Here is a 288358-nt window from a genome sequence, read left to right on the forward strand (position 1 = left end):
CTAGAAAGAATCAAAAAGGATCTCTGACAGAGTCCTTGCTTTCAAGAGTCTCTCTGGGATAATATCCCTACCAGTTATGTTGGGGGTGCCTGGTGTTTTCTCAGGACTTTCTCAAAGTGTCCTTCTCCTGGAACTTCACAGCTTTGGGGAGTAGGAATAGTTCTTTGCACACAGCCTATCACATGCTGTGTCACCTGATTTTGGACTGCATCATCTAAAATGCATGAGACTTAGAATATTTAATATCTTGACTTGTTCCAGCAAACACGAAATACTCAAGCGAACAGCCTATTGTGAAAAAGAACAAATTTTTTTATCAGTGGTTTACCTTTTAATATCTTTGAAGTCCCAGCAGCATGACTCTTTCTGTTTGGATGTTGAATTATGAAGTATGTGTGAGTGTCGAAATAATTTAGACAGCTTTATGGGGAGCTTGGCTTGTAATGTTATAAAATGAAGTAAACAGGTTGATTTGAACACTTTTAATGTGATTTACAATGTTTACACACATCTGTTGGTTCTGCTTTTCAGTAAACCTGCCAATTAATTTTTGTAATACAAGAAATATGCCTTCTTCAAAAGAAACACACACATTTTACAGAAAGAAAAATAATTTTCTCTCTCTCTCTTTTTTTTAGTGCCTTAAAACTAGGACAAGGAAAACAATGGCACAGTAAGAATGGGTAGAGGTCTCATTGTCATTATGAAATTACATTCTAACCACAAACATGACACGTTGCCCGTTGCTTCAGAGTTGGAATGTGAAAGGGAAGGGCAGGAGAACTAGGGATGTCCAGACGTAGCATCATTCCATTTTAGCACAAGGAGCTCATGAGCACAGAGAAGGAGCTGTGTTTGTAACACAGCTAGATCTCCTGCCCGAGTTATAGGAAGTATTTTTCAGAAAGTTGTTAGGATTGCCTGACGGTAGGCCTTTTTACTTAACATGAAATACACACTGGTGTGACTGATCATAATCACTAAAAGCAAGGACTTGGTACTCACACACCCCAGCTTCTGAACTGAAAATTTAAGAGTGCTCTTGGGCACTTTCAAGAAACACCCTGAACCTTCATTGTTACAGGCTTGGTACAGGGCTCCCAACCGCAGGGCTCGTGATGCTATAATTTTCATCGGATTGTTTTGAGGATAAATTAGATTATGCACATGTATCTCTTACTACAGTGTCCACAAATACAAACTATTGTTATTTTTATTAAAGAAAACAAGCTATTCGATATTCTTAGTCCATCAGAATGCTCTTGGTTTGCAAAGTCTTGTTTTTGAAAACAATTTTAGCCCATAATTCTCTTATTATTCTATTTTTCCTACTTTCCCCTTTTTCTTGTCAAATTGGTTCATTAAACCCATTTTTATTAATATCTTTATGGATTATATGTGGACTACAGAGAAGTATGAATTTTTAGATTTTTATAATCTATACGGTATGTATGAATGCATTCAGATAATGAATATGTGACTAGCAGTTGACCTTTTATAGCATTACCTCATTTGACTTTGCATATAAACCTGAATTGTTTTGATTTGCATCTTACTGTACAGATGTGGAAACAAAGGTATTGCCTTAGAATTATGCGGCTAATAAGTATACAGTAATAAGAGCAGGTCTTCAAATTTCAAATCTAAGGCCTTCTCACATTATGAACCAAGTCAGTATTGGAAAAATGTTATTTAAGTAATGATGTCAATAAACACTTGCATGCACCTTGAACAGAGTAATGATTCACACACACCCTGGCTAGTGTTACCTCTCCTCATGCAGATTGATTAACTGAGACGCGTACTGCAGTAATGGTGGGGAAAATTGAAAAGGAAATTTCCAAAAAGCTTGCTATCTCTAGTCATCAGCTAGGACTATTAATGTGTCACTTTATGTGTATTCTATTATTTTTATTATTACATTAAACTCTGTGGTGATACAATGTGCAACAGAGTTGAAAACTGGAAATATGGAATAAAGGACTAAATTGTTCTAATTTACCTAAATCTTTTTCACTTTATTACATGCCACTAAATTCAAAAAATCATTTGCTTTATGGAATGAAATTTGAGCAATAGTTTCACAATGAATATTATATTTTTATTATTTTATCTTGTATTATAAGGATCGTTTCAAAATGCAAAATTATCTTAAATTGATATGTAACAAAATCATTAAATAACATTTATTAGGTGCTTACTGTGTGCCCAACGTTTATTAGGTGCTAATATGTGAATAGATAGGCATTTTACATGCATTATCTTCTTAATCATAATTAGAACCCTCTTAGATATAGGTTAGTGTCAGTACTATTGGAATTAAAATAATGAAATTTGAGACTCAAGCAGGTTACACAGAAGCCCCCAGGCTGATCAGAGACATACCTTCACTTCAACCTTCTGTGTAACTGTGAATATTTATATTTTAACTGATTCATCTCTTGTACCTGTCCCTCCTTCCTTCCTCCAATGTATGTCATTTAGTACAGTTGGTGCTAAGTAGACAGTGATAGTCGGTTCATTTTCAAATAATAGTGTACTATGATTCATTCTTTTGTCAGATGGTAATTTAGCACCTATTATATTTTATGCATAGAGTTAGTTCAGTGGCAGATACAAAAATCAAATGTGTAAATACCATTTTTTGAGGAGCTTTTGGTATTAAGGTGGAGATAGGATACATGGATTGAAAGTGGCAATACATAATGTCTCTTCACAGTTACAGAGTAGGGAGGAAGATTTCCAAATCGTCTCCTTTTATGAGTTTGCCACATTGCCTCCAGCTGCACCTTTCAGACTCTGTCCCTCTGTAGTGGCAGCCACAGAGTGGTATAATTGGCTCCAGCCCTGACACCTATCTCGCAGGGCAAGATTGACCTACGCTCCTGTGGATTTATGTGATTTAAGTACAGATTTGTATTTAATACATATCCCCCCCAACTCAAATGTTCTCACAGACAGCTCTTCTAGGAGTCAGGCATTCATCACAAAATTAATGTTGCAGAGAATCAGAGGAAAATTCATAAAGTTGCACAAGACCAAGGATTTTGTGAAGTTAAATTCATCCAAGAAGGGGGTCTAAGGAATATTATTTCATGATGTCCAAAATGAATGTAAGCTTCCCCACAGGTGACCTTTCTAGAGCATATAGATGGAACAGTACACTGATGAGCAGGGATGGGAAGCCATCCCTCCATTTTAAAACCTCCCCAGCGTGATACACTTAGTAACAATTTGTTTAGAATATATGTAGGCACACAACAAGAGGACATACACATGCATACTATGTGTGCAAGGATTCTAATTTAAGTTTTGTTTGTATATTTATGTGAATATACACATGTGAATATATTAGATGGGATACATTAGAACAAAGAAGGGGAGATGATAAATGGATGATTGAAGTTTAAAATAGATTAAGTAGAACAAAATAGGATGAAAGAAAATTATTGTTAAACAAAATTACACCCACATAGATTTGAACATATATATTATTATATTATGTATAATATAATTATGTATGTATGTATATAATATACATAACATATATAGATCTACTATCTATATACAGGTAGAGATATCTACCTATAGATATCTGGTATCATTCCAAAGACTTTTTATAAATTTTAACACATTTGGATGAATAAAATATTAAAACGTATAAAGCACAAAAGAGTAAAAAAAAAAGATATAATTAAGATTAAAGAGATATAAGATCCAAGTTAACAACAACAAAAACATTTAGAACTTGATAATGTAATGAAAGAATAAAGGACAAGAATTTATTTAGCATGACATACAAAAATGCATAAATGTTGAAAAAATTAAAGATCATTTAAAACTGGAATAAAATTAATAAAATAGGACTAAAAACAAGATAAGGGAAAATAAATACAGCCCAGTGAATATAATTTAGTTCTTTTGGGCTGAGTCTCTCCAGGAGGAGAATTGGAAAAGGGGTAATTCCATTAGCTTCAGGAGGTTAGGGAAGGCTCTCAGTCTGTGCTTGGAGGAGAGAGCTGGGGAACAAGAAGAGGAATCTGCATTTGGGAAGGGGAAGTGGTTGGCGTGAGAAAGTGCTGAGCCTGTCTGCCACCATCTCCATTAGGTCATTGGGGGGTCCTACAGCTACTTACAAGGCGCACTGTGGATGGATGGGGCGCCTGGAGGAACATCAGGGCTCCAATCAGCTCTCAGTGAGAATAAATTCCTGACACACATAAGAAAAACTGGTCAGCCTTATTAGTAACTTGAAAAATGGGAGTACAAATAATGACAAAATGTAGATTTATCCCCAAGTAGTAGTAGCAGTATAAGGACAAAAATACCAATGTTTGGTGGTGGTTTTTGTTGTCTTTCTTTCTTTTCTTTCCTTTTTCTTTCTTCCTTCCTCTTTCCTTTCCTTTCAACAGTTGCATGGAATACCAGAATACAGAAATAACAGAAAGGAAATTATAATCACTAAAGAAAAGGAAAAGATCAAAGATTTAGAGAACAGATGAAGAACTAGAAGAGGGAGGAAGGAGAATGATCTGGGACTGTGGCTGGAGTCAGAGTGCTCTAGAACATAGGCCTGCATCTCCACAGAGTGGAGAATGATATAACAATTATAACTACAGCAACTTCCGCTCATTCCTCCAGAGCTATTGATTTATTCTTTCGTTCAACACGATACTCGATGAGCTTCACTGAGCAACTGTGATCAAGTACAGGGGAATAATGTGGTTAACAACACAAGAGAACATGATAAACAAGTTCCTGTATAAACACGATCATTTCACATATTGAGGGAAAAAAAAAAACCCCAAAAAACAAACAAACTAAAAGAACAAGAAATAAGGCAGAATCTAGTAGAGGTGGACAAGGAGGGAAAGTTGGATGGTGGAGTCAGGAAACGTTTCTCTGAGGAGCAGCTACTTCAACTGTTAAGTGATGGTTAGAGTCAACAATGGAATTGGGGGGATGGAAGTTAACTGTAATGATTGTCATGGATTATAATAAAGTAGTAGGAGAGTGGATTGAGATGAGATTTGGCAAGTTGGAAGGGATGGACACACAGGGCTTTGAAAGCAAGTGAGTTAGAAAACGGTTTTCTCTACAGTGGCATGATTAAAACAAAACATATATTTACCAGCCTCTATTTTAATTCTGAGCCACCTTTTCATGTAAGAAAAAGACTACACAGGATGTCCTGTCAAGTATGTAAGCAGGTGACTATGCAGAAAGCTAGTGTACTTCTATCCCCAAACAACAGAGGTCGCTCTTGTGTCAGTCCACTCTGAGATCCGGCAAATAAGGCTCTCCAGCCTTGGCCTCCAAGAGTGCCCTGATAGGGCAACTGGCTTCCTACCTCATACCCACCTCTCCAGTCAACTGAACTAGCGCTCATCCACCACTAGAAGCTTTGTTTTTTCCCTTCACTGCTCCTACTCTGTAGTCTTATCCCTTTGCCTCCAAAAACCAGGAACACTAAATCAATCAATCAATCAATCAGTCTAGGTAAATCAACAAAGAACTTCTGAATAGAAAGAGTGGTTCTTCCTCTTGTCAAAATGGTTGAACACCTTCATCTCAACAGCTAACCTGTGTGTTTGCCAAGCACTTTACATGTGTTTTCTTGTTAAGACTTTGTTAACTCAGAGCTGTTTGTACCATTATTATGTGCTCTGTGCACATCCAGAGACTGAGGCCATGAATGATTAGAAACTTGTCAGTTGATCAAACAGCTAATAAAACAATCAAAACTCAAATGCATAAACTCCGAAGTCAGTGGAATGGAGCCTACTGCCTCTTCCTGTGAGGACTGAGCACTTTGAGTGTTTATAAAATCGTTTTTGTTAATACACACAGGATTGCAGCCTTCTCTTTCTTGACAAAGACCGTTTTGTCCCTTGCCTTATGCTAATGTCTAAGTCAAATGCCTTCCACAAACCCTTTGAACCCAGCGGTGATTTCTCCTGTTGGAGGGTTTATTTGAATCCTCCTCGTGTACTGTCTTGATGTAGCCCTACTTCTGCAAGTGCTGGGTTAGCGTGCTTTTATACCAGATGAATTGAAAATGAAATGCTATGAAATTGAGCCTTGCACACCTTCTAGACCTTCCGCGCACTGCTTTGTACTAGGACAGCTATCAGATGAACTTCTAGAGTGGTACCTAATTAAGCTGGCAGTCAAGTGTGAACTCTTGAATAAAAAATCATGTTGCAAGTATTTCTTTTTCTTTTTTATCCTGTAGTTTACATGGCTCAGAAAGGTTTGGAATTGTCAGCCACTTATAATAGGATTATAATGCCCTTTGGTGAGTGCTGTTTGAATGTTAGAATCTCATCGTGTACCATTAGAGATGAGGCCCTTTCTATCTTGCATCAGCTTGGTAGTTTACGTTTAAACAATGTCAAAATTCATATTCAATCCCTCCCTAAAATATTCAACTTAAATCTTTACTATGGCGTATTAGATTGTATCATTTATCACTTGCAACTAGTATACTTAATGTTCTTTCTGTTAAAGCAAATGATCCCATACTCACTGGTGATTTTGGCATTAAAAGAATTGTACTATTTTCTGGGATTTGTGAAATTACTATCATTAAACAGACTAAATGTTATTTATGATGAGACACTAAGAACTTTATCTTGGATACTTTGATGTTTTTTTAAGCCCAATTTGTCATTTGTTTAAAGCCACTCTTCATTTCTACAAAGACTTAACTTTTTTTTTTTTTAAGTTATTTTTTCCCTCTTACATTACAGGGTATCCTCACATTTTTTTTCCCATTTTGATCCTTCCTATCAATATAAATCCCTAAAGCAGGCTGAGCAAAGCAATAAGCTATTTCCCCAAGGCCAGAAAGATAATAAGAAATCAAATGAGCACTAGAATCCAAGTATGCTGGGTGTATGTTCCTGTGCTTAAATCCCTCTTACTCTTAACAAAATGATCCCAAGTGTAAGAAATAACTGAATAGATCTACAGGAATTGCCTGAGCAGATCATGTAACAAATTTCTAGGACACATATTTCTCCTCTGTCCGAATGGTGGGGTTGAAGTCAGTGTTGTTAGTTTCTGTATGCTCTAAAGTTCTATGAGTTTTTTGTCATCTGAAGTCAGATAATAACCCCAAACCTTTGAAATGAAAGAAGTAAAAATTAGTAATAGTGACTATGTCTGGAGAGGGATTCCTGCATAAGCTGGAGAGATGAACATTTAATTAAGTACTTGTTTAGTATTATTCTTACCTTGTCCAAATAAATGGATTAAATAATTTAAACAATTAGGATTTGAATACAAACTGATAGGAGGAAAACAGTATTACTACACTTTCCCGTTCAAAAACTATCAATGCAGTCATGACAAGAGTTCTCATGAATTGGATTCTCTGACATGTCTAAATGCGTCTACATTAAATAGTGTATCTATTCTGTTGCTTCTTTAAAAAATAACTTTTCCACTTAAAATTACTTGCATCAGTAATGCAATTGAACTTTAGGGAAGATACTTATTCTTAAATTGTTCTCTTTATATTATTTAATATGTTATTGTAAATACTGCATTATTTAATATATGTAAGATGAGCATATATTCATTGTCCAATAACAATTTTGTTTTGGCAGGTAAGTAGATTATATCAGTCCTTTTTTTTTTTTTTTTAAAGATTATATGTATTTATTTGAGACAGAGAGAGAGACAGCAAGAGAGGGAACACAAGCAGGGGGAGTGGGAGAGGGAGAAGCAGGCTTCCCGCCAAGCGGGAAGCCCCATGTGGGACTTGATTCCAGGACCCTGGGATCATGACCTGAACCAAAGGCAGACACTTAACGACTGAGCCACCCAGGCACCCCATACCAGTCCTTTTTAAGATTTTATTTATTTATTTGACAGAGAAAGAGAGAGAGAGCACAAGCAGGGGGAGCAGCAGGCTTAGGGACAAGCAGACTCCCCACTGAGCAGGGGGCTTGATACAGGACTTGATCCCAGGACTCTGGGATCATGACCTGAGCCAAAAGGAGACTGAGACAGACTGAGCTACCAGGTACCCCGGATTGTATCAGTTTTATTATTAGGTGACACACATATGATTTCAAGCATACTGGGATATATGATCATTATAAATTAGGGAATATTGTAAATGATAAGTAATGAGTTCCTTGACAAGAAGTTCTAGTATCACTGTCTTTCTTGGAATGAAAATTACTGAAAAAAAACTACTGAACAAAACACCTCTTACCATCATTGAAAACATTGCTTATAATTAAGCATAACATATCGGCAATAATAAAATATTAACAGCTACCAGAGTACACTGAATAATCCCTTCCCCACCATGAATTTGTAATGCCGAAAATTCATTTTGGCAATATTTTAATTTTAATAAGGGATTTGAAAGAAAAATAAGGCAGAAATCAGGCTAAATATAGAGGATTTGACAGTGCAGTTTTGGGAGAAGTAGAGGAAAATGAAACAGGATAATGTTTTGCTTTGTTTAGATGAACTTGTACATGAACTTATCATAAGGAATTTTAATAATAATTAAAATGTATTGCACAATTAATACGAGAGGTATTTTTCTATGTTCTTTACCTGGATTATCATATTAGAACATCTAATTAGATACAATTATGACTCTCATGTTATAGTTAAGTAAAACCCAGAACATTTAGGAAGGTTGGCCAAAGTGGTCATATGACTTGTAAGTGACTAAGCTGAGAATCAAATCTAGAATGTCTGACCCTGGGATCTCACTAATCACCTCAATGCCATATTGTCTCTGATTGTGTTAAACTATATACACCCATGCATTGGAGGATGGCTTTGATATATATTCTTTTTAAAAATTTATTTATAAGAGAGAGAGAGAGAGTCAGAGAGGGTCAGAGGGAGAGGGAGAAGCAGACTCTCCACTGAGCAGGGACCCCAATGGGGGCTCAATCTCAGGACCCTGAGATCATGACTTGAGCCAAAGGCAGACAGTCAACTGACTGAGCCACCCAGGTGCCCCTTTGATAGATATTCTTAATGGCCATCAAGTATTCCCCTTCAATTAATGGCCGTCAAGTATTACCCTTTAATTAGGCCTCACTGACCAGACTAAAAAACGTCTATCTAAAGATTTTGTTTCTTAAACCTCTAGGTAAATAGTCCTGTCTGAAGCCATGTTGGGAAGTAGGTCAGGAATTATCTGGCATGCATCCAAAAGGTAACTGAACGTTCCAATTAAAAATGGTGGGAGAAAAAAAATAATGATGGGAGAAAGAGACTTTTTTGAGTGTTTCAATGAAAAATAGTCTTACTTGCATTGTGCAGAACTGAGAAAGATGTCAGAGTGTAAACAGATTTCCTGCTAGATGGAAAAGAGTTTTACAATTCATATTGTTAATTATTTAAGATCCCCCAAAAGTTATTAACATTCTTTCTTCAATATTCCTTGAAGTATCTTTTAAAAATTTTATTGCGAGTAATATTATAAGTTATGACAACACTTTTCATAGGTTTCTTGAACTCTAAGCTTTTGAAATACAGGTACCATGTCTGTCTGTCTGTCTCAAGTTACCATCTCATTATCTAGCCCAGCACCTGCCACATAGTGGGCTGTCAATAGTTGTGTTGAGTGAATGGATCCATGAGCGAATGAAATAACCCTTTGTTTATAGTTGCCCCAACCCGTTATTTTCCTTTATGAGAATATAAATTATAGGAGGAAAAACCATAATCTTACATTAATTTTATCATGACCACAACTTGCATAATTGTGAGATAATTATGATTTTTTTTACCCTGAAAAAAACATGTTGTTCAGCAGGGGGTTTTTTGTTTGTTTGTTTGTTTGTTTGTTTGTTTTTCCCACTACATCTTTGGGAAGGAAGTGTTTAAGCTTGCATGTTTTCCAAAGGCACAGTCTAGGTAACCAACAAGCACTGTCTTATTCCATATTCAAGAAATGAAATACACAAATCCAAGACCTCAGTGGTCCTGTTGCCTACAAAAGCCATGATTCTCAGTGCTCTGTTAGAATTAATTTTGCAACTCAAAGGCAGAACAACTGCTTGGGTTCTTTGAAGATATAAACAGAATAAAGATGTAGACTTTGTGACCACAAGACTAAGAGTTTCATTTGAAAACTCATTCTGATCCCTGAGAAGTAACTCTTAAGATTGGGATTGGGGTGGGGTGGGGTGCGGTAAGTGAAGTGAAGGGCTTGGCCTTAGGCTGCTTTTCAGTACCCAGGGCATCACGCCTTCGCGTGTAGTGGGTGTTCAAAGTTATCTGTTACATAAAGTATTGAAAAAGGCAACAGAATCACGATGAATGAAGATAACAGAATGAAAATTTCTGTGGATAATCTCTAACATCTTGTGTGGGTTTGTGTGAGTGTTGTTTTTTGTTTTTTAATTTTATGTATGAAAGGAAAGTCTCTGCTGAGCTGAATAAAAACTAAGCTGTGTCAGAACTGAAGTCATGAAAGTGCTGGGAGGGGAGATAAATACCAGCAGTAGGTTTAAAGACCTCTCAATGGAGATGATACAATAACATAAAATAATACAGTGTTAGCAGTTAGACTAATGAATGGTGATTTGTTGCAGCATAGAAAGGGTGATTTCTTCAGTGGGCTTGTATGTATCTTAGTTTTGAGATCTATATGCTTTTGATCAACATTTCTCAAACTGTAGCATCAGAATTACTCAGATGATAGATTCCTGGTTCCACACCCAGATCCCACGGCAGTGGGTTTGAGGCTGGGATGAGAGTTTGCATCTCTCAAGAGTTCTCCGTGGGTGATAATCATGCCAGTTTGCAGACAAGATCTTGATCAATGCTAATTTAGATAATTTTGACTCTCCAGATGTTCATGTTATTTCAAATCCACATGTTATAAATGTGGTGGTTTAATAATTAATATCTGAAGCCGTGCTTCAGGGAAGTAGGTCAACCATGAGCTGGCCGTGTGTTCAAAAGGTCACTGAATGTTCCAATTGAAAATGAAAGGAGAGAGTTTTCTTGATTTTAAATGTTTCAGTGGAAAACAGTCTTACCTGTGTTGTGCTGAAATGATAAGGATTTTAGCGTGTCAACAGATTTCCTACTAGATGGAGAAGAGTTTTACAATTCATATTACTGATTATTTAAGATACAAAAAAAGTTATTAGAATTCTCTTTATTCAATATTCCTCAAGTATCTTCTAAAAATGTATTACAAGTAATATTGTAAATTATGACAACACTGTTCATAGGTTTCCTGAACTGTACAATTTAGGAATACAGACATCGTGTCTGTTTACATCTTTCACCAGCTCTCCATGGGTGATAATCATGCTGATTCAGATAATTTTGATTCTTCACATGTTCATGTTATTTCAAATATACATGTTGTAAATGTGGTGGGTTTGTGTGTGCATATGTGTAATTTTTCCCACTAAGAAAAAATTTCCCCTTTTCTTTTGCAGTTTTCTGTGTGAGAGGGTGGCTCTTTCCCTCTTAGAACTGGGTAATAACAGATATTTTAAAGTAAACACAACATGATTCCTTCTTGAAAACGGGAGCCAAAGTTTTTTGGTATGGCCTGAAGGAAGAGCCCCTGTTTGGAACCACATATGTCTTAGGTCAAAAGGGAGAGACATCATTGAAACCATGGACTAGCTCTTAAATTTACTCAGAAGTGACACATGTTATGGGTCAAAGCAAGTCTTGTGGCCTCTCTTGATGAAACATCATAGGCCTCACAAGGCAAGCTCCACCTTGACTGCCTGGGGTTGCATGCTCCTCCTGTGGGGAAGGACAGCAGATATTTTTGATGCTTCTTCTATCAGAACAAACGTTGAAGAATTAGTGACTTACTATCTCTGTTTTCTAGCCTCTCAATCAATACAGACTTTGACTCACATATATTTGCTTTACCAAAGAGGAGTCCTACTTCAGTATGTTTGCTAGCTTTGCAAACGATCCTCCCCAAAGATCATGTATTTATATTTAAAAAGACATATTATGTTTCCTTACAAAGTGTACTCTTTTCTTGGGAAAAGAGTACATTTTGTAAGTGTACTGGGTTTCTTGGGAAGAAAAGGTCTTGATGTCAAAGATCCGGCTTGCAATTTTTTTGTATTTTAAAGCTTCATGTCTGAGACCCTAACACAGCTAATGAATCCCTTTTATCATCAATGTCTGTTTCTATTTAATGTGGTGAGCTGTCCCTTCTTCAGATTTTGGGGAAGAAACATAGAAACAGAGCAGACGATAAAGATAAATGAATAGAAACTAGTAAGAATGCAAATGCTGGATTTGATTAGGATTGTGGCTTTGCAGCACATAACGACTTTCAAACATCGCTAGCTACTGAAATTTCAATTTAGATTTCTTAAGAGTTATAATGAACCTTGACCATATATACTTGAAAAGTATATATGACACTGATTTAAAATAAACATACTTAGAAAGATTTAGTTCATCAAAATGCCTGGGGGTGTGAATTTTAAATAGGAGACATTAGGGAGAGGATGACTGTTAATTAAGAATGGCATTGCAGGGATGCCTGTGGTTCAGTCCATTAAGCATCTGCCTTTGGCTCAGGTCATGATCTCAGGGTCCTAGGATCAAATCCCACACTGAGCTCCCTACTCAGCGGGGAGTCTGCTTCTCCCTCTCCTCCCCTCCCCTTGCTCATGCTCTCTGTATCTCAAATAGGTAAATCTTAAAAAAAGAAAAAAGAATGGTATTGTCACACCACATGATCAAGAGCTCATGATGGGCAATTTGGACACTTTTTTCCTCTAGGTTAAAATGTTGCATAATAAGCTTTTATAAAATTAATATTATGAGAGGCATAGGTTTGCTCTAAAATGTTATTTGCTCCATTAATTGTTTTCTCTTCAATTTACCTATCATCTGTCTACCATTTCTCTGATCGATAGATAGCTATATAGATAGATAGACATTTTTGTTGTTGCTGTTCACTTCTTAGACTATTTCTTTGCCCTGGATAATTAATTCTATTGAGCAGAGCTTAGGTTGAATGTTTAATGCATTGGACCCTGAGTTTACTTCTTTACCTTAAAGGGTTTATGGTTTTCAAATGCTCTCTTTTGTAACAGTGGTTTATGTTTTTCATTATTCTCATCTTTTTTTTTTTCTTAAATATGCTTTATGGTACCTTTCATCAATAATATGTCAAGTGTTCTTATTCCTACCATAATGCCATATAATGCTGACAAATCATTCCTTGTAGACAAAGACTCTGCCATTGGTTATCAGTTCTCTATTTGGTAACACAATAAAGATATTATTTACTAATTAAAATCTTGCCCAAACTCATGTTTTGGATATTAGAGAAAACACATTTCCTATAAGATTTCTCTGATAATTGAAATAATGATGGGCTTGGAAGGTAAAAATGCAAAATCTAAAACTGAAGTAAAATACAGACTTGGAATAAACTCTGTTACAAAATGAGAAGAAAAATTTTTCTTTCTTGCAAACTAAGGGGATTATATGCAAAATGTATGACTCGCGATTCATTTTCTCCCCAGTCGAGTTCTCCACGAAATGTTCTTTGACCCACCTCCCAAAGCATCCCTCCACCTCTCAAACCTGATGCGGTCACTTTTCCCCCTTTGATCTCAGAGGGCATTGTATTTTCAACCAATGTTACATTTTCTAACTGCATTTTCATCCACTGTTTACTTGTCCTTCTCCACTCACCAGTGAGTTCTCCAAAAGTAGGAACACACATATAAGGAAATATCTGGAATACCAGAAATAACATGTAAACTTAAGATATAATCTGATGTAGTTAATTCAAATGGATCAAAGTTTTTACATTTAAGTAACAGTTGTAAAACATTCACAAATTTTTTTTATTAAAAATCAATATAATATATATGTTTTGCTATACTTGTGACACTTCAATCCATAGACAGTTTTAATAATGCTAAGTAATCAAATTTATTTGGACTCGGAATCTATTACCTTTCACTGGATATGAATGACTCTTTGATATGTACTTGTAAGAAAATAGCAGTGTACCAAAACACTCGCTTTTAAACTTCACAGACAATGGAGCTGGACACCTTGATGAATATTTATCATGTAACATTGTGTTCCTTTGTGTAATTTGCTAAACTGTTCCAATTAATCTTGAATATTCAGCTGAAGCAGGAGACTGTCTAGAAGGTAAAGGAGGGGAACCGTCCTGCTAGGTGTCATGTTTTTACTAACAAGAGCACCTCACGTACAGATGAAATGATAATCTGGGAAGAGCCATCTTCCTTTGCTTTCAAGCCCATTGCTTTAAATTAATACTGTGTTGCGATGGGATCTCTGTTACCCTTGCCACATAGCACATCAGGCCATCCCAGCGAGGGGGCCTGAGCGAGGGGACCAGCCGTGGGATCCGGCTCTCAGCAAGGCTCCCTCACATTACCTTCACTCCCGTAACTTTTTCAATCACATTTCAACAAAAACGTCAAACCCAAAGTGGTTTCAGATCCCTCATCTGCCTTTTGTGAGACGATTCAGTACGCGTGCTTATTATGGAGTGTGGCTGAGTCCGTGACACCGGGGCGCCCAGCGGACGGGAAAGGGTCTCAGATCTAGACCGTTTCATGGAAATTATCTCCTGCCTTTTCATAATCTTATTTTTTATTAAACGCTTGCCACAATTTGGGTTGACTTCTTCCTTGAGGTTAGGCCCAATGTGAGTACTTACAAAATACATAATTAAGTTGAAACTTCTATTACCAGAGTTTTGAGGCCAATTAAAAGGTATTTTTAGGACTTCTTTATTCTCTCTTCAAAACTAGTGCATATAACTCAAATATCTTCGCGTGGACTTCATGCAATTTTTGAGGGTTTTTTTGTTTTGGTTTGGTTTTTTCATGCATCTGAGCAGCTTTGAAGCTCTTGCTTTTGGGGGATTAGACCCAGACTTTCCCTCACAAATGGGTGCCTTATTTGAAGGGAGGCAGACTGCTTCTAGTAAAGCCTCTCAAGGCAGGACTGCAAAGATTTTACCTTGATGAGCACAATACAAACTCTATGGCTTAATCTGAGGCAGCTGCAACGTGCAAATCCCTCTCTGCGCTTAGTACCATTAAACAGAATGTGATAGAATTTGTGCGCAAAGATTAGACACAAGCTCTTTGCAAATAGGAAGATACCGTTGGATGCAACACTCTAAAAGTCACCTATCTGGGAAAGTTGCACACATTTTTTTGATGAGTCTTACCAGAGTGCAGTATTTTAGAGCAATCTTGTGTATTTCTATTTTTTTCCAAGAAAAAAAAAAGCACATTAATTTTATGGTGAGTGACAGCGTGTTCGAGGCTGATAGAAAGGAATGATAGCCAGTGGTTCCCTAAAGTTAATGTGTCTTTTTCCTGCAGTCTGAAAATGCTTTACTATCCACTGCTTTTATATTAACACACAATAATTTTGCCACTCATTCATTTGGATGAGCCACATTAGTACAGTTTTATTCTCCCGAGGAGTTTCTTTGAATGAAATTAAAGGATAAGTTATGAATGCCTACCCCAAAGCAGAAGAGGAAACTGATGGACTTCTAAGCAAATTAAAGGCTTTTCTTCCTTCTTATATTTCTGTGGTTTTATTATAATACTTAGGACATGAAATTATTGGAATTCATATTAGATGACAGCAAAGAAGCATAGATTTTTCAACAACACCTGACACTCCCATGTACGAAAATACTTGTTGAATGGAATGGATATATGAAGGACAAGGTCAGTGGTCAAATATATACTGAGTTAAGTAAGTTCTACAGGACATGAGGCTGGCTGCAGAGGAAATAGAAGGATTAGTCGGGCACTGCCCCTGCCTGTGAAATACAGCTGAGATGGAGAGAGGAATAACTATAGATACAAATAACCATTTCATCAGAGTTTAATAGGACAGAGCAGCATGCCGCTGCCCTGGCATTGAGTGCCACTGTGTCTAACAGAGAGGTTGCCAAACATTTTATAACATGTCACTAGAGATATGTTTAAAGAATGAGTATCTGTAAGTAATATGGGACAGGTGAATCTACTGAGATGAAAATTCATCTTTTTTTTTTTTTTTTCATTTTCTAGCCGTATTCAGCAGTTTGATTCTGATGAGAAGGAAGGAGCAGTAGCTACCCAAGGTTACCACTGGAGGATGAGCCCAGGGAGGGAAGACACAATGGCCATCCCATTCCTTGTATTTCTAGACCACTGCATAACACTTCGCGTGTGGCTGGCCCTCAAGGAGTATTTCTGCAGTGATGAGATGGATAAAATGTAGGGGGATGTATAGTAACAATTCAAAAATTGTGGTTGGAAGGATCTCAGTGTGGATGTATGTATGTGAAGAACAGTGAGTGCCAGACAGTCCTGAATTATGTTCCCCAGCAAACAGTGCAACATAGGGAAGGGGGTCTTCGAGTGCAGGGGTCACAGAAATGGGGCCTTTAGAGTGGCACAGAGTCTAGAAAAAGTGGAGGCAGACACTCCTATGAATTGACATAATAGGAAAAAATAAGTTGGAGGTAAGTACGTTTTTTAGCTAATTACTAAATTTAAATAAATTAGCTCATTTTGTGAAATACTAGAAAATACGTGGGGTTGCAATTTGGAAGACCTCAAACATCAATATGTATGTTAAGTTTTCTATCTAATAGTAGGAAGTTATTGCAAAGTGTTCAGAGGAACATAACGAATTGAAATAGGCACTATTTCAGACAAGAAAAGTTGAAGACTTGTTAGGTTAAAAACTGCAGACATGAGAAAGAATGCAACGCTGGTGATATCCCCAGTTGCTCTTGGGAGACTGTCAAATGCTTCTGGACTTTACCACGAGCTTATGGGGTAGAATTCCCTTTCATGTTTTCATCCCTACGTGGGGCACACTGTTCAGTACCCACACTGTGCCGGGGACTTTGAGTATCACGGCTGGTGGGTGGTGTGTGGTCCACGGGGCTTAGTTATGGGACATCTGCTCTCTTGGGTTTCTCTCTCTTGTCTCTGCCCTTCACATCAGAGGCTCCTCCTTAACCTTCATTCTGTGATGTGTATCTTTCTCACTCGTTCCAATCCCAGTTTTTACCACCTCTTTCTTCTGCCTAACCTCCCCTCGCCCCGCTGCTGTACTATTTGATTGTTTGGTAGCAAAGCAACTGGCTCTGTACGCAACTGTCCAAATATTCTTAGACCAGGTGCTCAGGTAAGAGGTTTCTTTAAGTGTTTGTTTCGTTTTGGTTTGGTTTTTGTTTTCTTGTTAACAGAGGATACCCTTGTGGGGATTGGTGATAAAACAAAGTGATAGTTGGAAAACAGATGAATGCTTCCAGATCGAATCCTGCAGCTCATCCATTAGGAAAAAACAAAGGAAAAATTAAAGATGACTCCAAGATATAAACCCTGCGGAAATTTAAAAAAAAAAAAAAGATTTTAATGAAGGAAGAGCAAGAAATTGGGTGTAAAACTGAGGAAAATCTATTGACTTCTACACAAAAGTCTACTTCTGTTCCTCCACCTCCCCCATTTTTTTTAATCTGCTTCCCTGAAAAACTCTGTTAGAGCAACACAAAGAATATTTCAGATCACCAGCAAAGAGGTGATGAGCAGTCATGAATATAAATGAGCTCTCAAAGGGGAAAATAGGCAAGACAAACAGAGGGTGAAGAATGGCATGCAACGCAAAACCAAACAAAACAAAAACCAAATTATTTTTAGCTTATACCTACAGACAATCACAGATTTCATTTTCCAGTAAATGAAATATGGCTTCTTAGTAGTCTTCAGGGATCAAAATAAATTCAGATGGAAACACTGGGAGGGAGGTCACACCTAGGGTTTATACAATTATGTCAAAACATCGTTGGCCTCTGCTCCCTCAGTCTTGACCTGGCTCTCCGTTTCCTTGTCTGGCTAGTGCTTATGCGTGAATTCCCTGAGAGACTGGGCTTTGAAGGACTTAATTTAATAAAATTAACTCTTTGACTTGCTTGGGTCAAAACAGCTACCATTAGCACTAATGCATTTTGAATTATTATGTGGGCGTGTGTTCTAGTGTTGTATGACTAAAAACATCCTTCAGTACAAAAATAAATAAAATCCCATGCTTTTGCTCTGTGTCTACAAAATAAATCTCTTGAAATAAAATGTGTATCACTGACTTCCTCTCTGTTACATAACCTCTCAGCAGTGACCTTACTATGTCCTATATTCTAGTCTGCTCTCCAACAACCCTTTTGTTAGTAATTTTTCTTAACCACTTTTTTTTTTTAAGATTTCTTTATTTATGAGAGAGAGAGTGAACAAAGGGAGGGGCAGAGGCAGAGGGAGAGAATCTCAAGCAGACTCCCCGCTAAGCATGGAGCTCCAGGAAGGGCCCACCTATGACCCTGAGATCATGATCCCACGTTCACGACCCCAGGCAAAACCAGGATTGTAGTCTTAACCACCTGAGCCACCCGGGCACACCATCTTAAGCACTATTTCTAATTGCCATGTTCTATTAATATTTTGTATTGATTACTTCTATTTCATACTGCCCTAACCTGTTATCTAGGTCATCCCCCCAACAGATCATGCCATATGTTTGCAGTATTTTCTCCTGCTTTGTGGAGCTGATGTTGTCATCACCCCACAAACTCAGCCAGCTCATTTCTGCTTGGAGAGATTTATAAGCGTATCTATGTTTGCTCTGAATTGCCCAGTCACCCCTTAATGTTTATGGACCTTAACATCGTTGAAGATCTAGGCCAGTTCTTATCTCCAATGCTCAAAGAGACCCGGGGTTTACCACACAGGCTCTGCTATCTTTGTTTTCTGTCTCTGAAGAAGCAAAGTATTGAGCAAAGGCCAAACTCAGTAACAATAGTCATATAATGCATTACTTTGAGTACGATAGTGAACTTGTTCATTAGACGTGACGGTATTGGGGCATTTTATTTACAGCCTAAGGAATGAGTGCTGACTGCTTGGTTCCTGTGCACGAAATATGTATACTTTAAAAGGGAAAACTGATAAAATATCATTTTAAAATTCATATAAATAAGATGATACAGATATTCATATTTAGTTTTTCTTTAGTGTTACAGAACCTGAAATTATACCGAAACTATAGGTTGAACTTCCAAAATAGTTTTCTCTTGCAATATCATTGTCTAAAGGAGTTCTGAGGAACAGTGTTCTTAGATGTGGGTACACACGTGCATATCTGAACTGTAATTATCAAATATATATAGTATGGTTTGACTTCTTTTCTATGGGGGAAAAAATAAAAATAACATTCTAATTTCCTTGTCATTTTTTCTTCCATCCCAATCTAAAAGAAGATTTTAGGTAATAATAATGTTATTTCTGTTACCCAGCTGCTTTACAGATCACTGCACTGCAAAGCGTCATACCTTCTCACGCACTTAAAAAGAAGAGGAGGGACAGCAGGTGGGGGCCTGCATTTCCAGCCCCACCTCATCAGAGCGCCCAGGAGGGCGCCCAGTACTTTCACTATTGGGGTGCCCTGTTTCTTCCCTTTTTGCATGGACATAGCTGGGCCGTGTGTGATTCTCTTCCGTTAAGTATTAGGTTTATATCATGGCCACAGCAGATTACTGCCGAGTTAGTGGCTTTAAGGAGCACCAATCTATTATTTATTTACACTCCTGTACATCAGACACTCTGTGGGACTCTCTGCCCGAAACACCAAGGTATTGGCAGGGAGGGCTATGTTTTTCTCATTTCCTTGTTCCTGCTGGCTTGGACAAGATTGTTTGTGGGGCTGTAGGACTAAGGTCTCCAGTGTGTTTGATGGCTGTCAGTTCCGGGGTCCCACTCAGCTCTGAGGGGCCTTTCTCCCCTCCTGCCCCTTGTCCCCTGCGTCTCAGAACCAGCCTCGGAGCCTCAGTCCTCCTGATGCCATCTGACTCCTTCTTCTTGCCTTCTTTCACTTTTAAGGACTCGTGATTAGCTCTGGCCCACCTGGATAATCCAAAATCATCTTCCCAGCTCAAAACACTTCCTGTAATCCTGTCTCTGAAGTCTCTTTTGCTACACAGGGTAGCGTATGAAGTGTCATCATGGTGGGTGGTGGCTTGGCTTACCACCAGTTGCATTGTCCATTCCCTGAAGCCTTGAGGACATCATCCCATTGTTGCGTATTAATCAGTATCGCTGTGGAGATATTTGAGAACAACCTGACTTTCTTTAACCTTTGAAAGATTTGTTCTTTCAATGAGGATTCTTGTGGTGTCTTTCATTATACTTGAATTTCCCCTAAATTTGAAATTATGACCATATCTTAGCTATTTGTATAAAGTTTGATCAATCTAAGGACCCATCTATTACTATCTTTTGAACATTGTGATTTTTCCAACATCTCCGAAAAAAAGTCATTACATATTTAAATATGTTTTGAATTTCGTTTATTGACTTTTCTAGTTTCAGAACAGCCTTTATTTTCATCTTGCATTATTATGGTCCTCAGATTTTACCTTCTAACTCTTTTTATCTTTGTATGTTGCTTTTATATTTGTTGTAATTAGGAATATCCTTTACTTGCATGATTTATATTTCTGTCATGACCTTTCTCTTATTTATCATTTATTTTATGGTGTTGCTTTGATCAATTTGTGTCCTTTTCTCTATAATCACAATTTGTATTCAGTTCCGTTCCCTTATCTTCTGTAAGCTTTAATTTTAGTGAGCTCATTATTTTGTTAAGTTCTATAATACAAAGTATTTGAAGAAAATTTTCTTTTGATTTTTGGATTGTGTCTTCTTCAGGGTTAAAACAGAGCTATCTAACTGCTTAATATATTTTCATGAGTGCTATTTACTTGCATTTATTTACTTATTTTTAAGATTGATTGATTGATTATTAGACAGAGATAGGGAGAGAGAACACAAGCTGGGAGGAGAAGGAGAAGCAACCCCCCCAACTAAGCAGGGAGCCCAATGCGGGACTTGATCCCAGTACCCTAGGATCATGAACTGAGTCAAAGGCTGACATTCAGCTGACTGAACCACCCAGGCGCCTCCACATTTATTTACCTATATTTCCATGATCCCCCTCTTTTTTTCTCACCAATGTTAAATTTAGGTAATTCTGTCTGCAACTATTTCTTCTAGACTAGCATGGGTGAATTCTCCATTAGTCCTTTCCTGCCATGAGACATTTACAATCTGAAGGTTGGGTGGTATGTACTGTGTACTTTGATATAAACTTGACCCTTGCTGGGATGAGTATGACAGATACAGGGAACCCTCTGCTCTCTTGCTCGCTCATCCATCCATGCATGCATGCATCCACCCACCCATCCACCCACCCACCTATCCATCCATCCATCCATCCATGCATCCCAGTAATTCAGTTCACAGTCACTTCGCTGTAATTAAGGAGTCAGTGTGGTTAAGTAAATCAGCAGAAAGTGCTATTACACACTGCTTGCCCCTTGAGGCTTGCTCTGGAATGCACCAGTGGGTTCCAGGGCAGCTCCACAGTCGCCATGGTTACTGTTTCCCCACCTCCCTGGGCCTTGCTGCATCTGAGAGGCAGGCCTGGGCCTCCATTGCTTAAGCTGCTCCTCGTGGAGGTCTCCATGACCTTTCCAGAATCTGCAGAGTCACAGTGGGGCAGGGTCTGAGAATACATTACAAACGTCAGCATCTTCTGATCCTTTTCATTGGTGTAAGTTTTGGAGAGGGAGGGTCTTAGAATTGGGTTCAGTCTGCCATTTTTTCCCTGGAGATCGGGGTCCTCAGAGACTCACCTCCAGGGCTCCCCCCCTCCTGAGGGCTCTGCTCTTGTGCACCTTTTCCTTGTCTGGATCCTTCTTCAGGAGCATAAATTGTCACCAAATAAGCTTCTTATTTTTTAACTGTAAATATCTCATCTTCTCCCATATCATTTATCACGTCTCTATCTTCTTTTTTCCTTCGTCCCTCTTCCTTCACCCTCCTTCCTTCATTCTTTCCTTCCTTGTCTCCTTTCCTGTATTCTGGGAGGGCTTTACAACTCTTGTCTCAATTTTATCACTCTAATTCCATTTCCTAATCTGTGATGATTTTTTGACCTGAAAATGACATGTATTATGATTTTGCCTTTTTTCTTAAGTTCCCTTATTTTATTTCATTAGCGTATGCAGTCCTCTTTTCAGACAGTTCAGCTTTTATCTGTTTTCTTATTTTAAATGTTTCTTTGTTTATAAACATGATGCTACTTTTTTTTTCCAAATGTTAAACATTATAAAGCAAATTAGGTTTAAAATGTGTGTCTTTATATATAAAGACACATATATTATATATATAATATATATTTACATATAAATAACATAAAATATATAATGTTTATGTATTTATAATATTTTTAAATTATTACCTTTTCAAAATTGTTTATGTGTTTATTTCATGTTTATACATATTGTCTTTAAAAAGCAGCTGCCTATCCATTTAGATGTTTTCCTAAGATCAGTGCTGGAGGTTTCTTTTTAAACAGCCTCCCTATCACCTCTGCTGTCCCTCTCCAGAACTTACTGCAGTTGTCATTGTTCCTGACTTCGATCCTGTGACATGATCTGTTTCGTAATGGAGAAACTCTGGTGTGCTCAGGGGAATCACACTCTTTCTGGGTTTCAAATAACCCCCTGATTTCAGGCTTCTGCTAGTAGTTGTTTTCAGTGCTGGTGATTCAAAATACAGAAGAGCATTTTAAATGATGTATTCCTTTCCCCCCTCCTCTTTTTTATTTTATTTTTATTTTTTAAAGATTTTATTTATTTGACAGAGAGAGATTACAAGTAGGCAGAGAGGCAGGCGGAGAGAGAGGAGGAAGCAGGCTTCCTGCTGAGCAGAGAGCCCGACGTGGGGCTCGATCCCAGGACCCTGGGATCATGACCTGAGCCGAAGGCAGAGGCTTTAACCCACTGAGCCACCCAGGCGCCCCTCCCCCTCCTCTTTTTTAATTGTATTATGTTAGTCCCCATACAGTACCTCATTACTTTTTTAAAAATTATTATTGTGTTATTAATTACCATACAGTACACCATACAGTAGTTTTTGATGCAGTGTTCCATGATTTATTGTTTGCATATAACACCCAGTGTTCCATGCAATCCATGCCCTACTTAATACCCATCACCAGGCTCACCCATCTCCCCACCACCCTTCCTTCTAAAACCCAGAGTTTGTTTCCCAGAGTCCATAGTCTCTCATGGTTTGTCTCCCCCTCTGATTTCTCTCTCTTCATTTTTCCCTCCAACTAATGTTCTGCATGCTATTCTACTATGAACATTGGGATACATATGGCCCTTCTTTTCACTACATCTATATCTTTGGGGTAAATACCCAGTAGTGCAATTGACAGGTCATAGGTAGCTCTATTTTTAACTTTTTGAGGAACCTCTGTTTTCACACTGTTTTCCAGAGTGGCTGCACCAGCTTGCATTCCCATTCCCCCTTTCTCCACATCCCCTCCAACACATGTTGTTTACTGTCTTTGTTAACTTTGGTCATTCTAACTGGTGTAAGGTGGTATCTCAATGTGGTTTTGATTTCAATCTCCCTGATGGCTACTGATGATAAATATTTTTTCATGTGTCTGTTAGCCATTTGTATGTCTTCTTTGGAGAAGTGTCTGTTCATGTCTTCCACCTGTTTTTTGACTTGATCATTTGGTTTTTGGGTGTTGAGTTTGAGAAATTCTTTATAGATCTTAGATATCAGCCCTTTGTCTATTGTGTCATTTGTAAATATCTTCTCCCATTCCGTGGGTTGTCTCTTTGTTTTGGTGACTGTTTCCTTTGCTCTGCAGAAGGTTTTTATCTTGATGAAGTCCCAGAAGCTTTATTTCCCTTGCCTTTGGAGACATGTCTTGAAAGAAGTTGATGTGGCCAATGTTGAAGAGGTTACTGCCTATGTTTTTGATGGATTCCTGTCTCATATTGAGGTCTTTCATCCATTTTGAGTTTATCTTTGTGAGAGAATGGTCAAGTTTCATTCTTCTGTATATAGCTGTCCAATTTTCCCAGCACAATTTATTGAAGAGACTGTCTCTTTTCCATTTGATATCTTTTCCTGCTTTGTCAAAAATTAATTGACCATAGAGTTGAGGGTGCATTTCTGGAGATTCTGTTCTGTTTTGACCTATGCATCTGTTTTTGTGCCATTACCATACTGTCTTGGTGAACACAACTTTGTAGTATAGCTTGAAATCAGGCAACATGATGCCCCCAGGTTTGTTTTTCTTTTTCTACATTTCCTTGGTGATTTGGGGTCTTTTCTGGTTCCATACAAATTTTAGGATTGTTTGTTCCAGCACTTTGAAAAATGCCATTGACATTGAAAGTAAAGATTGCTCTGGGCAGCATAGACATTTTAACAATGTTTATTCTTCCAATCCACGAGCATGGAATGTTTTTCCATCTTTAATAAAAGGTATTCAAATTGGCAAAGAAGAAATCAAACTCTCTTTCTTCACAGATGACATGATACTTTATGTGGAAAACCCAAAAGACTCTATCCCCAAATTACTAGAACTCATAGAGCAGTTCAGTAGTGTGGCAGGATACACAATCAATGCATAGAAATCGGTTGTTTTTTTATACACTAACAATGTACCTAGAAAGAGAAATTAGAGATTTGACTCCATTTACAATAACATCAAAAACCATAAGATACCTTGGAATAAACCTAACCAAGGAGATAAAGGATCTATACTCTAGGAGCTACAAAACACTCATGAAAGAAATTCAAGAAGACATAAATGATGTATTCTAAGTATGTCTCCTGTCTGTTCTTTCTAAAATCCCTGGCACAGCATTAATCATAGGATGTTAGCAGAGTGCCTTATCAGGAAAGTTTATATTTATTCTGAGATACTGCAATGCTTCCTCAGTTGGGGAGATGAATCTTTCCACAGAGAATTAGCCTTCACATGAGCCCATTTCCTCTGTATGATATTTCACATCTTTACATTTTGTAGGATGTACACAGTATTCTTTTCTCAGTTTCAATGATGATGTAGATATTCTCCTATTTTTATATTTCTGTGGTGATTTCAACTGGCCTCTGAAAAGGCACCTCTTCTCAGTCTGTTATTTTAGCTGAAAGTCACAACCTTATTTTTTGTTGAATCTAATTTTAAGGAAATTAATTATGGGATCAATACTTATTTAACCAAAGAAAATGACCAAACCCAGAACAATTTTTTTTTTAATCATATACTTTAATCCTTGAAAAAGAGGCTTCTCTCTGGAAAATCAACCATTATCAACCACAAGTGTAAAAAAGAAAAGAAAATATGCTTATTATGAATTAGTACGCTCTAATGTCAAATTTTATTTTTTATACCCATTGTAAAATGTTTATTTTTATTTTTGCTTACTTTTAGCCAGTAAAGACTGGAAAGTATGTGTCCATGACTTTTAAAAACTTGTTCAACACATATTTTTAAGCTTCTTCTGTGGGTTAGGTTAATTTCTACAAGACTGTAAGATCCCTGATATCAGTTTATATTCTAATGGAGGAGGCTAGCCAATAATCAGAGAGAGGTGATCAGTTAGGATAGGTAGTACTAAACATTTGACCAACAAAGTCTCTCTAGGAGAATTACATATGAGCAGATCTTGTCATTGTAAGAGAGGGAGAGAGACAGCCATGCAGAGACTGGTGTGGGTGGGACAGGAGATGGGATAACTCTGAATTCATAGAATCAGAGAAAGATGGTCCCATGTACTATTCAAATTGAACACTGAACCTTTGAAAAGGGAAGAAAGAAGACAAAAATAACAATAATAAACTCTGCACAGACGTGAAGATGGACAAAGAAAATCTAGCACAAATGACTTTTTCTCCCCCTTTCTTTCCATTCTTAAGATCAGAGGATTTTCACATGTGTGGAATTCCCCTCTTTAGGTAGATGTGGTTTCCTGCAGATGATATTTTGGTAATCCCTACTCCCAGCCTCGAAATAGGAATGTCTGACCCATGGTGAATACATCCACATATATTCAAACATTGCCTTTGAAATCAAAACAGTAACAGATCTCCTGTGAAAATTATGTACTTAAAACAAGTCTACAATGAGTCATTTACAAAACAGTCACAGAAAAATTTAGCTTTGGAAAAACAATCTTTTTATTATGTTTTTATTGATGAAACTCAAAACAAGACTACATACACACATGGTCATATAGGTATGTATCTGTAGTTATTTTTTGCCAGTTTAAAATGTAAATACATGTCTGTGTTTATATAAATGTGTGTGAATGGGTATAAATAATATGTTCAGGGGCCCCTAGATAATCAGATAATTCAGAATAAATATTAGGTTATTTGTTATTAGGTTATTAGGTTATCCAGGTAAATGTTCCATATATTTTATCTAGATTATTTTTGTGTTGTTAGATAGTCATATGGTAATTAATTTAATATTTATTTATAGGTTTTACTTTTCTAAACTTTAGACATCTTAAATAATAGGGGAACAGAGTCCTGAAAATCACATGCATTACCTATCTCTGAAAATCAAAATGATCATGTACAAGTACTAGTACAAATATATATTTGTACAAATATTATATATATATATACATATATATATATGGGTAGTAAGTGCTATATACTTACTAGTATTGCTTACTATAATAAGAGTAAGGATTTTAAGATAAGATTTTAAATTTAAGATAACAAATGATTTAATGAAATCTGAGAAACTGTCAGAAACTGAGCTACGCCAGTGTGAATGTAGAACAGATGGTTAAGATGAGCCCTAGAAGTCACGAGATGGGACAAGGTGAAAGTGTGTGTTTGAGTTCAAATGTGTGGTCTCAAATACCCACTTGCAAGGGCATTTATCCATGGCTTCTAAAGACACTTTTGATTAATTTTTTAAATTAATTGAGATAATTAAAAACTGACCCATGTATGTAGATGTGAAAAGATTAGCTCTCTTATACTAGTTTTTCTTCCTTCTACTTGGAAGGGACAGTTCCTATCAGCCAGCTTGCATTTCACTTTCTGGTCATGTAGGGAATAACAGTATGTCTTCCACTCCCATGAAGGGGAGAAGGGTCTAAGCAGTGTTCCTCTCTAGTGGTGGCAGATGAGTCTGTCTCCACTAGACAATCAGATGTCTGATCCAGGAGATAGAGCATTAGGTTGGGTGCATATGCAACTAAAAACTTGTTCAAATTTTAGTTGCTATGTAGATAAATAACTCAGGTAAAACCCAATAATTAAGCACCCTTTAATTCTTCATATATAAAGTGACATTTATACAATCCATTTAAAATAATAGACATTAGTGTTTCATCTGAACTCATGAACAACCTTTTTGTTGTCTGAGTTCATCATAGTTTACAGCTCTAAAATATATTAACTCTTTTGTATTTAACATACGAAAAGTTAGAATTCTACATTGACTGACAAGTCTTCTGAGAACAAAGATCAATGCCTGGGTGCAGAACAGGTGAAGGGAATGTTCTTTTCAGAGCACAGGGCTTGGGGAGACTGCCCAGGGGAAAGAGATTGCCACAGATGTACAGAGACTTGTCCACGATGAATGAAGGCTCTACCTCAAGTTTAGAGCTCGTGTGTCCCAGTGCCTAGAAGTCAATTATGTTCTGTATCACAGAATTCGGGGACTGTATCTTGTCCATAAAGACTCATAGCATCTCTGGAGGAAATTCTACATTTTAAAATGATCCACTATGCCTTTTAGACAGTGTTTTCATTGTAAGTATAAGGATGTAGAAACAATAAATAATTATTAAGAGGATAAATAGGGTCATTATATTCATCCTGTATCTTCATTAATACATTCAGTCATAGGTTATGACCAAATCATCATAAAAATATATGTTGGACAGAAAAATAATAGCTGCCACCTATGTCTATTAGGTAGAGGATTTTTTCTCTTGTTTTTGTTATATGGCCCTATATGGTCATAAAATATATTAAAAACTTTGTGATGTCTTTCTTTCCAAAATTTAACACCTTATGCTGTTTGTGTAACTCGTCTTCCTTCATTGATTGAATAAACAATATTAAACATCTACTCTTTTCTAAGTAGCCTGTAACATAAAAAGAATGCAAAAGGCAATGCAATCTTGCTCATGAACTTGGCCCAAGCAACTCACAAAGTAGAAGGAAAAAAACAGAGCACGAACAACTAATTCTCATGACACGATGCCCAGTAGAGCCGTGTTATGAACATGTCAGACAGAGCGGTGATTTTTATTTGGGTCATAAGGGAAGTCTAAAAGGGAAGGGTGTAATATTAGCTGGGTCTTTAATCAAAAGGAATTCAAAAGATAGAAAAGAGCCAGAGGGACATTCTAAAAAGTGGATCAGTATAAGGAGAGACCAGAAAGTCTAAGTCCAGCTTGTTTTTTTATGGGAGGGGGAAGCGCTGGCTGGGTGAGTAGCATGTAATATAATATAATTTGAGAACAGCATACTAATTATGTGCAGAAAGAATATTATTTGCACCTAATTCAACTATTCTTCTTTCATATGAACTAGGCATGCTTATTTATTACACTGCATTTTGAAATTAGGTTTAAATCAAGACCTTCTGAGTTAAAAAAAATATTCTTCTAGATCAAAAATCTGGATCACTAAATTTCCCTTTGTTATACTTAACTTACAACTTTTAATAGATAGTGTCTATGTAATTCCATGTGGGGATATGCAAAGACATTTATTTTTTTCAAGAGATTTGGCACTGAGTCTTTGTGCCTAAAGGAAAGCAACTCTATCCTCCTAGATCTCCCCTGTAATGCAATATTATTATCAACATCTTCATTAAATATTCCTGACTCCAATATCCTTTTAACTACTGTGAGATTAATTTAGAATCAAAATGTTAGCTTATATATAGTATTAAATTTAATCCGTGCACATTCACAGTGCATTCATAAATATAGACTAATAATTATACTATGAGGTTTCACTGAAAAGTATGTTATCAAAGTAAAATAAACATTTTACATGCTTATAAAATAAACATTTTGCAGGTTTATAAAATATAATTTTGAGTTTTCTGTAGATTTTTTCTACAGTGTTTCATTCTAGAAATAAAATGTAAATGTGCCACTTTATTTACTCCTATTCATTTTATACTCTCTCAACCTCTAAACATTGCAAAGATGAGTTGTTCTGCTCATAGTCTATATCTCCAGTGTCTACTTGAGTTTATGCCTCAAGATAAATTTCTTCCTAGTGGTTGGTATATAATGGGTAGTCAATAAGTATTTGTTTCATAAATAGTGGATTTTGGAAGAAGGAAAAAATATGCTAAAGTAATCTAAGAAGATTGCTATACATTCTTCAAGTGATTAAATATGCTACAGTATCTTCATTTGGCGACATTAACCCTGTCAGTGGCCCAGGATGCACTTTCTACTTCACAAAACAACATTCAACTCTCTGTTAGAAATGTTTTCTCATTCTGTAAAATGAATCTCTTTCTCACACACACATATACAACCCACATTTTTATGCATCACACCCTGCAGTGTTGGTCATTGGGTAAGTCTCTTGCTTCCCAAAGAGTAGTTTAAGAAAAAAATTCTCTGGACAACAGCTTTCCTGAATTTGACACCAAGTCCTATGGTAGTCATTTTAATGCCAATTTTAGACTTAGACCTACAGAGTTGAAAGACTTTGACTTTTGATGACATTTTTGAAAAAAATCATTTTTTAAAGTTTTTGTTTAAATTTCAGTTTGTTAACATGCAATGTAATATTAGTGTCAGGTGTACAATAAAGTGATTCCGTACATCACCCAGTGCTCATCACAAGTGCCCTCCTTTATCCCCATCACCTATTTCCCCCCATCCACCTCCCCTTTGGTGACCATCAGTGTTCTCTGTAGTTAAGAGCCTGTTTCTTGGTTTGTCTCTTTTATTACCCCTTTGTTCATGTGTTTTGTTTCTTAAATTCTACATATGAGTGAAATCATATGGTATTTGTCTTTCTTTGACTAACTTATTTCACTTAATATAATACCCTCTAGATCCACCCATGTTACTACAAATGGCAAGATTTCATTCTTTTTGATGGCTGAGTAATATTCCAGTGTGTGTGTGTGTGTGTGTGTGTGTGTGTGTGTGTGTATGACACATTATCCATTTATCATTTGAAATTTGGGCTCTTTCCATAATTTGGCTATATTGTTGATAAGGCTGCTGGAAAAAAATAAATTTTTTTACTGATCAATTCTGAATCCCAGCCTGTTTCCAGTTCTTATAGTCTCTGTATTTTCACTAATTGGGGAAGTGGTTCTCTTACATTTGGCTTGCAGTATTCTTAGAATAGCATCCCTTAAACCCAATTTATTTAGATCTTGAGTTTATACACAGAGTTATCAAATGTATACCATCATACTTCTGGACAAATTTTAAAGTCTTTTGTCCTAATAGGGAAGATGATAATGCATGTGCCTATTCAGAATTTGGTGTTTAAATAAAATTCTAGCTTTAAAAAAAATGAAAAGGTAGAATTAGGCCTTAAACCCAGGTCTTCTGTCTTTAACTTTTGAACTGTAGGTGACAGACATAAACAATTCTTAAAGTTTCAGTTTGTTTATGATGTGAGATCTCTACCAAGTAAGGTCTCATGTATCTATTCTGAGTCATTTTATGTGGTCAAAACAATACTGCCTTTAAGAAGTATAGTGTGAGTTAGAGTTTCCTCTAATTCTTACTGGCCTTATCCCAAACTGTATACCGTTCCCCTATTTTTGCATTACTTTGGATGTTTAAATTTATATTTACCTCTTATTGCAACATTCATTTTCCATACAGGCTCATAAAATTTTGTCCTCAATTTCTGGGAACTTTACAACTCTAATCTACCTGTTGGATTTGCTCCTACCCCTACTCTGGTGGTTTATTTTTTCCCCTTGCAAAAGAGCAGAACTTTTCTTTATTGCTGCCAATGGCAATGTGTGATTTATTTCAAGTACTATTTTATTAAAAAAACCTCCTTAAGTTTTTAATATAATGGTTTCTTTTAAAATAGAAATCTGTGAACTCTGGTGTGTTCTAGTTGATTGATCTGATTTTTTTTTTCCCTCAAAGATTTTGTTCTATGCAAATTTTTTTCTTTTTTTAAGTATATTTCCTAGTTTCTTTCTGAGCTCAAAGTCCCAACTTCCCTTAAGTCAGAACTCAATTTTCTAAGCCCTGTATTATCCAGGTGTCCTTTGTGGCTCATTTTCATCTATGGCATGTTCTGAATTCTGTGGTTGTTGGTAAGATAGCCCTCAACACAGTGGTGTATCTGTAGAAGCCTCTCAGAGAGAAAGTGAGGCGGGTAGGGTATTCGAGAATCCCAGAAGTCCTGTTCTGTCAGTTTTCAGCCCTCTGGTGCTGTTTGCAGCCTTGCACGTGGTGAGAACAGCCTCTCAGTGGTCCCTTTCGCATTAACAACAGCATGACACCGTAAAAAGAGGCAAATGTTAGTGTCTGCCAATTTGTACCAGCTGCCTACGTATTCGGTTTATATTTTTGGAAGGAGACAGTTCCTGTGTGGCCAAAATGTTATAAACCTTAACCGGCTTGGTCGCCTAACTTGCATGAGAGAAAATAGCTAAACTCACAATTCCTTAGCTTTTTTAAAAGAATAATTGAACAAAAGAGAATAAAATTAAACTTTGGATGTGAACTTGTATTCACATTGTTGTTCGCTGTATCTGTTGTTCTTCCAGCACTTGCACTTAACCCACTGCACTGTGGCTCAATCGCAGGCTCCTCCGTGTCTCTCTCTCATTTCCAAACACAGGTGCTCCTCAGCAGCAGTCTCTGGGCCACCCCTGTTGTGTTATCTGCTCCCCTCTCATGGACACAGTGGCATCAGTGTCACCCTGACAGCTAGACAGCAAATCCCTTCAGGTGACTCCTGTCCTCCACTGACTGAAGGTGAAGTTCCATGTCCTGAAATTCTCCTACCTGGACATTCCTTTGGCACCAAACCTGAAAACTGGTTATGCCACGTGTCGTCTCATGAAAATAGTCTCCACTTCCATCCTCTCTCCCTCAAACTTGCAGGCTTCAAATCCTCCCGTCATCCTCCCTGTAAAGCCACCAAGGATCAAGTCTAATCAGTTGCCCATCTCTTTTCTCGGTCTATAAGGCTGTTTTTCCCGGCCCAGATTTGCATTGCTTGGGCTCTGGTTTTTCCCACCCTTCCCATTATATTTCTATACTCAGGGTTTCCAGTTGAGCCTCAAACACGTTGCAAAGTTGCTGTGTGAACTTGTAGCTAACCTAGTTAAGTCAGTGTCCCTATCTAAAAAACAGTAAGAGAACACTAATTCTTAGAGGGTTTTAAATAGTATGTATTACTACATATGTTATGTGTGTGTGTGTGTGTGTGTGTGTGTGTGTGTGTATTAAAATATAATGCTAAACTGATAAGTGTGTTTCTGGCAGTATATGTAATCTTGGGCACTCTGCATAGAGTATATTCAAGCCCTTCATCAATATTATGAACTGATGTTATTGTCGTAGGATAATTATCAGTCACCTCCATAATCCTGTGATCTATTTAATGTAATTTCATGAGCTTCATCTTCCTGCAATACAATGCTAATTTTCTCCTTCACTTGTTGAAAATATGGAAACGGCTTACACTGTGCCATAGAATAATGTGAAAGCTTGTTAGCCTAAAATTCTAAGTTCTCTATAATTTGATCTTCACCGATTATAAGCTTATCTCCTACTTTTAATTTTTTCCCTCAAACTTTATTCAAACTGAATTAGTGAATATTCTCTTCTTTATGGTGTGGCTTATCACTTCCAAAGGAAATTATTTGCCCCAGATATTTCCTTCCATTTGGAAATTCCACTATTCTAACAAAGACCTGTTGAAAGGCAAAAGGAGGAGAGGGGGGAATGGGGGAGAGGAAGGAACTAGATTTAATCTTTATTGACTCTGAATTTCTATTACATTTGATTTGGACCTACATTGTGTAAACATTCTAATACCATGTTGTAGAACACTTATTTAAGATACAGGAAACATCAAAAAATGAATTTTCAAACCCTAATCACACTGTATTGGATAAACTGTTATATTCATGAAACCCTTAATAAAAACTTAAAGCCATAATGCACTGCTATTGAATTTTAATCATATGGTATTTGATAAAGTATATATCTCGCAGCTCTTCTAAAGATACATAGATAATGATACTAAACTATAGTTAATCAACATAATTTGTCCCAAAGTTAGTATCTATTTACTGACCAAGTAAGTCTGATTATAAAATAAGAACCTGGATGTTCTTTAAATAGCTGATTGCTGTATACATAAATGTGTGTTGTACGTACAAACAAGTATATGTTTTCATATTGTAGAACTAACGTGGTCCTTGTGGAGATTCTGGACAATAGGAGAGAGTGAAAGTCAGTGGGAGTCTCAGGAGGCAGATGGAGCCCCAGTGACATCTTGGTTTCTGAGTATCCATGTCACTTCTCTTCCTATCTTCTCTACATCTTCCCATCTCTCTGCTGCTGTCACTGTCTCTCAACACACAGATGCAAGTACATACATACCCTGAACTGTGAAGCTTCTAGAATTGACTATTGCATAACATATGAAAAGTGTCATGTCAAGAGAATTTGGAGATACAAGGGAGAAGGTGTGCATATGGCCTCCTAAAGTGGTTAGATTTTAATTCCATGGACACTGGGGAGTTAAAGCTCAGGCTGATATAATCTGATTCTGCTGTCAAAAATCCCACTTGGATTTCTGAAAAACAAACAAAAAACAAGAAAAGGTTTCACCACAGCCTGGAGAATGAATTGAGGAGGAGCAGCAGTGACTGTTGGCAGGAAGCCAAGTGAAGAGGTTGCCACTGAAATCTAGAATAGAAATAATGCAAGCCTGGAATGGAGCAGAGCTACAGCAATGGGGATAGTAGGAGAGAACGACTTTTGTATATTTATAAACATAGACCTCATGGGATTTGGTGCCAATTAGATGTGATCTTTAAAGACTATAATGGAATCAGGGTAATTCCCAGATTTCTGGATCCATTGACCAAATGTATGGTAATGCCATTTTTTTCAAGACGGTGTTCGTGGAGAAAGAAAGAGGAACATGAGTTTAGTTTCAAACTAGCTGCATTTGATATGCCTATGATATATATAAGTTATAGTATTTAATACAAAGTTGCAGGTGTGGGTCTGTGGTTTATGTTTGAATCATAGAAAAAGACTACCACACACACACAGAGCACATGATATACACAGTATATTTGTGACTATGTGGATGAACGCAACTAACCAGAGAATAGTGTATTCAGTATAATAGTATCTAAATACTTGGCTTTCTAGAGGGTAGGAAACAAATAGTTCTTCCATTTCAAATAATGAGATCTAAACAGTGGAAGCTTTGCCTTTTATCTCAGAACTTGGTTGTGCGTGTGTCTGAGAGGAGTGGGTCATGGTTTTACCTAGATTTTTTTTACTAATCCTGGCTGTTATATTATAGCATCTTTCAAGAATATATGTTTATTTTTCATTTGTTGTAATTTTGAAATTTATTTACCCACTACATGTAAAATAGTGTTTCAAGTGTTTTGTGTTAAAATGCAAATAATGGCTTTTCTATTGATAATTATCTTAAATTACAATTAGAATTTTATGCCTAATGCTTTTGTTTGATTTGAGTATTAATTTACTTCACCAAATTAGTGGTATATACTCAGATATCACTTATAGGTTGATTAAAACTATAATCATTATTCAAAATCAATTACCACTTTAAACCATAACATCTACTATTAAAAGTGTGAGTGATTCTTTCTAAGCTGTGGAAAATACTGAAATTCACGTTTCAGTAGTTCATCAAGTAAAAACAAACATCTTAAGGGGCCCCTGGGTGGCTCAGAGGGTTAAAGCCTCTGCCTTCCTCTCAGGTCATGATCCCAGGGTCCTGGGATCGAGCCCCACATCGGGCTCTCTCCTTGGCGGGGAGCCTGCTTCCTCCTCTCTCTCTATGCCTGCCTCTCTGCCTACTTGTGATCCCTCTCCGTCAAAAAAATAAATCAAACATTAAAAAAAAAAAAAAAAAGGTAGAGACTGTCAAATCAAAAATTAAAAAAAAAAAAATCTTAAGAAGGTCCTTCTCCTTAAATTGATGTTTTTTAAAAATATGCCCCAAATTGTCTTGATTTAAACTATATGAACAGCTGGAAGATCTTTTAATACATTCATTACTTTGAAATTGTAGTTGGCTTCGCAAGTGACAGTAGGTTTTTAAAAGCATTACGAATGCTCAGTGTAGTTCTAGAAAAGCCTGCAGATTTATAGAGATGGTTGCATCTTCACCAAGCACACCCACAGACCCAGAACCTCCATCCATAAACAGAACATTCTGAAAAGAATCTGATAGTTATTTTATCGTACTCTGCCAGTATTTTTTTTTTAATAGAAATCTTTTTTTTTAAAGATTTTATTTATTTATTTGACAGACAGATCACAAGTAGGCAAGAGAGGCAGGCAGGGAGAGAGGGGAGGAAGCAGGCTCTCCACGGAGCAGAGAGCCCGATGTGGGGCTCGATCCCAGGACCCTGGGATCATGACCTGAGCCGAAGGCAGAGGCTTTAACCCACTGAGCCACCCAGGCGCCCCACTGCCAGTATTTTTAAGGGCAAGAATACTTCTGTGAGGATTAAACAAGGAAAGCTCCACTGAGAAGGCTTGACTGAGGCCAGATAAGGAAAGATGGTGCTGGAGAAGGATCCAGGCTAACAAATCCTGCACTTAAGTGGTTAAGATGGAATTCTTAGAGGACGGAAAAAGACTCAATGAGTTTAAGTAGCCAGAATTTGTTAGACCTAACAAATAGGTCTAACACTCTTGTAAGGTTGAGATGTGCTGCCCCTTGCTTCAGTCTCCCATTCCTTCAGCTTCACTGATTCAGAAATCCTTGAGCTCCTATGTTAAGCCAAGCACCGTGTTGGCTATGGATAAATAGATTAAGCAAACACCACAGACCTGGCCTCAGACACTTGGTACAAAACTCTTTCATTGCATGTTAATAATTCCTTGAAATATAGAATATGAGTATATAATAAAGCATGCTACAAGGAGAGTTGAAATTTCATGTGGGGTCACTGAGCTGAGGTCAGCTGGGGTAATCCTGTTGACTAAGCAAAAGCAGTGTGGGGGGACAGAGTTGCTGGAATATTCCAAGTCAAGGAAAAGATTTATGCAAATACCCTGAGGTGGCAGCCATCGTAGTCACGCTGGTGGGAACACAGACTGTGACAGAAAGAGGGCGGAAATGCCAGGAGTCATCACTAGGTGCTGATTCTCACAGAAGGTTAAGATGCTGATAAGAGGGGCACCTGGGTGGCTCAGTGGGTTAAGGCTCTCCCTTCGGCTCAGGTCATGATCCCAGAGTCCTGGGATCCAGCCCCGCATCAGGCTCTCTGCTCAGCAGGGAGCCTGCTTCCCCCGCCCCCCGCCTGCCTCTCTGCCTACTTGTGATCTCTCTGTCAAATAAATAAATAAAATCTTTTTTAAAAAAGATGCTAAAAAAAAAAAAAGATGCTGATAAGAATTGTGTTCTTTCTCTTAGGAAAAATTGCCACAACATATCCAAATTTGCATTTTCAAAAGATTTTTAAGGTACTGTGTGCAGAATTGTTTGGAGAGGCCAGTAGAAGATGCAGATTTGTCCATCAGGGTCCAGTTATATGGCCGACAGGAAGGGCCGCATCCAGAAGGAAACTGAGACAAAGAATGCATGGATGGATGTTCAAGAGACAGTTCAGAAGTGAAATGAAAGGAACCTGGTGATAAGTTGTATAAAGATGGAGTCATCAAGTGTGATTCCTATGTTTTTGTCTTATAGAAAATAAGCTCACAGGACCTCTATATATTGAGAGAACATCTTGGAGATGAATAATTCCTGGAAGAGGATAAATCATATGTTTAACTTACTGAGTCTGAAGAAATGTTGACAAGTACAAAGAGATGTTTTGTAAGCAGCAGATTATACTGGTCTTTACTTTCAAAGTCTGGACTAGGTCCATATAGTGAAAAGATACTCATGTACATATTTACCATTGTGGGTACACTTTTCTTTCTTTATTTCTGTAAAGATTTTATTTATTTGAAGGGTAGAGCAGGAATGTGGGGACAGGGAGTTGTGCAGAGGGAGTGGGAGAAGCAGACACTCTGCTGAGCGGGGAGCCTAACGTGGGGCTCAATCCCAAGACCCTGAGATCATGACCTGAGCCAAAGGCAGACGCTTAACTGACTGAGCCAGTCAGGCATCCCTGGGTACATTTTCTATAGAGAAGGTCTGTGAGGAAGGTCAGGGGTCCAGCGTGATTGGGAGATGTCAACAGCTAGTGGTGGATAGAGGTAGCTGAGTCTTCCATGAAGCCAGACATTTGAGAGGAATTAGAAAAAAAGAGAGAGAGAGAGAGAGTGAGAGATGATTTCATGGAGGTAAAGAGAAGTGTTTCTGAGAGGATTAGCATTTGACTCCCTCTGACAGTATTTAAAAACTTCACTGAATTTGGATATACCGAAGCCACTGATGACTTTGGTGTAGACTGTTTCTGTTGGGTATAATTGACTATCAATTAATTCAGAGCTGAGGAAGTGGAATCACTAATTAGAAACAAATTTTAAATATTTGTCTCTATGGAGGAGAAATATGTATTCACAGATACTTGAATATCTAAGCTACATTTTGACAATACCTCACAAAACAAGTCATTAAAAAAGGACTTCCTTAACTTTAAAATTTCAGTTATAACCAACTTCCCTAATATTGAATATTTACATAAAAAATTATGTACATTGCAATACTGTATCTCCAGAATATATGATCAAGTTGTTAAATGACCCTATATAATTTTTTTTTTTACTTCCCCATTTTTTTCAGCCACAAGTATAACTTACAGTTAAAAATAATTCATGCAAGAGATAGAGCAGTTAACAAATGCCAAGCTCTTATTTTATAGATAAAAGAAGAACTGGTACAAGGGAAAGTAGGTCTCAGAAAAACCAAGACCTCCAAGGAAGATGGAGGTGTTGCACAACCAGTTTCAGAAATATACTTTACGCCAAGGGAGAAACGGCTTTTCAAGAGGTAATTTGTAATTAGCTTTTCCTGTTGTCAGTAATGGACCGAAAGGTTTAGTACCGTGCGAGCGTCCTGGGAGGACCCAACATCCATTGCTCACCTTGGCTGAGGGCCCCATCTGCTCTAGTACGCTTTTCGTACACCCCAGCTAAGACTCCAATCAAGCCACTCCTTCCAGTTAATCTGTAGTGAGCCTCCATTCCCCACGGAGTATCGTTTCCTTGATCTCTGTCCCTTTTCATTTTATTTCACATTATACTCTCTCCTCCACTCCCAGCCTGTCTCCTGCAGGTCTTGGTCTGCCTCACTAATGCAGCCCAGCTCTTCCCATTACTTTCCAAGCATTGTGTTTGTTTTAACTGAAACATTGAGAGAAAGGGAAGAATACTCTGTAATTAACTCTTAGGGTCTAAGAAGTTTTTTTTGTTTGTTTGTTTTGTTTTGTTTTGCTTCAGTTTCAAACCATGTATTATTTAAACTATTCAGAATCTTAACATAAACAAACTTGAAGTCTCTTTATATACATCTTTGCGTCAGGGATTGACATTAGCAAAATAATCACAATTAGAAGAGATACTAGTTTTCCATATGTCAAGAAATATTATTTCTAGATCTCAGTTAATCTGCATTCCTAGGTATACTTACCTGTAGAAAATTCTTCTGTATTTGAATTTCATAATTTCTTAAGAAGCTTTGTGTTAAGCTCATATAAGATGTCAAGTTCAGAAATGGATGCATCGATCATTAAGGCAATGGCTCCTCATGTCTGAAATCGTAACTCCACTTTCTAGCATTATCATCTCCACTTTTCATACTGTCAATAAATTGAACAGTTTTTCAGTACAGTATGTTTGGTCTTGCATCTTTTTCTCTTAAATTAATCATAACTTATTTCCTTAAAATGTATGTGCGTGCCTGTTTGGGGAGGGAGTAAGAAACATATTTGTGTTTGCTTTCCTGTTCTATTTCTCCCTTCTTTCGCCTTCTTCTCCATCCTTCAAAAATTGTCTAGGCTTCTTACACTTTGTTTCGGGAGTGGACTATGCTTTAAGGTTGGAGGCATTCACATTCCATCCCTTGATTATGTTTCCTCCCAAGGCGGAGCATTTTGCATGGTTTTACTATGGAAGGGGAGGAGAGCAGGGCTAGTCCTGTGGGGGCCAGGCTGAAAAAGAGGGAGAACCACAAAGACTAGAGAGCGGATGGAGGTCTGGTATTGGGGGACAGTTGGTCATTCAGGTCTCCCTCGTTTGCTGAGTTCCACAAAGGTAAAGACCTTGCAGCTCAAGTCCACAAGCAGCTGCATGGTATCTGAGGAACTAGGTGCTGGGTCTCCAGGACTGATCAGGGTGCCAGGTCCTGTCTGTGACACAGAACCAGGTCCCTGGACCTCAAGGGGCCACGTACAGCCTGGACAGTTGACAAGTCAGCGGAAACCATGAGAACCCAGGTGTAGGAACCTCATCACATGTAGGGGACACTTCAAAAATGACTGACCGAATTTGTCATTGGCCATGTGAAATGGATGACAGGGAGTCATCCATTTGATTTAATTTAGTTAAAAAACAAGACAAAACAGTGAAGCTTTAGCTGCTGCACTTAGGATGTGAAGGGAAGTAATAGGTGGCCTGATAATTTCATATTGATAAGATAATTAGGTGTCCTTTTCCCTTCATCTATCATGCATTGGCAAGACTGCCCTCTTTCTCTTCTCAGCTGCACTAGGTTTGCTTCTGTGTCAGGCCTTGTAGTTGCTGTTCCTTCAACCAGAATGACCCTCCTTGTTCTCTGGAGGCTGACTCATTCTAACACATCACCTCCTCAGAAACACTGTCCCTGAGCCAGATGTATCTGATGTTTCCCGCCCAGAGTCCCTCAGTGTTATCCCGATAACACTGGCTCTCGGCACAGTTACGCTGTTCATGTACTGTACTAGATGGTTTACATCACCCACCAGAAAGTTATCCCTAGGAGCACGGGGCTTTGCCTGTCTCCCCTGCTTCTGTGAGCCCATTGCACAGGCTTTATTATTTTATCTTTTATGGTGTTTTCACTTTGCATAATAGAATTTTTTAGACTCCACAGTTCATGATGGGTTTCCATAACTATCGAGTGGTTCATTCGTGGACTTGTCACCCTTGTGAGGTTTTGAACAAGCAGAAAATCGTCTTCATTTTTTTCTCATATTATATACAATATGTCAGTTTCACTGTTGTTAATACAGACTTAGTAAGACACAAGAGACTGGACCATTTATCAAAGCTTTAAAAGAAACATTAACAAGTTTTGTGCAGTTTTCCAAGGCAAGATGTTATTTAAGAGAGTTAATGAACTAGAGGTACCCAATTCTGAGCAGCAGATACAATTAAGCAAGGTATCGATCCAGCCATTAGAAAACAATTAATCATTTTCACTGTAAACAAATGAACTTTGGTTGTTAATCAAGAATTTTGTTTCACTCTTCCATTTTAGATCGCAAGGTTAAAATAGATTATTTTCCATGTTCAGTAGTAGTATAGATATTTCTCTTGGTCTTGGAACAAGCAGCCCATAGACAGAAAGGATCCTTATAAATATGAAAAGATATGACATAACTATTAATATAAAAATAGAAGTTCTATATCATAAGGAATCAACTTTGATAGTAATTATTATAAATATTGTTTATGGTCTCAGTAAATGAATGGAAATGTGGGTTCTGTGCATTTTCTCTAACTTCACAACCGTTGAGAGAAAAAATTTCATAAACCTCAGCTTTATTGGTAGATTGGTTTTCCTAAAGCACCCCCCTTCTTAGGGTAGAAAACACAGGAAGATGATGGAATCTTCTTAACTCTCAGCCGTCCCTTTAACTGTTAGAACCGTCAAGCATTTTTTACCATACCCTAATAATAAAATTCTCAGTGACAACCATACCACACGTACACACACAGGTTTGTGAGTGCAACTAAAAGAAAATTCAAAAAATTATTTGCATTTATAACAGGAGACATGTTTTGTTAAAGTCTATCCCCTATAAAAAAGTGCTGGGGGGGGGCACCTGGGTGGCTCAGTATGTTAAGCAGCTGCCTTCGGCTTGGGTCATGATCTCAAGGTCCTAGGATTGAGCCCCACATCGGGCTCTCTGCTCAGCAGAGAGTCTGCTTCCCTCTCTCTCTCTCTGCCTGCCTCTCTGTCTACTTGTGATCTCTCTCTGTCAAATAAATAAATAAAATCTTAAAAAAATAAAAGTGCTAGGGGGATGACTTGAAATTTGAAAAACTGTGTCTCAGATTGAAGGTGGGCTTTGGGGTGTGTGTGGTCCTGTGTGGATTTATACAGCACTGGCTTGAACAGAGTTCTATTGGTGTTAGAAGGCCTTTGCTTCCTTTCTTCTGGAGGAAGAAACTTTGGCAAGGGAATGAAGGCTGGCTTTCTTCACAGATGTTCTTTCTGCTGTTAGTCTGAATCATGAGAGGATTTTGATCAGGGTCAAGGGGGGGGCATCAGTAAACATTATGACTGATGATATTTAATGATTTCAGTATTCATTAATCCCAACTAATTAGGCACACTTTTTCAGGAATTGTTTGATCACAAGCTCAGTGGAAAGAGGAAAAGTGGTTCCTAGTTTCAGTAGCTGGGGAGGGTTAATTAGAGGACTGTGTGCCTTCGTCTTCACTGGCTTCTTATTAACGGTATGACACTGTAAACCAAATATCAGACGGCAATTTATGGTGACCTGGGTTTGGACTAGTTCCTCTGTCACTCTGCAGTTTCTGAAACTGGCAAGGCTGACTCCCGGTAATTACATCACGTCATCCTGTAAAGACCAAGATAGATCTGTTTTAGGCTGTCTTGGGAGAACAGAGGCATGCAAAGGATTGTGTGAACATTCAAATCACCCCACACGGCAGCATCAAGTCATTAACACAGTTGAAGAGAAGAGAGAACCAGTATATCCCTGAGGCTCTCCCTAAGGGACGATCTAGTTCACCTCCAGACCTTGTCCAGAAATACCACCTCTGCCCAGTTCTGACACTCAGCGTGCTCCTGACTTGGACGCCCACAGTTAAACATCAGGACAAGGCTGTGGCTATCGTGTGCACAGATTTACCTACAAGGGGATTCCGAATCTATCAGCAGGATATCCATGCCGAGGTAGAATGTCGACCTGAGCAACCCAGATTTACAACCTTAGTCTTCTAGAAGTCTGCACGTACTTAAAACAACCAGACGTGTAAACTTTCAAATCTACAGTGAATATTCTTTTGGATAATACAATGTTTTGCTAATATTATGGAATGCTGGAAAGTAGTCATAACTTTAAAATATTTTTGGAAAGGAAGGATGCTTACTTTAGAATCAGTATAAGTGTTCTAAAATGAAAATGTGGGTTTTATTTTGTTTTTGTTTTTTCCCTGAAGCACTATCTACTATCCTGTATTCAAACCAGGCTTGTGTATGTCATGTGGACTCATGTCTTCAGCCCCGTCTATCTTGGATCAGTCCTCCCACCTTATATATATTTGCACACCACAGACTTTTTGAAGAGAGAAGGCTGCTTGTCTTTGAGAACATCCCATGTTTTGGATTTGTATGATTGTTTTCTTGTAGACTTTTTCGAATTGTTCCTTTAGACCGGGGTCACTAAACACTCCCCCGTTTGCTGAATCTAGCCTGTGACTTTTTATACAGCGTTCTACCTAAGAATGAACTTTATATTTTAAAAGTTATTTTTTAAAAAAATAAACAAACAAACAAGAGAAAGAATGTGCAACAGGGATTGCATGTGGCCCAAAAGCTTGGAATATTTTCTATCTACCCTTTATATAAACTTTGCTGACCCTGTTTATACTCTTGACTTCATGGAAAATGTCTGACACAAAGTACTAGCTCAGTGGGCAAGGCTTATTATATGACCTCGGGAATTAAAGTCCTACCATGAAATGTACTGTTTTTTGGGGATGTGGTGAAGATGATAAGAGCCAGGTAACTTCTTTCTAAAAGTATGTTTCCCCTTTACAAGAGCACATGGTGCAGGGGTTACCTTGCTCAAGCACTTCCAAGACGTCTTACTTCCCTTCTGTCTTCACAAACTGGTTTTAGTATCCACTGATTATTTGCATCAAGTAGTCCATTAGGGGTTTCGAAATTGACTTTTTAAAAATAGTTTATTTATTTATTTGAGAGATAGAGAGAGAGCACACAAGCAGGGGGAGCAGAGGGAGAAGGAGAAGCAGGCTCCCCACTGAGCAGGGAGCCTGACAAGGCTTGATCCCAGGACCCGGGGATCATGACCTGAGCTGAAGGCAGATGCTTAATCCACTGAGCCACCCAGGCGTCCCTGAAATGTGATTTCTGATTCTACTATTCTTTCTACTTTTACTGGATATCAGTCTTCCATAGTAATAAATGCCTCCCAATTTCTTTTAAACACAGATGGTGGTAAATGGCTTAATTTTACCCTTAATCATTAATTTTCAGAATAAGGAATGATGTAGTTTCCACCAGTGATGGTTAATGGATTTTCACCCAGTACTGAACGCTACCTGATTCTTAACCCAGTGCTTGCTGGGTTTGCCATTTTTTTCTGTTTTTCTAAAGTGCTTTTCCTAAATATGCCCTAATTAAGGCGTGCCTAACAGCTACTATAATATGCATTAAACAATTAAAGTTTTATCTTCTTTGAATTAAGAAGGCTTTTGGTGGTTGATTTGGATGGCTTAAAATTACATCTAGGGAAATTTAAATTAATGTATATTCCCCAATAAATTTCCTACAGTAAAAATGCAGATTTCCAATGCTTCTCTGATTTTTTGTTTCAAAATATCCTTGTAGAATATATACCAGAAAGAGCATTGGAATTCGATCTCAGTGAGGTGCTACCATGGACAGTTATATGACATTGAACAGGCAACTTGATGTCTATAAGTTCCACAGGGAAATCAGTAGGCTAAAATAGATGTTAATAATTCTGGATTAGGATACTGACATAGAAAGAACAAAGTAGTCCTACTTTAGTTACCAATGTTTCTTTTTTACTTCAGAGCTAGTCAAGTTAGATTTTAAAGGAATGATTTTAAAGGTTATAAAAATTGTACCCTCTATTTTTGATTGAATTGTTTTCTGTTTTCTTGTTGGATTATCACATATAATAACATATAGCACATCTTTAGAAATGCTGTTATGATTACTCAGTAGGAAAGAAGAGTGTCAAATCAGCATTAGTGGCCCTAAGCTATTAATACCGAGTGAACTAAGATGGAAATTTAGAATAAAGAGAAAAAAGAAAAGAGAAAAAAAAACTGGGACTTAGAGTTAAGAATTAAAATGCAGTCTCAGTAGCTGGGCAACTAGGGATGAGTAAATCCATGAACTAATTAGAGATAAGCCCCTCAGAAATGGTTTGACTCGAGGGATCAATCAACAAGGGATGTGTATCCAAGTAGATACTAAGTGGGTGTCAGGAGGAATAACTTAATAAACACAAATTTCAGGGTTCACAAGTTACTGGAGTTTTTATCTTTATCAAATTTATCTTATTCTGGGTTAAAATAATTGACCAACTTTGGAACTTGTCATAATTTACTCTACAAGATAATTTCTGTAAAAGTCTGATTCCACTTGGATCAGAGAATGTTGGTCATGTGGAAGGCATGGTTTGTAGGGGGGATAAGGAATAGTTTTACCAAGAAGCTCTATCCAGTGTCATCGATTAAGATAAAAGTGATTCCTACACTGTCTTCCTCATTGCTCTGAGATGGGATACAAACTTCACCCCCCATCCTGACAGAAAAATAGTGCCTCATTTTGTTATGAAAACCAGATATCTCCCCATACTCGAACTTCACAGTTGTCCCTCCCATCCAGGAACAATGGGAATTATGACCAACACTGTTTAGCTAGCAGAATATTAAAAGGTTTCCATGGGCCAAATGCAAGCCCCCCAACCATGAAATGTGTGCAATATATAGATTTAAACAGCAACAGCAACTCCAAAATTCTTCACAAAGGTTTTATTTTGTATGAAGTTAAGATAGTCCCCAAGCCCCTCTCTTATACTAAACCTATAAAACCTACTATAACTACCTCTGCCCTAATGCTTTAGATGTGGGCAATTAAAAAACCACCCAACATTGTTTTCTTTAGTTCTTCAAAAAATGATATTAGCTTCAAGGAACTCTTTTATTTCCAAATATTTAATTTGCACTATAACACATTGAAATACCAGTCATCACATATAATCCATGGAAACTGAATGCAAAACGAGAGGGTGAAAAAAGCATTAAAAGTGGCACAAATAGCAAACATTTATATAATGGTCTTAGCTTAGACTTCTTTTTCTCCTTAAAAAATATATACCAAGAGAACCTGGCTGGCTCAGTGGGTTAAGCCTCTGCATTCAGCTCAGGTCATGATCTCAGGGTCCTGGGATTGAGACCTGCATCGGGCTCTCTGCTCAGCAGGGAGCCTACTTTCTTCTCTCTCTCTGCCTGCCTCTTTGCCTACTTGTGATCTCTCTGGCAAATAAATAAATAAAATCTTTGAAAGAAATACATACCAAATAAATGGCAATTAGACATGATCTTACAGTAATAATGGCTACTTCCCAAAGAAGATTACACATGTGCTTCAAAGTGTTACCCACATAGAATGCCACACATGCATATGCATTTTATAAATATTTCTAGTTTATTTAAGGGTTGTCTGATATAGACAGTAACCTTTTAAATGCCAATTGTAGTAATACTTGGGTTCATATAAATTCTATTTCTTACAATCTGAAGTAGGAAAATTAATACATGTCTAAGAACCCACAGAAATTGGAACTGTATGTAAATGTATTTTAATTCTATTATTTTAATATTACTCTATTTACAAACAATGAAGATTATTTATACTTCTTTTTTTATATAGTTTTCTAATAGTTTTCTATTATTGAAAAAAGATCAGTCTTTTAAAGCATACTTTGTATCTGGCAACCACTTTGTATATGCTAGAATGCTCTTTTTGACATCTGAAGTTAATGGCCCAAAATCACAATTTAAAGTCCTGTACTTGCTTTTATGGATTTGCTTTGGAAAGATGAAATTTGCTGTGCATATTTCCACTTTAATTGGGAATGACAAAGGGTTGAGTGAAGCCAGATCCAGGTAACAAAATGTTCTTTGAATAAAAAGAAAACAGATTTTTTTTAAGTTGCATATTTTTAAGTTTTGAAAAGACTCAACATCAGGATTCACTTTGAGGTTTGGAATCATATTTTTGACATTTAGGTTTATATAATCCTGCTCCTTTATATGAGCATGAATTTAAATAACAGCAAAATTACATACAAGAGGCCAGTTATATTTCAGATGGAAAAGTGTTTGAAAAAAAAAAGTTATTTTTAGAACAGTTATACATAAGAAATGTTTTTCATTTATTGCTCTAGATTCTGATTTTTCTATCTAGTTGAATGAAGGATGGTTGATATTTTCACAACATTATAATAAAATTCATCTTCAATTACAAAATTCAACACGTTTAATTGTAGGTTCTTTGATTTCTTCAGCAGATCATTCCCAGCTGCATTCCAGAAACTTCTTGTATCTGGTATTTGAAGAGGCTCCAGCCTCTCTTCACTTTTTCCTTTTGGAGCAAAACTCTTCAGATATGATATATGTGCTGCCTGTCATCACAATCCCCCCCTCCAGTCTGTGCTTCTGCCCCCCCAGGCTGGGGTCAGGGACCTTATTCCTGTGGTGTCCATACCCTCGAATACAAGAGACACTTCTCGGACTTCTTACCAGGACTCTTAAGCCGACTTTGACCGATTTGCTCACACTTGCCCTCTCCAAACACTGCCCTCTCATGGCTGCCTAACTCTACGTACAATGGTTTTCTTTATCTGTTGCTGATAAAAGTGAATCTTCTCTACTACCTTGAATATTGGAATTCACCAAGGTTTTCTCCCAAACTCCCTTTCCTTTTCTTTTGCATTATCTTATTATTCTAGTATGTCCTGGCCCCCTTTGACACATAGGCATGCACACAAATACATCTAGCTGTGTCTCTGTCAACTGACTCATCAACCGTTTCATTCCCAGTTCTTGGAGGATACATTCTTCTCCACTGTTAACTTCTCCATGAGGCTGTGATATCTTTTGTACCTTTGGGGCAGTGGAGCCATTTTCCAGAATAGTCTTCTGGTTCTTAGATTGTGGGCAGATCCCTTTTTCAAAGTAGTTTTGCCTTTGCATGGATTTTTTTTTTAAGATTTTATTTATTTATTTCACAGAGATCACAAGTAGGCAGAGAGGCAGGCAGAGAGAGAGGGGGAAGCAGGGTCCCTGCCGAGCACAGAGCCCGATGCGGGGCTCGATCCCAGGACCCTAGGATCATGACCTGAGCCCAAGGCAGAGGCTTTAACCCACTGAGCCACCCAGGCGCCCCAGCATGGACTTTCTCTACAGAGTAATCCCCTGTTTTTATGGGAGTCCATCATGTTTTCCTGACCTTGTGGGCAGAGTGTTGCAAGATGACTTCACAGAGGACATGCACAAGGAGCCATTCATGACTCCTGGCATATTCTAGATCATTCCGTAACCAGTCTCACAGAAGGCTGTTGAAACACATCAGTTTTCTTTTGGGTCTCCTGCCTAACAGGTCATGTAATTTTAGGCATGCTTCCTTAACTACCTGATCTAACACCTGTTGTGTGTCCCTAAGAGATATGCTGAGAAGGTCAACATGTATGAACATAGTTATTCTTTTTTTTTTTTTTTTAAGATTTTATTTATTTATTTATTTGACAGAGAGAGGGATCACAAGTAGGCAGAGAGGCAGGGAGAGAGAGGAGGGGAAGCAGGCTCCCCATTGAGCAGAAAGCCTGATGCAGGTCTAGATCCCAGGACCCTGAGACCATGACCTGAGCTGAAGGCAGAGGCTTAACCCACTGAGCCACCCAGGTGCCCCTGGTTATTCTTTTTTAAATGAAAAATGCCTGAGGCGTGTAAGACATTACTGTCATTGTGATGAGAAAGCACTGGAAGCCAGAAAATCCATCTTCCGATTTACCGTCTTTCAGTGAGGTCTATGACCCTGTGTGAGTGGAATGAGTAATCGGTAGCAAAGCCAAGATAATCTTCAGTTTCCATTTTTATATCAGTTTACATTTTATTGGCCCATTAAATTAAAAATGTTTGGCTATATATAGTAGTCTATATGCCTGGATTTTTTCTTTTTGCAATGACCTCCAATTCTATGGTGGTGAAAAGAACTTTTCTTCATATAATTACATCTATCTACTCAATGAGTGGAGTAATAAATTTATATGAATCCAGTTATTATTGTTACATTAAATTAATGTTGTCGAAGACAAATTACACCCATTTGTGATAACAGTGTTTTTTTTGTGCAATGAATTAGCACTTTTAGAAAGAGAACAGCCAATACTATTGATTAAACAACACATTCCCAAATAATCATCCATGCTGAGCATGTATTCAGTACAAAAGTACAAAGTGTCTTTTCAAATCATGTTCAATAGCATTTAAAATGCAAGATAAATGAAAATAAATTGGGACTTCAAAGCAAGAAATAGAAACTTACAAAGAATACTGTGAGGCTTTGTTATTTCACAAATGATTATTGCTAGGAACTGCATTTTTTTTCTTTTTAAATTTTATTCAGGAAGCTTTGAATTGCCGTAAGAGTTTAAAGCAGGCATCTGGTACTAACTAATGTTCTTTCTTAAATTACTACAAAGAACTAAAACAATACCACTATTCCTAGATCATTCAGATCTAATTATTTGTCACTCACCTGACTTGAGACCAATCCAGTGTAACACTAAAGGGATGAAGGGAGTTTTGAATTTTGCCACAAACCTTGAACAACTGACTAAATGGTAACAGATGGGAGCATAAATATCTTATTGATCATCTCGAAATTCCTAATTAGCAATGATGGTTTATGTGAATATGTACTATATATTGCCTACTTAAAAAAAAAATCTTTGCACAAACAACACTGGTTGGAAATTCAAAAGAAGTTGAAAATCAGTAACTTATTTTGATTGGATTTTTTATTTATTTGTATTTATTACTATTGTCTTTTTATTAAGTAGGCTCTACTCCCAGTGTGGAGCCCAATATGGGGCTTGAACTCACAACCCTGGATTAAGATTAAGATTAAGATTAAGATTAAGACCCTAACTGAGATCAAGAGTGAGGCACTTAACTGACTGAGTCCCCCTGGGCCCATATTTTCCATTTGTACTTTCAAAGTTGAGAATACTTAATATGTAAATAAACTTGTTATCTCCTACTTTGTGGTCCATATGTCAAAATATCGCACAGTCATTAAGTGAAATGGAAAATAATTTAGAGGTCACTTTCTCAATCTAGATGTATATATTTAACACCCCCTAAATGCTACTCTTTGAGAAGCAATATGTCATTAAAAAAAAAAAATGTTCTCCACTTAAATAGATTTAGGAAATGCTGAGATAAATGAAATTTAGATGTATTTGTTCAGACATATTTTTTGCATAACTTATTAGTTATTAGAGTCTTTAATAAGCTATTTTTCATAATATATCTTTAATAAAAGGGTACAGGTTACATATCTGCCTTTCTTTTATTTCAAATTAAACAAATACTTAGTTATAAAAGCTTTCTATTAGGTCTTTGTTGTTTTTAATTTCTGCATGCCTGTGTATGTAAAAAGATGAAACATTTTATAAACCTTTTATTCAAAGTGTATTAAGACTGTCAGAGGCCCTATGTGGTCACATATAGATCTTTAAAGAAACGCACATTAATCACTGTTTTTTAATTATATTTTGTGAAAAGCATAATTAACTTCTTTAACTGAACTTCTTTGTAAAGAAAACAGACAAAAAATATCTGTCTCAGAGATTTAGTGAGTATTCAGATAATCTATGTAACAGAGGTAGAACAAAACTGGCTCCTGTGAAGTTACTATTATCATGAATCTTGAATTTTGATTCCATTGATGATTTCTCTACCACATGAACTATGTGCACAATGTGCTTTTATGCTGCCTAGACTTGGATTTCTATTCTGCCCTCTTAGAATGTCTATAGTTCCCAAAGGATTTCTCGACACTTGCCAATTTATGTTTCTGGGCTTCATCTTGAAAACAGGTTCTTCCTGGGGCACCTAGGTGGCTCAGTCAGTTCAACGTCCAAATCTTGGTATCAGCTCAGGTCATGATCTCAGGGTCATGATCTCAGGGTCATGATCTCAGGGTCATGAGATCGAGCCCTGCATCTAACTCTGTGCTCAGTGGGGAGTATGCCCTAGATTCTCCCTTTCTCTCTCCCTCTGCCCCTCCCCCTGCTTGCTCTCTCTGTCTAAAAATAAAATAAGTATTTTTAAAAAATCCACCACTTTTCTTCAAATCTTCCCTATGACTGGCTCTATCCTGATTTCAGCCTCCACTGCAACTTGATATACAGGGGTTATTTTGAATAACTACATTCTCTGTACTTGAATAGGATCTGTGCACAGTGTGTATGCCTGTGTGTGCCTGTATGCATATGTGTGTCTATTTTCAAATAAGTAAATTTCCACATGCAGTACCAATAACGTCTTTTTTTTTCATTTTTAAAATTTTTTAAATTTTTTTTTCTCACCAATAGCATCTTAAACTACTTTCTGATTTGAAAAAAAAAAATCAGTGAAACGAGCCCATTTTTTAAAGATGTGAGGTAAGACAGTCATAAGTGATCAAGTAGGGTGGGGGGAACTCCCAACCTAAAGTGCAACGGGACACGGAGACTGGAGACACGTAGACACACTGACATGGAGAGGCTGAGAGTCTGAAGGTGCAAGCTCCTGCTAAATGGAGGGACAAAGTGAAGGATAGAAAATAAGGAAGTGATTCAAAAGTCCATATTTGGAATCAACAGTCTGAACTCTAACCCCTGTCCTCAGCACCTACACATGCTGACACTGAGTAAAAACAAACACCTTAATGTTTAAGGTTCACTCAGGTGACAGATTTCCTGCGTAAATTTGTCCAATCCAACTCCTAGTCAGAACTGTTGTCACATGGTTTGATGTTTCAAATAAGAGGATATATCCAATTCTGGACACTCAAGGATGAGAAATGGGTTGAAAATGTTTCCAGGGTTCGTCGGGTTCTAGAAGTGGAGAACAGACAACTGGGGAGGGACTCCATGTGAAGAGAAATGCATGAGGACATCTAGATCTGATGAGAGAAATACTAAGATTCAAGAGACAAAATCCCTGGGCAGAATAAGTGCGAATATTTCCCTAGATGCATCATAGTGAACTTGAAAAACAGAACAGATGTATTTTTTTTCCCATTACTGGGTGGTAGGTGAACAGAGGATGCCTCAGTGGTCTTCATAGAAGTTAAAAGAGAGACGGCAGTTAAAAAAATGCAAAACAACAATTAAAATGAATATTAACATAGAAATGCATATACAAATAAACAATCCAACAAGGATGAGGCAAATTCAGTGCTATTTCAGATTTAAAAAAAATCAAAGGAAGAAGAAGCTTAAAAACAGACTAAATGATGTCACAAAATAAATTAAATTCACAAGTTTAAGACTAGTCATATTAAATGCTATCTCCATGATATTTTCAAAAAACTTCCATAAACCTGAGGGCACAAATTGTAAACAGTAGAATGGGCAATGACATTTTATGCAAATACTAAAAGCCATCTACTTTAGCTATGTAATATTAGAAAATACACTTTAAAAAGAAATATAAGAACACATATTTCCATCTTTAAACATTGCATTTAGGTCTATGCCATCATAATGTGATAATAAATGAGAGGAAAATGAAAATATATATATAGGATAAGCTAATTAATGGAATAGTTAAGTGCTTAGGAACTTGAATCATCTGTAAGTCTTCTTTGGAAAGTGTCTATTTAGGTCCTCTGCCCACTTTTTACAGTAGGATTATTTCTGTTTTTGGTGTTGAGTTCTTTATATATTTTGGATTTTAGCTCCTTATGAAATATATCATTTGCAAATACCTTCTTCCATTCAGTAGGCTCCATTTTGTTGATTATTTCCTCTGTTGTGAGAAAGCTTTTTTATTTTGGTATAGTCCCAGTAGTTTACTTTTGCTTTTGTTTCCCTTGCCTGAAGAGATGTACCCATAAATATGTTGCTAAGGCTGATGTCTGAGATATCACTGCCTATGCTTTCTCTTAGGAGTTTTACATGTTCAGTTCTTACATTCAGATCTTTAATCCATTCTGAGATTATTTTTGTATATGGCATAAGAAAGTGGTCCAGTTTCACTTTTTCGCACGTGGCTGTCAGGTTTTCCCAGCACCATTTGTTGAAGAGATGGTCTTTTCTCCACTGTATGTTCTTGCCTCCTTTGATGTAGATAATTGACCATACAGGTATGGGTTTATTTCTGGGCTCTCTCTCCTACACCACTGGTTATATGCCTACTTTTGTGTCAGGGCCATACTGTTTTGATGACAATAGCTCTGTAGCATATCTTGAAACTGGTATTGTGATACTTTTCTCACGTTTATTTTTTCTCAAGATTGCTTTGGCTCAGCCAGGTTTTGATGTTCAGATATTTAAACTGAGTTTTGTAGTTACCCAGAATTCATAAAATCAGAGAATGGAATTTGGATCCTATTTTCTAAAAATAATTTTTGTCATTCAAGGGATGAGAGCAAAGATAATTGAGATCCAAGCACAAAATTGTCAAAGATACACAAAAAGTAATTTCACTAATATTTATGTGCCAAGTCCAAGACTGTTGAGTAATTGGCATTAAAGATTTGAGGAATATTGTGGCTACCTGAAAATGGTAATAAAACACTAAACAGTATGCCAAAATACATTCCAAAACATTTTAAATGGGAACAGGTTAGAAGTAAAAACAACCTACTTCTCTGTGTTCTTTTCACAGCCATGCAACTAGCCAGCTCCATGTCTTGTTGCACGTGCCAGTTACCTACAGTCTCATATCCTTAATCTCTGACCTAAACTGAGACTATCAAAGGTCCCTCATGCGTTTTTGTGGGAATCAAAATAATAACATGTAAAACATGAAAATTGCTAACTGAACTACATCAGTAGTTTTCCATTGCTCATATCATTACAATCTGCTGGGGTGCCTCTCAACAGAGTGGGGGAGATAGAATTCAGATTTCTCCTCTCACACACATCCTTTCAGTTTTCTAGCAGGGAAATTGATTCTTTTTTTTTTTTTTCCCCTGTGTCAGGGTTTTTGGCAAGTATTTTTAAAAAAGAAACTTTCAAAACCTTTCATCTATTCCTCTGTTAAATATTAACAAAATATTTCATAAAGTATTTTACATATATGTGTTATTTATTTACTTACTCACTGTTGGAATTGCACAGATATAGCTTTTCTTCTCCAAGGGAACATAATAAATTTAAAATAAATGCAAACGATTGTTAGACAAATTTACAAAGATACACCATATGCTCTGAAAAAAAAAGTCTAGTTGTGCACTGCTGGAAATCATTTAGAATTGGGTTTCAGGGGAGTTTTACCATATTGTATGGAACTTTTTTCCCAATTCACAAAATAATATAAGCAATTGTGAACTATACTATGGATTTTTTTTTCCTAAAAACAAAACAAAACACTCTTTAAAGAAATGAAGTTGTGAAACAAGATGTCTAGGTATTCATCTGGTCAGTCTTACAAACATAAAGCCCCTGTAAACAGTAAATTTACATTATCAATCATCAAGTAACTCATTACTGAATTTCTAGTATATGGTTTTCATAATATTTACTTAGCGCTTACACTACTTACAAAGCATTACAAATGCTTATCCAACCTCTCTCCCATGCTCCATCTACCATCAGTCCAGTGGGTCACTGTGATGTTCCTGGTTGCATCTGCTATTCTACCTTGCAGACAACTGCATATCCATAGAAAGATTGTTTGATATTCGTTATCCTAGCAAGGTTGGCATGTGTAGTAGAGTCTATGAATTTTTAAAGCCTGTTTCTTTATGAAAATCTAATCGGAAATGAGTTATCTATTCTGGTATTGAAGAAGTTAAAATGTGAATGGAAGTTTTATTTTTTAGAACAAGTTGGATTGCTCTATTAAAAAATTATTATGTAAATTGGAAACTTCATGCCCATATTCAAATTGAGTTTTATTTTAAAGTTTTTAAAGATTTATTTATTTATTTGAGAGAGAGAATCCACATGGTAGGGAAGGGAAGAAGGGAAGGCAGAGGGAGAGGGAGAGTCTTAGGCAAACTCCATGCAGAGCATGGAGCCCTATGGGGGCTTGATCTCATGAACCTGAAATCATGACCTGAGCTAAAACCAAGAGTCGGGCATTTAACTGACTGAGCCACCCAGCACCCCCGTTTTATTTTTTTAAAAGATTTACTTATTTATTTGAGAGAGAGAGAATGTGAGTGGGGGGAGGGACAGAGGGCAGAAGGAAAGAGAATCTCAAGCAGACTCCCCACTGAACCCAGAGCCTAATGTGGGGCTCCATCCCAGGACCCTGAGATCATGACCTGAGCTGAAATGAAGAGCCAGATGCTCAACTGACTGAGCCATGCTGGTGCCCCTGAGACTGAATTTTATAATTTCGCTGTATTGAAATACATTTTTCTTTCATCTATTTTTGTTTTCCAACTTCAGTAAGCTCTAGTTTACTTATTTTGGAGAATTTAGCTTTTAGATGTTTGGGGTGTATAGTTTAATCTTTTCCTTCAACTGTATTAATAGCTTCCTACCTGCAATATTGTGTTAATTGATATAATAACAAAATCTCATAATAAATTTGGTATGTATGATTTAATCTTAATGATTCGAAGGCTGCCTTTTCCCCTAAGTTTTCGTAATTTAAATGCTGCTTGAATCATCATTAATTTAAAAAGGTAAATTTGTTTATATGGGGGAAACTATATGTTAATTTCTCATAATCAAAAAGAAAACAAAACTAAAACCTTACAAATACTACCTCTTTCTGTGTTTATTTGTCTATTTTTTTTTTCCAGACCAGACACTTGATCTGATTTTCGATTATTGTCTTTCCTTCAAACAATTAATGAGCTTATTCATTTCAGCTTTCTCAGTAAATAGTATATCCTTCACAAGCAGTAATTGCTCAGTGGATATTTTTGAATACTGGAGAGAAAGGAAGATGGGAAGGAAGGAAGCCAACCTTGAGATTTTATATGTCTATGTGAGATACCAGTGAAGGGTCAAAATGCTTATTTATAAATAATGAGATTTTATGACTGAATTAGAGTTTTTGTGTTTTGTTTATCCTTGTGTCCATTTTGCCATTCTAGCACAGTGCTATGTGTATAGTGGACAGTCTATTAGGTTTTTTTGGCTTTGCTTTTGTGGATTTTTTGTTTGTTTTAATTGACTAACGTTTGCTCTATTTTAAATATTATTTCATATCTGAAATTTTTGGATATTAAGAACATTAAATAGGCCCTTTAAAACTGATCATCAGGGGTGCCTGGGTGGCTCAGTGGGTTAAAGCCTCTGCCTTCGACTCAGGTCATGATCCCAGGGTCCTGGGATTGAGCCCCGCATCGGGCTCTCTGCTCCGCAGGGAGCCTACTTCCTCCTCTCTCTCCACCTGCCTCTCTGCCTATTTGTGATCTCTGTCTGTCAAATAAATAAATAAATAAATCTTTAAAAAAAGAACTCATCATCAATAACCTTATAATGATAATAATTTTTTATTTGTAGATATATATCAAATGATCAGGCTTGCAAAGTATTACATGTCAATTATATCTCAAGCTGGAAAAGTTTTTTGAAAAATGCATTGCTAAAGTTATTTCTTTGTATTGAATATGAATGAGATTACTGATATTTAAATGAAGCCAACTTTATTTCTGAATCCTTTCAAATATCGAATCTTCAATATTCTTAATGTTTCTTTTAACATTTATGAGGGTTTTGGTTGCAAATAACATAAGACCCACCAAATCGGTTTAAACAATTGGAGAAGTAATGCATTGATCCACGTTGATTATGAAGACACAGAATTTGGGTAGATTTCGGAGACTGCTTGATTTGGGCTCTGGCTCCAGTTCTCTGCCGCGTTCACTCACTTTGACTCCAGGCTGCATTCTTACATGTAGAAAAATGGCAGTGTTAGCTTCAAAAGTGGTATTTGCACACCGAATTTTCAAGCACAGAATCAAGGGAGACCAAATGTGACCAGTGTTCCCACTGAAGCCTCTGACTGGATGCCGATCACATGTGGACAGTCCCTGGGGCTGCAGAGCTGCCCACACTGATGAGCTGAGCTCACAGATCATCTTTCCTGCAGCTCATTGGATCACCTGCCTCTCCCAGCACACACAGAGACCACACAGGAATCAGGGATATGGGGAGAAGTCTAGTGGGAAGTGACACTGAAGACACAAGGTGGACAGTATGCTCACAGCTTGTTTCTTCTCATGTTGTGAGTATTTTTTCCTACGTTACATTCTTTCACATTTTCAAGGTACCATACATTGAGTCTTCTTACAGAAGTTTATCAAAAACTTCCAAATCACACAGATGTGGGCAAAGCACAATAGTGAAAAATAATATGGGAAACTGGAGCACCTGGGTGGGGGCTCAGTAGGTTAAGTGTCTGCTTTCAGCTCAGGTCATTATCCTGGGGTCCTGGGATCAAGTTGTGCATCAGGCTTCCTGCTCCCTGCTCCGTGGGGGTCTCCTTCTCCCTCTCCCTCTGCCTGCTTGATGCTCCCCCTGCTCATGCTCTCTGTCTTTCTCTCTGACAAGTAAATACATAAAATCTTTAAAAAGTATTGAAAAGTGTGAATTACTATATAGGTGATATGGAGTTAGATATAATCAAGCTCAGGTCATTCTTATGCAGATTCTGAAAGATGAAAAGTAACAAGATCTCTTTGCAAACAAACAAAGACTATCATGACTAATTTTCAAACAGATTCTACATTTCTGGGAGGGTTGGAAAAATTTTTGAGAATATTTAACTTTGTTACTTACTCTCTTTACCCGTATACATGTATGTATGTGTGGTGAACTGAACATACATATAAAAAGGGTTTGTGAGTATAGTTTCCCTTTATGTATAACTACACACACATCTATATATACATTTATATATCTATACACACACATGCACTGTAAACGTATATACATGTGTATGTACATGTGTGTATACATATATACATATGTATACACACATATGTATAAAACATTCCCCTTGAGATGTAAGTATTTCTTAGGAGATATAGTTTGTTGCTTTGTAGTTCTAGGGATCATAAGTTTTACTATTTCAACTTAACATTTATATGTGTCAGAGAAACCCAACACATTATACATGAGAAAGGCATATGGAAATACTACAGTGAGCTATAAAGTCATGATTACAAGCAGAACTCTAGAGCCTAGCTGCCTGGGACAAAAACTGAGACCCACCTCTTGTCATCCACATGACTATGTCTAAGTCATTCCGAGCTTCTGTCCTTACCTGTATAATGGACATAATCACAGTACCTTTCTCATTTGATTGTTGGAAGATCAATGAAGATAACTCATATATACACCTAAAAATTATCTACTGTGAATGAATAACATTAGCCAGTTTCATATCTAGCAATATGATTAATTTATTACCCAAACAGTGATATGGGAACACTGAATCTCCCCTACTAATCAACTGAAATCCAGATTTATTTTGAATCTTCTGAGCTCTATCTAGTGAGAAATTCAAAAGAGAAAGAGCAGTACAAAACCAGATATAAATAATATGCTACCTCTCATATTTTCCCTCCAAAACTATTCTTTTTCAAAGCATATCTCAAACTTATTTTCTCAATAATAGATGTCTGATGAATTTTTTCCCATATTTTGCCCTCACATGGTACCTACATATATCAGGTGTTGCATTTTTCTTCATCAGACTTGGCAGAAGGCAGCAGTGGGATCCCCCCTGAGTATTGGAGAACAGACTCCCCGGCCTGCACCTGCCCTCGCTGCCCACCTCCAGCCAGGGCTCAGCGGGACCATGTCTCCAAGGCTGCACTCCTTAGAAAGAACAGAGAGAGCACTGGGTGTGGGCAGAAGACAAAATCCCATTCTGCTAAATCTATTTGCCCCTCTGTCAAACTGTGGACGAAAAGAAATTCCATAAGGGATTTTAAAAACAGGCCTCTGCCAAAAACCACAGCTTGAAATTAGCCTCATGTTATTTTAAATCAGATTCTTCTAAGGTCTAGCATGATCTAGAGTCAACCTTTAATTAATATCCAGATAAGGCATTTTGTGGTTTTTAAGCTGAGATGGTAAATGTGTGTCCACTTTATTATTTTAAAAAATAAACACACTATTTTGATGGGAGTCAGTACACATTAAATATATAGATACACACATACATGTGGACACACACACAATATGTGTATGCATGTATTGAGCATCTATCCCCATTTATCGGAAACCCCTACGTCTTTTCAATTTCTTAAAAGATCATTAAGCTTTGCAAACTGTAAAGAGATGCCATAATTTACTAAAGGTACGTGATTGATTATAGCAAATCTAATATTAAACATCAATTTATTGGGTTAAGTCAATGAAATTGCTAGTTTCGTAGGTTAAAACATAATCTAATATCTGCAACATTATGTGGTTCAATGTAATGTCTAGATTGTAGGTCAAAGCCTTTCTATAGCGAGTTCCCGGGGCTGCACTTTTAGTCCCCTCCCTCATCTCTCTTCCTCCCCACTGTCAGGGCACCTTCTTCCTACTTCCTCACTCCCTGCACTTCCAAGAACTCTGGAGAATACGGCATTTTTCCTACTTTTTTATGTGGAGCCCTTTGGAGCACTTGTTATAAATTTTATTCTTTCCCTTTCTATAGGGCATGGGGAGAAGGCAGGGAGTTGTGGAGATGTGTAGAGGCGAGACATATCTCTTCAAAATTTATAGTCAAACTGGCCCCACAAAGGGATTTGATCTAACCAAAATAAATATCATTTTCCTGTCTGGAATCAGCCCAGATACTCGACACCAGCCAACATTAACAGTATTAAGAGTGTTTCCTTCCAATTACATTATAACTAAGAATTATATTAACATGAACTGCAGATGTTATAATAGAATTTAGTGAGATTCACATAAATTCAGGCTCTTTAACTGAGATGGGTTCAGGGATAGAAACTAAATTTATCAAGAGTGACCCTGGGTTACTGTTCCTACTCACACCTGGTTATTCTAAGAACACTGGATTTGTTTTCAGGACAAATGCTTTTCTGAGTTTTATTCCCTCCTGGCCTTGTTTATTATAAAATCAGGAGACACTCACCATGCCCAGTGCCCATTCTTTATTAATTATTTAATACCAGCATCTTTTTTCTTCTTTGTAACAAGTTTTCCACATTAGTATTCAATCTTCATATTATTTCAACCTTGATATAGAACTGAACCATCATATACAGGGGTTCAGGGATAGAAACTGACTTTATCGTGTCAGAAATAACAAAATCAATGTAGGAACTGTCTGATTATACTTTCGTTACTGATTATTCCAAGGCGAGAACTACCTAAAATAACAGTCGTGATAATAGCAGCCCAAAATTTTAACAAGATTTGATATATCAAGTATTACTATTTAAAATACTTAAATTGGTGTTAGCATATATTTAAATGGGCTCTCCAATGGTCACATTTTGTTTAATATATGTCTGGTCAGTAGAGCTTAATTCATAGTTTGATTATTCAGAATATGAGTTGTAAAATCAGATCGGCTGTTGTAACTTGACTCTACTGACATACTAACCCTGTGACTTGGGGTCAAATTACTCAAGCTTTTGGGACTCTGTGTTTCTATTGTCTGGGATTTTGGAAAGACTGAGCTAAATAACAAATGCCAGTATTTAGTGCAGAATTATTAATACCTGTTATACCTGTTCGATATTATCATTCATATATGTATATATATATACATATATATACACACATATACAAAGACAAAATAAACTGCTCAATTTAACAGCAAAACAAAGATACATATATATGTGTGTGTGTGTATGTATATATATATGTGTGTGTGTGTACATATATATATATATATATATATATATATATATCTTTGTTTTGTTGCTGTTAAATTGAGCAGTTTATTTTGTCTTTGTAACCTCTAGCAGGCATACATGGACTAAAGAACTCTTAACTGAAAACCTTTCCACAAAAGTTATTCCAGACACCACTCTGATTACAGTTATTAGTTAAAACTGTGCAGGTACTTTTTAATAATATATGAAAAATTTCTCTTCATTCTGGGATTTCAAATTAGACCCACCAAATACATAATTAAAACTGAAAACAAAAAAAAATCTATGAAATAAACTGCATGTGCTTAGACTTATATATATATTTTTTAAGATGTTATTTATTTATTTGACAGACAGAGATTGCAAGTAGCCAGAGAGAGAGGGAGAAGCAGGCTCCCCGCTGAGCAGAGAGCCCGATGCGGGGCTCGATTCCAGGACCCAGGGATGATGACCCAAGCCGAAGGCAGAGGCTTTAACCCACTGAGCCACCCAGGCACCCCATGCTTATATTTTAAGGGGACAAATAAACAGCAGAATTGACTTAATCAGTTAAATCTGCTGGACAACCAAAGAAACAAATTATTCCTGATTATTAAGTAATTACTATATGTGAAATTTATGCAGATAACCATAGATTATTGCTGAATAATTTTAAGAAAATAGATTATTTATGAATTTTCTTAGAGCTCAAATTCTTTTTCATACTCACCCTTGTATTTTCGGATTCTCCTCCTCACATGTGGTCATCGTTACCATTTTAAGATCTTTATCAAACCTCCTAGGAAAGTGCATATCTCTTTTCAAATAACACCCTGAATTCCAATCATTATCATAACATAACTGGGGAATTGTATTTCTCTTTTCTGAAACATATTTCCTCTTATTCCTACTTATGTAGGTAATATTCATCCTTCAAGGTTTATCTCACATGAAAACTGTGTCAATGTTTTGCTTGATCCACAGACATGATATAGACAGTCTTTGTGTTTTTTTGTTGTGTTGCTTTGGAGTTATGCTGCTTATTAGTATTTGGCTTAATTAGAATTTTTAAAAATATATTGTTTAGTCTCTCCCCAGTGTTTTTTAAGTGCCTTAACCCTAAGACTGTGTCTGTAATGCCTCTCATGTTTGATCAACAATCTTGAGCATATGAAAATCACAGTAACATTCAAGATTATTATGATTTTGAAACATGCCTTCTTTGTGCCTATGCTGTGTGTTTATTTTTATTTATTTATTTATTTATTTTTAACAGCTTAGGAGAAAGGAGATCATTCATGAATCCAAAGTGTTGAACAAAATGAATAACTGTAAAAACAAATAAACCAACAAACTCTAAAATTTGGTAGCTTATTATGATATTATTTCTCATGATTCCCTGGGAAGAATGGAGAGTTTATTAACAAAAGAAAATGTCTTTCAGTTAGACAAGGTTTACAAAAGAACCTTTTTTTTAAAAATCATTTTATATTTTTTAGTTATCAATTCTCTTGATATTTTGGCTTGTTCTAGAATTGGCCCTCACTCTTAAAAGAAACGTTAGCCAGTATGGTTTGGCAGCTAGTGATTGGTGTGTTATGGACAGCAGAAATGTCATAGGTGTTTTCAGGATATAGAAAGAGCTGAGTTCCTAGTGGTAACTTGTGAATACCTGTATATAAAGGTTTACAGGATAAAGAACTTTGCTCTGCAGAATGTGCCAGGGTAGTGAACAAGGTGAATGAAGGTACAGATATATATCCATCGCAGTGTGGGTGAGAGGTATGGATGCGCAAACAGAAAAGAACTTTCACTGGTGAACAACATGCCCATAAAGCGACTACATCCGTGGCAGGGAGGGGAACTAGCAACCGTTCTTCCTGTTACCCGTAGGAAACTTTGGGAGGAAGAAACTCATCTGAGGAGGATTTTCTGAAGTTTTTGCTTAATACATTTTTAAATCTCCTTTATGGTCCCCATTGATGATGCAGGTACATTTTTCTTCAAGTTCTGGAGTCCAATTTGAATGTGTCAATTTTTTTTTTAATTGTTTATTTTTTTGAAAGACTTGATGGACAGAAACATGTTTCAAGATGGTCCCACTGGATTTAGGTTACAATAAAAGATACATATTTCATTTCATATTTGAAGATGATGGCTTACTTTGTTTCTTTTATAAGTATTTTACTTATTTACTTATTTATTTGTTAGAGAGAGAGAGAGAGGGAGAGAGCACGTGTGCGCGCACATGAGAAGTGGGAGGAACAGAGGGACAGGGAAAAGCAGACTCCATGCTGAGCCAACGGTCTAACATGGGGCTCCATTCCAAGATCGCGACATCATGACCTGAGCTGACATCAAGAGTCGGTTACTTAATGTACTGAGCCACCCAGGCACTCTGAGAACTCACTCTGTTTCCACGAGCAATCAGTAGATTTTCATTTCTTTGAATATACCGTCTCCTCATTCTGAAAATGCAAACTTAAGGCTTTTATGACATGCCATATTAGAATATTGATACGCACAAATTTTATAAATTACCTATTTGAATAATGCTGTTAGAATATAAATTAATTTAGGGTGTATTTAAATAAATAAAAATGCTAACAAAGAAAAGGAGAGATAATTATACGTAAGAAAGTACTCAGAATGTACCAGACCTAATGGGACTAATGTGTGAGTTTCTTAATGTCTACAATAGGTCAAACTCATAGTTAAAAATGGAAAGTGGATAGTTAATTATCCAGATATTTAGAACAAATAGGCAACCTAAATGTGTTGCTAACCACAGCAGATGGAAGGAGAGAGGAACATAGAGAGAATAAGTAAGACTTTTCTTTGTTGGGGCACCTGGGTAGCTCAGTTGTTAAGCGTCTGCCTTCGGCTCAGATTGTGATTCCAGGGTCCTGGGATCCAGTGCTGCCTCAGGCTCCCTGCTGAGTGGAAAGCCTGCTTCTCCCTCTCCCACTCCCCTGCTTGTGTTCTCTCTTGCTATGTCTTTCTCTGCCAAATAAATAAATAAAATCTTAAAATTTTTTTTTCCTTTGTTTAGGGGAACTGATGCAAACTGGAGAGCATAGCTTATGACATAATAAAGAATGCTCTGCCTGGTAATTTTTTTTAAAGAAAAAAAAAAAACACATAGATTCCTTATCTTCATTAGCTGAACCAAAAGTACATCAAGTAAAATTAGATGTAGATACATGCAAATGTTACACTCGGAGCACAGCGACTGGCTTTTCTGAGCACATAAATGCCTCTTTTGAAATGGAATGTCTGCTGGTGTTTTAGATCTACCATGGATGGACAGTGATCTCTGCCCATTTGGAGGGCACGGAGGGCAATTCCCCTTGTTTGAAAAAATTAAATATCATACAAAATCTTGTCACCATTACTGAAGATTTAGCTACACTTCCTCCCTCGAACCCTATAATTCTGCAGTTGTAGATATCATTGACTAAGACCCATTTTAGGCAGCCATTACATGATGAGGTCTTTTTTTAACTTGTGTTGAAAATATGCTTTTTAAAATTTCCTATTCTTCTTTTGGAGCCATAGAAACCAGTCCAGCCTCTTTCCCAAAAGAGCGATTCAGAGTTTGAAGTCAGCTATGTATTTTGGTAATTTCTTCCACAAGTTGTGTCTCCCTTTCAAATATGGATTCCTCATATACTGTCATTATTACCATAACCAGTCATTTCTGCATGTTCCTTTTCTCTTTAAAAATGTACTGTTCTGCTGAAGAGCAGTGACTTCGGAGTCCAGTTGCTCTTTTGTCGATTAGCTATGTGGCTTGAGATTAATTTAATCTCTCTGGGCCTGGATACTCACCTGTAAAATGGGGATAATGACTATACTTACCTCATTAACTTATTGTTGTGAATTTTAGTATAGCACTTATGTGTTAGGCATTATTATTATTTATTATTATAAAATATTTCTACCCTTATTCTAATTATTCCTTTAGCATGCATGATTTGCATTGGTATATAGTCAACTCACTTAATATTACTAAAATTTCAACTTGAATCCCCATTCTCACGTCATGGGCATAATTGCTAATCTCAGAGTCCCCTTCTCTGACCTGATTCATTTGAGCTGAGTGTGGAACGCTGTATTAGTCTATATACTACATTTATTTTTATCACTATCAGCCTGTGGTTTCACCCTAACACATCTGGTTGGATCTTGATATTATCATTTAATGCATCTAGGTTTCTTTTTTTTTTCTTAAGATTTTATTTACTTGAGAGAGAGTATGCACATGCATGGGTGGGGGGAGGGGCTTAGGGAGAGGGAGAAGCAGAATCCCCACTGAGCAGGGAGCCCCATGTAGGGCTTGATCCCAGGACCTGAGATCATGACCTGAGCCGAAGGCAGATGCTTAACCCACTGAGCCCTCCAGGCGCCCCTGTTTTTCGTTTTTTAAATAAAGATTTTTATTTATTTATTTGACAGAGAGCATGAACAGGTGGAGAGGCAGAGGGAGAGGAACAAGCAGACTCCCTGCTGAGTGTGGAATTGGGCTGGATCCACGATACCGAAACCACAACCCAAGTGGAAACCAAGAGTCAGACACTCAACCCATAAGCCACCCAGGTGCCCCTGCATTTAGGTTTTCTAAAAAATAATTTATCGAAATACATTCATATATATGATTAATATGGTTTCTAAACTTCAATTCAGGTCAGAGGTAATAAGAATTAAAAAGAACTAGGCTAAAGAGATATATGTAGTGAATGGCCAGGGAGGATTGCATATTGAAATTGTACATATTTTAGGTACTTTGAAAATTATCCTTCTTAAAATTATCAGTCCAGATGTCTTTATATTCACCAACATGTGCTTAAATAGTTATCATGTTTCTGCAGGAATTTATCAAACACCTTTATGATAAATAACCATTATGAATATCATCTCCATAAGGGCCATTGTGCACTCATTTCCTAATCTTTTGACCCTATTTAAGCAGTAAATAAATTCAGTCTGTAGTCACTTATTTTCAATGTATCTGTGCAAGTTTTAAGTGTGCATCTTTCCAGATAGTGTTTTAATGTCCTTGAAACAAAAAGTTCTAGAAGAAATATTGGGATTGATTTTAAGACTAGATTGGATATTTGGGTTTCCTTCTTTGAAAGTAATTAGTATTTTCCATTTTCTAGACTTTTAGCAGTTTTATTCTGATTTCTCAAATATCAATATTAGTGGTTCAGTGAAATCTTGACACAGTATTCTCTGAATTTTGAAGAGATGTTGACTGGCCTAGGAGATTACTCAATTCAGAGTAACCTAGTGTTCTGTACACTTTAGCAGCTCCCTGGGGCAGTCAGAGATGAAAGGAATGATTTGGGGATACAGAATCATCAGGAACATTTCACTTCAACTTAAGGACAATGCCATTCTAGAAAACTTGGATACTAAAACCTGGAACTGACAACGTAACCAACTTTAGTAATTTAGGTTATGCTAATTTCCAAGTTACTTAAATCCCAAAATACTTCATGACATACCTTATGTTTCCTAAATGTTTTCCTTTTATGTGTGCTTCCTGGTGGTTTTCCAGTCATACTCAATGTTCAGTTCAGTTCTCCTGTGTGTTCTGTCAAGATACTTGGCCACATTGTCCTTACCCCTTTTTTTCTAAAACAGGTCTTCTCCCCTTCCCTGTCTCTCTCTCTGCCCCACTCCATTTTCCTCACTAACTTCTAGTTACCCATACTGTTCATGTCTTCAGTCACTTCCTTTAGGAAGCCCTCTGTCACTGTCACTTCCCATCCCTCTACCTACCTCATCTCCATTAGGTGCCACTACTGTGTCCTCCCATGGTTCTCCACGTGGCTGCTGTGAACCATTACCACACATTATTTTCATAGCTAATACACATCTATGACTCCACTGGATCCTGACAATAATAGGAAAAAAAATAGTAACTATGCTTTCTTAAGTGCTTATTATATACAAGTATGTATAGAAATGTATGTATTTATCAATATGTAAGTGCATATTTATATATAGATATATGGACATAGATATATATTTATTCTTCTCAACACCTCTGTGAAAGACTCATATAAGAAATAATTGAGAGCACCTGGGTGGCTCAATTGGTTAAGCGACTGCCTTCAACTCAGGTCATGATCCTGAAGTCCCAGGATCAAGTCCCCAATCAGGCTCCCTGCTTGGCAGAGAGTCTGCTTCTCCCTCTGACCTTCCCCTTCTCATGCTCTCTCTCTCATTCTCTCTCTCTCAAATAAATAAATAAAATCTTTAAACAAAATAATTGAATTAGAAGGTTTAAGTATAACCTGTACAAGATCACACGGCTATCAAGGAATGAACTAGGATTCCCTGCACCTAGTAACTACATTAATATCTTTAAAAAATCTAAAATGAAAAATGGTTCCCAAATGATCAACATATGAAATAATGGTGCCTCTTTGGCATTTATTTTCTCAACAAGAAGCAAATAGACCCAAGGATATTATACTGGAGACATTCCTGATTTTAACACACAAAAACTCATTTTATGCCCAAAAGAAAATGCTCAGCATGAACAGGTGCTCAACATATTTGTTGATAGAACTGGTCATTTTTAGGGGGTGTCCAAAAGAAATGCTTTCAGCTAAGGAGATGGGTGTTCTGCAAAATGTGAAGTGTGAGCTGAGATCTCACTTCACCACTCAGTGATGCTGTATACCTCTGTGTTCCAAAATTTTGTCTATCCTTAACCCACTATAAAAACAAGAGTTGGGGGCACTGGGTGCCTCAGTTGGTTAAGCAACTGCCTTTGGCTCAGGTCGTGATATCAGGGTCCTGGGATTGAGTCCTGCATCAGGCTCCTTGGTCAGCAGGGAGTCTGCTTCCCCTTCTGCCCCTCACTCCACTCATGCTCTCTCTCTCTCATTTTCTCTCAAATAAATAAAACCTTTAATAAAAAACAAGAATTTGCATTTATCTGAAAACCAAATAAATATGCACAAAAATATTTCTCAAACTCATATTTATTTTGCATATGCATTAAGAGCATAACACTGGGGCGCTTGGGTGGCTCAGTGGGTTAAAGCCTCTGCCTTCAGCTCAGGTCATGATCTCAGAGTCCTGGGATGGAGCCCCGCACCGGGCTCTCTGCTCAACAGGAAGCCTACTTCCCCCCTCTCTCTCTGCCTGCCTCTCTGCCTACTTGCGATCTCTCTGTCAAATAAATAAAAAAATAAAATATTTAAAAAAAATAAAAAAGAGTATAGCATTAATTTTAGTATTTCTAGGATACTACACTATGTGGTAAAGGAAAAACTGCATTATATGGTGTGTCCTTGGCGACCACTCAGAATCCTGAACTTATTTGACCTTTATAACTCTGAAGGATTTTGATGGAAATATGTATTTATATTGCTGATTTCAAAAGCAGCATTTCATTAGGAATAGAAGGCCCAGGGATTTCAATGTTATGAAAGAAACAGGGTAGTGCTGTGAAATGTGTAAACCAGACGATTCACAGACCTGTACCCCTGGGGATAAAAATACATTATATGTTTATTAAAATAAAAAAATTAAAAAAAAAAAAAAAAAAAAGAAAGAAACAGGGTACATGGGGATATCATTTATCCACTCTCTGAGTACAAGGTTGTTTTTCAGGATGCATGTGTAAACATGTATAAATACATGTACACATATACGTACACACATGTATGTATATCTAACATGTGTCACATTAAAGTATTTACAAATTGTACAGACATAAAGTATCAATATAAATGGAGTTTTCCTTGTTGAGTATCCTAGGCTGAATTGTATAAAACTTTTATAACTGGATTGTGTTCACTGAATTTTACCAAAGACTGTTTAATTAACATGTACGATTTTTATGGGAAAGACATTTGCTTTAACCTCTAGGCTATGCCATTGTCCCTTTGTTTGTTTGTGTATGTGTGTAATTTAGGAGTGTCCCAGCATATTGTCATTTGGTCTCTTCGCTTTATGTTTTGGTTTAGAAGAGAAATGCAGAAGTGGTATATTTATCTTATACCTTGATCATCTGAGAACTGATTTTCATTTTAGAGTCTTAGAGGTTCTTAGAGATGTTAATTTAGTCATTAGGGGTATTTATTTTGCTCTTACAAATATATGTTGTGTGTATGTGTATCCCACAAACCAGGATCTTTCCTATTGTGTGTATGTGTGTGTGAGAGAGTGTGTGTGTGTGTACATCTGTTTTGGCTCCTAGAGTGTGTTTCTATTTTTAAGATGTAGCTTGGCAATCGAAAGCTACTTATTCCCTTAGGTAATTGTAACTGTCACAATGTCAGCAAGGCTTACCGTCCCTTCACATGAGACAAGGCATACATTTCATTTAAATTAGTCCTAATTCTGTCACTTCAGCAGTCCACTTGTGTGAACAATGTTGAAGCTTGGCTAGTCACCCTTGTTTTCTACACTTCCGTTGAGCAAACTGAAACTACTCTCAGTATCCATGATTAGAGGATGCTGGGGTAGTAGCATAAAGTAAGGGTCTCAAAGACCCCAAGAACTAACTGTAGAAAACAGTAACTCATCATGAGTGTTCTCATGCTGCAAGCACAGATGCAGATCACAACATACCTTGGGTTTCAAACGTGAATAGTTTCACCTAGCCTAGAAAAAAATTTAATAGTTAATTTTATACATAAAGCATATGAGAAAGATTTTAAGGAGTGAAAACTGATTTTCCATATCTGCAAATGGAACCCAAATTAAACCCATCTTTAAAACAGATATTTAAGCTGCCAATAGCCTCTTTGATAGCAGCTCTTTCTCTAAATTTGTATTTTGTATAAAGAATGATTCACCATCTATCCACCTTAACAAATCAGACGTTTTCATTATTCTGCACTCCTAATTGTTATTGATGTGCGCATGCATTTTACCATAGCATCATAAATTTGTTTTCATGTTCTATACATTTCACTTAATTTATTAGTCATAGTCTTCTTCCATGTGCCTACAGAGCAGTCACAATATAATTTAAATAATGGGATAGTATTCTGTCAGAAATTCTACCATTTAATTTATTGCATTATTATTGATTCTATGATTGCCCTCTTAAAATAATTCCAAGGACTGTATTTACTAGGTAGAAATGTGTAAGTATTTTTGTAACTCACATCGAACACATTTTCAAAGTGATGACATTGTGATTTAGAATGTCACGAGGTCAGGAAATTCTGTAACTGACATATCTTGAAGTCCTCTCTCTATACATAAAATAAAATAAAAGCAGAGTTTTCTGCACCTGAAGCCCGGTGAGCAGTATTTGTCAGAATTGTTCTAACAGACTGAACCTAAAGAGGCTTCTCAGATCTACGAAGTTCTCCTTGATTATCACTGTCAGTGACATCAAGAAATTAGTAGTGTCTGGGGGACAGAGGCAGGGTATGTTTATTAACTTGACAATTATACCAAATGTAGGCATGAAGTGCTTTAACATTTCTTAATTACTCTAAATCAGAGAACTTGATGACAGGTTATAGTTAGAAATCGGAGAAGAAAAGCTTATATATCTTCATGGGCATATTTAGTTCTTAGCCAGTATCTTAACATTATTCAGCAATCATTTATTAGGTACTTACTATTTACTATGTGCAAACATAGTTGTAGATTCTGGGGGTGTGCTGATAAATAAGGCAAAGTTCTTACCCATTTAAAGTTGTATCCACTTCCTACTTGCTGAAGAAGGACTAAGAGTCTCTGGACATTGTCAAAATACATTTACTATCAACAGTTTTTAATTTACTGATTATTTTACTGAAGATTTCAAGGAAAAGTATGAAAGGTTTTACATGGCACTACTGCAGGGAAACAATAAAAATCCCTTAGAAAAATTAAAACATCCTGGGTGATTTCTGCTTCAAACCAGTATAGTGTAACAGATACTAAATTTTCCCTCCTACATGACAAAACTAAAAAAATAGGGCTGCCTGGGTGGTTCAGTTGGTTTAGCCACTGCCTTTGGCTCAGGTCATAATCCCAGGGTCCTGGGATCAAGTCCCACATTGGGCTCCTTGCTCAGCAGGGAACCTGCTTCTCTCTTTGCCTCTGCCAGCTTGTGCGTGCTCTCTCTCTCTCTGACAAATACATAAATAAATAAAATCTTAAAAAAAAACAACCTAAAAAAAATAAAATAGGTAAAAAATACTTCTTGTATATTGGAGATCAGGACAGGGATTCCTGTGAGAAAGAAACATGAGTGAGCACAATGACTGCCCTGAGTCGAGGTCTGGAGAGACTTTCCAAGCTGTAGTGTTGAGGTATAACCCAGGTGCAGCCTGGCAATTTCCAAGATTAGGAGATAGAAGTAGGTGGCTAAGGGGACTAAGGCAACTGGAGTTCACAGGACAGAGGACTGGAGAGAAAAGAGCTTCCCAAAGAGATGGCTTCTGAGATTTGTAGTCCTCTCCAAGTCTTCTCCCCACCCCCAATTGTGTTGTATTATCTTTAATTAATTATAAAGACTTCCAATCAAGTCACCTAGAGACCACTGCTCTGTTTGGCTGCCAGTCTCTTGTTTCTCTCTTCAGCAATGGTGAGGTAGATACACTTCCCACAGGGAAGAGAAATCTATGGCTTGTTGCCTTTGCCAATAACAAAAAAGTTGGAGACCCTGTTGGCAAATCTGTTGTTATTGGTGTCTTTCATGGGAACTACATTAAAAGAACCAGGATATCTCTTTCTGTTCGTGATCACACCAGTTCTTCCCAGATTAGCACCTCTGGTCAACATACACATATTACCAGTGTCAAACTTGGTGAAATCAGTAATCTTTTCCAGTTTCCAAATCAATCTGAATGGTGTCATTCACCTTGATGAGTGGACCAGGATAGTGGATGGTGCCAACATCATGGGCTACCAGATGAGGGACTTCTTTTGTCCCCACAAAGATTTTTCTCACTTTTTTTTTTTTTTAAGATTTTATTTATTTATTTATTTGACACAGAGAGAGAGATCACAAGTAGGCAAAGAGGCAGGCAGAGAGAGAGGGGGAAGCAGGCTCCTTGCTGAGCAGAGAGCCTGATGTGGGGCTCAATCCCAGGACCGATCCCAGGACCCTGAGATCATGACCCAAGCCGAAGGCAGAGGCTTAACCCTCTGAGCCACCCAGGCGCCTCAATTTTTCTTACTTTTAACAACTTATACTTGACCTCCTCAGGTGTAATCTGATGAACAGAAAAGTGACCCTTGGTGTTGCAGATCAGACAGAAATTCTTTTCAGGCTTGACAATGCTGAGGAGACCCATAAAACCAGTAGGGTGGGTTATATTAGTTCAGATCTTGCCATCAACATTAATAAAATGCTACATATAGATCTTCTTTACTTCATCTCATGTTGGGGGCTACTTAAGTCTCTTCCTTAGGAAAATGGTGAGAGGGAGGCATTCTCTTAGCTTATGAGGACCAGTAGATGGAGGAGGGACAAACACACTGGTCAGTTTATTCAGTATCCAATGCTTTGGAACTGCTACACACTTCAGATATTTCTTGGGACCATGAGCCATGCCTGTGCTAGGCACAGAAAGAGGACTACGTCTTCTGGTATCTGAGAAAAGAGAGTGGAGTCCTCTCTAGGTCTTAAGTTGAATACTGATTGGCACAAGCTTGTGAGGAGACTCCCTGAGGCTGTACAAAGAGCCTGAAAAGAACAAAGGAATGCGTCTCAGGGCTCACATAGAACCAAGGACAGTTCATGTTTAAACTAGCCAAAGTGGAAAACTCTAATTTCCAGAGCGCGGGGGCGGGGGGGGGGGGAATCTTCACAGGTTAGAGTACTCAGAAGGATATCCTAGGGGTGCTTGGTTGGAGGGGTGGGGGAGGGGGTTAGCTCAGTCAGCTAAGTGTCCAAGTCTTGAATTTGACTCAGGTCATGATCTATCTCAGGTCATGAGATGTAGCCCCATGTCAGGGTCCACACTGAGTGTAGAGTCTCCTTGAGATTCTCTCACCTCCTGCTTGTGCCCTCTCTAAAATAAAAAGCAAAACAAAACAATAACAACAAAACAACAACAAAAGAAGGATATCCTAGTAGTGGTAATAATTAACAGAAAGATATTGTCTCAATAGTGGGGAAAATTAGTCCTAAACTGAGCACTACTCTGGACACAGCTAATAAAACAAAATGCCATTTTAGAAAGAATCATCCTAGTTCCAAGTAATGTGCCTGCTTTCTAGAATAATGCTAAAGAGCATTTAGAAGAATATAAAACCATCCATGATTCAGCAAGGTGAAACATGATGTCTAGCATTCAGTGAAATATATTGATACTCAAAGAAGTAAGAAAATGTAACTCATAATATAGTAAAAAAAAAATTAACAGAAATTTACATGTAGATTATAAATATGATAGAAGTAGTGGACAAGGACACTAAACAGTTGGTATAATTATATTCCAAATGTGTAAGATGGTAGAAAAAACTTGAGCATGACAAATATGAAATGGAAAATACTTTGGGTGAGATTGAAAGAAAATTAAACACTGTAAAATAGAAGTCCAGAGGAAATGAAGATAGAATAATAGAAACTATGTGAAATGAAACAGTGAGGTAAAAGACTAAAGACACAATAAAGAAAACATCAGTGAACTCATAGGATAATATCTAGTGGCCATTTATAATTGCTATACCTGAAAAAGGAGAGACAGAAAAAAATATTTTATGAAATAATGTCTATAAATTTTCCAAATTTGAATTTTACACCAACAGATTTAAGTAGTTCAAGAAATGCCTAGCATGAGGAACACAAAATTGCAACAAGACATATCATACTGAAATTCCTCAAAACCAAGGGTATAAATAAGTCTAAAAACAATCTTAGTAAAGCAGGTAAAGATAAAATGACAACAAATATCTCATCTGATACAATATAAGCTCGAAAGCAATGGGAAAAAAACAATGGAAAACAACAACAACAACAACAATGTTTAAAATCCTAAAATATGTTTAAAATCCTGCTTTGGTGGCTCAGTTGGTTAAGCCTCAGACTCTTGGTTTCGGCTCAGGTCATGATCTCAGGGTCATTAGATTGGGCTTCACACTGGGAGTAGAGCCTGTTTGAGATTCTCTTTCTCTCATTCTCTCTCTGTCCTTCATCTCCTCTCCCCCCTCCTCTCTCACTCTCTCTCCCCCTCTCTAAAAGAAAGAAAAAAAGTCCTGAAAGAAAAACAACTGCTCTCTATAGTCTGTACTCTTAGGAATATCTTTTAAAAATGAAGTGATTAGGGGCGCCTGGGTGGCTCAGTGGGTTAAAGCCTCTGCCTTCGGCTCAGGTCATGATCTCAGGGTCCTGGGATTGAGCCCCACATCGGGCTCTCTGCTCAGCGGGGAGCCTGCTTCCCTTCCTCTCTCTCTCTGCATGCCTCTCTGCCTACTTGTGATTTCTGTCAAATAAATAAAATCTTAAAAAAAAAAAAAATGAAGTGATTAGGGGTGACTGGGTGGCTCAGTTAAGCATCTGACCTTTTTTTTTTTTTAAATTAACTAATTATTATTATTTTTTAGAGAGAAAGAGAGAGCAAGTGGTGGGGAGGGGCAAAGGGAGAGGGAGAGAGAGAATCCAAGCAGGTACCATGCCCAGTGAAGGGCCCAACAGAGGGCTCAATCTCAGGACCCTGAGATCCTGACCTGAGCCAAAATCAGGAGTTCACCGCTTGACTGACTGAGCTACCCAGGCGCCCCTAAGTGTGTGACTCTTGATCTCAGGTCATGTCTTGATTTTAGAATCATGAGTTCAAGCCCTGCTTTGGGGGTCCAGGCTGAGTGTGGAGCCTACTTCAAAAGGAAAAAAAAAAGGAAAAAAATATATATATACATATATATACACACATATACATATACATATATATACATATATACACACACATATATACATATACATACATATATATACACACACACACGTGACTAAAGACTTTCTCATCATTAGCAGATCTATGTAAAAAACAAATAATAAATGTTTAAATACACCTTTCAAGTGGAAGGATAAGAACACAATATAGAAGATATAGAAATCTGGATCTGTACAAAGGAATGAAAAATATGTGAGAAATATATTAGATTTTCTTGCTCTCACTCTCTCTTTCTTTTTTAATCTCTTTGACAACTGACTCTGAAGTAAAAATAATGAAAGTGTACTGTGGCTCTTGTACAGATAAAATATGTTGACGTAAATTATGTGAAAAAATGTGACAAAGGCTGAAATGGGGAATTGTCAGTATACTATAATTACTGTATTACTGTATGTGAGGTGGTAAAATGTCACTCAAAAGTAGACTGTAGTAAAGTAAAGATGTATTGTATAAGCCCTATTAGCAGGTAGATGAATAAACAAGTAGTGGTATAGCCATACAATGGACCAATACGCAGAAATTTAAAGAAAAGAACTACTGCTATTCAGAATAACATTAAATGCATCTTAAAATAATTCCATTAAGTGAATGAAGCTAAACAAAGAAAACATATAAATTTCATTCATATTCAGTTCTAAGAGAGTGCAAACCATACCATAGCAAACCAGGTCAGTGGCTGTCTGGGGAAGTACATAGGGGTTGTCTCTGTGAGCAACTGGAAAAAAAAAGGAAGGAGGCGTTCTGAAAGACCCCAAGGGAACTATGGAGGTAATGAATGTAATCATTGTCTTGATTGTGGTGGTGGTTTCAAGGGTTATACATCTCTCATCATCTATCAAGTGGTAGCTTTAAAGTAGGTACAATCTAAGGTGTATCAATAATGTCTCAAAAAATATGTGAAAAGCCAAAAAACAAAACAAAACAAAATACCAACCAACCAAAGCTCAATTCTTCCTTCCATACTTTTTTTCTAGCTTGCCATATTATCTTTCTACCAAGCATAGCCTAGAACAAATTGTCCTGAACGTACTTAGTATACATATATATATACACACACACATAATACATAATACATATATTAAATTGTATTTCATATATAATGTATAAGCATATAAAATATTTATATAATATATACATATACATATAAAATAAATTTTATATAATATATACATATATACATATAATTATATATTATGGAATATAGAATACAGATTATATGCACCATAGTTGCATCTACGATGTTTACACATATAGTGAATACTATAGTATATGTGTGTACGTATGTGGGGATATTTTATATAAATATAAGTATATATACACAAAGACACAGCCATACCATGTTGTGATCTTAACAATTTTGACATAGTTCTTCATGAATAAGCTACTTAAAGAGTTATGTGAAACCACATTAATAAGTTTATTTTACTATAGATTCACTCAACAGGAAAAACTGTTTTTACTTAAAGCTACCCCACTGGAGAAAATTTTTGAATTGAATGTGGTTGTGTTATGGAGAAACATTCCTATAGCTCTCAAAAGACACAGCAAACCAATCTACAAGCACATATAAATGAAGCAAAGTTTCATAAATCCATACTTTGTGGAGTACTGGGAATTTCTATATTTTTTGTTCTAACATAACACAATAAAAATAAGATATTATATGAATATAAAAATAAAATATACATTGACTCCTTGTCTGCTAATGGGTCATGACCAAAAGTTCTCTACTTAGATCACACACACATACATGAAATATGTGTGTACAGTAGCCAATATTCTCTTGTACTAGGCTTCTAGCACAACTTGACTTTATCAAACATAGATGAAATGTTACTTTAAATATTCCTAATCTACAAATTAACACTACCTTTCTTATGTGTTTGCAAAAGTTACAGAAGTTGTAACACATTGTCTCAGATTTGGTTGCTCTTTCTGACTGTTGAGAATAAATTATCATTCATTAGTGCCTTCCTAGTGGTCCCTGAGGTTGTTAAAACTTTTCTCACCTCCTGGGTAAGGGGAATTGGAATTAAAGGCTTTATTGCTATTCAGAACTTGACCTCAATAGAAAAATAACATAATTTTAATACCCAGAGGAAATGACCTCTTACTTCCAAGGTTTCCCTTAATGAACCCCATCAATGATATTATTAGCATTATTTTGTCTTTTAAATGTTTCAAAGCATCTCACCATCTTTTGCATCTTTGCATTGCGATGGACTGGAAAGGGACCAGGCCCTTTTTATTTCTGGATCTTCATATGGATATAACGAGGTTACATGCTTTCCAAAATTTTTGTACCCCTGTAGTTCATTAATGAATATGGGGAATCAGAGGGGCCACTGAAAAACCTGTCATATTTTTTCCAGACCAGTATTATTCCCTTCTGTTCTTACAATAGCAAAGTGCAAAAATTGTACAAAAAGTGAGTAAAGTCACTAATACTTTCTACGTGTTTTGGGGGCTTGGAGTCAAAGATACACTGACATTGTAAAATCTGTGCCAGTTCTTCTGTGCTGCTAAACATTTAGAGCTAGCATTACTGGCACTTTATTTTACAAACACATTTATGAAGGATCAGACCCCAAAAGAGTACAGTGTAAAAGACAAAATGATCTGCATAGAAAAATTGAAGGGTATTAAATTGGAGGGAATAATTCTAGCAACCCAACTAGAGTAGGGTCCTGTAAGGAGTGGCTGGTGATAGCCTATAGCCGGTAGCTGCTAAAGGATTTTTAAATACAGTGTTGCTTACTTTTCACTTTTACATCACTTATGTGCTGTATGATAAACAAATCTCTCAATATGAAAGTCTTCAGTCAAATGCCTTGCATGAATTGTTTTGGGAAACAACAATGAACACTGGTTACTTTCCACCAAGAGTTGCCACAGAATAAAAGGAAGAAAATATTACAGGAGTTAAAATGTTAGTGAGATCTAGAAACTGAGACCCAAAGTGGCCATTAAAATGTAATCCTTCAGCGCCTGGGTGGCTCAGTGGGTTAAGCCTCTGCCTTCAGCTCAGGTCATGATCTCAGTGTCCTGGGATTGAGCCCCGCATTGGGCTCTCTGCTTAGCCGGGAGCCTGCTTCCCTCCTACCCCCCCCACCCCCCCGCCCCATGCCCGCCTCTGTGCCTACTTGTTATCTCTCTCTGTCAAATGAATAAATAAAATCTTAAAAAAAAAATTAATCCTGGAATTATATGCAGGGATTTTAGTTAGAGTGTGGATAAGGAGCTCAACCCAGCTGATTTCATTAAAATGGTCAGGAATACCTGCTTTATATGCAGATTACTATATACAAATTTCACTAATTACTTGTACTTCAGTGCCCATGTATGGCTTGCCAAAATAGCGAATCTCAAATGAGAAAATGAATATCATCAAAATCCCTTGATCACTCCCCATAAGGAGGAAATTGCATCCAACTTCTGCCCAACCTAGCACAAAGATCTTGGGTCAAAAGCAGCCCTTACTCCTTTCTTGCTCACTGTTGGGATGGTTATGCCAATATTTTATCCCTTTTTTTTTTTGGCCCCTAGAACTTTTCAGGAAAATTTCCCTTTAAAACCTTATAGCCCCTGTAAAGGGAGACTAGAATTATGAGCCACAATTTAGCATGAAATTCAGAGAACCTATTTCATACATCTTATGGTAATTAGTATGGGAGGTGAAAGATGATATTAAACAACTTCCCACCTTACATTTGTGAAATAAATTAGAGTTGTCATCCTGGGGTAAAAATGCATATTCAGAAATGTTTGATCTGGAATCTAATATCAAAACCTAGATCCCCTCAGATGTTCAAGTGTATATTTTTCATGGAGAGAGATAATGCTTTTTTTCCTGTAACTTAAAAAATATATTACATTTTTTGTTATTGTTACTCTTTCTTTGTTGGTTTGTTTTTAGCACAGCATAGCATCAGGAATCAGGTCTATTTTAAATTCCAAGTGACTAGCCTGAAACATGTATGGTTCTTTTTTGTAAGATGTTCTGTATTCTATTTCTGGAATGCTCCAGCCCACAGATATATAGCATCATAGGTATTTTGCCTTCTTTGCTGTATAGACCCTGGAAAACGGTCTCCATTTGCCTTTTTAATTTTTATGATAACTGAATTTGCTGTAAAGGAGCAAAGGTTTTAAAAAGGCAGTCAGTCATGTATTTCTACTGCAGGTATAAGGTTTAATTATATAGCTGTTTTTCTAAAGCTCGTTTGTCATCGCCAATAACATCTTCCTAATAGTGGTTTGCCAAAAAACATTTCGTTTTTATTATTTAATTTACTTATGGGGAAAAAAATTGGGCTGGGTATTACTTACCTTCCTTGATTACATACATATTGACTCAAACCAGAACCACAAATTACAATGGAACTCCAGAAAATAGCATAGGTCTTAAGTTCAACAGCATTAATTTTGTTTATTGGCCCTCAACGGAGGTAGTTCACTTATTGGCACCTTTGTGAAATAGTGTCCATCTCATTGAGGGAAATTTATATATTCATATGCCTTAAGGACCATTGAGTAAATCATCTAAGTATATTATTTCACAGATGTCAGAATCATTCATACATTCCCTTATTAATTTATTAAAATAGACTCAATGAGATAAATTAGTCTGGTATTTTTAGTCTTACATTATAGGTAATAGGGCTAAGGTACAAATTAAATTTACTGGGCACAGTGTGCCTAGCTAGTAAGTGACAAAGATGATATTAGAACATAATGATATTCAGGTGAGTAGTCCAATGTACAAATACAGAAAGGAGAATCATTCATAGTCAAGTAATTAAATATAAGAATAGAACATTTTCTAGGAAGTGGAAGACAAGAAGAGCAAAGGTCATAGGACCAAGCCCTGCCATAAGACTAAAACAACCAGTTGTCAGAGACAAAAAGACCATTACCACTACTGTGGTCATGGCAGCCTTTCTGCATTCATTATCCCCAGATAGCATCACCTTACCTCTGGGCCTAATGCACGTCAGGATGGGGACCGATGATCGACATATTGGTATATGGCATTTTCTCCTTAATCTCTTTCTTGTAAAGCAACCTATTGACTTCATTTTCCCTTGACAACCTGGTAATTCTTCTTGTAGGATATTTTTTGATTTGTCTGATTATTTCCTCTTGGTATCTTTTACCTCATTCCTTTATTCCCTCAATTTCCTATAAATTAGAAGGTAAATCTAGAGGTTAGATTAGACTCAGATTATGTATTTTTGGCAAGACTATTTATAGATCATAGTATGCAGTAAATAATTCATCTCATTAAAGGGTACACCCATATCATGTCATTCCACTAGTGGTAAGGTTTTATTACTTTCCTAAGAAGGTATTATGAAATGTGTTCACTTTAAAATAAGTTTTTTCATAGATACTAGCAAGAAGACTGTGCTGTTTTACTTTGTTACAAAATGGTGATTTTTCTAATTCTGTCATTCCATCTAAATATGTTAGTTGGCATTCTTCTAAGAAGTACCTTCTCTCATTAACTATGGATAAAAAGCAGTTCTTCCTAAGAAATAGTAAAAGCTTATTTTTTCCCATGAATTATCTATTCTTCTGTTTCATGATTTTGTTTTCTTCCTCCTCTTCCTCTTCTCCCAACACCTGCCATGTTTTTATATCATCACTATGAACTCGTGGATTTGTATTTTTCCAGTGATTTACTCCCATTTATAGTTACTGCATTTCCAATCAATTTTTCATTAAAAAAATGTATCCTTTAGTTCACTTTTTAATAGTACTTGGGTGGGGGCACCTGGGTGGCTCAGTGGGTTAAAGCCTCTGCCTTTGGCTCAGGTCGTGATCCCAGGGTCCTGGGATCCAGCCCCACATCAGGCTCTCCGCTCTGTGGGGAGCCTGCTTTCTTCTCTCTCTCTCTGCCTGCTTCTTTGCCTAGTTGTGATCTCTGTCAAATAAATAAATAAAATCTTAAAAAAAAAAAAAAAGAGTACTTGGGTGTGTGTTATTTTTTCTACAGTACTGCTGTGGTGTATTTCAACGAGGATAGGTCAGTTTTAACAAAATTGCCGTGCACCATTTCCATATGCACATTCCGAACATCTGTTACGTTGTGAAAATTTCCTGGACTTTTAAGTTCTGTTCCTTTTTGGGTGGGGAATTTTGTCCTTTTCTCTGATCCCCCTTACCTCCTTCTTTGCTTCATTTTTGGTCTTAGCTCCTTCTTATCTGTCCTTTTCTATACATCCAGTTGTGCTATTCTTGGCAACTTTTGTAGTTTAGTCATGAATTCTGAGACGAAATGATCATTTCCCTCAATTTTCTCAAGGTCTGTTTGGCTTCTATTTTAATCTCCCTATTATTTCTATTTTAATATTTAAATGTTGGATTCATAACCGCAGATTCCCTTTTTAAGTTATATTAATTCAAGTGGGAGAAAGTGTATTTTCTTCTGTTTTGTTTTTTGGGGCAGTTTTGTTCAAAAGTTTAATTTTTCCCACTTGTTTTGTTTCACCATTTTTTAGTTCCTTTCAGTAAAAAGGTAATACAAAAGAATCTACTAACCTTTCCCCGCCGCGCCGCGGCCAGTGGGGTCAGACAGGGTCTGTGCTTGGTGTTATCATCCTGGAGCTGGCCCGCGTGCCCCTGACGTGCTTGGGCGCTGCCATGTCTGATTGCACGCATGCGGGCTGGCGTTCACTGGGGTTTCCATCCGGGGCCCGTTCAGCTGTACTGGGCATGGGCGGGATTGGTGCGCCTCCCCGCCCACCGCGGGCATCCAGGCACCTGCCAATGTCTTCCTGGTATCCGCCCAGCAGGTTCCCTCTACCTCATTAGCCACTGCCTGCAAGCACCTCCCACGCACCCGTCTTCCCAGCCCATGCAGCCCCCGCAAGTGTGTACGCCAGACGTGTACCTTCCCCAACCAAGCAGGCTACCAGAAGTGCCCCCCCCCCCCCCCCAATGCCTCCACCTCAGAAGTGCCTCCTTCTCTGGAAGTTCTACCACCCCGGAAGAAGGTTCCCTGGAAGCAGCTCCCCGGAAGTGTCCACCCCAGAGTGTTCCCTGCCCTTAAGCGGGAACCCGGAAGTGCCCTTTCTGGAAGCGCTCCCACCCTGCAAGAAGGCACCTGGAGGTGGGCACCCAGTAGAGGGCTCCTTGGAGAGAGACCCTGCTCTGCCCTTCCCTGTATCCCCCAGCCGTCCACTCTGCCCCCTACCCCCACCCCGGCCCCCGGAGGCCCAGGTGCTCCGAGATGGCCAGACGCTCATTTAGGACCGACCCATTCCTGCTGCTTTTCAAGAGAACTGTGAATGCAGGTGTTTTACCAGCTTCAGTTGGGGTTTGACTTCCCTTCACTCTGCAGGACCTCCGGCTCTCCTTCCCCCGGGACAAGCTGAGAGCGGCTTCTGGTAGTCTCTGGTAGTCACATCTGTAGGAGATGTGAATAATTGAGCTGCATCCCCTGCTCATGGTCTTAGTGCTCCCTGGCTTTCCGGTTTCTGCTGGGGAGAGAGCTCACCTGCTCCCGGGGCACCTGACCAGACCTCTGTGGGGCAGCTGCAGGTATCCTTCCAGCTTCCAGGTCTCAGTGACGTAGTGATGTGGCCCCTAGGACTTGAGTAGTGCCCCTGTGGACCCTTCTCCCTGGAGTTCTTCCCGTGTCTCCTGCAAGGCTGCTCAGCCACCCCTGCCCCACTCTGAAGCTGCTGTGTGTAACAGCAGGTAAAATCCTTTATCCTATATTTAAAAAAAAAAAAAATCCTTTATCCTACTACCTGCCTTTCTTTGAAATGCTCCCTTTCATACCAAGCTCAAGGAAGACTTCGGGCTTCCAGGTCTCCAGATACCCAGTGAAAATTGTGTGAATGCCATTCTCTCAATTCTGCTTGTCTTTTCTTCAGAGGGATTCTACTAACCTCCAAATCTGTCTTTTCTTTAGTACCAATTCTCCTTCGGCCAAAATTCTTCCTTCTCCCTTTGGGTTCACCGACTCTGGGAACACAAGGCACACGCTTGTTTTCAGCTTTCCAGTGCATGTTCATGTGTCTGTGAAGTAGAGAACGCAGTTGTAATTATCCCCGTGTGATAGTTGAGGTGACAGTGGTACAGAGCTTTAATGCTCAGTTCATGATCACTTTTCTAGGATTCAGAACTGTAGCAAAAATTCAGATACTATGGGGCTTTTTCTGCATACCAACCAACCTGCTTCATCTGATTAGCAGGAGGACAGAATCAAGGTGAAGGCTTGGACAGACGGGGGTTTTCTTGCTGGTTCTGCTATTCACTAGATGACCTGGGCACATTACTCACCCAATGATAGTTCACTTACTCATTTGTAATGTTATAATACTTTTTTATAACTTAAATTTTAATTAAAATGATAGTTTGAAACATAAAACAATTTCTGGAATTCAGCTGTTTTTATACTAATGGCAAGTATGTTGTGCATACTAAATATTTGATATGTGTTAGGTATTATTGTTGTCAAACAGCCTTGAGTCATTGCTGAACAGGAGTATGCTAATACTGACAACTTCTAAGATGATTTCCATCTTTTAGATAAACAGAAGAAAGTGTTATCAAATAGCATTAGTTTTTACGTGTCATTATTAAATATACCTCATTTGTTCTTCATCTTAAGACAGTATCTTCTTTGGAAATGTAGAATTCTTTAGCTTTTATCCTTTATGATGCAAAGTGACTTTGTGATAATTATGCATATTCTTAGTGCTCCCCCCCCACCACAAAGATTTTATGTATTTATTAGAGAGGGGGAGAGAGAGAGAGCAAGAGTAGGAGCAGAGCGACGGACAGAAGGAGAGGGAAAAGCAGACTCCTTGCTGAGCAGAGGGCCCAACACAGGGCTTAATCCAGGACCTGAGATCATGACCTGAACAGAATACAGAGGCTTAACTAAGGGATCCACCCAGGTGCCCCTCTAGTGCTTTTAATAATATATAAAAGTGTTTTTAAATGCATTTTGACTTGTTAAGGGTTTGTAAATTTGAAAGTCAGTGCTTTTCTGTGCATTATTAATGTAAACAGATCTCTGACTCAGAAAAACCAGTACTTATGTAACTCATTGCTTACCATATAATATTGTCTCATGATTATGTTGTCACTTCAGCAAACAAATTTGAAATAGGCAAGGCTTGTTCCAAGACACAATTTCTCATGTGTTTTACAATTTTAAATGTAGTCTATGTGGAATATGGGCATGGCTACCTACATCAGAGCTCAGGTCAGTAAAACTTTTCTTTTAAAAAATAAATAGTAAGTGTTTTCAGTTTTGGAGGCAATGTCATGACATTTTTAAAGCAAAAGCAGCCATTGGATATGTTTAAAAGAGTAATTGTGGCTATTTCTTTACAAAAACAAGCAACCACCTAGATATGGGACCTAGGCCATAGGTTGTAGACTCTGAGAGAAAGGAAAAGTTGACTTCTCTTTGGATGAGAGCTGATGAAGATGTCAGGGATGTGAGTATGTGTGGAGTGTGAGACTAGGGAGGGGCCGATAGGTATTTAGTGACACTTTAAGTTCAGGGAACACTAGAGAACAGATATTTGTAAGGGGACACTGATGTCGGGTGAAACACATATATATTTTTGGAGTGAAAGCAAAGATGCATATGTGATGAGGGAGCAGGAGGCTGGCTGAGGACAAAGCAAAAGCTGGCACCTTGCACCCCCTCTCCACCCGCTCCCCTCCCCTCGGTAATATATGTGACATTCCTCAGGCACCCCTGACTGCCATAAAGGAGAAACAAATAGTTAACTTGCTGAGGTCACAATCTGCAGGACAGGAGTCTCCCTTGGTTTACAAATGTCCTAGAGATCTACAAACAAAGAAGTTACCTTATCAATAGCCCAATTTCCAGAGGCACAAAACTCAGTTCCTCCAGCCCTAACGTCACCCTCCCCTCCATAAAACAAAACTGAAGGAGGCTGGGGTAGAAGGAAATGGAAGTAAAGTTAAGTTTCTTCTATACCTAAATCTCACTAACAAAGACGCTTGATAGCAGGATTGTGACATCCCACCAGGAATCTCCCAACCATCTTGATGTTAATGGCTTGCCAAAAGACAACATTGATCAAGCCGCAAGACCTCCGGTATCCCTGCACCTCGTAGGCCCTCTTTAGCATATGAAAGCTCCATTGAAACCCCCCTTTTCCCTCACCTTCCCCCAACCACAGGGTACATAACCTGCCATCCCTCACAACCCGGGGCAGCAGCTCTTCCTGCCCACGGGTCCTGTCCCCGTGCTTTAATAAACCATTTTGCACCAAAGATGTCTCAAGAATTCTTTCTTGGTCATCGGCTCCGGACCTCAGCCCACCGAACCTCACCTAGGTTCTAGAACTTCATCATATGTATGGTTAGAGGTTTTCAGAAATCAGAGTAAAATTACCTACTTAAGAAATTTGCTTGAGGGACGCCTGGGTGGCTCAGTTGGTTAAGCGGCTGCCTCCGGCTCAGGTCATGATCCCGGCGTGCAGGGATCGAGTCCCACATCGGGCTCCTTGCTCGGCGGTGAGCCTGCTTCTCCCTCTGCCTCTGCCTACCACTCTGTCTGCCTGTGCTCGCTCGCTCTCTCTCTCTCTAACAAATAAATAAATTAAAAAAAAAAAGAAATTTGCTTGAGTTTTCACTTAGACTGTGTTGATAACGTACACAGGGAGATAAATTAGTTGTGTTGCTAGAAGCAGCATCTATACATAATTTGCAAAACTGAAGGTTTAGTTTCAACACACGTGCATAAGAATGATTTTATTTAGTAATCTATTAAATTATAGGTATAAAAAATCATTTTTATCTTGTGGCTAATCTATAAAATTACATTTTTACTATTTACTTACAAGGTTATATACTATATAACAAGGAGAATATCAGATTGATTTTGTGGCTATAACCACATGTTCTATTATAGTTTGAGGGTTTTTGTTTGTTTTTTTTTTTTCTTTTCTATTTAACACAGCTATATTGTAGAGGAGGTCTACGTAAGTGAATATGGGATTAACAGACTTTGTCTACTTGAAAGTTTTTAAATTGTATATAAACAAAGCAGTCACTTCGGAGAAAGATTACAAAAACCAAAATAGTTTCCTTTTTTTCTTCTTTTTGATGTCTGAGATAATAATTGTTTGAAAATATTGGTACAATTTTGCAATGAGGGAGAAGGAAAACACAAGAAAAATGCTCTTCTCTTTTTATTTATAAAAATTGTGGAGTAATAGGATTCTTTGATATGTTAATTATACCTCTGTGTTTCAGCCTTCAAGCTTCACAGTAATTTGTTAAGTATTATTTTATTCCATTGAAACAGATACAGTGCTGGAATTTGATTTGGTTGCTGTTGCCAAGAAAAGTTTCTGAAACTAATGCGAGAATTCATTATTGCACAATTAAGAAATGGATGAATGATGTTAATAGTTCATTAAAAAATTGAAAAAATGATCCCCATCCAGAATCCACATGATTTTTCTGGAACATCTTTAATGTGTATATTTAAAATAAGATGGTCTATGATGAGGGAGTGGGAGGCTGGCTGAGGACAAAGCAAAAGCTGGCACCTTGCACCCCCTCTCCATCCGCTCCCCTTGGTGATGTATGTGACATTCCTCAGGTACCCCTGACTGCCAAAAAGAGAAACAAATAGTTAACTTGCTGAGATCACAATCCCGCAAGACAGGAGTCTCCCTTGGTTTACAAATGTCCTAGAGATCTATGAACAGAGAAGTTACATTATCAATAGCACAATTTCCAGAGGCAAATAACTCAGTTCCTCAAGCCTTAATGTCACCCTCCCCTCCATAAAACAAAACTGAAGGAGGCTGGGGTAGAAGGAAATGGAAGTGAAGTTAAGTTTCTTCTATACCTAAATCTCACTAACAAAGACGCTTGATAGCAGGATTGTGACATCCCACCAGGAATCTCCCAACCATCTTGATGTTAATGGCTTGCCAAAAGACAACATTGATCAAGCCTCCAGTATCCCTGCACCTTGGAGGCCTCCTTTAACTCTGAAAACTCCATTCAAACCTCTGTTTCCCTGCCTTCCCCAACCTTGTAGACCTCTTTAGCATATGAAAGCTCCATTGAAACCTCCTCTTCCCTCACCTTCCCCCAACCACAGGGTACATAACCTGCCATCCCTCACAACCCGGGGCAGCAGCTCTTCCTGCCCACGGGTCCTGTCCCCGTGCGTTAATAAACCACCATTTTGCACCAAAGATGTCTCAAGAATTCTTTCTTGGTCATCGGCTCTGGACCTCAGCCCACCGAACCTCACCTAGGTTCTAGAACTTCATCAGTCTATGTGATGGGGTTTTAGAACGTAAGTGAGGTTTGGTGGGGTGAGGTCCAGAGCCCATAACCAAGAATTCTTAAGATGTCTCTGGTGCAAAAAGGTGATTTTATTAAAGCACAGGGACAGGACCCATGGGCAGAAAGAGCTGCCATCCCGGGGTTCTGAGGAGTGGCTGATTATATGCTATGGGGTTGGAGGAGGTAAGGGAAAAGAAGCCTTTCAAAAGAACTTTCTTACACTAAGGAGGACCTATTAAGATGCCAGAGGCCTTGCCATTACCAGGTTAAGGTGGTTTTTCCTTCTAGCAAAGCATTAAATCAAAATAGTTGGGCGCTTCCTGCAGGAACATTACACTCTGCCTACTTCAAGTATCTGTCAATGGGCTGCAGGTTGTAAGTGATGAGGGAGCAGGAGGCTGACTGAGGACAAAGCAAAAGCTGGCACCTTGCACCCCCTCTCCATCTGGTCCCCTTGGTAATATGTGTAGCATTCCTCAGGCACCCCTGACTGCCATAAATGAGAAACAAATAGTTAACTTGCAGAGATCACAATCCTGCAAGACAGGAATCTCCCAACTATCTTGATGTTAATGGCTTGCGAAAAGACAACATTAATCAAGCTGGGAGACCTCCAGTATCCTGGCACCTTGTAGGCCTCCTTTAGCATATGAAAACTCCGTTCAAACCTCCCTTTCCCTCACCTTCCCCCAACCGCAGGGTACATAACCTGCCATCCCTCACAACCCAGGGCAGCAGCTCTTCCCGCCCACGGGTCCTGTCCCCGTGCTTTAATAAACCACCATTTTGCACCAAAGATGTCTCAAGAATTCTTTCTTGGTCATCGGCTCCGGACCTCAGCCCACCGAACCTCACCTAGGTTCTAGAACTTCATCATAAGGACATTTAATTTTATCTGCATTTCCTTCTGGAAGCTAGGTTATTACTAGAAATGCTTTGTTCTTGTGTATTGCTGAGACATTTGTAAACTGAGGGAGACTTGGGTTGTGATTGCTATCAGTTAACCATTTGTTTGTCCTCTAGAGCAGCCAGGAGTGCCTGAGGAATGTCACATATATCCCATCTGGGGAGTCGGGGGGTGGGGAGTCTCAGCTTCTGGCTGTCCTCAGATTGCCTTCTGCTCCCTCATCATATGTACTTATATATGTATGAAAAACATTCATAATGATGATGTTTTAGAATATAAGTGAGGTCTGGAGCCGATGACCAAGAAAGAGTTCTTGAGGTATCTTTGGTGCAGAATGTGGTTTGTTAAAGCCCGGGACAGGACTGGTGGGCAGAAAGCGGCTGCCCCCGGGTTGTGAGGACTGGTCCATTACAAACTTGCAAGTTGGGAGGGGGTCAGGGATGGCGTAAGTCTCTAAGGAATTTTGGAAGTAAGGTTTCCAGGACCTTGAGGGGCTAGCTGTTGTTGGGAAAAGATCATGTATTACCATCTAATAAATCCTTAGTCATGAGACCCTTCAAATCTATATTGGTGGGCCATATGCTTGGGGGGTGATTGCCAACATTATCTTGGGGGGTTTTGAGATAAAGGAAGTTTCGGAAGGAATTTTTATATGTTAAAGTAGACCCACAGGATCCTGGTTGGGGGTGGGAGATGGTCAGGCTAGGATTGCCTTTTGCCTTGGGCAAAGTATTAAGGTGGAGGCAGTTGAGTCTCTAGAGGAATGTCATCCTGCCGGTTTCAAGGACTTGTCAGTGGGCTCTAGGTAGTAAGGAAATTTAATAACTTTTCTTCTGCCTGTTTCCCATATCAATAAGGCATATATATGTCTCAAATATGTTAATCTCTAAATCTCTATATTGCTCAAGATTGTGTGAAGATACAAAATTATTTTAGGGCTCATCTACCCTAACCAACTTCTTTCTTTATAATCCAAAAAAGTTTAAATGAAATATGATAATATCTTTGAACCTAGTAACAAGTATCTTCACTTTAGAAAGTTAACAAGTTACAAGATTATAAAAATTCTAAAAGGACTAAAAATGAAATGAGTGTGTGTGTGTGTGTGTGTGTGTGTGTGTGTCTTATGTTAGAACATGCAAATAGAGCAGGGCATCTATTTAGAAATAACATGGAGGACTCCACAGGCCCAGCAGTGATCTGTAAACTGGCCTTTCGGAAATGCTGCTTTCCTGAGTAGAGGCTTCAGGCTGGGTGTGCTGGTAGGTGCTGAGCACACAGTGACAGATCAAGGCTTCAGCTGGCCATAGAAGTCAGTAGGAAAACTAACTCCAGTAGGACTACCAGTAAGAGTGTTTTAGGAACAATGTAACGGGGACTAATGCTGACAGGCACAGAGTAGAGGGTAAGCAGGTGAGATGTGCAATGACCAGGAAGTCGGTGCTAGACTATGTGCTTTTGAGGAGGGAGCAGAAGGCTAGCTGAGGACACCCTGCAACCTCTTCCCCAACCCCAACTCCTGGGTGGGATAGGTGTGACATTCTTCCAGAAAGCTCCCCACTGCATTTATGTTAATACCTTGCTAGAGGGGAAAACAACCTTAACTTGACAATGGCAAGGTCTCAGGTATCCCCTGTCTTCTTTAACATATGAAAATCCCCCAGCTCCCAAATATGTAATTAGCCACCTCTCAGAACCCTGGGGCAGCAACTCTTGCTGCCCACAGGTCCTGTCCCCATGCTTTATTTAGCACTAAAGGCATCTCAAGAATCCCTTCTTGGCCATCAGCTCCAGACTTACCCCATCTAACCTCACCTATATTCCAAAACCCCATCACTTTCACAGTCAGTCTTACTGGAGTTACAAAGAGCCAAAAAGAAAGGATGTGTTTTATATCTTCTAGATCTCTGTAAAAATTGAATATACTAATGCCTGGGAAGATGATAGCTGAGGTAAGTGGGCACTCACAAAATGTTAGCAGGTGTTACATCTTGTCTTATCAGTTGTTACTGTTTGTCTCTTCTTTGCCTGATATAGCGCCTTCTGTGTAATAGCTATTCAGTTTAGTAGTCGTTAATAAACAAACTGGAATCCCATAGTAATGCGTTTTAAATTACCCAATCTGCAAGGAAAAATAAATACAGACCATTTTGCTTATTTATATTTTAGTGGTCTGCTGGTAATTGTGACTAGAGTGTTGCTCATACAGTTGTACCTCATTATACACAGCAGATGAAGTTCTCAAATGTGTTTTATTCACCTTTTTTGTGAATTAAATAACATATTTTTCTCTCATTCTCTTAGAGGAGCACAAGGAATCTGAAATTACAAACAGTTATCAATGAACAGTGGTTCCTAACAGTAGTTGTAAGGATCTGTCTAATGTAATTGCCCCATCAAGTAGTAAAATCGCAGAAAAAATGCTTTGATTTTCTAGAGAAAAGTCACTATTTCAAGGCACCGTGTATCAAATTGTTCTTTAAATTTAAGAGGCACTTTTGTGTTTAGGCAATCATCCTGTAAAGTAGCAGTTTAAATTCTGGGGGTGGGGGGGGGATATGAAAACTGGTTTTCCTGATGCCTGGTCCCAGTGGTGTGTCTACAATAGCCCAGGGATTGTAGTCACTTAGCTATCAGGTATATTTTGTGTGGGGAAATGCAATGCTAGCATGTTGTTCTCTCCCTGTGTTCATCATGCAAGGATCCTCACGAAGGAGTGAGAAGATTCCTACTTTGGGATCATCATTTTAACTAGGGAAAAAATTCAGATTACTAAAAAAAATAATGTGAGAAAAAGAAGTAGAACTTCAAATCGAATACTCTGTGTCCTACAAAGAAAGAGAGCCGAGTCCTGGCCTGTGGCATCTCTTATTTATATACAACTAATGTCATGATATTCAGAGAGGAATTCATCTTCATAGTCTAGCAGGTCTGTTGGCCATTTGATGTATATCCTGAGTTTCCCTTACTGTGATTCTAAATTCAGCAAGAACACTGCCTTAACGACCTTGGTTCCCTCTATAGTTTGTACCCAGAGGGATGTGGATAACCAGAAGGGAATTGGTGAGTCCATTTCTCAAGCTGAATTAATGAATGGGCATTCTGCTGTTAATTCAGTATGTCTGCTTCATTCATGAACTGAGGAAGTTGAAGCACATGTTATACTTATTTAAAAGGCAGAGGTCTAACATTACACCAAAGGAGTCTCTTTTGAGAATATAAACTCAACCCTTGCTTTAAAATGAGTCCTCGGGTACCAACGCCTGCTGACACTTTTAGACTCTTCCTTATGAACCAAAAGCAGCCATATGAGATAAAGTTGGGCCATAAAAATGAATGAAAAGGGACTTCCAGCACATGCAGATTCCAATGGCTATATGTGTGGCCACTTTTACAAAGCCTAGTGCTTAGACTAGGAAAAAAAAAAAAATCTTTAGGTAAAACAGTAATAAAGTTCTGTTTAAGAACATAGTTTTCAGTGTGTAACTATTTTCCCACAAAATTGTGTGTTTATATCTTTGTCGAACACGGATCAGTAGAATTTCTTATAGCATTTTCTTAGGCGGAGGAAACACTGAAGCATGGCATTAAAAAGTCACACGGTAAAACAAAAACAAAAACAAAACAAAACAAAACAACAACAAAAACAAAAACCCCACAGGTTTTTGAAAACTGGGAAGACCTTTTCCAGTTGTCTAAGTCATGCTGTTATCTGTCTTATCTTGTCTAGTTTTACCTGACTCCAAGGAAGATTGCCCTGATGCACAACGTATTAGAAGGCTCCTCTGCGGAAGGGAGCCAAATTTGACAATGATACAGATTTGAAGACAAGTAACCTTTTCTGTGTTTAAAGACTGAGCTTCTCTATCCCAAGCATCCCCAGATCTACTTAGTGGTATAAAAACAAACAAAGATCAATTTAAAAAGTAAACTTATCTACTCAAGTAATGTCAGCCTTTTCTAGTTTAACACAGCCTAAGGCAAACTCAGTCTTATTTAGATGAATGATCAGACTTTCCCTGTTTCTCCATTAACCCCCTCCTCCAGAACCTTCCCGTCCACACGCCAGCATGTGTACATCCCAGCCCCACAAGTACCACAGTGATAGAATCCCTCTTTACCTAATGGTATATGGATGCAACCTGAGCTCTGAAAACAGGGATTTCTGTTGATGAGTTCGCTGGCTTCTGCTGGCTTCTGGCTGAAATGTGGACTGGTGTTGACTCAGCAACTTCCAAGGTCACAGCACAGCTGCTGTCTATTCTCTGCCTATATAACACCTGACTTCTCCTGGACGGCTCCTCTGCTTGGCCTCGAGCTGGTTCTGCTGCTCTCCTGTGTTTCTCTGCCTGGCCCTGTTCTCCTTTGAATTCAGACTTACTCTGGGCTTACTCTCAGTTTGTCCTCACCCCAGGAAATTCTAGCCGGTCTGCAGGCTGGTGTTTCACAGAAACCCTTTGAACCCCACAGAGTGCGCAGGAACAGGGAGATTTTTTTCAATGTCCCATGCAGGAAGAGAGCTGACAAAGAGAGTTGACACTCTCGAGCCCCTTCTCATCCTAAACATGCGATGCCCCTTTCTGGTCTGCCATAATCACCTCATGTGGTCATAGATCATACCAGAGCAGCCAAGCTTCTAATGCTTTGATGCCAGCAACCCCTTTCACTTATGTAGCATCTTAATCCTCAAGTTCCTGAGGCTCACGTTTTAGACCTTGGTCTACCTGAGCAGGGACAAATTCTTCTTAGGAACATAGACAGAATTTTAACCCTCATCTTATCCCCTCTGAGTCTGTCTTCTCGGCCAAAGCCTCCACTGTCCTGGAAGGCTTTACTTTTTGCTGTGGAGTAGAAACTTCCTTTATACCATGTCTTTCACCCTCTCTGCGTCAGGGCTTATAGTAAAGAGCTTTACTCAAACTTTCCTCTGCTCTAGTCGGGGAAAATTCTTTGGAATTTAGGAAATTATTTTATTTTCAGAAAAACCTGGCTCCCAAGACTCTTGCTTAAGATTCAAAACATCCAATCTCAATCTCAACATAAGCAATGACACGTTTATTCTAAATTGTACTTACTCTCCCCATAAAACTTGAATGCCATCGATACAAAGGATGTTGACTCACAGAAAAACAACATTTACAGGATATGAAAAATATATTGGCTTTATATTTCAAATGTGTGAAACCCATTATGATGCTTTTCACATAGTGTGTAGTCATCTGCTGACAGTTCTCCCAGCTGTACTTGAGATCGGATTTGTCATTGGAAGAAAAGCATGTACTTTCAAGTGGTACCATATTGGGGAAAATCATTAAACATCTCTGAGCCACGATTTTGTCATGGCTTAAATGGACTTAAAAAAAAAATAATACTCGCCTCCTATGACTTTTGTAAGGAAAATTTTATAACTTATATAAAGAACTTATGATATTTTATGGATATATTATTTAGTAAAATTCACTTGTTACCCTGATTAGTGGTGGTGATGATGGTAATATAGCAGAAACCCTGAATCTTTATGTGCTATATTTGTCACGATGATGAAATTTAATTAAAAAGAAGAAGAAGAAGAAAAATAAAGCAGTTCCAAAAAAGTTACACTGAACAGAGCAGAAAATCACACCATGGAGAAAAATGTATGAGTGAATCAATTTGTACAACACTCTGGAAAAAGGCAAAGTGTAGAATCATAGCCAACAGTTTCTAACTTAATTAGGGAAAAGAAACTATCTCAAATAATGGTTTATCTGAAAATGTCCACTAAAGGCTAAAATTCAAAGGTAAAATGTGTGAGGAACTGTAGACTATTGAAGAAATATGGGTAACCTCTTATGAAAAATTTATATTTATAATATCTACCTGAAAAACTATTGTGCTAAAAATACTTTAATTACAATTCTATCATCTATAGGTGAAATACAGGATCAGCAGAAACTATTATTTCTCCCATTCTTAACAGGACAGGGATGGAACACAGAAACACAGTCAAGAGAACAATGTCAAGCAGTCAAGAGAACAATGGCTTCCAAAAGACATCCATGCCCTGATGCCTGGAATCTGTGACTATGTTCCCATAATAGAAAATAGGAATTAATCTTGTAGATAGAATTAAGTTTGCTAATCAGCCAACCTAAAAAAAGAAGATTATCTTGGATTTTCCATTTGGCCCTGATGGGATCACAAGGAGACTTAACGGTGGAAGAGAAAGACAAAGGAGAACGTTAGAGTGGTATGATAGAGCAGAGATTTCTCCCAGTGTGGCTGAGTTTGAAGAGTTTGAGGACGGATGTCATGAGTCCAGGAACACAGGAAGCTTGCAAATGTTAGGAACGGCTGGGAAACAGATTTTCCTCCATGAGCCTCCAGGAAGGAACATAGCTTTCCTGGCTAACAGCTTGAGCCCTCTGAGACAAGTGTTGGAGCTATAGCCAACATAATTGTAAGATAACAAATACGCAGTGTTTAAGTCACCATATGTGTGATATTATCTGAAGCAGTAATGGGAAATAAATATGGTTTCTTCCAGTCATGAAACACTATGAGGGATCGTCTCCCTTGGGAGCTTTCTTTTACTCTCAGTAGTGACTTCATCAATTTAACACGTCTGACTCCTACGGCACCTCGACATGGCTTGTCATAGAGCACGCGTGGCACCCGTTAGGGTGCCTCACAGAGTAAGCCTCTAATTGGGTATTTGCTGATGGCGATGGTGGTGGGGACATCTTTACTTCTTCCTTAGTGGTTCTCTGACCTACTACTAAACCACATTAGTTAAGTCCCAGTAATAATTAGAAATTTTCTTTGACAACACAGCTCCTTTTTAAACAATCCAGAAATTATAAAGTAAATCTTTAATCCTGTGCCATACATTTAACTCAAAAAACATGCACTGAGGTCATAAGGTGTAGAAAACACTATATGCTATGGTGTGTCATTTCTGGTGCAAAAAACAATTGAGGGATAACAGCTCACCTCAGGATAATGCTCACAGTATCTGAGAGCTATAAGACAACAAGGAGATTTAAAATGGGTTATGAAAATTTGAGAACTGACTTCTAGAATGGTGATATGAGGAGTTCCATGGACCAGGTCCCCAGCAAAACAACTGGAACTCATGGAAACAAAATAAAAACAAGCCATTTAAAGCCTCAAGAAATTGTCTAAAGGACATTCCACAAAGAGAAAAAGAAATATTCAAGAAAATGTATTGACTATTGATAAGAACAGGAAAAGTCTGTGCCCTTTGAGCCACAAGCCACACACTTCTTCCCCTCATCTCTGCATGACAGAATTCTGCTTTGGATGGGTGCAGAATGCAGAGCTCCTGCCCCCCACACTTCCCAACCTAGGACTACATTGTGCTCAAGGAGGGGCATATTGTCAGGGTTTCTATCCCTTCAGTTCCATGTTGCAGAAGCTCTCCAGGGAAGAACAATGAGAGGGTGGGGTTTTCCCTTCCTTCACCAAACCAGCACTCCAGGGTGCAGGCTCTATCCCAGGGGTGGCAGGCTGAGAAAATGGAACCCTGACTGTCCTCAGCACAGCCCCGAGTATGGTCAACGCTCCATGCTGACATGCGAGCTGAAGAGACCAGGGCGACTAGCACTCCCCAGCACACTGTATATAAAGCAGAAGAGGGGGACGCCTGGGTGGCTCAGTGGATTAAGCCTCTGCCTTCAGCTCAGGTCGTTATCTCAGGGTCTATGGGATCGAGTCCCGCATGGGGCTCTCTGCTTGACAGGGAGCCTACTTCCTCCTCTCTGTCTCTCTGCCTGCCTCTCTGCCTGCTTGTGATCTCTGTCTGTCAAATAAATAAATAAAATCTTAAAAAAAAAAAAAAAAAGGAAAGAAAGCAGAAGAGGAACAATGGCATGTCTACAGTTTCCTAGCACGGACAGAGCCCTTTGGTCTGGGAGTGGTAACAACAGAGAGTTTTGCTTACCATGCCCAGGGAACTGAATTTATTTGGGGGGATAAACGTATGGAAGTTCAAGGCTAAAAGCAGAGTCAAAGCCAGTGGGGTTTTGGTGGCAAGCAATTAAAAGTGGTGGGGAGGAGGAGCCTGGGAGTAGTAACTTCATGAGAGCAAAACATTAAAGCACAAACCAGCTAGAAGTTTATCTGAGAGAAACAGGGAAAGAGCAAAGAAAAGCCTACCTAGGATCAGCACAAACCTCCGAGACTAGCTTTTAAAACTGCCCCTGAAAGTGACTCAAATATAATTGCATCAAACTGTGAAGGAATATCAACCCCCTGAGCATTGTCCAGAAAAATAGAGTAATTACGTAGGAATGAGTGGAGGGTGGCAGCTGGATGTGACACCTGCAGAGGTAGAGAAATCAGGGGAAGAAATAATTGAAGATTGACGGACTAAAATTGCATCCCAGAGTGACTGTGTGCCTCCACAGGGCTGTGCTCTTTGAGGACCAGGATCAGAGCCCTGTGCTGGGGAGGAAACGAGCTTCACTGGAATAGTCAGTTCAAGTCAGCGAAGAAAGAAGCGTGCAAACAACATAAATAAACCCTGGTGAGGAGTGGGGTATCAGTATCTGGATTTCTTAGAATATACTTCCTGGAATCTCTAGTTCTTTGAAAAAACACAAAAACAAAACAAAACACAAAACACAAAAACTTGTAAGATATGCACATAAAAAATAAAGTGAGACTAAACACCGATTGAAAGAAAAACAGACAAACAAGCACAGAATCTGCTTTGAGAAGGCCCAGATATTGGGTTTAGCAGATAAAATCTTCAAAGTGTCTATTATAAATACATTCAAAGGACATGGTTAAAAAAATAAGAGATAGCAGGGAAGGGAAGAAAAGGAGAACCTCGCACACTACACTACTGGTAGGATTATCAATTCGTGTGACCGTTTTGGAAAACAGTATGTAGGTTCCTCAAAACATTAAAAGCAGAGCTACCATATGATCCAGCAATCCAACAAAAAACACAAACAAGAGAAAAAAATACATAAATTTACTCTATCAGAATTAAAACTTTTGTGCTTCAGGGGACATCATCCAGAAAGTGGAAACACAACCAAGGATGAGAAAAAAGAAAGCCATTTATGTATACGATAAAGAATTTTTATCTTAATTATATAGTAAAGAGCTCTTAAAACTCAATAGTATGAAGAAAAAGAACTCTTAAAAATATAGAAATGAGAAAAATATATTTCTACAAAGAAGAATAAAATGGTTAAGAAAAAAATTAAAAAGGCTATAAACACATGGACATATGCCTTATTTGGTTGTTAGGGAAAGGCAAATCAAAACCACAATAAGCTGTAGCTTCATTTACACTAGGAAGATTATAATGAAAGAGACAGATTAAATGTTGAATGTGAATAAAGTAGAACCCCCTTACTTTGCTGTTGGAAATATAAAATGGTTTCGATACTCCAGAAAACAGTTTGGCAGTTACTCAAAATTTTAAACTTAAAGTGACCATGTGATCTAGCAATTCCACTCAGACATGCACCCAAGAGAAAGGAAATCATGTGACTTTATAAAAAGTTTTACACATTATTATTATTCATAATAACCAAAACCAGAAGCAAGCTTAATGTCCAAATACACTGTGGTATATCCACACAAGGGAATGCAATAGAACAATAAAATAAATGACTATCTGTGCTGCAACATGATCGAATGTTGCAAACATTATGCTAAGTGAAAGAAGCCAGTCAAAAAAGACCATATATTGTATGAGCCCTCTTATGCACCATGTCGTGAACAGGCAAATCTGTAGAGACAGGAAGCAGATTTGTGGTTGCCTAGAACTGAAAGGCTGAAGGGGGACAAAGAGAAATAACTACTAATGGAGATGGAGTTTCTTTTCAGAATTGAAAAAAATGCTAGAAAATGACTTTGGTGATGTATACAAACCTCTGTGAATATCCTAAAAAAACAATGAACTATGCATTGATAAATGGTGAATTGAATTGTATGTGGGCTGTATATCAATACATCTGTCAAAAATGCTTTGAGGTTGGAATACCTGGGTGGCTCAGTCTGTTGAGGGTTCAACTCTTGGTTTTGGCTCAGGTCATGATCTCTTGGGTGGCAAGATGGAGCCCTGCTTCGGGCTCTGCACTCAGCAGGGAGACTGCTTGAGGCTCTCTCTCCCTCTGCCCTTCCCCCTACTTACACACAGGTGCATGTTCTCCTGATCTCAAATAAGCACATAATCTTAAAAGAGTACTTTGAGGACATAAAAGAACAGTTTCATCTCTTTAAGTTCCAGTTATGGAACTTAAGAAAAAGTTAATTTAACTTAATTTAAATCTAATTCCATTTAAATTAAGTACTATGAGCAAAAATCCTGGGGCAGCAATGAGCAGGAGTTGTGTGGTAAACAGTGTGTTATCCAGATGAAAGGATGGAGGAGATACGGGAGACAATCATGAGCCATAAGTTTGGGAAGTTAATATGTGAGTACAACTTGGATGGTCAAACTGCCAAGGCAAAAGAGTTTATGTTTTGTTTTGTATGTAATTTGGAGCAAGCAAAAATTTCTGATTACAGAAAAATGGTGGTTGCCGAGGTGGGTGCTGCAGTGATCCACACAATATTTAATTAGTTTTAAGATCCAACTCAATTTTAAAAAAGTTAATGCACTTGAAGGGTGTATTTTAAGCAACCAAACTCTTAGAAAATCCATTATACAGTGTGGTCTTAATGTCTGGAAATGTGGGCAAATAGATCTAATAAATGCTTCACAATAAAAGATTATGTTGACGTATCGTCCCTTGGCACCCATGCCTGGTTTTAATGTATTCTCAAAAGTTGTGCTGAACCTAGTGCATATAGTGCAGTGTTTTCATTTATCTGTGCATAAACATCTGTGATGTGTTACCTCTAATTTTTACTGAATGCCCTGCACATTTAGCAAAACCCAGAAGAAATGTTGAGGAGGGTTCAAAAGAGACATTCTTCTGCATTTATAGACTTTATGGCCACCCTGTTGTTAATATATCACTATTAATATCATTGCTTCATACACCCATAGTGCTATTTTATGATCTTCTCTCCTGCCATGTGTTTGTCTCAGTTATTTTAAATTTGGAGATAAATTTAAGTTTGCATGAAGGTAAAATCTGTGTTCTTAGTAACATACAAGGAAACGAAGGAACAGACAATGGAAAAGAAAGTATCTCACAAATGATTAAGCACTATATATATTAAATCACAGGTTTGTTTTCTCATAAATTTTCTAATAAATTTTGCCATTTTCTAATGGCAAATTGAGTACCCCAAAATCAGATTTGCAGTTTATGTAGAAAAGCTATTTTAAGAAGTTACTTCCCATTCTTTGCCGCTACAATTATATTTTGATTGTCTTTTTACATCTTAATTCTTTGCATTCAGGGTACATTGGAATAAAAATGCAAATAAATGGAGCTTTTAATTTATATTCAAAATGAATAATATCTACCTAACCTTGGTACTTTCCGAACACAAGAACAAGTGCTAAAGCCATTGTCTATGGATAAGGATTTAATTTTACTTTACACAGTCTTCAGAGTTATTACAGAGTCAATTTAAAAGTAAGAGCGCTACAATATAATAATAGTTGTTCATTGGTGAAGCTTGCACACAGAATCCATAATGAAAATATCCAATTAATATTGCTCACCTATGGTACATGAGTTTGAAAGAGGCCAGCTTTGTAAGGGATTTTATCAAGATTTCTTTAGCAGGAAGAGGGTGCTAATTAAGGGAAGCAAGTAAATTTATTAAGTCTCGAGCTGGCAATTGGCTTGACGCTGATGAATTTCCTATATCAGAAAATTTTTCAAGCCTGGAGCAGTGTGATACCCTCCCTTCTCCTTTTCTCTTCTGTTCCTGTGTGTGTGTGTGTGTGTGTGTGTGTGTGTGTGTGTCAGGGTGTAGGATATGAACTTGACTCTTTACAATCTACCCCTTAGGAATGATCAAGTTTTCTATTTCATACCCACTGTTCTCCCCTTTTCGTGGGGAAGAGTAAAGGAGAGAGGTCAGGACCAGGAAGCAACATAAAACATTTCACTTATATAAAAATTGCTACCGTTATCAAATACATTAAAAGCTTTAATTCTTAACTACTTTGCAATTTACTGACCTTTTGCAGGTAATCAACTGTGTATAGGTTAAGTCGAGCATGAAGGCTCTTTAAGATCGAGCATTGGTCTTTAAAAAGATCGTACTGCACTCCCTGTCGCAAGGCTTGGCTTGAAACTCCTGTTTTGCTCCTTGCTAAATGGTTCTAGACAGTATCCTAAGCCTCACTGAACTAAGGAAAACAAATGAGACAAGATACATTAAATGAGTTTTGAAACTACAAAGCACAATACCTGCTTTTGGTTTATTATGATACTTACTAAAAAAATGAAAAAGGCTGTATAATCACAAAAAGTACGGATTATCCTAACCATTGCATCTTTATTTCTCTCTCAGAATTTAGGGTGGATAACAGTGACTCACACCCATTTATAGAATGTGATACACAAGGGATTACACTATTTGTAAGGTTTATTGAAGTAAATGTGTGAGGCTTATATTCCAGTGGACCATCTGCTCTGGGAAATTAAGGGGATCAATAATTCAGGAGAATTATAATCCATTTGTTGACCTCTAGGGTGAGGCAGAAAACTCTCCCTGCATATGAGAATATCCTGGGGATCCTGATTTCTTAGGTTTGGTTTAGGGCCCAGAAAATTTCACTTCAAGTACTACCCCATGGGGTTTAACACCACACTTCAGGGGCCATATGTGCTAACCTACTTTCTCTTCCTCAACTGAATGAAAGAATATAGAGTTCTCTCAGATTAATCATGGTTGAGGACAGTGCTGCCACTGTCAAGTCCGAGTAGTGTGGCAGAGGAATAACAACTCTAAGATCAGAAGCCTCGGTTTACTTTCCAGTTGTGAAACTTACTATGACACTAGGAAAATCATTCAACCTGTTTTTGCCTTCGTTTCCTTGACCGCCACAATGGGGGTAGTTAAAATCCTTCAAAGGGTCTTGGTGAAGCTTAAGAGAGAGAATGGTTGTGCAAACAACATTATAAGCCACCTCATGTTTTACAAATGTCAGAAATTGTATTATTGTCATTGCCAATGTTGGCACCATCATCACTGTGATTGCATTTGCTTTGGAATGTAGAGGTTCTTTTTTTCTTTTTTTTTTGGTGATTATTTTGCAAGTAACTGCATCATCACACAATGTTTCATTAGAAATAAATGACTTCTTTCTGTTCAGCAGAGTATCTTCCAGGAACATTTGCAAAATGACAGGCAGAAATCTATCAGAAAGATTGAAGTCAGAGGATAATATAGCTCATCACTATAACTCTTCATAACACTTTCAAATACTCATAAATATGATTTTGAAATAATTTTATTTATCTAAAATAAACATTAAAATGTGATTTGATAAACTGAGCCTATAGTTTGAAAATAAAATACTGCAGACAAATGGAATGTGGGTCCAAAGGAAATTAAGTAAATGTATAATGTATCAATTTTGCCCGTAGTGCTACTAATTCATAATCCTGACAGCCACGTTGCATGTTATTCATAAGGGATAAAAATTGTCAAAACCTTTTATTACTCAATTAAGGAATCCGTATACAATTGATTACATCTGTCCTATTAAATGTTATATCTTATTAAAAGATTTGTTCATTCAATCAAACAATAAATATTAATTGAATTCCTATTCTTTATCAGGTATGTGGAATTTAAAGAGGAACTCAGCCTAGGGCTTCAGACAATCTAGTGTATTGGTGGAAAAGTAATATGAGTATTAAGGTGTAAATATAAGATAATATAATAGTAATATAATTGCAAGGCTATAATTTGTATAATAATAATAAGTAAAGTGCTAGGTACAGGGTCATTAAGTGGACATCTAAACCAGTGAGGGGGGACAAAGGTAGGCTTGCCGAAGAGGTCATACTTGTGTTGAACTCCGAAATTCCAATAAAAAGAAGACCAAGAATGGTCAAATGGTAAAGCAGGCCAGTTACTAAAAAGCAGGAATGTTGGAAATTGTGCTGACCCAAGGAGCAGTTTCCTCATATAGTTCCAGGTGATAGTGTCGTGCAAAACTGCAAACCCACTGACATCATATATTCTCGTGTTTTCCAGAAAAGCCAGATATTCAGACTTCTGTGTAAAATTCTCATTAAAGTATTGGCAACTAATCTAATAATTTTATCAATCATTTTAAAAAGGCCACATAATGTATGTCGGCTGTCCAAATTGGGCCCATGGGCCACAATTTGCAAACTCTACTGTAAGCGGGAGCCATGATAAATCAAAGAACGCAGAGGATAGTTTGGGATATAAGACCCACCAGGGCTTCTAAAGGCTGCTTAAATATCAAGACTCATGTCTACACTAAAATCTCTCTTTAGCTTCAGGAAATAAAAAAAATTATATGTAAGAAAAAAAAGTATATGAGAGTATATTTGAAATTTAGAATTAGGAAGCAAACATAAAAGTAAAAGGGTATGAAATTTGGACAAGCTTCTACATGAATTTGGAAAACCTAAAACTCTAAATAGCCAAAAAAAAAAATGGAAAGACTTTTTAGATACAAATGTTTAACTCCTCTAAGTAATGGGTGAGAGCCATTTATTATATCTTAGAGAGGTAGAAGGGAGAATCACTTATAACATGAATCTCCACACCAGTTTTAAATTACACATAGGCATATCAAATGAGGGGCATAGCAAAAGAGGAAATATCACAGATGCATTCATGAGAATAGTTAGGCTTCAGTGACAGGCAGTAAATTTCAAGGCTCTTTTATTGTTATTACTGATGATATGATAGTCATCATTAAATAGACTTGGGGCTACTTCCTCAAAAAGAAATTCATCATTGAATTGGCAAAGTTCAGATGAAGTCTTAAATTTGTTTGCCAGTTTTCAATTACCTCTTTTTCGGAGAATATTTCTGTATGTTCCATTCTGGTAAAACTGCATACTTTACTATTAGGTAGCGGGTTTAAACCACCTGGATTTAAGCTGAGATTCTTACTCATGTATGTTGTTTCCAAAGTAAAAAATTCACAATGATCAACCCACACTTGTTAGTGAAATTTGTGTGAAAAATTTGGTTTCCTTTTGAAGAAAGATTCGTGAGTGAAACTCATTGAGAAGACCAAGACCGATGCTAATTTGCATAAAGACTTTTTCAGGAATGCAAAAGTCATACATCCTTATTTTAGGTGTCTGTTAATATCTGAATGTTCCCATCACCTAATACTTGCATGCACCAAATAAATATTTACTTTATAGTATTTTCCATTGTTGTGTCAGTCTGAAGTAATGAATGACTTTTAAAAATGGACGAAAAAATTAGATAGAGGGTAGAGAAAATGAGAAAGAGATACATGCTTAGGTTATCCAACTCAAGAATGAGAGGTGTATGGAAATTTGTTAATCCTGAATTAGATGAGATCCACTATTTGGATCTTATGGCTTTTAGCATATGTAATGAACAAACCAGAAACTTACAAGTATAAAGAAAGAGAAAAGTTTTGAGTTAAACAATGGAGAAGATCACCCTCACATGTGGGAGAATTTTAAATAGCACTTTATCCCCAAAAGGCATAGGTATATAATAGCCCATGAAATTATATACTGAGAGAATTGGTCCTGAAATCTTCCACCAACACTTAGAAATAAAAACTTATCACTGAATACATGCCTCAACTCACCAATGAAATCTGGCAAGGACACAGAGACCCAGTCACTTTCAAAAGAGAACCTTCCCTGTTTCTGCGATAACCTATAGGAACCCTGAATTTAAATCAACCAAAAATTTGGGAAACCACCTCTCCTTTTAAGTTCTTCCTCATATCAGGTTCTGGTGCTCCTTGTCCTTTAGAGGCAAACTTGGACACATGGATTATTCAAGTGACCAAGTATAGTTTGAGCTCTCTCAGAAACTATCTTACTTGAACTACATTCTCTACATGCACTTGAGCTAACAGTGCAAGGTGCAGGGACAGTAACCGTGGCATAGTCAACAAGTGAGTTCAGTTTCAGATTATGCTGTACTGAATTTGCATGCGGTTTGTTTAACTAACTGTTCATTGTGATGTTAGGCACAAGGAGTCCCTTAATGGAGTCCCCTAGGAATGGGATGTTCTTGCCATTCTGTTCTTAGTAGAAATGTTTCTGTGTTTGTTCAGACTTCAGCTGTGTTCTTTGCAGAAGGATAGAAGCTGTGTTCTTACAGTTTCAGGAATGGAGACTCTTCTCTGTATCTCATCTTCATATTTTCCGACAAGGAAATTACTTGCTAAGTCCTCTAAATTGGTATATTCTATGTCTATGATGCATAGAAAATATTTCCTGCCATACATATGCAACTTCTTGATTATAACTTACATATCTCCTAGCCAAATGCATGCTGTGTACTTCTTTGTCAGACAAATGCAGTAATCTTGATTCACACTTGAACAAGAACTCCACCTTTGCTGTAGTTACCCCTATACCGAAATGGTATTGAAAAGAGAAAGTTCATAGAGGCAAAACTGTTTAGCTATTGCTTCAGGGCAATTTTGGGGGGAAGATAAATATTTTTAGCTAAACAAAAATGAATGAAAAAATGAGTAGTTTCCAGTTATTTAATGTACACAAATTCTAGCATCTTGAAGAGTGATTAAGAATGTTTCAGGATGGGATAGAAATACTGATAATGCAATTGATTTCAGCTTAAGAAAGGCATTTTTCTGCTGGTTTCTAAACAGTTTGTCCTTGAAATATATTTGCAAAAAGTATTCATATGACATATTTTATGTGTAAAATCTTCTATCATGTTACCCGTTATGTAGACTGTAGTAGATCATTATTTCATACAGGCCTGTGTCTCTCAAAATGAAACTCTCAAACCACCTGCAACCTTGTCCGCTACCAATATCCCAGTGAAGTTGCTTTTTCTTGAGAGTCCTCTGCTTCACACATGATGAATTCTCATTTTATGTGTAATCCGTGAGTTAATTAAGGAGTGTGTGGGTCCCCCCAAACAGGGAGACTTCAAAGATTCACATAAGATCCCTATCCATGAAGCCCTCTTCTTTCTCATGGACACCTTTATTCCATACCATTTTAGAAGTTTAAGGTACTGTGAAAATATATGATTTTCTTACACATCACTAATATCTAAAACAGAGTCTGGATCCACAAAACTTTGTTGACAGAATGAAGGAAATGAAAATGTGAAATGGCAGTGGAGAAACATAATAATTAAGTTTTATAATTATATGAGAAAGATATGAATTGGGTGACATATTGAGTCGAAAATGTTATCAAATTCTGCATTATTAAAAGTCCAGGAGTCAGTTCTTCTGCACTTCTAATTTATGCTTTTCCAGCATCTGCTTGATTATTTCTGGTGATAAGTACCTTAGAACTCCACAAAGCAGACAGTTCTATTGTAGAGCATGAATGTTAAAATTTTTCTTAAAGGTAGCTTAAATTTACTGCATAATAGCTAATTTTCTTCTGGAGAGCGACACAAAAGTAAGTCTTGGTTCTTCTGACAACGTTGCAGATATTTAGAAACACCTGTCATACGTTTTCGCATTATTCTCTCTACCAACTTAAGAATATCTAACACTTCAATCGTCACTTATATTAACAAATCAAAAGACCAAAGGACTACATGGTTTTCCATGTGATTAGTCTCAGAGAGCATAAACAGTAATTCGCTGGTATTTATACATCTAGGTAGTAAAAGAGTTGAGATTAGAACCTAGGTTTTATCCTTCTAAAGTAGTTTTAATTGAAAAAAAAAATGACCACAGTACCTTAATGATTCTTAAAGAATCAGACAATTGAAGATATTGGTTGAAATCTCCATACTATGGGTGTTACAGCTTCCATCAGTCTTCTGGCTTTTACTTCATGGGGACAAGATAGCTATTGCAGCTCCTACCAATAAATCTACATTTCAGAGAAGTAGGGAGGAGAAACGTTCTTGCCTATGCAAAGAAAACACAGGCTCAATCTAGAATCCCCAAAAAGACCTTCCACTTGCTTATCCATTGCCTGAAGAATGGAGTCGTAGAGTGAGTTATTGGTCAGTCAACCAGCCGTAGATGCTGAGGTATCTACAAATCTTAGATGTGAACCCTGTTTACAACAATCTTCTGTCTAGTTTATTCCTTGCATGTTGTTATTTCCAGAATGATAAGCATTTTGGTCATCTTTTTATTCACATAATGCTATATTAACAATAAGAATGACAATAATTAACATTGGAGCATGTGGTTTGAATGTTGCATATGATTTGACGATCATGCCTGTGATATGTGGCTTGTCTCAATATCTTGCTTTGGCTAGTGATATGGGATAAGAGTGCCATGTGCCACATCCAAGGTAGCCATCATAAGGTTCCATCTTTGTTTTCCTCTGCCACAACAATGGCACATCCCAAGCTGTTCTTTCAGCTTGATCTCTGAGTGAAGACAGCAGATGTACAAGAACAGCAGTGAATGTGGTTGAGCATCGTGGATGACAAGTTTTTGTTGTCATGTCAGACATTCAAGGGATTTTAGGTATCCCAGCAAAATCTGGGAAAAGCTGACTAATTTGTGAATAGCTGAATAGGTGCTACATATACATTTTTTGAGTGTGATATTCAACACAAATAAATAAAGTAAGCCAAATTTTTGTCATTTCTCAAAGAGGAACCGAGGCTCAGAGAGACTGAAGACATTTCCTAAGGTCCCACAGTGGATAACTAAGAGCAACATTCAAATTTCTAAAATGAGACCCACTACTCCAGATTTGTTCTCGCTACTAAGAAGCTCCATGGAAAATGAGTAACTTGGGTCTTATTTTATGTATTCTTAAGGAAATCTCAGATCGAATTGCTACTTTTGGCACATGATTATTTCAGATGGTGACAAAATAAAACTTTACTCAACTGATCTTCTCAACATAAATATTCTCAAGCTATGACATCATAGTTAAATAATTAAAGCAATAACTTTTAAAATTAGATAGCATCAATCAGTTCAACCACATGGATTTTCTAAAAGATATTATTACCAATTTTGAATTTCTGCTCCAAAAAACTATTTCTTTAAATCTATTTTATAGTCCAGAAGGTATACAGATAAAAACTTAGTAGAAAGCAAATATTATATTCACCCTTATGTCAATTCAACAAGAAGAAATTTTACACACAGTACGCTTTTTTTTTTTTTTAAGATTTTATTTTTAGTTTAAAAGAAAGATAGAAAGAGAGAGTGAACACAAGCAGGGGGAGTGGCAGAGGGAGCAAAGAGCTGGACATGGGACTCAATCCCTGGACCCTGGTATCAGGACCTGAGCCAAAGGCAGACACTTAACCAACTGAACCACCCAGACACTGCAACTGAGTATACATTCTATGAGAAGTATATACAAAAACATATATTTTTTTATGGTAAATGCTTACACTGTCAAATACTCCAAATGTGCTTTTGAAAGGGCCTATCACTGGGGAAGGAATTCAAGTATGGACATGTTTTTATGTAAATCAAATGTTATACTCAGTATTTTGGAAGACATCTTAGATAGTTGGAATGCTCCAGAATTTCTGAATATACTCTTAGCTGTGATTAGTGGGAGACAAATGATGCAAATTTTTCAGGAGCTGATACCGTTCACATGCAACTTCATAAGTTATATTTTCACCACCTGATTTAGGGCTGCTGTGAACAGCGTGTGGCTCTCTCCCCTCAAGTTTCTCTATTAATTTCTGGTCGTTGAATATCAAACATTACAAAAGATGAGAGTACACTTTCCCTGTTTCCCATGATTTGCTATTCTCCCACCCAAATTTTACTCCAGAGTGATGTGATTATAGAGTTGTATTATTGAGACAGTGGATGTATGGATGATGAAATGCAGAGAATAATTATAGGCAGGATTCATTAGACAAAATTAAGGCAGGGTCTACAATAAATGTCACTCCTTGCATGGTGTTTGACTTTCTAGACTATTTATATGTATCTTTAACTGTGGTAGCTAATCCTCCAAATGCTTAATTAGATAAAGGACTTTCTAGTGATGGTAACAACTAAGACCATTCAAAAGTAAACTGATGAAACTTCTGTAGATTAAAGCTTGTCAAAGATGGAGTGAGTTCTGTCATCAATGCCTACTCAGTTGGCCTGCTTTCTTATCCAGGTACACATACTACTATGTTCCTTCTTTCTCTCTCTCTCTCTAACACACACACACACACACACACACACACACACTCACCACAGTGCCAAACCAAAACAAAGCTCACCAAAGCAAACCTTCAGGTGTACAACATAACTCAACTCATCACATCATTGGGAAATACGTATTTTTAACTACTGTAGCATTTCAGGTATAATACTGAAACATATCAGAATGAAATCCTTACAAATAGTGGAGTTCCATTTCAAAGTTGCCTAATGCTTAGAAAGTTAAGAGCTCAATGTATTCAAATAATGAAAGGAAATAGTGTGCAGGCAGGTGGGCTAGGGTACTAGATAGAATTAGATTTTGAAGTTTAAGCACATGCAGGTGGCAGCTCTCCCATTCCTGTGTTCTGGTATTAGGAAGCCCTCTAATAGCCTTACTGTCTTGGAAAGAGACAATTGTCTTTTATGATAATGAGCAAACAGTTTTCTGCATCTCTAAACTTGTTGAATTGTGTGAGTTGCAACAGTTCTCTTTTATTAATAGTATTAGAAAACTCACATTTTATAAAGATATAAATTGGATAACTCAATTTTATTTTTCAAAATAACATATTAATATAATATATTAAAAATTAAATTAATGTAAAATATCCACAATGAGCCAAGTATCAGAATATCGGACCATATCACTTATTTGCACTTCTATGTTGTGCTCTGGTCTTGACATGGCATTGTTTTTGTTTATTATTTTTGTTTGTTTGTGTTTGAAAACTTTTTGGATTTTTTACTTGTTTTTTTTTTCTCAGCTTTATTGAGATATACTTGACATATAACACTGTAAGTTTTAAGGGTACAATGTAACAACAGTTCACATCATTGGCAAATACATGTTTTTTAACTAAGATAGCATTTCTGTTATAATATTGAAACATTTGAGGGTTAAAACCTTAAAATTTTATTAGGCAATGATACAGTATCATGTTAGACAAAAGAGGAAATCAAAGATTCTGGACAAAAATGAAAAGAGATTAACATTATTAAGACTTTAGGTTAATATATCATATATTCTTTCCACATCCTGTACTAGTAGAATTAATAATAATCTAAAAAGCATAGTTTGCTACAGTTTAAATGCAATGGATGACTAATAAAGGAAAATCTGGCAGAATTTGGTAAAAGGTTAGAAATGTGTTTTAGTTAAATTCTTTTCATTGTTTTTATGTCTTCCACCTGCCATGCTCTTTCTATCCTTAACTTGTGTATTTGAATTATGCTCTTACATAAGTACATTTTGTAGTTTATTTCTTGTAGATATTCTTCCTTCGAGACACTTGCCCTAATCTTTTTACCTCACTTGCTAAACCTACTGAACCCTCCTTTGGGATTTGGCTGCTGGGTCCAGTCCTGCTGGATCTTCTCTCTAGCCATTGTTCTTAGAGTTTCCTTTTCCTCGACTTCAAAACCCACCAGTTTCCACCACTCCCATCTGTGATCACTTACATTTCTTTTTAATTCCTCGGGATATAATGGATTGGGTTGTTTTTGTGCTGTGACCCTCCTTTTTTCCCATCAGGAAACAGAGTCGAGCACTGAGTAACTGAGGTGTGATTGTAAGAGGCCAGGGCTCAGGTATTTTTCTGCACAGGAGGTCCTGGCTGAGGTCTGATGGTGACTGTCCCCACAGTGGGAAACATCATGGCCATTCTTGTATTTGATTCCCAGTGCCATGTTTTCTCTGTGTCCTCATGTCTGTTATTTTAATTCCATGTCTTTCCTCTAATCCCTTAGTAAACGTATGGCAGTATGATGGAAATATGAATCGGGATCTGTGATAAGCTCAGCATCTCACTCTGGGTTATCCCAACTGCGTCAGTCAGCACGGTGGCCCATTAAAAGACCCTGCTGAGCTCCCTTCCAGTCTCAGCCCTAGCATTCTCAGGCTGTGCAGCGCTGGCTCAGTGAAGTCAACCTCTCTGGGTCTTATCTTCCTCCATCTGCAAAATGAGAATATAGATCATAGCTATAGCAGAGTTTCGTAACAAAGATTTTTAAGTTCGTGCATGAAAACTCCAGTACTTCTTTCTCTTTTGGCTCTTTTCCCACTGGTGTCGTTTTCTTCTAAGTCCTGGTATTATCTTTTGAACCCACATATCTAGCCATGTCTCAACTTTTTTATTTATATCCACCCTTCTCCTTCTTTAATCAGTATCATTTTAGTATTTCTGTCCATTGTAACAGAAAGTCGTTCTAACTGATACAAGGTCAGCTGTAATTTAGCTTTGTTAGAGAACATGTCTCTTCCTCTCAAAGCAACCATGGGGAGAAATGAGGTCCTTCTAGAAAACATCAGCGTGGGCTGCCTGGGTGGCTCAATCCTTAAGGGTTTGCCTTCGGCTCAGGTCATGATCCCTGGGTCCAGGGATCGAGTCCTGTGTCAGGCTTCCTGCTGGGTGGGAAGCCTGCTTCTCCCTCTTCCACTCCCCCTCCTTGTGTTCCCTTTCTCCCTGTGTATCTCTCTATCAAATAAAAAAATAAAATCTTTTTAAAAAATTAAAAAAAAAATCTCAGCTTATTTAGGGGAACTGTACCTCAGTCCTAAAAGATCTGCCTCAGAGCAGAGCTGCCAGAAAAAGCTGGGAGAGTGAAAAATAAAGACTTGGTACCTGAGTGCTAAATAGATGCTTTACCTCATCCTTCCCTGATTGATCCCTATTTTATTCATTCATTCATTCTTTCACTCACTCATTTTCATACATGCCTCTTCATAGTCACCTGTCCTGCCACCTGGCTCATTTGATCCATCTGTAGTAATGACAGGTTATCCTCTCTAACAAAGGTTATTTAGGAAAATGGAGGGATAGTGAGCTAACATTCTTATTATGGTTAGGCGCTCTGATAAGGGTAAATATATGGTACACAGGAGGCAGTTAGAATGCATCTGAATCTGAGAGTTGGATTCCTGAAGGTAACATCTAGTTCAGTCTTATCAAAGGTGGCTAATTTCAGTGATGACACTAAGGAAAATTTCACTTTTTTCCTAACCAAGCAGGCCATTAAACAGAGACCTTAGACACCCAAATATGAGGAAAACAAAGGATATTGTTAATGCTGCCCTCTCCTGACCTTCAGATCTCTAGCAAGAAGGGAATCGAGGCCCTTGCTCAGGAAGATGCAGGGCCCCCCAACTCTACTGACGAGGAAAGCAGGTATTCGGAAAGTCTCTATAGCCTCTGGATCCCCGAGCCATCCTGGATCTGCTCTTCTAGACAGAGAAGGGAACTTTGTCAGAGAATCCCACCAACCCAGAAGGCCCCTCAGAAAAGGGCCCCAGGTCCTTCAATTTATGGGACTCACTTGAGGTTGACCTGATGTTCATGGAGAATGCCCAGCTCTCACAGGTATGATATGGGTATGTAATTTCTCAGGGATTCCTGAAATTATGTTGCTATGAATCCCCGAATTTTTTTAAAAAATTGTTATTAATATATAATGTATTATTTGCCCCAGGGGTACAGGTCTGTGAATCCTCAGGCTTATACATTTTACAGCACTCAACATAGCACATACCCTCCCCAATGTCCATAACCCAACCACCCTCTCACTACTCCCCAACTCTGCAGCAACTCTCAGTTTGTTTTATGAGATTAAGGGTCTCTTATGGTTTGTCTCCCTCCTGATCCTATCTTGTTTCATTATTTCCTTCCCTACCCCCCACAGCCCCCCAACCTGCCCCTCAAATTCCTCATATTAGAGAGATCATATGATAATTGTCTTTCTCTGATTGACTTATTTTGCTTAGCATAATACCCTCTACTCCTATTCACATTGTTGCAATTGGCAATATTTTATTTTTTGATGGCTACATAGTATTCCATGGTATATATACACCACATCTTCTTTATCCATTCATCTGTTGATGGACATCTAGGTTCTTTCCATAGTTTGGCTATTGTGGACATTGTTGCTATAAACATTTGGGTGCACGTGCCTCTTCAGATCACTACATTTGTATCTTTAAGGTAAATATCCAGTAGTGTGATTGCTGGGTCATAGGATAGCTCTATTTTCAACTTTTTGAGGAACCTCCATACTGTTTTCCACCGTTGCTGCAACAGCTTGCATTCCCACCAACAGTGTAGGAGGGTTCCCCTTTCTCTGCATCCTCGCCAACATCTGTTGTTTCCTGACTCGCTAATTTTAGCCATTCTGACTGGTGTGAGGTGGTATCTCATTGTGGCTTTGATTTGTATTTCCCTGATGCCATGTGATGTGGAGCACTTTTTCATGTGTCTGTTGGCCATCTGGATGTCTTCTCTGCAGAAATGTCTGTTCATGTCTTCTGCCTATTTTTTGATTTGATTGGATTATTTGTTCTTTGGGTGTTGAGTTTGATAAGTTCTTTATAGATTTTGGATACTAGCCCTTTATCTGATATGTCATTTGCAAATATCTTCTCCCATTCTGTCGGTTGTCTTTTGGTTTTGTTGACTGTTTCCTTTGCTGTGCAAAAGCTTTTGATCTTGATGAAGTCCCAATAGTTCATTTTGTCCTTGCTTCCCTTGCCTTTTGCGATGTTTCTAGGAAGAAGTTGCTGCAGCTGAGGTCGAAGAGGTTGCTGCCTATGTTCTCCTCAAGGCTTTTGATGTATTCCTGTCTCACATTGAGGTCTTTCATCCATTTTGAGTCTATTTGTGTGTGTGGTGTAAGGAAATGGTCCGGTTTCATTCGTGTAAGGAAATGGTCCAGTTTCATTCTTCTGCATGTGGCTGTCCAATTTTCCTTCTAGCATTTGTTGAAGAGACTGTCTTTTTTCCATTAGATATTCTTTCCTGTTTTGTCAGAGACTAGTTAACCATAGAGTTGAGGGTCTATTTCTTAGCTCTCTATTCTGTTCCATGGATCTGTATGTCTGTTTTTGTGCCAGTACCATACTGTCTTGATGATTACAGCTTTGTAATAGAGCATGAAGTCCGGAATTGTTAGGCCACCAACTCTGGCCTTTTTTTTTTTCAACGTTCCTTTGGCTATTCGGGGTCTTTTCTGGTTCCATATGAATTTTAGGATTATTTGTTCCATTTCTTTGAAAAAAAAAAAAGAAAGAAAGAAAATGATGGTACTTTGACAGGGATTGCATTAAATGTGTAGATTGCTTTAGGTAGCATAGACATTTTCACAATATTTGTTCTTCCAATCCATGAACATGGAACTTTCTTCCATTTCTTTCTGTCTTCCTCAACTTCATTCATGAGTACCTGATAGTTTTCTGAGTATAGACACTTTGCATCTTTGCTTAGGTTTATTCCTAGGTATCTTGTGATTTTGGGTGCAATTGTAAATGGGATCAACTCCCTAATTTCTCTCTCTTCTGTCTTGCTGTTGGTGTATAGAAATGCAACTGATTCCTGTGCAATGATTTTATATCATGACACTTTATGAATTCCTGCATCAGTTTTAGCAGTTTTGGAGTGGAGTCTTTTGGGTTTTCCACATAAAATATCATATCATCTACAAAGAGTGATAGTTTGACTTCTTTGCCAATTCAGATACCTTTTATTTCTTTATGTTGTCTGATTGCCCAGGCTAGGGCTTCTAGTACTATGTTGAATAGCAGTGGTAATAATGCACATCTCTGCCGTATTCCTGACCTTCGGGGAAAAGTGCTCAGTTTTTCCTCATTGAGAATGATATTCGCTGTGGGTTTTTCATAGATGGCTTTGTTGATATTGAGGCATGTACCCTCTATGTCTACACTGTGAAGAGTTTTGATCAAGAAAGGATTCTGTACTTTGTCAAACGCCTTTTCAGCATCTATTGAGAGTATCATATGGTTCTTGTTATTTCTTTTATTAATGGATTTTATTACCTTGATTGATTTGTGGATGTTGAACCAACCTTGTAGCCCAGGAATAAATCTCAATTCGTCATGGTGAATAATCCTTTTAATGTACTGATAGACCCTATTGGCTAGTATTTAGGTGAGAATTTTTGCATCTGTATTCATCAAGGATATTGATCTGTAATTCTCCTTTTTGATGGGGTCTTAGTCTGGTTTTGGGATCAAGGTAGTGCTGGCCTCATAAAATGAGTTTGGAAGTTTTCCTTCCATTTCTGATTTTTGGAACAGTTTCAGGAGAATAGGTATTAATTCTTCTTTAAATGTTTGGTAAAATTCCCCTGGGAAACCATCTGGCCCTGGGCTATTGTTTGTTGGGAGATTTTTGATGACTGCTTCAATCTCCTTACTGGTTATGGGTCTGTTCAGGTTTTCTATTTCTTCCTGGTTCAGTTTTGGTAGTTTATATGTCTCTAGGAATGCATCCATTTCTTCCAGATTGTCAAATTTGCTGGCTATAGTTGCTTATAATATGTTCTTATAATTGTATGTATTTATTTGATGTTGGTTGTGATCTCTCCTCTTTCATTCATGATTTTATTGATTTGTGTCCTTTCTCTTTTCTTTTGGATAAATCTGGCCAGGGGTTTATCAATCTTATTAATTCTTTCAAAGAAACAGCCCTACTTTCATTGATTTGTTCTACTGTTTTTGCTTTCTGTTTCATTGATTTCTGCTGTGGTCTTTATGACTTCTCTTCTCCTGCTGGGTTTAGGCTTTCTTTGCTGTTCTTTCTCCAGCTCCTTTAGGTGTAGGGTTAGGTTATGTACTTGAGACCTTTCTTGTTTCTTGAGAAAGGCTTGTATGGCTATATACTTTCCTCTCAGGACTGCCTTTGCTGTGTCCCAAAGATTTTGAGCAGTTGTGTTTTCATTTTCATTTTTTTCCATGAATTTTTTCAATTCTTCTTTAATTTCCTGTTTGACCCATTCATTCTTTAGTAGGATGCTCTTTAGCCTCCATGTATTTGAGTTCTTTCCAACTTTCCTCTTGTGATTGAGTTCTAGCTTCAGAGCACTGTGGTCTGAAAACATGCAGGGAATGATCCCAGTATTTTGATACCAGTTGAGACCTGACTTGTGACCCAGGATGTGATCTATTCTGGAGAATGATCCATGTGCACTAGAGAAGAATGTGTATTCTGTTGCTTTGGGATGTAATGTTCTGAATATATCTGTGATTTCCATCTGGTCCAGTGTGTCATTTAAAGCCTTTATTTCCTTGTTGATCTTTTGCTTGGATGATCTGTCCATTTCAGTGAGGGAGTGTTAAAGTCCCTACTATTACTGTATTATTGTTGATGTGTTTCTTTGATTTTGTTATTAATTGGTTTATATAGTCGGCTGCTGCCATGTTAGGGGCATAGATATTTGAAATTGTTAGATCTTTTTGTTGGACAGATCCTTTGAGTATGGTATAGTGTCCTTCCTCATCTCTTATTATAGTCTTTGGCTTAAAATCTAGTTTATTTGGTAAAAGGATGGCTACCCCAGCTTTCTTTTGATGTCTGTTAGCACAGTAAATTGTTTTCCACTCCCTTACTTTAAATCTGGAGGTGTCTTTGGGTCTAAAATGAGTTTCTTGTAGACAGCATATTGATGTGTCTTTTTTTTTTTTTAATCCATTCTGATACCCCATGTCTTTTGATTAGGACATTTAGCCCATTTACATTCAGGGTAACTTTTGAAAGATATGAATTTAGTGCCATTGTATTGCCTGTAAGGTGACTGTTATGTATATAGTCTCTGTTCCTTTCTGGTCTGTTACTTTTAGGCTTTCTCTTTGCTTAGAGGACCCCTTTTAATATTTCCTGTAGGGATGGTTTGGTGTTTGCAAGTTCTTTTAGTTTGTGTTTATCCTGGAAGCTTTTTATCTCTCCTAATTTCAGTGACAGCCTAGCTGGATATAGTATTCTTGTCTGCATATTTTTCTCGTTTAGTGTTCTGAATATATCATACCAGTCCTTTCTGGCCTGCCAGTTCTCTGTGGATAGGTCTGCTGTCAATCTAATATTTCTACCATAGTATGTTATAGACTTCTTGTCCTGATCTGCTTTCAGGATTTTCTCTTTGTCACTAAGACTTGTAAGTTTTACCATTAGACGATGGGGTGTGGACCTATTTTTATTGATTTTGAGGGTGGTTCTCTGTGCCTCTTGGATTTTGATGCTTGCTCCCTTTGCCCTATTAGGGAAATTTTCTACTGTAATTTGCTACAATGTACCTTCTGTCCCTCTCTCTCTTTCTTCTTCTTCTGGGATCCCAATTATTCTAATATGGTATCACTTATCTCTTGAATTTTCCCCTCATGGTCCAGCAGTTGTTTGTCTTTCTTTTTCTCAGCTTCTTTATTCTCTGTCATTTGGTCTTCTATATCACTAATTCTCTCTTCTGCCTCATTTATCCTGGCTGTAAGAGCCTCCATTTTTAATTGCACCTCATTAATAGCTTTTTTATTTCAACTTGGTTATATTTTAGTTCTTTTAGTGCTCCAGAAAGGGATTTTATTTCTCCGGAAAGAGATTCTTTAATATCTCCCATGCCTTTTTTGAGCCCAGCTAGCACTTTGATAACTGTCATTCTGAACTCTAGTTCTGACATATTACCAATGTCCATATTGATTAGGTCCCTAGCCTTCAGTACTGCATCTTGTTCTTTTTATTTGTGGTGAGTTTTTCTGCCTTGTCATTTTATCCAGATAAGAATATATGAATGAGAGAATAAAATACTAAAAGAGTGGCAAAGACCCCAGAAAAATATATGCTAAGCAAATCAGAAAAGACTCAAAACTGTGGGGAGAAGGAAGGGGGAAAATTTTTTAAAAATTAAAAAATATATATAAATATCTATAGATAGATATTAGACTGGTGAATAGAACAGAGCCACTCACTTGATTTTGGGGTATTCTGGTCTCTTAGGAGAAATTACCTCCCAAAATTTTAAAAGAAAGAAAAATGCATATATACAAATATAAGGGTAAACATGATGAAGGGATGGAATATGACTGTAAAGATGAAAATTTAAAAAAAAGATTCTAAGAAAGGAATTAATGAGGTAAGTTGGTTGGAAAAAGAAAAAAAAGAGAAGAGAATGTGATCAGGCTGGAGACTAGAACAAAGCCACGTGCTAGATTTAGGGTACATTTTGATCTATTAGAAGAAATTGTATCCCAAAATTTTAAAGAAAAAAAAAACCCTATATGTAGTAAAAAAATAAGGTTAAATAAATGAAGGGATAAAATATGACTATAACAATGAAAATTTAAAAATATTAAAAAAAACATTATTAAGATAAAATAGTTAAAAAAAAAACATTAAATGTGGAGCGCCTATGTGGCTCAGTGGGTTAAAACCTCTGCCTTCTGCTCAGGTCATGATCCTAGGGTCCTGGGATCGAGCTCCACATCGGGCTTTCTGCTCCCTGGGGAGCCTGCTTTCTCCTCTCTCTCTGCCTGCCTCTCTGCCTACTTGTGATCTCTGTCAAATAAATAAATAAAGTATTAAAAAAAAAACATTAAAAGAGGAAAGAGGAAAAGTTAAAAAAATAGAATAGGAAAAATTTTTTTAAATTTGACTTTGTAAGAGTGAGGGATCATGGGGAAAAAGCCATAAATTCTATGTGTTGCTTTTCCTTATCTGTGGAGTCCCGTAATTCTTGTTGATCCATGAACTTGGTCTTGGCTGGATGTTCTTGCTGATTTTCTAGGGGAGGGGTCTGTAGTAGTGATTCTCAAATGCCTTTGCCAGATGCAGAGTTACACTGCCCTTGCCAGGGGCCAGGCTAAGTAATCTGCTCAGGTTCACTTTTGAGAGCTTTTGTTCCCTGAACACTTTCTGTAGAGATCTGGAGGATGGGAATGAAGATGGCAGCCTCCCAATCTCTGCCTGGAGGAGCCGAGCTTGGGCCCCGCCCCTCAGTGCGCCCTTGGAAAAAAGTGTTCAATCAGTCCCATCTCGCTGGTGTCTGGCCACACTCCCTGCTCATCAGGCCTGCGACCGAGCATTTCTGTCTCTGGTGCACAGCTCCATTTGGAGTCCCTAAACCCAGCAGATTCCTGCCGTGCACTCCCGCACCACTCCTCCCGTAGGAGAAATGTGAGTCTGCCTGAATCTGCCACTTGCAGAGTCCCTGCTTGAAAAGCGGTGGGCTGACTGTGCTGCTGTTGATGGTTTAAGGTAATCCTGAGCTGAGAGCTCACTGCTCGGTCTGTCTCTTTAGTCGGCTTCCCCGCTCTGATACCTGGGAGCTCTGCCACCCTCAGACACGCCAGGTCTTTCTATGACCCTGAGGGACCTGAGACCACACTCTCCCCACGAGGGCTCTGCCACCCTCAGACACGCCAGGTCTTTCTATGACCCTGAGGGACCTGAGACCACACTCTCCCCACGAGGGCTCCACCCCCACTTAGCCTCTGGAGTGATGTCCCTCAGTGGAGCAGACTTCTAAAAGTTCTGATTTTGTGCTCTGCTGCTCTGCCACTTGCCCAACCCCTCCATTTTTTTATAGTGCAAAAACCAGTCGTGCCTAAATTATACTATTGTATAATCATAAATAGGTACCATTTTATTTATTACTCTTTTTTACAGTAATACACTTAAGGAACAGTTTGGGGAGCAGAGTAAATTTCTTATTTTCTTGGAAGCACCACCTCCACAAAAGCAAATCTTCCCAGAGGACCTTAACACTCATCATAGCAACAACCCAAACAGCGGGGAGCTGTCCTGTGAGGCCTGAGGAGGGCGGAGACCAATACAGCCATTAGTATCCATGCAGAGGCTTTAACCCACTGAGCCACCCAGGTGCCCCTGACACTGTTTAAATACAACATGGGCATCGGATTCTCTTGGTGACCTGGGGAATTCCCGAGCCACTTGGTTTTGATTTCTGTCGGCTGCTGCATGGGGACCATTGGATTTAGTTGTTTGGTAGTTTGGTGTGGACAAGACGCTGAGTCTGACCTTCCCGTGAAGGGAGGGGTTTGCCTCTTACTCTTTTGTCCTCATTAGTGATTTCCCTCTGTGTAAGCCTCTGGACTGTGCCTTGTCACCCCAGGGGAGGCTGAACAGGATTGACCAAATTAGCTTCATCTGAGTATATTTAGAAAGTAAATCTGTTAATCTGCATTAGAGTGGCTTAGTATATTCAAAATGAAATGTCCAGAGGGAACAAAGTGTATATTCATGATGTACATGCAACGTATTATTGACAGAACACCTTCGCATGAGCCAGAAACTTTCATCCCTGTTCCTTCACACAGAGAAGTGTGCCTTGTCTTGTCTTGGAAGAGACAAGGGCATTCAGCTTTCTAAGGATAAGGGCAGTACTCTCATTCATAACCTAGTTTCCTTGAAAAGCCTTGCCTTCTTAGGCTCCTTGTAACGGTCCTAGGACCTGGCATTTCTTATGTTTGCATGGAATCAGACATTCTCTGAGCCATGACTAAGCTTTAGAAATGATCCAGAACTCAACAAATTAACTCGTTGCAGCAGAAATGAACGATGATGTGGAGGCATTTATAAATGCATGGCTTTATTTCTTTGACAGCATTTTGGACCCTGCATTCACTGTGTTCATCATATCATTTCTCACCAAAATCCCTTGGGAATTCTGGGATTTAATGCATTTCGGAGAAAGGAATACACATTGTTTGTGTTTAGGAAGATACTGAAAGAATTGAAGGGATTAAAGCCTGTGTTCAACTTCTGATGGTAACTTTTGTTCATTCCTTGCTTAAGGCACAGGAAAAAGAAATGCTTTGGGTTCATCCTTTTCTTCCGTGTATGCACATCTGTGTGGTGGGGCATTGTGTCACTGAGGAAGGAGCCCGGCTTCCAGGCCAGATACTACCTCTGCCACTTCTTCACATGCTGTAGGACCTCAAATCACTTGCTTTCCTCATAGGAGTTTGACAGGGTGATAGCAGTATCTGCTTCATAGAGGGACCAAAACCAAACTGCAGGGCCCCAACCAAAGTAGGTAATACAAAATGCCTCCTCAGTGCTGACTGTTCCTTAGGAAAAAGCTGATTTTTAAAAATAATTATGTTTCCCCCATATTTTATCCAAATCCTAATCCACCCTCTTGCATTGTCTGCACACTATGTCTTATTCTTCTCGTGAGCCACAGCGCTCAAAATGGCACATGGAAATTGACCACGGCTTGGAACGTGGGGGTTGCCTGGAGTGGTGTGATGAGATTGGAAGATTGCTGGAACGTCATTCAGTTTTTGTTTGCGTGTTTGTTTGAGTGGTAGTTTTTTTCTTATTTGGAGCCACCTAAGAATTGTGGTCTACTTTGATGGGAGTTCAAGACAGAGAACCAGCTTCTTTATGTTCTTACCGACTCTGCTGTTATGTAGCTATATCATTGTAAATGTAGTGTAATGGAAGCTGTAATTGGGATAATGAAACTATTTGCCATGCTGTTATGTAGATTTGTTTCAACGTGAGTTTTTTTTTCCCCTTTAATCACCATATCATTAAGATTAAACCAGTCTAATTTAGAAGTGAAAATATTTAGAATAGACATTAAAATAAATTAGTGCTACAATCCAAGATAGAGTTGTATTTAATTATCCCCTTCCTTCTAGATGTGTCATCAACACTACAACCTTACGTCATTGGGCAGAAATCAGTTATTTCAGTTTCTTCCCACCTTAAGATTTAAAATTAAAATATATAATTCTAAGAAAATAACATTAAATATACTTCCATTGCAAGTCATCTAATAAGTTTACAAGGTTTAAGTTAAAATGAAGGAGGAAAAAAATCCTCAAAGGGCAAAGGTTTCTAGTTTGGCTTTCCTTTTATCTTTAATTTCAGAGCATAAAATCACTTCCTTGGCATAAATGAAATTCAATAAAAGTGATAAACTGAGGGCATCGATTTCTTGTTGAAAGAAATAGAACATCATCATAATTAAAAGTGGGCAAACATATGTGATTATTATTGATGCCATAACAGTGATACCATTTGATTGGGCAGAGTACCCTGGGAACAAATGTCAATGAGACAACTTGGCTCGGCAGCCTGCTGCTTTATGGGCACTGTGGGCGGGACACAGCTCTTCATTACCGTCCTGACAAACAAACCAGATCATTTAAATAACCCCGAAGCATTGCCTTCCAAGGAAGACGTTCAGAATGTCATGTTCATGCAACTACGACTTTGCATAGAACCTGTTCTCTCATTTATATTTTTATGTTTCACATTTCATTTTTGGTTTTGCAGTAACTGTACCCTCTTCAAGCCTGAACAGAGAAATACTCTAGAGAGGAAACAAAGTGACCATTATGTTCTTACAGTTATTTCCTTTGGGAGTCTTACAGATTTTCCTGAACCAGGGAATAGAAACCTTCCATAGAGATCATTCCTAATGCTGTATAACCATTCAGTTAAACACTTGGAAGATTGTTAACATTTGACGTTTTACTTGCAAAAGGGTCCCATCTTCAGTTGTTTGATTGAGTAGCCACTTCCCACCCAAGATACACTGTAGGGTTCATTCCACGGTCATGGTCATGATCCTCCTGCTTTCAAACACCCACTCCCCTTCCTCTGTAGTACCCATCAACACCTTTAGGAAGGACACTTCCCTTGCCTGCTGCATTGGAGTAAGGGAAGGGCAATGAAAGCAAAGTATAATTTGAAAGACAAGAGATACAAGCTATTATTTGTTGAGTGAGGCAGATTCTGTATAAGTGTGTCCTAAAGATAACCTTCCCAATACACAGTAAAAGGAACCTGCCCCCCTCCTCCCCCCACCCCAGAGAGGTGAGGCATCTCAGCCAAGTGTATAAAGCCCAGAGTGTAGCATAAGAGTGTGCATCTGTCACTGTTTTTAAATTCTAAACTCCTGGTGTGCCTGGGTGGCTCAGTGGGTAAGCATCTGCCTTCAGTTCAAGTCATACAATGGGATCCTTACTCAGTGGGGAGTCTTCTTTTCCCTCTGCTGCTCCCCCTACTGCTTGTGGTCTTTTTCTCAAATAAATAAAATCTTAAAAAAAAAAAAAAAAAATAAGTCCCAAGCTCCTTCCCTCCCACGCCTCCACTTACGGAAATAATTAGCTCATGATCAAATGCTGTATTAATCATATTGTGTTTTTAGAGCAGGTTACAATCATTTTAGGGAGTAGATAATTCTGCTTCCCCAGGAAGGGCATTTGGGATTTTAGTAGGAAATTTTGCATCTCCTGGTTTGAGGTGTCCTTGGATCAGCTCCATCAGATACCATGATGAACCCTGATCTAGTTTGTTTTTCTCACCCTGCGTGATGGTGCATGAAAACAAGTTTGAAGCTTATTGATTAAGCCCAGCAACTCAATATCAAGATATAAAATATAATCCATTTTGGGGATATAAATGAGAGGGGCGGTTTTTTTGTCTGTTTCAGTTATGTTAAGCTGTTTTTGGTGAATTTTTGACTGGGATTTACCAGCTTTTTGCAGAACATGTAGTATGATTATCAAAAAGATTTTGTATTTATCAGTATGGATATCTGGGTGAATTTTATTATCAAAGATTTATCTTAAAGATCTTCAAACACATAATTATAAAACTATAACTGAGATGAAATTCAGCTTTATTCCTTCTTAGTAATTTTTTTTCCTAAATGTAAACATATTTTACATAGATTATTTTTAGGACTTTTTGATAATACATACATTAGGTATGAAAGAAAGGGCTATAATATTTCACTCTTTTTAAAATCAATTCATTAGAAGAACTATATATGTGACAAACATTATCACGTCATTTTTGGTGTGATTTTTCAGCAGAGGTGATGATTATGATATTCGTATGAGAACTTCATAAGATCTTAGCTGCCGGCTAAATTACAATAAGTAAATGTTGAAAAAATATCACGTTTGGATGGAAAGAAATCTCTAAGATTATGTGCTCACAAAATAGAGTGTGTGTGTGTGTGTGTGTGTGCGCGCGCACGTGTGTGTGCATTGCTAAAATGTCAGGGAATAATATTATATTGTAATCCACATTCTTGAATAAATGAGATTATTGGCACGCACGTTATCATTAGGCAATAAAATTATCTCTTATAAACACTGAACTCTACATCTGAAAGCAGTTATAGAGAAATTTCATAGCGGTTTGATACTGATGGCTGAGGCTCTTCACCGCAAAATTTACCAATAAACAATTCAAGGAAAGCTTCAACCCTGACACACTTGTTGCCTTGTTCTATGTTAACATCTACTTGATGGTCGTCATCATGAGACCTTGAGCACAAAAGATATCTTAGTGGATATCAAAATCTGTGCTGGGTCTTTTACTAATTAATCCCAGAAGCAATCAGATCATTACATGAAGGCTGATATCGTCCTAATTTTCTCCTGACAAGCTCAAGGGGAGGGCTTTTGAGGAGCTTAGCATGGTTATTCTGAAGGCAGAACGTTCTGTGGTAGAACTTTCCTGCACTAGGACTGACCTGAACCACTTCTATTTAAGCTGTACCCCGATTTTGTACACAGCAGTGATCCAGGACTTACTTGTGGTGTATTGTTGCCTTTTTATCCATTTCCATATGCATCCTGCTTGTCAAAGCAGATGGGGATATATTTTGGTGACATGTTTGTGTTAAAAAAATTAATAATAATAATAAAATGACAGCATGTCGAAGGCAGTCCTGAAAAAGTCTGCAGAATGGGAAGTGCCTAGATATTTTTCTGTGAAAAGTGATGAAACAAAATTAGTTTCCTCCTTTTGACATTCAAGCAAATTTGATTATTTTTACTAATTTATATAGTACCTTAACTTAAAGCAAGCAAGCTTTATGATAGACTTTGGAGACATTAAACAAAGATTATTCAAGACTGTGCTCAAATCTTCCTGTCGTCCACACTATTCAGTATCTCAAGCTGCTGCCATCCCACTCACAACCCTCCTTCCCTAACTGACCATTTGTCACTCTCACCACCTGCGAAAATGAAGTCTGCTTCTTTTATGGTTATTGCATATAGCTTTATTATAATTGCCAGAGTACAAGATTTAAAAAAAAATTGTTTACTGGTATATCCCAGATGTCTAGAAAAAATGCTAATTACATAGCTACAGAATGACCAATAAATATGTATTAAATGAACACATAAAATATTTACGCAGTTAATAGCAATGGCCCAGCAACTCTTGAGAACCTCTGAAATTTGTCTGTTTCCAATGAGAATTCATATTTGGAAATATAATACTTTTTGGATAGATAGTTATCCAAGTTTTTTGATAAATAGTTATATATACAAATATATAGTCAGTTATTTTCAATTATGAACTAAAAGGAAAACAATCCCAGGTATGGATTTATAAACTTACAAATCTGTATTTCTCATTTTTGTGCAGCTGAAGAACAAAGATAGAGCCACTGAATCACAGATAAACATTTATTTTTGTATTTTTCTGATGAATACAAAATTGGAAAATATTAAAGCAAAAATTAAAGATTTTTAAAGCATCTTAAGGAGAACAGTTTTAGTATCAGACCTTTCCATCGTCTTTGCACATTGGGACATAACTTGGATTCACTTTATATTCATTTGATTTCCACAAATAAATATTCTAAGTTCAACAAGTGAATTATTTAGAGGTACTTCATACAGTTGAATTTATTTTCATGTTATATCTTTTAAAGTGACAGTAGTTCATTTTAAGATGGATCCTAGCTCGAGCTCTGGTACCAAGATGTTACATGACCTTTAACAGTACATTGCCTTTCAGAGCACCATTTTATACCCCCCAAAATGTGGGGATCAGTCTCCATGCCCTCCGAGGTTCGTTCTTCTTCTGTGATTATGTGCCTGTGTATCTTAACACTTCTCTGATTATGTGTCTTTTTATTTTACTATACGCGATTGAGTTTTTATATTAAAACACCTAGTATTAACAAAAATATCTGGATCCACTTTTAATTTACCATTTCTACATTTAGAAAAACGGAACATGTTATATTAGTTTTAGAATTTGACATATCTTATGATTTGTGCTATCTATTAAAGATACAACATATCCTATGCCGTACTGTACTACACATGACAGATATCTTTTATGTATGATATGTTATATATATAAATATGACTTTATAAAGTTTAAGATAAAAAATATTTGTCATGTTTTCCTTGGGAACTATACTTTACTTTCAAAAGGGAATTGGGGCTCCTGGGTGGTTCAGTGGATTAAGCCTCTGCCTTTGGCTCAGGTCATGATCTCAAGGTCCTGGGATTGAGCCCTGCATCGGGCTCTCTGCTCAGCAGGGAGCCTGCTTCACTCTCTGTCTCTGCCTGCCTCTCTGCCTACTTGTGGTCTCTCTCTCTCTGTCAAATAAATAAATAAAATCTTAAAAAAAAAAAAAAAAGAAATTACTCTCATTATCAGGAGCCCGCCTTGTTCTACCGAAATGGTATTATACTTTCACCATCTCATTTACAGAGAAAAGTTAGGTTGCTTAAAAAAACAGACAGACAAAAAAACCCAAAAACAAAACAAAGAAACCTGATGAATTTAAGGAGCATATTTTGTTAATATTAGTTTAGATGATAGCTTAGTTATCTTGCCCCAAATATGAAGTTAGATACCTTGTCCTGAAGCCAGCACAATAAACTTCTTATTTTTTGATATGCGAAATACAATGCTAAATGAATTATTGATATTTCAATTATTTTGCCCAAAACTGTATTTTGTCTTTTCCAAAAAGTCAAAGCATTACAATGTGAAATATACGTGTATTTGTGAATAAATAAATGTACGGAATGTGTATAAGAAGAAGGATTTTTTTTTTAATTTAAAGATTTTATTTATTTAATTGACAGATAGAGATCACAAGTAGGCAGAGAGGCAGGCAGAGAGAGAGAGAGGAGGAAGCAGGCTCCCCACTGAGCAGAGAGCCCAATGAGGGGCTCGATCCTAGGACCCTGGGATCATGACCCGAGCTGAAGGCAGAGGCTTTAACCCACTGAGCCACCCAGGCACCCCAAGAAGAAGGATTTTATTCCTCAGGTATAACTACTGTATATGTTAGTGTACACATTTGTCTATATTTATTGTCCAGGTTGGCTAAAACTTCTTGTTTACTGAAACTAACCACAACATTTTTTATGCCTTATTTCCATATTTCTTGTGAAACTGGAAGAATTAGCTTTCAAATGATCCAGTAGTATCTGGACCTAAAAACCACTGAAAGTATTGTTAATACACATTTAATGAGAAGTAACAATTTTTAATGATACAGTCACACCTTATGTTGATTTCTGTATGTGAGAATATATAGGGAGAATTATAAAAATTATATCAGTCCTGGAAGTTATGAGGAAATATTTGATAGGTAGCAAGTAGTTTTGCCTTAATTGCATAACTAATCACTCGGATTCACATTTGAAAGTGCGTTTGACTCATTACTTCTTTTTATTAACAGGAATTTGCACTGTCATGTTCCTGAACACCGCATACACGACCTACAAATAAGGTAAAGTACGGCGTATTTTGTTTTATATTGAAGTTGACACATAAAGCCTCTTGTTAATTGTTGAGTAACTGAGAACTGTGCATTGTCAAGAAAACCGTAAGTAAATTTTGGGTTTGGAGATTGAAGTTACAATCATCATCGGTATGTCGGCAAATTGTTACTGTTCTTTTGTTTGATTGAAAACCTCCTTGCGTGGAGATATCCACTATTTGCTGCTTATTCTCCAGTGTTAGTAGTTTACGGCAAAATAAAAATGCTTGATTGACTTAATTTTTCTGCCATCCAGGAAAGACTTTCTTGCTGAGCATCATGAGGCAGCCGTGAGGCCACCACTGATCCCCTCATGTAGAAACATCTGTCCAGTCCAATGGCCACAAGGACAGAAGCATAGAAAGCACGCATGTCCCCCTGCTAGGAGAAACATAAAATCGATGATTGTGAGTGTGAAACAAAGTTAAGAAAGTGAAAAGAGTCCACTTCAAAAAAATACGTGGTTCTCTATTCTCAAGATCATATTGGTTTATCTGCGTCATTAAAAAGTGAGCAACGTTATTGAACTGACATAATATCTGAGACTATAAATTAATGGTAGACATTTTGTTTACCCTTTTATATATACTGGGGACAGATTTTGTAACAGCAAAAACATTTTGATACGCAAATCCATTCACTTGGGCTCTTGTTCTCTCCCAAGAGGCTCTTGTCAGTCTACTTTTGGCTAAGCACCTGTTAACAGGAAGGATGGAGGGGGCCAGGGCAGAGATGTTCTTACCTGAAAAGCAAATGCCCCTGGTGAAGTCCCGGCTTCTTAGAGGGCTGGATGGCAGGAAACACGCTTGTTTGAAAGGTCCTGTTGGTGTGTCTTGGGGTTCAAGTTATAGGGACCTGTGCTATGTTATTGCTCAGAAAGCAAATTATGTCTTAGTCTCAGAAATGAATTAAGGGACAAACATCACAGTTCAATATGTTAGTCATGTTTTTTTTTTTTTTTTTTTTCATTCTTAGCTTCTCATCAGAACTTTCAAAACAGTCTGGGTGGAAGAATTTGGAATCTTTCCAACCCTTGTATTTCTCAGCTGTTTCTCTTCTGGTTTCGGAAGGAGGTGGGATTAGATCTGAATACACATATTTCTAATTGAAAATAGTAAGACAACATTGAAAATTGGATGAAAAATAACTGATATGCATTTATATTCAATAGTTTTGTTTCTTAAAAAATGTCCTTTGATGCCAGTGGATATTTTTTTAAATTCATTTATCGCTGTTGATCATATAAGTTTAAAAGAACAGTAGAAAGATATGTGTGATTAAAAAAAAAAACGTCCCTGGACCTATTTAGCTTGTCTTTTCTAGCTACATCTCCCTGAAAATAAGAACTCATTATTCCTTCAATCCTTGATAGGATTAATAATGAAAGTAGAAAATGTCTTGCAATAAACCAGTCCTAAATTAAGCCATCTAAGTTTCTGCCTTCTTCAAGAATCCTGTTAGTGGTGTAACACAGTTAAATCTCAAAATGATTTTACTAGTCTGACAAATGAAATGCAGTACGTAATGCACAGTGGCCAAACTTTCTCTAAGGAGTTATTCAGAATAGTGATGAAAGAATTCACTCAATATTGAACCTGTCCCTTGCCTTTGAGGTATTTGTCTGGGTTTATGATCAAGGCTCATCCAGACACTCAGCTTAAGAATTGTTATGACTTCGAAAGTCTTCTGTATGTGTTTGGTCCAATCTTCTCACTGCCTGAGTGGGAATAATCTGTAGACGTATAATCGCCAAGGCAGGGAATCTAGGATTTCTTTTGGATGCACTCTTTTGTTACTGACTTTTAGGAGAAGAAAGGGGAATTAAGACTATCCACAACCCGAAGGATCAGTATGTGTCGCTGTTCTACGCTTATCGGGATAAAAGTGAATATACATTGTGCTTCTTTTTACTGCTCGTTCTAAGAAGCTGTCTTTGTAGGTCTATTTTTATGTATGTCTCATATTTAAAAGATAAAGCAATGCACATCATGTTTTCTTATCTGAACTTTTATTCTTTTTTTTTTTTGAATTTTTATTCTTGATTCTGCTGTCAGAGTGATGAATATGTATAGATAGGCACCTAGCAAGAGAACTTCTGAAAGTGATGGAGATAAGGAAATGCTTAGTATTCTCAGTAACAGATAAATGAAATGGAAATCTGTTCGTTACATTGGTATTCAGTTCTTTTAATCAGCACTTCGTAAGGCAGACTTACAGAGCTTTTTAGCTTTTTAGAATATTTGACATTCTCTGCTTTGTATATGCAAGCCCAGAGGACATTAACCAAGCAGAAGGTGACTGTTGTGGCCAATTCCATCTGTCCCACTTTTGGAATGCTTCCTTATAAGCAGCCTTCCTTCAGGGCGCCTGGGCATCTCACTTTTGGTTTCATCTCAAGTCATAATCTTAGGGTCATTAGATCGAGCCCTGAGTCAGGCTCCAAGCCCAGTGTGGAATCTGCTTGTCTTTCTCCCTCCCCCTCTGCTGCTCTTCCTCTGCCCCCCACCCCTCACATGCACATTCTCTTTCTCTCTTTCAAATAAATAAATAGAGAGATAAATAAATGAAATCTTTTTAAAAATCCTTTTTTAAAGATTTTATTTATTTATTTGAGAAAGAGAGTGAGAGAGAGAGAGAGCACAAGCAGGGGGAGTGGCAGAGGGAGAAGCAGGCACTGAACAAGGAGCCTGATGTGGGATTCGATCCCAGGATACTGGGATCATGACCTGAGCAGAAGGCAGACCCTTAACCAACTGAACCACCCAGGCATCCCATGTGTCTCCTTTCTTTTGGGTTATATCCTCCACCCCAGGTGTGGCTAGTGCACTATACCTTTTCTGTGCTTCTCTTGTTTGTAGAGTGATTTCCAGTTTCCTCTATACCTGCCTGCCCATCCTTGGGGGCCTCCTTCAAGCCTGACTTCTAAATTCTCCCCTACACGTTGCACCTTGCTACACTAAAGTCATTTTACCTTTATTATGCAATAATGGAACTCCATAAATACCCACCCATTATAAATCCCTTGACTTCTAATAGCACTGAATAATACATTAATTTATTAATGCACATTATTGTTCATTGATTTTGTATTGTACTCATGTTGTCTCCCCCGCTAGATGGGGAATTTCTAGTGGGATCGACCATGTTTCTATGAGAAGAGATCAAATAAAAATGCTTCTGAAGCCCAATACTCCAAGTGGCCATGTCCCAGGCATATGCTTTACAGAAGTAGTTTTTAGGAAATTGATGATTTATTAAAGGAGAGGTCTTCTTATGAGAAGCAGACGAAAAGGTTCTTATAAATTTGGTTTTGCAGTGATCAGATATGAGAACCTGTGCTGAGAAGACATGGGTTTGACAGGTCACAACAAAATAAATTATCTAGAATTTACAAACTGGTCAGTTGCATCCTAAACATCTGTCCAGAACCTGATTTGATTTGACTGCTTGTTTAGAGTTCTGTCTGTATTTAGAAATGTCATAACATTTTCACTAGCAAAGAATATGGATTCATATATTTTATATAATTGTGGAGGTTTTTTAATTCTTTATTTTGTAAAAGGAGGAATAGAGAATGTTTAGTATTTATTAATTTGGGGTTATAAACTTCATTCTTCTTCTTCTTCTTTTTTTTTTTTTACTAATATTTATAAACCTTTTCATAGACATATACATACACAGGAAAATTAGCCTGCTTGCAGAGAAGTTACTTAACAGCTGGGAGTCATCAGTGAGACTGTGGGGGCAGAAATTGGGTCTAGGAATACTTACCTCACACAACTGATGAGTCACGGATTGACTATTGTTACTGTAATGAGAGAGCTTAATGAAATGTCTGGCACTTAGTAAATGCTTAATAGATAGTGTATTCAGTGAGTAGCAGTCACAGAGACATTGTTAAAATTCTCATGTTCAGGGCATCATAGTGCTTATTTTTCTAATTATTTTTAAACTTTATTATAATCTTTCTTGCTCTTCATTTTTTAGAAAGGATGTCTTATTTTTTTATTTCTTCTGTATATCTCAAAATGTCTTTTTCTCATAAGCGTAATGATATATTTGCTGGAATAACGTTTTTAAGCTGAAACATATATATATGTATATGTGTGTGTGTATATATATATATATATATATATATATATATATTCATTCCAGTGTTTAATGATGTAGATTTTAGGCATCAATCCAATTCTTATATCTTTAGGTGTTTTTCCCTCTGAAGCTTCTATTTTTCTTTGTCATTAACATTTGAAAATTCCAGAAGGATGTGTCTTGTGTAATACTTCTCATTAAGTTAGTCTGCAAACACTCAATTTTTAAAAATGTGATATTCTTTAAATGAGGAAAATTTCTTTTATAATTATCTCTTTCCATGCTTTTTTTGTTCTGCTGCTTCTCTAATTATAGATTGAATCTTCCAGATCAGTTTTCCATCTCATTTTTTTCCTTTCTTTATTGGTTTATTCTCTACCCTTTTGCTTTGAATTTCTGGGAAATTTTACTGCATTATTTTCTATTAATATAGATGATTGAGTTCCTTCTTCCAACTGTTCTTTATTGTTTTTTTTTCTCTTGAGTTTTAATTTGACAATCTTGTTTTCCTTTGTCAGCAAGATCATGAATTTACAATAAGATCATGAATTAACATTATTCTTATAGCTAGTTCACATGATTTTACTGACAAAATTGAACCTTGAATCTGCAGAGAAAATTAAATTTCTTCTCTTTGGGCTGTAACTAATTTAAAGTATACCTTAAGCCTTCATGTCTTATTAGCTAGAAGGAAGAAATAAATAAATAAACCAGTCCAATTTTAATTAACCCAACTATGCAGTATTTAATCTCTCTTGAATAAAAAAACAAACAGAAACAAAAAACTCAGTGCCCCCCCCAAAGAAGTGACTTCGTGTGCATCTACATGGTGGTGTGTGGGGTGAGATATATGGGGGAGAGTGTCACCAACAGGATCTCATGATGACGTGAATGAAAATGTGGCTTTAGGCGCTCTGCTTCTTCTCCTCTTTGCCATGACATTCTTTGTTGCCCTGGGTCTTCATATGGTCCATGGTCTTGCTTAGGTGCCAGTGGTGAGGACACCTTTTCTTTGTTGAAGTATAACTCTGGAATTCCATTGTCTGGGCAGTTTGAGACTCTCTTTGAAGCCCTCTGTGAGGCCACCGTCCCTGGGGCAAAGATTCACTCCTTAGCTAGATTCTCAGCTAGGATCGTGTTTATGACACTAAAAAGGGCACTAAAATTCAAAGCTCCCCTCTCCCTCACAACAGTGTGGGGGGTTTTTTTGGTCTGCTTTGGATGGGGCTTCCAGTCTATAAGGCTCTGTGAGGATGGGAGACCCTACTCTGCTCTTGGTGGTATCTTCCCTTCCCTAACAAACTTTCCTTCTATGTTTGTCCACGTCTGTCACTCTTCTGTCATCATGATTGTTCTTCTCACAGATACCATAGATCAGAAATGTGGAAGCCAAACTTTTATTCCCATCTTTTCTCTGTATCTGCCAGATGTGGGAGCAGTAATAATCAGGAGGGAGGTTACTAGCTCTGAATCCTTATTGTTCTGTAGCTTTTATGCTAAGCTGAGTGTGAAGACCATTCTCTCCCAACACGGTGACCCAGCTCCCAAGGCTACTGACTCTTTCTGTCAGACCGATTTATAAGTTAGAAGCTGAAATTCTTGTTCCTACACTCAGCATGCCCATCTAAAATATCTTTCAATCTTTCCCAAACATGCTGATGTGCTGGGTAGACTAGAAGTGATGCTTTGCTATCCAGAAGACATGAAAGAAGCTCATAAGTAATATTCAGTTGTTCTCATGAATTTTGTAGAGTGGTGAATAATTTATTTTTCAATCACCTCTTCTATTTCCTATAATGAATCAGTGTCAATAGGAATACTCATTTCCAACATGCGATGTCCCCTTTCCTGAGAGCAGTTTTCCTAATACACTCCCTTTCCTCTCTTGACTTGTTCATCTTTTGGACCAGGAGGAAATGCTTTCATATGATTTATATATAATTAAGGAAAACTGAAGGTGTATTTTACCTAAGATTGGGTTTCTTGTGGCTGTAATCTTTCAGAGACAGAGAATTTTAGGTACAGATGAGTTGCAAGAAAATCTTTCTGGAGGGTGTCTGGGTGGCTCAGTCATTAAGTGTCTATTTTCAGCTGAAGTCAGGATTTCTGAGTCCTCGGATCGAGTCCCACATCAGGCCCCCTGCTCACTGGGGAGTCTGCTTCTCCCTCTCCCTCCTCCTCTCCCTCTTCTCCTCTTTCTCTCTCCCAAGTAAATAAATAAGGTTAAAAAAAAAAAAAGGAAATCTATCTGGAATAGTGACAAGCACGTATTCAGTTTAGATGATCACCTTTGCCAGGCTGACCCCTACATAGAATGGTGGGAGATTGTGACAAATTTTCGTAGATGAAGACAAATGGTATCTCAGGTAAGGAGCTACCTCCCATCCGTCCCATGGGTCTTGAGCTGCTGTGTTCTTCTGACCTTGACTTTGTGAGGATTGTGATGGTCATCCATGACCATGTAAGCTGGGGGAAACGTTCTCTCAATTAGATTAGCACATAGGGTCCTGAAACCTTCCTCTAGGGCTTTCCCCTCCCTTACACCAGCAGAAATTCCGTGTTGTATCTGTTATAGGTGGATTATGCCATCTATATATTTTAGCACCAGGGCACAGTTTTATTCTTTATTAAATTTTACATTTTATTTACATTTTGGTTTTACTTTGTTTTGTTTTACTTGCCAAACTAGATGCCAAGCTCAGTAAGATAGCTTACAGTTCTTGAATAGTTTTGAAATTTTATGGCCTTTACCCTCCTTTTTTTATTTTTAAAGATTTTATTTAATAGAGAGTGAGTGAGAGCAGAAGCAGGAGAAGCAGCAGAGGGGGAGGAAGAAGCAGATTCCTTGCCAAGCAAGGAGCCCGATGTGGGGCTCGATCCCAGGATACTGGGATCATGATCTGAGCCAAGGGCAGATGCTTAACCAATTGAGCCACCCAAGCACCCCATCCTACCTTAAACAAATGTATTTAGTTGTTTATCAGCTTTCCTCTTTTTGAGCTCTATTTATGAAAAACTGTGATGTCTTTTCATAGGATTATTTGATGAATTTTATTTTTATAAAATTAAATTTTTATAAAATTAATTTTTATAAAATTAAATTTTATTTTTATAAAATTAAATTTTATTAAATTTTATTTATTTTTATTTTGAAATACTTTGCTAAGGATTCCTATTACATTAGTTGCTTATCATTTAAGTCAATCAAAGTGATCTTTTCACTCCAAAGATCAGTCTTCCTTAAACTGTTTTTCATTCTCTGAGCATATGGTGTGTTTCTGAGTCTGTATATTTCCTCAGTCCAAACAGTGTTACCAAGGACAATATTTCTAAAATGAGTTTTTCTACATTAATCAATTGTTCAGTAAACAAAGGGTTAAAAATGATGTGGCATCAGCTCCATAGTTAATCTTTTCTCTAATTTTGTTTTTAGATACTACTGGGTAGTCTAGGGTTTGGCTGTGAAGTTCTTTGCCTTCCCTTATATGAAAGGTTATTTTGAAACTTTAGTGGTCTTCCCTAGGATTTTATTCATGTTCACAGTAAATAAAACTGATTGTTCATATCATATCCTGTTTAAAAAATTTTAAGAGCTATTTATTCAAATGCATTTAACATACTAAAACTTCATGCAGTCTCTCATCTGCCTCCCGAGTTTGTCACGATCATTCTTTATGACCTGTGTCATAACAGATAATGTATTAGAGTCCTTGAGGACTCCACGCGTTCATCTCAGTAGGCCAGCATGACTCTGCCATGTACAAGTTTGACTAAGAGCAGCCTGTCCTCTCATCTGCAGGAAGAGAGACTTAGCTGGGACACCCAGTTTTCTGCTTGAGATACTCTGCAGTTCACATCTATCTGACCTTTATTTTCTCACGTGAATTATTTCTTTGTATGTGCATGTTTGGGGCAGGGCTGAACATTCAGTCTCGTTGACAACTCTTGATAAAGAGCAAGCACTTAGTATGCGCCGAGTGCTTACACATTGGTGACATCATTTGGTCTTCCTAAAAATCCACATAGGGTGTTATTTCCCCTTCCATGTGTGGGAGGGAAGTGGACAGAATTATACAGGATTAGTGGAACTGATAGTACACTAGGGTCTGTCTCACACTAAGGGCCATTTCTCCCTAATTTTATTTTGCTGCTGCTTAACTATGCTAGCAGTAAAAATATGGGAGTTCTTAGATTTTGAGAGTCATCAATTTTTCAATGATCCAAGTCACTGATGCATATTCCACAATAAATGGGCTTCTCTAAGTGATGCAACTATATTAATATATATAGCTGATTGGAAACATTATTCATAACACATTGTGTCAAGTGCACTGCATGGAACATTTAACAAGACAGACCATATTCTAATTATATTCTCACAATACAATTAAAGGATTTAAGTCAAGCCAGCATCTGGAAGAAATCATTTGCTAATAGCACGTCTGATAAAGGACATGTACTCAGAATATATAAAGAACTCTGAAGATTCAATAATAAGAGAATCCAGTAAAATAAAAGAAAAAATATCTGAACATTCACTCTAATCAAAAAGATGTGTGGATGAAAAATAAGAATGCAAAAAGATATTCAACATCATTAGAGAGATGCAATTTAACGCCTACGTGAGGTCCCTCTAAACACATATCAAAAATTCTAAAATTAGTAAAATCCTGCAACAGTTTCTGGAAATCAGCTTGGCAATTTAAAAAAAAATAATTATTAAACATACATTCACATATGACCTTGCCTCTTCATTCTTATATATATACCTAAAAGAAATAAAAGCACGTGTTTGTGCAAAGATTTGGATATGAATATGCACAGCATCAACCCAGGAACGACCCAAATGTTCATCATCAGATAAGCATATAAACTTTGTGGTATACCAATGCAATGAAGTATTCAAAATTAAAGGGGAATGAGATGCACAACAACATGGAGAAATCTCAGAATACTCAGGCAGAGTGGATGAAGCCAGACAAAAGAACTAGCACATGTTTTATCTCCCCATGGTTGCATAATTCTAGAAGTCAAAAACTAGTCAATGTCAGAGGCCATCGGAAGTTGGGAGTGGAGAGTTTGGAAAGGGGCAGGCGGAACTTCTGGGAATGGTGGACATTCACAGTCTTGGTGGTGATGATAGTTTCACGGTGCTTACATATGTGAAACTTGTCAAATTACATACTGCACATATACAAAATACCTTGTATGTCAAAACTCAACATAAGCTGCCTAAAAAGTATTTATTGTGGACGGTGTTGAAAGTACCAGTGACATAAAAGAAAATTCCAAATAGAATCCTTCAGTACCAAATCCTTGGTCACCATTGTGGGAGAGTGGAGTATGAATTCTAGCTGGAAGTTTACAAAGAAAAAAGCATACAAGAAGAAAAAGTAAAAATGATTTATTTTCCACTGTGGGCTGGAAGTAAGTTGTTGTTTCTCCTGGAGTATGTACAGTTTTGTTTTCTTTTCCTATAGTTCATTGAAGAAAAAACTGAGCCTGAAACCAGAACAAGGAAAGGCCAATTCTATCCATATGTATGAAATGAATCACTTTTAAATAGTATCACATAATAATCATTGTAAATATTCAAATGAAATTAATTTCCCCAAAATGAATGTCTTATTATTTTTCATATTTAGACATGATTTTAACACTTATTTCCATTTAATTTAAAATTGTATCATGTTACTTTTTTCATTTATATTTTCTTTATATTCTTTTGAAACAGTATTGACATGAAACTATCAGATTTGGTAGTAAATGGACTTGCATACAAATCAGTTAATGAGGAGCAGAAGAGGAATATAGTTAGAATTTCAATGCGTAAATATAAGCACTTTATTTATATCAAGTTCTTATATGTAAATCTAGACACAATATGAATTGGAGATATGCACATCTTTATAAAGCATCTCTTCATCATAGAAATTTTCACGTGACTTCATTAATAATTACAAAGGCCTGGTGTTGTAATGCATTCCCAAAAGACCCCAAGGGGAGGAGAGCAGATATAGAGACTATGATTCATCAGTTTAGATGTTCTGGCAGAGTTGAATTCAGTCCAGAAGTGCAAATGAAGTGATGTCCTAATTGATACCCTGCCTATTCTTAGTTGTCTGATACCCTCTCAGTCAGATATAAAGATAAGCAGTGCCCTTGGCTGAGCTCTGTCCCACCCTGCTTCCTTGTGTAGCCCTCTTGGGAAATTCGTTAGCAATTTGAAATTCCAAACTAACAAGTGCAGTACAAAGGATATCTGTAATTTTTATGAGCGCACCCTTTAAAAGACTCCTATTCAAGAGATTTATAAATATGTGAATATTTTATCATTTAAAATACACGAATTAATATCATAAGATTGTGTACACACAGAATTCGTAATTTGAGATATGCACAGTTTTCTCTGTTACTTTAGAAAGGTGGAGAGAAATAGGAAAACCCGGGTACTTACTTGAAAGATCTGTCTTCCCAGAGTAAGTAGAATATAGAAGGGGGTAAAAAAAGCCTGGCAAATATGATAGCTAGATCATTCTTTTTAAAATTTTTATTTTTTACACCTAGATCATTCTTACAGTAAATAGGTATTAGAAGAAATGACTGCAAAATATCAATAATCCTTAGCTATCTTTCCTGGTGTGGAACTGTAAAAACAGGAGGCTGATATTTCTCTAATGTCAGATTTTAGAGTTAATGAGAAAAGCCAAGTCATTTAGTTCTTTTTTAAAATTTAATTTAATTTTTTCAGTGTGCCAGCATTCATTGTTTATGCACCACACCCAGTGTTCCATGCAATACCACGCCCCACAATACCCACCACCAGGCACACCCAGCTAACCACTTCCCTCCCCTCCAAAACCCTCAGTTTGTTTCTCAAGAGTCCAGTCTCTCATGCTTTGTCTCCCCTTCCAATTTCCCCCAACTCACTTCTCCTCTCCTTCACCCAATGTCCTCCGTGTTATTTCTTATGTTTCACAAGTAAGCAAAACCACATAATTGACTTTCTCTGCTTGACTTATTTCACTCAGCATAATCTCCAGTCTCATCCATGTTGGTACAAAAGTTGGGTATTCATCCTTTCTGATGGAGGCATCATACTCCATAGTGTATATGGACCACATCTTCCTTATCCATTCGTCCGTTGAAGGGCATCTTGGTTCTTTCCACAGTTTGGCGACTGTGGCCATTGCTGCTATGAACATTGGGGTACAGATGGGCCTTCTTTTCACTAATCAGTATCTTTGTGGTAAATACCCAGTAGTGCAATTGCAGGATCATAGGGTACCTCTATTTTTAATTTTTGAAGGAATCTCCACATTTTTTTTACAACGTCATTTAGTTCTATAAGCTTAGAAATCAATTTAAAGATGTTTTCATGTGTGAGGGGAAACTAGTCTAACTTTTAAAAAGTAAAATAAAGATGGAATATTTTCCCATTATTATACACAGATCATATTTATGTGATCTTTAATTTACTGGCATTCATGTGAATTTCACTTAACTTACAGCTTAATGACCTGTTTCTGTATTTGCAACGTATAAAAACAATGCTAGAGATTAAAACTCATTGAACTCTATTGCAAAAGTAATTTCTTATTAAATTCAACAACTGACTCTGAGAGAGACAGAGACACAGAGACACAGGGTTGGGGCGAAGGCAGGAAGGAGATTGTGTAGGCAGATCTATGGGTTCTTCTTGTAGTAATGTGTAACTAGATGATCTGTTCTTTTTCTTTTTTCTACTTATGAATAAAGTAATTTATTTCCAGGGAATAAATCACATTGAGACATAAAATAATTTTCCACCAGTGAGGGCCACTTCTTCCATATTTTCCACTTATGCAAAATCATTGTGCTTAAAACAAAGCCATACTGACAATTTACTCATTTTGTGTTTCCTTGTAAAATCTACCACTCTGAAAAACTGGCAATCAATTTTATTGACTGATAGCTGAGTAAAATCGTGGCTATGAAAAATAATTTGAAAGTTATATATATTTTTATTAGATAAAAGATTTTAAAATAAGCTTCTTTTTACACTGAGAATCTCTATAGCATAATGAGATTTGATAACACACAAAAATGCTAGAATCCACTTTATACATGACTTTTCCCCTTTTACCTGAAGGTAATTTTTCAAAGGTATATATTTGCTGGGATATATAAATATTGAGGTGAACACTTCTTAGATAGCCATATTTTCTTTAAGATACCTCCTGTCATCTAAGTATAAAATTAGATTGGAGACATTATTCATCCCTTTTATACTGTCTAGGAAAAAAAAAAAAAGCTCTCCAAATTTAACTAAATTAGATTCCAGGGTACTTACACTAAAATATAAGAATATATACATTTACAACATCCTATAAAGGTGTCCAGTAGGAATTTATTCTAAAATTCATTTTTTTTTGGAATAGCCATGAAATGTGTGTGATAGAAATTCTGAAATTGGTTTTATTTGGAGGTAATATTTTGGAACACATTTATTTATTTTACTCTAAAGCTTTTCATCAAATGAAGCTTAAGTACTTTTAAGTACTGCAGTGTAGTTTTGGAATATCAGCCAGAATAAATTCAAGAGGGTAGCTCTTGGCTTCAGTCTTCCCTGGGTGATTATTTGAAAGGGAGAGATGTTTGGGTCCAGATAGAAAAAGAAAACAAACAAACAAAGAAAAAACACTTCCTCTGTGGCCTGGAACACCAACTTGAGAAGTCACACTCTATCACAGAGGAAATTCCCCTGACAGCATCATTTAAAGCTGGTTTTCTGTGGATTCTCTTGCGTTTCACTGAACTAGATTACAAATCAAGTCAATTTGGCATGAACTACATTTATTCTGAGGACAGCAGTGCTTCAAAGCTCATGCTCTGGTTAAAGATGTAAATTGACTACTCATGGCTGTGGTCAGAATGAATGCTACTAATTCACTTCCAGTCCCACTGTCCTCTGTGACCCTAACTGTCAAGACAGCAACAGGAGGCATTTGGGTTGCTATATTTTTTATTAACTAGATGATCATCACTATTCTGAATAGGATTTTTTTTTTTTGAGGACTTGCTTTACCTTAAAATGGAAACTTGTAAACACATTTCACATCATTTTTTTTCATAAAAGAAAGTGTTCTTAAAATGAAATCCTTATTATAGATGGTATGTCATTAGAAAGGAGAGGATTCCCGATAGTAGAATGTATATATGGAAGTCTAATCATTTTGGGGAAGAGCAGTGGTGCCATTTTTTTTTTTTTTTTAATTCACTGCCCCCTTGAGGTGTTAGGAAAGATTTAATTAATTTCTGCCGTGGTTTTGTTTTGTTTTGCTTTGTTTTGTTTTGTTTTTCTTTTTTTTTTTTTTTTAAGACTTTATTTATTCTACAGACAGATCACAAGTAGGCAGAGAGTCAGGCAGAGAGAGAGGGGGCTCCCTGCTAAGCAGAGAGCCCGATGTAGGGCTCAATCTCAGGACCCTGAGATCATGACCTGAGCCGAAGGCAGAGGCTTTAACCCACTGAGCCACCCAGGAACCCCTGTTTTGTTTTGTTTTGTTTTTTAATGTATTTTTATTTTTATAAATTCTTTTAAAGATTTTATTTATTTATTTGAGAGAGACAGAAAGAGTGAGAGAGAGCATGAGTGGGAAAGAGAAGGAGAAGCAGCCTCCCTGCTCAGCAGGAAACGCCGTGCAGGGCTCAATCCCAGGATCCTGGGATCATGACCTGAGCAGAAGGCAAATACTTAACCGACTGAGCCACCCAAGCGCCCCTGTTTGTTTGTTTGTTTGTTGTTTACCCTATGCTGACTGTTTACAATATCAGTAAGAACATAACTATGGAGAAGTAAGTATTTTCTGAGGTTCAAACTATGGAGAAAATTCAACATTTAAAGCATGGTGCCTATGATATTACTTTCATAGGTAAAAATGCAAAATTGTAGCAGGCTATGCAAAACAAATTTTAATTGTTTTAGCTATAAAGGTAAAAATAATTTTCTAATATGTCTATTAACAACACTAGGGAAAGTCATATTGTTAAAAGTCCATTTCTTAAATCTGTTACTAATAAAGATAGGAGATCCTTTCTTTTCTTCAGTGATTTTTTTAATTCTTTTTTGATGCTAAAATAAAACTTCGTCTTCCATATTCAGTATCTAAATAATGTAGATTTGGTCATTCAACAAGGGAATACTGCTGGGGTCACTCAAGTTTCTAGACTTTGACAGTCTAGTCATGAACGAAACAGAAAAGAAACCTGTCTCCATTGGCACTTACTTTTAACCAATACTGGTATTTTCCTTTGCATTTCCAATGCATTTATTTAATTAGAAACATGTAACTGGTGACATTCTTGTCCACAGCTGCAAAACATGTTTGAGATAACATTTAAAAATAAAATGATACATTATTTTTAAAACTTCAGCTTTTAAGACAGACTTACTTGAAAAAGTATCACCAATTGGTTGATTTAGATTCCACATCATTCTGATGATTTGAATTAATCTTTAAAAATGGAGGTGCAGCCTAATCTGTTTCTGTCATTGGTTACACGGCTCCTACTTCCCTGGCTTTTGAGGTGGGAAATAAGATGTCCAAGTACGGGAGATTCCCAGTGTTAGTTATGGTGCTTCCTATGGTGAATTAATGTTGAAGACTTTGCATCAGGAATCCACACTTGGGAAGTTAAGAGAAAGGACGTATTTTAAAAAAAAAAAAGGTGGAAGGAGAAAGAGAGAAAGAAAAAAATGCTCTTTTGGCAAACAGTGTTTGAAAGATTTTATCCTATTTCTGTACCTTAATATGTTTGAGGCTTCCAAATTATATTATTGAGAAAGAAAGTAAAAATACATCCTTTAAACTATTAACTCAGTACCTATGTCTCTGAACTCAGATAGTAAGTGCATTAAATATAGCTTCTGAATGACTCTCATACTACCATATTCATCTGCCTCAAGGCATAGAAGAGGCAAAACCACTTCCTTACGTTCACTCTCCCAGAGAGAATACAAGTCTGTTTATTGTTCCCCTTTAATTCCTACTGACCCCACTGAGATATTCCTCAAAGGTCCCCTGCTCCAAAGCTCCTGAACACACACAGAAACCAAACTATGTTCTCATTTTACCTTGGGAGAAAAACCCAAAAGTATCAAAGTATCAAAAATTGCAGAGACCTTCCTTCTGCATTTTCTAAGTGCTGTTTAAAAGTCAGAAACGATACTGGAAGTCAATGCTGTATTTAATTCTACCTTGCCTGTGTATCTCCATCTGAAATTTCAGTGGAACTTTTATCACAGATATAGAATATTTTTGGAGAGAACCTAGAGGATTCTCCTTTTTCTTTAATTAAGTTTTTATTTTTTTATTGTTTTTAATTACAGTAGAATTAAGTGTTGTACAGTACACTTACAGTGTTTTATTACGTTTGGGTGTACAATATGATAGTTCAACAGTTCTATACATTGCTACATTGCTCCGTGCTCATCCTTAGGGCCCTCTTATCCTCTTCCACTGACTACACAACCCACTTCCCTTCTGGTGACCATCAGTGTGTTCTCTAGAGCTTAGGGTCTGTTTCTTGGTTTCTCTCTCTCTCTCTCTCTCTCTCTCTCTCTTTTACATTTGCCCATTTGTTTTGTTTCTTAAATTCCATATCAGTGAAATCATATGGTATTTGTTTTTCTCTAACTTATTTCGCTTAGCATTATAGTTTCTAGCTCCATCCAGAAAATACAAAAACACTAATTCAAAGGATTATTCTTTTTTCCTTTCAGTGTAATCCCTTTAAATTATATACAGAAAAAATGTATTTGTAAATGACAACATCAATAGGAAGTCATCTAGATGTTACATAAATACATTTTGTATTCCTGTATTTTATCCCAGTAAAGACAAAATTTTCTTCAACATATGCCATTTTAACATAAATATTACTAAGATCTAGTATGTACCTAATTCCTTATATGGGAATGTATAAATTAACATTCTTCCTCCTGATTTAGGGCCATCATTTCAAATTTTGATTATTGTACCCTATTGTAATCTGTGAGATAACAAACAAGGACCCAGTCTACTCAAGGGATCCTTGTCAGTAGCACTTTGAGCATCTACACACTATACGTTCTGTTGTACTTGTTGATTGATGGTAAAGAGAGGTGTGGTATGTGAGAACTTAATATGGAATCTGGATATAGAATATTGAATCAGGGTTTGGGGCTTATCCTAAGCACACATGAATCTACTTCAGGAAACTGGAAAGATGAGAAGAATGTGACTTTAGCTGAATCTCTAATGTTTTATTTTCTTTTTAAATTTAAGATTTATTCGAGAGAGAGAAAGAAAGAGAGCACATGGTGGGGGGAAACAGAGGGAGATGGAAAAAAAAGAATCTCAAGCAGACCCCCAACTGAGTATAGAGCCCGACTTAGGACTCCGTCCTACCACCCTGAGATCATGACCTGAGCCAAAATCAAGACTCAGACACTCAACCAACTGAGCCACCCAGGTGCCCTCTCTTCTTTTGAATGAGATCTGAAGCCAGTTTTGAAAATGTTAACATTAAAAACCATGGTAGTTATAATATTAATCTGGAAACTGTCCTCAAAGAAATATTGACACTCGATAGCTATAAATTAACAATCCATAGATTCATATTTATTTGTGGTTTTATACAAACTATATTTATGTACTATATCATATCATAAAGTATGAATCTGCATTTATTTATGAATTATATTTTATACATTAGAATATTGATATAACTAATAAGATTACATTTTTTATATTAAAGAGGAAACCAACATCCAGTGGACTTTTTCCAACATCTGCATATGTATATCTTATGCTGTCCTCTGCATTCTAAAAGTACTTTGTTATCACAGTTTATTTTACTAAATACTGTCATACAGTTTTCCATTTTAATGTTGTATTGTATAATATGGATCTTTAAGAACCAGACAGCCCTTAGTTTGACCCAATCTTTGCCACTTTCTAAGTATGTGTCATTGGAAGAACCAGTTAAACTTGATGAGCTTCAATTATTTTGATGCTAAGATAAAGTTTTATAATAAAAATTATATCTTTTCAGAGCACAATAACAGAAACTCATCTTGAGCACTGAACATACAGGAGGCTCAAGAATTATACATATAAATTATTTTATCTATAGCTCACATCTCTGTGGTGTAGGTGTTATTTTCATACTTGTATTAGAAAAGAAAAAATTAAGGAACAGAGTTGGAGTCATTTCCCCCAAGTTGTAACTGTGGTTTTAAGGACTTGATGGTTTCTTCAATCTGCTAGATGTGAAAATAATGGAATATGCTCTTTATGATCAGTAGAAATGGAGGATAGTCCAAGGCTGATCAAGCCATGTAGGTTCTGACCCTCCCTATGGAATATCTTTGTACTTGTAAATCGCAATAGACACTAATACCACATACATGTGACAAGGAGTGTGTGTAGATGGTGAGCACTTTGGAAATCATTTTGCCCCTATGATTGCTTGATTAAAAGCTCTTTGAGGGTAAGATTCAACATCTTATTTCATTGTTTTATTTCTTTACTTTTTAAAGATTATTTATTTATTTATTTGACACAGAGAGAGAGATCACAAGCAGGCAGAGAGGCAGGCAGAGAGAGGGGGAGAAGCAGGTTCCCTGCCAAGCAGAGAGCTCAATGCGGAGCTCAATCCAGGGACCCTGAGACAATGACCTGAGCAGAAGGCAGAGCCGTAACCCACTGAGCCACCCAGGCACCCCATTATTTTACTGTTTTATTTCTTACATAGCAAATAAATGTTGTTCAGTATGTCTTGGTTCCTATGTAATGCTTAAAAATGTTAGAATAATTTTCAAGAAATTGTTAACATGGAACACTTGGATGGCTCAGTTGTTAGACATCTGCCTTTGGCTCAGGTCATGATCCCAGGGTCTTGGGATGAGTCCAGCATCGGGCTCCCTGCTCTGCAAGAAGCCTCATTTTCCCTTTCCTACTCCTACTCCTTGTGTTCCCTCTTGCCGTGTCTGCCAAATAAGTAAATAAAATCTTAAAAAAAAGAAAGAAATTGTTGATAAATTGTTGTCTTTGAGGAAGGAGCTGATGATGGAAAAGATGTGACTGATTTTGTCTATGCATCAAGATGCTGATGTCCTCTCCAATACTTCTATGCCAAATTCTGCATTTAAATTAAAAATGTAGGGGCTCCTGGGTGGCTCAGTGAGTTAAGCCTCTGCCTTCGGCCCAGGTCATGATCTCAGGATCCTGGGATCGAGCCCCTCATCGGGCTCTCTGCCAGGCAGGGAGCCTGCTTCCCTCTCTCTCTCTGCCTGCCTCTCTGCCTACTTGTGATCTCTCTCTCTCAAATAAATAAATTAAATTAAATTAAAAATGCATATATTTTATGCAAACTGATTTCTATATGAATACATGCTTGCATCTTTATTAAAAAGTAATATTTGTTTTCTTGAGATGCTCAGTGTTTAATAGTGCAGGAAATCGTGTTATTGAAAATATCAATCATACATTGACCTCAGGGATGTAATTGATTAGATGGAGCTTCTTTAGCAGCAAGTAAATTGGTTAAAAAAAAAACATGCATTATACCCATGGACCAATATTATAGAGCTTATATTTTTAATTGGCTTTATGGAAGTTTGATAATGATAGCCTTAATCTGTAGGTAGCTATTTTCATTAGATGCTGAATTTGAAAATATGTAGACTATAAATCAACTTTATTATCAATCAACACTTTGCATATCTGACTACAAAATCAAATTACTCTGAGTATATAATGGAAATTTCCAAGTTTCTTTCAATAAACAATGAGATTTCTCACAGCTGTGGCTTTATTAGAATAAAATATAAACCGAATGAAAAAAATATTTCAAACTGTAAACCACCAAGTGATAGGTAGCTAAGGCTGTGAATAAATTATTTAAGTATAAAAATACACTAGAAATTTAAGATGGTTATTATTTCTTTTGGATAATGATTTACTTTTCTCAGATACTTTGATTTCCATTCTAAATCTTAAACAAAATTTTAGGTTACAACTTCTTCACATAATACTTTTTTTTTTCCTAGTCATTTTATTTACAAGGGACTTAGAACAGTGAGGTTATAAGTTATTCATTAGCATAAAGTTTTCAGATCTATTTGTTGTCTGAAATGTGCAGTTGGTTGCTTGGCTAATGGGCAGCAAGCCCACTGGAATGGTTCTCATTCTTCTCCTTGTATAGATTAGTCTTTATGTAAGAAAAAACTGAGATGGATGTTGTTATGTTTCCACCACAAAACTATCACGTTGAGGTAACTTTCTGGAAAATCTAGGAAGATTATACATTTTGTAGAAGCTACTTAACACAATTATGTTTAGTCCTTTAACAGTTCACGAACTTCACATAGAAATTTTTGTTTAGGTAGATTTCACCCATTGGTTATCTCTATTAAAGTTTATAACTACTCATAACCTTGTCAGGGGATAATAATACAGAATATACAGTGATTTTAGACTAAAATACCTGACAACATTATAAAACTCTGTAGACTTATATATAAAAAAGTATGCCTAAAAAGCATGTTTCAGTTCATTTCAGAGTTGGTAGCATTTATAACCTAAAAGGTCAAATTTACCATTTATTTAAGAGAAGCCTGCCCAGAAAATTGGTGTAAGTTATGGAATTCCTTACCTTTAGAAATCAGTTTTTTTTTTTAAAGCTTTTAGAATTCACAGAATAGTTCTAGAGCATTTCCAACATGACAGGTTTGTCCTTTGAGACCGTGGTTTGGTGCCTCAACACTGTGAGATCTGCTTGGCTAAGAATGGATGCTGAGGCATTTCTCTTTTCTTAGAAATGAGAAGTCAAATATCACATTTTCCAGACTGTACTTTCCTTGACATATCTGGCTTATCAGAGATTGATGGCTTGCTCATGTGATTATTTCCTCATTCCCATAGTTGCAAGACACTTAGTGACTCAGAGAAATTGTCCACTTCATAATCTAACTATACCAACCATGATGCAAGGATATTTGTTGGTGAGGGAATTAAAAGTTTGTATCATCTTCATCACCAGACTAAAATGGGACCTGTAAAACTTCCCACTTAATCTGATGAAATAATCTAGGGCAAATGAATGCAGAGTTATATTAAGATATAAACTATAATTATGCTAACATACCCCATACAGGGATCTACAAATATCCCCAAATGAGCTATTCACTGATATGTTTGATTAATAGATTGAGTAGATACAGATTGACTTAAAGTACATAGAGTAGATATAGATTTTCTTTGAAAATGTTACTTGGGAACTTTCAGAATATTTCTAGGCTATCATCCAGGTTGAGTATTTTCTGAGCTGAAGTGGTTCTCTGTTTCTTGTAACTTGAAGAAATGAACGAAAGCATCAGGAAATTGCTTTCTCATTGCACACGACATTTATAATTTCTCTCCCCTCTGGTTATTTATTAAAACTGGCAAATAAATATACGCTTGTTCTGGGAAAAAAAGTAAAATTATGTAAGAAAACTACTTCAAAAAAAGATGAGTTAAAGACAATTTATTTCGAGCCTTCTTAAGCACGCCCACTTGCTTTGATCCCAAGTCGCTAGGCTGAGGAGGCTAGGTCTGTAATAGCTCTTTCTGACTCACAGCCATGCCCACACCTTGCTTTGTCCAACCCGCTATAGCAAAATCAATTCTTTCCTCACCCTTCTTACCTTGAAATTGTTACACTCACAGCAGTTTATCACTAGCTTATTTTTATCCCGATGCCATTGTCCGAAGATATGAAGGGATGTAGAGGGCATTTTATAGCTTTTCAGTCATCAAGCATACACTGCTTGATCTTCACGAGGATGAAAATATAGTCAAAATTAGGAACTAGAATACTTTATAAAAGTGGGTCTCACTTACTAGTATAAGGTAATACTGATTTGTTGAATAAAAACAATTTATTCTAAGCCAATAAACATTCAGTTATCTCAACCTGAACAGATGGAATATGATTTTTTTTAAAGAATCTTCCCATTTGTTCACTTTATTCTGTTAAAGGAGAGGTCTCAGGCAGACTAGAGTTTCATTGGATTTTCCCTTTTTCTCCACGTGCGCTCGTTTTTCTTGGGATGCTAAGCTAATTCTATGCAGGTTATTATAGTTTTCTTCCTCTTAGATTTCTTCTGTAGCTGGCTGTTTTTTTCCTAATTCTTTGTTTCTGGAATTCGGAATGCATAAGAATGGCTGACCTCACTGTCTATGGCTGAGATTTATTCTCATATCCTCTGAAGAGTCTGGAAGCTACACCAACTCCGGAGAGCCAGAGGGTTCAGAATCTGAGTTTTCTTCTTACTGTCAGGCCAGAGACCTTAGCTGTATAACCTCTGATAAATCTATTCAGTTCAAGCAGCGCTACTGAACCCTGGCTGCACATTGGAATTAATTTAGAGATCTCTAGGTCCTGAAACGGAACTAGAAATTCTGATTTAATTGGTCTGAGGTATGGATATCTTAAAGCTCCACACACAATTCTAATATGTGGTGACCGTTGAGAGCCACCCTTTAAAAAACGGGGCTCAGAAGCTAGAGCAGATCCTAAGATGGCCATGGAGCTACAAGGAAGGCTCAGCGTTCCAGGACTTGTTTTCAAAATAAGTAAACACTTCTCACAAAGTAGCCCTGTAAATAACGGTTTGAAGATTCTTGTTCTGTTTTGATTTTGTTGTTGTACATCTAGTTGAGCTGAATGGGGGGATAGGAGTGAAAGAATGGTATATGAGATATTTTTAGGTGGAATTTTGACCTAAGCATTTGAAATCAAAATGGTGATGTTAGGGGTTCATAACTTCAGGTGTGTTTCAAAAATAACCCTAACACAAGACTGCTAGGCTTTAATAGATCACTGTTTCATGCAGGTCAGTCTTTCTCAAACTGTGACTCACAGACGTTCCGTGGCAGAGTCACCTGGGGACGTGCTGAAATGTGAAATTCCTGAAATTTGTGTGTCATAATCTGGGGGCAGGAGCTTGGTTTTCCAGGCCATTACCAGACACACTTGGTTTAAGAGCCACAGCTGTCTTCAGCTCAAGCTCTGAGGGGCACAATGAGCAACTCACCCTGCTTCTTAAAGCTCAGCATCTCTGAGTAATGCCAGCCAGCCTGTCGATCCTGATCATATGCAGATCTTCTTTCCTGTTTGGCAAATTATTGGGCCTCAACCATCTGCAAGGCAGTGTGCTCCCTGAGCAGGTATACACATCAGGAAAAGACTCAAGAAGTCTCCTTAATTCAATGGTGCTGGTACTGCAACGGGACGATGGGGCTGAACAGAGTTACTTACCTTCGAAGCCTATGCATGTAGAATATATTATGCAACTCCCCATTTTTGAGAGGATGGAGTGTTGCTAGACAGAATTCGTGCATCTAGGTGCTTCTGAAGTGCTGGCTGTTGGGGGCACTCCCTATGAAAATGCGTCCGTGTATGCAGGAGCGGGCTCCTGGGAGAGGCACTAGCTGTTTCCTGGGAGACAAAAACGTATGTATTGTTACGTTTTACCTCCTAAGTCCCTTCACTGGGTGGGCATCTGACCTTGAGGGCCGCTCTTAGGAGGTCACTATGTTTGAATAAATATACAGGTAGCAGTTATAAAGCTCTTACAATATGTCAGGCAATGGGACATGTGGTTTACAAGCATTATCAGGTTTTCATGCTGCAGTCCAATGAAGAAGGTACAACTCTTATATTCATCTTCTACAAGAGGAAATTGATATGTGAAGAGGATACAGAAGCCACACTACTCAGCAGCAGAGCTGAGCTGTAAGCCCATCTTTTTGATTTGGAATCGGAACACCTGTTCTTGAGACATACCACATGCACTTCCCTACAGGATGACTCTGGGCACTTGTATCTGAGTCCGAGGGCTGATGTCACCAGCCCTGTGGCTTGAAGCTACAGAAATCTATTCTCTCCTGGATCTGGAGGATAGGAGCTTGAAGTCAAGGTGAAGGCAAAACCATCTTTCTCTGACGTCTTGGGGTAGGACCCTTCCTCAGACGGGGGTACGCTGCTGGCGGTCTTAGGCACGCCTTCGTCCTCAGCTGTGCACCTGCCATCCTCCCTTCATGGTCACACGGCAATTTCCTTGTGTGTCTATGTTTCCCTGTCACAGTTTCCCTCTTACTGTAAGAATGCTGCTCATTGGATTAGGGCCCTCCCTAGTCTACTGTGAGCACCTCTTATCTCCGTTACACACGCAGGGAACATATTTTCAAATGAGGTCACGTTCACACTTTGGCAATAGACATGGGTTTTTTGGGGGAGGGGAGGATTAGTGTGAGTGGGACACTACTCCACCCAACAAGTCATTCATCAATGCCTTGTGGAAACTCTGAAGCCATGTGACTGTATGTGGGCTTATATTTCTGTTAATCAGCCTTAGCTCCCATGACATATTTCCATTGAAATACTTACCTTTTTATTTTCTCCGGTACCATGACTCCTGTGATTTCTGTAACGTTTTTAGGCTGAAGAGAGTGGAGAGTGTAGCACACTCCCTGTACAATAGAGTATGTCCCAGTTCTTTTATATCTTAAAGATCCACCAAGACAAGGCAGTCCTATATGACAGACTTCCACTAACAGTTCTGATTAATGGCATAGAAATAATATTGATTGCTTCATAGTTCTCTCCAAAGTCCACTTTCAAGTTCTTTCTGCTTAGTCTGTGATGCACTGATGGTGATAAAAATATGGGGAACAGGGGCTCTGTGGTAAGTCAGTCAGTGAAGCGTCTGCCTTTGGCTCAGTTCATGATCCCAGGATCCTGGGATGGAGCCCCATGTTGTCAGGCTCCCAGCCTGCTTCTCCCTCTGACCCTCCTCCTACTTGTTCATGATTGCGCGCGCTCTCTCTCTCTCTTTCTTTCATAAATAAATAAAATCTTAAAAAAAATTAAAAATAAATTTAAATTCTAACTCTCCCCTAGTGTACTCTGCTTCGATCTGGGCATTGTCAAAAATGAATGTGTCTCTTGGATAGCATTGGATACGATGAGGGTAAAACGCCGAACAGCAAAATGTGAAATGCTTGGAATGAGCACGCATCTATTAGAACAATCTGCACACAGTAGACACCTAGTACCTCTTTGCTGAGTGGTTGAAAGTAATCCAAAGTCAAACAGTCCCCAACAAAATAGCAAACACGGTGACTATGTTTGGAGAGATGGCAGGGGGGAGTCTCTGGAGACTGCGTCCCAGTACGCTCTGCCACGCATGCTTAGAAGGGCTGCAGAAAGCATGCTGTGGATTTTTTTCCCTTCCTGCTGCCAGAGCTGGCTACCCGGTCCTTCCTGGGTATCTTGCCTCTTGGACTGCCTAGGAGTTGGTGGTGGGTAGCTGTGGTTGTTCCTTGATGCTAATCATATCCTGCAGTTTATTTGATACATAGACTGTCTGAACTCTGAAGATATCACAATTACCGGATAAGCGTTTATTTTTGTCTTTCCACAAACAGCAAAATGACACTGTGTTCATTTCTTGTCAAACAAGAAATATTCCTAAGAGACCTTTTTCTTGTTCAGTGCAAACTCTAATAAAATTTGACAGCAGAGAATGTTTTTCTTTGGGTAAATGTTTGGCAGGCAGTAGATAGCTGCTCCAGATGCCAAGTTGTTAATTTTATCCTTCCAATCTACTGTCTTTCCATTTGTGCATTTCTTTCTCTGTGGAGAGGCTAAAGGGCTCTAGCATGATTTTAATTTCTTACAAGAAAAGAGAAAAAAAAAGTGTTAGTACACCTGGGATTCTATTCAACATTCTTCCTTTTAGAATTAGTTGGGGTGGGGGGGAAGGAGAGAAAAACAAGTTTTAAATGTAAATTCGGAATTGTAGTGAAATTGAGAATTTGTAAGATGTTTTCATCTTAGAATGAATTGATTCTGAAAGTAGGACTATAGAATTAATAACTAAAAATACAGCACTGTGTAGTGACAGGCAGTAGCTTCTCTTGGGGAAGAGTATGGCTCAATGTATGGACCTGTCAGATTGCAGTGTTGTGTACCTGAAGGTAATGCAACATGAAAGAAAGAGAAAAAAATAATTAGAAAATACTTGTCTTCTTTGGTGTTAAGTTTTTTTTTGGCTCCTAACAATACCTAGAGCTTTTTAAAAGTGTTGTATGCAAACATGAGAAAACCAAGAGATGTCTTGGTTTTTCCACTGACTTTCTCTCAGGAAAGGAAATGTCTGTCCCCCTTGACTGCGGTAAACTTCACAGAAATCCCTCTCCAAACATGGATCATAACCCAGTCAGCAAAGGAGCTGGAGTTACGGTAATTGGCTTAAATTAATCTACTGGGGTAATAATGGTGTTAGGAAGTTGAACACAATGCCTTCTATAATAACACTCCTTTGGATTAATGTTCTAATTAAATGAAAGAACTGAAATATTCAGAACTGTGCCTGGAACACCATCAGGGTTCATTGCATTGTTAGTATTTTTTTAAAAGATTTTATTTATTCATTTGAGAGAGAGAGAGAGGGAGAGAGCATGAGGGGGTTGAGGTGGGGCAGAGGGAGAGAGAGAAGAAAGAGAGAGAGGAGAGAGAGAGAAGCAGACTCCCTGTGAAGCAGAGAGCCTGATGTGGGGCTCGATCCCAGGACCCTGAGATCATGACCTGAGTGAAGGCAGACACTTAACCATGTGAGCCACCCAGGCGCCCCACATTGCTAGTATTCTTAATAGTGCTCCGTGATTCTCAAAACTCATATCTACTTGACTGCCAGATCCTGGGTTTTAGGTTTAAGAGAAGTTTCTTTTTTATCCGAACTTTCGTAAACATGTTGATCAGATCCAGTCTGTACTACTCCAGAGTTTTTACTGGTTGTCTTTCTCCTTCCCGTCACAAGCCCTGTTTCCTGAAGCAGAAGGATCACGGTTCTGCCTACATTCATCGTCCCTTCCTCACAGAGGGATACGGGGAGCCTGCCCCTTCTTAGTGGCTCCGGAACAGCTCAGATTGTCTGTTCTCCTTGTCCCAGCTCTGCAAATCATTCTACTATTGGGTTTAATCTACTTAGTGTTCTGTTCAATTTTCTGATTCAACATTGTCTTCTCATGTGCTACCCACATTTCTATGTTCTTGTTCTTCCTCTAGCTTTGGTTCCTCTCTTAGTTTAGACAGTGAGAGTGCCTGTAGCACAATTCAGAGATATTTACTGACATCGATCTGGACAGGCATCCTTCTGGGGCAGTGTCCCTGTTGTTTTTTATCAGAAGTGCTCCCTCCAGGGGGAGTCAGTGAACAGGCTGTGAGTGCGGCGCGGTGGAGAAGCATGGAGGGCAAGAGATTGCATCTGATGGGAGCACACTTCCTCCTCGACCACCAGTCCAACCTTTGCTGGAGACTGCAGTGAGTCAGCGTGGTCACCTGCAACCTCCTGAGAAGGCTTGGTGCAGGTTTACCCAACTAAGCATTCTGTCATTGGGAAGCTGCTACATTTGGGACAACGTGTGACAATGGCAATAGACAGTTAACAGGAGTTTCCCCGTAACGTGGTGTCGCATCTCCATATTTTAATCCATCCCCTTCATTTCTGCTTCTGCTGAGTCACTCACTGTGGCTATGGCTTCTTTCGGCAGTTTTACCTACAAAATTACACATGAAAACTGTCTATTACAAATGGATGTTATTTCGGCTTTCTCTCCTTCCTGTCCTTGGTCAATTTCTCCTAATTTCCACTTCACACTCTGTAGGTACCTGTGTCTCCTGTTCTCAAGGCCACTAATTTGTGCCTGTTAGGTTTTTCTTCCTGACACATTTATCTCTTACATGCAAAAAATCCCATGTGTGGTGAAGGATCACAGACTAGCCGTTTCTCCCCATTTCTCAGTAGTGTCATATTGCTGAATTTATAAAACTTTCATTTGTTAGAATTTGTGGGACTTGCCCACTCTGGATTCACACTGATCCATGTGGCATGATGCATTTTTAGAGAGACTTCATTAAGGAGAGCTTTAAACACGGTAGCTTATTTAACTGATTAGGTCCAATTAGGCAAGTATTCAAACATAACTGCTACATTTTTGACATCATTAAAAATCATTACAGTTGAGGAACGATATCACTCAGATCTTGTCCATTTCCTACACACAGACTCCCTGCACAACTTCATGGCTTTCCTTCCGACGACAGAAGGTTCAGTGCCAGTGCTAACCCGGGCCCTGACATGGCCCATCAAAAATAATGACGCTTGACAAACACAGCTTTAAATCTCCCTCTTCTCCTCTCACCGTATTTTTACCCCCAGCGCTTCAGTCCCCTGTAGATAAAAACAAGAGCTGTTCTCTATTCTGGCTCTTGCTTTCTGATGAAGGAAAATGGATGGCATAACAGCATGCGAGGAAATACAGTATTTTTTATAAAAGTAAATCTTACATAACACTCTTTTTCAGTGCCAGCTGAGAAAACAATGTTAAAATAGTAAGAAAGGAAATATCACTGTGACTTCAATCTTCTATAAAAGATTAAAACAAGATAAAAAAGTTTTATTCACTATGTATGTCCTAATCATAACTTAACGAACATTAGTGGTAGGAATACGGGAAAAAATGGGACACCTGGGTGGCTCAGTTGGTTAAGCATCTGCCTTCAGCTTGGGTCATGATTTCAGGGTCCTGGGATCGAGTCTTGCACTGGACTCCTTGCTCAGTGGGGAGCTTGCTTCTCCCTCTCCCTCCCCCTCTGCTCATGCTCTTTCTCTCTCTCAAATACATAAGCAAAATCTTTAAAAAATGGCATATAAAAATATAAAAAATTTATAAAAACAAATGAAACACTTAGGTGTTTCTATGATAATAGGTATATAATTGCAAGAATTGATAAAAGTTTATTTCTACCCTTTTCAAAAATGGCTCACTTTGATTAAAATGGGCATATGGGCATAAAAATTGCTCACACCTCCTCATCAAAAATAAGAAAACATTATTCTTCCCTAAATTCTCCCCTCCTCTCAATTGACAAGTTATTTGACTGAATGTGAAATTTCTATTTCCATTAACATTTCTTACAGCCTTTTGCCAATATATGCTACAAATGTTCTAGTTATTTAAATTTTTGCCATTCCATCTACTCAAGACAAAAAATACAAATTGAGTCAAATATTTTCTAGAAACAATTATGGATGCCCATCCCAGTACATTTACTTTCACTGAACTTGTGTGCAATTATCTCATTGTTTAAATCTTACTTTTGTGCCAAAATGACTGTATTCTATAAAGGCATATTGCTAGTCCAACATTGTATACATGTTTCCTCTCTGATGATTCCTGGAAAGTAGTTCCATACTTGGGGTATAGGCAAACCGACCCCGAGGGTACGGGACAGTCACAGGACTATGCTATGAGAGCAAATGCTACAAGGGTTTCTCCCACAGTCAACTGAAAGTGGATTGAATTAGAAGCTCCATGCAGGGTCCTAAAGATCCACAGTAACCCCTCCTGTCCTGAAAGGAGTGAGCACAAAGCATGTCTCATCTTCGTTTGCTTTAGTTCTGTACATCTTCTCCTCCAGAAGACCAGGAGATGAAAGATATAAGGGGGAATGAATTTCAAATCCTTTCAGGAGAAATGACATTAAAGTAAGTGTTATTCCAGCTAGTTTTTTTTTCTAGATTAAGGAGAAAGTACACTCAGATGTCTTAATACAAAGAAAATAAGTGAATCAGACAGATTGAACGAATTTGATTAAAATGTTGGAATATAACACCTAAGAGGAAAGATACTAAAGAGAAGGTTTTATATTTGGATTTAGTAGAGTCAATTCTGTATGGAAAAGATGGGGGAAAATGACCCTAACAATCACCCATGGGATAAAAGTGTCCAGGAAACTCAACTACCATGAGGTTAATCTGAAGAAATAATGGTCTAAGTCTGCGAATAACCAACATAGTGGACAAAATATCAATATATTGAGAAAACCATTTGTGAGACAAAATCGATAAAATCTGTCTCAGATCTTCAGTGGAGCAAGAAAACGTAATGGTAAATATAGAAATAAATGTATATTGTCCAAAACTAGTTGAAGAAACAAGTTATTTTTGCCCTGCTCTGACCAGATTAGAGCAGGAGTTATGGGCTGTGACTGCGGTGTCATATTTTATAAAATTCATCAACTTATGAGGACACATTGCTGAAAAGTATGGCCAGTTTACAAAAAGCTTGGAAAATCACATTAGTTGGAGCTTAAGAAGCATACATCAAGTCCGGGGTCTGTCCCAGCTGTTCTCACTGGGATGCTTGTGATGTTGGTTTTTCACATGCTGGGGATACGGAGGGGTTGTGATGCATCCCAAAGGGCGAAAAACCCCATTCTCAGACATGGTGCTATTTCTAAGAGCACGTATAGGATCACCATATGGGCATTTAGTGAAGCTGGTATCAGGCCCAGAGCTAGAAATCGGAATTCTGCAACGAAAACCTTTTGGATTTGTTAGGGATAAAAGAGATCAGTAGAGATCATGGCATAAACTGTGAGGCCACCTGAACGTCAGGTCCCAACTGACCAGGGGACTATTGCTGGTGTTCGTGCGTTTACAGGGAAAACTAGGTGTGCCCTGAACAATGGGCTCCTGCTTCCTGCGGGCTGAAGATAAAGGAAGCCAGGAACTAAGGGCAAAATCTTGTATAATGCCGCCTATGACTATTTTCTTTTTTAATTTTTTTTGAAGATTTATTTATTTGTTTTCGAGTGAGAGGGTGCAAGTGGGGAGGGGTAGAAGTAGAGGGAGAGAGAATCCCAAGCAGAGTCCTCATGTTCAGCATGGAGCCAATGCAGAGCTAGATCCCATGACTTTGAGATCATGACCCGAGCTCAAACCAACAGTCAGATAGTTAGCTGACTGAGTTCCCCAGGGACGCGACCATATTATTTTTTAAAATATATTTGGAAGCTGTATAAAGCCCACTGGAGTCTGAATCTTTGGAATATTTTCTATCAGGTTTCTAGGGATGAAGGCTTCTGATTAGACTTCTTGAAATTGCCTTGTGTGCTCTTTGCATGTACCTGCCAGTTCTGCTTCCTGAGTTAAAGGCGAGATAACGCTGTGCCCTTCCCACTGAACGCCTCGATGATGTCAAAAACCCTCTTGGACCCCAGCCCTCATATAACAAAGCCCTCCACATTGTGCATGAATCTCAATTCCCACACAGAAAAGAGGGAGAGGATGTCCAGGTGATAAAGTTTCAATCCATGAAGCACTTTGCTTGTCTAGAAGACATACCGCTTATTCACAGAATTTTTTTTTTCCCCAGAAAACAGTCATTAATCAATATTGATTTATCTGTATATCCAGAGTTCACATCTTTTGTTTTCAGGAGCCAAATATTCATTCAGATATTGAGAAATACAGAATAGAATATAGCATATGTGAGGTCACATAGTAAACCAAGCAGGGAGACACCAAGAACTCTTGGTGGAATTTTCGTAGCGATCTCCTGGACCTGTCTTGGGGGAGCGTATTTCTCAAGGTGGAAGGTGATTCTTGGAATGAGGTTTTATTTTTTATTTTTATTTTTATTTTTTGTACTTATTTTTTTAATTTTTTATTAACATGTAATGTATTATTAGCCCCAAGGGTACAGGTCTGTGAATCGCCAGGTTTATACATTTCACAGCACTCACCATAGCACATACCTTCCCCAACGTCCATAACCCCACCACCCTCTCCCTACCCTCTCCCTACCTTATTTTTATTTTTTTAAAGATTTTACTTATTTATTTGACAGAGAGACAGCAAGAGAGGGAACACAAGCAGGGGGAGTGGGAGAGGGAGAAGCAGGCTTCCCGCTGAACAGGGAGCCCAATGTGGATCTTGATCCCAGGACCCTGGCACCACCACCTGAGCCAAAAGCAGATGCATGATGATTGAGCCACCAGGGGTCCCTAGAATGAAGTTTTAAATTCTTGTTTATTACTCTTACTGCAGCAGTCACAACTCAGGGCTAATGACTGGCAATAAAAAGATACTCAAATAGTAATACTTATGATATTTTGCTGGAATTAGTGTCAGAGAAATTTAGGAATTCTGTGGAGTGGAAACTGAGTTGAGCCCGTCATCCTTCAGCTAATTTGAGAAAATGTTTTGGTGAAGGTAAAGATGACAAAGGGTGTTTGGAAGCAGAGTGTTGCAGTATCAAACAAGTCAGCAGTCTCTTGCATGTGCTGGCAAAATTCAGACTTGATATAAATATAATGTATGCATATATATGCATATGTGTATGTATTACATATTTATATTATGGTGAATACCTAGTACAGTACCTAATACCCCTGGTGGGTTCTAGACAAATATTTCACTATCAAACCCAGTATTTTTCCAATGAACATGTCTGTTTAGTTCAGGTTTTGCTCTCAAATGCATTTAAATGAATCTTAACGAAAAATAAAATAAAAACAACTTTTGATTTTTCAGAGTCTTTTAGTTTCAGGAATATGAATAACGTATTATGGTTACAGTGGCGTCTTAAAATTGTTATTTATCTGTATTCTAAAGTATCTAAAACTCATAAAACTAAAAGAAAAAACATTCTGAATATTTTATCACGGTATTTTTCACATTTTTACAGGAGCTATCATGGAAAGCTCGAGCATCATTTTGCCTGGGAGCCTTCCCTTTCAGATCAGGTTGTACCCCGGGCTAATTTCACCTGCCCCGAGTCCTCACATCTTCCGTCTGAGGCACTTTCTGCCTTTGTCCCGTGGCGGTCTTTCCGTGTCCTGCCCTTCCTGGGGCAGGTTTTCCTGACCAGAGGGGTTGCCGTCCTGGGAAGGGAAGAGACATTACAGGGTCAATCCAACTGATACACATTTTCTAAGGGAGACTTCTCAGCAAGAGCAGAACCATTAGAAACAATTCACTTTATCCACATGTTACACTTTTTCATTCATACCTTGTGACCTCCCTAGAAACCAAAAGCAATCATTGATCATTCCTCTTTGTCATTTGTGACTGCTGACCTACGGGGCAGCTTTTTCTGCATCTGCTAATATAATAGAGCCTTGGAAAAGAGCAAAGCATATTTTCAGCTGAATTAACAGCAATGCGTGTATCCCATTTAAGCTCTTGTTGTATGCTGCAATAAAAAGGGGGATTAGCTCAGGCTGAGAGCAGGCCAATTCACAAAATGACCAATTTACCAATTTGCCAAAAAAAAAAAAAAAAAGAGGAAATTGAAGTCTTACTCTAAAATATACATTTTGATTATTTTGATTACCACAGTTTGTGTTAAATATATATAATACTCAGAAAAATATGTTGTGTAATACAGTACAAATCCAGGGTGTCGTAAGGAATATGTTAGGTTACATTGATATGGTTTAATAATCTCTAAAGACAGTTTTTATAATCTTATATTTATGGTTCTTTTTCCCAGTTATTCCAAGGATTCGTTTAGCAGTTTTTTTTTTTTTTTAAGGGTTTTTATTTATTTATTTGACAGGGACAGAGAGACAGCGAGAGAGGGAACATAAGCAGGGGAGCTGGGAGAGGGAAAAGCAGACTCCCCACGGAGCAGGGAGCCTGATGCGGGGCTCGATCCCAGGACCCTGAAACCATGACCTGAGCTGAAGGCAGAGGCTTAACAACTGAGCCACCCAGGAATACTTGCCAGGTTCTTAATCGCATATTAACCTTAATTTGCCACTTACAATAACTAGTGCTCAAAATTTGCTATTATATTTCTCTAATCATTTCTAATTATCTTGTTGGGGTTTTTTTTTTTTTTTTAGTATTTTCAGCACTTTTATCTTAGCTGATTTTTGAACCTTTTATCATAAGATCACTTTTCTTGGATGGTATATATTACTAATCATCGTGTATTGTATACTACTTTCTAGGTTTTCTCACTTCCTTTCTTCTGCTTTAATCATCCCACCCTCTCGTGTTAAAACTTTCTGCCCTAAGCTACCAACACAATATATTCTGATTGTTGTTTGGTAGAAATCAACATTTTAGTATTTCACCTGACATACGGTGTTTCCAGCCACTTTTGCCTTTTTTTAAATGTTTTTGAATATTATTTTCTTGGAATCTAAATGTAAGCACTCACCTTGTAATTTGCCAAATCCTCAAGTAGCTATCTGACTTACTTGTACACTTGTAGTGATGGGTAACCAAAACTTGAGCATTTTATTATTTTTATTATTTTTTATTTGACAAGTAGCATTAGCACCTATCTGACTTTATATTCCTTTTTCCTTACATTGTCTTTCTCTTTGTTGAAGCTCTCCCTTTGTTCATCCATCATTCTCCTCACCATGGTAAGCGTCTTTAGGAATGTCATTTTGAACCCTTTATCAAGGAATCCATTGACCTCCGTTTTCCCTAAGGTTTCTGGACTCTTACCTTGTTCTTGTCTTTGGAGCACACTCTTTGTGTCTTCATTCTCCTTCACTCTGCGTGTGGGTTTTGTGTCTCTGATGAAACCACCACCTGTCCAGGCTCTCCCAGGGTCACCCAGCTAGAAGAGAGACCCTGTGCTTCAGCCTGGCCCGGCTCTTGAGTGTTTCTCCCACTCCAGGGCTGTCTACATCCCCTCCTTGTTCCTCAGCTCAGTAGGACCTGCAGGAGTCCCAGAGGGAAGGCTTGTTGCAGGCTGACTGGAAGCCAGACTCTCAGGCCGTAGCTCAAGTGTATACCTTGACCTCTCACGGGGAAGCCCTGGGAGCTGGCGGCTTCTGCCTGCTCCTTCTGTGCTGAGCCCTAGGAGGGTTAGTGGGTTAAGGATGGTTTCTTTGTTTGGCACATGCCTGTGTGACCCGTGAGCTCAAGCCCCACCAGCCACCAGAGCCAAGCCATCAAGGGGTCCGTCCCCCAGGGGGCAGCCTCTTAGAGTCTGGGTGCCAGATGTGTGCACAGAGCTCCTCCCCGGGAAGTGCTGGGGATTTGGAGTGGGCTGTGTGGAAAACAGGAGATGCTGTCTGCTGGCTTCTGGCTTCCTTGCTCCCGGGGAGAAGGTGGGGGGAAGAGACACTGCAGTTTGTCCCTAGATCATTGACAAATTAGAAGCTTAACCCTTAGGCTACAGTTGAAGAGAGGCAAACAGGACCTCCTGAAGGGAAAGGCTGGGAAGAGGGTATTTTTGTCGGCTCCCCACTATGCTGAGTGTCGAGCCCTGAGCCCTGAGCCCCGAGTGGGAGCCACAGTGAGTCCTGAGAGGCAGCCAGGAGCTCTAAGTCTTGCGGTTCTTGTGGGCACAAGCCCTGTTTTCTCTCAGAGCTAGGTGTTCTGGCTGTGGAAGGCTTGATTAGCAGGGTGCTAGATGCTTCGTCCAAACTGTACCCTCCTCAGGGAGAAGCTGGGAGTTGTGTGTTCCCTCCCTATTCTGCATCGCTGTGCGGGGGGGGGGGGGGGGGGGAGGCAGAGTTTATGGCGAGAATGTGTCTCAGCCCCTCCTACCCTTTCCTTGTGGGCATTTTCTTGTTCCCCTGATGTGTAGGAGTCATTCAGCTAGTTTCTGGATTTCCGTCAAAAGGAATTGTACCATATGTAGTGTAGACGGAGTGTGTCCGTTGTAGGCGGGGAGTTCAAGAGCCTGCCGCTCACCTTCCTGAACCAGAATCTGTCCCTTCTATTTTATAGTCATCTGAAATATATCAGATGCTGGGGGCCAATCTGTTGAGAAATTTTGGTTGCATTACATTATAAAATAGACATTTTCATATATTAAATATATTCATAAGAAGACTGTGTCATCTTTTGATTCTTATTGTTTCACAAATAGAATATGTATGTAAATGTTCCCAAGAAGACTAAATTTTTCAACAGTGAATTGATAGGTATTATTAAAAACTGCTTAAATCGTATTATGTCATATGAATTGCATTTCATCTTTAAGTGCTTTCTTTTGAAAATTGGTATATTTTGAAAATTTAGAGAATTTGTCTACAAATTTTTATCTAATTACCTTGGAATTTCATTTTTTAAGATTTTATTTATTTAATTGACAGAGAGAGAGAGTACAAGTAGGGGGATTGGCAGAGGGAGAGGGAGAAGCAGACTCCCCGATGAGCAGGGAGGCTCAACCAGGGCTCCATCCCAGGACCCCGGAATCATGATCTGAGTTGAAGGCAGACATTCAAACTACTGAGCCACCCGGGCATCCCTAACATTTATTTTGCACTATCATAGACTGTGTCATGATGTGCCCTAGAATCATTTTAGTAATTTAGTAATCAATTTGGATTTCAAATGGTATTAACTGAGAGAAAAAAATACATCAAACTCAACCACATTATTAATATTTCACAAATACTAGAGATACAAACATAGGAACTTACAGTTAACATTGCTTCTACCCCAACGTAAGATGCTGTGGGAGGTGTAGGACTTTAAATTAAAACCTGCCAACTCATGATCAAACCATAATTAGTATTTTATGTATGGCCAATGAATCAAAAGATCCCACTGAAACAGTACTTTTTTTTTTTTTTTTTTAATAGCCAACTGGAGAAAGGAGAAAAGGACCTAGAGACTGAAGTAATGATGTAACAGCAGGTGCATTGCATGTTCCTGATGGCCTAAGTTAAAGCCTCACATTTAGTCACAGACGGAACAGAGAGTAGCAGCCAAGACACTTGGAAAGAGGTTGGGGGAGATTAAAACAAAACAAAACAAAACAAAACAGTAAGGTAATTAAGCCATCGTTCTTACAAAGGACGGACTCAAATAGTTCAGATTCCATGGCCCAGAAGTAAGCAAAAGACATAGCAAGGTCTTTGTGAGATTCAACGGCTTGCTAAAGACCAAAGTGGACAGCAAGTCAGTGAGTGCAATTTTTCTCATTTAAAAAAGAAAATAAAATTTTCTAAGCTTCAGTACACATTTCACTGAGCATTGTATTAAAAACAACAAAACAAACATAGCATACATATTAATAAGCAAATAAAAATGTGTAATTTTGCAAAAAAAAAGTTATCCAGTGCAATTTGGCTTTTTATTTTTTTTTTCAATTTTTCAGATAGCAAATTAGGATATGAAAGATACTAAAAATATTTCTGGTCTGGCCACATCAGTGTCCTATGGATCATTAAACAGTCTTACAGAGCATGTTCTCACTGGGGTAGGTTTCTGTCCATCTTCTTCAGTCTTTACTTGGCTAAATCCTAAAAATGTTGTCACCCTCAGCTTAAATATTACCTTTTCAACAAAATCTCCTCGGACATCCTTGTCTAAATTAGTCCCCAGCTTTCAGTTATATAGCAGATTTCCGGAGACTGAATGAAACAAAAGTATCTGAAGGTGGCAGGATCATGCAGGCACATAATGAGCACTGAAAACATTGCATTATTCATACTGTTGTCATCAGTCATTATTAGATCGCATAAAGTGTGTGGGTTTGGAATTCAGGTCCTGACTGCCACTGACCAGTATTTGGCCACTGAAACAACTTTCTAGAAACTTCTGGATATCCATTTTCTCCTTTATAAGGGAGTCAGAGGAATTATAGCTAATTCTATAAGGCATAAAGTAGAAGTGGATGTGGAGGTAGGTGCTTGATAACAGTTTTCATTCACACGCACACTTTTGCTAGCCTTCTCTGCTATGTACTTAAATGACTTAATTTGCTGCAGGAAAGTAGCCATTAATACAATTCCCGTGTGCTCCTTACTAAGGAGTGGAAGTCTGAAAGTACTCAAATGTATTTTATGGTATGTAAAGTTGAAAACACCTGAGTCTCCAATTTGATTCCAGGTAAATTGATCTGTTCCTTAGATTCTAACAGGAGGGTGTGACCCTGTAGGCAGGGAAGTTCTGAGTGTAGTTAGACAGTGAAACCAAACTACAGAAGGATGATTAGTCTTTGTGTGAAGGAGAAGATAAAATATTAATGAAAGAACTCAACATAATTCTAGAAGATAAATGAAAATATAGGGCAATTAAAATACATACTAATCTATAATGTACAATGTGAAATCATATGACAAGTTCATGCACCATTGCAAGACTCTTTGCAAGACTAACTTGGGGAAGGAAGTTTTTGTCTCCATCTTTCAGTATCCACATTGCTTAGATTAAAAGCTACAGTACAGGGCAAACCAATTCAGTTTTCACCATTAAAAATCCTGAAGTTTAATGGCTATCAGACACATGAAAAAACATTCATCATCACTAGCCATCAGGGAGATTCAAATCAAAACCACATTAAGATACCACCTTACACCAGCTAGAACGGCAAAAACTAACAAGGCAAGAAACAACAAATGTTGGTGAGGATATGGAGAAAGGGGAATTCTCTTACACTGTTGGTGGGAATGCAAGCTTGCACAGCCACTCTGGAAAACAGTGTAGAGGTTCCTCAAAAAATTAAAAATAGAGCTACCCTGTGACCCAGCATTTGCACTACTGGGTATCTTACCCCAAAGATACAGATGTAGTGAAAAGAAGGGCCATATGCACCCCAGTGTTCATAGCAGCAATGTCCACAATAGCCAAACTGTGGAAAGAGCTGAGATGCTCTTCAACAGAGGAATGAATAAAGAAGATGTGGTCCATATATACAATGGAATATTACTCACCCATCAGAAAGGATGAATACCCACCATTTACATTGACATGGATGGGACTGGAGGACTAGCTACATGAAATAAATCAAGTAGAGAAAGTCAACTATCATATTGTTTCACTTATTTGTGGAAAATAAGGAATAGCATGGAGGACATTAGTAGAAGCAAGAGAAAAATGAAGGGGGGTATTGGAGGGGGAGATGAACCATGAGAGACTATGGATTCTGGGAAACAAACTGAGGGTTTTAGAGGGGAGAGGGGTAGAGGGACGGATTAGCCCGGAGATGGGTATTAAGGAAGACATATATTGCACAGAGCATGGAATGTAGACACAAGCAACGAGTCATGGAACACTCCATCAAAAACTACTGATGTACTGTATGGTGACTAACATAACATAATAAAACAAAATCCTGAAGTTCAGACCTTCACATTTTTAGCAGATTCAGGAAGACTGAGATAGAACTAGGGGGCAGATACTCAAATCCTGAAAATATCTATCAGTGACAAAACTACTTAAGGATATTCACTAATTTGAAGCTGAGACCAGGAATTCTAAGCCAAAACTTCATGGAAATTGCCTTTCACACTGTACATTCTGATGTAGCATAGGATACGTAGTAACGTGGGTGACCCATAAAGCAGAGTGATACACAGTGCGTGTACACAGAGTAGTGTGAACCCTGGGTGCGGGGACACATCTGAATGTTGTGTAAGACCCACATCTGTTCTGACAGCTTTTCATTTTTTAAATTAAAATTATTATTTTTTTTTATCTTGGCTTATTTATTTATTTTCCTAAATTGAACGTCATGTTGGGCAGGGATCATCCATTCATGAGGCCTATTACCCAAAACAATTAGCATATTGGCAAGGAAAGGTTTTGGCTTAATAATTGGATACAGGTGGAGGAAAGTAATGCCAAGGTTGACTCATTAGCAGGGATGACATATCCTTGCCCTGCTCATCCTTCCTTGCATCTCCTATTAAAAACAAACACACACACAAACAAAACTTCACTGTTAGAAAACCTAATGATCAGCAAGAGTCAAGTTTACGTATTTCAAATAGGAAGTTGAGTGTATCATGGTAGTCTGGTGTCAGATGATGCAGCAAATACCAAGACATCACCAAAGGAGTTAGAGAAAAGAGCATTTTCTTTTAGGCATTGCTAGATTTTCTTTGGTATTAACACTTAATATGCAGTAAAACTAAATAATTAGTACAAGAATACGAAACTCTGGGGTGCCTGGGTGGCTCAGTGGTTTAAAGCCTCTGCTTTCAGCTCAGGTCATGATCCCAGGGTCCTGGGATGGAGCCCTGCATCAGGCTCTCTGCTCAGCAGGGAGCCTGCTTCCTCCTCTCTCTCTGCCTGCCTCTCTGCCTACTTGTGATCTCTCTCTGTCAAATACATAAATAAAATCTTAAAAAAAAATAAGAGAATACAGAACTGTGCACAATTTCTTTTTTTTAAGAAAATAAATTATGGGGCACCTGGGTAGCTCAGTTGCTTGAGTGACTGCCTTCAGCTCAGGCCATGATACTGGAGTCCTATGATCGAGTTCCACATTGGGATACCTGGTTGGTGGGAGGTCCGACCTTCCCCCTCTCATGCTTGCTCTCTCTCATTCTCTCTCTCTCTCTCAAATAAATAAATAAAATCTTAAAAAAAAAGAAAATTAATTATATACTTGATTGTTTATGTGACTATTCCACCGTCCCTAGATTCCAAATGCATTTCAGGTAAAATTTCTTGCAGTCGGGGAAAATTCCTGTGTTTTAATTTGCTTACCCAGTACTCAGGCATCAGAAGCATTTAAAGTGTAATATCGAGGAAATGAATTATTTCAGGTCAAATCATGGTCCTTTTGAGTTCAAACAATGTCATGTATTGAAGACAGTAAAATGTCACTTTTCCATTTACATTCTCTCTGTGCCATTCTTTCGGGTTTTCTTGTGATTTACACTCCACAACCCTTTACCTTCTCTGTGGCACTTGCTTCGTCCCTCTGCACGTAGACTCAGCAGAGCAGGACTGTCTACTCAACGTTGCACACTGAACGGCCACAGCAGAACAGATGTGAGCACAGCAGATGCTCAACGCTCTCCTGAGGCCCTGGTCTTCCTGGGCCACATACACAGAACTCTGACCATAGTATTCGATGTAGCACGCAGTACCGATAGCGGTTTGGCTGAACTTCAAAGAGGCAGCCAGCCTTTTGAGGGAACCAAAAATAAAGTGTCCCATTCCTGATTTGACCCAGCCTTGATGGAGGGAGCAAGCCCTGGGGAGTGGATCTCCGTTCAGATTTCAGTGTCCACTTCCTGCTTAGCCAGAGTTGTCAGTGGGAGCTGCCTGACCATCCCACAGGGTCCTCGGCACCCTCACAGGTAGCAAGTGGCATTTTGGAAATAACCACTCCATTCTGTGTCTACTGTTTTCTTGTCACAATGAGCTAAACATCTTTTAAAATTATAAAATTAGCAAAGTATACATTCTAGGAGGTAATAGGGCACACCGCAAAGAAAAAATCCATTTCCTAAAAACTCTGATTTGAAGAATCCTTTAAAAATCCCTCATTCAATGCGGTGCCTGGGTGGCTCAGTCAGGTAAGCATCTGACTCTTGAAATATTGGTATGGGTGGTCGTCTCCTGGTCATGATCTCAGGGTTCCAGTTTCAAGCCCCATGTTGGGCTCCAACTCAGCAGGGGGACTGCTTGAGATGCTCTGATCCCCTCTCCCTCTGCCCCCTCCTGCTGTGCACGCTCATTCTGTCTTTCTCAAATAAATAAGAAAATCTTTAAGAATAACCCTCAATGTGATTCTAAATCTTTATCCAAACATATTTTTTTACTTTTTAAAAAAAATTTGTAAAGATTTCTTTTAATTTATTTATTTTTGAGAGAGAGAGAGAGAGCAATGAGTGGGGTGGGGGGAGGGACAAGAGGAGAAGGAGAAGCAGGGAGCCAGATGTGGGGCTCGGAGACCTGAGTCAAAAGCAAATGCGTAACAAACTGAGCCACCCAGGTGCCCTGAACACATTTTTTTTAAAATTAAAAAATAATAGAACAAGAAAAATGTAACGGAGAACATTAGTAGTTTAATCCTCCTCTTAATCCTGCTCTTTGAGGCTAAACCTAAGATAATTATTGTGACACAATTAAATTCAGCTGAATTTTTTGAAAATTAGTTATTTTAACAACATTTTCTGACACACATCAAATCATAAAATGGTAGTCACCAGGCTCATGGCAGAAATTTATTAAAAAGTTCTCACAAAAACCTTATTGAGTATTTTAATAATGCTGATGAAATGAAATTGAACTTTGTTTCTCAACTTCCTAATTTTAATGGCATTATCAGTGACTGCTGGATGCGGATTTGTATTTCTACAGATGTCAAAAATACTCTGAGAGAAAGAAAAAAAAAAAAAAAAAGCGTACAGAAGCCCTTCTCTGGCCACAGATAGTTTCCAGCAGAGGGAGAGTCAGAGAAAGAAGAAATAGATGCACAGGGAGCAGGAAGGCTCATGTCTGTATTTATGTTAAAAGAATGAGAAGAGTCATATGTCTGGCAGGGCTCCAGCCCCCAAGAGATGTTCTTGAGTCCCATTCTGCCCCCAAACTGTCTTAACATCTTGATTTCAACACAGTTTGTTCGGTCTCCCATTCTCCTGCTCCACACACACACACACACACACACACACACACACACACTCTTTCTCTCTCTCTCTCTCTCTCTCTCTCTCTCTCTCCATAAAATCGAGATTTCTGGCAGCATGACGATACTTTCCCAAGTCATGGAAGCAGCACGACACCTCTTCTGTAACCTCAGTTCATCGAATGTGTGAGCCAGACGGAACTGGCTCTTTAGATTTCATTATGCTTCAGGTATCAGCTCTTCTTTGTGACAAGTGGTTGAATATATAGAGTTATTTTTGCTTCTTTTAAACCGTGCTCCTCTTATCTCAGTACAGTAACACTGGGCCGTGTATGAAAGGTTACAGCAGCCGTACTCTATTATGTGTTGAGACAAGCAGGCTAGGTGCTGTACCGCAAGTATTTTCTTGTTTTCTCAAATAGTCAAAGGCTAAGCTATGATTATGATTTTTGCGCTACGTTTCCAAAGTGGGAACTCATCACCCTGATCCCCATCTTGAGCATCTGTGATACATCAGGGACCATTTCCGAGCCTTCACTTGCTTATCTAATCATTGTACTGCATTTACGGAAGCAAACTTATCTAATAAGCTATGTCGTTTCCACAGCCCTCAACGTATTTCAATGAAACTCACTTTATGTTGCAGAAATGATACAATGTAAGGATTAAGTCAAAGTAAAGGGTACATTTCTAGGAAAGCTTAGCCACTATTTGAGTCTCAAGTCCATGAGCAAAACCTTCTGACTGAATTCTCTCAGGACATGAAGAGAACGTTAAGCGGTAGAAGAGTAAGTAAAGATCAAGTGTCAGCCTGTCAGATGTCTGTAAATCACAATTAAGTTGTTTTCTAATTATAGATGTATTCGTTGGCATTCAGCTCCACTCCAGCATGTCAGGAAGAAATGTTAATATTCTGACCCTGAGGTCTGGCAGCATTAGACCTGCCTGATTGTTACGTTTACATATTAATATAAGGTTCTTCTTTGTTTGTCTCAGATGCCTCTCTCTTGCAGCAGGATGACAATTACTTCCCTGCCGGGGTCCTTGGATTGGCAGGCAAGGCTCTCCCTGTGCCCTTTCTCACTGACGTTCCAGAAGCCAGGTGATACAAAAACAAGGAAAGAAAGCTTTATTTAGACATTTTAAAAGGGCTTTCTGGATGTTGGCTAAGAAGATAGACTCCAGTGTTACATTTCCCAAACTATTTGAAATATATGTTAGATTCCCCTGACTCTTGTAAAGATTATGAAAACCAGTAATGGGCTTTTGATGGTATGTTATTGGTATTTCTCTTTCTAATCATCAACTTTTATTGCATTTACATGTCCTGACGCTTCTTCTCCCCGAATAAAGTCTGACTTCCTCTTTCTTGGGCCATTTCAAACCTTATTTGCTCTGGAATTTCTTCATGGCCAACTGTTTGCCGTAAAATAGTAGAGACGGTCTACATTCTCTGGTCTCATTCTGCACCATGAGGAGTAACAAACGTTTGATTTATTCAAAAGATGTTGTAGTCTGTTTCAAAGAGATTTGTTTAGATGAGAAAATGTAATATAAAATGCAGCTTAATTTTACTGGCAATCCACAAACATAAACAAGAGATTCTCTGATGTCATTCTATAAGTCGGGTGAGAGATTGTAAGCAGGCTCATAGCCAAATCCACACAGTTTTGAAGATCAGTTCAACTTTAGGATGCCTGTGTCCCTTAAGTGTCTGCTGTCAGCTCAGGTCATGATCCCAACTTCTTGGGATCCAGCCCAGCGTGGGGCTCCCTGCTCAGCGGGGGACCTGCTTCTCCCCCTTCCCCTGCTCATGCTTATGTTCCCTCTTTCTCTGTCAAATACCTAAATAAAAATCTTTTAAAAAAAATAGAACGATCAGTTCAACTTTGTCTATAGTTATAGCATTCCACATTCCTCATCTATGTTTACATAACAAAGTCAGAAGGAGATCCCTTAATAAGATTCTGTAACATTTATTTTAAAACTAGAACCTTTGATAAGTCCTTATAAGACTTCATGACAGAATTTTCTTCTGGGGTTTGAATCCTAATGTGTTAACAAAAATTCACTGCTATAATAGAAATGTAAGCAAAGGGCAGGTCACCAGATACAAAGCATGAGTTAATACAACCATAGAGTACCCAAAAGAAATACATCTTGTTAAGGAAAGGGTACTCATAATTTAAAGAGTGTGCTGGATAGAAAAAAACAAAAAACAAAAAACAAACCTATAGTTATAGGGACTCTCCCAATTAAATAATTCTCATTTGTTCATTCTCTCTTTCTCTGGACCTCTCTGTGTCTTTCTCCTGCTCTCTTTCTCTGTCCCTCTCTCTCTCTCTCACACACACACACATAGCTCCATACCCACACACATTTGCATATATTCCTCTTTGCCTTTTTTGCTGTCTTACATATTTGAAATTACCAAGAAAGTTCATGAATTTTGTGGTAACTTTAGGGACAAAGTCCAAGTCCCTTGGCGTAATTCAAGCTCTTCACCTGTGACGTGATTTATTCTCATAATTCTAACCCTCTTCTCCCTGTGGCAACAATTAAATATGTTTGCTAAAATGAGGTCTAGCAATGCAGAACTATCCTATCAAATAAAACACGGTTTATATCAGAGTATTATCAGTCTAAAGATCTCTTTATAAGCATATGTGCAGGTAGAAAAAGAGATAGGTACAAGTTTAACTATTTCACTAGAATGATAAATGTATTTATGAAAATGGATTATAGTATGCATGTATATTTAATGGAAATATTAAATACAATCTGCTTTCATTTAAGAAAAGAAAATTTAAATGGAAATCAAAGCAATTGATGAATTTCAGATAATAATTTTTAAAGATTCAATTAAGAATGACAAGAAGATTCCAAAAATATTAATAAGTTAAAGCCATTATGTTTTAAAATACATTTCAATATTACCCAGTGTAGATTGACTCGATATAAAAATTTGAGAAGACAGCCATTATTATTTCTCCTAATTTTATGAATCGCATTATTTATTTTTTTAAAGATTTTATTTCTTTATTTGACAGAGAAAGAGAGATCACAAGTAGGCAGAGAGTCAGGCAGAGAGAGAGGAGGAAGCAGGCTCCCTGCTGAGCAGAGAGCCCGATGCAGGGCTTGATCCCAGGACCCTGAGATCATGACCTGAGCCGAAGGCAGCGGCTTAATCCACTGAACCACCCAGGCACCCCATCATATTATTTTTTTAAAAAACCTTGTGGCATGTGGCAATAATAATTGCATTCAGTTTTTTAATGATTTCTCACTATTTTTTTTAATTTAATTGTATCGAATTCTCTCTTCTTGCCCTTTAAACATAGTTCTTTCCATGACACCTGACTTCAATATTTTCCTTAATTTTTAATCAGTTCAAAGTATGTGTTTGTTAAAGACCCACGGTAGTTGTATTAGTAATTCTTTTTTTCACATTTAAGAAAGTTTCCATTGTTTTTGTTTTGTTTATCCATAAACAGTGTCTTGGCTGGTTATATCTTCAGGCCATGTTTTCTTTAGAAATTTGAGACATTGTCTGCTGACTTCTTGTTTTTGTTGTCATTTGGGAAAACTCTCAAGCTGCTTAAATTTCACTTTTTTTTAGGGAATTTGATTTTTTTGGCCTTGGTAGCTGAAGAAAATTTGTCTTAATGTGGAATATATTATAGTCCTTATGTCCACGTTTTCTAGAATATGATTTGTTCTTTCAAACTGCATATTCTGTTCTTCATTTTTTTTTCAAAACAATGTGCCTGAAATATTTTGAACATCTTTTTGATCCATTATAAGTTATGTTTAAGTAAGTTCTTTATTTTATTTTTTAAAGTATTTTATTTATTTATTTATTTGAGACTGAGAGAATATGAGCAGGGGGAGGGGCAAAGGGAGAAGCTAGCACCCCGCTGAGCAAGGAGCCCACCATGGGGCTGATCCCAGGACTCTGAGATCATGACCCAATCCAAAGGCAGACAATTAACCGATTGAGCCTCGCAGGTGCCCCGTTTTATTTTATCATTAATTTTTGAGCATAGCTGACACACAGTGTAATCTTACTTTCAGGTGTACAACACAGTGATGTAACATCTCTGTGTTCTCCACAGTGGCAGCTCCCACCTGTCACCATCCCACGATATTACAGTGGCATTGACTGTATTTTCCATGCTGTACCTTTCATCCTTTTGACTTATTCCTTCCATAACTGGAAGCCTGGAAGCCTGTATCTCCCTTTCCCCTTCATCCATTTTGTCCATGCCCTCCATCCTTGTTTATTTTCTTTCACTCGCTTTCTTTTTTTTTTTAGATTTCACATATGAGTAAAATCATATGGTATTTGTCTTTCTCTGACTGACTTATCCCACGTAGCATAATGCCCTCTGGGTCCATCAACGTTGTAGCAAATGAAGAAAGCTCATCCCATTTTATGGCTCTGTAATCTCTGTCTCTCTCTGTGTGTGTGTGTATATACATATACACCATGTCTTCTTTATCTTTTCATATAACAATGACCCTCAGGTTGCTTCCTTATCTTGGCTATTGTAAACAATGCTGCAGTAAACATAATCCTGCATATATCTTTTGAATTAGTATTTCTGTTGTCTTCGGGTCATGTACTGTATATAGTAAACCCTAATGACTCCACTACAAAACAAAACAAACAAACAAAGAACTCCACCAAACCAACCAAGCAAGCAACCAATGAACAAACAAAAAATGACTAGAAGTAATAAGTGAATTCTGTAAGATTGCAGATTATAAAGTTAATATCCAGAAATCAGTCATATTTCTATATCTTAATATTGAAGTATCAGATGATAAATGAAGAAAACCATTTAATTTACCTTTGCACCAAAAAAGAATAAAATATTTAGGAATCCAGTCAACCAAAGAGGTGAGAGACTTGTACTCTGAAAATCATAAAACACTGATGAAAAAAATTGAAGTTGACACAAATGGAAAGATATTCATGTTCATGGATTGAAAGAATTAATATTGTTAAAATTTCTATACTACCCACAAAAATCTACAGGTTCAATGCAATCCCAGCCAAAGTACCAGAAGCATTTTTTTCATAGAACTGAACAAATAATACTAAAATATGTATAGAACCAGAAAAGACCCCCAACAGCCAAAGTGATCTTGAGAAAGGAGAACAAAGATGGAGCTATCAAAATCCCAGATTTCAAGATATATTACAAATCCTTAATAATCAAAATGCCATGGTACTAGCACAAAAATAGACACATAGATCAATAGAACAGAATAGAGAACCCAGAAATAAACCCACACTTAGATGGTCAATTAATCTTTAGCAAAGCAGGAAGAATATACAATGGGAAAAGATGGTCTCTTCAACAAATGATTCTGGGAAAACTGGACAGCCACATGCAAAGGAATGAAACTAGACCAATTTCTTATGCTATGCACAAAAATAAATTCACAATGGATTTAAAGACCTAAATGTGAGAACTGAAACCATAAACTCCCAGAAAAAGACACGGGCAGTAAGGTCTCTGACATTAGCTGTAACAACATCTTTCTAGATATGACTTTACAGGCAAGGGAAACAAAAGCAAAAATAAGATGTTGGGACTACATCAAAAGAAAAAGCTTCTGTGCAATGAAGGAAATCAATATAACTCAAAAAGAACCTATAGAATGGGGGAAGATATTTGCAAATGACATATCTGATAAAGGGTTAGTATCCAAAAATATATAAAGAATTTATACAACTGCACACCCAAAAACAAATAATCCAATTAAGAAATGGGCAAAAGACATGAACAGACATTTCTCCAAAGAAGGCAGCCAAATGGCCAACAGACACATGAAAAGATGCTCAACATCCCTCATCATCAGGGAAATTCAAATCAAAGCTATGATGAGAAATCATTTCACACCTATAAAAATGGCTAAAATAAAAAACACAGAAATAGTAAGTGTTAACAAGGATGTGGAAAAAGGGGAACTCTTGGGCACTGTTGGTGGGAATGTAAATTGGTGGTGCAGCCACTGTAGAAAACAGTGGTCTTCAAAAAGTTAAAAAACAGAGGGTCCTCAAAAAGTTTAAAAAAAAAAAAAAAGAAATACCATATGATACAGTAATTTCCAGTACTAAGCATTTTTAAGAGTATTTAACCTCTGTGATAAGTTGCTCTTATATTGGACTATCATTGCAGTAATAACTATTATCTTCTCTCTGATGTTTTCTTACATTCACTTTGATTACCTCAAACTTTTTCTCTATATCATTTATGTAATCTTCAGAATGTCATACTGTTAATTGTTCTGTGATGGTATCATTTAAAGTCATTTATTAGTTTTGCAATTTCCTTATTGCAATTTATTGTTCTTTCTTTCTTGCATTTTTTAAAAATGTAATTCCTGATACTATGAAGGTTGTCAGTAAAGTAAAAACTTCTGGTAAGATAATTTCTTTTGTTCCCAGGAGAATATTTTATTCTGTACTGGATTCCTCATATCTGTCTCTCTCCATGTGTATACACACACACACACACACACACACATACACACATACACACATATATATTTATATATATATATTATATATGTATAAACCATTTAAAGACTTTATTTATATATGTATAAACCATTTAAAGACTTCTATTTACTTGCTTAGATATGAAAACTGTCTAACAGCTCAACATGGGGTGGATTATTTTTTCTTATTCAACAAATATGAAATTTCTTTATTTTGAAAATAAAGCTCAGCAGAGACTCTGAGGTTTGGACACATTTGCACACATGCATATGTCAGAGAGAGCCAAGATCATGTTTCTTTTCTTTTCTTGAGAGATTTTATTGAACCTACTCTAAATTTTCGCTCACCTGGTGTTTATTTTACCTCAGTAGGGAATGCCTTCCTTTTCTGGTTATTCAGTCAACTGAGCTTAAAACCATGAATTTTTAATTCCGTCAGATTGACTCACCCTCTGTTCTTCATGTCTTTCTTGTCAACCGGCCACCCCCAAGGAACTCTGTTTTCTTTCCAGATTTGAGGATGTTGGTGATGAATCTCAGACAATTTTTGAACCAGAATTATTTCTCAGAAGTGGGGATGGAATTCGAAGCTTTGTGTGTTCCAATAAAATCTTTAGCTGCTTGTACTAGTAGGTTCCTCTGTTTCTTTGAAAAGTATATGTCTGTTTGTAATCTTGTCTTTGTGGGCTCTTTCTGAGTTTTTAAGAGGTTTTCATTTAATTGTTTTCGGTTTTAGCCACATTTTTCTTACTTTTTTTTTTTTTTTTTAATATGTCACACTTTATTTGCCATGTATAGGGGAAGACGATTCTTTGGCCTACTTAAATTGGAACATTTTACTCAGTTTCCTTCCAGGTGATTTTAAAATAGGCATGCAATTTTTATATAGAATTTTGTGATAACAATGTCTTTGAAACTTGATGAGTTTGTGAGAATGCTAAAATGTAATTTCTTTATGATGATTCACTGCTTTGTACTGAATGGGGGCTATATGACCATGGGGGTCTGTATGCATGGGGCGGGGGTTATGCGTGTTGGTAAAGATGTGTGTGTCATGAGGTTGTATGTATTTGTATGTAAGGTAGTATCTATTTGCATGGAAGGATACATGCATTTGCCCAGGGCTATATGTACGGATGCATATGTGGGACTGTGTATATGGAGGGTTGTTGGTGTGCATGTGAGGAGGGAGGGCTGAGAGAGAGAAAACATTTCTGTATGAATGGAAGCTCCTAATGTTGGCAAAACCAATAGCAAGTTGAGAGGTCAATGTCATGTCATAAATGATGTATTTCTAGGTTTGGAAATAAATGTTGACACTTTCCACATTGCTGGTATTAACTCTAGACTCATTACCTGTGATCATGAGGGTGCACTTGTCTCCCTTCTTCAGTGTAGCTCTACTGACAGTGTTCTTTGAAATCCTTAATTGTACTATTGTCTCTGTTAAACATAATATTATAATTTAGTAGCTGACTAAGCTATTGTCCTTTTTGCTCTGTAGGCTGTAATAGCACTGAGCTTCACCCAGAGAGTTATTCACTCCCACTGTAGCTTAGTCTTCTCAGTAAGAAACTGCCGGGCGTGAACGATGCAGTTAATTGACCTTTACCTCTTGATTCCTGTGCTGCATGAAATAAAGGTCCTCAGCAGATTTTTTAGAAGTTGAAAATACAATGGGTGCTGCATCAGCATGAACCTAAAATGGGCAGAGGTTAACAGAGTACATGCTAGGATAGAACAAATTGACACTTGTAGATGCAACATTGTAGCTTTAAGAAGTTCATTTTCACAACTAGGAAGGACAAAGGCAATAGTAGCATATTTTCAATGTTTCGTTCATTATTAATCACTAAATATTGCCTATACAGACCGTATTAGCTAAGCCATTTTATGCATGGATACAACAGATAGTCTATAGCATTTGTTCCAATATTACACCTTAAAAATGCTAAACATTCTCTCTCCAAGAACACATAGGGGCAGAAAATTCTGTTTTGTGTTCAGATTTTTCCTAAGCTAACTTTAACTCTTTCTTTCTCCCTTCCTTCCTTCCTTCCACTGTTCTTATCCGCATATCTCTCTCTCCCCATCTCCCTCCCTCTCTTCCTCTCTTCCTCTCTGCTCATGGGAGTTATCTTACATAGTGTGAAGAATATGAGTTTGGGGGAATTTAAGAATCTAACTTCAGGGGTGCCTGGGTGGCTCAGTTGTTAAGTGTCTGCTTTCGGCTCAGGTCATGATCCCAGGGTCCTGGGATTGAGCTCCGCATCGGGCTCTCTGCTCAGCGGGAAGCCTGCTTCTCCCTCTCCCACTCCCCCTACTTGTATTCCCTCTCTCACTGTCTCTCTCTCTCCCTGTCAAACAAATAAAACCTTTAAAAAAAAGAATCTAAGTTTAAATCTCAGTAATAAAAACACTGGACATAGTTCTATTTTAGATTGATGATAGACATTGTGTTAGACATCAGATACCCATTACAGTAATTGATGTATGAGTGTTGTTAATAGTTCCATTTTATAAATGAAGAAGAAATTAAGACTGTGAGAGATTAAGTGACCTGGCCAATAAGTGGCATTTGAAGAGTCAAAGCCGTTTGGGGTGTGTGTGTGTGTGTGTGTGTGTGTGTGTGTGTGTGGTGTTTTGTTGTTGTTGTTGTTTGTTTTTTGTTTTGCTTTGTTTTCCCCTCACTCTAGAGTCAGAGGTTCTAACAATTTGGTCGTATGGATCATTAAAAGATTTCAGTACTAAAACAAATACTCAATTTTTCAGGATCCCAGTCTACCCACAATTAAACACTAAAAAGGATCTGGTATGAAAGAAAGTCTTTAAGAGTCCCATGAACTGAGACTAGAGTCCATTCTGGTTAGTTGGTGCCAGAATGTACTGACTGCTAGCAAATTTGTATCATCCCTGTGTATTATTCAGTCTTCTCCAGAAAAGAAAGGCCAGTAGGGTGGAAGGCTGGGGGTAGGGGGGAGAAAGAGAGAGTGAGTGAGAGAGAGAGAGACAGAGAGACAGATATGGGGGGAGAGATGGAGAAAGAGAGATATTGATTGACTTTACATAATTGTGGGAACTGACAAATCCAAAAACTAATAAGTCAGGTTGGAAACTCAAGGAGGAGTTGCTTGCAGGCTTGCCTCTGAAAACCACAATGAAGGTCAGCAGGTTAGAAACTCAGACAGAATGTTTCCGTTACAGACTTGAGGGGACCTGACTCTGTATTCTTAAGGCCATTAACGGTTTGGATGAGGCCACTCAAATTGTAGAGAGTAATCTGCTTTACTCACCCTACTGATGGTAAATACTAATCCCATGTTTAAAAAAAAAATGCAGTCATAGTAATGTCTAGAGTAATGTCTGTCCAAGTAACTGGTCAGCATTGCCCTGTCAGATTGATACATAAATGAGTGATAATATTTGTAAATATCTGTATCTTACTAATGATGCAATCTTGAGACAGTTACTTATCTTTTTTGAGACCCTGTTTCTTATCAGTGACATGTAGCTAATGATACGTTAGTGTCTGAGATCCGTGCACTGTGTATATATGCAGGCATATATCGTTAATATATACATATACGTATAGCTTATGCATAGAGTACATTTCTTATTCTCCTTCTCTTGGGTGAATATAGAACTGCCCCTCATTAGCTCTGCAGTCCCAGTAATTTCTCCCTTATTAGCCTTCAGTGTCCTCACCTATAAAAGGTAGCATATGGGAGTAGAAGTCCTTGAGTTCTCATCTGGCTGGAATGTGTCATCAATGTGTAGTGTCACCTTCAGTGACATTTGTTTATATCATGATTCATAAAACCCCAAAGTGATCTCTATATTTAAAACTATTGACAGAAAAGATGTTGTCATCATATAGCACAGATGATCAGAGAAATAAGGTCCTCATTTTTCTACCAGTTGGGATAGTTTCAAACTGGACCATGCACAGTCCCTTGTCTGGTTGCCCTGGTGACCACAGTCATATGTTTGTGGGAAATGAGGTCAGTACCTAGGGAACACGATTTTTTTATATTATGCCAACCTACTGACCAGGATGAGGACTGAGTGGCTCCCAGGGTGAGATGTACCTGCACAAGAAAATGTATGAATATTAAGAAAGGAAGCTAAGCATTTCATAACAGGATTAAACTCAAATGCCATTGTTTACGATTTCTAGTATTTTTATTTAGCTGGCTAAAATTTATCTCCACTATCTTTCCCTATTTGTGTATTGAAATAGAATTGGCATTTAATGCAGACATGTTACCAAAAAATGTCAGGCAATGCCTGATTTACATCTAGCATTGATTATCTGTGCTCAGAGTTAATTCAGGTCCGAGTGGATGTCTGTGACCGATTCAGATGGGTAGTGATGGAATAGCATTGCCAAAGCTTCTCCTGGGGCTCCTCAGCCTGTTCCAAAGCAGTCTCTTCATGTTCACGGCCAACAGGGATATCAGCTGTCTGAAAAGGTTTTTCATGAGCCCACTTTGGCATCAAGTTGGAGAATGGGGACATGAAAGAAGCTTTAGATATGTAGATGTTTCAGGAGCACTGAAAAAAATCTGTAAAAATGAAGTAGTTCATATTTCCTGAATTAAGAATATTTACATCTGAGGAAAAGACAGCTAAATGAACATGCAGATATCTCTTATTCCGTGTGTGCAGTAGGCAACTCGTTTTGGGTTTTATTTTTCTCTCGCCAAACCTAAGTCGTTAGGTGTGTCTTACTCACGCTGAAAGCTGTCTACAGGGGTCCTCAGACTCTGTCTCTTCTCTAGTGAAATCCTCTCCCCAGTTGGCCACTTAATATACTAAATGTTTTATGGTGATAGAACCCCTGAACTCGTCAAACTGCAGAGCATTTAATTACACCTTTCTTTTAAGTGTGATTTGCGCCCAGAAGTGAAAACATACCCATCGGCATGGGGAGTTCTAGCTCATTTCTTTTCTGAGTGATTGAGCTCTTGGAGATGATGCTGTATTCGTAGACTGCTAGTTTGTTTCTGCTTCAGCAATTCTGTTTCCAAAGCTGCAGTATATGCTTCACACAAGCATTGAGAATTCAAGTTGTGAGTCGACCAGATCTCCACTCAGAACAAGATGTAAACGTACTCCCCACAAGTTAGCAGACAGCCCATTTTGAAGAACCAGTAAAATGGGGAAAAACGTTACTTTAAAAATCATCCAGTACTAATCTTTATTGATATTATGAAGATGCCGGTGTTTCTTTTGAAATGTATTTAATATTTAACACTATGAATTATTTCAACTGTTGAAAATGTTTTGCTGTCAGTAACCTTGTCCTTTTATTGTATGTTCCCATTAAGTATCACTCACACAAAAATGAAATCTTAAGAGCATGAATATAGTCAACATAGTTTTTTTTTTTTTTTTTTTTGGTTTGTTTGTTTTTTTTAAGCTTAGGACTGAAAGAAATACATTTGAGTTATCTTTTATCCTAAAGTTCTATTTTCAAGAATTGAAATAGAAGTGCTTCTGTGGGTGATTGTATTTATCAGAGTGTATTGATAAACACTGGCACATGTGCATAGTGATTACTTGCTTGTTCTAAAGATAAATTAACTTTCCCTAAGGACAGTCACCTTCTCCTAAGATATACAGATCCATTTCATATTTGTGCGTCATTGTCATGATTTGGTTGGTAGCTTCTCCATTACTCTACGCTTGCCTCTTCATTTTGTGACGTTGAGGAAAAGCAGACAATCTATGTGCTGGATCCCCCCCCCCCCCATTATTAGAGAATATTTTCATGTGTCTGTTGAGATATATGGCAGACCTTGCTGTTTGTTCTGAACATTTTTCCCCCTGAGGTAATAGCATTATTATAATTTAGAAGTAAAACAGATTTCAGTGTTTCAATGTTGAGATAACGGAATTAGGTGATCTGAATAAAACTGATAAAACACTCTCCCTGCAAGCCTTTATCTATGAGGCGCCACCAGTGTTAGAACAAAGGAACCAAGAGATGTGTGCAGACAAATGGGCACATTTCTCCACTTGCAGAAGGAGACAGGTCTACCTTATCCTTTGCTAGGACAGTGTACAACCAACAACAACCATGAAAGAGCCTCCAGGAGCTTCAGACACAGAGGGCATGTGATTTAGGACCAAACTGGATATTTCTGAGGAGAAAGGGAGGGCTTTATTAACAAACAGAAGGAACCAGTGCTGCCTAGCTGTTCCACGTTGTCCTCTCTGCTCTCAACAGCTTGGAAGGCCGGTGATGAGATGCATAGACTCCATTCTGTGCCATAAAGTAAGCCAGCATTCAGTCCATGCCTTTTGAATTGAGCACAGAAATCTAATTTGGGTCGACTAAACTCCATTTCTGGCCCCACCACTTGCTAGATGCTCAGCTTTGGGCAACCTGTCATGTGTCTGTGTACTTCCAACTTCCCACTAAATAATGTGCCTGACGATAGTACCCGTTTCCTGGTATCAGGGGTAATTTCATGAGATTTTATGCTCACGGCATCTAGGACAATGCAAAGCATCAGTGACTCAATCAACATTTACTTTTACCAGGATCCTTTTCCTGGGGTATTATTATTATCATTATTATTATTATTGATTACAGTTCTCTAATTAGAATATAGAATGAGAATCTAGGCTCCAAACTGACCTCATAACAAATCTATTTTCGCTTGCACCACTATTGCCTTTCCCAGCTTTGTTCGCAAGTACATTTTCTTCACTAAAATCAGGCAGAGGCTTTTTCTAAATCCTTCCAAGGCCTATCCATCATCCCTGGAGTGAAATCCAAGTCTTTTTCTACAGGCTGTGTCCATAACCAGCCCTGGAAATCCGATCTCATGTGCCTCTTCCCAGCGCTCAAGCCTTCACTAAATACCCATGTTCCTGCCATTTCGGGGGGAACATTCTAAGCTTACAGAACTCCAGGGCCTTTGCACTCCCAGTTCTCCCAGACAGAGAGTCTCTTATCAGGGTCACGCCATTCAGGCCTCCACGTGAATCTCTGCCTGAGAAAGGACTTCCCCAACCTGCTCCCCATCCCTCTTTGTTTATTTACCCAACTTTTTTTTCCTCTGAACCATGAGCCTGTCTCCAGTACCACATGTCTGTTTGTTTTCTGTCTCTACTGTAAGTTTCTATATGTCACATGTGGGGTAATATTCATCCCCAGAACTGCGCCTGGTACATAGGAGCCACTGAAAATGATTATTTGTTTAAATGAATGCCAGAGTGAATAATGAATGGAGTAACCGAGTGAATACATGTTTAGGATAACTCATGTTTCAACAAACAGAAGAAAAAGAGAAAATACATTATCACCAGCAATCCCATTAAAGACGAGATTATTTTCTCAAGGTGTGGGCAAACACACACACACACACACACACACACACACACACACACACATCTATTTATGTAACATCGGTAAGAAGGTTTGATGGAATAGTTACGTTCCAACTTGAAAGCAAATTTTTTTTTCCAGCCAGAATCTCTAAGTGTAAGTGAGTAGAAGTTAAGTCTATTGCTAAAGGTCAGAATGTAAGTCAAGTGCAATAAAATCTACGGAACTCATAAGGTGACTCGTAATGAACTTATAAGCCTGGCTGTACAGATTACCAAGATCCTAAATTCTTGTTCTGGATCTGCCTTTACTTGTTTTTAGTGCCCCTGGGAAGGCTTTTTCCTCTTTCTCCAAGGCTTATCAACAGCACAGTCCTATGATCGGATTTTATGATATTCCCCATGCTCCATTAATAGGTAGCGGGGGTCCATGCCAAGATATTTTAATACTTCTAATGTACTAAATATTTTACTGAGAACTATATCTAAAACCCATGCTTCCCTGAACACTAGTTGATATTCAGTCCAGAACATCAGTGCCTAGGGTAATTGATCACATAATCCACAGCATTTATGAAATATCCAGAACAAAAGAAAACTTAGTTTTCCAAATAAGCTATTCAGTTTTACAAATGTATGTATGTATGTGTGTGTGTGTGTGTGTGTGTGTATTCTTAAACAGCAGCTGATCTGGGGCGAGTGTGATTGAATCAGCAGAAAGCTTCTTCTATCACCTAGAGCAGAACTGTTGGAGCTCTGATCCCTCCTCACCCATACTGAAAATCTGCTTTGCACCTACATTGTCAAGCATCATGTTCAGAGAACTCAGAACATGCTAGATACAATAAATATCTGTTGTCTTCGCCAACTAAATGAGAGTGGTGATTAGCTCTATAATAATTTTAAAGGTTTCAGTAAGCTCAGCAGGCAACTTAATAAGATGCTGTGCTTTCTGCCAGGTCTTCCATAGTGAAAATCAGGACTCTGCTCCCAATGGAGAGAAGGGGAGGGAAGTGGATTTGATTTAAATGACTATGTACTGAAAATTGCTTTTTCTCTCACTGTCTATCTTGCAGACTTCAGGAAAAAAAATAATTAACACTAAAAAGTACAATATTGTAAATTTAGCAGAATGAAGACATTTTGAAAGCAAGACTCAGGAGGCTAATACGTGCTTTTTAATGGGTCATGTTTGAGTCACTGGTTCCAACATTGCCCAGTTTGGGATTAGTGGATGTTGCCATCTGGTGTTTGTTTGACAGTTTATGAAAAAGGAAGCATTCATGCCAGTGTTTCTTGAACAAACATTTGAAAACCATTATAAATATTTGTATTCTTCTTCGTATCCTCAAGAGAGACTGTAGCACTTTGATACAGAGTAGCTGTTCCTTCAGAAAGCACTTGAGCAATGACAGTGACATTGCTCATACCAAAATCACTCTCGGGCTACACAGCTGCCGTCAGCCAGAGGTGAGCTGCCGGTCTGGCCATCTGCTACCACAAGCCATGTCCTGGCTTCCATTCCCAACGACATGCATATTCCCGTATGTGTACTTGGAACCTGGCTCCTGGCATGCTCACAAGTCCAATTTGAGTCTTCTTCATGTTTTTAGTAGGAAAGGTAAATAGCTTTCATCTCAAGAGACTTCTAGTGACTGCTTATGTTTCTATAGAGTGCTGTGTCTAAAATCCTGTGTGGGCTTCCAAGTTCAGTAGAAAAGAATACTAGTGTTAATTACATTTTCTAGGGAGCAGAGATGCTCATATACTTCCTTTGTATCTGCCTTCCCTGGTAAAGATTATCCTATCTTTTTTTTTTTTTTTTAGGATTTTATTTATTTGACACAGAGAGAGAGAGAGAGAGAGAGAGAGAGAGAGAGAGTACAAGCAGGGGGAATAACAGAGGGAGAAGGGGAAACAGGCTTCCCACTAAGCAGGGAGCCCAATGTGGGGCTTGATCCCAGGACCCCAGGATCATGACCTGAGCCGAAGGCAGACGCTTAACCTACTCGGCCACCTGGGTACCTGTAGATTATCCTATCTTTTATGATTTAGCAGACAGGGAAGATGAGGACTTTTTAGCACCTCACTCATATTTTTAGTGTGTGTTTTTAAAAACACGTGTCTTGATATGCTTAAAATCTTCTTTAAATTTTTTTTCTCTACAATGCACTTTCTTGGATTTTCAATTTATTTAGAGGGAATGTTGCTTTACTGAGTGTAAAATGTAGACCGTTACAATGATTTATGTCCATTTATCATCCACTGCATTCACTATCTTTTGATTTCAGAAGGATTTCATCTATATACATTAAAATATCCCATAAGATATTAATATAGGTTTTTTGGGGGATTTTATTTGTTAGAGAGAGAGAGGATGCACACAAGCAAGGGAGAGGGGAGAGGAAGAAGTCCACTGAGCAGGAAGTCTGACACGGGGCTTGATCCCAGGACCCCGAGTTCATCACCTGAGCTGAAAACAGACACTTAACCAGTTGAGGCACCCAGGTGCCCCAGGTTTTGTTTTAAATGTGACATAAGCTTTAAAATGTACTTGGAGGAAAAATAGTCATTTATATTTACCTGAATGTTTGCAATTTTGGTGTCTTCATTATTCCCTGAAGATAAGAGTCTCTATATGACTTTCATTTCCCTTCGCCCCAAATAATTGCCATTAACATTTTTTTGGAAATAATATTCTATAGTCAACAAATTCTCTTCATTTTCTTTTATCTAAAGACATCATTACTCTTTTTCTTTTTACTTCAGTTATGTTTATATTGTTTCTGACTTTTTTTTTTTTTTTAAAGTAGGCTCCATGCTCAGTATGGAGCCCAACATAGGGCTTCAACTCATGACCCTGAGGACATGACCTGAGCTGAGATCAAGAGTTGGATACCTAACTGACTGAGTCCCCCAGGAACCACTATTATTTCTGACTTCTTAAACTTTTCCTAATGTTAAGAACTGGTATTAAAGAACAACTTGTTGAAGAAAAGTGTTGTTTCTACAAGCAAGGGAGAATCAGGGCAGAGGGAGTTGGAGGGAACAGAAAAACATAAAGATAAAAAATAAAACAGGGGCGCCTCGGTGGCTCAGGGGGTTAAGCCCCAGCCTTCGGCTCAGGTCGTGATCTCAGGATCCTGGAATCGAGTCCCGCATCGGGCTCTCTGCTTGGCAGGGAACCTGCTTCCCCCTCTCTCTCTGCCTGCCTCTCTGCCTACTTGTGATCTCTCTCTCTGTCAAAGAAATAAATAAGAAATCTTTAAAAAAATAAAATAAAATACAAAACCCCCACAAAATTACAATTAAAGTCAACATAGTCCTTGCTCATCATTCTAACGTTTGTTAATGCTTCTGATCTATGAGGTTCGGTAGATGGCTTTTTCCTATTGCTTAATGACTATTTGGATAGTCCATCAATTTTAACATCCTTTACCTTGGTTTTCTTTACCAAGGGAATTATTTTATTTCGGGGGGGGTGGGGCGTGACTCTTTCTTTCATTTAGGATACCTGGCCCTTCACCAGAGGCTTTTCTCTTCCCATCCAGCTTGTCTGTCTTCTCTCAGCTTTAATTTTTACCTGTGAAACAAAGTGTGGATGAGGTCATGCACGCTGATGTCCTGTTCCTGATTATATCATGCTGTTCTTGGTCACTCATTGCAGTCTTTGTTTTTGTTTTTTTTTTTAAGATTTTATTTATTCACTTTACAGACAGAATCACATATTTTATATATATATACACACACACATATTTTATATGTGTATATATATGATATATATGTATGTGTGTATGTATATATATACATACACACATACATATATATAAAATTTGTCATAGTGCTTCAGTGGATCTATAAATTATTTCTTTTGGGTGGGCTGATCTTATTTCAAATTTTCTTATTTCAGTTGTGTCTTGCCCTTTTATATTCTTCTCACACGTCTACCATTTTAAGTCTATGTTGAACATAATTAATTTGATGTGATTAACCATACTTTTATTAAACTATCTTAATGTCAAGAAGAATTTCTACAAAGCAATCTAAGGCTGATAGAAAGTTCCCAGATATTGGACCTACAGATTGATTGATTAGCTTATTCAGTCAACAAACATTAATTGAGTCTATAATGAGTCTGGCCTTTTGCTAGGTTCCTGTGATACAAATATAAAAAGATAATTTCCCTGCAATGTAAGGAGTAAAGATCTTAAACAATAATATAAAGTATACAAAAAGAATTACTAACTCTATCTGAAAGCATCAGGCAGTGTTTTACTGGAGAGAGATACTCTTCATGAAAAGAATTTTTATTTAAAAGCTGTGAGTGCTCTAAGAAATTGTCATCTGCTGCCATGATGGACTTACATGTTCAATAAATCATTCAAAATTAGAGGCTGCAAGAGCAGTCTGTATACTTAGCAAATATATTACAGAGAATATGATGCTTCCTGATACTTTATATGTTTTGTGCTATGTGTAACGACTCCATAATATCACTGATCAATTCCATGTTGTAACATGCAAAAAGGAACATATTGGTGATGTCAGTGAATGTATCAGTAATATTTGCTGATTAGTCAAGGTGGCTGGGACTAGGATCTTACCAGACATGAAGAACATTTACATTGTTTAAATAGGGTATTTTTAATTAAGAAATAAAAACATAACCTTTTCATATTTTAGGGGAAAACGTGGTGATACTTCCACTCCTATATTCTGTCTCTGTACATTTTCTCTGCAGTATGGGATTCAGTGAAGAGGTACTGTTCCTTTATTTCCCATGAAGACTTGTTAATTTCCCATGGGTTGCTGGCATCCTCTTGATCATGTCCACAAGGTCACGACCCTCTCACCTTCTGTACCTTTGCTTTCCCATCTTTCTCTATTCTCGGAACTGACCATTGGAACACTTGCTAGAAGCTAGCAGAAGCCTTTAGGGCCTTGTTATTTAGCACAGAGATCATAGCAATGGGTGGAGAGAGGCTCATGGTATACTGGTGAGACCTGGTTATTCTTGCTCTTTCTTCAAGGTCGCAGGTGGGAAAAAGCCCCAATTAACCCTACCAGACACCTTGCAGCCTGTCATGTTTTCCACAGTTGTTTCTGGGTTTTGTTTCCTTGCTTTTTTTGTCTTTTTTGTCTTTTTTTGTTTGTTTTTCTTCTCTGAGGGTCCTTGAAAAATGACGGTTGATGGGGTCCGTTATCAAAGGAACGAGACTGATACAAATTAAAAGTTAGGTAAAGCTTTATTTTTATGCCAGACATCAGAAACCAGACTGACCAGTCAGGGCTGCCTCTGAAGAGGGCGACTCCGTTCCGATCTCACATACTGGTTTTATAGAGCATAACCGCAGACCTCAAGGTACATGGCTTTTATTGTTAGGGCATTTACTCCCGGAATCGATACCCGGAACGGATACCAGGAACTGCTGGGGCGTTTATTCCCAGAATGAAGTCCGTAGATGTAAACAACAATATGACTACCTAGGCAATATGGAGTCGCTCTGGCTAAGCAGGCCCTAATAGTTAAACAGGTTTTAACATTAAATCGGCCCTAACTTTGGGTCAAGCAAGGACTTTTACTTCTGGTTTCTTGCTCGTTCTGTAAATTACCGTTTAGTGTCCCCTACAACAGTGGGCTTCAATATGTGCATCCAAGAACATACATTTAAGTCCTGTGGCAACACTTGGGGATCCATTAACAAGCGAGAAATGTTTATAGGGACTAAGAGAACTGAAAAAATCAGATAGTACTCTCAAATTTTATGACAGCACCCCTGTGGAAATTCTTCCACATGCATTCAGATAGGAGATGTAAGACTTTCCTTGGAAACCCCAGAGCCATAAAGAGGTAGTCCTAATACAGTTTGACAGTGGGAATGTGGCAGGGTCTGTTGGTATGCTTGGCAAGTTGTAGACTTATAAGAATTGAAACTAAATTCTTTTGCCTTTTCTGTTACAACCCTGGGAATGCAGGGAAGAGAAATTGCATAGACGATTCAAGAAAATCCTACAAAAAAATAATCAGGTATCATTTCTTAGGTTGTATGTAGCTTTTCGAAAGCATATATCTTTTTAATCATTTTTCTGAGGCACTTTCTTTTTTTTTTTATAAGACTTTTTATTTACTTATTTATTTGAGAGAGAGAGACAGAGAGAGCAAGCAGGGGGAGGGACAGAGGGAGAGGGAGACGGAGAAGCAGACTCCCTGCTGAGCAGGGAACCCAATGCGGGACTCGATCCCAGGACCCTGAGATCATGACCTGAGCCCAAGGGAGATGCTCAAAGAACTGAGCCACCCAGGTGCTCTGAGACAAACAGTTTTTATTAGATTTTTCTAATTTCAAAATTATGTGCAGAAATGAGCTTCCTTTGAGCAAAACAAGGCCAGATAGCACAATTTGGTACAAGATTTGTTATCTTGTGGCTTATTTTTCATTGACAAAAAAAATTATTACAACAGGATAGTATAACCATTAGTAGCTCTGGTTTTAAGATCAGGAAAAAAAAATCTGGATTCAATTTTGATGTTTCCTACATACGATTACTCAGCCCCCTCTGCATTTCATTTAATTTAGCATGAACAAAAATAATATAAAAGGCACATACTTCACACGGTTGTTGGAAGTAGGTGTGAAACTGCCATGAAGTACTTAGAGCAGAGCTGGGTTGTTACCTGTGTTCTTCGCTTTCCACAGTAGCCAAGCCGAAATCCTGAATCTGTGTCCTCAGTGATAAAATGCACGTGGTGATCTCATCCCTCCAGAGGCGGGTTGACCACACAGTCACCTAAGGGGGAGACTCAGAACATCTCACTCTCATGCAGTGACATGCTGAACCATGCTGGGTTCTGAGGCAAAATGAAAATGTATACTTACAGGTGTGTTTGTGTGTGTGTGTGTGTACGCACGTGCTTATATCTGCTGGTGTTTTTTTCCCCCAAAACATTGCATTTATATATTATTATTTGTTTTGATTAGCGAGTTTTGGGGGGCTCTCAAACATGCACAGGATGAGTGCCTCACTCACTAGCCCTGATCTCATAGTCCCTTCCCAGGACTGCAGCAAACTGCAGAGAATATTTAAGATCAATCATCATGCAAAAACCAAACCAAACCAAACCAAACAGAAACCTACACCAAAACAAAACAAACACTACCTTAAATTCCAAATCCTACTGCTCCTGCAAAGTAGAAACTTGATAGAGAATTTATCAAATTTGACAAGAATACTCAAAATTTATAGTTGTGCAGCAAAGGGAATGTCTGAGGTATCAATAACAACAAGAAGATAAATCACAGTAACTAGAAGACTGAATTATCTTTCAATTATCACTGGAGATATCAGTATAACAAAATTGCTGTCATACAAGAAACAATCAAGGATGATGAGTCCAAAACATGTAAGAAAAAAATAAGTACTAGCGATTTCTATCATGCGTGCTCATTTATTTTGAAAAAAAAAAAAAAATTTGTATATTGTGATGCTAGTGGCATAGGCCAACTATTAAAAAATGTAATTAGTCATGATTTACTTTCTCATGTTAAATAAACGTTCTCTTTTGCTTTTAATTTTACATTTGTAAATTTGCATTTTTTTTTAAAGAAAGTCAGAAAATTGTCTAAATTTTAGGCCTTATGAAAAGGGTACTGCCACTATCCCTACCAGTGGAGGGAGAAAGAAGCTTAAGCAGACTCCATGCTCAGCTTGGAGCCTGACGTGGAGCTCAATCCCACGACTCGAAGACTATGACCTGAGCTGAAACCAAAGGTCAGAGTATCAACCAACAGTGCCACTGAGGCACCCCTTGAGAACATAAAATTGAAGGAACCAAGAAGGACCAATTCTGACCTGTGTGATTTCTTTCCACTTTAGAGCAATTTTTACAACAGAAAGAACCAGAAAAGTATGGCAGAATGTTAGATTCTTGCATTCAAGAAGATCGAGGGAGGGCACTGATGAGCGGTAAAGTGGGCAGCAAGAGGGACGTGGAGTACTGTCAGAAACAGAGCGTCTCTTCATACCAGTGAGTGGATCACTATGTAGAGCCTGGTGATGGCAGAAGGAGAACGTAGGGGGGACAGAGGTGCATGTTCAGGCTCCCGTCTACCTTGGGTTCTCCAAACCTCTCATAGCATCAGAGGGAACTTGAGTAAATTCCTCCTGCCCTGCTAAGATGATGTTTCTGCCACTGTTGGAGTGATTTCTGTAGGGAAGATAGCAAACTTCTCACATATTTGGCACACATAGAGCCCTTGAGAATAATTTCTTGGTTATCAATTGGATTTTTTTTGGAAAACTGGTGATGACAGCAGTTGATACTACATCAATCAAAGTACGCTTTCTCATAATGTTAGAGGATATTCACCCACATTATAAAACATAAGGGGGAGAGGAAAAAAAACATTCTGGAAAAATCTATAGCAGTTCCTTCTCTATGGAAAAAAATTATAACTGACCTTAGTCATATGACAGGTTTGACATTTAAATATATTGAACTTATCACCTCCTAAGGGAACATATAAGTCACACAATAAAGGGAGGTAATTTCCACAGTTAAAATAGATTTATTGTAGTATATAATCTTAATACCTATGCCTTTTATCCCGTTTTGTTGGATGCTACCTACACGATGGGTAAAAATTACATAGAAACATTAGTGAAACTGAGAAGTGTTTAAAAAAAATGAACAGACCTTTTGCAAAAAAGACATCCAAATGGCCAACAGACACATGAAAAAGTGCTCAATATCACTCAGCATCAAGGAAATACAAATCAAAACCACAATGAGATACCACCTCATACCCATCAGAATGGCTAAAATTAACCAGTCAGGAAATAACAGGTGTTGGTGAGGATATGGAGAAAGGGGAACCCTCCTACATTATTGGTGGGGATGCAAGTTGGTGCAGCCACTCTGGAATACAGCATAAAGGTTCCTCAAAAAGTTGAAAATAGAGCTACCCTATGACCCAGCAATTGCACTACTGGGTATTTACCCTAAAGATATAAATGTAGTGATCCTAAGGGGCATATGCACCCAAGTGTTTATAGCAGCAATGTCCCCAGTAATGAAACTATGGAAAGAACCAAGAGATCCATCAATAGATGAATGATAAAGATGTGGTGTGTGTGTGTGTGTGTGTGTACACACACACACACACATGCACACACACAATGGAATAGTATGCAGCCATCAAATTGCAGTCTTGCCATTTGCAACAGACGTGGATGGAAGTAGAAGGTATTATGCTAAGTGAAATAAGTCAATCAGAGAAAAATGATTGTATAATCTCACTGATATGAGGAATTTGAGAAACAATACAGAGGATCATAGGAGAAGGGAGAGAAAAATGAAATAAGATGAAACCAGAGAAGGAGACAAACCATAAAAGAGACTCTTAATTTCAGGAAACACACTGAGGGTTGGCTGGAAGGGAGGGGAGTGAGTGGATTGGGGTGGCTGGGGGATGGACATTGGGGAGGGTATGTGCTGTGGTTAGTGCTGTGAATTGTGTAAGACTGATGAATCACAGACCTGTAGCCCTGAAACAAATAATACATTATATGTTAATTAAAAAAAAAAAACAAAAAAATTAAAAAACTACATAAAACACATTACCTAATATATTATTTTTTATTACTGAAACTTAATGAGAAAATAACCTCTAAAATCATGGGCATTGCAATATCTATGAATTTTTTTTAATAAAAAAATTTTTTTTTATAAACATAAAATGTATTATTAGCCCCAGGGGTACAGATCTGTGAATTGCCAGGTTTACACACTTCACGGCACTCACCATATACATACCCTCCCCAATGCCCTTAACCCCCTCACCCTCTCCCTTACCCCCTCCCCCCAACCACCCTCAGTTTGTTTTGTGAGATTAAGAGTCTCTTATGGTTTGTCTCCCTCCCGATCCCATCTTGATTCATTTATTCTTTTCCTACCCCCCAAACCCCCATGTCACATCTCCACTTCCTCATATCAGGGAGATCATATGATAGTTGTCTTTCTCCAATTGACTTATTTCACTAAGCACAATACCCTCTAGTTCCATCCACATCGTTGCAAATGGCAAGATTTCATTTCTTTTGATGGCTGCATAGTATTCCATTGTATATATATACCACATCTTCTTTTTCCGTTCATCTGTTGATGGACATCTAGGTTCTTTCTATAGTTTGGCTTTTGTGGACATTGCTGCTATAAACACTTGGGTGCATGTGCCCCTTCGGATCACTAGATTTGTATCTTTAGGGTAAATACCCAGTAGTACAATTGCTGGGTCATAGGGTAGCTCTATTTTCAACTTTTTGAGGAACCTCCATGCTGTTTTCCAGAGTGGTTGCACCAGCTTGCATTCCCACCAACAGTGTAGGAGGGTTCTCCTTTCCCCACATCCTCACCAGCATCTGTCATTTCCTGACTTGTTAATTTTAGCCATTCTGACTGGTGTGAGGTGGTATCTCATTGTGGTTTTGATTTGTATTTCCCTGATGCCGAGTGATGTGGAGCACTTTTTCATATGTCTGTTGGCCATCTGGATGTCTTCTCTGCAGAAATGTCTGTTTATGTCCTCTGCCCATTTCTTGATTGGATTATTTGTTCTTTGGGTGTTGAGTTTGCTAAGCTGTTTATAGATTTTGGATACTAGCCCTTTATCTGATATGTCGTTTGCAAATATCTTCTTCCATTCTGTCAGTTATATTTTGGTTTTGTGAACTGTTTCCTTTGCTGTGCAAAAGCTTTTGATCTTGATGAAGTCCCAATAGTTCATTTTTGCTAAGAATATTTTTTTAAAAAGAGGAAACTCTGTTAGTTTCAATTTTTTCTCAATAAATGATGCTAAATGAAAGTCAGTTATCACTTGTAAGAATGGCAAAGAATTTCAGTTTTTAGATTTCAACTAATTACACGATTGAATATGAACAAGCATTATGAGTTAAAGACTCAAAATATGGGCAAGGGAGATAAGGTACACTAATTGAATGTTTTTTTTTATGTATAAGATTATGAGAGTTGCTATATTAGTTATCATGAATTTTTAAAATGTAATATTAGGGACCTTGCATGTCCTCAATGAAACAAATCCAATCAAACCATCAGCAAGTACTTTATTTTATTTTTTAGTACTTGCAGGTACTTAATTGTGTCCCCAGACGCTGTTCTGAAAGAATTTATGTTCTAAGAAAAATCAGTGTTCTAGTTACTCTTGTTGTATAACAAATAGCTTAAAGCGACAATAAAAAATTTATGATTCCTTGTTGTTTCTATGAGTCGAAGCGTCTGGGAAGTTCTTACCCAGCAGTTCTGGGTCAGGGTCTGAAAGTTACAGTCAGATGGTAAATGACGCTCAGATTGCGGTGAGAGAAGGGCAGGGAACGGGAGAGCTGTCCAGGCCTGTCTTGCTCTTCCAGGAGCCCCACAGACTCTTCTGCAATCTGTCTCCAGGTCTCAGCACAGTCAGGACTTCAAATTATCCTCTCAAGAGGTCTGGATGGAACCTGGAAAACATTTATCACCTAGTTTCAGAAGTCACATAGCATCCCTGGCACTGGAGTCAGAGTGACAAGCCAGCCTAGGTTTGGGGGAGAGATCATGAGACAGCCTTAACAGGAAGAGGGACACGTTGTAAGAGAGACATGTGTGATGAGAGACACGGAGGTGAACATCTCTGTGTGGCAAAATTTGCCACAATTAGAAATCACTTAATAGTTTCACTGAACAGACCCTAATAATGAATCAGTCAATTTGATTCTTTTCCGAATAAATAAAAATCTTTTTCTTTAAAAATGTTCCATTCTAAATGGAGACTTGCCACATGAACATTTTAAGCTAGACATTAATCAATGCTTTATGATGGATAGGTAGATTAAATGAAACAAAAATAATCTAGATGGCACAGATGATGAAAAATGAAGAAGATGAAAAAAAGAATTATAGATTTCAATACCCCAGACTTTGAGCAGGAACTATGTACTAAGTTGTATGGGAGGAGCTAAGAAGGTATAAGTAAGAATGAAACTGTCCCTTCCTTAATATAGTTTCCTGTCCTCTGAGGTATTTAGGCACACAAATAATTATAATTCAAGAAAGAACAAATTCTATGCTTTTAATCTATGTATAACTATGAAGTGGATTGTAACAATTATAACAGATGTAGGTAAGGCTAGTAAAATGAAAAGACCTTCTGGGTGTCTGTGTCATTTCATGAGTGTCTTAACACTTTGGTAACTAGCATTTCATTTATGGAAATGGGATGATGAATGGGCCTTCCAAGAGTACATTGTGTTAAGGACATTTGTGGGCCCCATAGTAACCCCAAAGGCACAGTGTGTAATTCATTAGAAGATAGGTTCAGTGCAACGACTGGATTGAAAATGACCATCAATTGTTCATCTTGCTACTCTTTCACTTACGATTTTACCAATAGAATGATCTCTGTGGTAAAGATCCACAGCAGTGATATTGAAGTGATCTGCTGGGCCACAGGATGAATCTTTCCTTTTTGACAAATTCACACTCACTTTGGATTTCCTTAACATTGAGGCAATTGATAGAGATGATTAAGAATGTGGGTTTTAGAGATAGGCAGATTGATTATCTTGCTCTGCCTTTTAGTGCCTGTTTGATCCCAGGAAGTTAATTTAATATCATTAAGGCTGTATTTCCCCATTCTTCTATTGGAGATTATAACATTGACTTTAAAAGATTCATCGTGATTGTTCTAGACAAGGTGGCTCATTATTATTAGAGCTTCTAAGACTATTCCTCAAGTGTAGTATACAATGAATGCTTTCACACAGAAAGGAATTATTACAGTACACTCTCAGTTTGATTTTTCTGGACATTTCTTTTAATATACTCTGTATATTTAATGTTAGAATTTCTCAGTATACTAAATAGTATTTTTATGAGGTGGATCACAACAGAGTCTGGTCCTTGTTCCAAGATATGCATGGTTGACAGTTAAGGTTTAGGTTGCTTTCACTCAAATGAGTACAAAGAAGCGAGTAAGTCAACCAAAAGAAGAATATACAGACGGGTAGGCTCACTTTTATTTATTAAGATAAAACTAAATGTATGAGTTTCTCTTGGGTAGCACTGCAGCCCATAAAGAGGGAGAAACTATAAGGTCGGCGTAGCTTTGAACTGCTGAATTACCACATTTTATACCATTAAAATATAAAGCCATGGAAGGAGAAGGACAGGATTAATTTAAGAGTCTATCCTGTATGGGGTGCCTGAGTGGCTCAGTCAGTTAAGGGTCCAACTCTTGATTTCGGCTCAGGTCATGACCTCAGGGTCGTGAGATTGAATTCTGCATTGGGCTCCTTGATCAGCATGGAGTCTGCTTGATATTCTCTCTCCCTTTCCCTCTGCCCCTGCCCACTTTCTCTCGCTCTCTCTCTCTAAAATAAGTAAATAAAACTCTTTAAAAAATGCATCCTGTAAACATATAGGGAATATTTCTTTGTTATATATTTGTATCTTCTTGTCCTGTAGCAGATCTGTTTAAATCTACCCTCTAGGGAAGTATTCACATTTACTTACTGTTAACTTTATATATTATTTTTATTTCATTACTTTGGTCTAATAAAAGTACGTTTCTATGGCTTTTGATTATTCCCTCAGGAATGACCAGATAGTTTGTTGAGTTGAGAACAGTTTCCCCTCCTGCCCCCTGCCCACATAAATCAAAGGGCATAAAAAAGTCTTAGTTTCTCATTTCCCTTTGGTAAAACTTTATGTCCACAAGCATGGCTGGTGTTTTGACACAGTGATTTATGTTTGCCTTCTGGTGCTTTGAAAGAATTGTTTCCTAAACAACCAATAAAGTGACTTGAAACAATTCTAACTTAATAATTATGTGTTTCTTTCTCACTCAGCAACTTGTAGAACGTCAAATGATCCACTAGATTTCAGTTAAATCCATTACCAATTATTCTGCATACACTGCAAAGTCTTAAGCTATGAAAGAGAGAGACCTGAGTTTAAATATGGGCTTTTGTATCCATTTACTTAATACTATTTAAATATATATTAAGCATTTTCCAATTGTCAGGTGCTGTCTTAAGTATCAGGAATATAATGCTGAGGAAAACATATGAGCTCACAGTGCATGGAGGAGACAAGTAAACATTTACTGTGCAGGATATGTTCCAGATATTCAACTGGTATACAGGAGAGGCATTTGACTAAGAATTGGGTGAATGAAGGGCGCCTGGGTGGCTCAGTGGGTTAAAGACTCTGCCTTCTGCTCAGATCATGATCCCGGAGACCTGGGATCGAGCCCTGCATCGAGCCCTGCATCGAGCTCTCTGCTCGGCAGAGAGTCTGCTTCCCTTCCTCTCTCTCTGCCTGCCTTTCTGCCTACTTGTGATCTGTGTCAAATAAAGAAATAAAATCTTAAAAAAAAAAAAAAAAGAATTGGGTGAATGAGAAGCTGTCACACTGCAGACTCTAGCTGAGATGTAGAAGACCCAAAGGTGTGAGCAAAACATCCCATGACTGGGAGCTGGAGTGAAGATCAAGAGAGAAAAAGTGTTGCAGGCAGATCTAGAAGCAAGTAGAGAAACCCAGAAGCAGGTGCATGTTTAGTGGGGGGACAGAAATAATGTACTAGAGCTGATGTACAGAATAGAGCTTTTTTCTGCTGTAAAACATGGTGGCTGGATCAGAAAAGACCTATTATGCTATTTGAAGGATGTCAGCATTTACTATCTGCAAGGCATTGCAAGATCATTTTTCTCTAAGCTCAGATTTCTCTTCTGTAATCATGGAAATAATATCTTCTGTCATAGTCTGAATGCCTGAGTCCCCCCAAAATCCATATGTTGAAGCCCTGTTTCCCAATGTGATGGTATATGGAGGTGAGGCTTTTGAGAGGTAATTAGGTTTTCATGAATGAGGTCATGGGAGTAGAGCCCCCGCATTGGGACTGGTTGAGATTGGTACCCTAAAGAGTGGAGGAAGGGACCAGAGCATGCACTCACTCACTCCCATGCGTTCAATCTCTTCCTCCCCACCCCTTCATCCCCTCTTCCCTCCCTCCCCTGAGGTTACAGCAAGATGGTAGCCATCTATGAATCAGGAAGAGTTCCTCCACTAAGAACCCAACCGTGCCTCCAGATCTATGAGAAATAAATGTCTGTTATTCCAGCCACTCAGTCTGTGGTAATTTTGCGAGAGCTTCCAAAACTGACTAAGACAATTACATTGAGAAATTATTGTGAGAATTACATAAAAATCATCCATTTCTTTTTGCCAAAGGTCTTACATGTTACATACACATGTTTAAATTTTTTTCTGTGTTGACATTTCCATACTTTTTCCATCAAGTAAAACTATTAGTTAAAGATAAATTCAAATAAACAGATACTTCCGTTCATTGTGTTTGACGCTGGGCTTATAATAGAGACCTACTTATTGGTCTCATCACACTTATGACCCTGTGGACAAGATCAACACTGAACAACAAATAGAGGAATAAATAACAATATATACAATGTTCTATTATGGAAGCATATACATTAGCTTAGAGAATAAGCTAGCTTAAATGTTCAGGAGCTTGAAATATTTAAGATTTCAAGAAAATGTAAAAAAATAGTTAGGTGTATAGTATATGTACAGAGTGTGGGTTGGAGATAAAAATTATTTTTTGTCCAGCAGAAAATATAGCTTTTGTGAGCACTACAGGGATAGTGTTCAGAGTCACTGGTGTGTAGATAGTCAAGAGAGGAGTGTGATGGAGGAATTCTGTAAGGAAGAATGAGGCCAGATTTTAAGAGATTGCAGAGAACATGAATGGATTCCAAATGGTGACCTCAATCAGAGATGTTACTAAAAAGTAACTTAATCAGAACTTAATCAGACATTCCTTTGTGATATGCAGAATCAATTGAAGAGAGGCAGGAATAGATATGGAAAGTTCAGGGTCTCTTGCTTTATTTTGAAGAGCAACGGTTGTGGTGTCCAGGGGCTGGAGAATAAAGAATAGATTTCAGATATGTTCAGGAGGTATGGATAGCATCACCAATGTGTCCTTGATTAGAGGGGAAGTGAGAGAACGTTAGGGGTCTGAGGTGGCTCCCTGATTTCTGACTCAGGTAACTGTGTAGATGGGATTGTCTTTTGTGGACAAGGGAACACAGGCTGCATGAACACTGGGGGAAGAGTGGAAGTGATAGAGGGATCTCATATTTCTTGTGAGTTTTTGGCACATCCAAATGGAGGCATCTAGTAGGCATATGTGAATGGGGATGGAGATGTGCTCTAGACATGAAAGCTGGGGAGTCATCTGCTCCACTAGAAAATCCATGGATCGGGAGGGACTGAGCCCTTGGGAAGGAGAACCTAAGCTAGAATCTGGGTGTTTTTTAAAATCTAAAAGTGAAGAAAAAAAGAGCCATAAGAAGACACTGAAAAGGAACAGCAGAGGCTCAGGAGGACACCAGGAGCACGTGGTTTCTGGCAATGAATGATATGCTAGTAGGACAATTTATCACAGTTTCTGCAAAGTCCTGAAAGGGGAAGGGAAGGGAAGATTAAGGATCTTGGGGCCTGCATGAGAAGGAGTGAGATGTTCTGTAGGTGGTAGAATCCACATTAAAATGTCAGAGCACTAAACAGGAGGTATAGATGATCTTCTGGAAAAGAGTTTGATATTTAAGGGAGAAAGAGAGAGCGACATAGATGGGAACAACCAATGACTTTATTGACTTTATTTACTTATTCATTTTTCTGTATTTTTCAGTTTGTCTCTCCTATGAGTTGGTTTGGGAAGAGAATTTGATGATGTGAGAGAGAAAACTTATTCTTCTTGATTGGGTACATTTTTGATATTTGAGATTGTGGTGTGAAGACGTTTTGTAACTGATAGTCTCCTAACATTTCACCACTTCTGTTACCACCTTGATGAATTAAGAGTTATGAAGATGTACTTATTTTGGAGAAGGGCTTACATTTATGCTTCCTTAGCAATTTAAAATCTGTTGAAGTGTGTTTATAAATGCTGGATAGGATTGGAGGTAAGGTTTTGAAAAAAATGAAAAAAAAATCCTATTCTGAAGAAAGCATGGTTTGTAACTATTATTCTAAGAACAAGTGATCTCATTCAACTCTTTCAATTGAGATGACAATCAGCTTAGTTCCTCTTTACAGAGATAATTCTAACAGTCCCAATGAATTTTCAAATGTTAATCACATAGCTATCATTGAATTATTATTGAATGTACTATTTCTTAGAAATTGGCAACTGCGTGATGACATGATACTTTATATGGAAAACCCAAAAGACTCCACCCCCAAACTACTAGAACTCATACAGCAATTCAGTAACGTGACAGGATACAAAGTCAATGTACAGAAATCAGTTGCTTTCTTATACACTAACAATGAAAATACAAAAAGGGAAATTAGAGAATCAATTCCATATATAGCACCAAGAATCATAAGATACCTGGGAATAAACCTAACCAAAGAGGTAAAGGATCTGTACTCAAGGAACTACAGAATACTCATGAAAGAAATTGAAGAAGACACAAAAAGATGGGAGACCATTCCATGCTCTTGGATCAGAAGTATAAACATTGTTAAAATGTCTATACTGCCTAGAGCAATCTATACTTTTAATGTCATTCCGATCAAAATTCCACCGGTATTTTTCAAAGAGCTGGAGCAAGTAATCCTAAAATTTGTATGGAAATCCTAAGGAAATGTTGAAAAACAAAAATAAAACTGGCGGCATCACGTTACCTGATTTCAAGCTTTACTACAAAGCTGTGATCACCAAGACAGCATGGTACTGGCATAAAAACAGACACATAGACCAGTGGAACAGAGTAGAGAGCCCAGATATGGACCCTCAACTCTATGGTCAAATAATCTTTGACAAAGCAGGAAAAAATATACAGTGGAAAAAAGACAGTCTCTTCAATAAATGGTGCTGGGAAAACTGGACAGCTATATGTAGAAGAATGAAACTCGACCATTCACTTACACCATAGACAAAGATAAACTCGAAATGGAGAAAAGACCTCAATGTGAGACAGGAATCCATCAGATTCCTAGAGGAGAACATAGGCAGTAACCTCTTCGATATCAGCCACAGCAACTTCTTTCAAGATATGTCTCCAAAGGCAAAGGAAACAAAAGTGAAAATGAGCTTTTAGGACTTCATCAAGATCAAAAGCTTCTGCACAGCAAAGGAAACAGTCAACAAAACAAAGAGGCAACCCACGGAATGGGAGAAGATATTTGCAAATGACAGTACAGGCAAAAGGTTGATATCCAGGATCTATAAAGAACTTCTCAAACTCAACACACACAAAACAGATAATCATATGAAAAAATGGGCAGAAGATATGACCAGACACTTCTCGAATGAAGACATGCAAATGGCTATCAGAAACATGAAAAAATGTTCATCATCACTAGCCATCAGGGAGATTCAAATTAAAACCACTTTGAGATACCACGTTACACCAGTTGGAATGGCCAAAATTAGCAAGACAGGAAACAACATGTGTTGGAGAGGATGTGGAGAAAGGGGAACCCTCTTACACTGTTGGTGGGAATGCAAGTTGGTGCAGCCACCTTGGAGAACAGTGTGGAGATTCCTGAAGAAATTAAAAATAGAGCTTCCCTATGACCCTGCAATTGCACTACTGGGCATTTACCCCAAAGATACAGATGTAGTGAAAAGAAGGGCCATCTGTACCCCCAAGGTTTATAGCAGCAATGGCCACGGTCGCCAAACTGTGGAAAGAACCAAGATGCCCTTCAACGGACGAATGGATAAGGAAGATGTGGTCCACATCTTCCACTCCACACAGTGGAGTATTATGCCTCCATCAGAAAGGATGAATACCCAACTTTTGTAGCAACATGGACGGGACTGGAAGAGATTATGCTGAGTGAAATAAGTCAAGAAGAGAGAGTCAATTATCATATGGTTTCACTTATTTGCGGAGCATAACAAATAACACGGAGGACATGGGGAGATGGAGAGGAGAAGGGAGTTGAGGGAAATTGGAAGGGGAGATGAACCATGAGAGACTATGGACTCTAAAAAACAACCTGAGAGTTTTGAAGGGGCGGGGGGTGGAAGGTTGGGGGAGCCAGGTGGTGGGTATTATGGAGGGCACGCATTGCATGGAGCACTGGGTGTGGTGCAAAAACAATGAATTCTGTTACGCTGAAAAGAAATAAAAAAAAAAAAAGAAATTGACAACTGCGTGAATGTTAAAACAGAACTGCACAGGGAAAGGGAATGATCAGTGGGATTAACTAAATCATAGACATACCCCAATCAGTGCAAAGGGGTCAATGTTTGGACTCCTGGGCAACCCATGTTTCTTCCGTCAGAAGTTTTTCTCAGGTAAACATATTCCATTTAATTACGTGAAAATGCTATTAGAAACAAAGCTTCAGATTTGTTTATCATGCTAAAGATTATGTTGCATTTATTTATTTATGAAGATTTTATTTATTTACTTGTTACACAGAGTGAGAGGGAACAGAAGCAAGGGGAGCAGGCAGAGGGCAAGGGAGTAGCAGACTCCCCACTGAGCAGGGAGCCCAATGTGGGACTGGATCCCAGGACCCTGGGATAATGACCTGAGCTGAAGTCAGATGCTTAACAACTGAGCCACCCAGGCGGTTTTTTTTTTTTGTTTGTTTGTTTGTTTTTTGTTGTTGTTTTTTAGATTTTACTTAAATTCAAGGTAGTTAATATAGAATGTATTATTAGTTTCAGGGGTAGAATTTAGTGATTCTTCGGGTACACATAATACCCAGTACTCATTACATCACATGCCCTCCTGAATGCCCATCCCCCAGTTACCCCATCCCCCATCCACCTCCCCTCCAGCGGCCATCAGGCACTTATTCTTCATATATTTTTATGCAGGATGGTTCCAACATATTTCAGAAACTCATTAAAGATGTAGAACAATTATAAGAAAAATTTTGAACAAAAATAGTCTCAAACTTGCAACCGTAGCTGGATAGTGGAGTCCTCTTTCTGCAGATCCTTTTTGCTCTTCTCTTCTTATCACCATGCACTACAGAGTTATGATCTTAAGAAATTCTTGTCTCTTCTAATGTTAACCTGAGGTTTAAAATAGTGTTGAGATAGAAGATCACCAACAGCTTGCTTTAATCGAATCTATTTGCTAACTAATTGGCTTGTATTTTGAAAAGAAAAAAAAAAAAACATTTTATTTAGGATTCAGTTAGGTTGCAAATTCAAACTCCAGTTCTAGTATTACAATACTAACTTCTGTTGTCATTGCAAAAAGATCAGCTTCCATGCATATTCTCACATTAGACCCCCTTATTAATACAGGCCAGCAGAATATATTCACTTTCATTCTGGGGGTTGACCTTGAGTATTTGCCTTTATGTTTGACTCATTTTAAGGTGAAATCTAGATTAGAATATATGTGGGTCAATTCAAGAGATTTGGGTACCAACAAAGTTATATAATTTTACGTATTTATCTATTCTTGTAACAAATTTTGATATGTGAATTGTGTAACATACGTGTGTTTGTGCCTTCAGAAAGGGGAATTGATTAATATTTATTAATAAGCCCCTTCTAATAATGACAGATGCTGATCACATGATTTTTTAGCAAGTATATGAATTGGAAGTCAATAAAACTTGGTGGTCAATGGACCACCAAACTACCAGAACACCCTGATGCAGAAGGCATGCACTTCTTTTTTTTTTAAAAAAATATTTTATTTATTCATTTGACAGACAGAGATCACAAGTAGGCAGAGAGGCAGGCAGAGAGAGAGGTAGGAAAGCAGGCTCCCTGCTGAGCAGAGAGCCAGACTCAGGGCTTTATCCAGGACCCTGAGATCATGACCTGAGCTGAAGGCAGAGGCTTTAACCCACTGAGCCACCCAGGCGCCCTGGCATGCACTTCTTAATACAAGTTTAGGATAGTACCTCAGTGGCATTCCATAGCTAAAGTAAGGGAAATTCTAGACCATATAGCAGACTTGGGAGAAATAGGTGGAATTATTCTTGGGTATATGAAAGGTGAATGGAAAAAATCACACCAACGATAATGCTTCTGAGATGAAGAAGGGGCATCTGAGATGTATTGTGCCTCAGTATTACACACAGATCTTCTCCTGTCTCAGAGGTCCTGAGGGTGACGAGGAAGGAAATCCAGAGCTCTGTTTCTCATTGATTTTTGAAAACTAACTAGAGGTCCCTGAGTGTTTATTTTTGGGGGGAGCAATTGGTAAATATTTAAAAGCACACGGTTTGAGATTGCAAGAAAATATTACTTTTCAGTAGGAAGTATGTTAGATGTGTGATCAGATCTAAGCAGAGAGGTGTTTGCTCCAAATGTAAGAGTTGTTTTTCCCAAACTGTATTTGTTCCAGATATGAGTTGTTTCCCCCAAACTATACTTGTAAGCTGCCACACCCACTATGGTTGAAGTTAAAATAACCTCTAAATAGCAGAGGCTCCTGATGGAAACATAACCACATTTGTTCTCACTGTTCGAAGCGGGGGTGGGGGGGTGTCTGGGTTGAGTAACCTGACAGCATCACCCACGTCCTCATCTCCCACTTGCTTTCCTGCCTTGCCCTCTTTCGATGATCCAGACTCCTTTTGAGGAACACCTGCTCTCGTGCATGCTTGTCCTCAATTGTCCTGTTTACTACCGCATTGCTGGTCCCCAAACCTTCCCTGGCAGGTCAGTAGCCCTCAGTATCGAGTGAACAGACCTGCGTCGTTGCTTCTCCCCATAGAGGATGTGTGCATTAAGAGCAGGTGAGGGTCTAGAAAATGTGGTGATGATACCAGGCAAAGGTGTGTGCGATAAATCTACCTCTGCCCAGGATGCTGGATTTCACTGTCGTTTCATTGAAATACATTTGCCGAGCTTGTAATTTCTTACGGACGGTGTTGGCATTTAACATCGCGATGCTCCAAATTATAGGATTGACGTACTTGCTTTGTTGGCCAGGACATCCCTTATAAACTTCTTCATTCATTGATTCACTCAGGACTGTGTGAGAATGACAGGGACAACCAAAGATGTCAATACACTGGAGTTTATGTTCCCTTTGTTTTTACCTATTAATTTACGGAAAGCCACATCTAAGAAAATGGTACTAACCGAGAATGTTGGCAAGAGCATGATTAAGATTGCAGTGATCTCTGGTAAATCTAGAATCTAACAGCTCACCTAACATGCTACAATAAGAGACTCTGTGGGTCTAATAATTGGAAAACAATATTCACACCTAAAATGATGTATGCAGTATCCCCCGGTGTCATTTATACGCTTTTACTATGGCCATACTTGTATCAGTTTTTAATCATCTAGATGAGGAAGAAAAATATTGTTTCTCAGGCTGTCACTGTTAGTCTAGCTTTTTAGTGCAATCTATTTGTTTTTCAAATATTTAAATTCTCTGTAGAGTCAATTCAACAAAAAAGTGAACGTACATGTAGTTAAAAGTCTGTGGGTCTTGGAAGATATCCCTGCTTCCATATTTCCACCTGTTCCCATTAACTACGAAATTATTCTGTCATGTCACTTTGAATCTGGAGTGAAACCTGATCTTGTTCCAAAATACAGGACATGGTAATCTGTCGCTATGGAAATTATGAAGCCCTTTTAAACGAAGCTAGAAAGCAGTTATAAATTCCTTCAGTTCAGCGGGATATAGAGGTAAGGGAAGAATATACATTTTGGAGAGATCTGAGCAATTGCCAAGAAATAAATCAACTGTCCATAAGCCTTTAAGCTCAGGGTGCTGGGGTGACTCTGAAAGGTGTCCAGGGGAGCTTCCAAGGAGACTGGCCGGCTCTCCACTTGCTTGGGGATGTTGGGGAGCAGAGAGCCCGCACTCAGGCCACACTCCCAGGCTCACTTCGGTGTGCACCTCTGTGGATGAGAAGCAGCTTGCTGGCCTTGGGAATGAGCAGGCCTCTGCGTCCCCTCTGCCCACAGAGCTTTGTTTGGGGAAGCCTGGCAGACGGGCCTGCTGCTTGGACGGAATGGCGGCTTTCCTTGAACACAGCAGCTAGTGACAGCTTTTGGCGGAGGCGGGGAAGGATAGAAAGACAGAACAGACTCACTTAAGAACTTGGGGAACGAGTCTGTCTCCCCAGATTCTGCTCTTTGCAGTGGACAAAAGTAGTGGTTACTGAGTCAAAGAGAAACCAGTGTAAATCAGAGAGTAAAGTAGTAGAAGCCTCAGTTACAGCAAACCTTAGTGATCTGTCTTATTTCATTTAAAAATAATATTTATAATTTATAATCTAATGTTGGGTCTCGTATAGAAAGCACCAGCTTTCTATAATATTTATAATTTATAATAATATTTATAATTTATAATCTAATGTTGGGTCTGGTATAGAAAGCACCAGATTAAAAAACAAAACAAAAAGAAACTAAAAAACAAAAGGAGGAAAGGGAGGAAGGAAGGGAGAGAGAGAGGAAGGAAAAGAAAGAAAGAAAGAAAGAAAGAGAAAGAAAGAAAAGAAAGGAGGGAGGAAGGGAAGAAAGAAAGAAAGAAAGAAAGAACTAATATTTGCTGATACTGGGGCTCCTGAAGGACTACAAAATGTGTATGAATTTAAAATTATAGTTTTAGAATTATAGATAGCTGAGACCATTTTAAAGTCAGCAAAACATGGTGCTGAGGATTTCTTCCTAAGCCCCAGGGTAGCAGAGTGATGAAGGTGATTTATAAAACTCTTAACCCTGTCACCTGAAGTCCAACAAGGAACACTTTTTAGAAAAGATTTTATATATGTTTTTGATAGAGAGAGACACAGCAAGAGGGGCAACACAAGCAGAGGGAGTGGGAGAGGGAGTAGCAGACTTCTGGCTGAGCAGGGAGCCCAGTGCGGGGCTCGATCCCAGGACCCTGGGACCATGACCTGAGCTCAGGGCGGATGCTTAAGGAGTGAGCCACCCAGGCACCCCCAACAAAGAGCATTTTAATTACCAAAATAATTCTGTAAGTACCTACTGAACGGCTTCATGTGTGTTTATTTGTGCATTTACTTCTCTCTCTCTCTCTCTCTCTCTCTCTCTCACATATGCACACACACACACACACACACACACACACACGCACGCAGAGTCTCTGTATACTAATAGGCTTTAAGTTCAAGGAATCTAAGAGGATACCTTGTTAATCCTTGGATTTTCTGTGGAAGGTGGGGAAACAAAACAAAGCTAATTGAAGTTTTATTTTTACCTACTACTAAGAAAAGAAAAAAAAGTTCCTGAGTCCTCAGGAAATTATATAAAAGTATAATTCATAGTAGGTACTACCTACCCTACATTATGTAGTCCCTTAATTCCTCTACTGCATGTGGCTTAAGGTTACATTGAGATTCTTTTAATTTTTTCTGTTTATATTTTGGAAATATTTTCCTCAACAATTCTGGTCTTAAATATCAACTATTTAAGTATCAAAGTGATCAGATTTCAGTAGGAGTTTTAGCATATTGTTTTTTTGTTTCCCTGATAAAATAACATATACTTTTACATATTTGAAGTCCTATGATGTTTTCAAAAATATTGAAAGTAAGCTTTGATGGTTCAGAATCTTCAATTACTTTATTTTTTAAAAATATTATTGATTTATTTGTTTGTGAGAGAGAGAGCGAGAGAGCGAGCACGAGCAGGGTGAACAGTGGGCAGAGGGAGAAGTAGGCTTCCTGCCAAGCAATGAGGCCGATGCAGGACTCGATCCCAGAACCCTGAGATCATGGCCTGATCTCATGGCCTGAGCTGAAAGCAGATGCTTAACTGACAGCTACCCAGGCACCCCTCTATTACTTTATTGTTTTAAGTTACTATTTATGTCTAGATAGATGCAGTTTTGTGTCTCCCTGAAGGTATTAAGTGCAGTAGGAGTCAATCCATTGTTCAGAATTCTAGGGTGGCCCTTTGGTCTCTGCATGGACTCTTATGCAGCATCCCCTCTCCTTGAATGTGGGAGACTTGTACCTACCTGACTTATAACCAATGGGAAATGGCAAAGCTTATGGGCTGTCCATCTTGCAATGATATCACACGAGAATATCAGGCTTTTTCTTGCTGGTACGCAGAGAGAGCTTCTCCTGTTGGCCTAGAGGAAACCAACAGCCATGCTATAAGCTAACGAGGGGGTCACAGTGGAGAAGAAACAAGGGGCATCCTCCAGCCCCTGAGCACAAGCACCTACCAGTGGTCAGGGAGATGTCAAGGTCAAACCAGGACTCTGGGTCATACCATCATAACCAAATCAAGTCTGCAAATAATCTGAATGAGCTTTAAACAGACGGTTTTCTTAGTTGATCACAGCTTTGTGTGGGATCCTGGCCTGGACCCGGGACCCCTACAAAGTATGAATTGGCACATGCGTGTTGTTTTAAGCTACAGTGGTGGTAAAGTGTCACACAACAATGCAATACTAACACATCTAGCATAGAAGACTTATAACTGAAAAGGGGCAACATGAGTAATACAGGGTTGCTTTTTTTTTTTCCTTTGGTTCTATTTAAAGCAACAAAATTATTTTATAATATCTACACTTCTCTCTTTAGGGAAAAGAAAAGTATCTTTAAGGCAGGTACAAAATAGCTAAAAAAGTAAGCAGTTGGCATTTCGATAATATTTTATAGCAATTACCATCTTCTTAAAACTTTTTTCTAGTTTTATTTTTCTGGTTTCAAAAGATTTTAGGTTATATAAAATAGTCAAATTATTTGACCTTATAATTTTGTCCAAACTTAAAATTAATTTTTCTTTTTGGAAGCCCATCAGATGTACATAGAAATAAATGCCCTCTTCTAAATTCAATGTTCTTTAAGAATTAAGTTTTTAAAAAATTATGTGCACAGTTTCAGCATCTTCACGTATTTTAGTCACATTATATATGTGCACACATAACTATGTTTATGAAATTAGTTATGGCTTTCAACATTGTCCTTGAACTACTGTATTATATCCCCAAATTGCTCTTCTAAAATAATCCGCCTGTTGGACACTCAGCACAGCTAAGTATTAACTGGAGATTATGCTGTTCTTACCCTTGAAACTATAATACAGGCAAGTCCTGGGTGGAAGGAAGGAAGGAAGGAAGGTAAGTAGGTTAGGAAGAGGGAAAGGAAAGAAAGGGGGAGTGGAAGGAAGAAAGGGAGGGATGAAGGGAGAGAGAGAGGGAGGAAAGGAGGAGGGAGGGAGGGAGGGAGGAATGAGGGGAAGAAAAGCATTGCTGGAAAAAACCAAAAATAAATAAAACAAAACCTTTGTTAACTAGAGCTACCTTGAATCCTGACAATAAAGGGGTGTCAAAATAAAAAATAAAGTTATATAACATGAAATCATGACAAAGGCTTATTGGTGTGTGTCCAGGTAACACCAGCCCCCAGATCCCTGGTCGAGGGTTTATTGTTTGGTTGTTGTACCCACTAGCTTTGAATCCCAACTTTCAATGACCATGGACATTAACAAGCCTAGAATGGCTTGATCCCAGGCAACTTGGTGAGACACTGCTTGTAATGAGTAAGGCTCTTTTGATAATACTGCTGAGGCTTTTGTTCACTAAAACTTTAATCTGGGTTAAAAAGAAGAAGAAGCCTTCTCTTTTTCTTTTTGCTTTGAATCTCCTATTGACTCAAGGACTCAGTCCTCATTCCGGAAGGATAGACAAAATCCTCTTATGTCTTGCTTTCTCAATGAGGTATGTATGAGAATAGTGTATGAGTTAGTATTGGTTTGCTTAACTTTAATGGGATGCTCCGAAATGCTTCCTACCAGCAAACGGTAGTCTAAAGCCCTAACGAAACATTCTATTTAGTTAGTATACAAATTTGCCAGAGCTGGTGAATGGAGTGAGCAATGTTTCAAATCTCTTGATAAGAGGAGACGTAGCTTTGCATTATAATATATACACGTGCTGTTTGTAGGTATAATAGAAACCTACTGTTAAGTCAAATCCCCCCCAAAAAAAATTAGATACAGAAAATAGAACTTGTATCTTTGACCAGCTATTTGCTTTTTATTGTTCATTAAATCCCTGTGCACGGATGAACTGGCATGAATACAAAGGTTTATGGTAATCTTCACAGCTGTATGTAGAGTGTAGCTGGTGTTGGCACGCAGCTGGAGCAATATGGGTGTCCCATCGCTCTGTAAAATGTGCAGCATTCATTTTTATAAAAAAAAATTCTCCCTAAATGCTAATATAATTAATTTTGTGAGTTTTTAGAATAACACAAAATACATATTTTGCACAATTACATACAAAAATGCATGTGATATTCAAGCAGTTATCTGTGGAAGAGGAGGTGAGTGAAAGAAGCGGTGCTAAAAAGGAATGTAAGAAATAAACATTCATTAAAGGAAATATTTGTGTGGGGAGAATCCACTGTGGTTTCTCTGTGATTATATATAACCACCCTATTTCTGTCCACCATTATACATGTGAATATGTATACACGGTAATGTAGTTTCTAAGAGAGGATGCATACTATTTTTCTTCAGTTTTAAAATTTGACCACCTATTTTATTTTGCCACATTTTTCATGGATTTCATGATTAGAACTTTAAAGGCTGCATAAGCCTCCTTTAGGTCATATAATATGATTTGCATTTCCACATCGCCATTGTTGACTGCCTTTATTTTTTTATTTTTTTAAGATCTTATTTATGCATTTGACAAAGAGAGAGAGCACAAGCAGGGGGAGTGGTAGAGGGAGAGAGAGAAGCAGGCTCCCCGCTGAGCAGTGAGCCTGATGTAGTCCTCTTAGGACCCTGGGATCATGACCAGAGCTAAAGGCAGACATTTAACTGACTCAGCCACCCAGACACACCAGTTGGCCAACTTTAATGAATCATTTTTAACTGTATAGATAACATTTTGTTCATGTTCTAAAATAAATGAAATCCTCACCTTCAATGTTTAAATGTTTTTAAATGTTAAAAATGTTTAAAATCTTTCCAAAGCATGTAATATAACTAATTTCTTCTTTATTTTTTTAAGATTTTATTTATTTATTTGACAGAGAGAGAGATTATAAGCAGGCAGAGGCAGGCAGGGAGAGAGGGGGAAGCAGGCTCCCTGCTGAGCAGAGAGCCGGATGTGGGCTTCTTCCCAGGACCCTGAGATCATGACCTGAGCCCAAGGCAGAGGCTTGGTGCCACCCAGGCACCCCTAATTTCTTTTTTAATAAAGTAAATTAAAGTGAGTTTCATGTATGTGTGATTGGCTGCTGTTCTTTAAAGTATGAGACTTTGAAGCACCTGGGTGGCTCAGTTGGTTAAGCCTCTGCCTTTGGCTCAGGTCATGATCTCAGGGTTCTGGGATTGAGCCCTGTGTTGGGCTCCCTGTTCAGTGAGGAGCCTGCTTCTCCCTCTGCCTGCTGCTCACCCCCAGCTTGTATGCTTTCTCTCTCCCTCTCTCTTTCCCTTTCTCTCAAATAAATAAAATCTTTTAAAAAATTAGATTTAGGGATTCCTTTATCTGGAATTTCCCACATGAGCTGACACTCTCTTGTCTGCACCTATAACCTAATCATACCAAACTTTATGTTAAAATGATAATACTAATACCTAAAAATTACCACATATATGCAATATTCCATTAAATTATAAGTATTTGCAAAATATTTCCCATTTAAATCTCTTAATGAACCTGTGAGGTATAGATACTATTAGTACTTTAATATCTAGTTTAGAAATCAGAGTCTCAGAGAGGTTAAGGAATTAGTTCAAGTTATAGGACCATCAGATCTCAAACACTTGCATCCCAGCCTCAACACTCTTACATGGGATGCTGTAAGTCCCCCAGATTGTAGACATGCCCACAAAACCATGAGGAGGCGTAATGTCTTTAGTGAATAGCAGGCTCTTTAGCAACATAGTTAAACGGCTTTGAAAATGCCCGGTTTTTTGCTCCCTGTGTGAGAAGGATGACCAAGAGTTATGAAGCCCAGTTACTAGCCAGCCCATGGAGTCAGGGCCAGAAGCCACATCCAGGTCCAGTTCCTAGCTCATTGCAGTTCCCAGCCTCTCCGATGCATCTTCTTTCTCAACGGCACCTGCCACTCAGTCCACTTTGCTGGAATCCCCCCTTTGGAATTAGTTACAGATTCCCATGACTGTGTTCCAATTCTGATGTACACCCTAAATCACAGCCAGGCTATGAGAATATGTGTATCTGAAGCAGAAGTGTTTTCTTCATTCTTTTTTATTTTCCTGCTTCATAAGAACCTAGTCCGTAATGGTTCCCATTTCCATGTGTATCTGTCACACAGACCCGATTTCCACAGACATTTGTGTTCTCTGATTTGAGAGCTCGTTTCGTCTCTGCATGTCCTGGATTATTGCTTCTGGCCCTTCAGAATTCTGTGTTCCCCATTCTCTGTCCACCATGAGCTGCACCACTCCTTTCCATATTGCTAAGGGAAGGGAAGCCTCATAGTGTTGACTAAGATAGAGTATTTTACAGTGTTTAAATCCATTCATTTTGAGGGCGTATTGGACATGCCCATTGGTGTGTTGGACTTTTAGGTGTAACTTTACATGTGAGACACGTGGCTAGAGGCAGTAGGCGTACAGACCTAAATTAAATAAGACCCGGCCTTTGTGGAACAGAGAGAGTTAAGGATGTCCAGATACACACAGAACTCTTCAAGTGTCATCTGTAAGAATTCACACAATAATATTGAATGACCGACTCCCTTTGACCAACCTTTTCCACTCCTAGAATGTCATGCTAATAGAGTAGAATAAAAGATAGTTGAACAAATACATCAGAATTAAAAACTAAATGTCAAAACATAAGTATTTTGTGAAATAACATATCTGTGTATATGCATATATATTGAAAGATCAGTAATGACCCCTTAGATCTAGATTTATTGACAAAAGGAATGTCCATGGCATGTTGTAGAATAGGATTCAATTTGTTCTTAAAGTATGTGCGTGTGGGGTGCTGGATGGCTCAGTCGATTAAGTGCTGGACTCTTGGTTTTGGCTCAGGTCATGATCTCAGGGTTGTGAGATAGACCACCACATCGGGCTCCTTGATCACGTGGAGTCCGCTTAGATTCTCTCTCCCTTCATCCCATGGGTCGAATGCTCTCTCTCTCCTCTCTCTCTCTCTCAAATAAATAATAAATAAATAAAATACTTAATTTAAAAAAAATGTGTGTGTGAGAGAGAAAAAAGAGAGGTGTAGAGAAGTCGACACCATATTTCTCTTGCTGTCTCAAGTTCGTCCCTTTCTCAGTGGCTTTTCCCTTTTGTTCATTGTGTTTTTAAATTGGTTCTCTGAAACTCATGCAAGGTCATCCTGTACTATATAGTGCATTTTTTACATCTTATTAAAAATATATCTTTTTCCTAAAGCCTTAAATAAGGTGCTTTAAAAAGAAACAAAAATCAGCTATTGTCACCCATAAGAGTTTAATTCATAATAATCTAATTCCTCATAGGAGGTGAGGAAGAGATGGACTTTTCTATATTCTAGTTATCTTTCTGATGTATCAATAACCATCACCAGGAATGAGGCTGATTTTGTTATTCGTGAAAACTACATTTAATAATTCATGTCACTAAAAAAAATATTCATAACAGCAGTGGCTTTATTTAACCAGCAATATCAATGTATAGATCATTCCACAAATGTCGTGTTTCAGAGAAATGATAAAAAAAAAGTCTCAAACAAAATATACACAAATTTCTTTAAACATTATTGATAAAGACATCTTTATTAAAGCATCAATATTTAAATCTTTACAACATCAATTCTTACAACTGTGAAATACGTCTTAACACTTCCTCCCCCGTGGCCCCCAGTCTTGTGTGTCTTGAAGGAAGCAAATGATTCCGTTTGTGTGAGTTGTAAATAAAATAAGAGCAACTGGGTTCTGCCCAGGGGCTCTGGGGGTTTACCTATGATTCATCTGTGATTTAATTATATATCTTTTTCTGTTTGACATTCATTTGGCCGACTTCAGATTGTTTTCACATTGCTCAAGATTTTTTTTTCCCTCTCCTTTGGAAAACTGAACTTGGAAGATAAGTAAATTTTGCATTAAATGAGATGTTACCCTCTGTGAACATATACATCCAAATACGGTAACACTCTAGAGGTATTTTGTGATACATACTTTTTTCTTAAAGAGGCTGAGTGATAATGATGCATAATTCACCTTGTTCATGAGCAAGATATGGGATAGGGGATTCTGTCTGTGTCCTCTTCACCTTTTCATTTTTATTTTTATGTTTATTTTTTTCACCTTTTCATTTTTAAACAAACTCAGGGCCTTTGGTCTTGTTGAAACCACTGCTCTAATAAGTACTGATGTTGCTTTCATTTTTAGATTCTTCCTGCTCAGGGTTCAGATGAGCATGTGGACAAATTTTGGTATGGGCTTGAGTAAGTTCTAGGCATGGCAAGTTCCTTAAGAAATGTGCACTCGGGGGGCGCCTGGGTGGCTCAGTGGGTTAAGCCGCTGCCTTCGGCTCAGGTCATGATCTCAGGGTCCTGGGATCAAGTCCCGCATCGGGCTCTCTGCTTGGTGGGGAGTCTGCTTCCCTCTCTCTCTCTGTCTGCCTCTCTGCCTACTTGTGATCTCTGTCTGTAAAATAAATAAATAAAAAATCTTAAAAAAAAATAATCATCTCTCTTAAAAAAAAAAAAAAAAAAGAAATGTGCACTCGGGGATGCCTGGGTGGCTCAGTGGGTTAAGTGACTGCCTTCAGCTCGGGTCATGATCCCAGGGTCATGGGATCCAGTCCCTCATCTGGCTCCCTGCTCAGCGGGGCGTCTGCTTCTCCCTCTCCCTCTGCACCTCCCCCTGCTCATGCTTCTCTCTCAAATAAAAAGATAAAATCTAAAAAAAAAAAAAAAAAAAAGAGGAGCGCCTGGGATCAGTGGGTTAAAGCCTCTGCCTTGGGCTCAGGTCATGATCCCAGGGTCCTGGAATCCAGCCCTGTGTCAGGCTCTCTGCTCAGCGGGGAGCCTGTTTCCCCTCCCCTCTCTCTGCCTCCTCTCTCCTTATTTGTGGTCTCTGTCTGTCAAATAAATAAATAAAATCTTAAAAAAAAAAAAAAAAAAGAAATGTGCACTTGATTTAGGTAACAGAATAACCGTGTGTGTTAGTGTGTTTCCACCAGCTTACATGTAAATTTGTTGTGAGGATCATGTATTTAAGAAATATATTATTACTTTTCTTATAATGTGATTCTCCATAATGCCCTTCCATGACTTATATGTGCTTCCCAAAACCTGAAACTGTCTTCTTAGCTTCTAGAGAGAGTGTGAAGTTTCTCTCTGCCCAGGAGATGCAGAGAGGTGGAGAGCTGGCTCTAAGAGGGTGGGTTTAAACCCGGATTGGGGGGGCGGGGTGAGGCCCAGAGCGAAGGCTGGGAGGTGGAAGGGGCTTCAGGGATTATGGTGACTTGTTGCTAATATCCTCCCAGAGTGTAAGCTGCTGAACTTCTTAGCACCGATGGGGTAAAACAGAAAACACAGCCACAACAAAAGAGAGCGGAGAATCACAGACCGGCTGAGAAAACACAGTACAATAAACCGCCAACACCGATGATGAGCGGGGCATCAGTTTGTCTTGGGGGCTGCAGCACCTGCTACTAATTGGCGTGGTGAGCTCACCAGTCGCCGCGTGGTTTCACGCACTGTCTGCCCTGTGTGTGGGGGAGAAGCAGGCCAGCTAATTGCTGTTGCTCTCGTGCCAGTGAATCAACGTGCGGAGCTAATAGTGACAGATAGAGGGCAGACAGACTCCTGCTCGCAGCTCCGAGTTCGCCGCTTGCCATAACTGAGGCAGCAGGCATGCAACTCGGCGCGGGGACAAGGATAGTGTGCGTCCTGCCTTAACATGTAGAGGGGCTTTTTAAAAGGAAAAAAATCCCTGGTAACATTTTTTTTGGATGATGCAAGACTGGATACTAATGCCTCCCGGAAACAAGAAGCAGTCCGTGTGAGCAAGTCCTCTGGGACCTGGAGGATGAGCGCTGGCTGTTTTGAAAGGGATGTTCAGGACGCAGCCTTGGCAAGAAAACTTGCTGCATAATCTTCCACGGGCTGAAGATGAAACTTTAAACCGGCAAGTAAGTTGCTTTTTTCTTCCCCCTCCTGTCCCTTAATCTTTCCAATGTGAGGCAGCAGGAAGTACAGAGAAAGTTAAGACTTCGTTGCAGTGCTGTGAGTCTGTGTCATGCTATCACTTTGTGTCCTGCTTGTTCAAAGAATAGAGTGGGGATGGTGTACAATTATCTGCTACAGGAGGAAACACAGCCCCATCTTCTTGTTCTTCTGGATCCCTGCATGTGGGCATATGGTTTTGTTGAGATGTTAATGTAAAATTTAGGAAGTCCCATGCTTCGGAATTATAACTCTTTGCAGCTTGACCTGTTTTAAAAATGCTCAACCACTTTCTTCTGCCGCTTCTTTCTCCCTGACAAAATGTAGAAAGAGGGAGAGAGTGTTGATAGCATGTTTCTTTTTTTCCTTTTTGTGTGCAAATGCACCTGTGTGTCATTTCATTTTATGAGTGGCAGTTGCTGGAGATTATCGTTAATGGGGAAGTGTAAGAGGCTAACTCTGCCCCACAATGAATATTCTGTGATTTGTTTGGATCTGGAGGGCCCTGATGTTTTCCTAGAGATGTGTTAGTGTATTAGAATATGTGCTCCTTTACAAAAGTGTCGGGAAGCATTAACCATTTAGAATTTGGATCCAGGTCGACTTTATGTCCCACATGCAGAATTAGTGCTAGGTGGTACTAACAGCTTGCCCGCTTTGCGGTGTGGCCTTTACTTTACAAGCACACTCTGGATGTCGCAGGAAAGGTGAGCCTGAGGAGCAAGTTCCAGGCTGATGGGTCTCTCTAATACGTGCAGGTGGTCACCGATTTGATGAAGTTGTGGCAGGCATGCAGGGGTTGGGCTGAGGGGGGGGTGGTCACTGTTCACGGGGTGAGCACGTCGGCCTCCCATCAGGCTGACTCCAAGTCCAAACTCATTTGCTTTCAGGAACAGAGCTGAGTGTCAAAGCTAGTAACCAAACACTTGCAGGGCAGAGTTTTTGTGTGGCTTAATGTCAGAGAAGCAAACAATTGTAAAAGAGGTACATATTGAAGCATAGAAGGTTTCCTCTCATTTTCAAGGCAACATGGAAGCCTTTTGCACACACTTGCACAGAGTTACTGTTCACTGCAAATGGTTCTTCCATTCGCTCTTTGCTTTTGTTCTGCCTTGGCTAAGTGTGAGTCAGTGTATGTATCTTTGCATGCGAGTCTTCAGATTTCAGAAACTTGATCTCCTTGACTGTGTGCTCATTCTCCCCTGAAACACAGGTACAGCCTCATGCGTGTCCAGTTGCACGGACTGGGGCCGTCCTCGCTTTTCACCTCCTGCAATGATGGGGTGAGCAGGGAACGTGTATCTTCATCCCTTCACCACCGAAATGACCCCTGGGTGTTAGCCATTCAGGGATCCGAGCAGGTCAGAGTGTGTGGCTATCTTACTGCTAGCTGGCTTTTTGGAATATCGTGGGATAGAAGTTTTGAGTACTTTTTATACAGAGGTTTAAATAAATCCTTCCATTTTCTGAGAGACTTTAAAACTTAAATCCACTAATACTATTATTTGATAAGTACATGTCCAATCTAAAACAGTAGTTTTAAAAGGAGGACTGATAATTATAATTCTGAGCATAAAAGAACTCAGAGTTTAAGCCACATGCCTATTGCAATATTTTTCCTCAGTCTTCCTCAGTTTCGATTGTGCAAAATGCGTGTTGTGGTTTTTTGTTTGCTGGTTGGTTTATCTGTTTGGTTTTGTTTTACTACCCAACTTGAACAGCAGACCAGCAGATATAAACTGAAGCCACTTGCAAAAATTCCCCAGTATTTGTCAGTACCCGGACTGAGGTGGAAGTTAAAAGCAAATGGCAATTATTATTTTTTTCTCATCAAGGAAAATAACTCTCTCTCTTTGATCACAAAATGTGTGTCAAACAAATGTACGTTGAGTAATTATTGATTCCTTTCAGTAATCACTTGATCATGTGGGCTTTGACTCCCTGAATAAATAATGAACCTTTACAATCATAGTAAAAAAGTAAAAGAAAGAAAATAATCCTCTAACTGTAAATATTTGTCTAAGGGTAGATGAGTGTTCCCCCATTGTTGTAACTGTGCAGGTGCAAGTTCAGACAAGAGGGACTTTTGCTCCTACTTACGTGGAGTAAAATGATACAAAACTTTTCCCCTAAGTTAGCTGTTATCTCTTCTCTGGCCCAGAAAGCCCCTGTATATGTTTACCTGTTATTGCAACCTTCACACTGAAGAAAATCTTAGGGTTTTAAGTTTTCCCCTGAACCCCAGCCTAGGAATATATTCACATCGGCAGAAGCAATAATCCCCACAAAAGGACTGTGTTGCTTCCAAGAGGAGTGAGCATGTTTTATCATCTGAAAGTTTAATTTTACTTGGGACTCCATGTTATGAGTAGGTTTCCGTCATACTCCTTTTGTCATTAGATTTTTTTCTTTTTTTTTCTTCCCCCACTTCTTTTGAAAAGAGTTTGTCCTTATTTGTGGGAAGGTTGGTGTCCTGATCTCTGCGTTTCTGGGGAAAACTGCATAATTATGATGCTGAAAACCAGGATCATCGATAGGGCGACTTTTCAAAGCTATTTTTGTTACTCTCAATTTAAACTCTGTTTGGTTGTAGATCTGCTTTCTCTTTTTATAGTTTTTCTTTTGTATTTGTCACCCCTCTGTAATATGACAAGCTTTGTAGATTCATAACAAATGGTGGCACGTGGGGCCTCCTCTCCGAACCTCCATGCTCAGATGCCCCCGGGTCGGGTGAGGATATATTTGGGGCACCTGTGGGGACTCGTTAGCGCTCAGAGTCGACTTCAGGTAAGAAACAGGAGCTGCTGCTGAGGAATGCATGGCAAGATTATGTTCTGTGGGTAGAGTCTCTGTGCGAAATCCAAAGAATCAAAGCCCTCAGAGATGGAGTTAATGTATAACTTTCATCTAAATCAAATCCTAGAGCCCCTTAGATTGGGACGGTGGCAGGACCGAAGAATTTACACAGATATTCCCAGTGCAGCCGTTCCTCCTTTACACGTGTGAGCAAGAGGCCGGGGGGTAGAGGGGTGTTGATATTGAGTGTGGGTTTGAAGAGGCTGACTTTGAAGTGTCATCACCACCTGTGACATACACACACAAAGTCCCAGATTTACAGGGCTGTGGAGATACACGGCACTTGGTTCCAGCCTGCAGTCACACACCAAGAAGTGAGATGGACACACACACACACACACACACACGCACACACGTGCATACAATTTATTAATTTATAGAAGGAGCATGGAAGCCTCCGCTTCTGGTACAAAGACAGTTCTTATCCTTGGAAGCCCTGGCACATTCCCTAAACATTTTTGCCTCAGTGACCACATCTATAAAAGTCAGCCCATCGGAGTTTTTGCAGGGATCGGCTAAGATAATGAATAAGAAACTGACAAATGGCTAATAATCTAAAGTACAATTAGTTCTAATCTTCTAGCATTTACTTCTCAAGATGATCGTGTGTGTGTGTGTGTGTGTGTGTGTCTACAAACAATAACGGCAGCAAGACACTTTCCACTCTAGTGAATAAGGGTTTCTACCTGAGCACCATCGTGGATAAATCTCCTTTTATCTCACCAGTTGTTTAAAGGTTGCACTCAACCTTAAATATCAGATCATGGCTATTGAAGCTATAAATGTAAAAGGCAAAGACAGTCATTATTTCGAGAAACTAAAGAAAATAAAGCATTTCTTTCCTTTGGGCTGGTAAATGGAAAAATTCAAAGCTTGTTTATTGTGTTCTGTGATGGATTAAAAAAAAAATGACAGGAGGTGTGACTTTCTTTACGGCTTTTAGAGTGTAAGCTTTCTCAGGCCATGGCAGATGTGTAGTTCCCATTACTTTGATAAGTCATTCATTCAAATGCCCAGTGAAAGGGCGGGTTTCAGACAGAAGTGAGCACTGTTTGCTGACGGGGAGGAAAGCGGTATGTGCGATGAAGTGCGTCATTCAAACTGGAGCCCAGCTAATGAATGCCCTCCCTGTTGTTTTCATGGAGGTGTTAGAATGAGCCTTTTCTGATTCTGCATCACTGAATCCTTATGGAAATGCAAATTGTTTATCCAAGGACAGTGACTTTCCTTTTTGCTTTATCATTTAGGGGACCTATTTCTTCAACTTTGCAGCACACCACTGGCATCCAGAGAAGGCTCATTAAAACTAGATGAGAGGTTGTTATTTCTTTAGAACCTTAAGTCCCTGTCTGAGAAATGGGGAGAAGTCAGAGAGAGACACTCACAGACCAGCAGACTCGGAAAGACCCAGAGATTGTCTGCAAAGAGCAAGAGAAGTAGAGAGACTCCCAAAAGGAGAGAGACAGGAAGTTAGAGACACGGGGTGAAAGCTGACAAACACTGAACAGGGGCCCAAGAGAAACTCCCTGAGTAGCGGTGGAGGCAGAGAGACAGGAGAGCAGCAGGACAGTGTCAGGCAGGGGAATGGACAGAAAAAGACTGACAGATTTCCAGAAAGATGAGTGTGCAGGGAAAAGGGAACAGAGAAGGGAAATTGAGAGAGAGAGAGAAAGAGAAACCAGAAACGGAGAGAGAGAAGCAGAAAGATGGAGGAGAGAGAATGTGATACAGGGATGGAGAGGGAAGGAGAGAGGGAGTGGGGAAGAGAGAGTAAAGGAGAGGGAGAGAGATGGGGAGGAGGCAGAGAGGCTGGGAGGAGAGCAGGAGGAACTGGGCCTCTATCCTGCACCAGCCCCTCCTAGTGATGAGCCTAAGCTCTAGGTCCTGCTTTCTGTCTGTAAGGATGCCATTCAGGGACAAGGATGCTATTCAGGGACAGAAACCAGCCCTGCCCCAGGCTGGGGAACCAGGGCCGCCTGAGTTCCAGGGTCAGTGTCTCCCATATGCCCCTCCTCATCCATAGGGGGGCCCGACAGAGCGGACTTTGGGGTGGGGGCCCTTCTCTCCGCGCCCGCTATAGGGAAGTGTTTCAGCTGGAGAAGCTGTTTCTTCCTCACCTGGGAGCCTCAGATACTGTTTTCTTCCTCGTCCTCTTGCTCAGGGAATTAGGTGAAAGTGTGTGTTTCATCCGGGCTCTGCACAGTGTGGTTTCCTCTCCACCAATGAGCTCAGTGCCTAGAATTTAGCAAGGGCTCTGGAACGATCTCAGCGATGAACCCATTTTTGCCCGGAGTATTCGTTCCTATGGAGTCAGGAAGAGCTGAAATGGTATCTCGGTGTTTCAGCGGGAACCTCTGCACTGCGGCAGTCGCCCCGTCCCGAGGGTGGGCTGCTGAGCTGCGGAATTCCCACACCCGGGGTCCCTGCTGTGCACCCGGCCTCTTGAAGAGCAGGAACGTGAGAGCTGTGGCCATGCACGGGTGTATGGCCCTGGTGGCGACTTTTGGTCTTTTTTACTCCTCTCCTCACTCAAAACGGGGACTATTTGTAGAAGAGACAGGTGGTGGGAATTTGGAAATAAGGGAACCTCTGTCGTGAGAGGCATGGAGGTGGCCCCAGGGACCGGACGTGGACAATTCAATTAGAAGAAGGCACGCAACTGAGAAAGGAGGAGGATATCATAAAAATGAGATAAATGTGCGCTCCTTTTCCTGAACTCCAAGACGAGCTGAGAGGAAGGTGTGTGTGTACAGTTTATAAATGATAATGTACATTGTGGAGCTATAAAGTTATCCCTGGCTATCAGGCAGATAATGAGAACATAAAACACTTTGCCAGAAAATCATTGAAGTGCTCAAAATTTCAATTTCAATTGTTTTCTTTTACTTTTCTTTAATTCTTGAATTTTTAAATACTGAGCTCTCGTCACTAAATAGATTCCTTCTGAGTGGCTGTATTTGGAAGCAAGCAATCTAAGAATCTATGCAAGCATTGGATTTTTTCCGTTTTTTTTTTTTTTTGATGTGTTGTCAAATTTGTTTGATAAATGAAGAAAATAATAAATATCGAGTGCCTACTGCGTCCCCAGAAGTATTCCCAGTACCTTTGAATATGTCATCTGTTTAACCTCTGCGAGGTAACATGTATAGAACAGGTGCTCCCCTCCCCAATGAGCTTGACTTCTGAATATCCCTGCGTGAGTTTCTGCATCAAAGAGGTGCTGACAGTTTGTTAAACAACCTCACTTTCTGTCTGATGCCCTGTACATGAAATAGAATGTTCTGTTTTGGACCATTACCGATTGTTACACTGGCGTGCTAATACTTTACAGAAAATGACAGTTAGCAAAACTTCTGGGCATTTTTACAAGGTTTATGGAGAAATTTTCGCTCAGGATATACTGAGTTCTATAGAGCATTCATTATATGAATTCTTATTTCATATTCACAAATGAGGGTGAAGAATAGAATAAAATTCAACAGAGCGTCAGATAATAAGGCTTCACTTTATTACAGTCACAAAGAGTTTTTCCAAATAATGGCAACTTCAGTTACCATCAGAAAGATATTTTGTGGATGAGATAATGCTAAAGCAAAGAGCATTTCTTGTATTTATGGGGGATAATACATATTTCCTAAACAGTTACCATTTGGATTATTTACCCTTCTTTTTTTTTTTAAACACACGTAAACATAGGCATATATGTACACATACACAAATCAAAGGAATTTCTTAGTGCTCATGTTTTCTTAAAGCAGGTATGCATGGTTAAAAAAATCAGATTGTGCAAATAATTAAATATATACTAGTTTCTGCTTCTCTAACCAAGTCCCCACACAACTTTGTTCTACTCTTTTGTGGGTGTTTCTCCTTTATTTCTACTTGTACCTCTAAATAATATGCTTATGATGTTACCTCTTGATTTATTTATTCAAAGTATTATTTCCTATTATGGTGCTAAACATTTGGTTGCTTTTATTTTCAGCACATTTTTTATTCTATCTCATGTTTGAAATAGAGTAAGATATCATAAATTCTAGTTACTTTAATATGCTAATGCTCTGCCAACAATAAGCTATGATTTTATTTTCCAGTTTTTGTTTTTCTATATTTAATACATGGCATACTTATGTTTACTTTTCTGAATATCTCTCTTTCATTTTTTTTCTGCAAAAATATTAAATTCCACAAATGATTCCACAAATCATGCAAGTCAATAGAATTTCCCCAAGATCTTGGAAACATTAGTGGTCCAGTACCATTATTTTCCCAACTTGGTGACCCTCTCTTCAGTCATACTGGGATACAGACTTACACTAGTGCATTGCCGCTGAGACAGGCGTGAGGTCCACTGCCCACTGGGACCCCAAAGCTGCCAGGAGGGGGGGTGGGGGAAATAGAGGGCTGTTCTCACTGCTCTGTGGCTGCAGGGCTGGGGGGTGTGGTGTCTACAGTGTACAAGCTCAGCCTTCACCCTTCTCTAATTAAGTCTGCCTGGTTCTTGACTGGCGTGGAGGCTTACCTGATGCGCTTCATGGAGGGGCTCTCCGACGGGTATTTATTTGTGACTCCTAAGAGAGATTGATTGATTATAAGGAGTCAGCTCGTGCCCTTAAGGGGGCTGTGTGTCTTGAGATCTCTGTAGCAGGCAGCTAGGGAATGGGAGAGCTCATGATGTGTGGTCCAGTCCAGACGTTATAGGCAGACCAGGGTCCCAGCCTAAAGACCCACAGAGAGTGTGAACCCGCCCTTCCTCAGCCTTTTTGCTCTGCTCTGGCCTCCAACATGCTGTGCACAAGCAGAATCCAGTGCCCAAATCAGAGGACTCTGCAGACGTGGGGTTCAGAGAGGAGCTTGGCGCTGGGTGTGCATGTGTAAGAAAAGACGTGTGAGGGCTGAGCTCTGGGGCTCTCGAGTCTTGGAAGCCGTTGATGGTTCCAGAATGACAGGAACCAGGAAATAACACTGGTTTCAGCAGCTGGAGCACGTGGGTGACCATCGCGACAGTTCAAGGGTGTTACTGATTAGAAAGCAGTTGACCTGGAAGTATTTTGGTCATTGTTCTTGTCATTACTTTTCCATTTTTGTTTTCCAATTTGCACTTTCAAGAGCTCCTTTCTTGTTCTTGTTAATTTATTTGCTTTTTTAAATTAATTTATTCTCTGATCTTTATAAAGGCACTGGTTATAGCTCTGTTTATGTATTGACTGAGGTGTCATTTGGCTCCCTCTGTAATATTTTCCCTCCCAACTCTAAGTGATCAGTTAGTCATGCCTCTTCACTCTCATGTAAGAATGTGTTAGTTAGGGTAGGCAAGTCATGGAAACAAATACACCCTCACAGGTCCTTGTTCAACATTTCTATTTTGCTCACATGACTATCTGCTAGTTATAAGGTGGTTCTTAGGTCAACGGGATGTTGGGGGTCTAGGGGTTGATCTTCAACAATGGCTCCCAGATGTTCTCCGAATTCCTCATCCATGCAGCCCTCTGTGGAAAACAAGAAAAATATGCAAGAGAGGTTATATGGGTCAAGACAGGACTCGGTGGGACACATGTGACTTTCTCAGACATTCCTATGCCTCGAACTCAGTCACCTGGTCACTTTTAATTACTATGCAGGTTAAGACACTCACTTTTTTACTTTCGAAGTGTGTCCAGATAGAAGAGGAAAATGAATTTTTATGAACAGGCAGGTGTCTGTGTCACTAAAGGCAAGTCGTTGAAATGCTCTTCAGTGGTTCCTGTATTTGCTCAGGACTTGTCAGCAGGTGTCAAGGATCTACGCAAAGAGATAGCTTTGTGTGTGATGACCCAGAGTCCACGGATCTGTGACAGCATCTTCAGAAAACACTCCGATGTCTGAGCTGTGGAATAGGGAAGGCTTAGAGGACGATTGCTCAGCACGTGGGCAGGGATCCAGGTTATTCAATGGATACCCTCCTGTAGGATATCCAGCTGACTCCAGCACCCTCCACTGCTTGTCCTGGCGTGCCCTTTGTTGAGCTCCCCATACTGGATGTTCTGCAGGATCAGTGGGGATGGGCTTTTTGACATAACCACTATCTCTTCACTTCTGCCATTTGCTGTGTAATCTTTTGTACTTTGCTACATAAGTTTCTCATCTTCCACTTCAAATTTGTTGAAATCACACATTTTCTTTTGCTGCTTCTTTGTCTTCGTGGTTTCATATTTCTTTCAATTTCTATGCTGAACTGAGTGTGTGGAGGAGAACAGATAAGTACTTTTGATTGATCTATCTTAATACCACAAATTTGTGTTTGAAAACCAAGTTAAGAAAAGGAGTTATGAAGAATGATTGGTTGGTAAGGAGTTGTATTTAAACATGGAATCTAAAAATTAAAATGTTCAGTGAATATCTTTTATTGATAACAAGATACCAGAAAGATATCAATTGCTTTCTGTAAACTGGTGATTATAATCATTGCTTCTTTGGAAATATTTAGTTTTGAAGCTGTATGTCAGTTCCTTTTCAGTGAATTATATTTGCAGCTATTAAAGTCAACTTGAGCCTCTACGTTTTGCTACACACACACACACACACACACACACACACACACGAGGCCAGGCTTCATATCACACTTACTTCTGCTGCAGTGCAATTTACTGTGGAGCACGGATGTTGAAGGCACATCGGGAGGAAGGAATAGCTGTTACACAGCTCATCAGGAAATTCTCTCTCCTGCAGCTTTTCAGCAAGTTACAGGGTAGGAATTTAACAAGGAACAAAATAGAAACAAGATTTTTGGATAAAGTACAACATTCACACAAAGAGCATGTCTTCGGGGGGCTTTATTTTTTATTTATTTTCTTGGCTGTATCAGAGATTCTTGGAAAGGTTATAAAATATCTCGGTTGTCAAATCAGTTTTAAGTTATGAATGTTTTTGAAGCCACCTGCCATGGTCGAGGTGCTTATTTTGCCGTGGAGTAAAAGTCAGCCACAGTTTCTGAGACATTCCCTGTCATTTCCCCTGGCCCTGGGTAGTCATCAGGATTCTTCTTGTGGGAAGTGATACTGTGCCTTGAGAGTCTCATATAGGAAATTATCAGGTTTCTAGGGGTCCTTGATTCTGTAAAGAATTCGGTGCATATGTCTGAATTCAACTTCAAATGCACTGACCCATTAAATGAATTCTTGAAGCCATTGCTCTGTTTCCACAACCCTCCAACAGCCTTCTGCTGCTTGTCTGAGATGTGTAATAGTGTGTCCCCCTGCCAAGCCCCCACACGGTCCCTGCCACGGCCAGCGTACCCTCTCACATTTGGTCTTCTGTACCCATCCGCAAGACCCTGTATTCTGACAACTCCTTCATCTTTGAGCCTCTCTCCTCTCTGACTTCCCATGGCATACATTTCTCTTTTGTTCTGTTGTTACTGCAGTTTGATTTTTGAGTCTTACTTCTTAAGATGCCCTTCAGGATCATTTTTTTGGCAGTTCTTCCTTAAAGTATGGCTCACAGGTTCACATGTTCCAGTGTTCTTCCTCACTGTTCTCCTCTTCCCTTCTTCCACATGACTTTCCGTTTCCTGCATGTACTGTTGAGTTCTTAACTCATCCTTGTCTGAAGATGGCAGCTAAGCTCATACCTCCAAAACCTCCAGCTGTCATTCCAAAGCTGAGTTCTGCAGAAGCAACCGCCTACAGACGTCGCATGGGTGCTTCAGGTTCATGGAGTGTGAGCTGGGTTCGCCTTCTCTCCTCTTCTCCCCTGTATCCTATTTCACTGGCGAATAATAACCAACACCACAGGGCTCAAAACCTGAATATCAGCATTTGGATTCTGCCTGTTTAACTGTCAGTCTACCTCCTCCATGGCCGGAGAACCAAACTCTCCTCCCACGCTTCCCTGGAGGTCCTCGTCATTTCTCGTGGGATCCCTAACTGCCCTGTTTTTCCTCCTTCCACTCTGCGTACAGTGCTTCTCCCTTCTGCGGTCTTCACGCTTCCCCAACAGTGTGTGCCAACCTTGTTCTAGAATGCTTTGTTTCATGGTGCTGTGTAGAAGCTGTGTGCTTTACGGGTGGGAGGTTTAGGAACCCTGCATCAAGCACCTCTATATGGACCCCTTTTCCAGCAATGATTGCTCACTTTGTGTTTCTGGGTCACATGTTGAGAATTCTCGCAATACTTTAAACTTTTTATTATTCTATTTATTATGGTGATCTATGACCAGTGATTATGACTCCCTGAAAGCTCAGATGATTCATAGAATTTATTAGTAACCAAATATTTTAAAATTACGGTATGAACTTTTTTTTTTTTTTTTTTTTAGACAGACTGCTATTGCACACCTAAGAGGTTACAGCATTGTGTGAATAATAACTTTTATATTTGGTAGGAAACTGAAAAATCCACTGGGCTCTATTTATTGTGTTATTTGCCTTGCTAGCATGGTCTGGAATCAATTCCTGATATATCCCAGGTATATCTGACAATCTCATCCTTGCCTTGCTGAGATATTTTAATATTTTCCCATTCTGTTTATTGAGACTCTTCCTTGGATCCTTTCTCTCTGCCTAAGCAAGTTTATTCAAAAGAACACAAAGGAAATGTATTGTCCTATGTAACTGAGAACCCAGAAATGTAGATCTGACTTGCTACAAGGATTTTAGACTCAAACATGACTTTGAGATGTATCTCCCCATTTACTTTCTTTCCTAGTTGAATCTGTCCTCCAAATCCTGTGTTGGCTGTTGGCCCCTATGAGCTCACACCATCACAGCATCTAGGACAAAAGAAAATAAGGAAGTCTGTGCTGTGATATTGTTCAATAAAAAATCTCTATATGGAGTCTTCTTGGTTCTGATTTACCTAATTGCTTTATTAGTCCAGAGGGGAGGATGAAAAACGTTTTAAGTCAAGACAGATCTCTCTTGCAACTAATCCATACTTCATATCTTTGATTTCTATAAACATTCTAAGTCAAAGGCTCTACTCTCAGTTCCCTGGAGAAGGATCACTTCTAGACAATATAGTAGCAATGCACCTTGGTTTGCAAAAGAGAACACTTGAAAAATAGCTGAAGTAGTAAACACTGTAATAGCTTCTCACACTGAACCAAGTGTAGTCTTTCGGCATCAGCGCTGTCACATACCAATGTATGAATCCTTCAGCATGTTCTGTAAAAAGTCAAATGCAGACTTTCAAATATATATACTTTTGAAACAAAGGACTGTACCTACCACGTATCATATAAACTATCAGTATGATATCGCAGAGAACGTGGGCCCAGAAGTATGGTACAGATTGTTATGTTCAATTCTTTGCATTCTTTTTTTAAAAATTATGTTATATTAGTCACCATAGTACATCATTAGTTTGTGATGCAGTGTTCCATAATTCACTGTTTATGCACCACACCCAGTCTCCATGCAACACGTGCCGTCCTTAATACCCACCACCAGGCTCACCCATCCCCCCACCCCCTCCTTTCTAACAGCCTCCGTTTGATTCTCAGAGTCCACAGTCTCTCAATGGTTCGTCTCCCCCTCCGATTTCCCCCAATTCACTTTTCCTTGCCTTCTCCTAACATCCTCCATGTTATTCCTTATGCTCCACAAGTAAGTGAATCCATATGATAACTGACTTTCTCTGCTTGACTTATTTCACTCAGCACAGTCTCTTCCAGTCCCATCCGTGTTGCTACAAAAGTTGAGTATTCATCCTTTCTGATGGAGGCATAATACTCCATTGTGCATATGGACCACATCTTCTTTATCCATTCATCCATTGAAGGGCATCTTGGTTCTTTTCACAGTTTGGCAACTGTGGCCATTGCTGCTATGAGCATTGGGGTACAGATGGCCCTTCTTTTCACTACATCTGATCATTTGCATTCTTGTGGCATGGATTTTTTTTTTTCTCTTTCCATCTTCATGTAGGGTATTTTTAAAAACTTTTAAACTCTGGAGTATAATTTATAAACTGCTTTTAGGATGTACTTGTTAGAAATTTTTAAATTAAAAAATTAAATAAGCAGTTTAATTAAACAATACAATGTGATTCACTTTAAAAGGGAGATACACATTATGTCAACCTGACATTCTGTTTGAAGGTAAGATATTCAAAAGTGGACAGTTTAAGGAACCGGTTTTTGATGTTACCCTTCTTGGCCAGACCAGCAAAATCTAGAACAAACATCTTTGGTGATATGACATAGCAATAGAAATATAAATACATAGTTAACCTTGGAAGGAGGTAGCAAAGATAATTACAATGAGTACAGACTATAAAAGCACCGTAGTGATGGGATAATATCATTCCATATTTGATTTTATTCCCATTGTGTTAAAATAATAATTGTTATCGGGGCACCTGGGTGGCTGAATGGGTTAAAGACTTTGCCTTCAGCTCGGGTCATGATCTCAGGGTCCTGGGATCGAGCCCTGCTTCGGGCTCTCTGCTCAGCAGGGAGCCTGCTTCCTCCTCTCTCTCTCTGCCTGCCTCTCTGCCTACTTGTGATCTCCGTCCGTCAAATAAATAAATAAAATCTTTTAAAAAGCTAATAATAATAATTGTTATCTCAAGAAAAGATACACGAGAAACTGTCCCAACTCACACAGTGAAGAATAAATGCCAACAAACTCTGATTTCTCGTTTCTTTGAATTGACATGGATCCAAGAATTTATAACTCATCTATTCTAGAAAATATCCTCCTCATTAGAAATGCTGCTGCTATATTTATATTTTTCATATTTATATTTCCAACAGCAGTGACCTGTATGGTGCCAACAAATGCTTATTAAGTGAATAAATCAGATTTGTTTTTCAAAACAGCTTTTTCTTGCGACTAATCTATACTTTATATCTTTGATTTCTATAAGCAGAGCATTATTAAAGACATTTGAAAATTGAATTGCCTGAATCCTTGGAAAATATTGTTGCGAACCTTTTGTTTATAATTTCATCCAGTCTTTTGAGTTATATTATGGAAGACCTTTTTACAGAAGCTCTTACTATAATTAGTGGCAGATACTGAAGCAATGACACAATGAAGTGATGATACGTGATGATACATGTCGTAGGCAATTCATTCAGAAGCTACATGAGAGGATTCAACTGTGGACCTCCCAGGTGATGTGATCTCCTTAAAATATCCTCTACCACAGATGCATCGATGAGTGATGGAAGTCATGTTCTCAGCCAGCTGCCAGTTTTGTTTCATACATTTTACAATCATACCATAGTAACTGGTGGTGATGATGAGACTTTCCTGTTATTCCAGACCTCAGTCATTGTTTCTATGTTCACACACTGAGAGCTGTGGACGAGTAGACCGGTTATAAGTGTGGCATACAATGCATTAGTTGAATGAATACAGGAACAATTTTTTTTTTCTATTCAATTAAAGCTTGCTATAATACCATTGGATAGTCATAGCTAATATTTATTAGAATGAGAAGTATGTCTGTTTTGTTTTTACTAAATTAAATACATACATATAAATAGCTATTTAAGAAGTTCAGTATAAATCATTGAAAAGATTTGGGGTATTTATTGTCTTGGTGTCTTTAGAGAAACTGAATAGATGGGAGTGTCCAAGGCAAGGCTATTCTTGTTGTGCAGTAGAAGTTAAGAAGAAGGGTCCCCTCACTGGGGCACGTGGCTGGTTCAGTTGTTGAGCATCTGCCTTCGGCTCAGGTTATGATCCTTGAGCCCTGGATCGAGCCCTGCATCAGGTTCCCTGCTCAGTGGGAAGCCTTCTTCTCCCTCTCCCACTCCCCCTGCTTGTGTTCCCTCTCTCACTGTCTGTCTGTCTCTCTCTCTCTAATAAGTAAATAAAATCTTTAAAAAAAAAAAAGGTCCTTATTAAATGCTTAGAGTGTAATTTACAAATACATATACTTTTTTTCTGAACCTCTGGAGGATTCTGACTGAATAGCTTAATCTTCTTTAACCCACGAAAACATGGATAATCCACTGAATGAGAAAACTGATATTGTTTCTATTTTACTCCTTTCCCTATACAAAATTCACTAAGCCCAGATCAGACTCCATTAGTGAAAATTCTCAGAGGGAAAACTGGTTTTCTGTGTGTACCCTATTAATAATTCTTTTGTGCACATAAGAAAAGAAAGTATGAATAATGTACACCTCTATGCAAATGGAGATATTTGTATTTCTGGTCAATTATAATTTCACAATACCTGTTGGCATTTTGATTTTTCTATTAACATTATCATATGAATATGTTGAAGAGAAAAAGGAAAGTAACCTTGCCATAAATTTGCTTCTAATTTGATTTGTTTACCCTGAATAGTATATACACTAATACATACAAACTTGGTAAGTCATGGTTTCAATTACAATTACTTTTGCCTTTATGTATTTAGTCATTATACTGTTGTTTTCTTGTTTATGCATACCAATGTGATTAGAGGGTAATTATACCCAATAGTTGATTCTTTCTGCTGTCAACAAATGTTTGGAGATTCTGACATCATGTGATGATCAATTACCATTCTGAGGCATGTGGACACTGAGGTAGGATGAGTGATCCCATATTAAAACCAGCATACAACTCCTGTATCAGTCATCTCTTGCTAACATAATGCTGTGTAACAAGTGACCTTAAAATCTCAGCAGCTTAGAGCAAGATAAAACACCTCTGTGTTCTTGACTGGGCTCAGGCTCAGCTAAGTGTTGGCTCTCTGTTGGCTGATGTCTGCTCTCCTTTGCTGACAGTATGGGGACTGCTCAGCCATGCTTCCTAAGTCTCTAACTGTCCAAGCTATTTTGGCATGGTATCAATCAGATGGAAAAGGCACAAAAGATAGGGCAAACTCAGACACTCAAGTGCTTTACAGGCTCTCCGTCTGTTAAAACAAGTCACGGGCTGGACTCAAGTCCGAGTGGGAGGACCCTGCTAAGTTACATGGCAGAAAGAGAGGGTGCAGGGAAAGGTGTAAATTAGAACCATTCGGGCAGCATATTTTATATATATGTATACATATGTATGTATATATATTTATATATATGATTGTTTACATGCATATATACATAAATTATCTCAAAATATTCCCGTTAAAAGGTTACTAGAAAATTGCTTCAGGGACTTAGCATTTTCAGTAGTGGAGCAAAAGGCAGGGAATTCAAATGGTGGCGCCTAGTGGGGGGTCAAGTGGATGGCACATCTGAGGAATCCCTCTGTGAGCGGAAGGACCCCGAGAACTCAGAAGTGCAGCAGTCACGGTCTTGTGCTGACAAAGAACTAGCACACTTGTATGGCCACTGGGTAGCAGATTAGGAATTAGAGACAAGGTGGCATTCTGGTACCTCAAAGTAGACACCAGGAACTGGAGACCACAGAGAGGTAAGTGTGGATCGCCAGAGCCCACTCAGGCTGGTAAGGCCATGAGACCCAATTCCTGCAAGGAAAATTAGGGAAAAATTAGGCACCTCATCAGTCACGACTCTGCTTCTGGATTCTGGAATAGAATGAGACGTTGCTTTCTAAGTCTTGGGAGATAAGAGATAAGGAAGCCAAGGCTATTGCTTCTTGCTGGTGGTGATTTAAATCTAGAATAATGGGGAACCACACAGGACCCTTTTCCCACTCAAGAAAGGAATTCAAAGGGGGGGTATAGTAGATGTTAAGTTTATAGGCAGCACATGAGGACTCCTTCAGGGTTCTGTTCCCAGGCTGTTTTCAGTTCAGCTGTTCCTAGGTTCCTTACCATAGGAAGGAAACATCTAATGTTAGAATTGAGGGTGATTAAACAATAGGATGTCTTTTCTGAGTTCTATCTCTGAAGAGACAGATGGAGGTAGCTGCCATCCCTGAGACCAACATTGAAGATTTCTACAGAGGACAGTAGACATGTTTTTCTTGCCTCAGCCTGAGGTTATAGGGCTGGAACAGAGGGGCTTGAAAGTTGAGAAGCTATGGGCATTTATGTTGGTATCTAAGCTGACCACAGGGAGAAATCGGAATCATGAGATCCTGCCTTGAGGGTTGAAGATGTTGGGGGACCAGTGCTTCTTAGGAACATTCCTTCAGACGAGGAGGGGCCCAGCTACACCTGTCACTGGTGTTCAGGGAGTGATTCTGTCAGTGCTTCCTCACACGGTCTCGCAGAATGGGTTGTGGGGTGCTTACAAGGCATCACCCCATCTGGCAGCTTATTAGGGGATGGAAAATGAAGGTAGGAGGCACACCTGGGTGGCTCAGTTGGTTAAGCATCTGACTCTTGATTTTGGCTCAGGCTATGATCTGAGCATTGTGAGATTTGAGCCCCAAGTCGGACTCCATGTTCAGCTGGGAGTCTGCTTGAGATTTTCCCAGTCTCTCTCTCTCTCTCTCCTTCAAAATAAATGAATAAATCAGGAAGGGAGGAAGAAAGGAAGGGAGGGAGGGCGGAAGGAATGGAGGGGGAAAGTGAAGGTAGGAAAAGAGGAAGGGTTTGAGGGAGAAAAACACACACATCATTCAAGTATTGATTCTGAGCTACGGTCCCAGGTGCAGCAAGAAGGAGGGAAAGGTTGAGGTGAGATCCTGCAGGTAAGGAAAGATTGAGCAGTTATTTTCCCCAGTAGTGAAGGTTCTAGAATAAATAGCTATTTTTCAAGGGGAATAAATAAGAGAGAAAGACATTTTTATAGCATAGATCTAGCTTTATGCTATCTTTGCTTGCTTTCTTTCTCTTCTCTTCTCTTCTCTTCTCTTCTCTTCTCTTCTCTTCTCTGTATTTTCTCCTGACTTGATTTTTGGTTACATTTGTGTGACCGAGGGTTTGTTCTGTTCTGAAATGCAGATATATTTCTGTTCTTGGTCATCATTGTCTCAGGGCTTAGGGATGGTTGGTGACTGACGTGACAGGTGGAAAGCCGCTATTGAGTTTAACATGGAGTCAAGGGAGTGGGGTGGTCAGAGGAAGAAAAAATAAAATAATACCTCATGTCAAAATTTAATTCATTCACCTGTTATTAGTTCTCCATTATTCACGGCCAAAACAAGAGTGATTGAAGGGTATAAAGAAAGTAAAAATAAATAATGTGTTCTATTATATGTTTATACAGGTTTATACACACAGATATCTACTGCTTTTGTTCTTCTATCCATTTTCTCCTCTGGTAATAGCATTCCATTTTTCCTTGGGAGACAACCCTCTCTACCTCAGTTCTAATTCATTTAGCTTGTTTGGTGATAGCCCACCCAAAGTTTCCATGTGTGAACACAGGAACATGCATGATGAATCAGAAGCATGGTGATTGCCCAACCCAGGAAACATGTCCTAATCCAGGCTAAATAGAACTAATATGTATCACACCTGGGAATTTTCATGGCAACTCCCAGGAGAATGCCACTGTGTTTCTGCTGGAAAATATGCGCACACATACCTGCATAGATCAGGTGTTTTTTTGTTTGTTTGTTTGTTTGTTTTTAAAAGAACATATTCCCTCCACATATTTATTTAGAAATGTGCCAGAGAAGGGTTAAATTTTGGGGGTAGGTACAATGCAACCAAGGCCAATGTTATGAATTCATTGTATGTCCCCTACATTTGCACATTAATTTTACTACTCTTTTCCTTGTGTAATCCCAAGGACATTATGAATCTGAGTTAGTAGAATTGGAACTAGTTTTATTTTAGGTCTACTGAGACTGTTTGTGCCCGTAGGGCTGCCTGAGTGTGGGTCTGAAAGGGAAGTGTTGAGAATTGTAATTGCGGTGTCCAACATGGGGCACTCTTGGAACAAATGAAAATTGAGAGAATGAGCTCTTTGTCCCCAGAAGAAAATTGAGACACTTCCAGGGACCCAGGCTACTGGGGCATCTTCTTCGAGTAGACTGGTGGTGTCCTGTCAGACCAGGGAGCCCTCTCTGCCTGGGGTTTGAGAGTTAGCCTCCTGCTCTGTTGGGTTACCTGAGCCTCCAGGGAGGAGGGTCACTCAGCAGGAAGGGGGAGCCGAAGGGGTGATGCAGACCTCTTTTTTACTCATGTCAGTAATTGTTTTTGTAACTACTTGGAAATAGAGGAGATTTGATGGCATGGTATTTTGTCATCTTATCTTGTTTGACATACATTAATTGAATGCTGCTCTTTGTTAAATGATGGGAAAACAATGGTACTCACATTTAACCAAATGCTTCATAGGTCATTATTAGCCCAATTTCAAAGATCTAGAAATTGAGGCTCACGGAGTTTAAGAAAGCACTGATAAATTGTAGAGTCATAAGGAGACCCATGTATGTTGGCTACACAGCCCATGCTTATTCCCAGGGTCCTAATACCAGCCAATGCAATCATTTGGCATTCTCAAAACCTGCCCTTCACTGATTGTGTAATCACTATTATTGAGTGAAGATCAAGTTCTTGTCAAGCAAAGTGACTAAATCATCTGTCTTCTACATAATGCTTCTAAAGACCTGTCAGTTCTGTTGTAGAGATTTCTATAACCTAACTGATTAAAGATTATATTTTGTTTTTTAAAAGTCCCTTATCCCAAGGCTTATTAGCTCATTTGAATTATTTACCTGTGTGTTTTCCGTGCCCTGTGACAAATCTAGATTACTTGAAACTGCACAGTCTCTTTGTACGATTTCTTCTGTCTACATGTAAACACACAACACCAGCTGTTGAGGTAATTGGAAAAAGGAACCTTGCATTTGAAACATTTCTTCATATGGGTAATATTCTTTCAAAGCACTATCCTCCTTCCAGAAGGAAGGATGTATCTAAAGGAAACAGATGGTAAAGATGTTTACGGAGCTACCATATTTAAATTCAGTGGGAAGTAGACACATTTAGAGAACTAATATCCAATAGTTTGAATATAGAAAACTAATAAAGTTTGCTTGAAAAAAAAACCTGACAATTTTTGTTTAAAAGTATTTTGTGGGCTCAGTGATTCATAGTACATTTATTGGAAAAATATATTAGTGTGATTGTTCCATAAGGGTTACTTTATTCCCATGAGTAACGTCTCATTAGTTGTAAACTACAACCTCATTTTAATAATGACATTACAGAGAAAAAAACAAATGTACATTAAATGTAAATGTATTTTGATGGAGCATATATCATTATTACAAAGCCATTGGGATAGGAAAAGGGCATATCAGATTCAGGGAAGCATGGTTTCTCCCTCTAGTCAACAACTGTCTACTTAGATATGTTATTTTTTGTGAGGCATGTGCACACCATGTTAAAAAATGTTTGACATTTCCCATATGGCCTGGATCCCAAATGTATTGTGTTATAAACTACTGACGGCATTTATTTTAAAAGAGGTTTGGCTAGAAGTGAGAGAGAAAGTGGGACGTGAGGTGACTTTTCCATATTGCAGCTGTCACTGTCCTCTACCACAGATAATGCACATTGAGTTCTCACCTTCTGTATTTCTATTTTGGGGACAAGATGGCAATTTTTTTTTTTTCATAAGGAGCTTTTCATTTTGCTGCAGCATTTTAGCTCCCATTCAGGCTCTGACTTTTGTCACCAGGCAAGGGTCTCAATCTTTCAGGGCTCCCAGGATCAGTCAGCTACCGAGTGACTCCAGAATCGTTGGTTCTCATTTGTTAAAAGACAAAATTTATTTTCCAGAATTTTCTTTTGCAAATGCCTTATGAACTAACGAATACAAAAGGGGCCACCTTTTCCCAAATTTATTGAGATATAATTTACATATAATGTTATTTAAGTTTAAGGTGATATTGATTTGGTACCTCTGTATATTACAAAGGAATTATCCCCATGGCTATCACCTCCATCCCATCACATAAATTACTATTTCTTTTTTGTAGTAAGGACATTTAAATTCTACTCTCTTAACGAATTCAAGTATATAATACATTATGATGAGCTATAATCACTAGGCCGTATATTAGATTCCTCAGCACTTATTAATCTTATTACTAGAAGTTTGTAACTTTTGACCAGTATCCCCTCATTTTCCACACACTTCCAGCCCCTGGTAATCACCACTGTGTTCTCTGTTTGTCTGAGTTTAGCATTTTAAGATTACAAGTGAGATCACAGAAGTATGTGTCTTTCTCTGCCTGTCTTATTTCAGTTAGCATAATGCCCTCAAGATTCATCCAGGTTGTTGTAGACAACAGGATTTCCTTCTTTCTCATCAGGGAAGAAGCCTCACTTCTTTATTCATATATCTGTGATGGGCATGAAGACATGTTAGCACTCCCATGTTCCCTATAGCATTATTCCCAATAACCATGATATGGAAAGGGCCACATTATTATTCATGTCTCAAATCCTGGTGCCCCAAGCCCCTTTCCTCGGTTAGAAGTTTGTCAGGTTCAAACCTCCTAGCAGAGGTTCCTTTCCTCAAAATGTTTCTAAGGATATTTGATTTATGAGAACAGCTCATCTTTGTCAGTTTATGCTGATAATGTAGTGAAATCTCACACAGTTTGTTAGCAAAGAGTATAAAGAATAACTCACAAAAAACCAAACCAAACCAAACCAAAACAAAACCCATCCTCAAAAGAGATATTTCTCCACATCTCCTTTTGAGATATTTTGGTTGCACATCTGCTTTGGAGAGCAAACCATTCTGTGGTTCTCAAGGCTTATGGGTTTTGCATTAGACAGTTGACCTAGAGTCAGTGAAATAAGGACTTTCTTCTCTTATGTGATAACAGTGAACGCACTTGAGAAGAACTTTAGGAAAAATGTAAATTTATTACTGAAATCAAGCAACACACAGTAAAAGCCTAAACAATTCAGGTTTTTTCCCACTGCTTTTTATAAGAATGAGTGCAAATATTTTTCATACAGTGGGTATGCTCTATGGTTACAATAACAGAAATCAACACCATCCAGTTAGCTCCAGAAAGGACCCATCTGGAGGATATTCGACCCCAGAACTGAAGCTTTGAGAATGAAACACACATATACACAGTGCAGTAAGCCTCCAAGGTCTAAATAGCAAAGTCACATTGACAATGTTGACAGAGTTCTACCAACTGAATGGATGAGGTCCATTCATTTTTCTCATTCCTGGTTATTGCATTCACAATTCAAATTACTGGAAATGAGAGCAGGATTCACTTAAGCTCTGCTAATTCTCTATTGTATCCAATGTTTGGCTAAGTGATTTACATTCTAAGAAGAATTTATGTTGAGCCAGAGCATCCCAGGACAGAGAAGAATCAGGGTGCCATTATCAACAGAAAGTGGAAGAAATGGAGGAAAAAAGTAGCAAAAAAATGCCATATATACCTGAGTGTGCTTATGTTTATGACTGAATCTTGGTCCTGGCTGCTATGAATCCTGGCGGAGTTGAGATTATAAAGGACAGGGCTCTTTCCTTGCTGAAGAGTTGTGTTCACCAGACTAGGCTCCTTATTTCATCACAATACATTTTGACTCTGGAATATGCTTATTCTTTCCTAAATATCTTCTTCGGAAGCTACCATAAGGTCTATGTTGTTTTTAGCATTCTGCTTCTTCAAAGAGCATCAGAATCCTCTGTCCTTCCTGATTTAGAAGTTGTACAAATGTGAGAGGAGAAGTCTCTTCATACAGCAGCTCCGTCTCAGTCCCATAAAATCAGGCCACTGGGACCAAGGGGAGGATGAAACCCGTCTACCTCTGGGTGACACCCCCAGTATCACCAACCTACATACAGCCCTTGACATGCAGTTTCTTGTTCTGGTGTCTCAATCTAACGTGATTCAGTTATTAGAGTCTTTGACTTCTTCAGAAATTGTGATGGTATAACTGGTCTTCCATTATCGAGGACATTTCAGTTTATTTCAGTAATTAACATGAAATTTGTTCTGACCATTAAAGAGTAGAGGAATCTGAAGGAGAATTTCTTTTAGAACTATATTTAATGTGGGGCCCCTTGGTGGCTCAGTCGATTAGGCGTCTGCCTTCAGCTCAGGTCATGATCTCAGGGTCCTGGAATCGAGTCCCACATCAGGCTCCCTGCTTAGCAGGGAGTCTGCTTCTCCCTCTGCCTCTGCCTGCTGCTTCCCACAACTATGCATGTGTTCTCTCTCCCTCTGTCTAATAAATAAATAAAGCCTTAAAATAATTATATTTAATGAAACCTGAAATAACTAATAATCCTAGATATATCTTAATTTTAAGGAGGATTATGCATCATTCTAACAGGGTAAAAACATCAATCAGAAGCAAAAGCATACACAAACACCTGGCTGTACAACCTTTATAAAATTAAGTAAGAACATATGCTCCTCACATACTCTGTGCTTTCCTTACTCCATAGCCCTTCCATAGAGCAGAAAATATTTCATACTTATCCAGAGAAATACTAGCTGCTAAACCTCCCTGGAACTATTAATGAGTTTTCTGAGTGGCATTTAATAGAGTGACAATATCCTCAAAATCCTGGGCTTCTGTAGTATAAATAGGGAATCTGCAATGAACAAGTAAGCACACAAAACACCTCTCTACTCTAGAAATGTATGCTGCTAAATGCAAGGGAATTCCTCAGTAAATCAGCCTAAGACTCAATCTTCAGGTTGAATTTATGCCTGCAAATATGTGGCTTTTGTGTTAGTTTCTTCCTTTCCTTCCCTTCCCTTCTCCCTTCCCTGCTCCCTTTCCTTTCCTTTCCTTTGTTTTTTTTTTTTTTTTTTTTTCCCATTGTCAGTAGATGACTATAAAATCTGGTGAGAGGAAAGTTGCATCTTGGATGTAGCAATTAAGGTGTTTCTAACAACTCTTTCCTCACTTCACGTGTCTTGGTCGCTGTCTTCTGATCCTTTCTGTACACGGTATGCACACAGTTAATAACTCTCTTCAGGTTCATCCTTTTGCTAGCTGTACTATACTGATCTCCTGAACTGACTCATTTCCAGCAGGACCAACTGCAATAAAGGGATGCTCTAAAATCCCAGGCTACTAGCTGACATACTTGGGAAAACTCTTAAGGGGTCCTCACTTCGTGCTTATATTTGGCAAAATAAATCCTTTTCATTGTTTCCCTTTTCAATTATTCTTCAAATAAGTATAAAAGAGAATTTCAGAAATTATTTCAGATTACAAAATCTGAAAGAAAGATTATGTGGAGAATCATAGAGGAAAAGGAGTACCTTGAAACTGCAAAAGGAGAAAAGTGTACTTAAACTGGACAGATGCTTAAGTGAAGTGACTGGAGACTTATCTGAGTCCATATTACCTTCTTATGTCAGCTCTATTATGAAGAGAACTCCTTACACCCTTGGAATTCTCCTCTAACCCAGAGGAAGTGACCCTCTTATAGGTAGTCTTGGCTCTTGCTTCAACCCTGCTTTGGAGTTCCCCTTCCCCTTTTGAATGGATACCTCCAAGATTGTTCTTTTTTTTTTCTAAATTGAAATATGTTTGATATATAACATTGTGTAAGTTTAAGGGTCACAATATGTTGTTTTGATACACTTATATATTGCAATACAGTTGCCTTATAGTATTATCAAATACTTTCTATCAAGCCACATAATTATTTATTCTTTGTGAGAGGAATAATTAAGATCTAGTCTCTTAGCAAGTTTGATTATTATAATACTGTTGTCTATGATCTATAGACTATGTCTATGTATAATATAATGTTGTCTATTATCATTCTATCACACATTAGATCTCCAGGCCTTATTTATCTACTCATTGCAAGTTTATACCCTTAAACAACATCTCTCCAATTCCCCAACTCCTCAGCCCCTTGTAATTACCACTCTACTCTCTGTTTTTTTGGGGGGGGGTTCAGATGTCTTTTTAGACTCCTTATATAAGTTATAACATATAGTATCTGTCTTTGTCTGACTTATCTCATATAACATAATTATCTGAATGAAAGTCCATTCATGTTGTCACAAATGATAAGACTTCCTTCTTTCTCATGGCTGAATATTTCATTTTACACACACACACACACACACACACACACACACAAATACACACACCCTGCATCTCTTCTTTATCCATTCATCCATTGATAGAAAGTTGCATTGTTTAATAGACACATTGACCAGTGGAACAGAAAAGAGATCCCAAAATTAATTTGCTGCATTTATAGTCAACTGGTATCTGACAAGGGAATCAAGAACACCCAATAGATAATGGGTAGTCTCTCAACAAATGGTTTGAAAAACTGGGCAACCAGTAACCACATACAGAAAAATGAAATTGGACCCACCACTGTATTATACCACTCATGAATGGTAAGTCTATATGGATCAAAGGCTTAAATGTAGGACCCAATACCAAAAACGCCTAGATGAATACATGTGGGAGGAGTTCCTTGACATTGGTCTTGGCAATGATTTTTGGGGGATGATACCAAAAGCTCAAACAACAAGCCAAAAATCAACAAGTAGAACTATATCGAACTTAAAACTTCTTCACAGCAGAATAAACCGTCAAGATCACATTTTCATTCCCCAGAACAGTCAGTAGTGTTGACCACTGGCATCTCTTGACTTAAGCCCCAGTTTAGAAGCTGCCTTCCACTGAAGAGAGGTGCCACGAGTTTGTCCACACTCACCCACGCCAGCCGAGACGCCAGCACCCGATGAGTGGTCTAGCAGTGGTGTCCAGGTTGACGTAGAAGGTGTTATGTAAAGATTTCCAACACTTGCATCAAGGTGAGACAACTCTCAGGTGCTAATTCTGAAACAATTACACACAAATAGCTATAACAAGTCTGTTTCCATGGCAACCAACCTAGGTCATCCTTTGTGATATTTCCCCAAACAAAGCCAACACATCAAACAGAAATTGATATTTTAATGAAGTTTGAACACAAACGTTGAGTTCATATTCTGTACAACATACAATTAAAATTTATCTTAAAATGTATTGCCCCCACTTCCTTGTTTTTTAGTTTTTTTCTTTCTTTCTTTTTTGGTCTTCCTAGAGACTTCCTTTTGATATTTGTGTCTCTCACCCTGCCTCCAATCTCCTTCTGTTGTTAAACTTGGACTGTCTCCTGCTCCTCACCTTGCCTTGTGGTGGCTTCACCTCCCCGCGCTGCCCTCCCCCCCCCATCAAGAGAATTAGGAAACTACAAAATATGGTAAACCAAACCCAGCCCCTAATAAAATCAGGTGTTCTTTTAGGGGAAAATCCTGCTTGTGGGACTATTTTGTGTTCCCCCCAACACTGTGTGTGTGTGTGTGTGTGTGTGTTGTATTCCCTTTAGTCTGCACTAAAAACTGAAGCATTCTGTGACATGCCCTTTCTTGCCCCCTCTCTATTGGGCTGCTCTTCTCTTGCACAAGCTCTAGACCATCAGTGCTCACTTCCATGCAGATGCTTTGTAACTAGCAATAGAAAACCATTGTTCTCATATTTAATTAGAGGCTAGGTTGAGGTCTTAGGCCTGCAGATAGAAGCCATTACTGCATTTTTATTTGTACTCTTTTGATAGCACAGTTGCAGTCTTGTCCAAATGCCCTGTGCTTCTAGATCTCAGATGACTTAGACTGGGACTGGTCAATTTTGTCAGCAGTTTGACAAATCATTCCTTGAATTAAAATGTCAGTTGATAAAATAATTTCATTGTGTTGAGATTCTATGGACGGAAATTGCAATAAAACCTCAGTATATAAAGTCCTTTATCTTGTTAGGATAAAAACATAATGACGGTAAATCAGATTATTTCTGGGATTACTATTCTGCCTGAGACTCTGTTGGCCATTTATTATCAAGTTTTTGAGGCATTTCTCTTCCTTGGATTCTCAAAAGGTTACATAATGTATTTTTAGTGGACAGTAACAACATCTGTATATTTCCCACATAATTGGATTATACTTTTGTCCTGCTAAATTACATTTAGTGTTTAATAATCCATCAATATGATTCAGGCCAATTGCTTTGGAGGGCATATTATAAAAGTGATGCTTGTGTTTAAGTAAATTTCGAAGAGGAAAAAAACCCACTTTTTTCTTCTTCTTTATTAAATAGATTATCTTCAAACCAGGGGGATATATAATAAGAAATAAAGTTAATATGATAAAAAGGAGTAAATGTCAGAATTCTACTGAAAGTAGTAAGCCCCTAATAATGACTTACCTAAGATTTCAAGAGCTGTGGTTTCTAATATTTATTCACTGATTAAACACTATGCTAAGTTTTGACATTTAGATTTTGCCTACTAGTGGAATTTAAATGAAAATAATGGCCTCTGAGGCTTAGTAGGTAATACTCTCTGGAATAACTAACCATTGGTGAATTTAAATATGTAGGGTTTGCTAGACATAGGTTTCATTTAACATTAATTTATACGTGTGTACAATTATGTACACCCATGCAAGGGGGTTTATTCTTGGAGAGATGTGTATTTAAAATGTGTGATGCTTGTTTTTCCTTTTAGTTTCATGGTATAATACATTCATATAAGCCCATTCAGTCTAGATTTCAACCTGCCAGTTTATAGTAAACACTGATTGTTTTTACTGCTCTTAATGATTATGACATTAATGAATTTGGAACACTGTGAAGAATGCCAGTTCATCTAGACTTGAACTTTTATGAAGTGATAAGCAACAGGCATTAAGCAACAGACTGCCAGAGAAAAGACATGGGTCTTACTCCGTCACAAAGCTGACCACGTGAGAAATCAGCTTATCCTTATTGTATGAGGCTGCTAGATTTTTTTTTTTTTTCTTTCCAGCCAGATTGACTTTGGCAGCATTACATGATATTTTCTTGATATTTTTGCAAATGACAAAAATAAAAACACCTAGAAATAATCAAGAACTTCTAACAGTAGTGTCCCTAGTCAGAGGTGAGAAGGGCATGTTATCTAACATATTTATAGATAAAAGCAAGAAGTGCCGGAAGGAACAAGTCCCTATGGGACAATAGGACAATTATCCCTGCCACCTCCAAGGCTCTAATAACTAGAAGAATTAACTAGATTTCTCCCTTGCTCATGTGACACTGAAAATGAGTGGGGGCTGAAACTGTATGGACAGATGTGGGTGATTAATGACAAAATATAACGAGGCTTTGACGGCCTGGAGTCAGGACCCAGACGCTAGCTACCTCTGCTTTGTGAAGATCTTCTCTTGTGTCTGTTTTTTGACACCCCACATCGCTGATGAGCACAGTTTTAATTATTAAAAAAAAAAAAACATTCAGGAGCATTGAGCATTTATGTACATTTGTATCTCATGTGTTATCCATGATTCATTTAGGTCTGATTTCCCTAAGACAATGTGTTTAAACAAGTTATACTGTATGTTCTGTATTATACCATTATTGAAGTTATAGTTATACTGCACTAAGTTATCGTTGTAGTTATAATATAAACATTTTAAATCATTTATTTCAGAAGTAAATATTAGAGGGACACCTGGGTGGCTCAGTGGGTTAAGCATCTGCCTTCAGCTCAGGTCGTCATCTCAGGGTCCTGGGATCGAGCCCCACATCTGCTTCCCTGCTCATCTGGAAGTCTGCTTCTCCCTCCCCTCCCAGCTTGTGCTCTCTCTTCTTATCTCTGTCTCCCTCTCTCTGTCAAATAAATAAATAAAATCTTTTTGAAAAATAAATATTAGGGGCACCTGGGTGGCTCAGTGGGTTAAAGCCTCTGCCTTTGGCTCAGGTCATGATCCCAGGGTCCTGGGATCAAGCCCCACATCGGGCTCTCTGCTAGGCAGGAAGCCTGCTTCCCTTCCTCTCTCTGCCTCTCTCTGCCTACTTGTGATCTTTCTCTCTGTCAAATAAATAAATAAAAATCTAAAATAAATAAATAAATAAATATTAGAAAAATAGTACATATTGTTAAATATTAGAAAAATGTTCAAACGTGGACATTACAAAGCATAGAGCAGGCTTGAAATTGTGCATGTAATGTCTCTTCCTAAATAAACTTACTTAAGCCTTGGAATGCAGCTGAAAGGCTGATAAATTAAAAGTAACAACTTAAATTTATATAATATATAGCTATAAAGGCATGTTGGAAGTTTCATTGATTTCAGGATTTTAAGTTTCCATTCCTTTCTCCCATAAAACAAGGAAGAGGAAAACACTGAGAAGACTAACAGGTGTATTTTCCTGTTAGATGTCTCTATACTTAACAGCTGACAGTCAAAGCATGTTTTGTGCTGTGACAACTAATACCACCAAATATTTAATATGCAGCCTTCAAACCCTCTGTCTTTTTGCAGTATGGTACCATAAGGAAGATTTTTAGATGTGACTTTGTCTGCATTTACATGTATGAAATTTAAGAAACAAAACAAACAAGCCTAGGGGAAAGGAGAGAGATGGAGACAAACCAGGAAACAGACTCCTGGGGCACTTGGGTGGCTCACTGGGTTAAGCGGCTGCCTTTGGCTCAGGTCGTGGTCTTGGGGTCCTGGGATAGAGCCCTGCACTGAGCTCTCTGTTCAGCAGGAAACCTACTTCTCCCTCTACCACTTCCCCTGCTTATGTTCCCTCTCTCCCTGTCTCTCTCGGTCAAAAAAACAAATAAAATCTTAAAAAAAAAAAAAAAAAAAGGAATAACAGACTCTTAACTACGGAGAATACAGTGATGGTCACCAGAGGGGAATGGGGTGGAGGGAGGGGAAAAACAGGTGATGGGGCTTCAGGAGTACACTTGTTTTGATGAACACAGGGTGATGTATGGAAGTGTTGAATCACTGTATTGTACACCTGACACTGATATTACACTGTATATAAGCTAACTAGAATTTAAGTAAAAATGTCAAAGAATACTTTTCACTTACTAATTTATATTCGAATGGTGATACAGACCAGTCTATATGTGTAAGTAAATAGAAGATGTATTTTATGAATGTTTTAGGATGGGGATGCCTGGGTGGCTCAGTTAGGCATCTGCCTTTGGCTCAGGTCATGATTCCAGAATCCTGGGATGGAGCCCCGCATCAGACTCCCTGCTCAGCGGGGAGGCTGCTTCTCCCTCTGCTGTTCACCCCTTTCATTCTCTTTCTCAAATAAATAAATACAATCTTTAAAGAAGTATTTTAGGATGGATGTGTGAATTAATTTTTTAATTAATCAGTTTTAAAGAGTTATTCTTTTGGGGGAAGGGGCAGTGGGAGAGGGAGAGAGAGAATCTCAAGCCAACTCCCTACTGGCATGAAGCCCAACTGGTGCTCAATCCCAGGACCTTGAAATCACAACCTGAGCTCAAACCAAGAGTCAGATGTTTAACCAACGGAGCTGCTCAGGGGCCCAGATGTGTGAATTTAAATCAAACCTTAATTGTTCTTCTTCATTCTGTGTTTAAGTATCAGTATAACAAATCTTCATAATTATGCTTAATTTGTATTTATCAAAATGAATGTGTATTTTCCTGGTGTTATTTCATATTGGCAATTTTGTTAAGCCCTTTTCAGTTCGTGAAATTATTGTTGGCATACCAATTTTTTCATAATATCTGAAACAATTCAAACCTGTTGGTGAAATTCACTTAGAAACTAAGCCCTATAATTTCATCACTGAATCCTGATTAGTTTGAACCATCAAGTTTTAGAGATTTGTCTTATAGTAATAACCTTAAAGAGATCATTCAGGAAAATATATTATCAAATGTCTAGCTTAAAGGTATTCAATTAAATGATGGTACAGAAAATAAGAGTCAAATATATGTTGTTATTGTTTGGGTTTTTTTTTTTTTCCCCCTGAACTGATCACTTTCCCAGCATTTAAATCTACAACAGATTTGACAAGGTTAAATCCATCCAAAGTAGTAGTTTCTTTCTCCTGTTCTCTTTGCCAGCATCTGTCATAGCACACACAGTTGGACATTTAACTTCAAACACAGTTAACCATTGTGGGGACATTAAAACAATATTCTGGCAGAAGGAGGCAGAACCGTGGTGGTTGAATCATCCCTGAGCAGCTGAGTTCAGAGTTCCCATCTGGGCCATGAGGGTTGTATCGACAGTGCAGGAAGCCTTCCTGGGCAGAGGGCAAGGAGACATGAATGGTGCACCATCATCTCAAGAACATATCCCAGATAGATTCTGATATTGCTATTTGCGGTTCCCTCCTGCCCTAAATACTTTCCCATAAAACAACTGGCTATCTTAGAAGAAAGTTAAAAAAAAAAAAAAAAAGTCATTAGAAGCTTGCAGAAAGACACCCTTTTCAAAGAAAGGCTAAACCATCAAGTTGCAGGAAGGACCAGATGAGGACAGCTCTGGGGTCTGGAGAAGAAGAGCTAATAAGAATTTGTTTCAGGTAAGGGCTGCTGTGTAAGTTAACTCAGTTTATTTTTGCTCCTTGGGGTAAGTCCCTGTAGCATAAAATCCAGTTGGGGGGTGCCTGGGTGGCTCAGTGGGTTAAAGCCTCTGCCTTCAGCTCAGGTCATGGTCTCAGGGTCCTGGGATCGAGCCCTGCGTCGGGCTCCCTGCTCAGTGGGGAACCTGCTTCCCTTCCTCTCTCTGCCTGCCTCTCTGTCTACTTGTGATCTCTGTCTGTCAAATAAATTAATTAATTAATAAAAAAAATCCAGTTGGTTAACTTGTTTCCTATGTCAAGCACTAGGACAGGGGAGGATGGGTAGACCATTTTGATGGACAGGGGTAGGAGGGTTGCATATATCAGAGGAGATTTTTCAAAATTGGGGCCCCCTTAGCAAAAGAAAGGGAAGTGTTTGCTAGGCAGGTACAGTAGTAAATGCCCACTTTACCCTCTGCATTTCAGACCTCCCTGAACCAAACTGAACTCTCAAATACAAGCCAAACATCTTTTCCTAAAAGGGTGAGTCTTTTAATGTCAGCATTTAGACTTTACTAATAGGATATAATATCACTCATGATGAGGTTGCTCAGAGGAAGCCTTCAATGCTTGATAATGAGTGCTAATGAGATTTGATTTTTGTTACTCTAAAATGAAATGAGCTCCGCACCTAATTTGATCACTTGTAACCTTACCGGCAAAATCAAACAGAATAATGGAGCGAAGGATGAATGTGATATCACATGGTATCAAGGTTATCACTTGAAACCCTTAGCAGAATCAATCAATCCATTAAGAAAGGCCTCTCTCATCTGAATCCAGGCACGTGCGCCTTTCATTGCCTGAGTGCTAGCTGTCCACAAGAACTTTCTTCAGTGATAGAAATGTCCTATATATGCGTTGTCAGATATGATAGCTTTCTGAGTGTTTGCTTTCATCTGACAAGCAAGCCAGAAGGAGACACCTATACAGAAAAAAGAGAATGTATCTGCAGAAGAACTCAAGAGAGACATTGCCAGAAGAAGAGAAAGATTACGTCTATCAGTGTTCTGAGTTGCAAACAATAGATTTCTTACCAACAAGATAATAACAAAGAAAATATGATCAAGGGATACCGAATGCTAGTTTGCCTGCTGACTATGGGGCAGTAGATTCTAGAAACCTTGTCACAACTCTTTCCCCCAAGGAGGAGGCTTCCACTCTCACCTTCCCCAGAATGGTTCTATACAGAAATTGTTCTTTCATGCTTTATTGGGTTGATGTCTCCTGTGACAGTGACACAGTTGCGGGTCCCTGGTTGCGTGCTGGCATCTGACACACAAGGAAGTCTAGGTGGCTGATTTTCTGTGTTGTGTCACAGGAGGCACAGACTCAGAGGATGAGTTTACAGAGGGTGCTGAGTTCCCCCGCATCACCAATATTCCTGAGAAACTGAATTTACGAAAGAGCAAAACTTCATGACGGCATCCTCCACCATCATTCACTGTTCTGAGAAATATTCCGGCAGATGCCTCAAGCATCTTTTAACTTAACAAAAAGTTCACTTGTAGGGGCACCTGGGTGGCTCAGTGGGTTAAAGCCTCTGCCTTTGGCTCAGGTCATGATCCCAGGGTCCTGGGATCAAGCCCCGCGTAGGGCTCTCTGCTCAGCAGGGAGCCTGCTTCTTCCTCTCTCTCTGCCTGCCTCTCTGCCTACTTGTGATCTCTGTTAAATAAATAACTAAATAAAATCTTTAAAAAAAAAAATTCACTTATAGATGCTTGGTCAAAAGCAAAATCTTCCACTGTAGAATTAAAAAATGGAATTCATATTCTGTTGGCAAATGTGCCTTCTGTTCTGTTCAGTATGTATAAGCCCTGCGGTGACTGGCCATGTGAACCCACTGTCATCTTCACTTGTTTTACTGTTTCCTGTTTCTGTTGCTCTCCCTGTGAAGTTACCTTGCGACTTTGATTATGAGTGTTTAAAGGTAGATTTTTTTTTTTTTATTCCACTTAGCTCCTATAGAGGAACAACTATTCATAGAAACCTGATATGCGTATGGAAATTTGTCTTCAGATCCTTTGGTTGCTTGAGAGAAATGATGAGGTTGTCATTTCCATGTAGGCTTTCATGATGCAGATGGCCTAGGGAATGAAAATTAAATGTTTCCATGCTGAGTCTCAAAGCTTCATCTGTTCCCAGCCAGAACCCTGCTCTTGGTGTAGCCGACTGTCTAGGTTTCAAATGTGCCTTCCTCTGGAGTTCTGGAGTTGGAAGATTGAAGCCTAGTCCCGGGCGGTACCATTCTTTGCTTTCTGGCTGTAGGAGATAAACTCTTCTTTGTGGGAGGTTCTAGTCTCTTTTTTTAAAAATTATTATTATTTTTGTTATGTTATGTTATTCAATATGTAGTACATTATTAGTTTTTGATGCAGTGTTCCATGATTCACTGTTTGTATATAACACCCAGTGCTCCATGCAGTCCATGCCCTCCCTATTACCCATCACCAGGCCAACCCATACCCCAAACCCCCTCCCTTCTAAAACCCTCGGTTTGATTCTCAGAGTCCACAGTTTCTCATGGCTTATCTCCCCCTCTGATTTTCCCTTCTTCGTTTTTCCCTTCCTTCTCCTAATACCCTCCATGTTATTCCCTATGTTCCACAAATAAGTGAAACCACATGATAATCGACTTTCTCTGCTTGACTTATTTCACTCAGTGTAATCTCCTCCAGTCCCATCCATGTTGATGGAAAAGTTGGGTATTCATCCTTTCTGATGGCTGAGTAACACTCCATTGTATCTATGGACCATATCTTCTTTATTCATTCATCTGTTGAAGGGCATCTTGGCTCTTTCCACAGTTTGACTGTTGTGGACAATGGTGCTATGAACATTGGGGTACAGATGGCCCTTCTTTTCACTACATCTGTACCTTTGGGGTAAATACCCAGGAGGCTCTAGTCTTCAGTGGATAATCAATCATTCTCAGCCTGTCATTGTCTTCCTCAAAACACCAGTTGCCCCAGTAGGAACCATCCCATGTCAGTGTTCTTACAGTGACTAAATGCACATAATTTCCAAACACTTGATATAGAGCATGTCTTTGAGCATATCCTTCCACCAGAACCCCATGTCAGTTCACTCCCATCAGTGAGAACTTGACAATCACAAGCTATCTCATTCCATGGCTGTCTAGACCCAACCACACCCAGTGATGGGGTCCCCATCACCTGCCAGACAGCAGCCCATGCAACTCCACAATCTCAACTTCATGTCGGTTTTCTCAGGCCATCTGTGCCTCCAATAGCTGCTACTTGGGTTCCTCATAAAGACGACTCTGACACGGAGGTTATCTCAGGGGAGGTGTATCGGGATGTGCTTCTAGGACCAGTATTTATAGCTCTTGGTCTATTTCTGACCATCTCTGTTTATTTTTATCATGTTGTGTGTGTTCCTCATGCACCTGATTTCTGTATGCCTGTGTGATATCATAGTTGTGGAACTATTGTAGCAATAATTTGAAGCTTAGAACAACAAGATTTACCTGCAAAGAGGAACAGTTTTTGCTTCTGCTGGTAAAATGAGGACACTCACAATCGAGGGTCACAGCAATTCAATTTCTGCAACTGACAGAATTAATGGCTGCGCCGAGAATTGTATGCAGGGCTTTGTACTTCCAGTTGTCTCTACTCTATGGAAGTGAACTTTGCGATTTCTGGCAGAAAGTAAAGAGTTCATCAGTTCTTATTTATCGGGTTATGGGCTGTAATTGGTTTTTCTCTCTGGATCTGCAGGAATGGTAAATTTTTCACTTCACCCTCTCAACCTCTCAGTGGTCCCTGTGGGGTTAGGAAATGCCCTCAGGATTGAAACATCCCAAAACACTCAACTCATTTCCCTAGGTTTCTGTCGTATCTCCTCATCCCCACATCGTAGTCTGTTAATTCTTCACTATTTTGTTGACTCTATGATACCTTCAAGCAGATTTTTAAATCTTTCTAGCTTTTTAAATAATTCTCAGAAGATAGGCTTATGCAAATTATTTAATCCACCATTAGCAGAAGTCCAAGTTAGTATCTTTCAAAGTATATTTACGTTGCCTCTGACCTGCAGGCACTAATCTTTAGAACAGATAGCTGAACACATGTTGGATTTATCATCCTAAACCTTATAATGTCACAGTACAGATGTGAAGAGATGCAACCTCTGAAGGTTACAGTCTGTACTGTTCATATGTGCAACTTGGCTGGAACATTGTGTGCACATATGTTTAAGAGTCATGTAAACAGGAAAAAATTACATGAAACACATATCTTACATGCAAACAAGACAACTATGATATGGCTATTAGTTTGTTTCAGAAAGCTAAAATATGTTCAAGTTGTTGAAGGAGATTTTGAATAAGTCCATATCAAATAATGACAAGAGATGATCACTCTAGTGTATTGTTTTCTCTCTGTAAGACAGTAATATGGTTCTCTCACAGGATTAAGCTGAGGGATACCATCCCTGAGAAATACTGAATCAGTGGTATTTCCGTCTTTGGTGCATTAGGGGGAAAAAAATGTTTTGCTGACTTAAGGACACATTTTTTGCTTTCAACTACTCACATTCTACCATTAAAATGGAATTTAAAATACAGACTAGAGAATGTTGCATTTGGCTTGTGAGCCATAGGAAAGGAAAGGTTAATGAAAGCACAGTCTTACAGAATAAGGCAAGAGGGAAAAAACAGAAAAGGTGTTCATTTGACTTATGTGGGATTTTTGATTCTTATTGGGTGTAATTCTGGAGAGGCTGAATAATGTGAGTATTTGAAAGACAAGAAGATTTAGAAAATACTATTATGAAGTGTCACAGCATGATAGAGAATGGACATCTCCATGTTTATATAGGGTATTTATCCATTCTGCTGAACAAGCATATCCTATTCATTGTAATTTTGTCTTTGATCCTTCTAAACTTCCCTTACATTTTCTTTGAACTTAAATAAGATTTTGTAGAATGAACTCCCTTAGTTCAACCATAATAAATATTTATTGGGCATACATATGTGTTTGACCTGTAAAATAAATTTAAGGTCAGACAACCTGGTTTTACCTCAAAACTGAAATTTGATACATGACACAACAATGAGCACCTGTAACAGAAGTCATTCTTAATTTTCACCACTTCCCGCACCAACATCACCATCACCACCACTACCACTATCACCATCACCAATACCCCATCATCACCACCACCACTACTATCACCATCACCCCATCACCCCATCACCACCATCACCACTACTATCACCATCACCCCATTACCCCATCACCACTACTAACACCACCATCACCACCACCACCATCACTACTACCACCACCACCATCACCCCATCACCACTATCACCAACACCACCAACACCACCCCATCACCATCACCACCACTACCACTATTGCCATCACACTACCACCACCACCACTACCACCTTCACCATCACCCCATCAACACCATCACCACCTCCACCACTATCATCACCACCACCATCACCCCATCACCATCACAAACACCACCACAAACACCACCACCACCACTCCATCACCATCACCACCACTACCACCTTCACCATCACCCCATCAACACCATCACCATCACCACCTCCACCATCACCATCACCACCACCGTCACCACCACCACCACCATCACTGCCACCACCACCATCACCACCACCACCATCACCACTGCCACCATCACCCCATCACCATCATCACCATCATCACCACCACCACCAGCATTACCCCATCACCACTACTACTCCATCACCACCATCACCACCATCACCATCATCCTTATCACTATCATCTCCATCACCATCACCTGCTAGTATTAATTTAGATGTAAAGATTAATAGGAGACAACCCTTTCATTGAATGTGGAGAGGGAAGTTAGCCAGTGTTTGCAATGTTGAGGACAATGATAGATGTATTCTATGAGAGGCTAAATGAGGGTATTCAGTGCTCTTGACATAACTAAATTCTAGAGGAAGAAAAGATATTTTCAAAATTATACAGGTATTTAGCAGGATAGTTAGTGCAGGAACATTAGAGCAGCTTAGAATTGTACTAACCGTAAATGAAGTTCCAAGTGAGATGACCTGGGTCTGGATTGGAGACAAGGGTGAAGTCAGGGAAGGTTGGATATGCCCTGCAAGGAACTTGGATTAGGTGCTAAAGGTGATGGTGAAGCACTGAGGGATATCCAGGAATACTTTCTCTCTGTTAAAGCTGGAAACTGAAGAAAAATGAGAAGTTAATATAAGATTCAGATTTGGATTACTTTGGATGGAAGGTGTACTTCACTACATCCATATTGGTGTTAGAAGTGGTCCTTTGGGCCCCGATTAATTCTTTTCTAAAGCTGCTCAGTGTCTCCAGGGTCCTCAGAATAAAAACACAGAGAATATGATCTCAGCCTTTAGCTCTCTTCCTCAGTTTGTGTTACTTAGTTTCAGTGGTGTTTCTCGTGTAGATTATAATCTTGATTAGGGTTACATCTTTTTATGGATAAATTGAAAGAATAACAGGTAGATGGCCAGGCTCTCTAGATGATGCACTCTACTCTTTCCATGCGCCATGTCACACACATCTGATATTGGCACATAGCCACACAGAAACGTAGAATCACAGGGTATAAAGGCTACATACCACTAACCTAATTTACGGCTGTTGATACTGACCTGCCTGGATCACCTGCAGAAGCAGTGTTTGTCAGATCTTTCCACTGTGGAATCACCACTTTTATCCCTGTCCAGACTATAGCCTTCGGAAGGAAGTCACTGCATACAGTACACAGTTGCGAATTAAGGGATGGAGGGGCATGTCGGGGGTCAGTTGGTTAAACAGCAGACTCGATTTTGGCTCAGGTCATGATCTTGGGTGCTGAGATCCAGCTCCACATCCAGTTTTGAGGCCAGCGCAGAGTCTGCACAAGACTCTCTCTTTCCTTCCGCCTCTGCTCCTCCCCTGCTTACTCCCAGATAGATAGGTAGGTAGGGAGATAAATAAATTAAATCTAAAAGAAAAGAATTGAGAAGTTACACATGGAGTATCTGCATAATTATTAGGAATTCTTAATGGGAAAATTGTCTCTTCTCCCCATTTATTAATTTATTTAGTCATCTGGTCTTTCTGTCAATATAGACTGATGTAAATAAATATGTGCATATTTGTTCTATACTTTGAATTATCATCAAATATTATTTTTTGTTTCATTAGTAGAATTAAGGTTTTCCCCAGTCTTTTTCAATACCTGTAACAATTATTTTCAACTTTGTCCATTCTCATTCAATATTTTAAAATGTTTCAGCATTTTAATGAATTTTGAGCCAATTAACTACATATTTTTCAAAACTGTGAAACCATATCTACAGATTAGAGAAACAAAGCCATTATCATGTGTCATGTTTAAGAAACAATCCTTTAAATCTACAATGCTAAAACCTAGCATTTATAGTTGCCAAAGTTAGTAAATATGATTATATGTTGAATAAGAAGTTTATATCAAGAACAAAACAAAAGAATAGATAGATTTTTAAATATATTTGTAGCCTTAAAATTAACTGATTTATTTCCATTTAATACATATTATTGACCCAGAAATTTTAATAAAACACTAGTGTGTTTCCTGCCCTTGAAGAACTCCTAAGTCTAGAGAGACCTAAAATAAATAACTTTTTTATAGTGTGTTAAGTGCTACAATAGAAAGATATCCAAAATCCCTGAAAAATGCTTAAACTTCTTTCAGCTGGTTATAGAGTATGTATTAAGAAGATAAAATTTTATAAATGTTTGATAATAACTTTAATAAAAGCAAAAAAGACCTACTGTTATTCTTTTTCTTCTAACTGGAATATAAGCTTGTTTTACATACTTGATAATTATTCAGTAAATGAACAGATGGATGAAAGAGGCTTTATGCAGTTCCATGCCATGTTTCAGCCACAGTTAAAAATCATAGGTCAGGGGTGCCTGGGTGGCTCAGTTGTTAAGCATCTGCCTTCAGCTCAGGTCATGATCCCAGGGTCCTGGGATTGAGCCCTGCATCGGGCTTTCTGCTTGGCAGGAAGCCTGCTTCTCCCTCTCCCACTCCCCCTGCTTGTGTTCCCTCTCTTGTTGTGTCTCTCTCTGTCGAATAAATAAATAAAATCTTTAAAAAAATTCATAGGTCAGACACAAAAGGCAATTGGCTGAAGAGCACATGAACTGCTTATATAATAGCTTTCTTAATTTTTTAACCTAGTTTACTTGGTTCAGTTGATTTGCTATTTTAAAACATTTTCCCCAAGACTGCTTAATTAAAGCACTCTTCATTAATCCTTCAAACTCACACGCACACACAGAGGATCTATTCTTTGTAGTTCTCATTAAAATAAAAAACTTACAAGGGGATATCATACTGTGTCATAATTTTTAACTTTAATTACAACCATGTATAAAAATGATAACATACAGGGTAAGTCGGGAGAACAAGGAGATGTAAAGGAATTTATAATTTTGTCTTGTATCACAGATCAGATAACAGCTAAGTAGTGTTCCTACTTCACAAAGTTGACTGTTTCAGGTAATGAAGCACGATAATTAATTACAGGCATATGCTTTTAAACCTTAACAAACATTTTATATTTTAACCAAAATAACACAGTGAATCAACATTATATAAAGATCAGTTTGCATACATATTTAACAGAAAGGCATACATGACATTTTAAACACTGGTAGAGTAATGTGGTGCACGCCAATTGCAGCAGAATTCTTCTGTTTAAGAGGTAAAGTGGGGTCTCTTTTTCTGTACTTTCAGGTACCCTGCTGCAGATCCCATAGAAGCTTATGTACTTTATGCAATCTCCTTTAAAAATAGCAAGGTGATGTCATCCTAATTACTGTGAGACAGGGCGTTATGGATTATTTCCCTGTGTGATTATGGGATTAACTTCAGTTTGAAGTTTAACTAAGATGTCAGAAATCTCAGTAATAGGTGTGGGTACCTGATTTCTATGTACTTTTTTTTTTTTTTTTAAACCTGTGATGTAGTGTTCTCATGAAGGCCAAAAAAAATGTCCAATTTTCCTATTAAATGAGAAAGCGTTCCTAATACCCTCTCACACGGCTGGTGCAGAACCCCCATAGGCAACCAAGAAGGTGGCCGGACTGAGGAAGGAAACACCAGGTATGAAACTTGATCGGGGGCGGGGGGATGGGTGGGCAGAGAAGCCAGAAACACAGTGTAAACTCCAATCATAGAGATATAATAGTGCTGCTGTCGTATGATTGCATAACTTAATGACACGAGTTAATGTGGAGCTGAGATCTAAAATGTACCAGGTACTTATTGTTATTGAGATTTTTTTAAGGCCATGTGATTTTTAAGTCATGCCCATTATTCCAGCAATAATTCCATTATTCCCAGCAACCCTGATAAGAAGGATGCATTACCACCCCCAACAAATGGATTTGAATATTTGAATTTTGTTTTGCCCTTGATAACTGGCTTTGAATCTTCTCAGCTTTCTGCATTCTAAGATGGGAAGTAATTTATGGGTTAAAATACATTAATGGTCATTAGCTTGGTAAATACTAACAGGCATTATTGTCGTTGAAGCTATTTTGATTACTTTTCAAATGGGAAAACAGAGGCACAAAGAAGACAACTTGCCTTAGATTGCATAACTGTTAAATGTCAGGGTTGAGATCTAAACACACATCTTGTCCAGATCCAACATCAAATCTGAAGGACCCAAATAAAAGACCAAGTTTATTTATTTATTTTTTTTAGATATTTTATTTATTCATTTGAGAAAGAGAGAGAGAGCACAAGCAGGGGGAGAGGCAGAGGGAGAGGAAAAAGCAGACTCTTTGCTGAGCAGGGAGCCCAATGTGGGACTCAATCCCAGGACCTTGGGATCATGACCTGAGCTGAAGGCAGATGCTTAACTACCTGAGCCACCCAGGCATCCCTAAAAGACCAGGTTTAAAATGAGAATGTCATAAACTGGAGCTGGAGGCAAGGATAATTGCATGGGACTATGTGAAAAAGAAACAAGGATTGCCCTCTGTGTTCTGTGCATTTTCTTTTGAGCTTCAGAAGTTTATCCAAGTGGGTGTATCAGATTGATACAAAGGTCAAGAATGAGAGTTGATGCCAAAAACCTAACTTTCTATATATTTGTGAACTTGCATACTGTCTGATAGCTAAGAGCACTCTGTCTCTTCCCCGTAGAGGTTTTGAGATGATGAATAGTTTGGTAGTTTCCCTCCAGTGGTACAAAAACCAATCTTGGTACACAAGAATTTTAATAGAGTACTCCTGGCTTTTCATAGCAATTACAAAGAATTGACACATCTTTAATCAAACTTTCAGACCTAGACTGCCATGTCTATTCTCGTTGGCCTTATTTTCCAGTAGTTCCCCAAGACTCGCATTTCTGCACGCGGGAAGAGAGAGCCATCCCATTTCTCCTGTTAAGGAAATATACTTTATACATCACATCAATAAATCAAATCTACCCTTGTTTGTTTCAAAAACACATTTGCTGCATCTTTAAACATATTATCAGAATTCTATAAACATACTTTCTAGACACATAAAATGTTTTTTTTTTCATTTTGATCATGTGAGACTTTGGCTCTTGTATAAAATGATTTCTGAGGTTTGAGTTCCACTAGACAGCCACCGAGATTCTATTAAAATTAGGATTCTTTGAATTAAAAATTCCATATGTTGGCATTATATAACATATGTGAATTGGTATTTTCCATTTCTCTCTATGTTGTATTTTTTTGCTTGGACCTGAATTCATATTTTTAAGGCATAGTTAATGGCGTCTAGTGGTAAGTTGTATGCAATATTCAATTCGTTAAACAAAAATAGCAAAAGCAATGCTAGAATATTTCCAGTGTGTCCTGCCACAAAGTACTTATAAGTTCCACCAGAGGAAAGGTGATACTTAAGGTTTTGAATTTCACATGGGCATGCATGATGTTTTCTTCTCATGAATTCCAATTTAACTTATAAGAATATATTATCTCTGCCTTCTACTGCAACAGAACCAAACAAAACCACTAAAAAGTAAAATGTGGCACTTACAAGGTGGTTCTAGCCAAACTGGTCTCCATTTTTATTAAATAAGAGTTTATATTTTTTTTTGATAGCATGAGAAAATAGAGTCCAAGCATAATCCTGAAACAAAACCCTACAGTAGTTCTAAAATAAAAGTTGAATGCACTATCTCTATTCTGGTTGTGCCTCGGTTAATTTGGGAATATCTAAGTGGGGTCAAGACCTACACTAATGCCTTCACAGTAGGATTCTGTTTTCTTTGTTTTGTTTTTTAGATTCCACGTGTAAGTAGAATCCTGCAGTATTTGTCTTATTTTACTTAGTGTATACCCTTGAGTTTTATCCATGTTGCCACAGATGGCAAGATTTCTATTTCTGTGGCAGGGTAGTACTCCATTGTGTGTGTGTGTGTGTGTGTGTGTGTGTGTGTGTGTGTGTGTGTGTACATCACATCTTTGACTATTCATCCATCAGTGGACACTTTGCTTGTTCCCATATCCTGACTACCATACTTACTCATTCATCAATGAACATAGGAGTACATATATCTAGAAAAGGATATTTGAAACACCCTGCAGAGATGAGTATTTAGTTACAAATATAATTCCAACACAAAGATCTATTCATCAAGAGCAAATTAGGCCAAATTAATAGACAAAATTCATTTTGATTTTTAGTACTACACCTTAGAATTCTCCATCCTTTCCTCATATTTTCAAAAAAGAAAGGTATATTTCAGAATTATTCCTCTACACCTACTTTCTTTTTAATTTTTATTAACATGTAATATATTACTTGCCCCAGGTGTACAGGTTTGTGAATCCTTAGGCTTACACATTTCACAGCACTCACCATAGCACATACCCTCCCCAGTGACCATAATCCAACCACCCTCTCCCTACCCTACCACTCCACAGCAAACTTCAGTTTGTTTTGTGAGATTAAGAGTCTCATATGGTCTGTCTCTCTCCCAATCCCATCTTGTTTCATTTTTCCCTTCCCTACCCCCTTAACCCCCGGCCCTGCCTCTCAATTTCCTCATATCAGAGAGATCATATGGTAATTGTCTTTCTCTGACTGACTTATTTTGCTTAGCATAATACCCTCTAGTTCCATCCATGTTGTTGCAAATGGCAAGATTTCAATTCTTTTGATGGCTGCATAGTATTCCATTGTGTGTGTGTGTGTGTGTGTGTGTGTGTGTGTGTGTGTATCACATCTTTATCCATTCATCTGTTGATGGACATCTTTCTGTAGTTTGGCTATTGTGGACATTACTGCTATAAACATTGGGGTACCTGTCCCCCTTTGGATCACTACATTTCTATCTTTAGGGTAAATACCCAGAGTGTGATTTCTGGATCATAGAGTAGCTCTATTTTCAACTTTTTTAGGAACCTTCATGCTGTTTTCCAGAGTGGTTGCAGCAGCTTGCATTCCCACCAAAAGTATAGGAGGGTTCCCCTTTCTCTGCATCCTTGCCAATGTCTGTCATTTCCTGACTTGTTAGTTTTAGCCATCCTGACTGCTGTGATGTTGTATCTCACTGTGGTTTTGATTTGTATTTCCCTGATGCTGAGTGATGTGGAGCACTTTTTCATGTGTCTGTTGGCCATCTGGATGTCTTCTTTGCAGAAATGTCTATTCATGTCTTCTGCCCATTTCTTGATTGGATTATTTGTTCTTTGGGTGTTGAGTTTGCTAATAAGTTCTTTATAGATTTTGGATACTAGCCCTTTATCTGATATGTCTTTTGCAAATATCTTCTCCCATTCTGTCAGTTGTCTTTTGGTTTTTTGACTGTTTCCTTTGTTGTGCAAAACCTTGATCTTTTTTTTTTTTTTTTAAGATTTTTATTTATTTATTTGACAGAGATCACAAGTAGGCAGAGATGCAGGCAGAGAGAGAGAGAGAGGGAAGAAGACTCCCCATTGAGCAGAGAGCCCAATGTGGGGCTCAATCCCAGGACATTGAGATCATGACCTGAGCCAAAGGCAAAGGCTTTAACCTACTGAGCCACCCAGGTGCCCCCAAAACCTTGATCTTGATAAAGACCCAGTAGTTCATTTTTGCCCTTGGTTCCCTTGCCTTTGGCGATGTTTCTAGGAAGAAGTTGCTGCGGCTGAGGTCGTAGAGGTTGCTGCCTGTGTTCTTCTCAAGGCTTTTGATGGATTCCTGTCTCACATTGAGGTCTTTCATGCATTTGGAGTCTATTTTTGTGTGTCATGTAAGGAAATGGTCCAGTTTCATTTTTCTGCATGTGGCTGTCTAATTTTCCCAACACCATTTGTTGAAGAGACTGTCTTTTTTCCATTAGACATTCTTTCCTGCTTTGTCGAAGATTAGTTAATCATAGAGTTGAGGGTCTATCTGGGTTCTCTATTCTGTTCCATTGATCTGTATGTCTGTTTTTGTGCCAGTACCATACTGTCTTGATGATTACAGCTTTGTAATAGAGTTTGATCTGGAATTGTGATGCCGCCAACATTGGCTTTCTTTTTCAATATTCCTCTGGCTATTTGGGGTCTCTTTTGGATCCATATAAATTCTAGGATTATTTGTTCCATTTCTTTGAAAAAAAAATTGATGGTATTTTCATAAGGATTTCATTGAATGTGTCGATTGCTTTAGGTAGCATAGACATTTTTACAATATTTGCTCTTCCAATCCATGAGCATGGAACGTTTTCCCATTTCTTTTTTGTCTTCCTCAATTACTTTCATGAGTACTTTATAGTTTTCTGAGTACAGATTCCTTGCCTCTTTGGTTAGGTTTATTCCTAGGTATCTTATGGTTTGGGGTGTAATTGTAAATAGCTCAACTCCTTAATTTCTCTCTTCTGTGTTGCTGTTGGTGTATAGAAATGCAACTGATTTCTGTGCTTTGATTTTATATCTTCACACTTTATGAATTCCTGTATGAGTTCTAGCAATATTGGAGTAGAGTCTTTTGGGTTTTCCACATAAAGTATCCTATCATCTGCAAAGAATGAGAGTTTGACTTCTTCTTTGGCAATTCAGATGCCTTTTATTTCTTTTCCTTGTCTGATTGCTGAGGCTAAGATTTCTAGTACTGTGATGAATAGCAGTGATAATAGTGGACATCCCTGCCGTGTTCCTGAACTTTGGGTGAAAGCTTTCAGTTTTCCCCCGTTGAGAATGATATTCACTGTGGGTTTTTCATAGAAAGCTTTGGTGGTATTGAGGTATGTACCCTCTATCCCTACACTGTGAAGAGTTTAGATCAAGAAAGGATACTATACTTTGTCAAATGCCTTTTCAGCATCTATTGAGCGTATCATATGGTTCTTGTTATTTCTTTTATTAATGGTTTTTATCACATTGATTGATTTGTGGATGTTGAACCAACCTTGCGGTCCTGGAATAAATCCCACTTGGTCGTGGTGGATAATCCTTTTAATGTACTGTTGGATTCTATTGGCTAGGATTTTGGTGAGAATTTTTGATCCATGTTCATCAAGGATATTGATCTGTAATTCTCCTTTTTGTTGGGGTCTTTGGTTTTGAGATCAAGGTAATGCTGGCCTCATAAAATGAGTTTAGAAGTTTTCCTTCCATTTCTATTTTTTGGAACAGTTTCAGAAGACTAGGTGTTAATTGCTCTTTAAATGTTTGGTAGAATTCCCTGGGAAGCTGTCTGGCCCTGGGCTCCTGTTTTTTGGGAGGTTTTTGATGACTGCTTTAATCTCCTTACTGGTTATGGGTCTGTTCAGGTTTTCTGTTTCTTCCTGGTTCAGTTTTGGTAGTTTATGTCTCTAGGAATGCATCCATTTCTTCCAGATTGTCAAGTTTGCTGGTGTATAGTTGCTCATAATATGTTCTTATAATTGTATGTATTCTTTTGATGTTGGTTGTGATCTCTCCTCTTTCACTCATGATTTTATTTATTTGAGTCCTTTCTCTTTTCTTTTGGATAAGTCTTGCCTGGGTTTTATCAATTTTATTAATTCTTTCAAAAACCATCTCCTACTTTCATTGATTTGTTCTTTGGTTTCTATTTCATTGATTTCTGCTCTAATATTTTTTTTAATATTTTATTTGTTTGACAGAGAGAAATCACAACTAGACAGAGAGGCAGGCAGAGAGAGAGGAGGAAGCAGGGTCCCTGTGGTCTGCTCTGATCTTTATGATTTGTCTTCTCCTGCTGGGTTTAGGCTTTCTTTGCTGTTCTTTCTCCAGGTCCTTTAGGTGTAGGGTTAGGTTGTGTATTTGAGACCTTTCTTGTTTCTTGAGAAAGGCTTATATCACTATATACTTTCCTCTCAGGACTGCCTTTGCTATGTCCCAAAGATTTTGAACAGTTTTGTTTTCAAAACTATTCGATTGAATTTTTTCAATTCTTTTCAATTCTTTTTCAATTCTTCTTTAATTTCCTTTAATTTCTTTAATTTCCTGTTTGAGCCATTCATTTTTACCCAGATAAGAATATATGAATGAGAGAGTAAAATACTAAAAGGGTGGCAAAGAACCCAGAGAAATATCTGCTTACCAAATCAGAAGAGACCTGAAACCAGAGGGAGAAGAAAGGGGGAAGAAACAAAAGAATGTGTGTGTGTGTGTGTGTGTGTGTGTGTATTGTGTGTGTGTGTGTGTATGTATTTATATATGACTGGTGGATAGAACAGAGCCACCCACTTGATTTTGGGTGTATTTTGGTCTCTTAGAGAAAAGTAACTCCCAAAATTATTAAGAAGGAAAAACCTATGTATATATACAAAATAAGGGTAAACACAATGAAGGGATGGAATGTTACTGTCAAGATGAAAATTTCAAAAGATTCTAAAAAAGAAATTGATAAGTGGGTTGGAAAAAGAAAAAAACAAAGCATAGAGAATGTGATCAAGCTGGAGCTAGATTTAGGGTATATTTTGGTCTATTTGAAGTAATTGTATTCCAAAATTTAAAGAAAAAAAAACCTATGTGTATACAAAAAATTAGGTTAAATGCAATGAAGCGATAAAATATAACCATACAATGAAAATTTAAAAAGATTTTTTAAAGAGGTATTGATAAGATGAAATAGTTAAAAAGCATTAAAAAAGGAAAGAGGGAACATTAAAAAATAGAGTATGAAAAAAATAAAATTTAAAAAAATTTGACTTTGTAAGACTAAAGGATCATGGGAAAGAAGACATGAATTCTATGTGTTGCTTTCCCCTAGCTCTGGAGTTCCACAGATCTCGTTGATTCATGAATTTGGTCTTGGCTGGGTGTTCTTGCTGATCTTCTGGGCAAGGGGCCTGTTGCAGTGATTCTCAAATGTCTTTGCCCAAGGCGGAATTGTACTGCCCTTGCCAGGGGCCAGTCTAAGTAATCTGCTCGGGTTCATTCTAAGGAGCTTTTGTTCCCTGAATGCTTTCCATAGAGTTTTGGAGGACAGGAATGAAAATGGCACCCTTGGGGCGCCTGGGTGGCTCAGTGGGTTAAGGCCTCTGCCTTCGGCTCAGGTCATGATCTCAGGGTCCTGGGATCGAGCCCCGCATCGGGCTCTCTGCTCAGCGGGGAGCCTGCTTCCTCCTCTCTCTCTGCCTGCCTCTCTGCCTACTTGTGATCTCTGTCTGTCAAATAAATAAATAAATAAATCTTTAAAAAAAAAAAAAAAGAACTGTTTAGAAAATGGTGCCCTCCCAATCTTCATTCCAGAGGAGCAGAGAGCTCAGAGCCCCACTCTTCAGTTCACCCTCAGAGAGAAGCAGTCAGTCTCTCCCATCTCCCTGGTCTCCTGCCGCATTCCATGCTCACCCGAACTGTGACTGAGTGATTCTGTCTCTGACGCACGGCCCCATTTGGAGTCTCCAAATGCAGCAGATTCCTGCCACGTGCTCCTGTGCTGGAGAAGGAAGGAGGGGGTCTCTCTGGTTCTGCCACTTGTGGGGTCCCTGCTTGAAGAGCAGTGGCCCGACTGTGCTGAAGATCATGATTTAAGGTAATCCCGAGCTGAGAGCCTGCTGCCCAACTCCGTCTCTATAGCTGGCTTCCCTACTCCAATACCTAGGATCTCTGCAACACTCAGACACCCCCAGTCTTTCTTTGACCCCGCATGTCCTGAGACCACACTGTCCCCCCAAGGGCTCTACTCCTGCTTAGCCTCTGGAGTGACATCCCTCACTGGAGCAGACTTCTAACAGTTCTGACTTTGTGCTCTGCTGCTCCATCGCTTGCTCATAGCCAGTCCCTCCCCTGCAGTCTATCTCGCTTCTAATTCACTTCTCTGCACATCATACCTTCCAGAAAGTGGTCGATTTTCTGTTCCTAGAATTTTTGCTCTTCATCTCTTCTATCTCTTGTTGAGTTTGTAGGTATTTGGAATGGTTTGATAACTATCTAGCTGAACTTCTGGGACCTAATGCTATTCAGTCTCCCACTCCTCTGCCATCTTGTTTCCTCCCTTCCACACCTCTGTTTTAAACATTTTGAAATTATTGTGAAGCACACCACTATTGTAAATGGTTTGAAATTCCCAAGATCAGAAGCAGCAGTGTGGTAGAAAGTGTCAGGTCCTCCCAAATAAAGCCACACTTTAAATAAGCCCCAGGATTTTGATATATCACCTTATGTGGCAAAAGGAATTTTGCAGACATAATTCTGGTTATGACCCTGAAAATAGCTTATTTTGTATCAGCTTGGTTTAGTTAATCAAATTGCATGAACTCTTAAAGAAGAGATGTTTCTCTGGCTGGAAATGGGAGAGTCATGGCAGAAGGAGAAGCCAGAGAGATTCCAAGTGACTGAGTATCTGGAGGACTGAACTTTCTTGCTCTTGGATGGAGGAGGACAAGTGCAGGTGTAGATGGAGAAGAGCCTTGAGAAGCTAAGGGCAGTGCCCAGGAACATCCAGCAAGGGAAGAGACATCCCAGTCTCACAGTCCTCCAGCAAGAGGCTGAGTTCTGCCCAACTAAGCCTAAAAGTAGATTCTTCCAATGATTCCTCTTAAGAACCCTGCTAGCCAGCCCATGAGTTTCAGCCCTGGAAACCCAGAGTGGAGACATCCCCACGTATCCAACCCAAACATCTGGCCTCAGAACTGGGATATGACAAATGATACATTGTTTTTAGACACTAAATTTTTGGTAATTTGTTACAACAATGATGAAAATCATTTACAAGCTACATCTGCCTCTTTCCATTACATCAGTAAGGGGTCATTACTCTTTAAAATGTCCCTTTCAAACAAATTCCAAATAACTATGTTCTATGGGCTGTTTCATTTATACAATATGAGATAGAGAAGAGAGTGCTTAAGTTATTGAGCAAATGAAATAATTTTTTTCAAAATTTAAAGTCAGAATTCTTAACTATAAATTACATACTCAATATTCTTTTTTTCAGCTCATTTGCTTCCAAGCTAAGAAATATTGGGTTATAAGTATCATAGACATTTGATGATTTTTAGTTATATTTAATACTTTAAATGGAAGTGTAATCTATCCAAATGGAAATTTATTTAAGGAACTTGTGAATTGTTTTATTGATTAAGGTAATCGTTGCATTGTTTTCATCAATAGAAGTGCAGTTCTTATACAAGTAGCATTCTGTTTTAATTGAAGAACTTTCATACATTAGAGAACTTTAATGGAAGAATTTCATTCATAACTTTCATACAAAAGAACTTTCATACTCGATTTCTTTGCAGCTCTTCTGGGCATTTCTGGAGGAAAAAAATAGAAGTTAAGAGCTAAGGCTCTCTTTTCCATTTCTTCCCACTTCATTTAATGGTCTTTTCATGTTAAAGTTTCTTTATCATCAATGGTGCTATTGAGTAGATGATTCATTATTTTAGCTTACTGTACATTAAGCACTGTGTTTTGTGCTTTACATTCAAGAATCTCAGTAGGACCATGAGGGGATATCATTATTTTCTCTATTTTACTGATTAGAATTCTGAAACCCAGTGAGTTTAACTGTCCGAGTATTTAAGACAAAGTCCATGCTTTAAGAACTATTCTATTCTCCTTCTAATTAGCCCATGTGCCTGTGGGCCTTGCTGATTTTTTTTTTAAACCTACTAAATATTAGAAAAGTGAATTCCATTATCTTCAACACTAACTGTAAGGCAATCTGTAATAAATAGTTCTGATTTAGAGTTCTTATCCCATTTTTAAAAAATAGCACAATGCCAAATATATATGCCAAATATATCAAGTATTCATTTTTCTATATAAACTATCTCTATCCATACCTGTGTGACAGGTTATATTTTTATTTATTTATTTATTTGACAGAGAGAGAGATCACAAGTAGGCAGAGAGGCAGGCAGAGAGAGAGAGGGGGAAGCAGGCTCCCTTCTAAGCAGAGAGCCTGATGCGGGGCTCGATCCCAGGATCCTGAGATCATGACCTGACCTGAAGGCAGAGGCTTAACCCACTGAGCCACCCAGGTACCCCGACAGGTTATATTTTAAGTCTGAAAAGGTAGCAGTGAAAAAATATGCAACAATAGCCTACACAAAATTTTTGTTTAACTCTGGGTCTGGGTCTAATGTGAAGTGATAGAGAAATTAACAAGTGAAATATATAGTAGATAGGTGATCACAGGTGTTACAAGGAAATAGGAGAGCAGATATGAGGCAAAAGTGTGGTGAATGGGAATGCTATTCCAAATAGTGAAGTCAGGTGAGATTTTATTAGTTGGGTGACATTTGAACAGAGATTTGAAGAAGGTAAGGGGTTAAGCCAGGTGTGCATCCAGAGTCAAAACTTTCTAGGGAAAGGGAAAAGCAGATGCAGAGATCTTGAGACAGAAGTGTGCATGGCATGGCAGGGAGAACATCAAAAAGAGCGTGGTTGGATCAAAGTGAGTGAAGGGGAGAGAACTATACTATCAAGTCACATAGTTTGTGGGGATGAAATCATATTAGAGTTTGTTGATATGAATAAGACAGGGTTATGTGATCTGGCTAATTTCTAATAGAATTCCTGTAGACACAGGGTTGTGAATGAATTCTGAATGGCAAAGGTAGAGGATACCTATAAAGAAACTAGTCCGAAAAGGAGGTCTGTATGGCTTGGACCAGGGAGGTAATGAGAAGTCTTAGAGATATACTAATGATAAGATATGGTTGATAGATATGATAGAGAGGTTTCCAGAAGTCTAGGAGAATCAACAGTACATCATCACAGATAAGATGCAGTCTGTGAGAATAAAAGGAGTCAAGTATGACCCCAAGGTATTGCCTTTGAGTAAAGTGGTGAAGACAGAAAGATGTAATCTGAAGGAGTTGAGGAGGAATTCAGTTTTGAACATTAAATGGGCTCTCTCTTGGACATCCAAATGGAAATGAGGAGTAGAGTATGAGATGAGTATGTGTGTGGAGTTCAAAGGAGAGGTTTCAATTGGAAATATAACATTGGCAATTTTTATATTATAAACGGGTTTTCAAGTCATAGGACTAATTGGTATTATAAAGAGAGGGATACCCATAGAAAAAGAGTAACTCTAGGCACAAACCCTTTGTACCTCAGTATCTGGAGATCAGAGATGGGAGGACATATCAGCAAAGGGACATACGAAGGCAGAAGGAAATTGAGAAATGGCAGAAGAAATGAAGGGTGTTGAACCTGGAAGTACAATAAATTTTTCTTCAATGAGGAGAGAGTAATCAGCTGTATCAAACGATGCTAATAGTTCCAGTAAGATGAGTATGGATAACTGGCCGTTGGCTTCAGTAATCTGAAGCCAACAGGCAGTGGAGGTTCAGGAGTGTGGTAGAGAAAGGAGACTGATTAGAATGGGTTCACATGTTGACAGAGGAAGAGCAGATACAAAAGAGCATGTAGAGAGCTGGTGGAAAAGTTACAGGTGAGTGTGGTGGGGTTTCCATGGGCATAAAGGCAGGAGGTGTGGGATGTATGCTAATGAGTATCACCGGGATGGAGGTGGGCAGGTAACGATGCTGAGAGAGAGGGATGGCTGCTAGATGACACCTTTGAATAGATGAAAGCAGAATAATTATACCATCACCTGGAATAACTTCATATAGAAATACTAAAAGACCAGCGAGTCCCCTATCACTTCTTGCCAGTTTGTTTGCCCTCTAAATTAAACACAGCAAATGTTTTGATTCACATTACTCTCCTCTCCAACTTTTTGTTTTTCTTAATACAAGATTAACATGGATTTTTTTTCCCCAAAAAACAAAAGCAGAGTACTTTCTTTAACTTTTAAAAGCCTATTTATAATGCATGAAAAGTTCTTTTCTATCATTGTATGATTCATTCATACAAAGAGACATCTTTTTTCCCTTGATTAGTAATGTCATAGTTGGCATTAATCACATTGACCTGTGTAATAGAAATTTATACTTAGCTTAGCTTTTATCCTTGACAAGATGCTAACACTTCTGATTTATAAATCAACTAGTCAAAACTTTTAAAAAGTATCAGCACTTGGAATAATTTAAAGCAGGTCAAATCAGAAGAGAATTCCATACAGTGTATGAATACACTAACTTTTTAAAAGTATGAAAGTGTAGAATATTTCATTCTTCGTTTACCTCATCTCATTACATTGAGATATTTCAAAAAGCAGACAGATAATAGGTTTAGTAGGTAGATAGATGGTAGGTTGATAGCTCAATCAGTCAGTATCCTCCCACCACACATTTGTTTTTGCTCTCCCTCATCTCTACTTTTCACCTGTTTATTTTTTGCATTTTTCTAGCAAAAGAAACTGTAACATATTACTCATTTTTATTCCCTATGTTTTTATTGTTGGTATAATTTTCTTTTATTCCCAGGTTTATAACATGACTATTTTCCTTCAACTAGGAGATATACAAGGTGTACAGACTATATTTCACACAAAAACACTGCATGCCAGAGGAAAGGTAATGACTCTTGTATCACTATATAGACACAAGAGCATGCAGTACTTAGCATGAAGTCATAAATCCTAGGAGTGAAGATTGGAGTCTCCTTTCCACGTGGAGCATAGAAGGCAATGCGATCAAACATGGCCTTCTCCTGTCTTCTTTGAAATTGTGCCATTTCCTTGGTGATATTTTCGCAGGACCAGTAACTTCTAGGGGGTGGTCAGCTGTCAAGGAAAGAGTCCATGCTTTGAAGTCTGCTTGGCTTTGGACAACTTACTCAACATATCTGACTATAGTTTCTCTTCTGTAAAATGAGGGCAATACCACCATTCTCAGAGGAATTCCTAGAAATCACACAGGCTACTCTGTGTATAATAGTTGGCACAGAAAAGGGCATATAGTGGAAGGTCATGGGGTAATTTCATCTAATACAAATGATTTTCCATCTTTTAAAATTTATTCAGTCCTTCGATAAATCTAAGTACTGTGTGCAAACACAGCTCTCAGCAGTGGGGACATAGCAGTTAGGGGGAAAAAAAGGAAAAGAAAATTCTGCTCTCATGAAGTTTATGTTCCAGTTCTTTTCTTCGCATCATTTTGAGTTTTTCCTTCCATCCATGATTATCATCTCCAATCCTTTTTTTTTTTTTTCCCTAATTTTTAAAATTCTTCCTTGCCAAAGAGGTTTGACAGTGGTTCAAGAAGTCGTTATCCCTTGGGGGTGTAGAAAATTCTGGAGGGGAATACATCCAGACAGCTTGCCAATGGACTTCCTGTCCCATAGTCCTGCATCTCCTCTTACTACTTGATGCGTTCTCCTTGGCATTCGCAGATCTCCAGAGCTCTGTGTCTGGCATGGCAAAAAGCTCACTCAGTGAATCCTGTTCTGATCTATCTGTGCCTGGAACAAAGCTAGATACTGTGGATATTCAAGTTCATAAAATGCTTAGAGACCACTGGAAATACATATATTTATTTTCCTTTGCCTTATTTTCCACTCCAGTTTGTTTTGCTTGGTATGTATTGAGCTCAGGACAAGGGTACCTTGGTAAAGGTTTTCTTTCTTTTTCAGGTTCATGGAAAAAAAAATCCCTCTTTTTACTTTTAAAGATTGGTCCTAATTGATCTCATTTGCATAGTTGACAGGCTACCATCCAGTTTTTCAGGGAAATCTGCAGGTTTCTCTTGAAACTTCATAAAAGGCTACATATTATGTTTTAACATAAATGCCACTGGTGCCCATAATTACTCCCAAGAGCTCTTACTGCCAATAGCAAGGTAAGTGCAGTCACTTTAAGAAAGGGAGGACTCCATTGTAGTATTTCATCAGGCTTCCATGCCCTTATTGAACTATGAAACTTCCTAACATCTGTGTTGTTATCATCTTAGGGAGTCTGAGCTGCAGAATGTGAGTGTTCTTCTGGCTGCGTCCACATACCCGACACCTGGTTCTCCGTGGGTGCCACCTGTCCTGGTGCACAGTGACATCGCGGGGGTTTGCTGGCAAAGCCCTGGGGTTTTCTCCTTCAGTGTTAGTCTTTGTGTTTATCTGCACCAACCACCTGGCCCTTTCCAGCTTTCACAAAAAGCCGTGGTGGGCCCTTCCTCCAAACAAGTCCCCCTAGTCCCTGAGAGACAGATGAGATGATGTCCTCTCACAGATGGTCTGTGGCGCATACCTCAATTGAATATCTAATCATGACAAGTCGTTAAGGATTAACTGCAAAATGTAAAATCCACTTAAATTGTGACACAAACCTATGTTCTAAAAGCGTAGAGCAAAAAAGAGATTATTTCAAGAGGACAACAATGTTGGCAACTATCCCCTTTTTAAAATATGCATTTGACAGTTGCATTTCATTTCATTGCAACGCATCTAAACAGCTCAAATGTGTGGATGCAATTGAAATATATTGTTGTTCCATTACAAAAACATGAGTTTGCATGACTCTGCTTTCTTTAATGCCAGTGACAGTGCTCAAGATTTTCATAAATGTTTACTCTAAGAACACTTATGTGTGTGTGTGTGTGTATATATATATGTATATATATAATATTTACATATATAGTTAAAATGTTCTAAGAGTTTATATGTTGTTATATTTATTATTTTATATATTATATATAAATATATATAAAAACATCACCCTAATAGTGAATATAGATTAATATACAGTATATAGTATATAGTATACTATATGTAGTATCGTATGGTATACAGTATACAATAGTATATAATATATAGTACATATATGGCTTTTCAAAGACAAATGTCAGCTAAGATCTCCACATAACATTTGACTTCGTCATTCAAGGAAGTTTTTGTTTGTTTTTGTTTTATTGAATGACCCATCAGCTATGCTGTAACAATTAGAAATGTCAACTCTTGGATTTGTGAAGTAGGGGAGGAAAACATTTTCTTGAACCTCTTGGGGGTCCTGGCTGGGTCTGACAAACTGGAAAAGACAGATTAACAGGAGAAAAGCACACACATGTGTTTAATATAAGTCTTATGTGACATGGTGTTTTCAGAAGGAAAGGGAGCTGAGTATTTTTATGCTGGGTCTGGTGGAGAGTAGAGACTCATGCAAAACTTTGAAGCATTGGCACAAGTGTGTCAGACTAGGAGGAAGTTAGCAAGACCTGTTTGTTTAGATTCTTTTCAGCATCCCTTGTCTTCAGAGATATTGGTGCTCCCAGTACTGATGGTACTGATGGGACATGTCTCACAGGAAGGTTTTATAACCTGTTTCAAGAGAGAAGACTGGAGGGAGAGTAGAGTGACCTTCCTACTTCCGCCATTTTCTCTCATTCCTTCAGCTTAAAATAGTCCATGTTCCCTGGTGCCATATTTTGGGGTACTGTGTCCTGAACCCCAGTCTTATATCTTCATTATCATCAGATAATTACCCAAGAAATTTTAACCTAACTTTTCCTTCAAAGAGCTACCCTGCATATAACCATACTTAACCCAGCCTACACCAAATTCTTGTGTTGCTTTTTTTCCTGAGAGTACAATGGTTTGTATGTTTGCCACTATCTCTAACAATATTTTTTCTTAAAGTGGATTTACATGTGAATACTTTTTCAACATGAATTTTTACTCTAATTAACATTTTAGTCAGTTAAAAACAATGAGCTATAAAAATTTCACTCTGTAATATTTTTTCCATATGATTATGATTATATATTCTTCTGACAGTATGCTGCAAGTCAAAAGTAGGTCAAATGTGATTCAAGGTTGAATTAGTGGGGTAGTTTACATGAGTTCTCACTTTACTAGTACGAAGATTAGTCTACTAAGCACAGTGAAGGTCTGTTTTCAGAGGTGTGAACACTGTGTTTGGACTAGAATGAGGTGATACATATATTGTTATCACTGCATGACCTCTTGTTTTCTTAACTTTTACCATTGCTTCTTCTCTGGAATGCTCCAACTGCTTAAGAATGTTTTAGTTCTGTATTAAGGATTTCTCTTATAATGCTTGCCTTTTAACTGTAAGAAACCAGTCAGTTTTGACTGACCAGAATCCTTCCTTTATTATTTTGGTGAAAGAATATTGGCTTTATTTTGGAGAATTACTTCTCTCCTAATTCTTAGACCACTGATTTCAAAACCAGAGTTGGGTATACATATTACCAAGGTCATTCTGTTCCCTAATAAATGTGGCTGGTTAGTACATCACAAGTATGACTCAAGCTAGGCAAAATAAGAATTAGTCTTAAGATTTTTACTGGAAATGCCTGGAAAAAAAGTTATTTTTTGTGGGGGAAGACCATCAAGAGGGGTCAGTGGTTTAGGATGTAAGAGTTTGTAATGATCATCTTTGCCACCATTATGGGGAGTCAGCTTGGAAACTGAGTCATCACAGAAGCCAGAGAAACAGAGATGCAGGCTTCTAATGACATTGTCTGAGGCTCTGAATCCAGCTTTTCTTCCTTTGAAGTACCAGTTATCTGAGTCAATAGTCACTGTATGTTATGAACTATTTTGGATTTGGATGTCTACACACAATAAAGGCGTGCTTATTATTCTATCTTAGCATTCATTAATTTGAGCTCAGATTGTCCCCCACCTTCCTCTACCCCTTCCATTCTGTCTGGAAGGAGAACTTCTATTAATAAAGAGATAATAGATACACGAGCATTGTGCTCATCAATTTTACTTAACTTTGCATTCTTCTGCCATCTAAACTCGACATTCAATTCTAACCATCTTAAATTGTTTATGATGTTCACTGTCCTGATAAATAAACAAAAAGGATGGATCATTGAATTCAGTAACTTCAAAGAGAGAAAATGATCAAGAGCACCAACATCATCAAATGCTTCTATTAAAACACAGGCTCAGGCAGCAGCCTGTGAATTGCATGGATACTTCCATGCTTTCCTTGGGATCTGAGCTAATTTGAATAAGATACTTAGTAGCCACTTCCGCTCTTCTCATCATCCAAAGTGTCAACACATTAGATGAGGCCCAGAGTGGTATGTGTGTGAGGAACTGTCCCTCATGTCAGTGAGGTTATTGATTATGGGGGGGAATATCTATCTATCTATCTATCTATCTATCTATCTAGAAATGTTCATCTCATCTGTTTTAAAACAGTTTTTCAAAGAGGCAACAGTAAATAGAACTTCAAAGAACTAGCAAGGTAAACTCGCAGAAAAATATGGTCACTTATTTACTTTGGTGATGTGTAAAGGATATTTTGAGAAAATAGTTGAAGGTGCTGTTGCCATAGTAAATTGTATAATATAGTGCTTACTTCTTCATAAATTGTGATCAAAGTTTTCAAAAATTTGTAAGTATGGGAAAAAGTTAACAATTATATACTCATGAAACCTCCTGAAAGTAAATACAGGCAAGCTTCGCTGGATTTGGAGGGAGTGGGTTTTTTTTTTTTTTTTTTTTTTTTTTTTTTTTTTTTTTTAGTAAATATATTATGCCCTGAAAGCTAAGTATCTATTTGTTTTGCTAACTCCTGAGTTCAGTATAAATGCACTACCCTACTTTGTCCCACATGTTCGAGGAAGACCACCCTTCCTTGCCCCATACACGTGAAGAGGATTATCCTCCTTTGTCCCATGGACCAAATGAAGAGTATTTCGTTCTAAAGCAGGAGCACAGGGGAAGATACTTCTACATCCCTGTCAGGCTGGTTTTGCTTGGGAATAGTAGTGAAAGGAACATTCTGGATGTAGCTACACAGAGGCACCAATAACATCAACAAATTCAACCCCCAAATGATATAAGTGTAGGACTGATGAGAGAAACTAAGAATAAACCTATCGCCTGGAGTGAACTTCAGGATTTTTCAAAAAGTTCATGGGCTCTAGGAGCACCTGTGTGGCTCATTTGGTTAAGCATCTGCCTTCGGCTCAGGTCATGATCTTCAGGGTCTGGGATCGAGTCCCACATCGGGCTCCCTGGTCAGTGGGGAGTCTGCTTCTCCCTCTCCCTCTGTCCCTGCATGTGTTGTTTTGTTCTCACTCACTCTCTTTAAAATACATAAATAAAACCGTAAAAAAAAAAAATTCCTAGATATTTTATGTCATGGTGGTTTGCATTATGGCTTGAAGGTGAATGTCAATCTTTGATGGCATATTATCTTCTTCTTCATTCATGAAGATTAAACAAAATGTCCTAAGAGATGCATGATGCATAATGCTGTTCCCAGGCATGGCCTTGATATTTTCTAACTTATGACAGGGAGAATGGAGGCATACATGGTTAAGGAATTTAAGCAAATATCAAAAGTAAGTATGGAAATGGAAATTTCTGTATGATTTATATATTTTCTGAAAGTCCTTGATCTTTATTCTTTTACATACCATTTTAATGAAGCTAATTCATATTAATATTAAATTTTTCATATTTTGAATATTGTATCCTGCTTTATTGCTTCATTGACAGAAAATTTTAAAAAGTCACATTTTGCAACCTGAAGAAAAATTCAGGTGTGTGCTTGAGTAGTGTTTGAGTGGAATTGAGCAGTTCTGGAAGTGATTTACTTTGAATATCATATTCTTCATTGTAAAGGTGAAGACAGTAATATCCTTCCAATGCCTTCTTAAAATCTAGCTTATCATATCAAGTGATTATTTTTCCTCTTTGTATAAAAGGGTGCTGATATGAAGGAAGATAGGAAGAGGGGAAGGAAAGGGAGGGCCAGGGGTGGGAGCCCACGGGGAAGGTCAGGCAGAGGAAGGGACGTCCACGGGTGCATGCCGGGGAGATGAGAGGAGGTCATCAGGAGATCAGAAATGAGAGGGCAGAGGAAGCCAGCCCCAGAGGAGGCAAGGATAAAAGAGCGTCCAGGCACATGTCAGGATTCTTGGAAGGATAAGTTCATGCAGTGGACCAGTATAACTAGGAAAGGCTCTGCTGACAAAACAAACAAAACAAAACAAAACAAAAAAACCTTACAGAATGTAATATTTACCAGATTAAAAAATTAAATAATACTATTGCTTTATTAACAGACCATTCAAAATTCAAGCCAAAAGTCCAGTCTTTAGGTTTTTGTGTGCGTTTCCTTCACAATGATATTCAGGCTTCTCTACAGTCTGAATCAACTGAGTATCCTCATTGATCTGGTTCCACTTCCTTTTAATAAAGGAGAAAAACATGCACAGTTTAACTATAAAAGAAAAGTCAACGTTAATATCTGAAGGTACTTGAAATCGAGTGATTTGGCATATTTAGACACTAAGATGTTAATTTGAGGTACTAATATTTACATTTAATGAGCTATATAGTATATCATTTATAATTTAAAAATTTTGATGTTCATATTAAAGGCATATTCATGTTATTTTTTAATTTATTATGGAGACAGTGCAGGGAGACGGGCAGAGGGACAGGGAAAGGGATAGAGAATCCCAAGGAGACTCTGCGCTGAGTACAGAGCTGATGAGGGTCTCCATCCCACAGCCCTCCAACCACGACCTGAGACTGTGCCACCCACGTGCCCCATGTATTCATTTATTTATTTTTCATGTGTGTTCTCATCAGTAGTCTACTCAACTATGTTAGGGCTCTTTTGGTTGTAAGAATTAGAAAAGCAGGTCAAATAAACTTAAGCTATAAAGAATGTCACAGGGAGTTTTTCAAGCATCACTATATTCAGGGACTCAAACAGACTTCTTTTTTGATGTCTTTTTTTTTTTTTTTTTTTAAGGTTGTGTCCAGTGACATGGGGCTTTTGTTCTCAGTCGGATTTGTCCATCCAGATACATGTTAAGGCTGCTGATAACCCAATACTTAAGCTCTTGACTGTATTTACTAAGAAAAGGAGGATCTCTCTCTCCTGGAATACATTACAAAAACTTGAGGGGATCCTCCCATTCATTGGTCCCATTTATATTTCTTAGTTGGTGGTGGTAGCTATTACCCTGTGACTACTACAAAGAGAACAAAGGAAGTTGTTCCCTAGAGAAAAATCAATTCAAGAAAAAAGAGAGAGAAAGGGAAAGACAGAACAATGCTATGCTGGGGAAAACCAACAAGTGATCCATGCATCTGAATTATTGACACCCTAATATACACCTAAATGTGTAGTAGAAACAATTTCAAATTGCCCCCCACCTACTATAATACAACTATCTCACTGCAACTGAAATCTCCCCTGCCCAGAAGGAGACTATTAAGTGTTGTGTGTTATACTTATCATGTATCCCTCGTGTTATCTAAAGGACGTTGCCATCATGTTCTCTGAGACTTATGGTAATTCTATCGAATGTGAATTGCTTATTAAAGCCAATACTTACCAAAGCATGCTTTGTCTGCAAACAGAAGAAAAAGAAGTCCAAATACTAAACTCATCAAAACGTTCCTCCATCAGGACTCCTGGGTGGCTCAGTCAGTTAAGCGTCTGCCTTCAGCTCAGGTCATGATCCCAGGGTCCCCAGATTGATCCAGCCCCACGTCAGGCTCCCTGCTCAGTGTGGAGTCTGCTTCTCCTTCTCCCTCTGCCCTTCTGCACTATTCATTCTCTCTCTCTTGCTCTCTCCCAAATAAGTAAATAAAAAAAGTAAAATAAAATATAATAAAATGTTCCTCCTATTTGTGAACTTTGTTTTATTAACATACACTTCACAATGCAAGTATGAAAGAATAACTCAAACAATTAGTTAACATGCTTACTATTTACTTACATATACATTGGAAAAACCATACGTTCATCAGATGGGTTTCACTGGAGTTCTGATTAAGTCCTTTACTGATCCATCAAGTCCATTTTTTTTTTTTTTTCCTAAGAAGCCATTTGACCCATTAGGATATAGGTTTTTAGTTGTTTGTTTTTCTTTCTTTCTTTGACGTGTCCTCCACCTACAGCATTTAAATCAAATGGAAACAGATAGCCACACAAACGCACAGTCCAGCCTTGCAATCAGGACCATTCTCTGTATTTACCTTTTCAAGAAATGGCTGTTGCTTATCTCCTATTATATACCCGATACTCTGTAAGGCTGGGTGCCAGTAAGTTATGAGGCAGCTTTTGTTCCAGCATTCATGGGGTTTACATAACAGAATGAGAGCAAGCAATGCTGAGTTAGCATCCTATGTTCTCTGTACTGTAATAAATTAACACTCCCATGCATTTACTATTATGGAAGTTATCCATGATAACCCAGTGAAGAAAGCACTGTATTATCCTTATGACCCAACAGATATCTTTAGTTCATTCTTACTAATTTTATGCAAGAGGTTATCTAACTAACTTAACTGATTTAAAAAGAAAAATATACAGCTGGATCTTTATGTATGGGGCTGTGGATTCATAATCCAAGCACATGTTTAATAAAGTGTCAATAAGACTGCTGTTTCTTAGCTTATTTATATCTTTAGATCATATATCTTTCTCTTCCCTGGTCTTTCCATTCCTGTTTCTTTTTCTAAAACATGTCTGGGCTTATAAGTAATATAATTCTCCAATGATCAGACTTTAAGGTGTGACTGACTAATATTTTAGTTTGGATAAACATGATTTATTTCACACTCTAGACAAAACCATATAATATTAAGATGTATTTTCAAGAAAAGAATTATATTAATCATTTCCTGTATACTTGGTACTGCATGGGAGAATTAAGCCAATGCTGACATTGCTTTCTTTTTATTTTTTAATTTGTGAAAATTTTCTTTTGATTTTGTTTTTATTTTTTATTTTTTTGACATTGCTTTTTAAGTAAAGCAAAACTGTATATATGAACAAACAAGACAAATCATTTTACCTTAATATACTTAAATTATTTGAAAGACTGTAGCTTGAATCTGAGAAGAACATATGTGAATTGGCTATGTAATTCTTTCCTGGCATATTAATAATAATCCAATTATTGTGTGAACAGCAATACACTATAGTTGTTATTTCCATCAGTATTTTTGTTTCTTTATTTGAAGTAAAACACTTTGAAAAGAACTGAATATTCATATGGAATGTGAGTTGGAATTCATCTTTGAATTGGAACTGAAATCAAATTTGCCAAACATAACCTCTTAAAATTTGATAAATTGATAATAGTTAAATGATATGCTATATATCAGTGTCAAGATTTCTTACTTACAATATCTCTCTAATAAAAAAAAAATTCTCTCTAGTGAAAATCCATTTCTGATTATCAAGAAAAAACTAAGATAAAATCATCCTTAATTGAAATTATTTGATGGGTATTGTATTAATGGGAGATGTTGTTTTTGTCTGCTAAGACTTAACAAGGATTTAATTTTGATTAAATTTTGAGCATCCAAGGCTCAAATTCTATTTAGTTTGATGTGATATTGTATATCTTTAGTATATATTGCAAGTCTTGGAAAGAAAGAGAAAGAGTACATCCATTCTTTGCCAATCAATACTTATCAAGAATAACAATAATGCAACCTTGATTCAGTGTTTGTTAATTGCACCATCTCAGCCCACTAGATTGTCACTCTTAACCTAGAGTTTTATAAAGAATTGGCAATTTCCTGGTGATTTTAACCTAAAGAATGTAATCTAAAGAATCTATTTTTAAAGAAGTTTGACTAGCAGTAAAATTACCTGGTCTGCCACTCTGCTTAGCAGTAATGATCTGGGTAGTATCTTTCAAGTATGACCTGATTGAGGGCAGAGAGCCAGGACACTATGGTGCCAAGGTCACATTTCTCTGCTCAGGGACATGCTACCAGGGGAGACCATCTCAGCCTCTTAGTCTGAAGTGTATTTGATTATTGCTTCTTGCTTTTCAGAGAGCTTTTACATATACTATGATGTTCCATCCTTAACATAGCACAGTAGGAAGGAAAGACACATCTTCTTAAATTGTGGTTGAAAAGAAATTGAAGATAGAGATTATGTGACTTGGTAAGATCAAATAAACAGTTGGCATGAGAATGTAATTAACATAATTTAAAAAAATCCACACCTTTTTATTAATCCATACTAACCAAGATCTTCTGGTATTAGATCTGTATAACAGTACTCAATATATTTGACATGGATGGGGCATTTATATGTGGGTAATTCCTTCCCTATCTGTATCTCTGCTAGGTGATACATATTAGGCAGTCAGTATATGGCTGCTGAGTGAAAAACTAATCTTTGTCAGAGAATTGTATTGTGAGTGAGAAATGCCATGCATTTCTAAGGATTCTTCCTTCTTTTTTTCTATTCAGCGTCTCTTTTACTAATTTATTTGAACCCAATGGTAGGCTTATTTCTATACACATCACCAACTTTCACCGTGTTTTACGTGATCAGACCATGAACCATACTTCATGAATTTCTCTTTGTATGCCCTAGATTACAAGAGATGATAGGCAGGAGCATTTGAATGAGTACGACTCCCTCATGATGCTGATAAACCAGCAGGTTATCAGCGCTTTCCTGTCAGTTGGTTATATGACATTTTCATTGCTTTCGATCCTACAGATACATTGACATTATTTTTTCTTTTAGGAGCATAGAAGACATCAAAGAATGTAGTGGAATTAGCCAGTTCAGTATATTTGTTCAGGAATTTATATACCCCATAAAGACAGTAAAGCAAGAAGGGTTTATATGGCACATAGGAAACACTGATCCGTTCTTCAAAATATTTAAAATGACATTAACCTTACACAACTTTTGCAACAATTGTTAGTGCTTGTACATATTCCTGGCCAAACAGATGTAGTTTGTGAAGCAAATTAAAAGCACAAGAGATGTCCTTTAACTTTTATTTATCTGGCTAAATTATTTTGCATAGTAGTTTCAGAATAAAACAAGCGTTTTCTAGGCATTGTATTAATTATAGATTATGAAACAGGACCATGAGATTTATTGGTATGAGATACTGTTTTCTTTATACTACTAACTAGAAACGTACTGTCCTATGTTTCCTACCATACTGGGAAAGGCTTCTAAACAAAATGTTTTACAACTAAATTATTACTAGCTAATGTTACCATGTTTGAAAAGCTTTTGTTAATACTATGAGGATGATGAAGTTACTGAACAGTTCTGAATATTTTTCTTCTTATTGTTAAGAATTAGCATTGTCCACCTTTTAGACTGTGAAAAGAAGCCCTGTAAATATTATAAGTAAATCTGCTTTCTTGATAGAATATAGAAAGCTCTGGAAAGGGCTTGAAGAGACTGGGGTCAAGTCTGGATTTTGAAATTCTCTAAGTAGCAGATTGGCTAAACCACTTCACTCACTTCATCCAAGTTTTCTCTAAACAAAGCCCAAGTGTTGGACTAGACTGGTTTTTAAGGTTCTAACTGGATGTGGTATGATACATTGTAAACTCCCCAGCTCTCTCTTTGTGCTGGATACCCTTGAATATTTGAAAATATCAGGGTATTATTGCCCATTACATGTTTAAGAGGTGCCATCTGTTTGTGCATATTTTATAAGCAGTTTTAAAAAGCGCACTGTTTGAACAGCAGCAAGCTATATCAGAAAAATCACAGACTTAGAATTGCACACACCTCATTATGAATTCTGACCCTCTTAGCAGGCAGGCAACATTTTAACCACTTATAGCCTCAAGTTTTACTTCTTTAGCATAGTAGGGATAATTTTTATCTGTCCAGGTTGTAAAGTATAAGTGAACTACTCTGTAGAGTACTTATCTGTGGTCTACTTCTTATTAATTCTGAATGATATGTTGTATTTAGATACATTATTCTACCTAATGGAAATATATTTTAATACTAATACAGTTTTCAGAAGTAATTAGCATAGTATTTAATAGAGACGGTATGCCCACTAAATTCTATTAACTCTCTTGCTATTTCAGGGTACTTTTAACTCATACTTGTTTATACAACGTACACATTTTCTTAACTGCTGTTGGCACTATAATGCAGGGATGGCATTTCTAGGGAAATATACACTAGATATATCCAGCGTTAATAAAATTGAGAAATTACTATGCTGTTGTTGTTGGCGATGATCTTTGAGTTAGGAATTTTGAATTTTAGATATCATTAAGTTTGATGCTGGCAATTCTCAAATAATCTTTTCTTATGTAAACTGAAAAAAATATTATTGATTATGAAATAAAAGTAAGCTTGTAATATTACTTTTACTAAACAAATTTCCTTATGTATTTGTACTTTTTTCTGAATACAATAGTATGCAATTTGCACTAAGTAAAGAAAAATAAGTTTATTACTGATTTAAAATAACATTAGGGAGGGGAGACAAGATGGCGGGGAAGTAGGAGGAGGCGCCTTTTCAACCTGCACCCTAAAGTGAGCTGATTACCTACCAAAGAACTCCGATCACCCATGAAATCAGCCTGAGATCAGAATTATACACGTCTGGATCTCTACGGGGGCCAGAAGACGCCAGTGGGCAGGTAAAGTGGAGTGGGAACGTCGGACTGATATCGGAAGATAAACAAAAGGGGGAGGGAGCCACCAGAGGCGACCGACTGGAAAATAATACCCCAATACGAGAGTGCCCGGCATCTGGGGACCAGCATTAACTTGGAGTCTTGTTGAAAGCACTCAAAAGAGCAAAGACTCGAGCGGGGAAATTGTGGGAATCGGGGCGGATAGGGATAGGGGCTTAAGTCCCCAGACCCAGGGCAGCATCCCCTGGCGCTGAGCCGGAGAGTGCGGCGGAGAAACCTGGTCTTTGTCCCGGAGCCGCCAGTGCGCCCGAGAACGGGTGGAGTCCGGCTCCCGTGAGGGGCTGGGAGCCACACCAGACGGCAGAACGCGCACCTTACTGGAGATGCGCGCGTGCCTCAACCTCCCCTGAGAGAGGTGCACGAACGCCCAGCCTGGTGTTCTGGGACCCACGCGGCGATAGACCCACGCGGCGATAGAGCCGATAGAGCTGGAGGCGCCGCGCCCCAAACCATCCCCTGGGAGAGGTGCGCGCAAGCCCTGAGCTCTCAGCCCCAGCCAGCGGGAAAATCTCAGTGTGCGATTGCTGCTTGGAACCTCTCTGGCAGTCTGGAGCTGCCCAGACAGCCACAGCTGCCTTGGTTTTGCGTACAAGCAGGAGATCCTACGTCCCCAGGGACCGTGACTCAGAACCTGCTCTGCCAGCGGCCCAGCGGCTGCAGCACCTGCAGGGGAGCAGACTGAGGCTTCTCTCTGAGAGGGAGGTTGGGGTGCAGTTTTCTTTCCTCTAAACCTCCAAAAACCATCAAAAGCTGTCAAGGCGAGAGAAAAGAAGTGAACAAACATAAAAACCTCCAGAGAACAAAAACCTGAAAAAAAACGTTTTTCTCAGAGCCCACCCCCTTGAGGGGGTCGGGAGGACTTAACTCAGGGAACATCATTGACTGAAAACCCACGTGGCAGCCCCCTCCCCCAGAAAACAAATCAGGAAAAAAAAAAAAAAAAGACTACAAGAGAACAACCACCACTACTTCATAGATACAACTTTTATTTTTAATTCTTTCCCACTATTCTGGTTCATTTTTTTTCTTTTTTTATATAGATAATTTTTTAACCTATTTACCATCACAGTGAGATGTCCAGTACATCAAATTCCATGATAAACTTCTAACCTGAATTTTTTGATACATACACATGTGTTTTTCTTTTGCTTTTCTATTTTCTTAATTTTTAAAAAAAATTTTAATTTAGTTTAGTCCAGTTTATTCCTTTTTTATTTTTATTTTCTAATATTCATATAGAGTTAAACTTCAAGGTAATCCCCTTTCTCCAAGCAATGCTACCCCTATAGGTGAACCAATTTTTAATCCCCCTTTTTCTTAGGAAAGTTGAGTCCTTTAACAAAGATATCAAGATACATCCAGGAAGAATCAAAATAACCTTCCTCGCCCACACCGAGAATCTATAACCATGCTCCCATCTTTTTCTTCTGCCAGTGTCTCTGTGTATTTATGTTTGTCCGGATAGTATATAAATCTTATACTTGGGGTTCTTCTTGACGAGGCTCCTCCTTTTTTTTGCTTATATATATATATATATATTTTCTCTCGTCATATACTTTTATCAGTCTTTTTGTTTGTCTGTTTTTGTTTGTATACGTCATAAACCTTACCCTGGGGCCCATTTGGGCTGAACCTTCACTTTTATCTTCCCTTTTTTTCCTGTCTCTCTCTCTCCCTCTTTTTTCTTTTTCTTTTCTTTTTTCTCTCATTTGGGTGGGGAATCCTGAGTGCTCAGAAGCGTTCCAGGGTGCACCTTGACTGCACCACGGTCAATACATCCACCTACATCTGTCCAGTCATCTCTCACCAAAATGACTAGGAGGAGGAATCCCCAACAGAAGAAAAATACAGAGGATGGGCCTTCTGCAACAGAGCTAACGGCTATCAACATAGACAATATGTCAGAAAGAGAATTCAGGCTAACAATTATCCAGGCAATAGCTAGGTTGGAGAAAGCCATGGATGACCAAACAGAATTGATTAGGGCAGAATTGAAAGCGACCAGAGAGGAGGTTCATAATGTTAGGGCAGAGCTGAAGGCCACCAGGGATGAGGTTCACAACGCTCTCAATGAGTTCCAATCTAATCTAAATTCTCTAAAAGCTAGGGTAACTGAGACAGAAGATAGAATTAGTGATCTGGAGGACAAACAAATAGAGAGAAAGGATCAGGAGGAAGCCTGGAACAAACAGCTTAGAAGCCACGAAAACAGAATCAGGGAAATAAATGATGCCATGAAACGTTCCAACGTCAGAATTATTGGAATCCCTGAAGGGGAGGAGAAAGAAAGAAGTCTAGAAGATATAGTGGAACAAGTTTTTCATGAAAATTTTCCCAATCTTGCGAATGGAACAAGTGTTCATGTACTAGAAGTAGAAAGGTCCCCCCCCAAGATTATAAATTCAAAAAAAACATCCAGGCACCTCATAGTAAAATTGAGGAATCATAATTGTAGATACAATCTCTTGAAAGCCGCTAGGACAAAGAAGCTCCTTACATACAGAGGAAAGCCCATCAGAATAACGTCAGACCTGTCCACAGAGACCTGGCAAGCCAGAAAGGGCTGGCAAGATATATTCAGGGCACTAAATGAGAAGAACATGCAGCCAAGAATACTTTATCCAGCAAGACTGACATTCAAAATGGATGGAGAGATAAAGAGTTTCCAAGACCGGCAAGGCTTGAAAGACTATGCAACCACCAAGCCGACACTGCAGGAAATATTAAGGGGGGTTCTATAAAAGAGGAAAAATCCTAAGAATAGCATTGAACAGAAATATAGAGACAATCGACAGAAAGAAAGACTTCAAAGATAACACAATGTCAATAAAAACGTATCTCTCAATAATCACTCTCAATGTGAATGGCCTAAATGCACCCATAAAACGACACAGGGTTGCAGATTGGATAAAACGACAGGACCCATCCATATGTTGTCTACAAGAGACCCATTTTGAACCTAAAGATACACCCAGACTGAAAGTGAAGGGATGGAGAAGCATCTTTCACGCCAATGGGCCTCAAAAGAAGGCCGGGGTAGTGATTCTCATATCAGATAAATTAGATTTTAAACTAAAGACGGTAGTCAGGGATACAGAAGGACACTACATCATTCTTAAAGGGACTATCCACCAAGATGATCTAACAATTGTAAATATCTATGCCCCCAATATGGGAGCAGCCAATTACATAAGAAAACTATTAATCAAGATAAAGAGTCATATTGATATGAATACATTAATAGTAGGAGATCTTAACACGCCTCTCTCAGAAATAGACAGATCATCGAAGCAGAAAATCAATAAAGAAATAAGAGCATTGAATGATACATTGGACCAGATGGACCTCATAGATATATACAGAACATTCCACCCTAAAACAACAGAATACTCATTCTTCTCAAGTGCACATGGAACCTTCTCCAGAATAGACCACATACTGGGTCACAAATCAGGGCTCAACCGATACCAAAAGACTGAGATTATTCCCTGCATATTCTCAGATCACAATGCTTTGAAACTGGAGCTCAATCACAAGGAAAAGTTCAGAAGGAACTCAAATACCTGGAAGCTAAAGACCACCTTGCTTAAGAATGCTTGGATCAACCAGGAGATCAAAGAAGAACTTAAACAATTTATGGAAACCAATGAGAACGAAGACACTTCACTCCAAAACCTATGGGATACAGCAAAGGCGGTCCTAAGGGGGAAATTCATAGCCATCCAAGCCTCCCTCAAAAAAATTGAAAAATCCAGAATACACCAGCTGTCTCTACACCTTAAAGAACTGGAGAATCAACAACAAATCAAACTCACACGTAAGAAGGGAAATAATCAAGATTAGAGCAGAGATCAACGAGGTAGAAACCAGAGATACAGTAGAACGTATCAACGAAACTAGAAGCTGGTTTTTTGAAAGAATCAATAAGATCGATAAACCATTGGCCACACTAATCCAAAAGAAAAGAGAGAAAGCCCAAATTAATAAAATTAAGAATGAAAAGGGAGAGATCACAACTAACACCAAGGAAGTAGAAACAATCATCAGAAGCTATTATCAACAGTTATATGCCAATAAGCTAAGCAACCTAGATGAAATGGATGCATTCCTGGAAAACTATAAACTCCCAAAATTGAACCAGGAAGAAATTGACAACCTGAATAGACCGATATCTAGTAACGAGATTGAAGCAGTGATCAAAAACCTCCCAAAAAACAAGAGCCCAGGACCTGACGGATTCCCTGGGGAATTCTATCAAACTTTCAAAGAAGAAATAATACCTATTCTCCTGAAGCTGTTTCAAAAAATTGAAGCAGAAGGAAAACTTCCAGACTCTTTTTATGAAGCCAGCATCACCCTGATCCCCAAACCAGGCAAAGACCCTACCAAAAAGGAGAATTTCAGACCGATATCACTGATGAATATGGATGCTAAGATTCTCAACAAGATCCTAGCAAACAGGATCCAACAGCACATTAAAAAGATTATCCACCATGACCAGGTAGGATTCATCCCTGGGTTACAAGGATGGTTCAACATTCGCAAATCAATCAATGTGATAGAACAAATCAATAAGAGAAGAGAGAAGAACCACATGATCCTCTCCATTGATGCAGAAAAAGCTTTTGACAAAATCCAGCATCCGTTCCTGATTAAAACGCTTCAAAGTATAGGGATAGAGGGAACATTCCTGAACTTCATCAAATCTATCTATGAAAAACCCACAGCAAATATCATCCTCAATGGGAAAAAGCTTGCAGCCTTCCCATTGAGATCAGGAACACGACAAGGATGCCCACTCTCACCACTCTTGTTCAACATAGTATTAGAAGTCCTAGCAACAGCAATCAGACAACAAAGAGAAATAAAAGGTATCCAGATTGGCAAGGAAGAAGTCAAACTCTCTCTCTTCGCAGATGACATGATTCTTTATATGGAAAACCCGAAAGACTCCACCCCCAAACTACTAGAACTCATACAGCAATTCAGTAATGTAGCAGGATACAAAGTCAATGTCCAGAAATCAGTGGCTTTCTTATACACTAACAATGAAAATACAGAAAGGCAAATTAGAGAATTGATTCCATTTACTATAGCACCAAAAACCATAAGATACCTCGGAATAAACCTAACCAAAGAGGTTAAAGATCTGTACTCGAGGAACTACAGAACACTCCTAAAAGAAATTGAAGAAGACACAAAAAGATGGAAGACCATTCCATGCTCTTGGATCAGAAGAATAAACATCGTTAAAATGTCTATACTGCCCAGAGCAATCTATACTTTTAATGCCATTCCAATCAAAATTCCACCAGTATTTTTCAAAGAGCTGGAGCAAATAATCCTAAAATTTGTATGGAATCAGAAGAGACCCCGAATTGCTAAGGAAATGTTGAAAAACAAAAATAAAACTGGTGGCATCACGTTACCTGATTTCAAGCTTTACTACAAAGCTGTGATCACCAAGACAGCATGGTACTGGCATAAAAACAGACACATGGACCAGTGGAACAGAGTAGAGAGCCCAGATATGGACCCTCAACTCTATGGTCAAATAATCTTTGACAAAACAGGAAAAAATATCCAGTGGAAAAAAGACAGTCTCTTCAATAAATGGTGCTGGGAAAACTGGACAGCTATATGTAGAAGAATGAAACTTGACCATTCTCTTACACCGTACACAAAGATAAACTCGAAATGGATAAAAGACCTCAACGTGAGACAGGAATCCATCAGAATCCTCGAGGAGAACATAGGGAGTAACCTCTTTGATATCAGCCACAGCAACTTCTTTCAAGATATGTCTCCAAAGGCGAAGGAAACAAAGGCAAAGATGAACTTTTGGGACTTCATCAAGATAAAAAGCTTCTGCACAGCAAAAGAAACAGTCATCAAAACAAAGAGGCAACCCACGGAATGGGAGAAGATATTTGCAAATGACAGTACAGACAAAAGGTTGATATCCAGGATCTATAAAGAACTCCTCAAACTCAACACACACAAAACAGATAATCATATTAAAAAATGGGCAGAAGATATGAACAGACACTTCTCCAAGGAAGACATACAAATGGCTACCAGACACATGAAAAAATGTTCATCATCACTAGCCATCAGGGAGATTCAAATCAAAACCACATTGAGATACCACCTTACACCAGTTAGAATGGCCAAAATTAGCAAGACAGGAAACAACGTGTGTTGGAGAGGATGTGGAGAAAGGGGAACCCTCTTACACTGTTGGTGGGAATGCAAACTGGTGCAGCCACTTTGGAGAACAGTGTGGAGATTCCTCAGGAAATTAAAAATAGATCTTCCCTATGACCCTGCAATTGCACTGCTGGGTATTTACCCCAAAGATACAGATGTAGTGAAAAGAAGGGCCATCTGTACCCCAATGTTTATAGCAGCAATGGCCACGGTCGCCAAACTGTGGAAAGAACCAAGATGCCCTTCAATGGATGAATGGATAAGGAAGATGTGGTCCATATACACTATGGAGTATTATGCCTCCATCAGAAAGGACGAATACCCAACTTTTGTAGCAACATGGACAGGACTGGAAGAGATTATGCTGAGTGAAATAAGTCAAACAGAGAAAGTCAAGTATCATATGGTTTCACTTATTGGTGGAGCATAACAAATAACACGGAGGACATGGGGAGATGGAGAGGAGAAGGGAGTTGAGGGAAATTGGAAGGGGAGGTGAACCATGAGAGACTATGGACTCTGAAAAACAACCTGAGGGTTTTGAAGGGGCGGGGTGGGAGGGTGGGGGAACCAGGTGGTGGGTATTAGGGAGGGCACAGATTGCATGGAGCACTGGGTGTGGTGAAAAAACAATGAATACTGTTACGCTGAAAATAAATAAAAAATTAAAAAAAAACAAAAACAAAAACAAAACAAAACAAAAAAAAAAACAAAAAAAAATAAAATAACATTAGGAAGATAGTAATTCATAACAAAGAATGTTTGAGTTGTCTCCAAAAATACTATTTTTAAATAAAGTGAATTTAAAATTAAACATAATTCAAAAATTTTTTAAAAATGAGGGGCTCCTGGCTGGCTCAATTGGTAGAACATGTGACTCTTGATCTCAAGGTTATAAGTTCAAGCCCAGTGGAGGGTACAGAGATTGCTTAAAAAAGTAAAATCTTAAAAAAAAAAACAAACAAGACTTGAATATGGATTGTATAAGACAGTAAAGTATTTTTTTTTAATGATTTGATCTATCACCGTACAAATTAATTCTTTATACTCTCACTATCAAATCTTTGCCCTAAGTGACCCCTTTTCATTGAGGAGAATGTTTCCTATTGTTGGTTGACTACAGTGTTTAAAGAGAAAAAGCATAGCTACAGTGTTTAGTTATTTACCCTAAGTTTAACTCTTTTTTTAAAATCTTGATTAACTTCTCAGCTGTATTTTAAATTACCCTCAAATAAAGGAAGACCAAAAAAAGAGGAAGGAAAAGAGAGGGAGGGCATTGCATCGGTCTTGGGAGTAGGAGCCTTGATAATGAGGAAATAAATCTATTTCTGATGAAAGCACTAACATCCTGCACTCCAACACACACACACACACACACACACACACACACACACACCTCTCTCCCTTTAATGGGTGAGGAAACTGAGAAGTTAGGGTGGGGAAAAAATAAAGAAAAAGATGCTAAAAATAACTAATCTGGGTTGTGGCAAATCAGAATTCAAACTCCAGAGCCCATACTCCTAACTCACTTACTCAAGAAAAACAAAGCCCAGACAAGCACTTGGGTTTTTAAACTTCCAACTCTGCTACCACACATTTAATTTTGTCAATTGCTTTGACCTTTGTAATCTCTGCTTAAAAGTACAATAAAACTGAATACTAAGCAAAAGTACTTGGAGGGAAGCAACTGGCTGATTTCTGTTTCTATCTAAGAAGACTGTATGGAGCCAATTTGAAGAACTTCCAAAAAAGCACAGCCATTAAAATGAGTAAGTGAAGTTCTGGATTGTACAAAAGGAACTGGAAATGCTAATACAGTATTTCAAATATAAATTATCTTCCTGTAATCAGGCCAAAGAATAGAGTTTTGGATTCTACTAATACTTTCCTTAGGGTGAAATTTTATCATCATTTAGGATCCAGGAAGCAGTTTATTCAAAAGCAACTGCTTTATAATGTATTTCTTCTTAACTCTGACCATAGCAGTCTCTATAAATTATCATCATTATGAACTATGTGTTTATATTATCACAAAAATATTACATTTAAGTTAAATGTCTTAAATAGAAAGATACGGGAGTAGATCCTGAAGCAGCTTTGCATATGGCAGAAGGAGTCTGGCCTAGAATTGGAAGGTTGCTCTTATTGGCACAGCGAACTGGTCCTTTCTTCCTGGAGTGCTATCAGGTATGTTACGTCAACTTTGTGATCTCAGCCCAGGTATCTGTCCAAGACAGCAGCATTTGCCGAGCCCTTTTCA

General features: G+C 38.3%; 1 pseudogene across 1 annotated transcript; it reads right to left on the bottom strand.

The window, feature by feature from the left end:
• Window positions 1–70622: 70622 nt before the first annotated feature.
• LOC308355032 (small ribosomal subunit protein eS4-like) lies at window positions 70623–71647 on the bottom strand (annotated as a pseudogene). Its single transcript has 2 exons — window positions 71273–71647; window positions 70623–71043 (listed from the first exon to the last, which is right to left on the bottom strand). The product of its transcript is annotated as a small ribosomal subunit protein eS4-like (transcript).
• Window positions 71648–288358: the final 216711 nt, after the last annotated feature.

The sequence above is a fragment of the Martes martes genome (genome assembly GCF_963455335.1).
Source record: "Martes martes genome assembly, chromosome: 14".
Classification (NCBI taxonomy): domain Eukaryota; kingdom Metazoa; phylum Chordata; class Mammalia; order Carnivora; family Mustelidae; genus Martes; species Martes martes.